General features: G+C 44.9%; 1 protein-coding gene across 1 annotated transcript; it reads right to left on the minus strand.

The window, feature by feature from the left end:
- Positions 1-21,770: 21,770 nt before the first annotated feature.
- Positions 21,771-157,457, minus strand: LOC311243437 (cullin-3-like; the record flags this gene model as incomplete). Its single annotated transcript, XM_084332667.1, has 20 exons — positions 21,771-21,902; positions 23,711-23,856; positions 24,403-24,589; positions 39,825-39,959; positions 40,318-40,414; positions 41,616-41,737; positions 42,720-42,827; positions 57,764-57,934; positions 58,653-58,829; positions 59,107-59,252; positions 74,016-74,244; positions 77,074-77,188; positions 85,149-85,297; positions 90,647-90,760; positions 92,060-92,257; positions 133,101-133,271; positions 134,161-134,337; positions 136,736-136,881; positions 141,384-141,465; positions 156,696-157,457. The coding sequence occupies 20 exons, from the start codon at positions 157,455-157,457 to the stop codon at positions 21,771-21,773; spliced, it is 3,564 nt and encodes a 1,187-aa protein (XP_084188793.1).
- Between the last annotated feature and the right edge of the window lie 130,901 nt (positions 157,458-288,358).

Consider the following 288,358-nt stretch of genomic DNA (forward strand, 5'->3'; position numbering starts at 1 on the left):
CGAAGGCGGTGTCCCACTCCAGGCACGGAGATCCTCTTCCTCCTCCTCGGGGGGGCCGGGCACGGAGACAGGGGCCCGACGGCGGAGGCCGGGCACGGAGACAGGGGCCCGACGGCGGAGGCTGGGGGGAAGAGACGCCATCCACCCGTGGAAATAGGGAGCGATGGCGCGCCGGCTTGACGTCTGGAGTGGGAACACTGGCAACCTCCCGTAGAGAATTAGAGAGCGAAGGCGGTGTCCCACTCCAGGCACGGAGATCCTCTTCCTCCTCCTCGGGGGGGCCGGGCACGGAGACAAGGGCCCGACGGCGGAGGCCGGGCACGGAGACAGGGGCCCGACGGCGGAGGCCGGGCACGGAGACAGGGACCCGACAGCGGAGGCCGGGGGGAAGAGACGCCATCCTCCCGTGGAAATAGGGAGCGATGGCGCGCCGGCTTGACGTCTGGAGTGGGAACACTGGCAACCTCCCGTAGAGAATTAGAGAGCGAAGGCGGTGTCCCACTCCAGGCACGGAGATCCTCTTCCTCCTCCTCGGATGCTGCAGACGGGCAGCGCAGAACACAGGGGCCCCAGGGGACCGGGGCGAAGAGACGCCATCCTCCTGTGGAAATAGGGAGCGATGGCGCGCCGGCTTGACGTCTGGAGTGGGAACACTGGAAAACCTCCCGTAGAGAATTAGAGAGCGAAGACGGTGTCCCACTCCAGGCAAACGGCGACAGGTGGTGATGGCTGGCACGTCGTCTCACGCCGGAGACGCGGCAGGTGATGGTAACGTACAGGATGGTAACGTACAGAACTCCATGAACACAGAGTGAACACAGATACAGAACGACCCGACCAGGACTGGAAGGGAGGTCCAGGTATATAAAGCCCTCAGGGGCGCTAATCACAAACTATGACAGCTGCGTGATGGTAATTGAACAAGAAAGTCCAAGGGTGGGGGCTGGTGAAGAGTAGAGGAGAGTAAATCATCGCAAGGGTGGGGGCTGGTGAAGGAGAGTAGACAGGGAAAAGTTCAGGGAACAGGCGAATCCTCACAGTACCTCCCCCTCCACGGGAGCCACCGGGCGACCGAAAAATCAGACAGCGGGGCAGGGGACAAGACAAAGCAAAAAATTTAAAAAAATGGGCCATGCAACACCTAAAGTGGGGCTAGCAGAGGGACAGGGTAGCTGCCAGAGCATTGCTAGCTACAGGGCCTATGCTAGCTGTACTGCTACATTAGCATAGAGGCTGCGCTAGCTGCCGGAGCTAGGCTAGCAGACAGGGCTGGACTAGCAAAGGAGAACAAGCTAGCTGAAAGGACAGTCCTAGCTGTGGGGAACAGGGTAGCTAACAGGGGAGCTAACGAGGCTAACAGGGGAGCTAATAGGGGAACTAAAAAGGGCTAACTCACATACACTGTCTGTGCTGGGCTGGGGTCGTCGACTGGTCGGGTCGTACTGTTATGGTTTGTAACCGACCCCAATCGCACAACACAAGACAGGTATGAGAGTAAGCCAAAACAGGGCAAATCTTTATTATAGAACAAAAGGCGGAACAGTCCCTTTATGGGAGAACACAAAAACACTAGAGTCAAGGAAAACTGGAAAATGCGGCACTGTGCCTTTAAGAGGCGAACAGGCTAAGGGACTATGGCTAAGGGACAGGGCCAGGGCTAAATGTCAAGGACCAGGACCAGGGGCACTGGAGAGGGGAACAGGGGAGAACACAAAAACGCTAGAGTCAAGGAAATAAGGAAAATGCGGCACTGTGCCTTTAAGAGGCGAACAGGCTAAGGGACTAGGGCTAAGGGATAGGGCCAGGGCTAAATGTCAAGGACCAGGACCAGGGGCACTGGAGAGGGGAACAGGGGAGAACACAAAAACACTAGAGTCAAGGAAAAATGGAAAAAGCGGCACTGTGCCTTTAAGAGGCGAACAGGCTAAGGGACAGGGCTAAGTGTCAGGGACAAAGGCTAAGGGCCAGGGCTACGGGCCAGGGCTAAATGTCAGGACCAGGACCAGGGGCACTGGAGATGGGGACAGGGACAGAGGCCCGGAGAGGCGGGCTGAGACAGGGACAGAGAACAGGGTTAAGGCCTTGGACAGGGCGAGGGCCAGAGCTGCTTACAGGGAATGAGGACAGGGTTCCGACGGCGGAGGCCTGGCAAGGGGACAGGGGCCCGACGGCGGAGGCCTGGCACAGGGACAGGGGCCCGACGGCGGAGGCCTGGTACGGGGACAGGGACCCGACGGCGGGGGCCGGGCACGGAGACAGGGGCCCGACGGCGGAGGCCTGGTACGGGGACAGGGACCCGACGGCGGGGGCCGGGCACGGAGACAGGGGCCCGACAGCGGAGGCCGGGCACGGAGACAGGGGCCCGACGGCGGAGGCCGGGCACGGAGACAGGGGCCCGACGGCGGAGGCCGGGCACGGAGACAGGGGCCCGACAGCGGAGGCCGGGGGGAAGAGACGCCATCCTCCCGTGGAAATAGGGAGCGATGGCGCGCCGGCTTGACGTCTGGAGTGGGAACACTGGCAACCTCCCGTAGAGAATTAGAGAGCGAAGGCGGTGTCCCACTCCAGGCACGGAGATCCTCTTCCTCCTCCTCGGGGGGGCCGGGCACAGAGACAGGGGCCCGACGGCGGAGGCCGGGCACCGAGACAGGGGCCCGACGGCGGAGGCCGGGCACGGAGACAGGGGCCCGACAGCGGAGGCTGGGGGGAAGAGACGCCATCCTCCCGTGGAAATAGGGAGCGATGGCGCGCCGGCTTGACGTCTGGAGTGGGAACACTGGCAACCTCCTGTAGAGAATTAGAGAGCGAAGGCGGTGTCCCACTCCAGGCACAGAGATCCTCTTCCTCCTCCTCGGGGGGGCCGGGCACGGAGACAGGGGCCCGACGGCGGAGGCCGGGCACGGAGACAGGGGCCCGACGGCGGAGGCCGGGCACGGAGACAGGGACCCGACAGCGGAGGCCGGGGGGAAGAGACGCCATCCTCCCGTGGAAATAGGGAGCGATGGCGCACCGGCTTGACGTCTGGAGTGGGAACACTGGCAACCTCCCGTAGAGAATTAGAGAGCGAAGGCGGTGTCCCACTCCAGGCACGGAGATCCTCTTCCTCCTCCTCGGATGCTGCAGACGGGCAGCGCAGAACACAGGGGTCCCAGGGGACCGGGGCGAAGAGACGCCATCCTCCCGTGGAAATAGGGAGCGATGGCGCGCCGGCTTGACATCTGGAGTGGGAACACTGGAAAACCTCCCGTAGAGAATTAGAGAGCGAAGACGGTGTCCCACTCCAGGCAAACGGCGACAGGTGGTGATGGCTGGCACGGCGTCTCACGCCGGAGACGCGGCAGGTGATGGTAACGTACAGGATGGTAACGTACAGAACTCCATGAACACAGAGTGAACACAGATACAGAACGACCCGACCAGGACTGGAAGGGAGGTCCAGGTATATAAAGCCCTCAGGGGCGCTAATCACAAACTATGACAGCTGCGTGATGGTAATTGAACAAGAAAGTCCAAGGGTGGGGGCTGGTGAAGAGTAGAGGAGAGTAAATCATCGCAAGGGTGGGGGCTGGTGAAGGAGAGTAGACAGGGAAAAGTTCAGGGAACAGGCGAATCCTCACAAAAGTTGATAACAATACCACAGAAAATGAGTGCTTTACACAACTTTTTATAATGGTATGTCTATGCGTTTCTCCAAAATGGCCACTTGGAGTCTCAAAATACAAGATACAAGATTAATTTATTGCCACACAACCAGGTTGGTGGTATTTGTGATTGGTACAGAGTGTTGAAGCTCTACAGTACATAAAACTGGAACATAGATACATTTACCCCCCCTCCTTCCCCCCTATCTCAAAACGCTATAACTCTTGAACGCTTCAACGTACAGTCAAAACCTCGGGCTCTAATGAAAGGTTACACATAGTTACACATTATTTATAATAAAAAAATATTATGAATTTAATGCGAGCACCTAATACCTTGAGTAGGGTATCAATCGAACGTTGAAATTACGCATAAAAAAAAATCCTAAATTAAATGGGGTCGTGGTATAAAAAAGTTTGAGAACCCCTGGTCTAGATGCTTTGTTCTTGTGAAACCATGGATATTGGAAGCCCTTAGCCCTCCATCAAGTGAACTAGCCTGAAAGGGGAATAGAAAAATCATTATTTTAAAGTGCACCATTCTGTCTGTGCGTGAGCACATTGTGAGCCTGTGTTTAGGGGCCACACACTTAAAAGGTTGAGAACTATTTATAATAAAACCACACACTTAAAAGGTTGAGAACTATTTATAATAAAACCACACACTTAAAAGGTTGAGAACCATTTATAATAAAACCACACACCCAGGGATGTGGTGTAAGAGAAACTCAGTACATCCATCTCCTCCACTGCCACTACACTACTGATGATGAGTAGGATCAGACAACTGTTGAATGAAAATATAGTATTTAAGGCGAGCACCCCCTAATAGGCAAAACAAATATTTGAATAGATATCACTATAAAACGTTCCCAGTTTGTTATGTACATATAAACTAAGAAAAAATATATTGCAAGTTTTATGTTTATATATGCAAATGAGGCACTTCCTCATTAAATATGCGCACATTTGCATATATGGCCAAGACACGAATCACCAACATGGATAATGCCAGATTAAAAAACTCCAGAAGGGATTGTGGCTATGTCCTCTTATCAGCCCATACATCAGGAAATACTGTCTAGTACTGTCATAAAAAAATAGATTTTCGCCTAGTTTTGGAATAAAATGTACTATAAACCGGCTATGAATGATATATCAACAAACCCTTCTGTAATTAGAAGCAAGATATGGATGGGAAGAAATGTGGAAAGTTTGGTGTGTGTATAGGTACTAGGGAAATGGAGTTCCAAGACTTTGTGTGTAAGTAAAATGCATAAAAACTTGTTTTTGAGAAAACGCCCTCAAAGTTCTGTATTGTAATTGTGATCTATGGACACAATCAGACAAAATTAAGTAAAATAAACAACTAAATGTGTGTTATTGACATTTTATTGTCACTAGTTTCATAGAAGACATGTTTAAGAAGCAAAATATAACAAAATCTCAATATCGTCGAGAAAAAAAAGCAAAAAGGCGATTTCGGGGGTACCTCTTAACATGCAAGGGCCGATTTGCCCACCGGCACTTTGGCGACCACTAGTGGCTCGGGTGTGCATATTTTGTAATACAATAATAGATCGAATTGAAGGCATATTTGTTGCCTGTCGATAGCCCTTTCAGGTGACAAAATCCGTTCAGCGGTTCTCGAGTTACATGCCGGTATTTGAGGCTTGTGCAAAGTACACGGTATTGCGCAAAATACCACTCCCGACTCATGGGGCTCTAGTTCCGTCAATCATTTGGCGATCTCGGAAATTATTGTGGAGGGTTGTAGCCAATGAGTGTAGCTTTCCAATGATACCCCAGCTGGAGATGTATGAATCATGGATCCAGGTGAAAAACTAACGAGCGAAAACGGGAAGAGAAAAACAGCCGAATTAATTGAAGTCTATGAGAAAACTGAGTTTTTCTTTTGTACATAGTTTACCAAAATCACTCCTAATCACTCATTTCTGAATGGATCTTTATGAAATTTGGACATGTACTACATACGGCTTCAGGCTATGGGTCCGTCTGGATTTGTAAGCCATACCACCTTCTGGGGAAATACTACTTCTGGAATACTAACTACTACAGAAAAACTTGAGTAACAAGTTTTTCTAAAACTCAAGTTCAGACCTATGTTACTTTATTTCATTAGCACTAAAAGTAAATTCTTTTTCTGGAATCAGAAACCTCAGAATGTCATCTTTGAAAAGAGACCCGGCTCATGCATGTCCTATAAGGATAAAGTATGTTGTTTTGGTTTGCAAAAAAAGTATGCAGTCCTCAAAAACGAAAATAAAATGGCCACTTTTTGGGGCGCAGGGTAAGAGGTTGGCCAAACAAAACAAATGATAGCTACTGTATTCTGACCATAGTTTCATTCAAGTCAAGTCAAGTCAAGAGTTTTATTTGTCACGGCATACAAGTATACAATGAAATGCGGGTGGTCTTGCCCGCAACGATGTGCAATACAGTGGTACAACATGTAATAGAATCCAATAAAAAACAACATTGTGCAATAAACAGGTAATGAGTGTGTGTCTGCTCATGTTAAAGTGTTAAAGTGGCTGCTGGTGTGTGAGCGTGCACAGCGTGCGTGTCATGTGTGTGCTCATGTGTGCTTGTGTGTGGATAGATCAGTGTTCTGTGGCACTCAGTGTTCATTGTTCAAGGCTCTGATGGCCTGGGGGAAGAAGCTGAGCCTAAGCCTCTCTGTCCTAGTAGCTGGGGTTCGCAGGCGTCTGCCTGACCTCATTGATTGATTGATTGAAAACTTTATTAACAGATTGCAGAATGGGTACAATACAGTACAGCTCAATACACACAATTGTTAAGGGGATGCAGACCAGAGAAAGACTTTCGTCTTGTTTACATCAGGGTCCCCCAACCTCCTGTAGAGAATTAGAGAGCGAAGGCGGTGTCCCACTCCAGGCACGGAGATCCTCTTCCTCCTCCTCGGATGCTGCAGACGGGCAGCGCAGAACACAGGGGCCCCAGGGGACCGGGGCGAAGAGACGCCATCCTCCTGTGGAAATAGGGAGCGATGGCGCGCCGGCTTGACGTCTGGAGTGGGAACACTGGAAAACCTCCCGTAGAGAATTAGAGAGCGAAGACGGTGTCCCACTCCAGGCAAACGGCGACAGGTGGTGATGGCTGGCACAAATGAGAAATGAGAAAACTGAGTTTTTCTTTTGTACATAGTTTACCAAAATCACTCCTAATCACTCATTTCTGAATGGATCTTTATGAAATTTGGACATGTACTACATACGGCTTCAGGCTATGGGTCCGTCTGGATTTGTAAGCCATACCACCTTCTGGGGAAATACTACTTCTGGAATACTAACTACTACAGAAAAACTTGAGTAACAAGTTTTTCTAAAACTCAAGTTCAGACCTATGTTACTTTATTTCATTAGCACTAAAAGTAAATTCTTTTTCTGGAATCAGAAACCTCAGAATGTCATCTTTGAAAAGAGACCCGGCTCATGCATGTCCTATAAGGATAAAGTATGTTGTTTTGGTTTGCAAAAAAAGTATGCAGTCCTCAAAAACGAAAATAAAATGGCCACTTTTTGGGGCGCAGGGTAAGAGGTTGGCCAAACAAAACAAATGATAGCTACTGTATTCTGACCATAGTTTCATTCAAGTCAAGTCAAGTCAAGAGTTTTATTTGTCACGGCATACAAGTATACAATGAAATGCGGGTGGTCTTGCCCGCAACGATGTGCAATACAGTGGTACAACATGTAATAGAATCCAATAAAAAACAACATTGTGCAATAAACAGGTAATGAGTGTGTGTCTGCTCATGTTAAAGTGTTAAAGTGGCTGCTGGTGTGTGAGCGTGCACAGCGTGCGTGTCATGTGTGTGCTCATGTGTGCTTGTGTGTGGATAGATCAGTGTTCTGTGGCACTCAGTGTTCATTGTTCAAGGCTCTGATGGCCTGGGGGAAGAAGCTGAGCCTAAGCCTCTCTGTCCTAGTAGCTGGGGTTCGCAGGCGTCTGCCTGACCTCATTGATTGATTGATTGAAAACTTTATTAACAGATTGCAGAATGGGTACAATACAGTACAGCTCAATACACACAATTGTTAAGGGGATGCAGACCAGAGAAAGACTTTCGTCTTGTTTACATCAGGGTCCCCCATTTTCAATTCATCAGGACATATATGACATACATGACATACAGATAGTCAGTACTGCTACATCTATACATTTATGACATACCAGATTTGCAAATACAGTACTGTTTGTGATACAGAAGGAGTCAAGAAAAGGGAGTATATACATTTGACGTAGAAACTGTACATTGGAGGAGGTTGGGTGGGGGGGGGTTGGGTACGTTGGGATATTGACAACTATACTGGGTAATTTACATTGGAGGTGGTTGGGGGGGGGGCACACTGTATAAACAAGCAAAACTGTACATTGAGGGGGGGGGGGGGAGACACTGTACAAACAAACAAAATTGTACATTAGACTATTGACAAAACCATACTAGGTAAATGACTGTACATTGGAGGGGGTTGGGTTAGGATATTTACAGGGGCCAGTGTTGAATTGCAGTCTCCCGTAGGTGTCCCTTGAGAGAGGTTTTGAAAGTGGGTAGTGATCCACATTCCTTTACAGCTTTGGGTAGGGCGTTCCACATTGATGTGGCATAATTGTGGCCTTCGACACAGTCAACCACCAGATCCTCCTCGCGGCCCTCGCAGGAATGGGAGTGGCTGGCTCTGCGCTGACATGGTTGTCATCATACCTCAATGACCGCTCCTACCAAGTGTCATGGAGAGGGACCCTGTCGGCCACCCGCCCCCTGCGGACGGGTGTCCCCCAGGGCTCTGTTTTAGGACCCCTTCTCTTTTCCCTCTACACTAAATCACTGGGTAACATTATCACGTCTCATGGCTTTTCCTACCACTGTTATGCCGACGATACTCAACTCTTCCTCTCCTTCCCTCCCTCAGATATCCACGTCTCTGAGCGGATCTCGGCCTGTCTGTCCGACATCTCCGCCTGGATGACGACCAACCACCTCAAACTGAACCTAAGCAAAACAGAATTGCTCCACCTGCCGGCCAAATCCTCCCCCCTGACCGACCTTTCCATCACAGTCGAGAATGCAGCTGTGACCGCGTCCCCGACCGCCAAGAACCTTGGTGTTGTCCTCGACGACCAGTTGAACTTCTCTGCTCACATCGCAGCGACAACCAGAACCTGCCGATTCCTCCTGAGCAACGTCAGAAGGATCCGCCCCTTCCTGACAAAAGAATCCAGCCAACTCCTCGTCCAATCAACAGTCATCTCCCGCCTCGACTACTGCAACGCACTGCTCGCTGGCCTCCCGGCCACTGCCACTAAGCCTCTTCAACTCATTCAGAACGCAGCGGCCCGCCTGATCTCAAACCTACCGAAGTCGGCCCATGTCACCCCACTTCTTAGGGACCTGCACTGGCTCCCCATTGCTGCACGAATCCACTTCAAGGCCCTCGACCTAGCATACCGTGCGGCAAAGGGAACTGCTCCCGCCTACCTCCGGTCAATGGTCTCTAACTACACACCCTCAAGACCCCTACGCTCTGCTTCTTCTGGCCGCCTCAGACCTACTCCTATCCAAGCTCCGGGAGGGTCATCAAAGAGAAGTCGCCTATTCTCAGTCCTTGCCCCACAATGGTGGAATGAACTACCCACCCCAGTTAGGACAGCCGAAACACGTCCAATCTTTCGCCGTCGACTAAAGACGCACTTCTTCAACCATTATCTGAATAAAAAAATAAAAATAAAAAAATTATCTAACCCTAACTAACCATACTGTCATGCACTTGTCCTAATAAACTAACCTACACTGTAGCACTCAACACTTTGACGAACATTGTTACTCAGCTGATAGAGTTGTGCCCTTCCTGATGGCTTGTCGTACAGAACTTGTAAGTCGCTTTGGATAAAAGCGTCAGCTAAATGACTAAATGTAAAATGTAAATGTAATTGCGAAACGTGTTTAGTCCCTTATTTGAGCCGAATCTGGGTTTAACATGATTTGTGGAGCTCCCTCTGGTGTTGTGATCGTGGTATTCACTGACCTTTGGGAAGTATTTTGACATGTACATGGGTACCTTGGTCGTGTAGTGTATCTTGTAGACCAGGCCCATTGCAAGTTGCTGTACTCTGTCGTCTACTCTAAGCCATCCTAGGTTGTCAAAGTGGGCAGGGGTGAGGTGGGTTCTAGGAGTAAGGTCAAGCAGTAGTCTGACCAGTTTGTTTTGAGATGTTTGTAATTTTGTTTTTAGCGCCTTTGAGGTGCTTTGGTACCATGAGTTGCAAGCATAGTCGTAGTACCCCTGAATGAGTGCTCCTGCCAGAGTCTTCAGGGTATTCTTGTTTACCAGAGAGGAGATCCGGTACAAGAATCGAGTTCGTTGGTTGACTTTTTTTATTACATTGGATGCCATTTTGTCACAGGAGAGATTAGCCTCTAGGATGGAACCCAGGTAGGTAATTTCATCTTTCCTTGTTACAATATTGTCACCCACTGTAACTGAGAAGCCGTCGGTCTTGCTGAGTTTGTTATTTGAACCGAAGAGAATGGACTCTGTTTTGCCCATGTGTAATGATAGTTTGTTATCAGCGAGCCATATGCAGATTCTGCCTAGTTCCGAGCTGAGGGTTTTTTCAACCTGTAACTTGTTCTTGTCAGAGACCAGCAGGGCTGAGTCGTCCGCAAACAGGAACAAGTTGCAGTCACAAGCTGACGACATGTCATTTGCATAAATTAGGAACAGTAGCGGTCCTAGTATGCTTCCTTGTGGAACACCACAGCTCACTGTGAGGGGGGGGGATAGGGTACCGTTTACCTCCACCATCTGTTCCCTCCCCTCAAGGTAGGATTGCATCCATCCTGATAGACTATCAAAACCAATTGCTTTTAGCTTGTCAATCAGAATGGAGTGATTGACCGTGTCAAAGGCCTTTTGTAGGTCCAGCATGACCATGCCGCAGTATTTGCCTGCGTCCACCTCTTGTTTGATGTGGTCATTCAAATAGAGAAGGCATGTGTCAGTGGAGTGGGATGTTCTGAAGCCAGATTGGAATTCGTAGATTAGATTTTTTTTCCGCTAGGTACTTTTTGATCTGTTCGTAGACTATTTTTTCCATGACTTTCGAGATGGAGGTGAGAATAGAAACAGGGCGGTAGTTGCCTGGGTCTAATTTGCTGCCCTTTTTGTGCAGAGGGGTCACCCTCGCAATTTTGAAGTCCTTGGGGACGTGTCCCTGTTTTATGGAGAGGTTTATTATGTGTGTGATGATTGGGGTGATGGCGGCTGCTGAGTCTCTGAGGAATTTGGAGGGGATGTTGTCATGGCCAGTGGCCTTGTTAGGTTGGAGGGCGCTCAGTTAGTTGAGTACCTCATCTGTTGTTACCATTTCCAGCTTGAAGTCGTCCTTGCTGGAACAGGCTGTTATTGGGGTGGTGGGGGGTCTTTCATTATTCTGCAGGCTCTGGATTTGCACCTCTTGTTGTATAGAACCTGCAGGGGAGGTAGTGCAATACCCGTGGTACGCTCGGCTGAGCGCACCACTCTCTGTAGGGCCTTCTTGTCCTGTGCCGTGCTGTTTCCATACCAGGCAGTGATGTTTCCAGTCAAGATGCTCTCTACAGCTCCGGAGTAGAAGGACTGGAGTATCTTCCCCGATACTCTGAACTTCCTTAACTGTCTCAGGTGGTAGAGGCACTGCTTCGCCTTTTTTACAACTGTGTCTATGTGTGTTGACCATGTCAGATCCTCTGAGATGTGGACCCCCAGGTACTTAAAGCTGCTCACCCTGTCCACGGTAGCCCCGTTTATCATCAGTGGTGTGTGTGTCTCCTGCTGTCCTCTCCTATAATCCACGATCAGCTCCTTGGTTTTACCAATGTTCAGGAGCAGGCTGTTGTCCTGGCACCAGCGTTCCAGTACCTCAACCTCCTCCCGGTAGGCCTTCTCGTCGTTGTCCGAGATCAGCCCCACCACCACTGTGTCATCTGCAAACTTCACTATGGAGTTGGAGCTGAACTTGGCCACACAATCGTGTGTGTAGAGTGAGTACAGCAGGGGGCTCAGAACACAGCCCTGGGGGGACCCGATGCTCAGGGTGATGGTGTTGGAGGTCTGACCCCCCACCCTGACCGCCTGGGGTCTTTCACTCAGAAAGTCCAGTACCCAGGCGCTCAGGGCGGAGCTCAGACCCAGCTCGATCAGCTTGTCCACCAGTCTGGTGGGGACTATGGTGTTGAACGCTGAGCTGTAGTCAATGAACAACAGTCTCACATAGCCCCCCTTCTGTCGGTCAAGGTGAGAGAGGGTGCTGTGCAGTACCTGGGAGACCGCGTCGTCAGTGGACCTGTTTGTCCTGTATGCAAATTGCATAGGGTCCATATCACTGGGGAGGGAGGCACAAATGTGGTCCTTGACCAGCCTCTCGAAACATTTCATGACCACAGAGGTGAGTGCCACCGGTCTGTAGTCATTGAGACATGTTGGGGAGGGTTTCTTCGGTACAGGGATGATGGTAGACATCTTGAAGCAGGCAGGGACCACTGACTCCGCCAGGGATTGATTAAATATGGCGGTGAACACCGGGGCTAGCTGGTTGGCACAGGACTTAAGTATACGTCCTGTTATACCATCTGGGCCTGCCGCTTTCCTGGTGTTCACCTGCATAAATGCTCTTCTCACACTGTGTTCCAACAACGAGAGAGCGTCCCCGCCCCCCTGCGGTTGCCCCCCCCCCTCCACAACAGCCGGCGCGCCAGTGACGTCACTAGCCGGAGAGCTAGCAGCGCCGCTGTCTACACCAAACCGAGCGTAGAAAGAGTTGAGTTTGTCCGCGAGAGAGGCGTCGTCGCTCCCCATTGAGGGGGCGCTGACTTTGTAGTCAGTTATTGTCTTCAGTCCCCACCATAAGCCTCTTGTGTCGTTTTGTGCCATTTGTGTCTCCAGTTTATCAGCATATGTCCTCTTAGCAAGTTTAACAGCCTTGCGCAGAGTATAGACTGAAGCCTTATACTCCTCCATGTTTCCTGACTCTCTGCCCAGGTTGTAAGCAGTGGTGCGAGAGTTCAGAGCTGCTCTAATAGTACTGTCCACCCACGGTTTTTGGTTTGGGAAAACCTGCACCTTTTTCGTGGGGACAATACTATCAGCTATTGTTGTAATGTAGCTCACCACGGTGTCTGCGAGCTCGCTGACGTCACTGGCGCTACCTTGGAACATATTCCAATCCGTGTCTGCGAGCACGTCCCGGAGCGTGGCCTCTGATTCGTCAGACCATTTTTTTGTCTCACGTGACACGACGCCGTCACGTGATCTTTGTTTGTAGGCAGGGAATAACAAGATGGAGTCGTGATCGCTCGAGCTTGTAGACCCTGTCAATGGTGGTGCCGCTACCGCCTTGTAGCCGGCTTTGAACGGGGTATAACAGTGGTCGAGTGTGTTCCTCCCTCTCGTGGAGCAGGCGATGTGCTGAAAAAAGAACGGCATCACTTTCTTCAGATTCGCCTGGTTGAAATCACCAGCCACGATCGTCGCCGCGTCTGGGTGTTTGATCTGGTGTTTATTGAGGTGATCATGTAGTTCCACCAGCGCTTTGCCAGTATTTGCCGGTGGGGGGATATATACGGCGGTCATGATGACCGCGGTAAACTCCCGGGGGAGGTGGAACGGGCGGCACAGGATTGAAAGATGTTCCATGTCCGGGGAGCATGAGCTCGAGAGAACATGTACTTCTTTGGGATTAACCCAGACATTGTTCGTAATGTTTCTGTGAGGATTGGTTCTTTCCCCACCACAGGCTTCTTAAAGTACTGTGATGATTGGTCCGTTCCCCGCCACACGCTCCGTTCCGTTAAGGTACTGTGAGGTACCTGCATATACCTGCTTTGCCCGTCGCTGTTCCTGTTCTTTTGCTCTCCAGGACTTTCGTGGAGAATCCCTGTGGAGAACCTGGTTTCCCGTTCTGAGCTGCGCCTCGTTATCTGCCCGCTTTACGCGTTGCGCTCTGGTGAGTTTTTGGAAACAGTTCTTTTGGATCATCAGTTTTTTGTGTGTTTGTGAAACACCGAAGAGATCCCGTTTTTGTTTGTACTGTTCCCACCTATTTTTGTGTTTGGATTTACACTTTGGATTACTGTATTGTTTTTTCTCTGGACTCTGCTAACTGTGTGTGGTACACCGAAGATCAAGTCACTTGGATATATACTGGATCAGTCACCTCTCTGTTTCTGTTGTGCGCTGGGCTAACTCAGATTTCTCTCTCTCTCCGTTTCCACCGGGAGTGAAAGCTGGGAGGATCTGCAGAGCCGCTTCAGACGTCACAAGCCAATTCCTCACCACCACCTACTGGGAGTATCTGCAGAGCCGCAACAATCTTCACATGCCAGATTCCCCGTTTGTTCGGTTGCTCAACTTCATTCCATCTTGTAACTCTGAAAATAAATACGCCCTTGCTTTGGCTAACTCTGAACAACTCTCTCTGTGCCGTTGCGTTTGAGGTCGGTTACAAACCCTAACAGTTTCATTGTTTGTGGTTGTGGCTGTGAGCCTATATGGTGATCACTGACCTGTTGATCGCTTCCACGTGGTGTTTTGATTGGCAGGTGGCACGGTGCACCTGGTGTGTAGGAACAAGGACAGCGCTGAAGTGGCCCACGCAGACATCATCAGGGAGTCTGGAAACACTGTGAGTCTATGGAAATGGCTGCATTCATGTTAGTGATAGAAGGGAACTCATTTTGTGCAAAAATGGAAAGCTTGCAGAATTGTTACAATAGCCGATAATACATTTTCCCTATAGCACTTTTATCCAAAGTGCTATTGGTTCCTCACATTTTACCCACTCGCTCACACATTCACACACAAGACGACAGAGGCGACCATGCAAGGTGCCGACCTGCTCATCGGGAGAAGTTAGGGGTTAAGTGTCTTGCTCAAGGACACATTGACACGCTGTGCGGGAGCGGGGAATCGAACCGGGAACCGATCCGGGATTACAGACGACTGCTCTACCTCCTGTGTGTGTGTCAGGGCGTAGCTGGGGGGGGGGGGGGTAGCTTAGGATGATTCCAAGGTGTATTATTGATGCTCTCATTGATACTGTGTGTGTGTGTGTGTGTGTGTGTGTGTGTGTGTGTGTGTGTGTGTGTGTGTGTGTGTGTGTGTGTGTGTGTGTGTGTGTGTGTGTGTGTGTGTGTGTGAGATATATAGAGAGAGGGGGGGGCTTTGGTAGACTATTGCATTGGTCCATTCATTGAAGATGAACGCAATGCGACATCCTTTACTAGGCTCACCCACCAACAGTGCAGGTGCTGAACTGCTGATCCGAATGTATAGGTAAAAACCATATTATGCGTTTTCATCAATAAAAAAATTGCCAAAAAAAAATCCGCTCGCGCGCTTACACAGACGTTCCATGTTCAGTACACTGTTTTGACAACTCATGAGCCTTAGATGGAGAGAGAGAGAGAGAGAGAGAGAGAGAGAGAGAGAGAGAGAGAGAGAGAGAGAGAGAGATGAGAGAGAGAGAGAGAGAGAGAGAGAAGAGTGGTGTGTTGAGAGATGTGCACTGCATCACTCTGTGACATCACATCCCTCCATTCATAAAAATAGCCCCCCCCCCCCCCCCCCCCCGAGGGACAGTCATCATTGAACCCAGAGGTCACACCAGGCAGCTCTTGTACTCCTCATTCAGACGTCATGTGACCCCCACTCGTTGGAAATTATTGTTTGATAAGGTACTGTGCCTCAAATAGATTCGCTATCAGCTCTATCTTTAATCTTTCAAATGTTCAGTTGCTATCGCTATCAGCTCTATCTTTAATTTTTCAAAATTGCATGCACTCATCTGTGTTTCACTACACACATGAGTGCATGCTTACCAACTGTTAGTCTGCATGCACTCATCTGTGTTTCACTACACACATGAGTGCATGCTTACCAACTGTTAGTCTGCAACACTACTATCACCGACATCTAAGAAGGGAGATCCTCCCTTGAACGGCCCTTCTAATGTTTTTCTCCTGGCTGTGGTGCATTTTTCCCTATTGTTAGGTTTTAGTGAGTTTTTCCTTACCTTCCCGACAGGGTTTTTCCTTACCTTCATGTCTGGGAGTGTTGCATTCATTTATTTGCACTTATTTAAAATTTGTTGGACCTTATGGTGTTCTTGTTTTGTTCTTGACTTATTGTTATGTTTCTTCTTGACTTGTTTAACACTTTAATCGCCGGGGTTAAATTCATAATTTACCATCCCTCGCCAGCCCTATTTAACATGGAGAAGTTCCCCTTCTTTGCAGGGCTATAACTTTTTAAATTCTATTGCTAAATTGCCATTATTATGGCCCATTCAATGTCCTATATGTATTGTTCAGGGTGTAGCAACGTTAAACTTTTTCATACTAAAATATGGTCTAAAGTATAAGTATGTTTTTATCGTTTTCTGCAGCTTTCTTCAGAACGTGATTTATAGCCCCAAATGCATTATATTGATGATCAAATAGTTTGGTAGGAATCTGTGCGAGATAAAAAATGTCAACTGCACGTACTTCTAGAAGTTTCTACGTATCATCTGATGATGACCGGATGGGCGGGGGATCGTTTATAATTCCGTGGGCAGCGTTAGATGATTCATCCAGAGTGGGTCATATGTTCATCATAGCAGTTTATATGGAACACGTTAGAATATAACGCTGCAACTCACCGTGGCTTCCTCGCGCCGCTGGCAGATGAGCGTGGAACAGAATTTTTTCTATTATGGGATGTAGAAATGCCCGATCCATTTCCAGGTTGTATAATAGTATATACGTCCAAATCATGTTGTTTTTTCGAGTTATTTGCACCGATCGATGTTCGCTGTATCAAGACGGAGTCTCTCTAACGATAGCGAGTGCCCGGACCACATATGGATGAGCACTACCGGTTCAAAGGTTAATTTCCGGTTGGCGATCTGCCGATCGGCCACCAGATGGCGCTCTTGAACCGCTAGAGAGTTCAGTGGAGCTTTGCAGTGTGTCTCAGGGCTCCGGAAAGGAAATATGATTTCGATGACAGATTTTTGAAATATTGACATCAAAGACGAGTTACGGCGTCTTCGGCAGAATGAGCATGGCTAGGAAAGACGAGTTCCGGCGTTTTCGGCAATTAAAGTGTTAAAGAAGACGTGTACGGCCCATGGGGACATTAACGTGTGTTGTCGGGCCTTACAAATAAATTTGATTTGATTTGATTTCAATGAGAGTCCGCGCTGGCAGGTGAAAAGAAGTGACTTCTATCCTCCCTACAACCGGCCAGTGGGGGGCACATGCGAGCAACGATCAGGACAGGGGAGGGAGCATTGGCACGAGAGGAAATTGGGATGGGAGCCGCCAATAAAAATAGAATATTTTTTTTATTTTTATTATTATTTTTTAAATAATATATTATATTATATTATACAGGGACAGAGTGGGTTGGAGAGTGATAGGCAACCTTCGGAACGAAGAAGCCACCTAATGATGATGATGATGATCCGCTCCTCTTGATACTAAAATGTAGCCATATGGTTTTAGAAATGCTTTTCAAATCACAGTCTTTGTGAGTGACCGACTCTGTCTTTGTGGAGTGGGCTATTAACTAGGGATGTTCGATGTTGGCTTTTTTACCGATGTCCGATATACCGATACCGATATATGTGGGGTTTCCCACCCCAAAAAAACTAAATAATTTCAGATAATTAACATTACATATCTATTGTCGTGGAATTAACACAACATTATGCATACTTTTGACAATAAATTAAATAAGAATTTGTTCATACTTGCTTGCTTGGGTAAATAAAGGTTAAATAAATGTAACATTTCCTTTTTTTTATATTTTTTTTTCTTTTTTGAAAACAGATACCGTTAATTTCCGATATTACATTTTAACATCGAGCGGGTGCACTTTGAACTTTGTGGGAGGACTAACTACTAACAGTCATCCCCCCCCCGCCCCCCCCCAGGAGTGTACGTCCTCACCCAGAGCCTCATACCACTTCTGCAGAGGAGCCGGGACCCGAGGGTGCTGGGAACACACAGGGACGTGCACAGGACTTTAGAGGGGCAGGTGCTCAAAGGCTGAAAAGGGCACTATACCTGTGTTTGTTCTAGGGCTCACCCCTATTAATCGATTAGTCGACTAATCGGTCGAAAGGAGCCATAGTCGACTGACTATGCTGACTATGCTTTTTGGGGGGTTTTGGTGATCAAATATTGAATATTGAACTATAATAATCAGTGCAGGAGCTCACTTCCTTGAAAGACACTTTTATCACTGACTTAAAAGGCCCATACATCTCCATAAAAGTTCAGGGGGGAGGGAATAAGTGCTTACCCTACAGACCCCAAGAAGTGCTGTATATTCTGTATTGTTTAATATAAATGCATTTTTTTATTCCAATCCCGATTTGTATTTGAGATTCCCAAATCCCATCGGACCTGGCTTCTTCGTGTCCCTCAGTGAGTGTAATACCAGCGTTGAACTGTATGCGCCACAGTAGTTTCTATGATCATCACGACCATTTATTAATCAGAACGATGCTGAGAAGCTAATTCATGCATTCATATCTAGCCGGTTAGACTACTGTAATGCACTTTTCACAGGTCTCTCTAAGAAAACAACAGAGGCTTCAGCTAATCCAAAACTCTGCAGCCCGACTGCTAACTAGAACCAAAAGGAGAGAGCACATTAGTCCAGTCTTAGCTGCTTTACACTGGCTTCCTGTAACATTTAGAATTTACTTTAAGGTCCTTCTCCTTACATACAAAGCTCTAAATTGACAGGGACCTAGCTACATCGCCAACACTCATAAATTACACACCAGCAAGAACACTGCGATCATCAGCTGCTGGACTACTAGAGGCTCCCAGAAGCAGTCAAAAGAGGATCGGTAATGCAGCCTTTATCAACTATGCCCCAAAACTATGGAACAAACTACCCCAAAACATCAGGGAAGCCAACTCGCTAGACATCTTTAAAAGACAGCTTAAAACCTATCTCTTTGCTCAGGCATTTCACTGATAGATATCTGCTACCACCTAGTGGCAAGAGGAAACATCAGGGATATCCTGACACAACTTGTATTTACCTGCACTATTCTTACCCTGCCTACTCTTATACACTGCCTATCAAATTCATGTGTCGGTTATTGAACTTTTTACTTCTTACTGATGACTATTTTTAAACTGAATCATTTTAAACAATTTTTATTATTTGCTAGATCCAAATGTGAAACACTGTGATTATTTGTATTACTGAATAGAGAGCCTATTAGGATGCTAGATCCTAATGTGAAACACTGTGATTTACCATACCTTGCTATGCCCGCTCATGCCTGTATTTTTTACGTCCGTTCTACTTTATAATTTTTAGACTATTTTTAAACTGAATCATTTTAAACTAATTTTATTATTTGTGTTACTGAAAACTGTAAGCGGAGAGTCTATTGGGATGCTAGATCCTAATGTGAAACACTGTGATTTGCCATACCTTGCTACCTGTCTATCTTTTTTATGCCCGCTTATGCCTGTATTCTTTACTGTTGTGAAGCACTTTGAACTGCAACCTCTGTATGAAAAGTGCTATACAAATAAAGTTATTATTATTATTATTATTATCACCACCCACACTATGCATAAAATATAGGTCCGCGGAGGCACGCTGAGGAGGCCGTGCAAACTGCAATGGAATATGGGGCATCTCTCTCTCTTTACCTAATATTTTGATTCTATCCTGACATTTTTCAGTTGGAAGGGCAGTCTATATGCGTAACGGTATGAGGCTCAAAAGGGCAGGTGCTCAAGCACCCCTTGGGCTCTATGTGTGCACGTGCCTGGGTACACGCACGCACGCGGGCGGGCGGGCGGGCGCGCACACACACACACACACACACACACACACACACACACACACACACACACACACACACACACACACACACACACACACACACACACACACACACACACACACACACACACACACACACACACACACACACACACACACACACACACACACACACACACACACATTTAAGGCTTTTTAATACTTCTTAATGCCACTCAAAATTAAATTTAATACCAATTTCACAATAACAAAATGGCAAAAATCACGCAACGACACCAATTGGTTTAAGTTTAGGGACACATTGGTCCAAAGATGTTTATTAAAACATAAAGGAGTAACTGGATTGGATGAAACAAAGGGGTGACAAACATAAATATCTCTCCGTCTCTCTCCCTCTCTCATGTCAGAAGTCACCTCGCTGGCAGACTGCCGTCCCTCTCTCTCTCTCTCATGTTCAGTTGTGTATGTTATAAATGTCACTATGAATTGAAAATGGGGGACCCTGATGTAAACAAAACAAAAGTCCTTCTCGTCTGCATCCCCTTAACACTTTGAGCGTCACGCCTGGTTTTCCGTTTTACCGGCTGAATGCCACCATCGGCGCCAATGTTAACGTTAATATCGCCTAATCTATGTTTTAAATTATGGCTATGTGTCTAATCTGCCCATCGCATTATCAAAGACTATTTTCCAGTCAGTGCTGTCAAGGCAGATTGTTTTTTTTATCGCGTCGTTTCCGTTTCAGAGCAGTTAGAAAAGCCCTCGTTTTGATATAAAAAACAGCTCATTATGGAGCATTCTATGAAAATCGTCTTTTAGTGGAATATTCCACAACGTTGATATTCGTCGGCCTTTTTATGAATCGTTTTCAAATAAACGCTAGATGATCAATATTATACGTGCACGCAAGCACATTATGGCCGCGCACGGATAATCGCTCCGTTGATTTCCTCACAGACTTTTACAGTGAAACCGAAAGAAGACATTTCACAAAACAGCTTATAACTTCATCAAACTTACTCTGATTATCCTACCACTGATAACATAGAGTCCTTACCTGACATCAGATGGTATCCAACTGGTATATTCCAATTCCTGATCACCATTCGAAAAAATCGATACGTGTATGGATCCAACGCGATACTGTAGATCTCCATGATCAGCGGGGATCTGAGGTTCCAGAATGAACTGTGGTAACCCCGGCTGGATCAGTGAACTGGAAAATGTGGAGTACCGGATTTTTTCCCCCATTCATTTTCATTGAGTCCATTCCAAAATCACTTATGTCATCTGGGAGACGACAGGGGGCGCTTTTTTCCACAGTGATCGCCGGCGCCGCTCGGCTATACTCGGGTAGGCTCGGGTGATGCAATAATTTTTCAGATCGCTAAAAAAATAAAATAAACGTGAGTGGCTAGCAACCACCTATAAAAAAAACCTGAGAAATCTCGTGAGTGGCACTCAAAGTGTTAACAATTGTGTATTGAGCCGTACTGTATTGTACCCATTCTGCAATCTGTTAATAAAGTTTTCATTCATTCAAGTCATACTAGCCAGCAGCGTAACTAAGAGTAAGTAAGTCTTACTTACTCTTAGTTACGCTGCTGGCTAGTACGACTTATTATTAACAGATTGCAGAATGGGTACAATAAAGTACAGCTCAATACACAATTGTTAAGGGGATGCAGACCAGAGAAAGACGTTTGTCTTGTTTACATCAGGGTCCCCCATTTTCAATTCATAGTGACATTTATGACATACACAACTACATGACATTTATGGCATAGGGACATAATATATACGATATGCAAATATACAGTACTGTTACCCATAGATCCTAACATATATATATATATACATATGATGGGAGGAGACTGTACATTAGGAGGGGGTGGGTCACTGGGTGGGAGGAAAAAATACATTAGTGGGTGAAGCTCTCATCGAACATAAACACAAACATGTCCTTGTTTACGTTAGCTAGACTCCGTTGCTGAAATAGTTCCCGGCCAACACAAGGACCTGTGTTGGTTCCGCCCCATTCCGGTCTGCGTTGATGCTACAACACGGTCAATAAAAAGTCCCGACTTTATCTCCCCCGTTTACCGTTTTTCCCCAGATTTCATAATAAATTAATAAAACATAAGATGACATGGCATTTTATCTTTTCTTTTCTATGGCATTTTTAAGACCTGAAAGATGGATTTAAGACATTTTAAGACAAACTAAGGCCTTAATTATTGCTCTATGCTACGTAGGTGTAGACTTTACGGTCCTCGGGCGTCCGCGCCAAGTATTCTCTCTCTATTAGTCCCTCTATACGCTTCTTGATGCCCATGGGGTTGGGGTTGAAGTGCGCCAGGAGCTGCTGGGTCACCTGAGAGAGTGAGAGAGAGAGAGAGAGAGAGAGAGAGAGAGAGAGAGAGAGAGAGAGAGAGAGAGAGAGAGAGAGAGAGAGAGAGAGAGAGAGAGAGAGAGAGAGAGAGACCATTAACAGAACTGTCGGGAAACAATCGTTTTTCAACTACACAATTTGCTAGGTCCAACCTTACAGCAGCCATTTTGAAAATGTATACGACGTAGTACTAGCAGGTACTACGACATGTTCAGAAAAAAAGAAGAACAAATTGCCTGCACTGTACTCCTGCCTGCAATGGAGAACGGAATGAAAGCTAAATTAAAACTTGAAATACAGATTTAAAATAGAGTACCATTTTCTGGAAGAGGAAACACTTCTACGCTAGGACAGTTTACACCGTTTAGTGTGTAAACAGTGTAACAGTTTGGGTCGTGTGGTTGAATTAGAGTAACTAGTGTGCAGTAAAACCAGCCGTGTGGCACTGACGCGCCAACTTCCCTTTGGTGGTAAACTACTAAAGTCACTAAATCAACGCACACTGGAAAACAAACAAACTCAGAAAAGTAAGACACACCTGCCCTACAGGTTATACGCTCTTCATCTTCCAGAAAATGGTGAAAACTTCACTGTAAACTAATTTCACGCTCCATTAGTTTCCTCATTGAGCTACCCAGTTACTTTTGATGACACTCTTCCCCAAGAGGGTTTAAAGAACGGTTCTCAATGAATGCATGGGCATGAGTACAATGTGGGCTTTTTTCCCTTCTAAAATTACCCCCTAAACAATATACATTTATTTATTATTTCCTCCAAAGAAAAGAAATCACATTTTGACCCATTTATTTTGCAGCACCTTTTTTTCTTTCCTTGAATTCAATGGCCCGTTACCAAATCTCTCTCATTCATTATTTGCTACTACCCCTGACTGGATTCACTCACTCCGAGTGCATAGTAGTATAGACATATTAGCATAGTAGGTAGTAGTATAGGCATAGCAGCATAGTGCATAGACATATTGATTGATGTAACCTAACCTGCAGTCAGCTCTGCTACCAGGATGTGATGTAACCTAACCTGCAGTCAGCTCTGCTACCAGGATGTGATGTAAGCTAACCTGCAGTCAGCTCTGCTACCAGGATGTGATGTGAGCTAACCTGCAGTCAGCTCTGCTACCAGGATGTGATGTAAGCTAACCTGCAGTCAGCTCTGCTACCAGGATGTGATGTAAGCTAACCTGCAGTCAGCTCTGCTACCAGGATGTGATGTAAGCTAACCTGCAGTCAGCTCTGCTACCAGGATGTGATGTAAGCTAACCTGCAGTCAGCTCTGCTACCAGGATGTGATGTAAGCTAACCTGCAGTCAGCTCTGCTACCAGGACGTAACCTAATATGCAGTCAACGTACCAACGTCAGGGCCCTCAGATCGGCTGACAAGGGTCTCCTAACTACCCGTAGGTCCAATTTCAAGTCTGTTGCAGCCCCTGACCTCTGGAACAGCATCCCCATGTCCATCAAATCGGCCCCCTCCATCGAGTCTTTCAAATCTAAACTCAAAACCCATCTCTACCGCCTGGCCTTCCCTGACTCACTCTGACTCTTTCCTTGCTTGTTGACGTGTTGTTGTTTCTTTGTCTGTCCGTTGGTTGTTTATATTTTCTGTTTATTCTATACTTTAGCACTTTTCTTTGTTTTTAGCTATGCAACTTACTGTGAAGCACTTTTGGTTGACAAGTGTCATGTCTAAATGTGTTATAAAAGTGAATTTGATTGATTGATTGATTGATTGATTGATTGATTGATTGATTGCAGTCAGCTCTGCTACCCACCTCTGCTACCAGGAGAATGTGCTGCATCTTCTTCCTGGACTTCATGATACGGACGATGGCCGCCTCGATCTCGTGTTGTCTGTCGTCTTCCACCTTCTGCCGCGTCACCTTCCTCTCGGGGTCCGACTCGGCCTTCTTGGCAGCAACTGGTGGGGAGAGAGACGGACGACATTATGTTCCGTGAGTTTCAAAAGAGAAATGGGTTATAATAATAATGATCATTGTATTTATAGAGAACACTTTAAAATACTATAGTCTCGGATCAATTAAAATAATAGGATGGCCAAGGAAAGCAAACCACCTCAGGACCCTAAGGAAAAGCACTGTGGTTGAGTTATGTCTTAAGTTGATTTAAAAACGGTAATGGATTCTCAGGCCGTGATCGTTTAAACATTTTAGGCAAGAAATTGTTTCTCCAGAAAATACTTCCTTGAAGAATATAAGAAATAATGACTTTGCCGAGAGGACGTAATGGGCATGGCCGAAGCATAGGTCTGTTTGTTTTGGTCTGAGATGCTGGTGCACTAGTGACATCTAGTGGCTGAATCTGCAACATAGCACCTTTAAACACACAGAGGCCAAAATTGGACATTGCATTGGATACAAAATTCCCTAGCCCCTACCTATAATTAAATACATACCTAACCCCCCCCCCCCCCCCCACACACACACACACACAATGCTACACCCACCCATAAGTATTTTGACTCTGTGCAGTTTGGAAGTAAACTGATCGTTGACTGTAAACACGTGGCCATTTTCGATCTCCTTGGACTTGGGCTCCTTGGTCAGGACCCTCTGCGTGGTCTTCCCACAGGCCAGGGACTGCAGCGCCCGAACCAGCTCCCTCTCTGGGATGTCCGTCTCCTGCTGGATCTCCTGTGGGGGTGGGTTTGTGGAGAGCAGTGGGTCACAAATCCTTTCCGTTTCAAGGACCCCCCCCCAAATATGTATACGTGTGCCTGCCTATACGGTGCTTATACATGTATGGGCTTTGATTTATCCCTGTACACCTTTTCAATAATTACAATAACAATTCAACAATAAACAAATAAGACACAAAAAATAGCGCGGGGACGCCTATTTGAGAAGATTTTGTTCCAGGGACCCCCATTTGAGAATACATTTCTTGTTAGAATTCTAATTATCTTTGCTGTGGGAGATAACAGAGGAGAGAGTGTGCAATCTAAGATCAGGTCATTGTCTTGTACACTGTAAACCCGCATGTTCAAAATAATCAATTAGTTTGAGTAGGGTATACTCAATATTCTATGAAAGTTCTACTAACTTGAATGTCTTGAGTTCGTGTGACGTGTTCTTATGTTTTGAGTAAATAAAACTCATAGTTTTTGATTGACTTGGAATTATTCACTTATTAAGTAAGTATAATGTAAAAGCATAACTTAAGTACAACTTAAGATAATTAAGTAGATACAGACTGTAAACCGCATTATGTTTTGAGTAAATAAAACTCATAGTTTTTGATTGACTTGGAACTATTCACTTATTAAGTAAGTATAATGTAAAAGCATAACTTAAGTACAACTTAAGATAATTAAGTAGATACAGACTGAAAACCGCATTATGTTTTGAGTAAATAAAACTCATCGTTTTTGATTGACTTGGAATTATTCACTTATTAAGTAAGTATAATGTAAAAGCATAACTTAAGTACAACTTAAGATAATTAAGTAGATAAAGACTGTAAACCGCATTATGTTTTGAGTAAATAAAACTCATAGTTTTTGATTGACTTGGAACTATTCACTTATTAAGTAAGTATAATGTAAAAGCATAACTTAAGTACAACTTAAGATAATTAAGTAGATACAGAGTGTAAACCGCATTATGTTTTGAGTAAATAAAACTCATCTTTATTGATTGACTTGGAACTATTCACTTATTAAGTAAGTATAATGTAAAAGCATAACTTAAGTACAACTTAAGATAATTAAGTAGATACAGACTGTAAACCGCATTATGTTTTGAGTAAATAAAACTCATAGTTTTTGATTGACTTGGAATTATTCACTTATTAAGTAAGTATAATGTAAAAGCATAACTTAAGTACAACTTAAGATAATTAAGTAGATACAGACTGTAAACCGCATTATGTTTTGAGTAAATAAAACTCATAGTTTTTGATTGACTTGGAACTATTCACTTATTAAGTAAGTATAATGTAAAAGCATAAATTAAGTACAACTTAAGATAATTAAGTAGATACAGACTGTAAACCGCATTATGTTTTGAGTAAATAAAACTCATCGTTTTTGATTGACTTGGAACTATTCACTTATTAAGTAAGTATAATGTAAAAGCATAACTTAAGTACAACTTAAGATAATTAAGTAGATACAGACTGTAAACCGCATTATGTTTTGAGTAAATAAAACTCATCGTTTTTGATTGACTTGGAACTATTCACTTATTAAGTAAGTATAATGTAAAAGCATAACTTAAGTACAACTTTATTAACAGATTGCAGAATGGGTATAGAGGTGTGATAGGTGTGATATGTGTGAGAGGTGTGATAGGTGGGATTGGTGTGAGAGGTGTGAGAGGTGTGAGAGGTGTGATAGGTGTGATAGGTGTGATAGGTGTGAGAGGTGTGAGAGGTGTGAGAGGTGTGATAGGTGGGATAGGTGTGATAGGTGTGAGAGGTGTGAGAGGTGTGATATGTGTGAGAGGTGTGATATGTGTGAGATGTGTGATAGGTGTGAGAGGTGTGATAGGTGTGATAGGTGTGAGAGGTGTGAGAGGTGTGATAGGTGTGATAGGTGTGAGAGGTGTGAGAGGTGTGATAGGTGTGATAGGTGTGAGAGGTGTGATAGGTGTGATATGTGTGAGAGGTGTGATAGGTGTGAGAGGTGTGAGAGGTGTGATAGGTGTGATAGGTGTGAGAGGTGTGAGAGATGTGATAGGTGTGAGAGGTGTGAGAGGTGTGATAGGTGTGAGAGGTGTGATAGGTGTGATAGGTGTGAGAGGTGTGAGAGGTGTGAGAGGTGTGATAGGTGTGAGAGGTGTGATAGGTGTGAGAGGTGTGATAGGTGGGATCGGTGTGAGAAGTGTGAGAGGTGTGATAGGTGTGAGAGGTGTGATAGGTGTGAGAGGTGTGATAGGTGTGATAGGTGTGAGGTGTGATAGGTGTGATAGGTGTGATAGGTGTGAGAGGTGTGATAGGTGTGAGAGGTGTGAGAGGTGTGATAGGTGTGATAGGTGTGATAGGTGTGATAGGTGTGAGAGGTGTGATAGGTGTGATAGGTGTGATAGGTGTGATAGGTGTGAGAGGTGTGATAGGTGTGAGAGGTGTGAGATGTGATAGGTGTGAGATGTGTGATAGGTGTGAGAGGTGTGATAGGTGTGAGAGGTGTGAGAGATGTGATAGGTGTGAGATGTGTGAGAGGTGTGATAGGTGTGAGAGGTGTGATAGGTGTGATAGGTGTGATAGGTGTGAGAGGTGTGATAGGTGTGAGAGGTGTGAGAGGTGTGATAGGTGTGAGAGGTGTGATAGGTGTGAGAGGTGTGATAGGTGTGATAGGTGTGAGAAGTGTGATAGGTGTGAGAGGTGTGAGAGGTGTGATAGGTGTGATAGGTGTGATAGGTGTGAGAGGTGTGATAGGTGGGATCGGTGTGAGAGGTGTGAGAGGTGTGAGAGGTGTGATAGGTGTGATAGGTGTGATAGGTGTGATATGTGTGATAGGTGGGATCGGTGTGAGAGGTGTGAGAGGTGGGATCGGTGTGAGAGGTGTGAGAGGTGTGATAGGTGTGAGAGGTGTGATAGGTGTGAGAGGTGTGATAGGTGTGATAGGTGTGAGAGGTGTGAGAGGTGTGATAGGTGTGAGAGGTGTGAGAGGTGTGATAGGTGTGAGAGGTGTGATAGGTGTGAGAGGTGTGATAGGTGTGAGAGGTGTGATAGGTGTGATATGTGTGATAGGTGGGATCGGTGTGAGAGGTGTGAGAGGTGGGATCGGTGTGAGAGGTGTGAGAGGTGTGATAGGTGTGAGAGGTGTGATAGGTGTGAGAGGTGTGATAGGTGTGAGAGGTGTGAGAGGTGTGATAGGTGTGATATGTGTGATAGGTGGGATCGGTGTGAGAGGTGTGATAGGTGTGAGAGGTGTGATAGGTGTGATAGGTGTGAGAGGTGTGATAGGTGTGATAGGTGTGAGAGGTGTGATAGGTGTGATAGGTGTGAGAGGTGTGATAGGTGTGAGAGGTGTGAGAGGTGTGATAGGTGTGATAGGTGTGATAGGTGTGAGAGGTGTGATAGGTGTGATAGGTGTGATAGGTGGGATCGGTGTGAGAGGTGTGATAGGTGTGATAGGTGTGAGAGGTGTGATAGGTGTGAGAGGTGTGATAGGTGTGAGAGATGTGATAGGTGTGATAGGTGTGAGAGGTGTGAGAGGTGTGATAGGTGTGAGAGGTGTGATTGGTGTGAGAGGTGTGATAGGTGTGAGAGGTGTCATAGGTGTGATAGGTGTGAGAGGTGTGATAGGTGTGATAGGTGTGATAGGTGTGATAGGTGGGATCGGTGTGAGAGGTGTGAGAGGTGTGAGAGGTGTGAGAGGTGTGATAGGTGTGATATGTGTGAGAGGTGTGATAGGTGTGAGGTGTGATAGGTGTAATATGTGTGAGAGGTGTGATAGGTGTGAGATGTGTGATATGTGTGAGAGGTGTGAGAGGTGTGAGAGGTGTGAGAGGTGTGATAGGTGTGATAGGTGGGATCGGTGTGAGAAGTGTGAGAGGTGTGATAGGTGGGATCGGTGTGATAGGTGTGATAGGTGTGAGAGGTGTGATAGGTGTGATAGGTGTGATAGGTGGGATCGGTGTGAGAGGTGTGTGAGGTGTGTGAGGTGTGAGAGGTGTGATAGGTGTGATAGGTGTGAGAGGTGTGAGAGGTGTGATAGGTGTGAGAGGTGTGATAGGTGTGAGAGGTGTGATAGGTGTGAGAGGTGTGATAGGTGTGAGAGGTGTGAGAGGTGTGATAGGTGTGATAGGTGTGAGAGGTGAGATAGGTGTGATAGGTGTGAGAGGTGTGAGAGGTGTGAGAGGTGTGATAGGTGTGATAGGTGTGATAGGTGTGAGAGGTGTGAGAGGTGTGATAGGTGTGAGAGGTGTGATAGGTGTGATATGTGTGATAGGTGGGATCGGTGTGAGAGGTGTGATAGGTGTGAGAGGTGTGATAGGTGTGATAGATGTGAGAGGTGTGATAGGTGTGAGAGGTGTGAGAGGTGTGATAGGTGTGAGAGGTGTGATATGTGTGAGAGGTGTGATAGGTGTGAGAGGTGTGATAGGTGTGAGAGGTGTGATATGTGTGATAGGTGGGATCGGTGTGAGAGGTGTGAGAGGTGTGATAGGTGTGAGAGGTGTGAGAGGTGTGATAGGTGTGAGAGGTGTGATAGGTGTGATAGGTGTGAGAGGTGTGATAGGTGTGAGAGGTGTGATAGGTGTGATAGGTGGGATCGGTGTGAGAGGTGTGATAGGTGTGAGAGGTGTGAGAGGTGTGATAGGTGTGAGAGGTGTGATAGGTGTGAGAGATGTGATAGGTGTGATAGGTGTGAGAGGTGTGAGAGGTGTGATAGGTGTGATAGGTGTGAGAGGTGTGATTGGTGTGAGAGGTGTGATAGGTGTGAGAGGTGTCATAGGTGTGATAGGTGTGAGAGGTGTGATAAGTGTGATAGGTGTGATAGGTGGGATCGGTGTGAGAGGTGTGATAGGTGTGAGAGGTGTGAGAGGTGTGAGAGGTGTGATAGGTGTGATAGGTGTGAGAGGTGTGAGAGGTGTGATATGTGTGATAGGTTGGTATCTATGACCTGTGCCTGTATGCTAGCATGACATGGTTGGTATCTATGACCTGTGCCTGTATAGCATGACACTGTTGGTATCTATGACCTGTGCCTGTATAGCATGACACTGTTGGTATCTATGACCTGTGCCTGTATAGCATGACACTGTTGGTATCTATGACCTGTGCCTGTATAGCATGACACTGTTGGTATCTATGACCTGTGCCTGTATAGCATGACACTGTTGGTATCTATGACCTGTGCCTGTATAGCATGACACTGTTGATATCTATGACCTGTGCCTGTATGCTAGCATGACACTGTTGGTATCTATGACCTGTGCCTGTATGCTAGCATGACACTATTGGTATCTATGACCTGTGCTTGTATGCTAGCATGACACTGTTGGTATCTATGACCTGTGCCTGTATGCTAGCATGCCAATGTTGGTATCTATGACCTGTGCCTGTATGCTAGCATGACACTGTTGGTATCTATGACCTGTGCCTGTATAGCATGACACTGTTGGTATCTATGACCTGTGCCTGTATGCTAGCATGACACTGTTGGTATCTATGACCTGTGCCTGTATGCTAGCATGACACTGTTGGTATCTATGACCTGTGCCTGTATGCTAGCATGACACTGTTGGTATCTATGACCTGTGCCTGTATGCTAGCATGACACTGTTGGTATCTATGACCTGTGCCTGTATAGCATGACACTGTTGGTATCTATGACCTGTGCCTGTATGCTAGCATGACACTGTTGGTATCTATGACCTGTGCCTGTATGCTAGCATGACACTGTTGGATCTATGACCTGTGCCTGTATGCTAGCATGACACTGTTGGTATCTATGACCTGTGCCTGTATACCATGACACTGTTGGTATCTATGACCTGTGCCTGTATGCTAGCATGACACTGTTGGTATCTATGACCTGTGCCTGTATGCTAGCATGACACTGTTGGTATCTATGACCTGTGCCTGTATGCTAGCATGACACTGTTGGTATCTATGACCTGTGCCTGTATGCTAACATGACACTGTTGGTATCTATGACCTGTGCCTGTATAGCATGACACTGTTGATCTATGACCTGTGCCTGTATAGCATGACACTGTTGGTATCTATGACCTGTGCCTGTATGCTAGCATGACACGGTTGACCAGTATCTATGACCTGTGCCTGTATGCTAGCATGACACGGTTGACCAGTATCTATGACCTGTGCCTGTATGCTAGCATGACACGGTTGACCAGTATCTATGACCTGTGCCTGTATGCTAGCATGACACAGAGAGAGAGAGAGAGAGAGAGAGAGAGAGAGAGAGAGAGAGAGAGAGAGAGAGAGAGAGAGAGAGAGAGAGAGAGAGAGAGAGACAGAGAGAGAGACAGAGACATAGACAGAGACAGAGAGAAAGTGAGAGAGATGTTAATAAAGTTTTCAATCAATCAATCAATCAATCAATCAATCCGAGCCTGTGACGTCACTGTACCCATTCTGCAATCTGTTAATAAAGTTTTCAATCAATCAATCAATCCGGGCCTGTCACGGTCACTGTACCCATGATTTCAATAAAGGAATATCTTATCTTATCTTATAAAAAATATATTTTCCACTAATTTCTATGTTTCAACATTACTGTCTGATGCAGTAACATTAGTGTGATGATGTCTGCATGAAAACATGCAACCTGCATGTTTCCCAGATAGCAAAAGACATTAATTAAATGTTGGATTTTGGTCAGATTGGTTATTTTTGGTTGAGGTTGAAAAAGCTATGTTGATTCAATATTTAATTACAGATACCATTTCAACATTTGAAAAACTGTTGTTGAATCAATTTAGTATAGATTCCCCCTCCCCTCCTCCCCTCCTCCCCCTCCCCTCCCCTTCGAGAGGGTAGTCCTAAGCAACTCGCGAGACCTAGAAGATCTCACAGGACTTGAGGTATTCAAACGTAACTTGCCGTTGGCGCGATGGTGTCTTCACTACTGGCTTGACAAATAGTCTGAGCCAAACTCCTTGGTAAGTCATTGACAATATAATGTATTATGCCATTCACATACCATAATCTTGCTGTCATCGTTTGACTACATGCTACTTTGTGAATTATTACCGTGGTGGCAACTAGTAGCCTACAGAACGAAGCTTGTTAGCATTATTAGCTAGCATGCTAGATAGTATACTAGTTAACTGGTAAGTGAGTTCTTATGGGAATAGTATGATCCCGTTCAGATACCATCACCGGGCTGTTATCGTTTGACTAAATGTTATCTCTGTGCCGTGGCAAATAGTTTGGAGCTTGTTTTAGCAAATAGTATTGCATATTATTACAGTAGCTAGCATGCTACTAACGTTAGCTAGCTAGCATGCTACTAGCGTTAGCTAGCTAGCATGCTAGCTAACGTTAGTCTGCCATTTTGTTTCGTGATTAAAATGTACGTTTTTAATAGTTACATAAGCATTGTTGTAACTAGTGACCTGTTCCACCCCAGGTGAAAATCTGCATAAAATGTATACCTAGGTAAATGGAATATTGCTCCACTTCTACAAGGGCTATTTGCATATTCTTGGTATCTAGGAACATCTATGGACCTCAATGAATGTATTCTCAGTGTCAGAAATATTGTGTCTATTACTAGGCTTGCTTAAATTGTGATGAAACAAAGGAAAATATGAATTATGATTTTTCTTTTCATCTTTGACAGTGAATAAAACCATGATAATAATGACCAAACTTAAAAACTTAAAAAACTGCCACTGAGCTCATTCAGTACCCTCTTGAGATCATGTGTACAAAATATCTAAGGAAATTGATAAAGGGAAGATGATCAAACTGAAGGTTCTGTATATACAGTACTGAATTCTCCCATCCGGACCAATGCAATTTGAAATATTATTATAGAATATAGAATATATGCTTATACATTACCTTATTATAGCCAATTAGCACATTTATATATACATATAGTATATTTCAAATGGCCGAGTTCAATTTGGATATAGTATCACCAGGCGTGCATAATAACAGATACTGATATTTACTGTAATCGACTGTAGTATTTTATTTCCCCCACAGTGTAACCATTTTGAAACTAATTTCAGATCTAATTCTTCCTACATGGTAACAATAGTGTGGAGAAACTGACTGCGTTTCAATATTTGTCAAAAACGTTACCTTTTGTAGCTTATTATCGCGAATCATAACAATTATTGATATGATTCATTCAGAACGCTGAACTTTGAACCACCATAGTATGTGACAGGAAGTGTAGATCGGAGAAATCTAGCGATCTCCTCTACAAAATGGCCACAAGTAAACTACAATTCCGATGGTTCAACATTTCCATTTCCGGTTCCGGGTCAGAATAGACGATCGCAAATAGAAAACTTAAAATGATATAAGTACACTTTTAACCTATTGCTAAACTATTGCCAACCTAACGTTTTACATTCTACATGTATTTGTGACATAGTAGTGATGTTTATACTTGAAAACGGTTGATTTTAAAATCACAAATTATTTTCATCTTCATCTTCATCTTCATCTTTATTTTCAAGAACCTGCCCCTCATTAGAAAGCTGATGCAGACCACATTTGCCCTGCGCCGACAGACCATAGTGAAGTCCAGCCCACCAGTGAAAGAGCTCATGGACCTCTGGCCTGCTCTCAAAATGGAGTCTGAGGTAATATAGATCAGCTCTCTTTCCTGTGTTAACATTTGGCACATTCTGTGTGTTTTAAAGTGAAACTTGTGATTCTTAAGCCTGGTTTATATACTCTAGCGGCGCATCTGCGTGTGTGTTCTGTGCGCCCCCGTGAGCTAGTCATCAGCGACCGATTCCGCAAAGCATGTAATGACATGGTTGACCAGAAATCCCGCCGTCATGCTCTGAAGCCCAAACCAAACAAAGTAAGAGATCCACCAAGTTGAAGTGACTAATTGATGTTGATATACTATATTGTCCTGCTGTTTTTAAATATAGGTGTATGCAGAGTTCCAGCTGATTGCCAACCAGAACCTGCCCAACACATTCTACGCTGAGCTTGACCGCCATCTTCCTCGACTGATGACGTTATTCAGACAGAAGGCGTCCAAAACTGGGAACACGGCGAGTGAAAATAATTTACAGTACAACTGTATATTAAGTGAACAGTTAATCAAAATGCTAAGTATCAGTCTTCCTTCCTTCCAGGTCTCCCTTGTGAAAGAGATATTTGATCTCGACGGGACTAACCTGGTTAAATAAAAATAACCTTCTCACCAAAAAAATAGTTCTAACTAAAATATAAACAACTTACAAACACAACTCCATATACTTAGCTTTGTGCTGCACTTTGTAGAAACCATGGATTTATTTGTGATTATTATGTCTCTTTCATTCCTTCAGGACACGCCTGATGAGCCAGAGCTTCAGGGTGTTGCAGTGGCCCTCCTTACTGTCATCAGTGACCATGACACAAGTCCAGTTCACTACCAGCCTGTGACAATCTCTGATTGGTGATTCCTTCCTGGTAATGTTTGGACTAATCTATGCACTACACCTCAGCTACCCCAAGGGACTTACCAACACTTTTGAATTCATTCAGAAGATTTTACTAGGTCTAGAAGCTGGTAAACTGTTGCCCAGGTTGCAGACTCTCAAGAATGACTTGATGATGCAATCATTTTTTTTTCTTCTGATTTTTCAATGGATTTTCTCCCTGTCCCAATTAGTCGTTGTGCCAATTCCCCCCCCCCCCCCCTACCTGGTGCTGTATGCATGTTCTCCTACGAGTCGGTATAAGGGCGTCCCGAGTCGATCGCACGCTTCCCCCAAGACGTGCGCCGACAGCCAGTGACGTCTTTTCACTTGGCAGCGAGGGCTCTCATTGGTGAAGTGTAACGCGTGGGAGGGCACGCTATCTCCACCAAGTCCTGCCCCGCTTAGCAAGCGCCGAGACCTGACCTGTAGGCGTCGCTGTCCACAACGCCAGATTCCCACCCGCCAGCTTCCCCACCCCCTAATACTGCCGAATTGTATTAGTGTGAACGGCCAGCCAAGCTGGTGACAACGCAGGGAGTTGGATTCGAACACGCGAATCCAGTGTCTCCAGCGTTGGTGACGAACGCAATCTCCGCTACGTCACCTGACCGCTCTTGCATTAAACTTTTGAAGGTATTATTTTGACATGACAAGGAAATTAATACCTCACCCCACATCCTTCTTTCAGATGAGTTTCTATTCCTTACTGTAATCAGTGATCATGACACAAGTCCAGTTCACTACCAGCCTGTGACAATCTCTATTGTCATTGAAAGTCATATCATGATCAGCTTCCCCAGATTTGGTGATTCCTTCCTGTAATGTTTGGACTAATCTATGCACTACCCCAAAGCACTTACCAACACCTCAAAAGTGTGTCTATAGAAACTCATCTGAAATGTCTTGTCATGTCAAAATAATACCTTCAAAAGTTGCTGTACTACTTTGCAGATGTTCAGCCAATAGGTCCAAACTACTCAATGTACCTTGTTCTTTATTTTTTATGTAATATGTTTACATTTGAGAGTTTTACAGTTCGAATTTTCTTAACCGTCTATAGCTGGCATTATTGTAATTTCATCCAAGTAAGTTTTAGAGTTGAAAGAGTTTATCAGAATCTCAAAGGCAACATCCAAGTCCCAAACGTTTGTTTCTCGAGGAACAATAGGAGGCAATGGGCATAAATGCCACTCTGCTCTGACTGCTTCCATTGCTTGTAGGCAGTGGTAGAGTTAGTGTTCTCAGTACAGAGTACAAGGCGATATACCAGGAGCCATAAACGCAACACAGAAGCGTTATTATTAACATATACAGAATATGAACTTATACAGAATATGAACTGGTCAATTACACAACTAGAGTGAATAAAGACACAATAATTGATTAATAAAATAACTATTCACCATTAGCTGGACTCAGTTCCGTTTCACTTGAATGAATCGCTTGGGAGTCAGCAGCAGCAGACCATCGATCTTGTATGCTGAGAGTGGGACTGTATCCTTGAGACCTTGTAGGCAGTAGTATACTGCCCTGTCAAGGGCTAACCGCAGTAACTTGAAAAAAGTAAAAATTTTGTTATGAGTGAAATTGACCTTGTCAATAAATGTTTTATCTTGTGACCAAGTTTCAGATGTTAATGTCGCTCAGTTTTGGAGATATGGGGTTTTAAAAACTGCAGTAACTACAAAATCACACTCAAAACCCAGGCAGACCGCAGTAACTTCCAAACAGTGAAAAATGGCTTTAAAGTGTTTTGACTTGCCATCCAAAATGTGTTATAGGTAAATAGATGATAGTACCCAGATTTAACATGTATTAATGAAGTAATCTTTAGGCATACAAAAATATGACATAATTATTTTAATTAACCCCAAAAAAGCAGATATTGCACTCTGCTGCACGATTTCCTTAAATAATTATACAGGTAATGTACAGGCAAAGTGCAGTAACTTCAAATACAATGTTGTTTCCCCTCCAGCTTTCATAACTTAACCTAGCCATTTTGAAAATGAAATTTAATACCTGAATATATTGGAATGATGATGATCCAAATAAAATGGCTAGGTGAAGTTTTTATTTTTTTATTTTTATTTTATTTTAATTTTAATTTTGAACCTTTATCTATTCGGTGAAGACGAGTTATTCTAATAAAGAAATTTACATTATCTATCTGTCCCACTTTGTCCCACCAAAATCTTACTGTTGTCCTGCTTTGATTCCTTGACTAGGAAAACCTAAAGGGCTCGATATTGCTACTGTTTTGTGTGTGCAGTGAAAACTGAAAGTGCTTTGCATCCTAGTCATTCATTTACATGGTAAAGTAACGTTAGCCGCTAGCTAGCTAAATAGCCATGCTCATTGCAGAGAGAGACAGAGAGAGAACACTGAGCTGGCCTTTATTTATACAGGTAGGTTATTGCTAACAAATTCTCTTTTGCAATAACGACCTATTGAATGCAACTATACAGTTCAATAGATTAAATTAGTTCTCAAATACATTATTTTATTTAAGTGTATAGTTAATAAATTTTTTACAGTTTTTGTATTTTTCTGACATGGGGGCTCAACAATAAATGATAAATGACAATCAGAAATGTCAAGTTGCATGTTGGTATTCTAACCAGCTTAGTTCTGTTGCATTTCCAATACATTTATTTAAAATATAAATGTATCAGGAATCGATAAGGGAGTCGATAAAGAATCGGATCGGTAAGCAGAATCGATAATGGAATCGTATCGATAAAATCTTATCAATTCCCATCCCTAGTAGAGAGACATATTACTAGCATGTAGGGCTGGGCGATATGGCCAAAAACGATAATTATCGATATTGTTATAAGTATACATTTTTTATAATTTTTTTTAGCAATTCTTTGTTGAAACTTTCTGAACTTTCAGAGCGATGCGCTGAGCTCATTTTCAGACAACCAATCACAGCCATTCATATCTACCACTCTGTTTGTAACCTGACACCGGAGCTGCCTGCCTGTCTTGGCTGTCTCCCACAAGAGACGGGCCATTGAGATTCGCGACAAAGCACAAATACACTAATAATAATAACTACACGAATACACTACAAAAAAGCGAATAAAAAGCAAAGGGCGAACTGTGGTGTCAGGCAATAACTATATATATAATTAATATACAATATAAAAAGCTAATAAAAAGCAAAGGGCGAACTGTGGTGTCTGGCAATAACTATATATATAATTAATATACAATAAAGTGTATTAAAATACGCAAAACCGCGGCAGGAAAAAACGATAATAAGATGGCTGTAGTCATCTACAAGATGCGCTTCATGCCAGCACTAGCGGCGCACTACCAGCGTTTTTGTGAGATAGGTGGACGCGGGCCCTTAGTGTTACAGCCCCTCACACACAGTTCTCAGGCTGCAGCTGGTTTGAAAGCGAAAGTAAACAGGCTTCTCTGCTGGCTGTGGCTCCAGGGGAGTTGAACTAGCTAGTTTCTTTTCTATCTTTTGGCACTTTTTTGTGCAAACCACCGCACATGTGCACCGTGACTCGCGACTGGAGACTAGCTCTGCTAGCACACATAGCCTACTGTGTACAGACGGTTTCAAACTGTATTTTAAATTAGAAAGCAAACTAAATAAATGGACAAGAGAAAAATATATCTCAATTTGGTCAGTATTGTCATTTGGACAAGCAAAGCCATTACTTTAAGTTGCAGGCAAGAAAAACAAGTCTGTCCACTGTCTCTGGGTTTAGCAAAACAAAATATATATCCCCCCCCCCCCCCCCCCCCCAATATAGATTATTAAAATATATTGCGATAATTATCGTTATCGTTATATCGCCCAGCCCTACTAGCATGTGTGTGGCCCTAGTGGGAATTGAACCCCAAACCCTGGGCGGCGTTAGTGCCACGCTCTACAGGACCAATTTAGAAGGATGCATTGTGGGTCTACCGCACCGCCAGGCCGCTTGTATTCTTAACCCAAACGGTGCATGCTTCCACGTTCCCGTATGGTATCCGTAATCGTACAGGCTAATACTCCATGCCAATATGTTACCAATTGGTCAGAACCGACCCTGAACAGAATTAGCTGTGAAAGCACTGAAGGACAAGTCAGTTTGTCTGCAAAAGCTAAAACAGATGGTTTTGTCAGATAGGTTAGTTATAAACCATAAAGAAACGCAACTGAACTCAGCTATGATGGAGGTCAGTAGATTACCTCCGAGGATAGGGCCTTAGGTTAAACGTTGCAACACACATAGCCAACAGTCAGACACGGAAGAGAAACAGGTATAACCTTGTGTTTATGGTATTAGAGCAGCTGAGACAATCATTGATCATGAGAAAAGGGCCTGTGAGAACAGATCTGGGTTCAGCGAGGACCAGGGAAGAACTGTTAGAATTGACTAAAACAGGGAAACTAATAATCCAAAGATAAAATACATATTAAATTGGTGATAATAATAGGTAAATAGGCAAATAAATTAAGTGTTATTTGAAAACTGGAACCTATGTAAAAATGCTGTTATAGTCCAACTGCTTATCTGATAGTCACATCTGATCAGGGATTTCACTACGAGGTCCAGTAGGACCAGACCAGGGATACAGGTATAATAAAAAATAACATGATTTAATGAAACAAATGTATTTTTAATCAAGCAAGGCATTATGTAACAAAACAGTCACTCTACCCTAGAGGGAGATTTTCTTCCTCTGGTACAAAGTCCAGAGAGGGCGTCAGAGTGCTGGATTGGCTGAGGTGTGTGTGTCCATCGTGATGACACGACAAGAGCGGGGGCAGGCCTGAAAGGTTTAAATGGCCGCGCCCAAGGAGATGGAGACATACACACAACAGACACAAGGCAGACGAGGCCAGATGGAGATGAAGATGATGATGAAGCGAATGATCAGTAACTGAATACAGGATGAAGGCCCTCCGCTCCACCATGCCAATGATGACTGCGACTATGCAAAATGCCAAACGAAGACCAAACCTGCTGAAATAATGATTTTGTAAACACTGGAAACCATCCAGAGAGAGTGTGTATTATGATATTTCAGAGAGCTTTAAGACTACCACCTTTAGGGAATCTTTTAAATAAAAGCTCTATAGAAGGGAGCTCCCGTAGCTCACCGCATATCTCGGCGCTATTTCTGCGTCGGGGAAAACCGTGCTCGTCACGGATCTGGGGGACACGAGTTCGATTCCCGGACCCGCCGTCATTTCTCAGAATGTCTTCCCCTGCTCTACATCCCATTTCAACCTGTTTCTGTCGGTCATGCTTGACCAGAAAAGCGATAAACGCTAAAAAAAAAAGTAAAAAAAAAAAAAAAGCTCTATAGAATACCACTCCAACTTGCTCGTGTGGACTCCGATTCTTCTGCACAAACACCTGCACCAGAGACCGGTGGTCGACCCAGACACGTAGCCACAGAAGAAGCAGAGTACTGACCCAAAATATACGACACCCGTATTGCGCTCTGATTGGCCACTGATGTTTCTGGTCGCACCAATCGTGTGACGGCAAGTTCTTTCCCCGGTTAAGCTTAGGCACTCTTTCAAAGTTGGTTAAGGTTAGGGTTTGTCTTAGAGCATGGCGATAGAACGGTTAGGGTTAGGGTTTGCTGCTGGTCAAGGCGGAAATGGGCGCGTCACGCGATTGGTCGCACATGTCACATGACCAGAAACATCAGTGGCCAATCAGATTCGCAAAACGCATGAACCGTTTGGGTTAAGAATAGACGCCGCCCGCCAGGCCGGCGCTAAGAAGAGTGTGATCACAACGTGCGAACCGTGTGTCGAGAAGTCTCTTACCTCGAAAGTGAACGTCTCTCTGTTGTTGAAGAGCATGAGAATAGTCATCTGGAAGGTAGAGACCTGCAGTATGTGCTTCCGGGTGTTGGAGCCCGTCACCTGGGCGCCCCCCACACCCACCTCCGAGCCGTACTCCTGAGGGCAGACAAGAGAGCGGGGCTGAGCGACCGAGCTTCGCGACCGCACAGTGGGAAAACAATGATATTATCCTACCCCCCCCCCCGTCTCCAAAAGAACCAAACCGTGTATTACGTATCCAAAAAACTTACCGGACTACGACGTAACGCTTAGACATTTTATTACATGCTCCACCAGTGCACAACAACACACCATACCAACTCACGTTACCACAACACTTGACGGTATTTCACAGCACTGTCGTAACACCACCGTGCCATTTTAAAGGCACAGTGAACACCGTTGTGAGATACACATACACAACACAATGCTTCCATCTTGGTCTTACTTGTAGCGATGTGATTTCTGCCTGTACCTTATTAATGGCCCCGTAGAAGGTTGCGTTAAGGTCTGCAGAGCCCATATGGTGCTGGAGTGTGAGCGTTCGGCCGTTGTGTTTGCCCAGGTAGAAGCTGGGGGGGTGACACACAGGGCCCGGCCCGTTTAGGAACTTACATGGATTGTCCAAGCGGCAGCAGACATAGAAGGATAACGTCTGAGTTTTTGGACCTCGGACCCCCGATTGGCGGTCCGTCTACCGTGTACTGGACGCAGAGACCATCCTTTCACTGAGCGGTCCGGTCTTCCATGACCGGGTCCAGGTTCAACTTAATGAGCTAAGCTACAATTTCCCTGCAAGCTCTCACTGGGTTACAATAGCAAGACGTAAATCGTAAAATCCTTGCAAAAACAAGGATAAATGTGCTTTTTTCGAGACGGGAAACTCTGGGTGTATTTCTTTTACCGGTCTCCTGTATGCTCTCCTGTGAAACGTATCGCAATCCTGAATGCTGAAACAACAGTTCCATTTGAAACTGAACTACTTCACCCGACTGTAGGGCTGACCTTCGATTTTTTTTTTGGAATTCGAAGCTTCGGGGCCGAGATTAGATTTTAAATCGAAGCTTCGAGATAAAAAATTAAATGTATAAATACATTTATTTTTTATGTTGTGGGACTTGTACAGCACTTTGTTCAACTTTGTCAGTGCTGTAAAGTTTAAACCTTTTTAAATCTTAGACAAACGAAACACTTTGCTTTCATGAAATATTGTAAGCCGTCATTTGAGGCTTTATAAAAGCAGCACAATGAACACAAATCTGTCAGTGCCGAGTCCGACCTCATCTTAAATAACAAACAGCATTGCTTGTTGTAGTTAACAAAGAGAGGCAGAGCTGATTGTGCTAAAAAAACTTTTACATTTAATTTTTTATTTAATTTTTTATATTCGAATTTTATTTTCATATTCGAATCCCATGCCCATCGAACGAAGCTTCGAAGTATTTAAGACAGCCCTACCCGACTGCACTACACACCGCAAACTACCGTACTCTAGCTAGTTGTAGAGAGAGAGAGGGGGGCTGGCCGTAAAACATGTTCCGATTGCGATTAATTTCACAGGAGAGGACACTTATTGTTTTTTGCAAAGGATTTACGATTGCCCATTGTCTACCATTGTAGCCCAGTGAGAGACTGCAGGGAAACTGTAGCTTTTGTGAATTTATGGTTTCTATTACGTCAGGTACATTACCGGACAGAATAGGGTCTAAGGTCCAAAATAGCGAAGTTATCCTTTAAAAAAACAAAGGTCGGGCAGTCCCGAAAGCCTCCTACCTTTTGAAGCCGTTGAAGGCGAATGTGGCAGAGTCAGGGATGGTGCATTTGGGAGTGGCCATTGTGGGCCAGTAGCCACTGGTGAGCACTCTTACTATGAGGTCAACACCGCCTAGAGACACCTGGAGACAGACAGACAGAACACCAATCAACTCACTCATTTCACATCCGTTACGTCTGCGGGCAAAATAATCGGGTCAGGTTTAGGGATGTACGATATTGGCTTTTTTACCGATATCCGATATACCGATATTGTCCAACTCTTAATTTTCCGATACCGATATATGCGGGGTTTCCCCCCCAAAAAACACAACATAATGCATACTTTTATATATATTTGAAAACCGATACAGATAATTTCCTATATTACATTTTAATGCCAATATCGGCCGATAATATCGGTAGGCCGATAATATCGGACATCCCTAGTCAGGTTTCTTTCTTTTCATGTAGCATTGCAGTTTGCATGACAACATAAACACTCTCCAGGTATAAAATGTTCTTATGTACCCTAGTTGCTATTGCATGTACTTATTTGTATTTCATTACACGTATATATGTGCATGCTTACCAACTGTTTCGCCTGTTTTATTGCAACACTACTATCACCGACATCTAAGAAGGGAGGTCCCCCCTTGAACGGCCCTTCTAAGGTTTCTCCCCTCCACATTGTCTGTGGTGCTTTTTTCCTATTGCTAGGTTTTAGTGAGTTTTTCTTAACTTCGCGTAGAGTATGTCTGGGAGTGTTGCATTCATTTATTTAAATTAGTTTGGTTTTTTGTTTTGTTCTTGATTTCTTGTGATGTTTCTTCTTGGTTTAAAGAATGCGTGTCCGTCCGGCCCATGGGGACATTAACATGTGTTGTCGGGCCTTACAGATACATTTGATTTGAGAACTCCCAGAGCGTTCCCCGTTAACGACTTCACTGCCACACGACAGAAGGTTAACCCTTTACTATCACACAACCGACGGCGATGCTAATGATGGAGCATCGCCGTCGGTTGTGTGACAGTAAAGGGCTAACCTTCTGTCGTGTGGCAGTGAAAGGGTTAAGACAAAGGTGTTTTGTGTAGGTAGGTGTGTGTGTGGGGCAGTCTTACAACCTTATTGGACTGTACGTGTTGCCTGAACTCATCCATGATGGTGTTGGAGACACTCATGTCTTTAAACATCTGCTCCAGTTTGGAAGTGAACTGACTGCCACACTCGGTCTGCGAGGAGAGAGCAGAAGACAAGGAGGAACAGTTACTCACGGTCGCACCCCAGAAAAATATCACCTATAGGGGTTTTTATTTTTACTTTTTACACATTTGCCATTCAAAGTCAGTGTGTGCGAAACAGGAGAAGAAAAGCACAAATTTTTATTTATTTACATCAGGGTGCAAGACCTTAATGGACACAACATTCATACGTAACAGCAGCACACTTGAGCGCTGACCCAGGAAATACGAGGGTCAACTGTCCATTTGAAACAGTTAACCCTGCAAAACAACCCTAATCAAGAGGGTATCAATTCCAGGTGTTTCGATGACTGTAAGAACCCTGTATCAGAAGCCTGAGCAGGTAAGAGAGCCTGTGCAAAGAGGAAGAATGCAGGAGTCGCTATACATTTATATCCAAGTTCCATTCTATTGTTTTCTGAGACTTTTTTTCCACTCACAATTTTACATCTTAACCCTTTCACTACCAAAGGGTTAACCCTTTCACATTCACACTACAGAAGGTTAACCCTTTCACTGCGACAATACAGAAGGTTAACCCTTTCACTAAAGACGGTATGTAGTGTGGTAGTGAAAGGGTTAACCATCTGTAGTGTGGTAGTGAAAGGTTAACCTTCTGTAATGTGGTAGTGAAAGGTTAACCTTATGTAGTGGGGTAGTGAAAGGTAAACCTTCTGTAGTGTGGTAGTGAAAGGTTAACCTTCTGTAGTGTGGTAGTGAAAGGTTAACCTTCTGTAGTGTGGTAGTGAAGGGTTAACCCCTTCTGTAGTGTGGTAGTGAAGGGTTAACCGTCTGTAGTGTGGTAGTGAAAGGTTAACCTTATGTAGTGTGGTAGTGAAAGGTTAACCTTCTGTAGTGTGGTAGTGAATGGTTAACCTTCTGTAGTGTGGTAGTGAAGGTGTGGTAAATATTGACGTTGAATTTCATAATTAATAGGTGTGAATAATTAGAGAGTCATAATGTAGGAGAGAGACATTCCACACCAACCCCCTCTCATAAGAAGACTGCTTACCCAAACGGTATGTAGGAGAACAGTGGCAGGTCATAAAAAGCCCCTCAAGCTAATGTAATCAGGGGACAACAAAGACTATGTAAATAAGTTGCACCCCACAGACGAAATGGTGACTCACTCTAAATCCTGGTATATTTATCACAGTTATATTATCTGGTAAATAAAGGTTGGTGTAGGTAACTTACAAAGAATACTACCATTTAGAATGTCACATGAAAGGAAGGGTGATTACACTCTTGTTATAGAATTCTGGTATAAGTCATCACAGCTACTCTGTCAACAAGCAGAGTGGGTTTTCAGTGCTAAATATGGATGGATACAGGGGTGACAGAGAGCCATTCTCCACCCCCACTCAAGCAATGACTAAATTAAAATTAGAGAACAAACGACACCTTCTCGAACTGACTGTATGTAAATGCTGATCAGAGACAGCTGGGTTGACCACAGGGCAGACCAGTTTAGACTTGTTGAAGAAATGATCAGTCATGGACACTAAGTCACAAACAGAGTTATCTATTAATCAACTGTTTAGTATCAAAAGAGTAAACCATAATATTAGAAATGGGTAAATTCATATATACGGGAGATACAGTTGGTAAAAGGTTTATTGGAACAGGCCTCTGTAATCAGTTGAGTTGAAAGACCACATCAAGGAAGGGGGGGGCCATAAAGACCCCCCCTTAGATCACTGAGACCACATCAAGGAAGGGGGGGCCATAAAGACCCCCCTTCTTATCACTGAGGGAAGATGACATCACACCTCCCCACCCAGAGACTACTGTGAGCTGATTGCATTTTACGTGAGTAAATCATGGGAAACACCAATGGTTGTTTATAGATTAGAGTAATGTACAGATCCCTGATCTGTAAACCAGATTTACTCATGTATAATGTGTACAGTAAATTCTCTATGTTCAAATTATGTTAACGAGTGACTGTTTTATGTACATATTGGGGTTTGAGATGCAAACCTTGTTGATTCCTGTACACAGCAGCCATGTTAATGTTGTCTGATAATCCTTTGTATGTGAAAGGCAACCTTTTATTCACTCTTGGCCCCGGCTCAAATAAATGTTGAGTTGAATTATAGTTCTGGTTTGTCTGGCGTACACGTTTATTCTTCATCTGCTTTAAGTCAGATGAGGAGACCAACAATTCTATCACGTATGATCCCTTTCTCCTCCTTCCAGATAAGCAATCCCATTGTACTGTACTACAATAACCTTAGATTATTGTAGGATTCTGTAGGAATATACTACAGAAATGGTGCCGTTCTTACCCACCCTCCCTGTTGTGCCCCCCCTGAAGATGTGCGGTGAGGTCTATGTGGCTGGCTGCTCAGTGCCAGGACCTTGCGTGTATGTTGGGGACGTGCAGGGAAAGAGCCGGGGGTTGTTGCGTTTGAATAAGGATAGTTGCAGGGCAGGGGTTTGTTGTCTGGATGGAGGACAGAAGGACAGGATGAAGGCTGGTTGTGTACGCCACTAGTTGGGACCCACAGTGAATATGGCCTTTTGCGTACAGGAATGGGGGAGCGGTGGTTAGGTTAGTTTAGGTTAGAATATCCAAAGGTATAGGGATCGCGCTTGTTGTGCAGTAAACATGCAAACATGGGCTTTTGATGTTTGGATGTTTATTCGGACACAGGAGGCCGTTCCCAGCCTATTCGTTTGAGGTTTATAATAGCTTAGGGGGATAGGTTAGGGATAGGTAATTTACTAGAAGGCAAAGGCGTGGAGCGGTAGAACGGAGGATAGTCACACATAGGCAGGAAGCGGGACTGTGAAGTGGTTATGTTACATTAATGGGTAATGCGGAGTAGTCAGGTCTTAAAGAAAAGATTATAGGGTGAGGTAAAGAGTTTAATGAGAGAACCGTGATTGTAGTACAGGATATCCTGGTTCCACGGTGAGAACAGAGTACAGAGAATATGAGATGAGAGAACCGTGATTGTAGTACAGGATGTTATGAGCCCTGGTTCCACGGTGAGAACAGAGTACAGGGAATATGGGCCCTGATACCAGAGTGATGAACATACCACAGAGTGATGATACCATAGAGAACAATGAGACAGAGTTACAGAGTATAGAGCAAAATGAGACAGAGTTACAGAGTAGACAGAGTTACAGAGTATAGAGTACAGAGAACAGAGAACAGAGAACAGAGTACAGAGGACAGAGTGCAGAGAACAGAGAACAGAGTACAGATAACATAGAAACAGAGAACAGAGTGATGATAAAATAATGATAGCGTTATTTTGCATTATGTAAAATGGTTGTGTTTGTATATTGTGCATTCTGTGGGTTGTAAACAATGTTCTGGGAGTGGTTTTGGTGCATGTAATCGATGTCTCGTACGGGGGGTCGGTGTGTTTGTATTTATGTTTTTATGTATTTATGTATTTGTGTAACCATGTAGGGTCATAGCAAACTCGGCCGGGTTGTTGTGTTTTTTAACGTGGATCAGGGCGGTATACGAGTCTGAAGCGAATCATATTGGATGTTGGGGCTAACTAGCTTAGCTCTGTGGAAGGGCCGCGGTGATCTAGGGACGTTAAGGCGGCGAGGTGAGAGGTTCGACAAAACACTGTGGAAGGAATTGTTGTTAAGAAGCGAATCGGGGCGTAGGTTGATGTGATTGTGGCCGTTTTAATGGTTAGATTTGATGCGGTAACAATTGTGTATGATAGTATGGTGGAGGAAAGAAGTCGCCGGTTGATGACGTCATAGTGTTGAGTGGAGTGTGTGAACGTCCTGGCTGTGTGTGGAGCCGGGCGAAGAAAGGGTAGGAGAATTGGTTTATGATTCGTGTTGGACTGGGTAAACGGCGTTGGTAAATAAGGATGTTTTAAATTCTTTTACGATAGTTTGTTCTTTTAAAATGGATTAGATTTAAGCATGTGTGAGTTGTTTAGAATTTGATTGGTGACGAGCGGACTGAATGGAATGTACGGATCTCGAACGGCATTGAACATCACATCAGGTTGGCTAGCTACTTAGCTGGTATGAGCGTTTGGGAGATAACGCCGTGGAAAGGGCTTGTGCAATATTATGGTTAGAAGCGGCGTAGTGGCTTGTTTGTGTATGGGGCGATTGTGTAATAGTAACGTTGATTGGGAGTTGTTTGCAAAAGTTGGTCGCTTCTGACGTCATGTTGTGGGACCTAGATAGGGGAGCATCAGGCTGGCTAGGTTGTTAGCTTGCGTGCGACTGTTTTGTGAGTTTGCGAGCGACATATGGTATGATTCGAGTTTTGAAAATGATGTTTAGGAAGGGTTAAAGGACGCGGTGGATGTCGTGGCAGTGTGTTGAGTTGAAACGGAGTGTTTTAGGATATTAGTTATGCTTTGTCGCGATACATCGTTCTGTGTGCGCCATTTGCGCTGCTGCGCATGCACGGTTTACGTGGAGCAATGCATTCATTCATATTAATTCGCTCAGGGAATGGATAACGGGTAAGGGAATATTTTGCATTATGTAAAATGGTTGTGTTTGTATATTGTGCATTCTCAAGATTCAAGATTCAAGATTCAAGAGTTTTAATTGTCACGGCATACAGGTATACAATGAAATGCGGCTGGTCTTGCCCGCGACGATGTGCAATACAGTGGTACAACATATAATAGAATCCAATAAAAATACAGTGGTACAACATATTAATAGAATCCAATAAAACAGTGCAATAAACAGGTACATGGTGTGCCATCTCGGTATCTGTACATTAGTATTTACAGAGCATATAGGACATGCTAGTTAGCTTTAGTAGTGCAATACACTGTTCCTGATGTTATACTACTTTAAGTGGCCTTTCCTCTGGCCATAAGTGTGCGTGTGTGCGGCATGAGTGTTAAAGTGGCTGCTAGTGTGTGAGCGTGCTCAGCGTGCGTGTCGTGTATGTACTTGTGTGTGGATAGTTCAGTTTCTGTGTCTCTCATGTTCATTGTTCAAGGCTCTGATGGCCTGGGGGAAGAAGCTTAGCCTAAGCCTCTCCGTCTTAGTCTCTAGAATTCGCAGGCGTCTGCCTGACCTCAGCAGCTGGAACAGGCTGTTATTGGGGTGGTGGGGGTCTTTCATTATCCTGCAGGCTCTGGATTTGCACCTCTTGTTGTATAGAGCCTGCAGGGGAGGTAGCGCAATACCCGTGGTACGCTCGGCTGAGCGCACCACTCTCTGTAGGGCCCTCTTGTCCTGTGCCGTGCTGTTCCCATACCAGGCAGTGATGTTTCCGGTCAAGATGCTCTCTACAGCTCCTGAGTAGAAGGACTGGAGTATCTTCCCCGATACTCTGAACTTCCTTAACTGTCTCAGGTGGTAGAGGCGCTGCTTCGCTTTCTTTACTACTGTGTTTATGTGTGTTGACCATGTCAGGTCCTCTGAGATGTGGACCCCCAGGTACTTGAAGCTGCTCACCCTGTCCACGGTAGCCCCGTTAATCCTCAGTGGTGTGTGTGTCTCCCGCTGTCCTCTCCTATAATCCACGATCAGCTCCTTGGTTTTACCAATGTTCAGGAGCAGGCTGTTGTCCTGGCACCAACGTTCCAGTACCTCAACCTCCTCCCGGTAGGCCTTCTCGTCGTTGTCCGAGATCAGCCCCACCACCACCGTGTCGTCGGCGAACTTCACAATGGAGTTGGAGCTGAACTTGGCCACACAGTCGTGTGTGTAGAGTGAGTACAGCAGGGGGCTTAGAACACAGCCCTGGGGGGACCCGATGCTCAGGGTGATGGTGTTGGAGGTCTGACCCCCCACCCTGACCGCCTGGGGTCTTTCACTCAGAAAGTCCAGTACCCAGGCGCTCAGGGCGGAGCTCAGGCCTAGCTTGATCAGCTTGTCCACCAGTCTGGTGGGGACTATGGTGTTGAACGCTGAGCTGTAGTCAATGAACAACAGTCTCACATAGCCCCCCTTCTGACGGTCAAGGTGGGAGAGAGTGCTGTGCAGTACCTGGGAGACCGTGTCATCAGTGGACCTGTTTGTCCTGTATGCAAATTGCATAGGGTCCATATCACTGGGGAGAGAGGCACAAATGTGGTCCTTGACCAGCCTCTCGAAACATTTCATGACCACAGAGGTGAGTGCCACCGGTCTGTAATCATTTGGACATGTTGGGGAGGGTTTCTTCGGTACAGGGATGATGGTAGACATCTTGAAGCAGGCAGGGACTACTGACTCCGCCAGGGATTGATTAAATATGGCGGTGAACACCGGGGCAAGCTGGTTTGCACAGGACTTAAGTATGCGTCCTGTTATACCATCTGGGCCTGCAGCCTTCCTGGTGTTCACCTGCATAAATGCTCTTCTCACACTGTGTTCCGACAACGAGAGAGCGCCCCCGCCCCCCCGCGGTTGCCCCCCCCCCTCCACAACAGCCGGTGCGCCAGTGACGTCACTAGCCAGAGGCCTAGCGGCGACACTGTCTACACCGAACCGAGCGTAGAAGGAGTTGAGTTTGTCCGCTAGAGAGGCGTCGTCGCTCCCCATTGAGGGGGCGCTGACTTTGTAGTCAGTTATTGTCTTCAGTCCCCTCCACAAGCCTCTTGTGTCGTTTTGTGCCATTTGTGTCTCCAGTTTCTCAGCATATGTCCTCTTAGCAAGTTTAACAGCCTTGCGCAGAGTGTAGACTGAAGCCTTGTATTCTTCCATATTTCCTGACTCTCTGCCCAGGTTATAAGCCGTGGTGCGTGAGTTTAGGGCTGTTCTTATAGTGCTGTCCACCCAAGGTTTCTGGTTTGGGAAAACCCGCGCCGTCTTTGTGAGGACAATGCCGTCTGCCACTGTAGTTATGTAGCTTACAACGGTATCAGCATACTCGCTGACGTCACTGGCGCTTCCTTCAAACATGTCCCAGTCTGTATCCTTGAACGCGTCACGGAGCTCGGCCTCTGATTCGTCAGACCACTTTTTTGTCTCACGTGACACGACGACTTCGCGTGATCTCTGTTTGTATGCTGGGATTAAAAAGATGGAGTCGTGATCGCTCGCGCTTACAGAGCCCATCAGTGGCGGAGCCGCTACAGCCTTGTAGGCAGCTCTGAACGGGGTGTAGCAGTGGTCGAGTGTGTTCCCCCCTCTTGTGGAGCAGGCGATGTGCTGAAAAAAGGTCGGCATCACTTTTTTCAGGTTTTCTGTGGGTTGTAACAATGTTCTGGGAGTGGTTTTGGTGGTGTTACTACAAATTATGGTAGCAAAATAGAGAGAGTAGGTGTATCATGTGATGATTAGACAGGGGATGATAGTCAAGGAGAGGTTTACGTGGACTGCAAACAATGCAGTGTGACTATCAAACAAGGAGTAGATGATTTAATATACATGCCCTTAACTACACTGGGATTCATAAACCAGATACACATTGTACTTGTAACAATGGGCAATAAATATGTTACACAAGGGGAGTCTTGACCAAGTGGGGTTTAAGGGCTGAGTTGGGGAAGCACTCTACACTGGAAAAGACATATCGCTTGCGTCATATTTGATTAATACATCTACATTATAATCACATGTCACCTATATACAGGGCTGGACGTTCCCAGAATATCCTGTTTACAGTTTTGAGACTTAGCATGAATGGAACTTAACTAATGATAATGTTTAATTTCTAATGAGTGGTGGTTGATAGAAATGCTTATGATAATGTTTAATTTCTAATGAGTGGTGGTTGATAGAAATGCTTATCTTTTTTGGGCATGGTTAGAGTTGTACAAATGTGATTTTAAGATCTGTATAGAAAAAGTCTTTATAGAATGGTAATTATTTTGAGATGCTTGTATGAGGTAAATCTTTAATAACACTGTTAATATGTTGACACAAGCCTCCGACTTGTAGGAGATTATAATTTATTGATAGAGGCTTGCTGTCTGTGTTAGAAAACAGTTTTATTAATGCAATGGCGATTTGGTGGTTATAATTGTGAGTTTTCTTTAATGCCATTGGTTTACGTAGGCTGATGTTTTATATTAAGATTGATTGCAAGTCCTGGGGTCACAATGGGATAATTTAGTGACGGGGGACTTGTTTGATGTAAGATTGTGTTTTTGCAGTTGTTATAGATGTTTTGTGTGCAATGATTAACCCTTTGTTGATTACAGGAGATGATAGGGCTTTGTATGCCTAAGGGCCGACAGGGCCTCAGGGGAGACTGTATTATAGGTCACAAGGGGGGATGGTAAACCTGTTGTTTATGGTCGCTGTTACACTTACAGGAGGGACCTAGTCTATCTTTGCAACAGGAGAGAGGTCAGAGGTGAAGATAGGCGAGAACAGTTGGAGAAGTGTGATAACAGATGACCGGCTATTTTTACAAGAGGACAGGAAGTGGTTGTAAGGGGCCGGGGGCCAGGAAGTGACAGAAAGGTGAGACAGTGGAAGGTTTGTCAGGGAACAGTTGGTGAGTGAGTGTGGGAAATCAAAGTAGGCATTCATTTGGGGTTATGACTTATGAATGTTAACTGTTTTGGTAAGGGAATATTTGGGTCTGTCTGTGCACTGGAAGGCATGGATAGGTCTGAATTAAAGATGGATTCCAGTCCGTCTTTGAAGTGAGGGAAGAGGAGCAGATGTGAGTATAGACTGTGGTAGCCTGATGAGAGAGCAGAAGAGGGAGGAACAAAACTAACATTGTTTGTTGGGAGAACAAAACTAACATTGTTTGTTGGGATGTGTGTTGGGAAAAGATGGTGGTTCAAATGATCAGTGTGAACTGTGGATGATTGTGTGCCAGGTGGTATGCATGTGTGGGGCTAGCGTGAATGGCTTTGTCTTTGAATGGGTACCTGATAATGTGAGGATGCTTGAATCTGTGAATGAATTGAGTGGCGTGTGAGTGCATGTCTGGATGTTTTGATTTCAGTGGATGCTTGAAACTGTGGTGTGAGCGAGTGATATATTTTTACACATAGGAGGACAGGTTAGAATTAAAGATACACATAGTCATTTGCAGAGCGATAAGAGTTAAAGTGATTTTATTCACCTAAGTTACCATGTCCAGAGATATTGGAGGGTAGGAGTTTTGTTTTATTACTTTCATTTGATATAGTTTCTTTTAGGATGGGTTTTCACTCAGTACATATGTCTATTTGAATTTTTGAGTGTGTGGCCTGAATGGGTGTGAATGGAGCCTGTAGAGGAGACGGTGTTAACAGAGACGTGTCAAGGCAGAGACGTGTTGGAATGGAACAGTTGTGTGAGGGGGGAGTGTTTGGTGTATTTTTGGTTTTTCTTTTCTTTCTGAATAACCGTTGAGGTGGTCTAAGTTTGGAGCTTGTTGATTTTATTGATTTACTGTTTTGGGTATGAATGGTGATTGATTTCACATGTAGATGGTGCGGAACAAGTAATTGAAAGATGTGGGGTCTATTGGGATATTTTTTAATTGTTTGCCGTTTGTTTCTTATTTCTCATCTATTTTTTATGGTCTGGGTGGAGGCTGAAGGAAGTGGCGTCAGGACGGAATGTCAACAAAAGCTAAGTGGCCCCGTCACATTTGCATATGATTAACATTTGGCTTCTCTTGAAAATATTTGACATGTTATGTAAAGAGGATTTGTTTTGTGTTTGTTCTCTCGCAGATTCAGTCGAGGGGGGGAGGCGGACCGTCATGTGTAGAGGAGTATGTATACATTTCATTAGATTACGACACAGTGGAGTGAACCTGTTCAGTTATTTCCTGTGGGAAATTGTTGGATTGTGGAAAGAGGTCGCTTGTGGACGCTAGCCCCTCCTTCATCATAGCCCCGAGAACAGAGGCCGAAACAGACACAGGTTTGGGAATCGTCCGGACTGAGAGAGCCGTCTGTAAATCCAAGGAAGAACGGTCATGGGTCAGAATGTGATGAGATCACAGGCCTACAAACAGTGGCTACAGCTGAGGCTGGCCAGCATGGGGTGAAGGGGGAGGCGAAAACGGTCGGAGACTGTGCAAGAAAGATGAGCGAGGGCCTCTGTGGAATGTGATGTTTGATTGGTATGATAAACGGGAGGTAACTGAACGGTAGCAACTGATATAGATTATGACACAACGCAGGGGTACTAGACGCATTCACATAGGTAGAATATTAGGCGTAGATTATGGCCAAAGTGAGGTGGTGAAACATTTTTTTTCTCCTTGAGTGATTCTCCGCCTTCCCTGCCCGACTGCTGTAACGACGAGGTGGTAAGATTTTATGACCATGGTATGGCCATAAAGGGGGGTGGATAGGTGAGAAGACCAACTGAAGGATTATGCAGATGTGATTGTGCTGTCTTAGAAAAGGAATTAACAGGAGAAAAAAGCAAATTAATGTAAAAATGAATACTAATGGTTGTGTCTCCCCCAGATCTTATAAAAGAATGTGGAACCAAAACGTTCTGTAACTTAAGAAAAATGGGTTGTTAAAAATTGTGTTTTATTTTAAGGTAAAATGTTTAGATTAAATTGTTTTATTGTTTTCAACAACCCAAAAGTTGTTGTTTAAAAGGTGGGCCTCTGGCTAATGAGCCACAAGAAGGAAAAAACTCATGGATGATATGTACCAAAGAATAATGGAAAAAGAAAAAATGGAGAAATTTGAAGAAATGATTGTTATTTTGAAAAAATGATTTTTATTATTATATTGTATGGTTAGTATGTATAGAAAATCAAGTCAATATACAGTATGTGACAATGAGAATTGTCAAAGTGGGGAAATGTGGTAAATATTGACGTTGAATTTCATAATTAATAGGTGTGAATAATTAGAGAGTCATAATGTAGGAGAGACAGACATTCCACACCAACCCCCTCTCATAAGAAGACTGCTTACCCAAACGGTATGTAGGAGAACAGTGGCAGGTCATAAAAAGCCCCTCAAGCTAATGTAATCAGGGGACAACAAAGACTATGTAAATAAGTTGCACCCCACAGACGAAATGGTGACTCACTCTAAATCCTGGTATATTTATCACAGTTATATTATCTGGTAAATAAAGGTTGGTGTAGGTAACTTACAAAGAATACTACCATTTAGAATGTCACATGAAAGGAAGGGTGATTACACTCTTGTTATAGAATTCTGGTATAAGTCATCACAGCTACTCTGTCAACAAGCAGAGTGGGTTTTCAGTGCTAAATATGGATGGATACAGGGGTGACAGAGAGCGATTCTCCACCCCCACTCAAGCAATGACTAAATTAGAGAACAAACGACACCTTCTCGAACTGACTGTATGTAAATGCTGATCAGAGACAGCTGGGTTGACCACAGGGCAGACCAGTTTAGACTTGTTGAAGAAATGATCAGTCATGGACACTAAGTCACAAACAGAGTTATCTATTAATCAACTGTTTAGTATCAAAAGAGTAAACCATAATATTAGAAATGGGTAAATTCATATATACGGGAGATACAGTTGGTAAAAGGTTTATTGGAACAGGCCTCTGTAATCAGTTGAGTTGAAAGACCACATCAAGGAAGGGGGGGCCATAAAGACCCCCCTTCTGATCATTGAGACCACATCAAGGAAGACCATGACGGGGGCCATCAAGACCCCCCTTCTGTTCACTGGAGGACGACAACGACGGGGGCCATAGGCAGGCCCCCCTCTCTGTCCAAACATGAGAAGCCATAGCCCAAAGGAGGGGGCTATTGACATCACACCACCCCACCCGGAGACAAGAACCAACCCCCCCCCACAAGAAGACGCCGGATTGGACCTACCATATTAGTAAAATGTGCTATTATTGGCTAGAAATTATAGGATATAAGGGCCAACATAGTGTTATTCAGGAGCCCAGACCACCCCCCCCAGGTCTGCGGCTCCAACCGCTCCCCACCCAGAGACTACTGTGAGCTGATTGCATTTTACGTGAGTAAATCATGGAAAACACCAATGCACGGTTGTTTAGATTAGAGTAACGTACAGATCCCTGATCTGTAAACCAGATTTACTCATGTATAATGTGTACAGTAAATTCTCTATGTTCAAATTATGTTAACGAGTGACTGTTTTATGTGCGTGTTGGGGTTTGAGATGCAAACCTTGTTGATTCCTGTACACAGCAGCCATGTTAATGTTGTCTGATAATCCTTGTATGTGAAAGGCAACCTTTTATTCACTCTTGGCCCCGGCTCAAATAAATGGTGAGTTGAACTATAGTTCTGGTTTGTCTGGCTACACGTTTATTCTTCATCTGCTTTAAGTCAGATGAGGAGACCAACAATTCTATCACATATGATCCCTTTCTCCTCCTTCCAGATAAGCAATCCCATTGTACTGTACTACAATAACCTTAGATTATTGTAGGATTCTGTAGGAATATACTACAAAGGGTTAACCTTCTGTAGTGTGGTAGTGAAATGTTAACCTTCTGTAGTGTGGTAGTGAAAGGTTAACCGTCTGTAGTGTGGTAGTAAAAGGTTAACCTTCTGTAGTGTGGTAGTGAAAGGTTAACCTTCTGTAGTGTGTAGGGGTGTAACGGTACGCCGATACGTACTGTACCGCCTCAATGTGGTCCTCCGGTACAGTACGCGCTGTGCACCGAGCGATTGCAACGGTATGGAACTTTTTTTTGCGGAACTTAAATCCCCCCGGCCCCACGTAACACTGCTGTGAGCATTATAACACAAACGTATGTTTAACCGACCGTGAATTAAAGTGTCAATGCTGTTTGTCATTTTAACAGCAGATACTTTCTTAAATGCCACATCGTCCCGACAGAGCGGTGTTGATGGGGAGCTCTGATGGGTTCGCTTGGTGGTGTTATTAGCATTGAACAGCTAACCGAAAGCTAGCGTTAACTAACGTTAAAGGTTTAGCCATAACGTTACCCTGGCTAAAGTTGGGGCTATTCATAATCCAGCAATAATAACCTGCAAGCAAAGTACAGCAAGTTGGCAAAGGAGTATTCCAACGTAAATCACATTTTCACCAGTAACATTAGTCTTTCCATCTCCCGGTAGCTCATGCTAGCTAACCTAGCTCACGTTAGCGTCGTCACTGAACCACCTTGCGTACACAATTAATGACATGTTGCGGACAGCCATATCGGTGACAATGTTTAGCTTTTAGTGCCAAATGATTAACCTTCTGTAGTGTGGTAGTGAAAGGTTAACCTTCTGTAGTGTGGTAGTGAAACGTTAACCTTCTGTAGTGTGGTAGTGAAAGGTTAACCTTCTGTAGTGTGGTAGTGAAAGGTTAACCTTCTGTAGTGTGGTAGTCAGGGGTGCAGTCGTAATATCAGAAGTGCCTGTACTAAGTTTAACACTTTGAATGCCCAAACCGAGAATATTCGGGTGTTGAATGCCCATAATGAGAATATTCGTTTTTTCTCGTTTTTTTTATATTAGCGATCTGAATTCATATTGCATCAAGCGGGTCTACCGTTGGTAAATCAGCCACCCCAGGCGCTCAGATGTGAAAAAAGCGCCCCCTATCGTCTCCCAGATGGTAATTCACCCTTTTGGATTGGACTCAATGAAAATGCATGGGGAAAAAAACCCCAGACTCCACATTTTACTTCTCACGCATGTAACCGGCGCCGATCAGCTTCATGCTGGATTCTCAGCACAGCGTGGTTACTGTGTTTTACTGTATACGCGTGGGATCAATAAAAGGATCGATTTTTGGAATGGCTATCAGGAATTGGAATAATCCATTTGGATACCATCTGATCTCAGGTAAGGAATCTATTTTGCCAGTCTTAGGATAATCAAACCCGTTTTCACGGAGATATAAGCGTTTCCCATATGTGTCCCCCAGGCTGTTTGACTGTGTGAGCGGTCAGGAACTAGGAGAATCGATTTTCAGCTCGCGGCACGAGCGTGCATGTGTACACATATACTATCGATAATCTAGCGTTTATTTGAAAACGATTCATAAATAGGCCGAAAAATGACAACGTTCTAGAATATTCCAGTAAAGGGCGATTATCATGGAATCTCTTATTTTTTTCGTGAAAACGAGTGCTTTTCAAAATGGTAGAAAACGGAAATGAACCGATAAAAAAACAATCCGCTTTGACAATGTTGACTGGAAAATGAGTCTTTGATAAGCGACGGGCAGATTAGACACATAGCCATCATTTAAAACATAGATTAGGCGATATTAACGTTAACATTGGAGTGGATGGTGGCATTCAAGCGGAAAATGAATTAGGGTTAACCTTCTGTAGTGTGGTAAGTGAAAGGGTTAAGCTTATAATATTTTACTACTAATTGGTGTAGTACAATTGCCACTCGGGGGCGAACAAGTTGCAGTACATTTCCACATTCTCTCTTAATTTTTTAAACAGACTTTTTAAGACCTGGACGCCTATAGCTTATTCCCAGCGGAAGAGTGCTGCCGAGTGCTTCCGCGTTTTCCTTGATTGGCTGCGACACGCCCCGCGGCAGATTATGTAGCCGTAATCCCAGATGTTTTTCATTCAACGCTTAGCTCAACTGGCAGCGCTGCTGTCCTACGGTCTGTTGGTGACAAGTTTGAATCCCATCAATTTCTTTTTTTTTCTTTTTTTTAACATGCATTCTTTCGCCGGTTAAGTTTAGGCATGTTAACTTAAGGTTAAGGTTAAGGTTAGGCATTGTTTCGGAGTTGGTTAAGGTTAGAAGGGTTAAGTTTAGGCGCTGTTAAGGAGCTGGTTAAGGTTAGAGTTTGTCTTAGAGAATGGCAATAGACAGCCTATTTCCGCGCTGCAGTGCGAGGCAATAGACAGCCTATTTCCGCGCTGCAGCTCTCTCGCGCTGCCGTGGTCACATGGGCGTCATGGCCAATCAGAGAAAACGCGGAAGCACACAACACACTCTTCCGCTGGACAGTAAATAGTCTAAAATCACTTTCCAGACTCCAGAGCTGCAGGGAACCCTGAGAGTAAAAGAGCAGCAATAAAAAGGACACACACGCACACACACACACACACACACACACACACACACACACACACACACACACACACACACACACCTCACCTTGAGCTTGGTGATCATGTTCTTCTCGGACTCGTCAGAGACACTCTGGTTGGTGAGCAGCCTGCGGGCCAGGTGCTGCTTGTAGTACCGCTCGAACACATCCTTCTCCTGCATGAGGCGGAACAGGTCCATGGGCTTGTCCAGGACCGACTCCACCTCCTGCTCCGTCAGCTGAGAGACACAAGGGGGGGGGGGGGGGGGGGGGGGGTGAGCCTTAACCGTTTCACTACCACACAAATGTGAATGGTACCCAACCCTAATACTAACCTTGTACCGTCTTTCACAAGTATGCTACTAAGGAATCTACCATGCCAATATTACTACCTTGACTATATTATTACCTACTATGCACTCAAGTTTGACACTATTTGACGAACAATGTTACTTACGCTTAGTTTAGTTTAAGTTTCTTTATTTTTTTTACCCAGGGACTGATTGATTGATTGAATTTATTGGATTTATAGTTTCCATCTGTAGTCCCTGCCTACCATGCATGTCTTTATGGTGTGGGAGGAAACCAGAGTACCCAGAGGAAACCCACGCGAACACAGGGAGAACATGCAAACTCCACACAGAAAGGCCCCCTGCTGGGGTTCGAACCCAGGACCTTCTTGCTGTGAGGTAGCAGAGCTAACCACTGGGCCACGGTGCTGCCAGAGTTGTACCCTTCCTGCTGACTTATTGTACAGAACTTGTCGCTTTGGATAAGTATCCGCTAAATGACTAAATGTAAAATGATATAGGCCAGAATTTCACAACTGTCTATAGGACGGAGATAACAATGGGGAGAATGAAACCCATGATCAGAAGAATAGTAATCGTCTACTTTCTCTAATTGGACTAATTGGAGTCGGGTGAAATAAACCAGTGATGTGATGGGGCTGCGTACCCCTTTCACCCCCTTCTTCAGCTTGTCGTCGATGAAGAGAGAGAGGTACTCTGGCCAGCGGGAGTTGAGGTTCAGGAAGTACTCAAAGTCCCCGTTGATGGTCTGCTTGACGAGCTTGTCGTCGTTGAAGGACTCCAGGAGGAAACGGTCGAAGTACGTCTTCAGGTCCAGCAGGCTCTCTGGGGGGGGAGGAGGAGGAGGAGGAGGAGTTGATGTCACTGTGTGCATTTTTTTTTATATACAACCATGACTCCACTTTCACCTTCAGTTCAGCTCTCTGGTCTGCAAGTGGTGTAACAGATTGATTGATTGAAAACGTTATTAATTGAGATTTCTCTGGGCGACAAAAATAAATAAATAAAAGAAACGTAATATTCAGAAGGACTTTTTCGCCCTATTTTGAGACATGAACCGGTCCGATTGAAGCTCCGAGCGTGCTCTCAGTACTCCGTACCTGGATGTAGTCGAAGGGGTTCTTGCCCTCGCCCTCCTCCAACACCAGGGCCTTGCCCTGCTCCCTCAGGTACAAGCTCATGCACTCACACATGGTCTTCAGGCCGTCCGGCACGCGGCTTAACAGCTTGTACATGCAGCCCATGTCTGGAGGAGGAGAGGAGAGGAGAGGAGAGGAGAGGAGAGGAGAGGAGAGGAGAGGAGAGGAGAGGAGAGGAGAGGAGAGGAAAGGAGAGAAGAGGAGAGGAGAGGAGAGGAGATGAGAGGGGAGGGGATAGGGTAGGAGAGGAGAGGAGAGGAGAGGAGAGGAGAGGAGAGGAGAGGGGAGGGGATAGGAGAGGAGAGGAGAGGAGAGGAGAGGAGAGGAGAGGAGAGGGGAGAGGAGAGGTGGTGAGAGGAGAGGGGTGGAGAGGAGAGGAGAGGGGAGAGGAGAGGAGAGGAGAGGAGAGGAGAGAGGAGAGAGGAGAGAGGAGAGGAAAGGGGGAGGAGAGGAGAGGAGAGGAGAGGAGAGAGGAGAGGAGAGAGAGTGAGAGGAGAGGAGAGGAGAGGAGAGGAGAGGAGAGGAGAGGAGAGGAGGAGCGAGAGAAGGAGGTTACACTCTACTGTGTCGTCATCACACGGTACAACGGAAAAGTGTGCAAATGTACCAGTAAAGTGCAATATTAATATACAATGTAGAGGTATAAATTAGTACTACTGAGCATAGTGCTAATAAGATGCATGTAGAGTTAGTCTAGTCAAGATGAGAAGCACGTTCAGTCACAGACTCATACACACACCCCCCCCCCCCCCCAATGGAAGCGGACATGACCGGGTAGCCTAGCCATTATCCAACTAACACCTCTCCCGAAGGCTACCCGGTCATGTCCGCTTCCATTCATTGTGCTAAGCTAGGCAAACGTGCAGCCAGATAGCTTTCTACTGAACGCACAGAGAGGAAACTGGTATCTATCTTCTTGTCTCTCTCTGGAGAAGACTGTAAGCTAATTTCCCCAAATGTTTCTATGGTATATTGACTTGAGAAAACTGTGCATTACATAGCCAAGGTGTCTGTATAAAGTAACCATAATGAAAAAACATAGTGTGAGCCCTTTTAGAGCAAAGTGGTTTGAACAGCTGAATAAAGAGCGTTTTGGGAGACAGTGGGTGATCATGCAACCCCCTCTATGCTAAACGGTATCTGTTGGGTAAACACAGGAAACCAACCCCCCACGAGCCAACTGTTAATCTATAATACTACACCACATTCAAGGGACGTGAGCGTTGAACCAAGGAGCAAGAGGCTAAATGGAACTAATATGCCTTTGTGGAATAGGACCAATGTGTAGAACTGTTTAAGTCCATACAATTACAGAATAGAGACAAGCAGACTGTTGGATCATCACTGAAACTGCAAATATCTGTTATAATGGTTAATACAAAATAATGCCACTTAGTATTGAACTGTAGCATTACATATAGGATACTTGAATGATTAGATCATTTCACGCTCAGTGTGGGAACCTCAGTTGACTGTATTCTCAGGATAACAAGACAATGAAGATGCTAATGTACTGAGCACCAGAACAAAGGGACTAAAATGTCACACCTCACTGTGACCAGGTTGTAGCAGAGACAGATGGTCTGACCGAAGACCCCTGACTTGCATCTATGCATATCTCAAGCTTCATGGAAATTGTCACAACTATATCACATTAATCTAACCGGTTAGATAAGAAAAGGATATTTGAATGTCATTGGAGTATCAACTGTCTGTGAATATAATAGAAAATGTTCAGCTAATTCTCTGTTGGAAAGTTTATATAGAATTAATGCAAATCTCTATATCATTAATTCAGTCTGGCAAATACAGGGTTTGTGTTGTTTCCTATGGAATATTTGGTATCAAACTAGAGGCAATAACTACACTGGGTTGATACTAGAGATCTATAGTTCATTAAACGAACCATGTACATTGGAAAATCAAATAATACACAAGAAAGGTCAAAATGTCTGATTCATCTACATGGGAGCCTCTCTGCCACAAACAGCAGGACGCCGGATGTGAAAACAACAGGACCCTATTTGGAAAGACCAACAGATGGAAGACACTGTTTTGAATGTAACTGTTGATTGGGCAGATAGACCCAAGAACAGAAAACCTCCTGTTTTTAGAATCAAGACACCTGATTGGAATAACTCCATATTTAGATGAAACTGACTGTGAGGTTTGCCTCTTCCCTGGACCTTTAATTCCTGTTCCCTGGACCTTTTTTTCCCTGTCTCCTCACCTCACCAGCCCCCACCCTCGCGTTGTCGTTGTTTATGTATTGCATTCCCTGCCTCGCTCCGTTCCTTTAGGGTACTGTGAGGTTCGCCTCTTCCCTGGACCTTTAATTCCTGTTCCCTGGACCTTTTATTCCCTGTCTCCTCACCTCACCAGCCCCCACCCTCGCGTTGTCATTGTTTATGTATTGCATTCCCTGCCTCGCTCCGTTCCTTTAAGGCACTGTGAGGATTCTGTGTTGATTGGTCCTTGCCGAACACACACTTCTAAGTCAAGTATCAATTACCATCTCGCACCTGATGTGTGTTCTAATTAGCGCCCCAGTGGGCTTTAAATACCTCGATCTCCCCCCCAGTCCTCGTCGGGTCGTTCTCTATCTGTAAGCTCCTACGGGAGATTCCCTATCTGTATCTGTTTCTGTATTCTGTATGCTGTTTCATCTCCGGCGTGAGACGAGGTGCAAGCCTTCGCCACCTGTCGCCGTTTGCCTGGAGTGGGACACAGCCTGCGCTCTCTAATTCTCTACGGGAGGTATTCCAGTGTTCCACTCCAGACCCGCGCCAGACGCGCTCCTACAGCAGACGCGCTCCACTCCAGACCCCGCGCAGACGCGTTCCTACAGCAGACGCGCTCCTACAGCAGATGCGTTCCTACAGCGGACGCGCTCCTACAGCAGACGCGCTCAACTCCAGACCCCGCGCAGACGCGCTCCTACAGCAGACGCGCTCCTACTGCGGACGCGCTCCTACAGCAGACGCGCTCCACTCCAGACCCTGCGCAGACGCACTCCTACAGCAGACGCGCTCCACTCCAGACGCGCATCGCTCTCTAATTCTCTACGGGAGGATGTGTCTCTCCGAGCCGGCGCGCTCTCCGAACCGGCGCGTTCTCCAAGCCGACGCGCACCACTTCAGACGTTTAGCCGGCGTGCTACTACTCCAGATGCGCATCGCTCTCTAATTCTCTACGGGAGGATGCGTCTCTCCGAGCCGGCGCGCTCTCCGAACCGGCGCGTTCTCCAAGCCGACGCGCACCACTTCAGACGTTTAGCCGGCGCGCTACTACTCCAGACGCGCATCGCTCTCCAATTCTCTACGGGAGGATGCGTCTCTCCGAGCCGGCGCGTTCTCCAAGCCGACGCGCACCACTCCAGACTTCTAGCCGGCGCGCTACTTCTCCAGACGCGCATCGCTCTCTAATTCTCTACGGGAGGATGCGTCTCTCCGAGCCGGCGCGCTCTTCAAGCCGACGCGCACCACTCCAGACGTCTAGCCTGTGCGCTCCTACTCCATCCCTGTAAGCAGCTCTGGCCCTCGCCCTGTCCAAGGCCTTAACCCTGTTCTCTCTGTCCCTGTCTCCAGCCCGCCTCCGTGGGCCTCTGTCCCTGTTCCCCTCTCCAGTGCCCCTGTCCCTCGCCCTGTCCAAGGCCTTAACCCTGTTTTCTCTGTCCCTGTCTCCAGCCCGCCTCCCCGGGCCTCTGTCCCTGTTCCCCTCTCCAGTGCCCCTGTCCCTCGCCCTGTCCAAGGCCTTAACCCTGTTTTCTCTGTCCCTGTCTCCAGCCTGCCTCCCCGGGCCTTTGTCCCTGTTTCCCCTCTCCAGTGCCCCTGTTCCTGCCCTGTCCTTTGCCCTGGCCCTGTCCTTTAGCCTTAGCCCCTTAGCCTGCTCGCCTCTTAAAGGCACAGTGCCAATTTTCCCTAATTCTTGTTTCCAGTATTTTGTGTTCTCCCTTAGCCTTCCCCTTAGCCTGCTCGCCTCTTAAAGGCACATTGCCCCTTTTCCTTGTTCCAGTATTTTTGTGTTCTCCCTTAGCCTTCCCCTTAGCCTGCTCGCCTCTTAAAGGCACATTGCCCTTTTTTCCTTGTTCCAGTATTTTTGTGTTCTCCCTTAAAGGGATAGTGCCGCTTTTCTGTTGTATTCAATAAATGCCCAGTTCTTGGCTTACTCTCATACCTGTCTTGTGTTGTGCGATTGGGGTCGGTTACAAACCATAACAGATTGGTTGAACCCAGTCTAAAAATGTGATTTCATATAGCCTATAAAGATCTGATCAGTAGGGTTAAATCATTAGGCCAGACACCCACCCCAGGTCTGGTCTCTACCGCTCCCACCAGAGAATGTACTTTGCCATTACATGAGTAAACCATGGTAACCACTGTTGTGTAGTGTAAATATAAAGGTAGTTAATCTTAGACCAGGTTTAACCATGTGATTGCATAGCATATTCTATTTCATTGAATAACCATGTGAATATGTGTGTACAGACTTGTTTGATGTGTAAGCATCAATGACCAATTGTGCATCATGTTTGATGTAATATGAAATAATCCCTGTATGTAATAACCTGCTTTTACACCTTTTGGGCCCCTCTGCAATAAATCATATGAGTTTGAATTAGAGCTCTGTTGTCTGACTGCACCGTTATTCCCTGCTGGCTATTGGAGTCAAAGGGGAACCATTCTTCCATTCTATCATTCCTCCATCCGGTTTAGCAAACCTGTGTATACTGTAATTACCCTAGATATGTACATAGAATATATGACATTTCCTTTAAGGTGAGAATCTACTCAACTGTAGAGCTGTGTGAGGGCTGTGGGTGTGTGTGGGTCATGAGCAGATAATAGGGATTCTTAAAGTTATACGTAAAACGGATAACCACTAACTGCTTATGCAGACGTTTTAGGAGAAGGGGAAAAATAAACAACACAAAACAACCTTTACAGGTGGAAGCCTCAAAGTGAGTATTCAAGAAAATAAGTAATGTCCAAAAAAACAGGACGACACTCATTAAAGAGGTATTGTAGAGAAAATAAATAAGCCACAAAGGCAACTCCTAAAAACAGAGTTTATATTGCAAACATAAAACAATAAACCTCCACCAAGGGAGTTTATGTGCAAAGGGCAGTTCCAAAAGAACAAAAGAAAACACTACCATAAAAGACTCAGCCTTTATAAAATAAAGTGTAAACTAAGCCAGTAGACGAAAACGAGTATAGCTACAAAAGAAGGCTAAATGCTGAATAGGGCAGCACTACACTTAAATATAAGAAGCCTGACCAAAAGTATAGCCAGCACAAGGAAAATGAAAAAGCAGTTGACACTGCAATCTCCAAACTTAAATAGACTCCACATGGCCATAGGCACAGCTGCACTGCATCAGGTGCAATCAAGCCCACACACCTGCTGACCCATGAGGTAATTAACCACAGTGAACAGGGATTGACAGCTATCCCTCACAGAGAGGTGAAATAAAGCAAAAATAGACAGCTGTCCCTCACAGAAAGGTGAAATAAGGCAAAAACCATGACAGGACCCCCCCTCTAGGGGACGGCTCCAGACGGACCCTCTGAGACACGTCTCCGAAACTCCCGAACAAGCTCAGGGTCCAAGATGTCCCTGGCCGGAACCCACGTGCGCTCCTCTGGCCCATAACCCTGCCAGTCCACCAGGTACTGTATACCCCTACCAACCCGCCTACTGGACAGGATATGCCGTACAGTATACACAGGTTGGCCATCAACGAATCGAGGGGGATGTGGAGGTCTCTCTGCAGGAACCAACCTGCTCCTCCGAACCGGCTTAAGGCGGGATACGTGAAATGTAGGGTGTACCCTCATCGACGAGAGTAACCGAAGACGCATCGTGACTGGGTTTATCTTGCGAACAATAGTGAAAGGGCCCACAAAACGGGGAGTGAGTTTGCGCGACTCCACCCGTAATGGAAGGTCGCGTGTGGAAAGCCACACCTGTTGGCCCACACGGTAGGAAGGCGCAGGGCAACAGTGTACATCCGCCGACCGCTTGTGCCGGGCCGCAGCACGCACAAGAGCCGAACGCACCCTCTTCCATGTCGCCCGAGACCGACGGATAAACACCTCGGCAGATGGCACCCCCACGTCCCTCTCCTGGGAAACAGTGGAGGCTGATACCCAAACTGAACCTCAAATGGGGAGAGACCAGTGGATGCATTGCACAACGAATTATGTGCATATTCTGCCCATGCCAGTTGGTGACTCCAAGTGGTCGGATTGGAGGAGGCCAAGCAGCGAAGCGTACTCTCCATAGACTGGTTGGTGCGCTCTGTTTGCCCATTGCTCTCCGGGTGGAACCCTGATGACAGGCTAACCGTAGCACCCAGTATAGCACAGAATGCCTTCCAAAACCGAGCAGTAAACTGGGGTCCACGGTCCGACACCACGTCCTGGCAGATGCCATGAATTCGGAAGACATGGTCAACCATCAGTTGAGCGGTCTCCTGAGCAGATGGCAGCTTGACCAGCGGAATGAAGTGAGCTGCTTTGGAGAAACTATCCACCACCACCATGATGACGCTGTGACCATCAGAAGGAGGCAGACCAGTCACGAAATCCATGGCGATGTGGCTCCATGGACGACTAGGAATGGGCAAAGGATGAAGCAGCCCTGGTGGTGACCGTTGAGAAACTTTGTTCTGTACACAAACGGGGCAGGCTGCCACAAATTCCAGAATGTCCTTCATCATACCAGGCCACCAGAACCTTCTGGCCAAGAAGTCACGAGTTCTGTGCTCTCCGGGATGTCAGTTGAGGAGTGGCCCCACTTTTTTTTTTTTTTTTTTTTTTTTTTTTTTATTATTGCAAAACAAAATTATTAAAAGTCAGTACTCAACACACAATGCATAATGAAACTAACAATTAAGATGGCTAAAATGACATGCAAGCACAGAAACAGAAAGCAAAAAAATATATATAATAATTAGGGATGTCCGATATTATCGGCCGACCGATATTATCGGCCGATATCGGCAGTAAAATGTGATATCGGAAAATATCGGTATCGGTTTAAAAAAAATAAAAACAATAACAATATTTGTTATATATATATTCAGTGAAATTATTAGTTACCTGAAATTATTCCGTTTTTTGGGGGGGGAAACCCTGCATATATCGGTATCGGTTGATATCGGTTGATATCGGTATCGGAAATTAAGAGTTGGACAATATCGGAATATCGGTATCGGTAAAAAAGCCAATATCGAGCATCCCTAATAATAATACTTTACAGTATACAGTGTATATCCAACGAAATTACCAATTATACCAATGTCTTATACAGGATATACCCCTAATACCTGTTGAGTGGCCCCACTTCAACACCCGAGAACAAATGCTGTTTGGTACAAATAACCGACCCGGGGGCACCCCACCCGGATCTGGTTCCAAACGTTGTGCCCTCCGCACAGCAGAGTCAATGCTCCATGTCACAGGAGCTAGGATCTGTCCTGCAGGAACAATGGGCTCAGGAGGACGGTCCTCCTCTGATCCATCATATAACTGGGAAAGAGCATCCAGCTTGATATTTTTAGACCAGGGACGGTACGTCAGGAGGAAATTAAACGAGAGAAAAACAGTGACCAGCGAGCCTGTCGCGAGTTTCTCCTCTGAGCACCCTGGATATATTCCAAATTTGTATGGTCTGTCCAGACTGTGAATGGGTGTTCAGCTCCCTCTAGCCAATGGCGCCACTCCTCCAATGCCAACTTGACCGCCAACAGCTCTCTGTCCCCAACATCATAGTTTCTTTCAGCCGGCGAAAGCCCACGTGAATAGTACGCACATGGGTGTACCTTACCGTCGGACGATGAGCGTTGAGACAGAATAGCTCCGACTCCAAGCTCAGAAGCATCCACCTCGACGATAAATGGCAAGGATGGGTTAGGAGTAATGAGGATAGGCTCAGAACTGAACCTTCTCCTAAGCTCAATGAACGCTGCCTCAGCCTTGGGAGTCCACTGGAAATGGGAAGGTGCTGTCTTCCTGGTGAGTGCAGTGATAGGTGCTACCACTGAACTGAAATTACAAATAAAACGACGGTAGAAGTTTGCAAATCCTAGGAATCGTTGCACCTGCTTGACCGAGACGGGTGTAGGCCAGTCTGTCACTGCTGACACCTTCTTGGGGTCCATTTGAATCCTCCCCTCAGATACAATGAATCCCAGAAAGGACAAAGAGCGTACATGGAAGGCACACTTCTCAGCCTTCACAAACAACCGTGCATCCAAAAGGCACCTCAAGACCTGCCTGACATGTTTGATATGGTCAGAAATGGACTTGGAGAATATCAGAATGTCATCTAAGTAGACGAAAACAAAATTTTCCAACATCTCCCTGAGCACGTCATTGATTAACGCCTGAAAAACTGAAGGGGCATTAGTAAGACCAAATGGCATCACCAGGTATTCGTAGTGACCATTATGAGTGTTGAACGCGGTCTTCCACTCATCCCCTTGGCGTATGCGCACCAGATTGTAGGCATTGCGGAGATCAAGTTTGGTAAAAATGGATGCCCCCTGGAGGCGTTCGAACGCCGAGTTCATCAGGGGAAGGGGATACCGGTTTTTTACTGTAATGCTGTTCAGACCTCTGTAGTCGATGCAGGGTCTCAGTCCTCCATCCTTTTTTTCCACAAAAAAGAATCCAGCACCCGCAGGTGAAGTGGAAGGTCTAATAAAACCGGTAGCCACAGCCTCCTTGATGTAGGTGTTCATAACTGCGCTTTCGGGGACCGACAACGAGTACAAGGAACCACGAGGGGGAATAGAGCCCGGCTGCAATTCGATGGCGCAATCATAAGGTCGTGCGGTGGCAGGATGGTGACCCTTTGTTTGCTAAACACCTCACTGAGGTCAGCATAGACAGTGGGAACTCCCTCTGGTAATGGGTGTGACTCCACGCTCATGATGTTGGTGCTCTCCATGAGGGGGTCAGCTGTACAAGTAAGCGAGGAGAAGTCCTCACACAGAGCCTCTAAACTGTCTAAACTGTCCTCCGCCAGAACCTCCTCACCGAGGGAGTCCCAATCAAACTGTGGATCCCATTCGAAACTCCCATCCTGATCGACAGATTGCTGGGAGTGCAATGGTTGAGAGAGTGGGCTCTGGAAACCAAGACCGCCCACTGCTTCAACACGATCACAACCGCTCTCACTAAACTGATCATAACTCATGGGTGACTGAGGAATTTGGAAACAATGGTGACGGCATTGGGAGCCCCACTGAATGACAGTGTCCCTCTCCTCACCCCAATTTATCTGTGGCTTGTGTTTACTAAGCCAAGAATGACCCAGCACAATGGGATACGTGGGGGAATCCACCAAAAATAATCGAATGCGCTCAGAATGGTTCCCATAAGCAACCCGCATAGATAAATAATTGGTTCTTTTGGTGACACTGCCTGTACCCAATGGCCGTCCATCAAGCCCTGTGACACTACATGGCTTATGGAGGGAATGTACAGGTATTTTAGAGTCCTCAGCCCATCTGGAATCGATGAAACTGTCCACTGCCCCTGAGTCTGAAAAGGCGTCAACCTTAACAGACTGCCTATTCCAGCCTAAAACCACAGGCAAAAAGGTTCGAAAGGGGGTGATGTGATGTCTCACTAGTGTCTCTCGGCCCACTAGCGAGACTGACCGTTTCCCTTCAGTTTCGGACACTCCACCCTCGTGTGACCTTTTCTCCTGCAGTACCGGCACCAGTCCACATGAGAACCAGTCTGCCTGGAGTCACGCACAGAAGTGCTGTCCACCTGCATAGGTTCAGACGAGCTGGCCACTGAAGGTTGTGGAGGAAAGGACGAAACCTCCTCCAGCAGGACACGAAAACGTTGGCCCCGCCTCTCACGCTCACGGTCTCTGATCCGGTTATCAACGCGTATGGCGGTAGTGACCAGTGTGTCAAAATTGTCTGGAGATCCCACAACCGCCAAAGCATCTTTAACCTGATTAGATAACGCGTTGGTGAACAAAGTGATGAGTGGTCCCTCAGGCCAGCCTGTAGCCCCAGCCAGTGTCCTGAAAGCGATAGAAAACTCAGCTACACTACTGGCGCCCTGGCGCATGCGCGTCAGCTTCATGGCGACCTCTTTATCGTAGAGTTCATGATCAAAAACGATCTCCATCTCATTCATGAGTCCCTGTGAGTCGTTTAAAACTGGAGCTTGAGCCTGTATGAGTGGAACAGCCCAATCGAGGGCAGGTCCCTCCAACAGGGATAGAATTAGGGCAACACGTGAATCCTCAGACTGAAAACGAGAAGGCTGGGCTCTGTACACTATTTGGCATTGTGCCAGAAAACCACGGCATTTATCTGACTCCCCGCTAAGGCGCGAGGGGAGCTGAACTTTAGCCTCACGAGGAAATGGCTGGGGTACTGTGTGTTGTGCTTGAGGGACGTTAGGAGATATTTGGGAAGTTACTTGTGCATTGGCTATGCTGTCAGCCAGATTACGCATGGAACCTTCCATCTTGCACAACCCTTCATACATCTCCCCACGCTGTATCACCATGACGGCTTGTTGCTCTTGTAATTGTTTGATAGCTTCCATATGTGAAAGTAATTCTTGATGCTGTGCAGCAAGTGCACGTTCGAGACCAGTATTATCCGCTGACCCATTCATGGCTTTTTCATTCTGTGAGGGCTGTGGGTGTGTGTGGGTCATGAGCAGATAATAGGGATTCTTAAAGTTATACATAAAATGGATAACCACTAACTGCTTACGCAGACGTTTTAGGAGAAGGGAACAAATAAACAACACAAAACAACCTTTACAGGTGGAAGCCTCAAAGTGAGTATTCAAGAAAATAAGTAATGTCCAAAAAAACAGGACGACACTCATTAAAGAGGTATTGTAGAGAAAATAAATAAGCCACAAAGGCAACTCCTAAAAACAGAGTTTATATTGCAAACATAAAACAATAAACCTCCACCAAGGGAGTTTATGTGCAAAGGGCAGTTCCAAAAGAACAAAAGAAAACACTACCATAAAGGACTCAGCCTTTATAAAATAGTGTAAACTAAGCCAGTAGACGAAAACGAGTATAGCTACAAAAGAAGGCTAAATGCTGAATAGGGCAGCACTACACTTAAATATAAGAAGCCTGACCAAAAGTATAGCCAGCACAAGGAAAATGAAAAAGCAGTTGACACTGCAATCTCCAAACTTAAATAGACTCCACATGGCCATAGGCACAGCTGCACTGCATCAGGTGCAATCAAGCCCACACACCTGCCGACCCATGAGGCAATTAACCACAGGGAACAGGGATTGACAGCTATCCCTCACAGAGAGGTGAAATAAAGCAAAAATAGACAGCTGTCCCTCACAGAAAGGTGAAATAAGACAAAAAACATGACAAGCTGGTTTATTTCCTTATAATAGCTGCACTATAATTTTTTTTTTTTGGTCCACTTTTTCTCCCATTTTTCTATATTTTTCTCCCATCCCAATTTCGTATCATCCAATTCAACCCTCCCCTGTCACGAACGCTGTTTCTTGCCTCCCACAAGCCGGCTGCAATGTGGACTAAGTCATACATAGCACAAGTCCCCTCCGGTACTTGAGGTAACAGCAGTCGCATCTTTTCACCTGCGCAGCTCGATCTCTCAGTGGCGAGGAGTAACGCGTGTGAGGCTCACGCTGCCCCCGACACTTCCTGATTCTACTGCGCAGGCGCACCAACCGACCTGTAGGAGTCGCTGTCCACAACGCCCGATCCCCACCCATCAGTTTCCCACCCCCTAATACGGCCAATGTGTATTAGTATGAACGACCAGCTAAACTGAAAGCAATGTGGAGCGCTGGGCTCGAACAGGCGAGCCCAGCGTCTCCGCATTCGTGGCGAGCGCCTTGCCCACTACGCCACATAGCCGCCCCAGCTGCACTATAATTTTGTCTTATAATAGTTGCACTGTGGTGTGGGTCGTTATCAGGGAATGTACAGCCATTTATATCTTTTCTATTATAGTCGGTTTCATTTACCCTCTTCCTTCAAATCGGTGAAGCATCTTGAATTACATAATTCATACAAAATGTGCTAAAGTTGACAAATTCATACTGAAAATATCATCAATGCTAGTGTTTAATTTCATTGAAATGTTAACAGATAAGTATTGACAAACGGATTGAACAGTGACGATGAATGAAACCGATCCCTGATTTAGCAGTACACCTCATCTGACCGGCTGGGTAGCTTACTAACAGTGATGCCAGTAACGCGTTACTAAGTAACGCGTTATTGTAATCTGATTACTTTTCCCCGAAAATAGTAATCTAACGCGTTAATCTTTAAAAGCCAGTAATCTGATTGCAGTTACTTGTCCAAGTGGCTGTGCATTACTATTTCGTTACTATCTCATCATAAATTCATAATGCAGGCGGAATGCAGTATTTTATTTCGTTTTCGACAGTCAAAAATACATTTTGAGCTGTTTTTCTTTTGGGAGTGACGTGGTGTGGCAGTGAAAGGGTTAAATACAAGAATGTGTCCCGCGGCGTGACTGGTCCCTCTGTCTGTGAGTGACTCTGCCTTGTTCCAATCACATTCCCCATCCACAGTCTGCGAATCAGAGGCAGAGTAGGGCGGGTCTTCACAGCACGTCATGTGACATATGCGCCAATCGTGTGACAGCAGGGCTCCGTCGTCGGAGAATTCCACCCCAAAACGCTTGGCAAAATTAAAAGTGAAACCGCAAGATGACTTTAGCGGTTTCTGTTCAGAATTCCACCCCAAAACGCTCGTCTAAAGCGTCTAAACGTAGCCTCAGTCACTACTTCACGGCGGAGGAAACAAAATACTGTCTACCGCTAAAAACAGCACATCCAATTGCATTGAAAGCATCTGGAATCACAACACTAGCCGACGCTTCGACTAGGTACAGGAGGGTTGATGGTGGCAGAGCAAAAGCTCTTATTTGCCTAATTTACAGTTAATTTACATGTTAAAGAGAGACTGATTGTATGTTTATAGAGAGACATTTATAAAAACAATTTAATAGTTACAGTTGATATAATTGAATAGTTCAGCCTGCATTTGTTAGATGTGATACACTGGTTTTGTAAAACCACTGGCTGGCTGCTCTAATGCTGTGAGCATCATAGACTGTTGCTTTACCATATTTGATGGTACAGAAGCTGAAGCACTAGTTTAACAATTTACGTTATGTGCAGAGAAACAAGTTAAAAACAATTTATGCACTTTCAATAAAGCGTTTAAAAAAAAACTGTTGGGGGAACGACGACGACTTCGTAACCTAGTTACTTTCAAAGTAACTAAGTTACTCTGATAATCAAGTAATCAGTAAAGTAACTTAGATTACTTTTTAAAGGAGTAATCAGTAATCAGTAATCAGATTACTTTTACAAGTAATCTGTGGCATCACTGCTTACTAACAAGTAGGGATGCACCGATCCGACTTTTTCAGTCCCGCTACCGATACCTGGGCTTTGGGTATCGGCCGATACCGAGTACCGATCCGATAACCATTAATAAACTGTATGCATCACTGTGTGGAAGAGACTGGGATCATCAGGCTCGACTTAAAACATTACTTTCCTAACTTAGTGAAACTAAATGTAACAAATTAACACATAGATATAAATGTACTGAATTGTTATTTATTATTCAAATAAAATAAAACAATTATTATTTAAAAAAATTAAGGGGTGGTCAGGTGGCGTAGCGGAGATTGTGCTCGTCACCAATGCAAGAGGCTGCGGTCTCGACTCCCGGAGAGTCAGCATTGCCTTGGCTCTGGCTGATCGCTATACTAACTCGTTTGGCTGAGTTAGGGGGAGGGGAGCCGTGGGTGGGTCCTGGGCATTGTGGACAGCGACCCCTACAGTTCGGTCGGGGCGTCTGCTCAGCGAGGGTAAGATCTGGAGAGAGGTAGTGCGACCTTCCACACGTTACACTCTCCCGGTGAGAATCTGCGCGGCCAGGCTGGCTGCACATGCGTCGGAGGAAAACATGTGACAGTCTCCGGCCTCCCGGACCAACAGTAGGGGGGGTGCGCAACAACCAGGAAGGGGGTTGGGAATTGGCATAACGACTAACAGTGGGATGGGAGAAAAATCGGAAAAAAGGAGGGGGAAAAAGATAAAAAAAATTAAATAAAAAAAATTAAATTAAGATTTTCTTTTTATATTCTCCGATACCCGATCTAGCTATTTTAGTCATATCAGGGCCGATATCCGATATCAATATTGGATCGGTGCATCCCTACTAACAAGACATGTTTGTCATCACATGCTACCTTTCCAGGTTATTATTTCAATGAAGGGGAAGGGATAACGGAGCCCTTATCCAATCACAACTGTTCAAGAAAAGGAGGGCAGCGATAGGTCCATTGAGGCATCGGCAGAGTCTCCTAGTAGTGGGCAGCTTGAATTGCCAGGTCCAAAAACCAACGCTTTAACCCATTTGAATCCGGGGAAACACATTTGTGTGTATATGCAGGCTATATAATGCATTATTAGCAGGCGTTTCAGGTCTAAATGGGTTAAGGAGATCTTTTATTTTTAGAGCATTAAATCTGCTGCATTTATAGTAGATTCACTTTTAAAAAGAAACTTAAATTGTATTTAACACTGTAAAGTATTTTGTTTTTTGTTTTCTGTTTCTTTGCTTGCATGTAATTTTAGCCATCTTAATTGTTAGTTTCATTATGCATTGTGTGTCGAGTACTGACTTTTAATAATTTTGTTTTACAATAATAATAGTTTTTGTATGTTTTTTTTTGTGTGGACCCCAGGAAGACTAGCTGGTTGCTATGGCACCAGCTAATGGGGCTCCGTAATAAACATTTAAAAAAAATCAAATCCTCCTCTCACCTTCGGTCTTTCCGTTTTTGAGCATGTAGACCAGACCGGAGTTCTCCATCTCCACGATGGTCTTCATGTGTTTGGAGATGAGCTCCCTCTCCACCACCTTCACGATGGGCTCCTCCGTGGACTTGTCCAGGCAGTGCATCACCCGCTCGATCTCCTCCTTGATCCGGGCCTCCACCTTCTTGATGTAGACGCTGGCGCTGTTCTCCGCCAGGAACGTTTGGCTCTCCATCTGGGTGGTGCAAAAGGGGGTGGATTTAAAGTTTTGTTTAAAGGGGCACTTCACCAGGAATTATTTATCCGATTTATCTCACGCATATCCCCAAGGCTCTAAGAAGCCCATTAATTGTCACTCGCCAAACGTAAAACCTGCCCTCCATTGGCGCTTGGCAGGTGCTTATGTTGTTACCAACAAATCATATTATACCAGGTAGCCAATTGACGGAAAAATCCGTCCCGACTCCGAATCAAATTGACAGAAATCCATCTCAAGACGGAGCGCTTTAATCCCTGCTATTTGCACACGTTCATTTATTTAAAAAATAAATAAATTAAGATTTCTTCTTTTGGCATTTTTACAGCGTTGTTATTTGTTTGGGATAGACCCGGCAGAGAGCAAAGTTGGGAGAAGATGTGGGGGAAGACGTGCATTATAGGTCTCTGGGCTGGAGTCGAACCCGGGACGGCTGCGTTACTGCGAGTGCAGTTACGTGGTGCGCCACCCTGGCACCCCATACGTTCATTAGTTAGACATTTATTGAGAGTTAATGAGTTTGAATATCTCCTCCTGTGATGTCATCAGAGGACACTGACTGCTTGTGTCGTGTTAATTACAGCTCAATGAAATGACGTAGATGTAAAATAACAAAAACAAAAAAATAAGGAACGCAATACGGATTGTTATTTTTGTACTGTAATTAACACGACACAAGGATTCAAGTGGCCCTTTAAGCACCATGTTTTGTTTTAAAGGGGACATGCGTTGCTATTCCTAGCACTATTTGGGCAACTTTACACAATTCCTGTGAGTCTATTGAAGACATCTGTAAAGTTTTTTTCAAAAAAATGCATTGTTTTATATTTCTAATCAAGTACTCAAAACCATCATTTTTCAGCCTCAGGATTTCAAGCTGTTATGGCCTGGCTCCGCCCATAAGCACTTTGAGTGACAGTCAGCCCACACAGTCTGCGACTGGTAGACAGAGAGAGAGAGAGAGAGAGAGAGAGAGAGAGAGAGAGAGAGAGAGACACATAATGATAGAGAAAGAGAGAGATAGAGAGAGAGAGAATGATAGAGAATGATAGAGATAGAGAGAGAGAGAGAGAGAGAGAGAGAGAGAGAGAGAGAGAGAGAGAGAGAGAGAGAGAGAGAGAGAGAGAGAGAGAAAAAAGACAGGCCGTTATTGATAAGGCCCCCTCTCTCCCTCCCTCCCTCCCTCCCTCTCTCCCTTTCTTCTTTTTTTCTTTCTTTCACCGCGCGGCAGCTTGTGCTCCCGAATGGGGGGGGGGGGGGGGGGACCTGCGCGCGGAGTGTTTGCAAGACAGGCCGTTATTGATAAGGCCCCCTCTCTCCCTCCCTCCCTCCCTCCCTCTCTCCCTTTCTTATTTTTTTCTTTCTTTCACCGTGCGGCAGCTTGTGCTCCCCGAATGGGGGGGGGGGGGGGGACCTGCGCATGTGTTTGCACAGTGGTCTCTCTCTCTCCCTCTCTCTCTCTGTCTCCCTCTCTATCTCTCTCTCTGTCTCTCCCTCTCTCTCTCCCTCTCTATCTCTCTCTCTCTCTCTCCCTCCAGAGTGTATGCAGAGGTGTCGGGTTTCACTCTATGTATGAGGAAGTGGTTTCCACTTGCTGTCTAGTCTAGGTAGATTGTGGGCGGGCATTAGCTACAACCACAGAGCCAATCACATCACTGTCCGCTACCCAGAGCCTGAGTAACGTCACTCAGGCCTTCAAATCAGGATGGCCTAATTTACTGGAGCAGGAAATGATCTGAGTGTAACAAGTGTCACATGAACATTGTTTATTATTTTATTAAGGATTGAAATGTCACCAAATCCTGTTTACAAATGTTTACAAATGGTTACAATTGTTTATTATTTCTTTATACCAAAGACACTTTTATTTGAACGTAACTTGAGAAAGTTCACGTTCGAGAGTTTTGCCTTCCGGGTCAATTATTAGCGCGATGTAGAAGCAACCTTTTCCGGGTTGGGGTTCAGTTTGCAACCAGCACCCAACGTGAACCAGGTACGTTGACTATTGTAGCGTGCAGAACTTTTATGTTTTACACTGTTGTATATATATTTTGTATAAGAATTGAATGTTAACAAATGATAATGACTCGATAGTGTTGTAATGAATGGTGTGGTTATGTTGTATGCACAATTGGAGGTTTTAGCCGGTGTATTTCACCGTGGTAATATAGTCAATTTATTGTTCTCTGTCAACAGACTTGACTGAGAGAGAGTATATTGTGACGCTGTTCTTTGTGGTATTTCGACCATCCATTCGATACAGGTATGTGTGCCTTAAGATGTCGATCTATTGTGTAATTTGTCATTCACGTTTCAAGCATTGCTAATAAGATTAGTATGTTAAATTACTATGTGAGATGTGGTTAAGCCATGCGGTACATGTAATGGTTTTGATACATAAGTTTGCAACCAGCACCCAACGTGAAAGACTTGACTGAGAGAGAGTATATTGTGACGCTGTTCTTTGTGGTATTTCGACCACCCATTTGATACAGGTCGGTGGCTCCATTGCAGACCATCGAATAAATGTGTGTCCATGTGTGCTGACTCGTCACTTCACATCACGCCCAGAACACAACGCAGGAGCCACGTGTGTTAGGCAGGCCTACACACAGAGAACATCCGTTACATGAGCTGAATCAGAGCAATCCGCCAATATGGTATTTAGACACAAAAACACATTGATACGAACTCCTATTACTATAATACAATGCTAGAGACTGAAAAATGACATTTATAATGCATGTCACCTTTAAGCACCAAGATTAAGTGAGATTCACCCAGAAAGATCATAGCCAGCAACCCCACCTGGTAGAATTCAGCCGACATCTCGAGGAAGGGGCCCTCGAAGTCCTCCTCGTAGACCTTCCTGCCCTCCAGGCCCAGGATCATGAGCATCGAGCAGGCGGTCTTCATCGCTCCCCTGGAGATATCAAGCATTTGGGATGAGAAAAAATAAAGTACATGAACAGTTCTTCACAAAGTGAGTGAAACAGTTCTTAACAGAACCACACCTAGTGAGTGAAACAAAGTGCTCACCTATCACCTAGTGAGTGAAACAAAGTGCTCACCTATCAGCTAGTGAGTGAAACAGTGCTCACCTATCAGCTAGAGGGAATATGCCAGGACTCGGCTCTCCCACAGAATGTACTAATTGCTTGAAGATGAGTATAAAGATTGTAGAGCTGGAGGCTCGGGTTTCTACCCTGTACCAAATACAGCAGACTGAACAATTCCTTGACTCTATGTTTGAAGCTACTACAAATATAGCCAACAATACCATGATTGAAACCTGGCCTATGCTAGTAGCTACAGAACAGCACCACCCAAAAGACGGTCCTTGGCACAACCAAGGAGCTAGACCAAAGCAGTGGATCACCGTCAAGGAAAAAAGGAGAAAAAAACGAACCAGGACCTCACCCCCGGTACCGCCAGGAAATAGTTTCAACCTACTCTCAGAAACATGCATATCAACACCCAAAGCAAAGAGACATAGAAGCGTGGCTAACAACGCTAACGAAGCAAACAGCGGGCGAAACGGAGCTCACGCTAACGACGCTAATAGCAAGAATACCGGAGCTCACGCTAACACTAGCGAAGCAAACAGCTGGCATGCCGGAGCTCACGCTAATGCTAGCGAAGCTAACAGCCGGCACATCAGAGCACACGCTAACGACGAGACGACGAGGAAAACAGAGCCACTAGCGACACGGCTAGCAAACACGACCCAGACCGAGCGAACGGCTAACAGCGAAGAGACTATCATGCGCCGAGAACGTCGCGGTAGCCAACGCCGAAGGTACGGGACCAGCGTTAACATGCCGGCTATTGAGAAGGCTAACAAGGCTTCACCAAGGCCACAGGACTGTGGAAAGAACCGGCAGACTAGGCCTAGCCCAAAAACAAACGGCCCCAAAACTGTTGGAAAGAAAAATGCTAACCTCACACAGAAAATAGACTGTATACTGATTGGAGATTCCACAACAAGGTATGTGGAGATGGCAAACACAGAAAATATCTGTCTAGACAATACATCTGTCAAAGAGCTGGCCGAAAAACTTCCAACACTAATCAGACCGGGAATAACAAAAATTGTCATTCACTCTGGATCGTTTGACATTCTGCGAAAGAAAACTGGCACAGAGACTTTGAAAGACGATTTCACACGTTTAATGAACACACTAGACAAACATCAGTCTGTGTCCATCAGTGGACCAATTGCATGCTTTCGCAGATGACAGGAAGCATTCAGTCGACTCCTAAATTTTTATTCATGGTTAGGGGCTGCATGTCTCGTACACGGCCTGAAATTCATTGACAACTTCAATGTTTTCTGGAATAACCCAGAACGTTTTCAAAGAAATGGCTTCTTCCCAAATTGCTTAGGTTCAAAGCTCCTATCAGCAAACATGCGTCATGCCTTGATGGCCTCCAAGAATATTAAGCTCATACCAGCACGAGAGATAGTCATGAAGGACACAATCTCACCACGGATTACAGCAGCACAAGACGTCCCGTCCCCGTCCCGTCCCCCCATATCACACAAGGCCATCTCGTCTGATCAAATGTCCCCGAAAGCACAGTACAGTCAGTACGGTGCAGAATAGCACAATTGCCATGCCATCTCTCAAAACATACAAGTAATCCTAACCAGCCAATGGCATGGTGAAAAATATACACCATCAATGCGTTTACCTGCTATTAACCTCAGGGCCATCACGGTCAAGCCAAAGCAGACCTCCTCTAAAGAAGTCCAACAAATAAAATTAGCTTTCCTAAATGTCAGATCACTGAATAATAAAACTTTCTTAGTAAATGATCTGATTAAAGAAAATAACTTAGATTGCATCTGCCTAGTAGAGACATGGCTAAATAATGACACAGCTACATCAATAATGATAGAAGCTTGTCCACCAGACTATAACTTTTTTCAAATACCCAGAAAAAATAAAAGGGGCGGAGGAGTTGCAGCAATCTTCTCCTCAAAACTCTTGTTTAGAATCACAGAACTAGGCGAGTTCATGTCAATGGAATATCTTGCCATTGAACTAAAAACAGAATCAACTATTATTGTCACAATATACCGCCCGCCTAGACACTCACCAGTATTTATACAGGAGCTCTCTGAACTGATCTCACTATGTGTTACCGGATATGATAAGGTGATCCTAAATGGAGACCTGAACATCCATTTTAATAAGAAAACAGACTCCAAAACTATGGAACTAAAAAATCTACTGGATAGCTTTGACCTAATACAGCATATAACAAATGCAACTCACCGGCTTGGGAATACACTAGACTTAGTTATAACAACAACCGGGCTAAGCATAACAAATATCTCAATAACTGAATTACCTCTCTCCGACCATCACTGTATATTTTTTGATACTCAAATAACCCTTACTAAAACAAAAAAATAAATCATAGTTAAAAAGAGGCTCCTAAACGACAAAGCTGAATCAAAGTTCATTGATCTTATCAGACTACATGAACCACACAATCATGACAGCTCTCTAAATGAAATGGTAGAAAATCTCAATGATGCAATGTCATCTATATTAAATTCTGTCGCCCCATTAAAAACGAAAAAGAAGAAAACTAGAGCCTCGCCCTGGTTAAACTATAATACGGTCAACGAAGAAAAAAGGAAATGTCGTGCAGCGGAGCGAAAATGGAGAAAAACAAAAACCACCATATGCTGTGATATATACAAAGATGCTTTAACTGCTTATAATAAAACCATCCGCTTAGCAAGGAAAGATTACTTCTCTAAAATCATTACAGAAAATGCTGGAAACTCCAGAATCCTTTTTTCCACTATTAATGTACTACTCAACACTGCCCCTACACCTCCTCAGTCATCAACGGTTAAGTGTGAAGAACTTGCACTATTCTTTAACAACAAAATAACCTTGATCAGGGCCAGCATTACTCATGATGGAAATAAAGTTGATTGCGGCAAACCGTGCAATGTAACCATGAGAAGTTTCACATGCATCACATTAGATGTACTCTGCAAAACTGTCTCAGAATGTAACTCCTCCACCTCAGACATTGACCCTATACCTACAGCTTTCTTCAAACGGGTATTTAATAGTGTTTCAAGCCCTGTGCTAGATATCATAAACACTTCCCTTAGGACTGGTATTTTCCCGGATGCCTTTAAAACAGCAGTTGTAAAGCCATTACTAAAAAAAACCTAACTTGGATAGTAATGAAATGGCAAATTATCGTCCAATATCCAACCTACCATTCATTAGTAAAGTACTTGAAAAGATAGTTTCAGTTCAAATAAATTCCTTTCTTGGATTAAACAACATCTTAGAAGAATTTCAGTCAGGATTCAGAAAATATCATAGCACTGAAACTGCCCTCACCAAAATAATCAGTGACCTCAGACTAAACTCTGACGAGAATAAGATCTCCATCCTTATCCTGTTAGATCTCAGTGCAGCATTTGATACAATCGATCACGATATTCTAATCGATCGTCTTGAAAACCATGTCGGTTTCTCAGACCATGTGCTAGGCTGGTTTAAAACATACATCAGAGGGAGGAAATTCTATGTTAAACTAGGAGATCACATGTCTGATATATACGACAACAACTATGGAGTTGCACAAGGGAGTTGCTTAGGTCCTTTACTCTTCTCCCTTTACATGTTACCGCTGGGTGATATCATCAGAGAACATAATGTAGATTTCCATAGCTATGCGGATGATACACAACTGTACATATCTGCTGAACCAAATGATACAGCGATTAGCTCCATTACAGACTGCTTACTGGCAATAAATAAATGGATGAGTAAGAACTTCCTGAAACTAAACGAGAACAAAACTGAAATTCTAATTATCGGCTCCAAAACTAAAAAAGAAACATTAATAAAGAACCTGGGGAGACTAACCCCTTGGATCAAATCTGAGGTCACTAGTCTTGGGGTTGTCATAGATTCAGAACTGAACTTCAATTCTCATATTAGCAAAGTGACGAAAACATCGTTCTTCCATCTCAGAAATATAGCAAAAGTACGACCATTTATTAATCAGAACGATGCTGAGAAGCTAATTCATGCATTCATATCTAGCCGGTTAGACTACTGTAATGCACTTTTCACAGGTCTCCCTAAGAAAACCACAGAGAGGCTTCAGCTAATCCAAAACTCTGCAGCCCGACTGCTAACTAGAACCAAAAGGAGAGAGCACATTAGTCCAGTCTTAGCCGCTTTACACTGGCTTCCTGTAACATTTAGAATTGAGTTTAAGGTCCTTCTCCTTACATACAAAGCTCTAAATGGACAGGGACCTAGCTACATCGCCAACACTCTAATAAATTACACACCAGCAAGAACACTGCGATCATCAGCTGCTGGACTACTAGAGGCTCCCAGAAGCAGTCAAAAGAGGATCGGTAATGCAGCCTTTATCAACTATGCCCCAAAACTATGGAACAAACTACCCCAAAACATCAGGGAAGCCAACTCGCTAGACATCTTTAAAAATCTTCTAAAATCTCTTTGCTCAGGCATTTCACTGATAGATATCTGCTACCACCTAGTGGCAAGAGGAAACATCAGGGATATCCTGACACAACTTGTATTTATTCTTACCCTGCCTACTCTTTTACACTGCCTATCAAATTCATTTGTCGGTTATTGCACTTTTTACCTCTTACTGATGACTATTTTTAAACTGAATCATTTTAAACTATTCTTATTATTTGCTATGCTCGCTCATGCCTGTATTTTTTATGTCCGTCGGTTATTGCACTTTTTAATTACTGAATAGAGAGCCTATTAGGATGCTAGATCCTAATGTGAAACACTATGCTTATGGCAGATCAATCAGCATGGATTGTCTGTAAACTTTAATACATGGCAGTTTGGTTTGTTAGAACAGACTGTAATCTTATGCTTATAGCAGATCAATCAGCATGGATTGTCTGTAAACTTTAATACATGGCAGTTTGGTTTGTTAGAACAGACTGTAATCTTCACTTGCTTATGGCAGATCAATCAGCATGGATTGTCTGTAAACTTTTCACTTGCTTATGGCAGATCAATCAGCATGGATTGTCTGTAAACTTTCACTTGCTTATGGCAGATCAATCAGAATGGATTGTCTGTAAACTGTATGCATTGTTGTCACTTGCCATATCTTGCTATGCTCGCTCATGCCTGTATTTTTTATGTCCGTTCTATTTTATAATTTTTATTTTATTTTATTTTATTTTTATTTTACTATTTTTAAACTGAATCATTTTAAACAATTTTTACTATTTGTGTTACTGAAAACTGTAAGCGGAGAGCCTATTGGGATGCTAGATCCTAATGTGAAACACTGTGATTCTACCTGTCTATCTTTTTATGCTCGCTTATGCCTGTATTTTTTACTGTTGTGAAGCACTTTGAACTGCAACCTCTGTATGAAAAGTGCTATACAAATAAAGTTATTATTATTATTATTATTAGAGAGTGAAACAGTGCTCACCTATCAGCTAGAGGCTGAAACAAAGTGCTCACCTATCAGCTAAAGACTGAAACAAAGTGCTCACTTATCAGCTAGACACCAAAACAAAGTGCTCACCTATCAGCTAGAGGCTGAAACAAAGTGCTCACCTATCAGCTAGAGGCTGAAACAAAGTGCTCACCTATCACCTAGAGACTGAAACAAAGTGCTCACCTATCAGCTAGAGGCTGAAACAAAGTGCTCACCTATCAGCTAGAGACTGAAACAAAGTGCTCACCTATCAGCTAGAGACTGAAACAAAGTGCTCACCTATCACATAGACACTGAAACAAAGTGCTCACCTATCAGCTAGAGACTGAAACAAAGTGCTCACCTATCAGCTAGAGACTGAAACAAAGTGCTCACCTATCAGCTAGAGGCTGAAACAAAGTGCTCACCTATCAGCTAGAGACTGAAACAAAGTGCTCACCTATCAGCTAGAGACTGAAACAAAGTGCTCAGCTATCAGCTAGAGACTGAAACAAAGTGCTCACCTATCAGCTAGAGACTGAAACAAAGTGCTCACCTATCAGCTAGAGACTGAAACAACGTGCTCACCTAGAGACTGAAACAAAGTCGTCACCTATCAGCTAGAGGCTGAAACAAAGTGCCCACCTATCACCTAGAGACTGAAACAAAGTGCTCACCTATCAGCTAGAGGCTGAAACAAAGTGCTCACCTATCAGCTAGAGACTGAAACAAAGTGCTCACCTATCAGCTAGAGACTGAAACAAAGTGCTCACCTATCACCTAGAGACTGAAACAAAGTGCTCACCTATCAGCTAGAGACTGAAACAAAGTGCTCACCTATCAGCTAGAGACTGAAACAAAGTGCTCACCTATCAGCTAGAGACTGAAACAAAGTGCTCACCTATCACATAGACACTGAAACAAAGTGCTCACCTATCAGCTAGAGACTGAAACAAAGTGCTCACCTATCAGCTAGAGACTGAAACAAAGTGCTCACCTATCAGCTAGAGACTGAAACAAAGTGCTCACCTATCAGCTAGAGACTGAAACAAAGTGCTCACCTATCAGCTAGAGACTGAAACAAAGTGCTCACCTATCAGCTAGAGACTGAAACAACGTGCTCACCTAGAGACTGAAACAAAGTCGTCACCTATCAGCTAGAGGCTGAAACAAAGTGCCCACCTATCACCTAGAGACTGAAACAAAGTGCTCACCTATCAGCTAGAGGCTGAAACAAAGTGCTCACCTATCAGCTAGAGACTGAAACAAAGTGCTCACCTATCAGCTAGAGACTGAAACAACGTGCTCACCTAGAGACTGAAACAAAGTCGTCACCTATCAGCTAGAGGCTGAAACAAAGTGCCCACCTATCACCTAGAGACTGAAACAAAGTGCTCACCTATCAGCTAGAGGCTGAAACAAAGTGCTCACCTATCAGCTAGAGACTGAAACAAAGTGCTCACCTATCAGCTAGAGACTGAAACAAAGTGCTCACCTATCACCTAGAGACTGAAACAAAGTGCTCACCTATCAGCTAGAGACTGAAACAAAGTGCTCACCTATCAGCTAGAGACTGAAACAAAGTGCTCACCTATCAGCTAGAGACTGAAACAAAGTGCTCACCTATCACATAGACACTGAAACAAAGTGCTCACCTATCAGCTAGAGACTGAAACAAAGTGCTCACCTATCAGCTAGAGACTGAAACAAAGTGCTCACCTATCAGCTAGAGACTGAAACAAAGTGCTCACCTATCAGCTAGAGACTGAAACAAAGTGCTCACCTATCAGCTAGAGACTGAAACAAAGTGCTCACCTATCAGCTAGAGACTGAAACAACGTGCTCACCTAGAGACTGAAACAAAGTCGTCACCTATCAGCTAGAGGCTGAAACAAAGTGCCCACCTATCACCTAGAGACTGAAACAAAGTGCTCACCTATCAGCTAGAGGCTGAAACAAAGTGCTCACCTATCAGCTAGAGACTGAAACAAAGTGCTCACCTATCAGCTAGAGACTGAAACAAAGTGCTCACCTATCACCTAGAGACTGAAACAAAGTGCTCACCTATCAGCTAGAGACTGAAACAAAGTGCTCACCTATCAGCTAGAGACTGAAACAAAGTGCTCACCTAGAGACTGAAACAAAGTCGTCACCTATCAGCTAGAGACTGAAACAAAGTGCTCACCTATCAGCTAGAGACTGAAACAAAGTGCTCACCTAGAGACTGAAACAAAGTCGTCACCTATCAGCTAGAGGCTGAAACAAAGTGCTCACCTATCAGCTAGAGACTGAAACAAAGTGCTCACCTATCAGCTAGAGAGTGAAACAAAGTGCTCACCTATCAGCTAGAGACTGAAACAAAGTGCTCACCTATCAGCTAGAGACTGAAACAAAGTGCTCACCTGTCCACCATCTCTCCCTTCCTCTCGTGGGCGATCATATCCAGCAGGTGGTCCCGGGTGGAGCTGGATTGCACCACCTGGTTCCGGAAGATTCTGAGGCCCAGGTTGTAGATGTTATCCACGTTGTTATTCTCCACATAGACCTGGTCCTGCAGGAGGAGAGGAGGAGGAGGGCAGAGAGGAGAAGGAGAGGAGGAGGGGAGGAGAGGAGGAGGGCAGGAGGGGGAGGAGAGGAGGAGGGGAGGAGAGGAAAGGAGGAGAGGGGGAGGAGGGGGAGGAGAGGGTCAGGGGGAGGAGAGGAGGAGGAGGAGGGTCAGGGGGAGGAGAGGAGGAGAGGGTCAGAGAAGCGTGGGGGGGAAAGGTACCCAAAACAAAAAGGCAGCGTTGTTTTCCAAAACACTGAGAGAACGCAGGTTTGGAGCTAGGGGGGATAATATCAACATTGCCGTTGCTATAGTGATTTGGGTCAGAGAAGACAGCGTGTCACATAGTAAGGAGACGAGGGGGCGGGTTAGCCGTTGCTAATGGTGCGTTCACGTCAGGTGGGAAGAAGCGGACGAACCAGATGACATCTCGTTGCTACAACTAGGAAGCATTCACGCGTTGAACTCGAGGAAACGCCCACATCCAAGATGGCGATCTTAGCCTACTGCTAACCTATTGCTACAAGTCGTTAACAAGTTACGTTAAAATCAACTGTAGACGAACAGCAGCAAGTATAGCTCGTTTTTCATATGAAGAGTACAGCAGTATGATTGTATTATTCTGATTATGTGATCAAAGTGATCATTTTGATTTGTATTTACCTTGTATTGCCGACATCGCCGTCAAGCTTGCTGCCATGATGGTTGATACTTCCGCATTTCGGGACGCGAAGTGGGAGATATCGGGGTATATAAAAAACTCCCATATGACCTAGTAGGAATTACCACTAGGAGGCTGACGTGAATGGCTTTTCCCAGTCGGAAGCTGGTTCTTCCGCTTCTTCCCACCTGACGTGAACGCACCATAAGGCCTATAGTTTATAGCTGTGAGTTTCTTGCAGTGTAGGTTAGATCTGACACGAAGCTGACGCGAGCAGACGTGGATCAGAGACTTTCATTCCTCCCCACCCTCGCTGGGTGGGGGAAGGGAATATGACACATCATCACTCAAGGTCTCTCTCTCTCTCTCTCTCTCTCTCTCTCTCTCTCTCTCTCTCTCTCTCTCTCTCTCTCTCTCTCTCTCTCTCTCTCTCTCTCATAAAGTCCTGCACATTAAAATTTGTAGATATGGTATACATAAAAACCTTGGAGATGATTTTTCGTGCTAAAAGTAAGAACCTACCAGCTTGTATCCAATGTCTCTTTCAACCAAGAGAAGGAAAGTATAATTTAAGAGGGTTGTGTATTCTTAAAACATATACAAAGGTAAGAACTAATGTAAAAGCTAGATGTGTTAAATTGTGGAATAGTCTTAGTGACGGGTTGAAGTTGTGTACCTCTCAGGTGAGATTTAAAAAGGCCATGCAGGATAAAATAATCCAGGAGTACAGTTTTGAGTAAAACATCAAACATTTATTTTCTCTTTTCTTTTTTCTCTTAAAGAAACATTTTTTTTTAATATCTTGCAGCATATTTAAAATGTTTCTTTCTTATATTAAAGTATATTTCGTTTTTAAGAATTGTAAAGGATAGGCAAAAATAAGCATGTGCTTCAGCCTATTCCTTTTTTTGGTCATTGAGTTTGGATTTTGTGTGTGAGCTTACTTTGAATATGTACATTTGTGATTTTTCCTTTTTTATCTTTTCCTTTTGAAAGTCCACACATGTGTGTTTTTGATTTATCTGTAAACAAAGACCGAAAATAAAACTATTCATCACATCTCTCCGCCTTGTTGCCTGCCACAGTAAATCAACCAGGCTTGCCAGTTGCCCAACAAAATGAATAAATAAAAGTAACAGAGGCTCTTTGTTGTGTCCCCACAACAACAAACAACGTCTTACAAAGTCAAAGTCCAGAGACTGGGACATACAGTAGCTATAGGTGAGGGGGGTCTAGAGCTGGTCATTCCTCCACAAGACTACAGTAGCTATAGGTGAGGGGGGTCTAGAGCTGGTCATTCCTCCACAAGACTACAGTAGCTATAGGTGAGGGGGTCTAGAGCTGGTCATTCCTCCACAAGACTACAGTAGCTATAGGTGAGGGGGGTCTAGAGCTGGTCATTCCTCCACAAGACTACAGTAGGCTATAGGTGAGGGGGGTCTAGAGCTGGTCATTCCTCCACAAGACTACAGTAGGCTATAGGTGAGGGGGGTCTAGAGCTGGTCATTCCTCCACAAGACTACAGTAGCTATAGGTGAGGGGGGTCTAGAGCTGGTCATTCCTCCACAAGACTACAGTAGCTATAGGTGAGGGGGGTCTAGAGCTGGTCATTCCTCCACAAGACTACAGTAGCTATAGGTGAGGGGGGTCTAGAGCTGGTCATTCCTCCACAAGACTACAGTAGCTATAGGTGAGGGGGTCTAGAGCTGGTCATTCCTCCACAAGACTACAGTAGGCTATAGGTGAGGGGGGTCTAGAGCTGGTCATTCCTCCACAAGACTACAGTAGCTATAGGTGAGGGGGTCTAGAGCTGGTCATTCCTCCACAAGACTACAGTAGGCTATAGGTGAGGGGGGTCTAGAGCTGGTCATTCCTCCACAAGACTACAGTAGGCTATAGGTGAGGGGGTCTAGAGCTGGTCATTCCTCCACAAGACTACAGTAGCTATAGGTGAGGGGGGTCTAGAGCTGGTCATTCCTCCACAAGACTACAGTAGGCTATAGGTGAGGGGGGTCTAGAGCTGGTCATTCCTCCACAGAAGACTACTCGTACCAGGGCATGAGGCCAAGAAATGCAGAGCATAAAGAAAGGCATGTAAATACTCCATATCCAACGGTCCAACGCTCCAAGTAAATAAGGTAATGCGAGCACAGCACTGCTCTCACCAGGCATCTGTTCGCATTAAATACTCATCCAGGTTCACCTTCCCTTGGGTGCTGCTGGTATTCTCTTGTGCTTCAACTAGTTCAGTGGTTCTTAAAGTGGGTTCCGGGACCCCCAGGGGTCCTTGAGGGAGATTTCCCAGGTGGTCCCCAGAAAAATTTGGAATACCGTAAATCCTCTAAATCCTATAAAGTCTTGTATTTACCTCAGCTGCAAAGAGCACCAGGCCTTTATTAGAGAGAGGCTTATATAAGAGGCAGGCCTTAATTTCACAAACTGGCCAATTGTAATTGTGATTGATTGATTTTATTTAGACATAAACATATACAGATCACATGAGTATTTGCTTTGTCAGGGTGAAACTGTGGTGGATTAACGTAATTCACACACTGAAGTTGGAACTGTCTATAGGTTGCAGGGTCCGGGGACGATTTAGCGTGTGGTACCTTCTCGATTCTACCTCAGTCGAATCGAGTTGATGATAACATGCAGTAGCTTTAGCTAACGCTATCATAGCCATCATGATCTGTAATGTCAACTGGACCAGCCCCGCCTGCCAACGCCATATAGATAGCGAACGTTAACCAACGTTTGCAAACGAAGCCAACGTCATCCAGCCGACACCACAGATCTAGCTACGCTAGCTAACGCGAGGGAAACGTTAATGTAGTCAGTGTAGAGAGGCAGCACTTAATTTGCATTGGCAAGAGTTTATCTCACTTTTTTTTTAATCAATTTTTTCTCCTTTTTTCTGTGATTTTTCTCCCCATCCCAATTTACCTCTCGTGCCAATTCTCCCTCCCCTGTCCTGATCGTTGCTCGCATATGCCCCCCACTGGCCGGTTGTAGGGAGGATAGAAGCCTTGCATCACATGTCCCCTCCGATACATGTGGAGGCAGCCTGTCACATCTTTTCACCTGCCAGCGCGGACTCTCATTTGGCGAAGAGTAACATGTAGGAGGCTCACACTGCCCCCGCCATTTTCCTGACTTTTCTGTGCAGGCGCCCCAACCGACCTGTAGGAGTCGCTGTTCACAACGACCAGACTACCACCCTTCGACTTCCCACCCGCTAACTCTGCCAATTGAGTTAGTATGACGGCCGGCCCAAGCCGGAGGCAACGCCGACAGCCGGATTCAAACCCGGTGTCTCTTGCGTTGGTGACGAGCGCAATGTCCGCTGCGCCACCCAGCCGCAAGTTCATCTCATTATATATCACGGCACGAATTTTTTTTATTTTTATTTTTTGCTACCTTGTATTGGAAGCCGGCCTGTATTTGTCTGCATGTATCAAACCCCCGGCCATTATAAGAGGCCCGTCCTCTATTTGAGTACCCTCCACTATTAGAGGATTTACGGTAGTTTAATTTCACCATTTAATTCAGCAGGTTAGAGAGAATGAGAGAATATATATTGTGCAGTATATATATATATATATATATATATATATATATATATATATATATATATATATATATATATATATATATATATATATATATATATATATATATATATATATAAAACTAAAAGTTGAATACCTTCAAAAGAAAGAAGTGACCGCACACTCCTCAGGACTGGTTTTTCCGCTTCTGATTCCTTAATTAATCCCACCGCCGGCAGTATCACTGCTAGCCTCTCTTACCATGTACATGAGGATATCTCTGATCATCACCATGTATCACTGTATCACTGCTAGCCTCTTACTATGTACATGAGGATATCCCTGATCATCACCATGTATCACTGTATCACAGTATCACTGCTAGCCTCTTACCATGTGCATGAGGATATCTCTGATCATCACCATGTATCACTGTATCACAGTATCACTGCTAGCCTCTTACCATGTACATGAGGATATCTCTGATCATCACCATGTATCACTGTATCACAGTATCACTGCTAGCATCTTACCATGTACATGAGGATATCTCTGATCATCACCATGTATCACAGTATCACTGCTAGCCTCTTACTATGTACATGAGGATATCCCTGATCATCACCATGTATCACTGTATCACAGTATCACTGCTAGCCTCTTACCATGTGCATGAGGATATATCTCTGATCATCACCATGTATCACTGTATCACAGTATCACTGCTAGCCTCTTACCATGTACATGAGGATATCTCTGATCATCACCATGTATCACTGTATCACTGCTAGCCTCTTACCATGTACATGAGGATATATCTGATCATCACCATGTATCACTGTATCACAGTATCACTGCTAGCCTCTTACCATGTGCATGAGGATATCTCTGATCATCACCATGTACTGTATCACTGTATCACTGTATCACAGTATCACTGCTAGCCTCTTACCATGTACATGAGGATATCTCTGATCATCACCAGGTATCACTGTATCACTGCTAGCCTCTTACCATGTACATGAGGATATCTCTGATCATCACCATGTATCACTGTATCACAGTATCACTGCTAGCCTCTTACCATGTACATGAGGATATCTCTGATCATCACCATGTATCACTGTATCACTGCTAGCCTCTTACCAAGTACGTGAGGATATCTCTGATCATCACCATGACATCCTGATGCTCGATCCAGGCTTGATTCAGTGTTTGGAGAAAGTTATTGCTTAGAGAGTTGAGGACATCTTCTCGTACCTGAAATGAGAAACGGGACAAGAAACAGCACCAGATACGGTCAAACTCAAGTTAAGAGACAGGATGAAGTCAGCCTGGGTAAAGACTCCACAATCAGGAGGATTAGCTAAGATAAGATGGCAGAAATAAGATGGGGGAGCTATGATCACTCGCTTCAAATCTGGTAGCCATATTGATGCAAGTTCTAAATGTAGGGCTGTACCGAATGTCATTTTTTAACATTCAAAGCTTCTATTGAAGTATTCGAACGAAGCTTCGAATGTCTGTAGTGATATTTTATGACGTAATCAACATTTTTTCTTCTATATCCTCAAACTAAATCCTCAATTTGAATAAAGTGATTAATCTGATTAAATTAGTATATTTTTTTATTAAATCAACTTTCTTTAATGAATATAAGTATAACTCGTCAGTTTCGTCAACATAAATAATGCAATAAGGGCACGGTTGGTACGAAAGTTATCGTGCCGTCTTGATGGAGCGCAGAGTGCCGAGCGGATGCAGATAAGCTACATCATTTATGATACATTTTTATGACTAGTCATATACTATAATAGTATAATATTAGTGTAGCCTAATCTTTATCTGCAACTGTGAAGAAAAACCCCCTTGGTTTAAACAGAATGAATAGGAAAAAAAAAAAAAAAATATATATATATATATATATATATATATATATATATATATATAAATAATATATATTTTTTTATTATAAAACATTTTGATTTAGAATTTGAATGTCAACATTATGATCGAAGCTTCGAAGCATTCGGTACAGCCCTATCTAAATGTATTATTCATATAACATTGATATAATTCATATAATATGCACGTTAGTGAGCAGTCATGCTTGGTTGAAACACTCAATGGGTGCATCTCAATTAGGCATGTTTTTCCATCCTCCGTGCAAATAGCAAGAGGCCAATCATCTTGATTAGGTACACAGAGTGGCAATGGACAGGAATCTGACACACAAGTCTACAAAATGTTCTCCCGTTTTGATTTAAGCGATGAAATGTGCGACGAGATGGCCTTTGCACCAAGTTGATCCGCCGCAGCAGAGGTGTAAGTCTTTTAGGCCCGTCCCGACTAAGGATTTGTATAGTCGACTTTGATTGGCCAAAACATTAGCATTAGCCACGCAGGCCTGTTTGCTTTTGGAAAGAATGATATTAATTTTTTTTTTTAAATTTGCATTCGACTAAGAGGTTGGTAGTCGACTACGGCTTCTTTCGATGGATTAGTCGACAATTCGACTAATCGGGGTCACAGCCCTAGGGGTCAGACAGGGGTCTTTACTTTGTTGCTGAGGTGCTCGGAGACCACCTCCCGCAGGCCCGTGTAGACCTTCTCGCCGTGCTTGTGGAGCACCATGGTGTAGGCGTTCCTGTACAGCTCCTCGTAGCTCAGCCCGCTTTTGTTCTTTCTCTGGATCTCCTGGATGCCATTCTTGATAATGTCCCAGCTGTTGTTGACATCCATCCCATCCACTGTCATCTGAGAGAGCGAGAGAGAGAGGGAAAATGCACTTGAGACAAAACACATTATATCCTATATAATTTTATATGAATTCCTCTTGTTTCTTTGAAGTACATTGTTTACAGCTTGTTATGTTTTATTTTGTAATTTTTTTGTGGCCATCTTGGGTCTATAATATACTTATTGTTAAGTATACTATATACTTATTGTTTATGTGTCTTGTAAGCCCATAAGGGCTGGGCATACATCTGTATGTAAGACATACAAATAAAAATCAATCAATCAATCAAAAGTTGCACTGGTGCCAAATGTAAATTTCTTTTTATATATATATATATATATATTTTTTTTTTTTTTTTTGTATCCTCAAACTAAATCCTCAATTTGAATGAAGTGATTAATCTGATTAAATTAGTATTTTTTCTTTTATTAAATCAACTTTCCAAACCTTGACCCAGCTCAGGGAGAAGCCCCAGCCCAACTAAATCAATTAAATCAACTTTCTAATGAATATAACTCATCAGTTTATGTTAATACTATATTGGTCTAGCCTAATCTTTATCTGCAACTGTGAAGGAAAACCCCATTGGTTTATACAGAATTCGAATGTTGCTTTTGAATTCGAATGCCAACGTAATGAACAAAGGTTCGAACATTCGGGCTCAGCCCTAGTGGACACTCACCTTTCCACGGATAAACGGTAGGCTAGGCATCTTGTTTGAGAAATGCAGGTTTCAATCTATGTTGTTTAACAGTTAATATCATCAGTCCTGTTTCAAAATGCGCAATACCTTCTGAGAGAATTGTTAAATAGATACACAAATGTTCTAGAATGTTTGATTATGACATCATACTGTGACATCACAAATGTTCTAGAATGTTCTATTATGACATCATACTGCGCCATCACAAATGTTCTAGAATGTTCTTCATTCCTTATGGAACAAAATGTCCCATTTAAAGTCGATTTGTAGCCAAACTGTGCGGTGAAACTTTCCAAAAAGTAATAGAAACTCGAGTTGGACCAGGCCGGTCGCTTTGATACCTTAGACGTGTATGTGGTGCAAAAGCTCTGGGAGGAGTTAGCAAGCAAAAATCGGCGGAATAATAAAGAATAAATAAATAAATAAATAGTATAGATTACAATAGTGTGGGAGAACCCACACTAATAATAAAATAATAACTTAGCTCACCTTTGCATGGCTAAACGATAGGCCAGGCATTTTTTCAATGTCTTTGTCTTTCAATGTCTTGTCTTTAGCCATTCTGTTAACAGTTGATGTATCCAGCTCTGTTCCAAAAACCAAATGCAACGAGTTCTGATGTGTTGTTTAGTCTATCTGTTCAGTACTGTCTCAAGATGCACAATGAGATCCGAGAATTGTTGAATATATATAGAACACAAATGTTCTAGAATGTTTGATTATGACATCATACTGTGACATCACAAATGTTCTAGAATGTTCTATTATGACCATACTGTGCCATCACAAATGTTCTAGAATGTTTGATTGTGACATCACAAATGTTCTAGAATGTTCTATTATGACATCTTACTGTGACATCACAACGGAACATGTTTGAGTCCATTTGAATAATATAAATAATATGTATGGTAAGTGTGCTGGAGCTTAAAGGACTGTATATAAATTTCACCTTAGGGGGTTGGTCGGATGCCTTAACTGCCAAACTAATTGATACCAAATTACACAACTGAGTCAACTAAATTAAATGGAGTCACCTAGACTAGAAAGAGCGAGGAAACTGTTGAATCATAATGCCATTTTATATCAACAAGGGGAAAAAACATACATACAAATATTCTTAGTACTTTATACGATTCCTAATTAAAATACTATAGCTAAATTTAGATGGGCGCCCAAATTGTTCTGGCCAACATTGCCGCGGTTACCGTTGCAGCAGAGGAACAATTCCCTCTGCCGGACAAGAGAGGTGGAGAGAGAGTTAGTAATCCTGGTGGTGAGAACCCAGAGGGGTTCTGTGGCGAGGAGTAGTCAACGGCTGTGTGGTGATGAAGGCGGGAAGACGCTGCCCGGTCCGATTGGCGCTACCAGTCTGCTCCTGCAGACCCGAGGCCCCGCTGTTGGGTATCCGAGTGTCTCCCTCCGCTCAGTAGTGAGCATGCAGCCAGCCAGACTGAAGGCACGCTGTCCGCCTCTGTACAACAGGCTAGTGCTAGCGGCTGCTGAGCTAGCAAATGACTGGTTGTGTGCCTTTGTACAGAGTCCCTTCGGCACAGACCCTAGCTAAATGTCCTCCGGTCTGTGCTATATCGTCCGATATGTCCAGTACAGAGCAGCTAGCAATGCATGTGCAACGGGCTACGTTAGATATTAGCTCCGAGCTAGCTAGCTTCTGCTAACTGCTAACGATAACTGGAAATACGATAGTTAGCTGTAGTCCGCTAATCACTGACGTTTACTAAACATCTAATTAGCTACTCAAACTCACGCTCTCTGGTGGAATAATGTCCGCGTGGTAAGCAACTTGACCTTCACGTTGGATGCATTTCTCTTTCTCTATACAAGTCTGGACAAGTTCAACGATACAGGAAGTGACGCACGATAACTAAACACTTCCACCTCGGCCCAGTAGATGGCAGCACTTTCACACAACATGAGATGCCAACAGTAGGCAGACGGTGTAATCAGTATGTGGAAAATAATAACTGAGCTCTAATGAACTTAGAGGGGGAAATCTTAGGCCTATTTCTACATAACTGCAGACCCTTCAGCACAGTGAGGCTGTCCCCGAAGCCTGTTTTTGGGATTCAAACTTTTTTTTAAAGGAATTTTTTTATATAATTACATTTTTTTTATATCCTCAAACTAAATCCTCAATTTGAATAAAGTGATTCAAACTTCATCATGGTTTTTCGAACGGATGTTCGAACCTTCGTTTTTAATAAAAAAAAATAATAAAAAAATAGACAATTAGACAAATAGACAAAAAATTGACAATTCCGCACAGGGAAATTGTGAAAGTGTGGGTGATGCCTGTGCACCGCCGGCCAACGGGAGAGGGTCTGTATTGTCTCTATGACAAACGGTTAAAAAAGATACAAAAAGGGGGCACGGCCTAAGGACGTGGTCAATATAGACCAATGAAAGAGGATATCCCTACTGAGTACAATGCCACAACCCGCAAGTCTTCTTCTTCTTCTGAATTTTATTGATGGTTGGCACTAACGTTTTGGTGCATTACCGCCACCTACTGAAATGGAGTGTGGATCTAGATGGATTATGCACATGATAATTACTATTGTCTACTCTATATCATACCACTCAAACCTGTACTATTTAGAAAATGTAAAATGGCCCTATACCCCACATTCCCTGAGCTCAGTCGCAACACTTCTCTCACCTCCAGCTTGATGTGGTCTCTCTCCAACCTTTCTTCAAGAGGATCTGTCTCTCTTGTTTGTATTTGCTACACTCCACTAACACATGCTCCACTGTTTCCTGCCTACTACAATACTCACACCTACCAGTCTCATGTTTGCCCATTATCCTAAGTGTACTATTTAGCCCAGTGTGTCCAAATCTCATTCTTGAAACAATAACTTCTTCCCTCATACCTCTGCCCACATGTCTCATGTTCCCTACTGCCCTCTGGACATTATAAAAATGCCTACCTTTATTTCCTCTATCCCACTCCTGCCACTTTTTCATTTCACATTTAATTATGCTCTTAACTTCTGCCTTGCTGTAACTCACATCCAGATTTATTTCTATTTTATTAGCTGCTTCCTTTGCGAACTTATCCGCCAGTTTGTTCCCCTCCACCCCTATATGTGTATACAGACAATTTATTACTCACCCTCTCCTTTACCATGATATTTATTTCTGGGCTTATAAATGCAACCCCCACCTTGTTACTGGTTGTCTTTGAGGCGTCTGTGTACACTTTAAGCTGCTCTCCATACTTCCTTTCTATATAACTATTGACTTCATATTTATCTAACACTTCCTCACCTCTCTCCCTCCTTCTTTCCAATAGATGTAAATCCACCTCCACCTCCTCAAACAACCATGGTGGAACAGCAGACAATGGTACCGTCGGGCTTATCACCATCTCCCCTATCCCTATCTCACTACTTGCATTCCCTATTGTCCACCCAAAACTCTTGAACTCTTTCTTTTCTTTTTCTTGACATGCTAGTAATACCTTTTGAGTGGGGTGATTCTCCTCATGGCCCTTTAAGTTTACCCAATATGTTAATGCTATTTGATTCCTTCTGAACTCCAAAGGTGCTTCATTTATTTCCACTTGCAATGCAGATACTGGGGTTGTTCTCTACGACAAACGGTTAAAAAGATACAAAAAGGGGTTGTGGCCTAAGGATCGGTCAACATAGACCAATGAAAGAGGATATCCCTACTGAGTACAATGGCACAACCCGCAAGTCTCTACGCCAAACGGTTCAAAAGATACAAAAAGGGGGCGTGGCATACAGGGTGTGTGGCCTAATGATCGGGGGAGTGGTCAACATAGACCAATGAAAGAGGATTCCCTGGACTCCTTCCCCTGCAGGAGAGAGAGAGAGAGAGAGAGAGAGAGAGAGAGAGAGAGAGAGAGAGAGAGAGAGAGAGAGAGAGAGAGAGAGAGAGAGAGAGAGAGAGAGAGAGAGAGAGAGAGAGAGAGAGATAGGCACTTCAATTTGCTCAACTTTGTCGGCTTGAATACAGATGTATTGCAGAAAGGGCAGTGGAAATGCTGGCAGCACGTGGTGCATCTATGCAGCTCCGGCAAAGATTTCCCATTTTGAATTGTGATATGCATCTAGAAAAATAAAGGGCCTAATTGGTCAAATTGAACGTTCTTATATGATTTCACAGACATAACTTTGACCACAAGACCACCTGACATACCCACATATGTAGTGTCGTATGTAGTCTTATGCATAATTGCACATAGTTCATGTATAATATTGTAAAATAGCTTAGACATAGCCTACTTGCATAGAATAGTCATTTATAATGATGTATAATATTGCTGGCTGTACAATACTGCTGTACAATACTGCTGTAGGCCTATAATACTGCTGTTCATATCCAGTATACACATATTTACATTAAACATAATATTCACCATTCCTTAATTACCATCATATACCCACATCACATAGACTGTAGTGTATAGCATATAGCAAAAGTATACCGTTACCTGGCCCATGGGGACATTAACGTGTGTTGTCGGGCCTTACAAATAAATTGGATTTTGATTTGATTGTCAATAAGGTAGGATATCTGGAACACACAAAAAAAATTTTTAAATCACATGCCATGAAACTAGAGGAGAGTCTAACTTCAAGAAACAGGCTGTTCATTCAACAATGTATGTATATTTCAGTTTGTGGAGTGAATATGAGTTGCATAAGATAATAGACTGTGAAGGGGGTAGGAATACATACGTTTACACTTTATCCTACTCCTGCTTGTTTGTTTTTTAATCTGTTTATTACTTGTTTTTTATTATTATTTATTTTCAATTTATATTCTAAATAAATAAACGCATTCATTCAAGATATTGTGTGAGCAAAAGTATAGTTAATTTACTCACAGTATGTACATCCTCTGGCCTTGCGCGGATCTCACAGCGCGGCCCGCACATAGGCCGTATGGTGAAGGCTGAGAAGTGGCTAGAAAACGATTCTCGTTCCCACCTCGGCGAATTACACAATTTTCACTCTGGGTGAAAGATATATTGGTGTAGATTTAGGAACAAAAAGTTCTCCATTGACAAAATAGCACATTTTGCGCAATCATAATTTTAAAGTCGGGACTAGATCTTTCCTCACGAACGGATATTTTGTCACCACAGAGTTTTATTTGACGCAATTGGTGTGAGTTCGGTCACGTATCTGGCGCTCGACCAATAGCAGCTCTCCTTGTTGCGAGGTCATCGCAACAACGAGAGCTGCTATTGGTTGATCCGGTGTCAACAAAGAAATTGCATCCACACTCTAACGTTACAGACTAAAATGGACAGAAAATACCTTCTAAAGTTCGCAAAAAGGTTTCTAAACAATGTTATATGCATCTCACGTCCGTTCAGAAAGAACGTGTACAAGATGTGACACAGACACGGTGGGATAGATATAGAAACTGTCGAACGGTGGCTTAACCCAGTGGTTCCCAAAGTCGGGGTCGCGACCCAAAGGTCACGGGTGGGCCGCGAGATGATTAAAAAAAAATATAATAATAAAAAATTGTCAGGCCACTGAACTTAGAAGCAGGCCAGGACAGTGTTTCTAGTTGTATTCTAAAATTCTATTCTATTGTATTCTAAAATGTGACTATATGGTTTTATATTAACTTAATAAATAAACAAAAACGAAAAATCTACTTATTTCAACGAACATTTCAAACTAAATAACATATTGTGCACATAAAACGCTGAAAACAACCGAAGCAACAATAGTATTTTAATGAGGCTATTATTATTATCATTATTATTTTGCAACAAGTTAGCCCTCTCATAAATAGCACATATAAATGAATAACTAACTTGAACTAACTTAATAGGATTGAAGTGATAAAAAAAAAAAAAAGCCTGACGATGTCCATTGGGCCGCGGCTCTCTGACGCCTTATTTTCTGGGCCCTGGCCTGAAAAGTTTGGGAACCCCTTAACCTACCAGGCCAGAATCATACCATTGTGGAGACATAAACATTGTTTAGAGATCGATTTGTGTCATAAATGTCATGATATCTGTATGTCGTGTATGTCATAAATGTCATGATGAATTGAAAATGGGGGACCCTGATGTTAACAAGACGAAAGTCTTTCTCTGGTCTGCATCCCCAAACCTGTTCCACCCCTCAGGGTCGGTACCGACCCCAAAATGACATTATGATCATAGATCCATATTTTTCAGAGTGATGCAAAAAATTTGCGATTTTAAAATTAAACGTTTTCAAGTATTAACATCACTAACATGTCACAAAAGCATGTAGAATGTATATTATCATCAATACGTTAGTTTAGCAATAGGTTTTAATTTTTTTGTTATTATCTTTTTCCCCCTCCTCTTTTTCCGATTTTTCTCCCATCCCACTGTTAGTCGTTATGCCAATGGACCTATCTCAAACCCTGCCCTCTTTTCTTGATCCTCCAATCACAGCTGTCGCTTACCTCGGACTTCCTCAGGTAAGCGACAGCTGTGATTGGAGGATCAAGAAAAGGGGCAGGGTTTGTTGCGCACCCCCCCTACTGTTGGTCCGAGAGGCTGGAGACTATCACATGCTATCCTCCGACACATGCGCAGCCAGCCTGGCAGCTCAGATTCTCACTGGGAGAGTGTAATGTGTGGAAGGTCACACTACCTCCCTCCAGATCCTTCCTTCGCTGAGCAGGCGCCCCGACCGAACTGGAGGAGTATTTAAGCATTACATCACGCGCAGGAGTGGTTTGTGAACAATAAACCATGCCTAAGGGTGGTCGTTAGACCCCCCTAGGCATGGTTTATTGTTCACAAATCATGACTGCAAGTGGTGTAATGCTTTTATACAACTGCCACATTCATCCAACCTTATTGCTATACAATAAACACACATTAATCGAAGATTTATTGAAAAAACCATCTGCCAGAAAAAGTAGTTCCCACAACAACAAAAAAGACAATTTGCCTCCATGTGGAAGCAGCTCGGAAGTGCATCCAACCAACTAACACATCCAACTGTGTGTTATTGGAATGATTGAGAGAAGTTGCCTCATGTGATAGCAGCTCGGAAGTGCATCCAACCAACTAACACATCCAACTGTGTGTTATTGGAATGATTGAGAGAAGTTGCCTCATGTGGAAGCAGCTCGGAAGTGCATCCAACGGATCCAACAAACTAACACATCCAACTGTGTGTTATTGGAATGATTGATTGAACATTTTATTACCAGATGCAGAATGGGTACAATACAGTACGGCTCAATACAGACAATTGTTAAGGGTATGCAGACCTACTTTCTATAGAACTTCATTCTTAGATGCTTCTATAGAAAGTAGGTAAAACAAATTAAAAAGTTTTCTTTGCCCTATAGGAAAAAAAAAGTTTTCTTTGCTCTATTTTTTTATTTATTTTTTTAAACCTACTTTAGAGGGCCTAAACTTAACCAGTTGGAAACCAGGCGTACAGTAATAAAATTAGCAATCAACCAATCAATCAATTCAATAGACCATGCTCACTTAAAACAGCGCAGCACTCAGCTGCTTCTCTCTCAGTCTGACTCTCCCCCGCCGTTGCAGACAGGAGTGTGTGTGTGTGTGTGTCAGTGTGTGTGTATGTGAATGTGTATGTGTGTGTGTGTGTGTGTGTGTGGGGGGGGTGGGTGGGTACGCCAGCGTCGGACAATGTGAGAGTGAGCACTGCAGTCAGGGGGAAGGAAGAAGAAATTTAAAATAAAATTGCAAATAATCAATCAATCAATCCGCAATTTTTCTTTTGTTCTACAATGACTCATGACCCATCAATTACATCATCCAACATTGTTTAAAGGACTAAGACATTCGCCGTGACAGAATCGCTTTATATTTAGTCGTTATATATACATATACATATCCATTTGTTAAAGATTATTGTCCGCCATCTTGTTTTTCCCGACGGAGTGATGTGATTCGGTTGTGGGCGGGTACTGGGACCAGGAGCGTGGATTGAGCCCTATACATACGTGTAAATGGACTGTTTCAGCCAATCAGAATCGAGAAATGTGCATGCCGTTTTATAATTTTCTGTTTACAACGCCCAGGACCCACCCATCAGCTTTCCCACCCTCTAATACTGCCAATTGTATTAGTACGGACGACCAGCCAAACTGAAAACAATGTGGAGAGCTGGATTCGAACACGCGAACCCAGCGTCTCCAGCATTGGTAGTGAGTGCCTTGCCCACTGCACCACCTAGCCGCCCGCAGTTTAGCAATAGGTTAAAAGTGTCATTATATCGGTTTAAGTTTTCGATTGGCTGAAGTCTATTCCAAGACGGCGACCATTTTGTGGCCATTTTGTCGAGGGGATGCATAGCTGTGGATCAGCGTTGGAATTTTGCCGAACTACACTTCCTGGCAGATACTATGGGGGTTCAAAGTTCAGCGTTCTGAATGAATAATATCAATAACTGTTATTATTCAGGATAATAAGCCACAAAAGGTAACGTGTTTGACAAATATTGAAACGCAGTTAGTTTCTCCTCCATATTGTTAGCATGTAGCAACAATTAGATCCGAAATTAGTTTCAAAATGGTTGCACTGTGGTGAAAATAAAAAGGTACAGTAAATTACAGTAGATATCATTATCTGTTCTTATGCACGCCTGGTGATACTAAATCCAAATTGAACTCGGGCATTTGAAAGATAATATATATATATATATATATATATATATATATATATATATATATATATATATATATATATATATATATAAATGTGCGAATTGGCTATAATAAGGTAATTTATAAGCATCTATTCTATATTCTATAATAATATTTCAAATTGCATTGGTCCGGATGGGAGAATTCAGTACTGTATCTACAGAACCTTCGGTTTTATCATCTTCCCTTTATTAATTTCCTTAGATTTTTTTGTACACATGATCTCAAGAGGGTACTGAACAACATCAGTGGCAGTTTTTTAAGTTTGGTCATTATTATCATGGTGTTATTCACTGTCAAAGATGCAAAGAAAAATCATAATTCATATTCTCCTTTGTTTCATCACAATTTAAGCAAGCCTAGTAATATACACAATATTTATGACACTGTGAATACATTCCCTGAGGTCCATAGATGTACCTAGATACCAAGAATATGCAAATAGCCCTTGTAGAAGTGGAGCAATATTCCATTTACCTAGGTATATATTTTATGCAGATTTTCACATCATGTGGAACAGGTTAACAATTGTGTGTATTGAGCTGTACTGTATTGTACCCATTCTGCAATCTGTTAATAAAGTTTTCAATCAATCAAGATAAGATATTCCTTTATTGATCCCTTTGGGGAAATTCAGGCATCATAGCAGCATGGGGGAGGGGGGGGTACAGGTAGTAAAAACAAGCAGTGTAAACAATATAACAAGTCAATATAATTAACTAACTAACTAACTGAAATATACAGTATTCACATAAGGTGCAGTATGCATAAGGTAGTGTTATTGTCCTTTTTAGGTTCCTAGTAGTTGTAGTTGGATGGCTGGCAGCAGTCCCTGCCCGCTGTTGTGGAGCCTGATGGCCACTGGTATGAAGGACTGACCGGATTCGTCACATACATACACAACTAACACAAGTTTAAAGTTTCAAGTTTGTTTATTATTTATCACAATAAAATACAGGTACTTTACGATGAAATGCTTGTTTCTGTATGAGCCCCTGAGAGTGTGCTTCATACAGTAAAAGAAAGTAAGTAAGTAAAGAGGAATATTCAATATACAATATACAATACAGAGTAAAATGAGTAAACAGTGAGGTGTGTGGAGAGATCAGTGTCAAACTGATCTCAACAAATACAAACAAATCACACTACTACTGTATAACCCTAATCCCCTCGCCCTATACATCCCAATCCAGTCCACACCCTTATCCACCACCACACTTCCCAGGCAAGACTGATGTTAATCACCCTCACTATCATCTGAGTCATCATCCCATGTAGCCCTATCTTCGGTTTCCTTAGAAACATTTGCACAGTTTTGGCATTGACAAAGATCTGTACATGGCAGTTTTGCAGACACACATGAACATCTTCCTGTCTCACATTGTCCTTGTTTGCAACCTTAGTGGACTACCTGCAACACACTATCAGGGGCCGGATTTGTAGTCATCCGTCATAGTCACTGTTAACTCCCCATCCTCGACATGCCACCCATTGCCAACAGGTAAAGGGGCACACATTATAGATTTCAATGAATGTCTCATTATAGCTGCTTGGTAATTTGCCCTTTTGCAGTGTTGGTACAATGCGTCACTTGTCGGGGGCATAGAGTTCTGGCAAAGCCGATGCCATGCAGAATGCTTTATATCTGGCATCATTCACATTCTTAGCTGATGGCCATACAGGTGGCATAAGCAAGGCTTCCATCAGTGACGAAAGGGGCTACCTTTCCCCCTCCTCCCACACTGTGCAACATCCTGATGTACAATATCCACAGTGCAATACCCACCCACTACAGTCTGACACTGTGATTGTTATTTGTGTATTGCTATTCTGTATATTGTTGTTATTTTGTATATTGTTCATGATGACTAACATTGTCTTATTGTATAGCATTTAATGTTTCTGTATAGGATTTTATGTTTCTCTTTTATTACTTGTGATTTTATTACTGCACCTTAGGTTTGAGTCCCAAATCTTGTTGTATGCAAATATAATGACAATAAAGTACAATCTAATCTAATCAGGGTCCCCCATTTTCAATTCATCATGACATTTATGACATAGACGACATACAGATATCATGACATTTATGACACAAATCGATCTCTAAACAATGTTTATGTCTCCACAATGGTATGATTTTGGCCTGGTAGGTTAAGCCACTGTTCGACGTGTCAAATCTTGTACATACACACAAACACACACACACACACATACACACACACACATGCATGCTCAAGCACACATACACACACACACACACACACACACACACACACACACACACACACACACACACACACACACACACACACACACACACACACACACACACACACACACACACACACACACACACACACACACACACACACACACACACACACACACACACACACACACACACACACACACACACACACACACGCACACACACACACACATATGAATGTGAATCACAATTTTTCTCTAAGAATTGAGATCACGATTCTCTCACGCGATTCTTATTTTTTCAATCAAATCATTTCTTGCACTCTTTCTTAAACAGACAACATAACATATATGAAAGTGCTTGACTTAAACTTAAACATAACATATATGAAAGTGCTTGAAAAAAAAATTAAATTAAAATTTAAGTAAAAGAAAATACAAAAAAATCGTCATAATTTAGAAATGAGATCGCATAGGTCTATGAATCGAGCTTTTTACGATTAATCGTACAGCCCTAACGCACACACAACCTAACATCCCTAGTAGGAGTCGCCCTCATTTATAATGAATGGATCAGTGATTGTGTTTTCCTTAATTTAATTTCTACTTTGAGTTGGCGATGTCTTTTTAGATTATATTTTTGGAGTGCATCGAAGTGTGAAAGAAAATAAAAATAAAAAGGCCCAGATACCTGAAAATGATTTGCTGATTTTGCTGAATGCATACTCTTCTCTTTTAACCCCTTATATGGAAAATCCATTTCATATTCCAGCTCAGATGTGACTTTAGTTTGAGCATCATGACTGAGTATGAATATAAACAAGAATACCCTGAAGACTCTGGCAGGAGCACTCATTCAAGGGTACTACGACTATGCTTGCACCTCATGGTACCAAAGCACCTTAAAGGCGCTAAAAACAAGATTAAAAACATCACAAAACAAACTGGTCAGACTTGACATTACTCCTAGAACCCACCTCACCCCTGCCCACTTTGATAACCTAGGATGGCTTAGAGTAGACGACAGAGTACAGCAACTTGCAATGGGCCTGGTCTACAAGATACACTATACGACTAAGGTACCCATGTACATGTCAAAATACTTCCCAAAGGTCAGTGAATACCACGACCACTACACCAGAGGAAGCTCAACAAATCATGTTAAACCCAGATTCGGCTCAAACAAGGGACTAAACACGTTTTGCAATTATGCCACATCAATGTGGAACGCCCTACCCAAAGCTGTAAAGGAATGTGAATCCTTACCCACATTCAAAACCGCTCTGAAAGAGCACCTACGGGAGGCTGCAATTAGAAACTGGCCACCGTAAATGGCCAAACCCCCCCACCCCCACCCCCTCCTAATAGACAGTCTTCTCCCCACCGTATGTATATATTCTCTCCCCACCGTATGTCTATTTCTCTCCCACCCACCCACCCCCTCCTAATGTACAGTCTCCTCCCCATCATATGTATTTACTCTCTGTCCTGTCAGGATCTATGGGTAACAGTACTGTATATTTGCATATCATATATGTCACAAATGTAACAGTACTATATACCTGTATGTCATGTATGTCCCTATGCCATAAATGTCATGATGTCATGTATGTTGTGTATGTCATAAATGTCAATATGAATTGAAAATGGGGGACCCTGATGTAAACAAGACAAACGTCTTTCTCTGGTCTGCATCTCCTTAACAATTGTGTGTATTGAGCCGTACTGTATTGTACCCATTCTGCAATCTGTTAAATAAAGTTTTCATTCATTCATTCATTCAGTGTTGAGTCCATTTAACAGGGGCGCTGCTTAGACCTGGGTGTGGCCTCTTCCTCAGAGCCAGTAGGCTTCTTTACCCGATCCATATTAGCTGGTGATCATCGGTCTGATGATAGATGGGTCTCCTTCACTGTCTCATGCCAGTGTCTCTGGTTTTATCTCTGTCTCTGTGTGTCTCCTTTCTTTCTTTCTTTCTTTCTTTCTTTCTTTCTTTCTTTCTTTCTTTCTTTCTTTCTTTCTTTCTTTCTTTCTTTCTTTCTTTCTTTCTTTCTTTCTTTCTTTCTTTCTTTCTTTCTTTCTTTCTTTCTTCGCCTCTCCCTCTCTCTCCCCCTGAAACTTGTCGTATAGGCTTAGGCTGTGTCTGGCTGCCACTTCCTGCTTTCCTCTAGGTGTGTGTACAGGTAGCTCTGTGCATGGTAGGGTGGTGTGTCATAGACTGGGGGTGTGTGTTTGTTTAACACTCATCTAGCAGTGTGTGTGTGTGTGTGTTTGTGTGTGTGTGTATGTGTGTGTGTTAACACTGATCTAGTAGTGCCACCTTGTGTGCGTGTGTGTGTAGTAGTGCCACCTTGTGTGCGTGTGTGTGTAGTAGTGCCACCTTGTGTGTGTGTGTGTGTTAACACTGATCTAGTAGTGCCACATTGTGTGTGTGTGTGTGTGTTAAGATAAAGCAGGGCTCGCAACTCAGTCGTAGTTCCAAGGTGTTTATTTGACAAAAAAAGGCAGATGCGACGTTTCGACCCTTCTGGTCTTCTTCAAGCTTGAAGAAGACCAGAAGGGTCGAAACGTCGCATCTGCCTTTTTTTGTCAAATAAACACCTTGGAACTACGACTGAGTTGCGAGCCCTGCTTTATCTTATGTATTACTGTTTTTACAGTTTGGCTCAGCACCAACAAACGGAGGATGTGCGTTATTTATTTTTTCTGAATGTGTGTGTGTGTTAACACTGATCTAGTAGTGCCACATTGTGTGTGTGTGTGTGTGTTAACACTGATCTAGTAGTGCCACCTTGTGTGTGTGTGTGTTAACACTGATCTAGTAGTGCCACCTTGTGTGTGTGTGTGTGTTAACACTGATCTAGCAGTGCCACCTTGTGTGTGTGTGTGTGTTAACACTGATCCAGCAGTGCCACCTTGTGTGTGTGTGTGTGTTAACACTGATCTAGTAGTGCCACCTTGTGTGTGTGTGTGTTAACACTGATCCAGCAGTGCCACCTTGTGTGTGTGTGTGTGTTAACACTGATCTAGCAGTGCCACCTTGTGTGTGTTAACACTGATCTAGCAGTGCCACCTTGTGTGTGTTAACACTGATCTAGCAGTGCCACCTTGTGTGCGTGTGCAGTATAGCGGCCTCCCATTGATTCTCCCTCATTATCGCTTCAGGGTGCCAACAGTGATTGGCATGAGGTGGAGCTCTTTGGATGACCGTGAATGGACAGAAAGGTTAGAGGCTCCGCTTGTTGTGTTACTGTAGCAACTAGTGGTGGGGGGAAATATCCATATGTAGTAGTATCGCGATACTTTGCGTGGCGATACTGTATCGATACAGGGACCCCAAGTATTGATATTTAATTATTTATTTATAAAAAATAAAAAATAAATATATATATATTTTCTTTTTGTATAAGGAAGTTGCATTGTTCATTTCAATACCTGTAATAATACAGTGGTCCACACACACGCACACGTGTGCATTCAGTTAAGTTGGAATATGACTGTAATACAAACAGTTCAGTTTGTCAGGTACATGCAACACACATTACTACTACAGTGGTGTAGTGGTTAACACTGTCGCCTCACAGCAAGAAGGTCCAGGGTTCGATTCCCGCTTGGGGACCAGGTTTCCATGATGCCAGGTACTCAGGTGGGGGAACTCCCAGGCCTTTCTGTGTGGAGTTTGCATGTTCTCCCCGTGCTCGCAAGGGTTCCCCCCCGATAAGATAAACCCAATGGAAAAACATGCACAACAGATCGCTAACGCTGTGGCGTCCTTGACGAAGACGGACAGGAGCACTTGGATTGGTCCCCTGGCGCGGCTCACGTTGACGCCCTATCTGCTCCCGGCTGCCCATGAGGGGAAGGACAACGGGATGGGAAAAGTGCAGAGAGACATTTCATCTGCGACTCAGTGTGTGTGTGTTCCTGTGGGTTGCCCATCTCGCGTGTGTGTGTTAAAAGTAAAACTGCATGACAAATAAAGACTTTTAGTCTAACAATTATTATATTACAGTGTTGACATCTGTCTGCTTGAGAAAATACCATGTTCTGCAATAAAAAGTATTGAAGTGAGATGAACAGACTGAACTTTTATTTTATTAGATAAAACATGTTGACAAAGTTTTACTTTGCAGTTGAAAAAAGGTAATGAATCGCAATATATTGCAATATTAATATCGCAATATATTTAGTATCGCAATACTATCGTATCGTGACTCAAGTATCGTGATAGTATCGTAGGCCAGATAGGCCTCTGGTGATTCCCACCCCTAGTAGCAACCGTGTGGTATAGTGTTCCCCTGCTTGTGTTACTGTAGCAACCGTGTGGTATAGTGTTCCCCTGCTTGTGTTACTGTAGCAACCGTGTGGCAGTGTTCCCCTGCTTGTGTTACTGTAGCAACCGTGTGGTATAGTGTTCCCCTGCTTGTGTTACTGTAGCAACCGTGTGGTATAGTGTTCCCCTGCTTGTGTTACTGTAGCAACCGTGTGGTATAGTGTTCCCCTGCTTGTGTTACTGTAGCAACCGTGTGGCAGTGTTCCCCTGCTTGTGTTACTGTAGCAACCGTGTGGTATAGTGTTCCCCTGCTTGTGTTACTGTAGCAACCGTGTGGTATAGTGTTCCCCTGCTTGTGTTACTGTAGCAACCGTGTGGTATAGTGTTCCCCTGCTTGTGTTACTGTAGCAACCGTGTGGTATAGTGTTCCCCTGCTTGTGTTACTGTAGCAACCGTGTGGTATAGTGTTCCCCTGCTTGTGTTACTGTAGCAACCGTGTGGTATAGTGTTCCCCTGCTTGTGTTACTGTAGCAACCGTGTGGTATAGTGTTCCCCTGCTTGTGTTACTGTAGCAACCGTGTGGCAGTGTTCCCCTGCTTGTGTTACTGTAGCAACCGTGTGGCAGTGTTCCCCGTTACTGTAGCAACCGTGTGGCAGTGTTCCCCTGCTTGTGTTACTATATTTTCATTCAACAGTGGTCTGATCCTACTCATCATCAGTAGTGTAGTGGCAGTGGAGGAGATGGATGTACTGAGTTTCTCTTACACCACATCCCTGGGTGTGTGGTTTTATTATAAATGGTTCTCAACCTTTTAAGTGTGTGGTTTTATTATAAATAGTTCTCAACCTTTTAAGTGTGTGGTTTTATTATAAATAGTTCTCAACCCTTTAAGTGTGTGGCTCCTAAACACAGGCTCACAATGTGCTCACGCACAGACAGAATGGTGCACTTTAAAATAACGATTTTTCTATTCCCCTTTCAGGCTAGTTCACTTGATGGAGGTCTAAGGGCTTCCAATATCCATGGTTTCACAAGAACAAAGCATCTAGACCAGGGGTTCTCAAACTTTTTTATACCACGACCCCATTTAATTTAGGATTTTTTTTTATGCGTAATTTCAACGTTCGATTGATACCCTACTCAAGGTATTAGGTGCTCGCATTAAATTCATAATATTTTTTTATTATAAATAATGTGTAACTATGTGTAACCTTTCATTAGAGCCCGAGATTTTGACTGTACGTTGAAGCGTTCAAGAGTTATAGCGTTTTGAGATAGGGTCTCCAAGTGGCAATTTTTTATTTGTATTGCTGGGAAGGAGGGGGGTAAATGTATCTATGTTCCAGTTTTATGTACTGTAGAGCTTCAATACACTCTGTACCAATCACAAATACCACCAACCTGGTTGTGTGGCAATATATTTATCTTGTATCTTGTATTTTGAGACTCCAAGTGGCCATTTTGGAGAAACGCATATACCATTATAAAAAGTTGTGTAAAGCACTCATTTTCTGTGGTATTGTTATCAACTTTGGTTTCCAGGTCATACCTATCAGCTGGAACCTGTAAGAGGCCTCTGTTTGCAAGATAATTCAAATGGAAGTAAAAAAGAAACGTATAAACTTAACTTAACTTCAAAATTTTAAAAGCACTCAGAGTGATTCTTCCTGTTGTGGATGAAAATTCTGAATGTTTCCTTTCAAAAGAGACCAGACTCATGCATGTGCTATAAGTATAAAGTATAATAAATTGCAGATTACTTTGGGTATGCAATTTTCGGGCGTTATCTGACAAATTTGCCCGTCAGTTAAGTAGTTAAGCCAGGGTTCCCAAACTTTTTCAGGTCGAGACCCAAAAGAGAAATTTGGTGTTTCCCCGGGACCCAAACTTACAAAAATACATCATGAATTGCCATAACATACATTTCTAAGGCGGCCTGGTAGTGCAGCGGACTAAGCGTCTGTCTACCACCACAGAGACAGTGGGATCGAATCCAGTTGTGGTGCCTCCGGCTTGGCCGACCGTCCATACTAACACAATTGGCAGTGTTAGCGGGTGGGAAACCCGGCGAGGGTGGGTCCTGGTCGTTGTAAACAGCGACTCCTACAGTTCGGTCGGGGCGCCTGCACAGCAAGGGAAGGATCTAGGAGAGGTAGTGTGACCTTCCACACGTTACACTCCCCCAGTGAGAGTCCGCGCTGCCAGATGAAAAGAAGCGGTGGGCTGGGTACACATGTGTCGGAGGAAGCATGTGATAGTCTCTGCCCTCCCGGACCGACGGTAGGGGGTAGAGTGTGCAACGACCAGGAAGGGGATTGGGAATTGGCATGACAACTAACATTGGGATGGGAGAAAAAACGGAAAAAGAAGGGGGGAAAAGATCATAAAATACATTTATAAAGTACTGATAAAGAACACAACAAACCATGAATTTCAAATGTATTTATTTAATTATAAAAGTACATCACAGCAATAATCAGAGTGTAATGTTAAGTTGCTCACCACCTCATAACATATTATGTACATACAATTTTGTAACACTTTTAAAAACAAACATGTTCTACTCCTTTCTATTTCTCACCCCTTTTTCAACTCTCCATTTTTTACCCCCTCCCACCGTCCCTCAATCGCAAACGTAGATAATTACAATCATACCATCTAGCAAGAATTAAACGTATTTACAAGTCGTATTACGTTTAGCAAATAAGGAGACGTATACATTACATGTCAAAGCACTAGAAATTGTCATTTTTAAATTTTTATCGATTTCTGAAAAGATGTACTTTTTGAGCATTTAGAAGCCATTCTAATTATTTTGTTCTCCGCCGACGGGTTCAAAAAGGAGAAGCTCTTCAGCTTAAACCCCAACATTGAGCAACATTCTGATTAATTTGTACTGACTTATTTAAAAATTCTACTGACCTGACATGCTACAAGGGGTATAATATTTCATCTATGGCACAATGAAATCTAATGAGAGGTATGTGGCTGGTGGAAGTTTTCAACCAGCAGATCTATTCTGGGCTTGGTTTTTGAAAGTGCTATTATGAGGTCATGCTCAGCATTTAGTCTGTTTCTGTATTTGTTTTTCAGGTATGCTAGAGTAGAAAACCCAGATTCACATAAGTATGTGGTGCCAAACTGAATCAACACATCTACAGTTTAAAAAGAAAAAAATAAAAAAAAATAAAAAATGTATTGACCCATTTTGGTTTGCGACCCAGAGTTTGGGAAACACAAGGAATATCAAAATAAAAGCACACGTTGTTGAACTTGATCATGCATATTTAGTAGAAAATTGAATTACAGCCCTATGGTATCAATACACATTTATAAAACGAGGCATATTTGCCAAAATATGTTGCCAGAACATAAAAAAGATTTTTTTTTTTTTTATTTATTTATTATAATTATTTTTCTTTTACTTGCCAATTTTTTTACTTGTCACCTACCCACGACCCCACTTTGGGTCGTGACCCGTAGTTCGAGAACCACTGAGGCACTACTTTGGTCTACCCAGATTAATAACATGGTTACCAGGATTAGTAGAAACATCTCCATAATAAGAATAAATGCTTACCTCCTAACGAATACAACAATTTAAATGGTAGTACAATCTTTAGTCTTGTCCCAGCAATTTGGTCTAGCGCGTTGTCATGGAATATATTATCATGTCCTTATAGATCTGTGTTGAAATATCATGTTATACAGCTTGACTTTCAGTGTGACCAGCTTGACTGGTTAATGTGTGTGTGTCTCTTTAAGAAGACTCCAATGTACTAACATCTCCCCAGTCATAACAAAGTTGTTGTTGCTTCCAGTGACTGAGAACCATTTTTGTTTACCTTCGTCATCATATCTGATATATTATGTTACGTCTGACAACTGTGTATTTAATTACGTCTGACTAGAGCTCTTGGTCAGTTTATGGCCAGACGCTACTGTGTTAACATGTTGTCTCTGACTGTAAACTGTCCTTTCATTGTGGCCACGGTGAAATAAACGTTCCTATTATTATTAATAATGACTCAGAATGATTTGTAAACGGCTCATCGTTTAGTCCTTTAATAACGGCACGTGGTGTAGTGGTTAACACTGTCGCCTCACAGCAAGAAGGTCCAGGGTTCGATTCCCGCTTGGGGACCAGGTTTCCATGATGCCAGGTACTCAGGTGGGGTATCTCCCAGGCCTTTCTCTGTAGAGTTTGCATGTTCTCCCCGTGCTCGCAAGGGTTTCCCCCCCCGATAAGATAGACCCAATGGAAAAACATGCACAACAACAGATCGCTAACGCTGTGGTGTCCTTGACGAAGACGGACAGGAGCACTTCGATTGGTCCCCGGGGCGCGGCTCACGTTGACGCCCTATCTGCTCCCGGCTGCCCATGGGGGGAAGGACGACGGGATGGGTCAAGCGCAGAGACTCAATCGCATCGGCGACTGAGGAAAGACAATGCATGTGTGTGTGTGTATCCCGGTGTGTGTGTGCCGCTCCAATTGCATGTCCAGTTTGTTGCATGCCGAATAAAGACCCCCCTAAAGAGGTCCTGCATTATAATTATTATTATTATTATATTTACCATTACAGCGTCAAAGCAAGAGCTTAGTAAACTCCAGCTCACTCAAAATAGAGCTGCCCGACTCACTCTTCACTGCTCTATAAGGAATAGTGTTGAGGGAATGCATGCTAGACTGTTGTGGATGAGGGTGGACGAGAGACTAGCATGCAGTTTGATTAGGTTTTTAAAGAACATTTGTACCTTAGGTAAACCCACTCAAATGTATGCTATGCTTTTATCCACCAATGATAGACATGACCATAATACCAGACATGCTTCAAGTAGTCGCTTTACCATACCTCTGCCTAGAACCAACGCTCTAAAGAAAACGGCAATGTATAGAGCCATAACATACCCGAATAGGATCTCATTACATATTATACGGACGGAAAACAAGGACAGTTTCAAAAAGAAACTTAAAGGAGCCATAATCCGGAATGAAATCAATATATGTCAGTGTAGCTGCAGCCATGTTATGCAAAACTTCTTCTGTTTACTTTGTGTTTTTTTTTCTTTTTTTCTTTTTAAAGGTATGGTGAAATGGATTCAAGGCTATTTTAGACCACATGGTTTTATATTTTACATTTACATTTGGTCATTGAGATGACGCTTGTATCCGGAGTGACTTGCAAGTTCTGTACGACAGGTCAGAGCGGTTCCGGGATGCTGTCGCCCTGTAGAGTACCGCCCTTTTCATAAAATTACCTCGACCTAAGTCTGGTTTTGTGGAGGGGCGGTGTTTTGTGGGGAGATGGTATCCTGGAACTGTGTTCCCAGCGATGTTTGAAACATCAAAGAAAAGGCTAGTTTTTAAATAAATCTCAAACACTATTTACACTCACACTCACCCACAATACAATCTAGTCTGATTGATTGATTGATTGATTGATTGATTGATTGAAAATGTCATTGGCGGATTGCAGAGTGGGTACAATACAGTGCAGCTCGGTGCGTGCGGTTGTTGGGGGGATGCGGACCGGAGGGGGACCTTCGTTTTGTCTGCATCGGGGTCCCCCATTTTCTATTCATGATACAGCACAGCTTGAATACATGCACACCATGATAAAATGTTTTTATTTGGTTCTAACTTGATTTTATGTCTTTGTTTTTTATCTCTTGTTCTTTATCTCTTGTTTATCATCTCCTGTTTTACATTTCTTTTTCGTCTATGATACATGTTTTTTCTCTATTCTATGATTAATTTTCTTTGTGATATATGCTTTCTTATGTTCTATAGGTGTATGTTATCTTGTGTGTGTATGTTGTTGGACCCCAGGAAGACTAGCTGCCGCTAAGGCGTCAGCTAATGGGGATCCGTTTAAATAAACAAATAAACTGATCTAGACCGAAGATGATACATTATCTTTTACATCTTGTGTAATTTTCAGATCTTTTTGCAATCTCCCCCAAATCATCTCCTGCTCTATAAGATAAAAAATAAAATAAAAAGAGGCTTAAACCCGCCGGGTCTGTATCATAATATCTTGTTTATATACCTTTCTCCGCTATGGCCATGGCCGTTGCTTTCCCAATGCCACTGTTAGCCCCTGTGACCATGAAGCATCTGCCCACCACAGACACGTCCAGATCCTGAGCCGCGAAGCCTCTAGATCAGGGGTCTCAAACTCGCGGCCCGCGGGCCATTTGCGGCCCGCGGGATGATATTTTGCGGCCTCCTACTTGATATCAAAGTTTAGTGTTAATGCGGCCCGCGCGCAACTGTTTGCCGAGTCGTTGCGCGAGAGTTGGACGATTATGGGGCTGCGGCACTGCAGATCCAATGATCCGCACGGACGTTAGACGGTGTTGCACTCGCTACCCAGTCTGTAAGCAGTCGCAGAGGCTCTGGCTAGTAGTAACGTTATCATGTTGTGATTTTCGATGCAAAATAAATATTCAACATTCTCTTTTGAGACTCCGCCTCAGACTCTTATCCTTTGGCACTTGGAACTTACTGTACTTTGCTTGCAGGTCTGCAGCCAGTATTGCTGGATTATGAATAGCACCAACTTTAGCCAAGGTACCGTTAGCAAGCTAAGCTAGCTGACCTAGCTCGTCTCTCCGCATTGCCATTTGATAACGTTAGTCAGCTAACGCTAGTAAGTAGCTACTTGACTTAAATATGATTCATCGTGGGTGCATTATTGTTGATAGACGGACAGTGTCAGGTCCTGGAGAAAGGACAGGCCATCATCTGATTTGATGTAACGTTAAAGCGGATGTTGTTCCAACTAGCTAGCTTTTCAGCTGTTAATGCTACAGTATAATAACACCAAGCAAAACACATCCCGTCCGAGCTCCCCGTCACACGCTCTGTCGGGGACAATGGAATTTAAGAAAGTGTATCTGCTGTTAAAATGACAAACAGCATCACACTTTAAAACACGTTCATTTTATAATCATCACTCTCCGCAGGAGATAAATGACGTCATGCGATCGGAGGCTAGAATTTCCGATACTGGTGAATGAATGAATGAAAACTTTATTTAACAGATTGCAGAATGGGTACAATACAGTACGGCTCAATACACACAATTGTTAAGGGGATGCAGACCAGAGAAAGACTTTCGTCTTGTTTACATCAGGGTCCCCCATTTTTTATTCATAGTGTGGTCTTCAATTCATATGCCTTTTCATAGATAGATAGATATATTTATAGACATTTTACAGCAGCAAGCATGCAAACTAAACGGATGTCATTATGAATTGAAAATGGGGGACCCTGATGTAAACAAGACGAAAGTACTTCTCTGGTCTGCATCCCCCCAACAATTGTGTGTATTGAGCCGCACTGCACTGGTATCGGAACAACTCTAATTTTAATGCAACCTTTCCTCAAAATTCAGTGCTAAGAACCACAAAAATAAATGGAATGAAATCATCATATCAAGCTGCAAGCAGAATTATTGTTAAATCTATGTCACAACGAGAAAAAGCAACCAAGTCCTCACTCAGTGGGAAGAAGCCATTCTCTCTCTCTGATGCATACATAATAAAATAATGTATGACTGAAGTGATGGAGACCATGTTTGAAGGCAAACCAGCCTCACCCAGACTCTACCTCCAGCGGCCCCCAGGTAAATTGAGTTTGAGACCCCTGCTCTAGATCCCTCCTCGTATCCAGCCCTGAGTGAGGAGAGGGTCGATAAGTCAATAGACACACAGATAAACCCACTTGATCCGTCTGTGGCTGGAGGCTTGAAGCATTACAATAATGGTATGATTGTGAAAACGTCATCACCAACTGGATGAGAGTTCCAAACTGACCCCCGTAAATGTCCGACCCCCCCCCCCCTCCTAATGTACAGTCTCCTCCCCCTCGTATGTATATATTTTCTGTTAGGATCTCTGTTTAACAGTACTGTATATTTGCATATCTTGTATGTCACAAATGTAACGGTACTGTATATCTGTATGTCATAAATGTCATGATTAGATTAGATTATTATATCTGTATGTTGTGTATGTCATAAATGTCATTATGAATTTAAAATGGGGGACCCTGATGTAAACAAGACGAAAGTCTTTCTCTGGTCTGCATCCCCTTAACAATTGTGTGTATTGAGCCGTACTGTATTGTACCCATTCTGCAATCTGTTCATAACGTTTTCAATCAATCAATCCACCATCTATAATGTTTGTCCATCTCCAGATCTGAGCTCTTATACAAATCAGTCAGCTGACCATGTGACTGCCCTCTGTTTATGTAAATAGAGCTATTGTGTTTCGAGAGAAATGACGTGTGTGTGTGTGTGTGTGCGTGCGTGCGTGTGCTGCTGTAAGTGCCATACAGTGATCAGATCTGGGATATTCCTTTCTCCAGTGTCCTAAACAATATAAATTAAGTCCCCTGAATAATTCTCATGTTATATTATTATTATTTAAATAGTTTTTATTGTTTTTTTTTAAGGTTTAACAACATTATATACATACATACAAACATACATACAATACATGACTACATATAACCACACAATACCTAAAATAAATGAAAAATAAAGTAGACAAAAAGAGAAAAAAGAAAATTATAATAAAAGAAAATTGCATCGTTCTTATACAGATTGTCACTTATCATACAGAAATTGCCTATCTAATAGATCACCGTCTTATGCCTAAGCATCCTCAGCCGGGAATTTTAGATTAAAATAGTCTAAAAATGGCTGCCAAACTTGGAAAAAGATAGATAAGATAAGGCGTCTAGCCAACAAAGAGAAGGCCACAGCATCTGATTGAGCGACAGATACCCTAATTTCGCCAGGGAGCACTGCAACCAAATCTCCCTGTCACAGATGAAGGAGAAGGTTTCAAAAACAGAAGGCCAGAATTCGGGATAGTGATGGGCATGACCAGAACATATTATGGCAGAGAGTGGCTGGAGCCTGATGGCACCTGGAGCAGGTCGGATCCACATCCAGGTAGATCTCAGCAAGTCTGCTCTTAGAGAGGTGTAGTCTATGGAATACCTTGTGTTCTGAAGGATCAGATTAAACCGAATATATATATTTATTTATATATATATATTGAATTGTATTTGTATATCCCCTGATATCCCTTGTATATTCCTTGTACAATATGCATTGAATATCCCTTCTAGTCTACTGAACATCCCATAATAGTCTCCATTCTACCATTGGACGAGACCTTGGTGCCAGGTCGCCATACCCCTCATACCAAGTTCAATCGTACCGCTCAGCATGTATGGACAAGTCCTAATTCCGCGTAGGAATATGTCTACCGCACCACTAATGGTACTATTTGTTCATAGTGCGTATATATACTGCGCTATTAAAGTAGAGCTTTCTTTTAGTCCAGTTCCTTACCCTCCAACAGAGTGACAGACGCAAAAGCCTCCCCGCGAACCACGTGTGGGCAGTAAGGCCAATTCGGCCCAGTATCGGCATTGAGACATCGTGTATATTAATATTTGAATAGTCATATTTGGCACTATATCGTCGAGTTGGACGTATTCTATAAGTCTATTCATATGTAGTGCCTCGTGCGGTAAGAGTTCTATAGTAATCAGCACCCCCATCGTTTTGGGCATCAGCTGGACGCTTATCCAGGGTGGTTGACCCCACGTGAAGCTGCACCCGAGGAGCTCCAGGCCAAAGAGCGAGTGGACCTGTATATTGGATTATTCTACCGACGACGGTTAGCCTTCCCCGGCTTGGATTATGCTTTGAGTACTTTGATTATTCTATGGATAAAGGCCAACACTGCGGTGTGTTGGAAATACCCCCCCCCGGAGAGGACGACAGGTGAGAAGACGCTCTACACGACGAGGTCGCCTCACGTCTCTCCATCGTGGACCAGAGGACGCCGGCCACAGAGAGTCCAACTGCTTTCATCTGTGGATCGAGGATCGCTGGGCACCGGGTCGCACGACTGTGGGCTCTCCCAGGATACCCTCGGCCAGACGGGATACAGCCAGACTCTACCCCCCCCCTCCAGCTGTCCTACAAGCAGTCGGAACCTTCCCCTAGTGTATCCAGCTATATAATCATTCAAGTATCATTGCTATTGTTCCCTAAATATTCCAGGTTGTATATTTGCTTCCTGCGCAATCAGAGATTGGACATTCGATATTGATCTACCTACGAATACTCATTTGCCATAAAAGTGCATACTATTTCAAATCATAAATGTAATTAAGTGATCGTTGTACATACCTTTTGCTATGTATTATTATTAAACGCAGACTTTCGACTTGGTACATTTGTGTTGGATCCGTTTCATCAGGTGGGAGTGTTTATCATAATTATTTATACCTAGTACTGGGTGGCCAGAGTCTAAAGTACAAGAGGTAGTGGTAGTAAGTATCATATCTAACCATACAGTCAGGGAATTGTACCCCTCAGTTACAATTGGTCCTTCGAGCCGGAGGGTAATCAGTGTAATATTAATATAGTGTTATTAATATTAAAATGGCCTATGATGAACACTCCACGAAACGATCCTCCTAACCAACAACGCCCGCGGCGCAAACGACAGCTCCCTCAGTACCTAGAGGCTTACGCTGTCAGTCAACAACCTAGTCTTCTACCAACAGTAAACGCGGTAAAACTAGAAAGTAAAATTATGTCTAACCCTAACAACCAGGCTACCCCGACCATAGAGGCCCCTATGGGTTCTAACGTAACTGACCCAGCTCACGGTGGGGACCAGGGGGAACCAGACATGACTTTACACCCCGCCAATACCGAAGAAGTAGTCCCCGACGAGTCCCGGGAGGAAGACAACACTACCGAGAGAGAACTCGGCACGGAAGAAGATGAGGAGAGCACCGTGGAGATAGAGCTCCAAGACTCCGCACGGAGTACCCCAAGGGACGGCCCCCCTATACAACCGTCTTCTCCCAGCGAGGCAGAGAGGACACTACAGCAGGCATTCCTCATCAGCCTGAAAGCCTCTACTGAACGCGATAGACTCCAGGGTGAACGCGATCGATTGCAGATACAGCAACGGAGCGAAGAAGAGCACATACGCCTGGAAATAAGACGCATTCAGATGGAAGAGAATATGGCAAGAGACCGGGCCGACGGCCAGCGCGCCGCCACCGGTGCCCAAAGAGAATCGGATCTCACCAAGCGCGAAGCCGAGCGCGACAGAGCACAAGCGCAACTAATAGAACAGCTGATCAGAAGGACAACACCCCCTCCCTCCACCAGAGGCTCCAGGAACTCGTCTAGACATCACTCCAGGGCGGCATCCCCTAGCCGAGTAAGCGACCCTGAACTTGACCAACAGACGAGGTTTATACCCCCCGCAGACCCCCTTCCCCAACCGGTCCAAGCGAGACCCAGCCACCGGGAAGGAGCAGCATACACTGCGGAGAGGCTAAATCAGAGACTACAAGCCCTGGATGACCTAACGGAAGACGAAGAGGAAGAGGAGGAGAACCACGCCCGACGACAGCACAGTACTCTACCGGACCAGGAGGTCCAGTACAGCCCAGGCTATACCCCCGCGGAGCTGCGCTACAGACCCCCGACGCTATTCACGGGTGAGCACGACGCACGACCCGCACCGAGGAACAGCACCTGGACCAGCGGGCCATGGTACACAGCCGGTACCAGCCCACGCCAAGGAGCAGGAGGAGACTCGCCTAGGAGGCCTCTCCCCCAACGCTCGCCGATGTATCAACAATCCGCGTCATACATTGGCACACCTATGGTACCAGACTTCACCCAGGAGAACCGGGCCCAGTACACGGAGCTCCGCATGTGTCTGGAGACAATGTTGGTGGATGTCATTGATGAACGCCATAAATACGCGATACTACTGAAGCATTTAAAGGTACCCCGCGCGCACAACATAGCGCTCGCCTACGCCACTTCCACGACCCCATACACCGCAGTGCTGGTAGCGTTGGACCAGAGATATGGACGTATATGGGATTACGTGATCCAGGAGATCAGGCACATCGACCGCCTACCCCCAGCCACAGACAATCGAGCACTGGACGACCTGTCCATCAGAGTGCAGTCCCTGGTAGGGATGCTGGGAGCGCAGAGGGAAAAGGGTAGGCATGAACTATACGCCAACTCAAATGTAGAGAGGATCTTGGAGAAGCTACCGCCCGCCCGACAGGAGCGCTTTAGGCGGCAGAGAGACCACCGAGACCCTAATGGCCCCGAACCGAACCTCCTCGATCTAGCCGACTTCCTGGCGAGAGAAGTCAGCAGCTTACGGCTAGATACATTCGGACGGAGCACCCCTGGCTCCAGAGAAGGAACCAGGAGACTAAATGATGGAAGAAGATCGGTGACTGTCATGCACCAATCGGAGTCAGTGCCAAGCAGTAGGAGCCACAGTACCCCCTCAAGAAAGGAGAAGTGGAAGATAGTGTGCCCCTACTGTGAGAAAGAACACTGGCTGTCACAATGTGACTCATTCCCCAAGATGAATGCGGAGGAAGCGAGTCAATGGATAAAGTCCAACAGACGCTGTTTTCGCTGTGCGCGATCACACATGGCAGCCGAATGCCGCTTAAAGAAAAAGTGCAGTCGGTGCGATGGAGCCCATCTGGACATACTCCACGACAGTAACAGACGGCGGCCTCCACCCGCACCATCAAGCAGCAAAGCAAGCGTCATGTACATCGACCCCGCCAGCAGCAGCGGAGCCAGAGTGCTCTTAAAGGTAGTCCGTGTGACATTGAGCTACCAGAATAAAGTCATGGACACTTACGCCGTCCTTGATGACGGGTCAGAGAAGACCCTTCTGCTCGCGTCCGCTGCGGCCCAGCTAGGGCTGCGGGGGAGCGAAAACCAAATGACAATTCGGACAATAAGAAGAGATTTGAAAACGATAAAGGGCGAGAATGTCTCATTCTCTATCGCAGCAAGCGGCCAGCCCGAGCGACGGTACAGGATTACAGACGCTTTCACCAGCCAAGAAATAGGACTCTCGCGGTACACATACCCCGTAGCCAAGCTGATGGAGAAATATGTACATCTACGCAAGCTACCGATCCCACTCATAGACGGTGCTACCCCGACACTGTTGATAGGCTCCGACCATGCAGACCTCATTGTCCCGATAGACCGGGTTCATACCGGACCCAGAGGCTGTCCTGCAGCAGTCGAGACCCGCCTAGGATGGACTCTCCAAGGCCCACTCGCCAAATCTCTCAACCGAACCACAGCCACTAGCTGTCTCCACTCCCGAGTCACAGAGGGAGACACCGCACTCCTGCAGCATGTAGAGAGGCTATGGACCTTAGAACAAATGCCCTTTAAGAACGAAAAGAAAGACATTCGCTCTAAAGACGACATCTACGCCATTAACCTCCTCGAGACGGGAACAAAGAGAGTCCCAGTCAGCGGCGTGTTGAGATACGCCACGCCACTCCTGCGGCGGGAAGGGATGCCTACCTTTCACGCAAAGAAAGACGCCACAGAGCGGTACCTACTAAACACAGAGCGGCGCTTAGCCAAGGACCCCGCCCAAGAAAGTGTATACCGCGCTGAGATTGAGAAGCTCATCACAGCGGGACACGTCACAAAGATTGACATTAAAGAGGCCGACCAGACGACTGAATCGTGGTACGTGCCCCACCACAAGGTTCATCACAACGGCAAAGACCGCATCGTGTTTAACTGCAGCTACCAGATCGGATCCCAAAATCTGAATAAAGAGCTATTGCCCGGTCCTACACTCGGCCCCTCCCTACTAGGCGTACTACTCCGCTTCCGCCAGGACAAGGTGGCTATCAGCGGGGATATCAAAGGGATGTTCCTGCAGGTGAGATTAGTAGAGGAGGACAAGCCCCTGTTGCGGTTCCTATGGAGAGAGAGGCCAGGAGATGAGCACCCAGCCATCTACCAATGGGAAGTCCTCCCTTTCGGAACTACATGCAGCCCATGCTGTGCTACATTTGCACTACAGAGACATGTCGCAGAGGACCCAGCAGCGGACGAAGAGGTCCGACACAGTGTGAAGAACAGCTTCTACGTAGATAACTGTCTACAAAGCGTTTCGACCCAGGAAGAAGCCGAGGCTCTCCTACATAAACTCCGCGCCTCTCTGATCAAAGGCGGCTTTGATCTCAGGCAGTGGGCCAGCAGCGATCCGCACGTACTGCGCAGCCTCTCCTCCGAGGACAAGGCAGCGAGCAGCGAGACCTGGATGGCCACAATCCCAGGAGAAGCCCAAGAGATGACACTAGGACTAGTGTGGCGCTTCAAAACAGATTCGCTCCACTATAGACACAAACCCCTGACCACGGAGCAGGGAAGGTCGACGGCAATACCGACCACCAGACGGAGTGTGTACAGAACACTCGCCCGACAATATGACCCGTTAGGATGTATACTACCATACACCACCAGGGCAAAGATGATTGTACGAGCATTGTGGGACAAGGACCAGGGCTGGGACGACCCCATTCCCGCACACCTTGCATCCACCTGGAGAGAGTGGGAGATGGAACTCCACTCACTCCCAGGCGTTAATATACGCCGAAGCTACTTCCCACCCACGGTGAGGCCAGAGACATGTAAAATGGATTTACACGTCTTCAGTGACGCCTCCGAGGTCGCCTACGGATCAGTAGCCTACTTGCGGGCCCAAGAAGAGGGGGGAGAGATCTACACAGCATTCATCCTCGCCCGCTCGAGAATAGCCCCACGCAAGCAACGGTCTATCCCACGTCTAGAGCTCTGCGCAGCCCTCGCAGGAGCGCATCTAGCCACGCTCATCCAACGTGAGCTCACCATTCCGGTGCATAGAACAATCCTGTGGTCAGATTCCACGACAGTACTCGCCTGGATCAAATCAAATTCATGCAAATACAAAGTCTTCGTGGGAGTCAGAGTCACTGAGATTCAAGAGTTAACCGGAGAGTTAACCGGAGAAGCAAACTGGCGCTATGTTGATACAAAACACAACCCAGCTGACGTCATCACCCGGGGAATGTCCCTAGATGACTTAACCCGTCATAACATCTACAGTGACGGACCAGCATTCCTCAAGCTCCCGGAAGGAGATTGGCCCACGCCCACCCCGAGGGAAGCAAGTGACGAGGAGGCTGAGAATAAGAAACCCATGTTCTGTGGATTGAGCACTGTTGTCTCCGCAGACCCCAACATAGACGATTGCATTACCATAGAGAGTGCGCAGCAACGGACATTCCTGCGGCACCACCCAGAGATTAAGTCCCCCGCTGATATGTCAGCAGCTGACTACGAGGAAGCAGAACTGCTTCTACTGCAACGAGCCCAGAGAGACTCGTTCCCCGATGAACTAGACTGTCTACAGGGAGGAAAGCCCGTCCCATCAGACAGCAGATTGATTCACCTGGCCCCCGAGAGTGACACACATACCCTCATCAGAGTGGGTGGTCGCCTGCGGAGAGCCCCCAATTTACCGGATGACATTAAGTACCCGATCGTATTGAACAGCCGACACAAGGTCACAGAGCTGATTATAAAGAAATACGACGAGGATGTACACCACGCAGGAGCAGAGAGAGTCTTCGCGGAAATCAGACGTCGTTACTGGATACTTCAAGGAAGAGAGGCGGTGCAACGCTTCCAGCGAACCTGTCTAGACTGCCGAAAGTGGCGCGCGCAGCCCAGCATACCACGGATGGCTGACCTACCTCCATGTCGCCTCCGACTCGGCGACAAGCCATTCCACTCAACAGGCATGGACTGTTTTGGCCCGCTGCACATAAAGAAAGGAAGAGGCACCGAGAAGCGGTGGGGTATTGTATTCAAATGCATGACCACCAGAGCGATACATATCGAGCTCCTTCCGACCATGAGCGCAGACTCATTCCTTATGGCCTTCCGAAGATTCACATCACGGAAAGGAAAACCGTCTACATTATTGTCCGATCACGGGACAAACTTCAAAGGCGGAGAAAGAGAGCTGAGGGAGAGCTTCCAAGCTATGGGCCCAGAACTTAAGACCCACCTCGCTCCAGCCCAGATTGACTTCCAATTCAACCCCCCAAACGCACCCCACTTCGGTGGAACTTGGGAACGAGAAGTACGTTCTATAAAGACAGCCCTGTACGCAGTACTTGGGGCCCAGACTGTGGCGGAAGAAGTCCTAATGACAGTCCTCACGGAGATTGAGGGAGTATTGAACTCAAAGCCCCTCGGTTACGTCTCCAGTGATGTAGCAGATGTCGACCCAGTCACCCCCAACACCCTCCTGATGGGGCGGCTAGATCCCGCGTTACCCCAGACAATGTACCGGCCTGAAGAAGCGAACGGCCGACGAATGTGGAGGTACAGCCAAGTATTAGCCGACAAGTTTTGGAGCAGTTTCCTACTGCACTACCTACCGTCTCTACAGACCCGCCAGAAGTGGGTAAAAGAGAGAGACAATTTGACGGAAGGAACAGTCGTCATGATTATTGACCAGTCACTACCCAGAGCTATGTGGCCGGCTGGCCGCGTAAGCAAAGTGATCACCGGTGCCGATGGCAAGGTCCGAGCAGCTGAAGTACTCGTCCAGGGGCGCATTTACACCCGTCCTGTGGCGAGGCTCATAGAACTGCCCCGACTCCCAGACACAATCGATGATGACCATGACCCTATGACTTTGTGAGTTGACTGACCCTTACAGCGAACCCTTGAGTGGTAGACAGTGCGGTTAATCTGTCTCTGCTTAACTAATTGGGTTGGGACCAATTAGGGGGCGGCTGTTCTGAAGGATCAGATTAAACCGAATATATATATTTATTTATATATATATATTTAATTGTATTTGTATATCCCCTGATATCCCTTGTATATTCCTTGTACAATATGCATTGAATATCCCTTCTAGTCTACTGAACATCCCATAATAGTCTCCATTCTACCATTAATTTTTAATTTAATTTAATTTAGGACCTGCTCCGAGGTCATCAATTAGCACACATGCGATGCATGCATGCAATTCGTATCTGCGATTAACCCATCCCGTCGCCCTTCCCCCCCAAGGGCAGCCGGGAGCAGACAGGCGTCAACGTGAGCCGCGCCAGGGGACCAATCCAAGTGCTCCTGTCCGTCTTCGTCAAGGACGCCACAGCGTTAGCGAGACCTTGGTGCCAGGTCGCCATACCCCTCAGACCAAGTTCAATCGTACCGCTCAACATGTATGGACAAGTCCTAGTTCCGCGTAGGAATATGTCTACCGCACCACTAATGGTACTATTTGTTCATAGTGCGTATATATACTGCGCTATTAAAGTAGAGCTTTCTTTTAGTCCAGTTCCTTACCCTCCAACAGAGTGACAGACGCAAAAGCCTCCCCGCGAACCACGTGTGGGCAGTAAGGCCAATTCGGCCCAGTATCGGCATTGAGACATCGTGTATATTAATATTTGAATAGTCATATTTGGCACTATATCGTCGAGTTGGACGTATTCTATTAAGCTAATAATAGTCTATTCATATGTAGTGCCTCGTGCGGTAAGAGTTCTATAGTAATCAGCACCCCCATCGTTTCGGGCATCAGCTGGACGCTTATCCAGGGTGGTTGACCCCACGTGAAGCTGCACCCGAGGAGCTCCAGGCCAAAGAGCGAGTGGACCTGTATATTGGATTATTCTACCGACGACGGTTAGCCTTCCCCGGCTTGGATTATGCTTTGAGTACTTTGATTATTCTATGGATAAAGGCCAACACTGCGGTGTGTTGGAAATACCCCCCCCGGAGAGGACGACAGGTGAGAAGACGCTCTACACGACGAGGTCGCCTCACGTCTCTCCATCGTGGACCGGAGGACGCCGGCCACAGAGAGTCCAACTGCTTTCATCTGTGGATCGAGGATCGCTGGGCACCGGGTCGCACGACTGTGGGCTCTCCCAGGATACCCTCGGCCAGACGGGATACAGCCAGACTCTACCCCCCCCCCTCCAGCTGTCCTACAAGCAGTCGGAACCTTCCCCTAGTGTATCCAGCTATATAATCATTCAAGTATCATTGCTATTGTTCCCTAAATATTCCAGGTTGTATATTTGCTTCCTGCGCAATCAGAGATTGGACATTCGATATTGATCTACCTACGAATACTCATTTGCCATAAAAGTGCATACTATTTCAAATCATAAATGTAATTAAGTGATCGTTGTACATACCTTTTGCTATGTATTATTATTAAACGCAGACTTTCGACTTGGTACATTTGTGTTGGATCCGTTTCATCAGGTGGGAGTGTTTATCATAATTATTTATACCTAGTACTGGGTGGCCAGAGTCTAAAGTACAAGAGGTAGTGGTAGTAAGTATCATATCTAACCATACAGTCAGGGAATTGTACCCCTCAGTTACACCTTGAATTGTACTAATCCATGTCTGATGCAGACAGATGATGAATGTATTCTTTTAATTGCCAATTGCCAAGAATCCTCAGGGATTTCAAGTCCCATATCCTTACCCCATGACTCCCTGATACGGTCCAGTGATGGGGATGCCATCTCTTGGATATCACTGTATAGTGAACTCACTATCCTCTTTTGTTTTGGGTCTCCCTCCAGCCACTTATCCAGCCACCTGTCTGGTTGAAGTACAGGAAAAGAAGCAAAATATTTCTTTACAAAACCCCGCACCTGTAAATATCTAAAAAAAATTGAGCGGGGAATGTCATACCCGTCTACCAACTGTTCAAAGGACATAAACAGCCCTTCTTTAAACAGGTCCTTCACCTTCTTTAGCCCCTTTCCAGCCCATGTTTTGAATGCTGCATCCATGAGTGGGGGCGTAAAAAGTGCATTAGATGCAATTGGGAGACAGGGGGAGGTTATTTATATTTGAAGTGAGTCCTAAACTGTGCCCATATACGGAGTGAGCCAATCACCATGGGGTTATTTGTGAGGCGCTTTTTACTGAGTGGCAGTGGAGCTCACACTAATGAGGATAGTGATACCGGGTGGGCGGAGTGTTGTTCCATGTCAACCCACACCATTCCGCCTCCCCCATGTGATGCAGCCATCCAATATGTCAGTTTATGGATGTTTGCTGCCCAATAGAATTGCAAAAGAGTGCTAATCCTCTATCCTCTTTCGGTCTTTCCAAGAATGCCCTTCTAATACGCAGGGTGGTCTTATTCCAGATAAAGGTTGAGATAAATTTGTCAAATTCTTTGAAAAAGGATTTGGGGATAAAAATGGGCACTGTTTGAAACAAAAATAGGAACCTGGGCATAATTGTCATCTTGATTGAGTTAATCCTGCCAGCTAGTGATAGGGGAAGTGTTGACCAGCGAGCAAGATCTTGTTTAGCCTTATCCAGGGCTGGTTTAAGGTTTAGCTTAAATAAGTCACTATACTTGCGTGTCACAGTCACTCCCAGGCAGTGTTGGGACTAACGCGTTACAAAGTAACGCGTTACAGAAACGAAGTTACTTTTTGCCGCAACTAGTACTCTAACGCATTACTTTTGAAATTCAGTAACGCTACTTACGTTACTGAATGGTTTGTTAGTTCGTTACTGCGTTCTTTTTATGTAGATTCATAGCGAGCGTCCTTATTTCGCCTGCGTTTGTTTTGTTTACTGTAGACTGAAAGGCGCTATATAAAACGAAGTATTATTATTATTATTATTTCTTTCCGTAGCCTCATTCTGGTTTTCGCACTTCTGATTGGCCACTGACGTTCTGAAAGAAATAGACGCTCTCTACAGTAAACAACAAGAGGACGCTCGCTATGAATCTACATAATAAGAACGCAGTAATAATAACGAACTAACAAACCATTTAGCAACTACTTGGAGAGATAATTGATATACAACATGGAAACGAGATAAAGAACATGTTTGAAGGGCTGCTGGAGTCAACTGGACTAACGTTACATCTCGACCACCGCAGACTGGTGACGGTGAGTGCAATGTGTTCACTGAAACTCAAGATCAACGGATTTTGACTGTACGAAATCTGCCAGGGAATCTCATAATACTAATCAAACAATATAAATATAGTCCTTTCATGCACAATTGATATCCTAACTATTCTAACGTTGCAATGCTTTGATTGATATCTTAAACAACGCTGCAAGATGGTTATGAATGAATTAATGAATGGATGAATGAATGAATGAATGAAAACTTTATTTAACAGATTGCAGAATGGGTACAATACAGTACGGCTCAATACATACAATTGTTAAGGGGATGCAGACCTGAGAAAGACGTTTGTCTTGTTTCCATCAGGGTCCCCCATTTTCAATTCATATAGACATTTATGACATACACAACATACATGACATTTATGGCATAGGGACATATAGGTATTTAGTACTGATACATTTGTGACATAAGCGGTATTCAAATATACAGTACTGTTACCCCTAGATCCTGACAGAGTATATACATATGATGGGGAGGGGACTGTACATTAGGAGGGGGTGGGTGGGTGGGAGAGAAATATACATACAGCGGGGAGGGAATATATAATGAAACGCTCTAGACCACATTGCTTAGCAGAGTTCGGTGATGTGAATGGAAACTGTCAAGTTGATCAACCGATTTTGAGTATATGGGGCATGGGACTTGAGCAATTTTTTTTTTTTTTTTTTTTTAAATAACTAAATAGTTACTTTTCACAGTAACTCATTACTTTTGGGTGTAAGTAACTAGTACAGTAACGAAGTTACTTTGAAATGAAGTAACTAGTAAAGTAACTGAGTTACTATTTTTCAGTAACTAGCACAACACTGCTCCCAGGTATGTGAGACTCAGAAATTATCTTCAGTGGGTACGCCCCGAACGACATCCTTCGAGCTAAATCGTTAACCAGAAACAACAAGCTCTTAGAGAGGTTAATTTTGTATCCTGAGAACTTGCCAAAATTTGAGATAATGTCCAGTGCCTTCGTGATGGAAACATGGGGATCTGACAGGTACAGGATCAGGTCATCTGCATAAAGTGATAGTGTATGTGTTTGGCCGCACCTATCAATACCTGCAAGGCCTGCATCGCTCCTCAAAGCGACCGCCAATAGTTCAATGGCGAGATCGAACAATAAGGGACTCAATCCGCAACCCTGTCTAGTGCCCCTCCCTATCTGAAAGTATTTGGAAATAGTCTTATTGGTTCGGACCGAGGCCTGTGGTGAAACATACAAGACCCTAATCCAAGCGCGGAAAGTGGGCCCGAACCCAAACCTCTCGAAAGCTGTGAAAAGATATTCATATTCGATGCGATCAAACGCTTTCTGAGCATCGAGAGATAACAGAACCTCTGCCGTGGGTGGGGCTTCAGGAGAATATATGATATTGAACAGCCTACGTATGTTGCCAAAAATATGACGCTCCAGAATAAAGCCTATTTTATCCGGGTGTACCACTGTATGAATAACTGACTCCAGTCTACTGGCTAAAACTTTGGTTAAAAATCGTATAATCGCAGCACAGCAAACTGATTGGCCGATACGATTCACACTTCAGAGGGTCTTTTCCTTTTTTAAGAAGGACTGAAATTGTGGCCTGAGTCATTGTGGGTGGGAGTGACTCCCGTTCCAATGCCCCTGCATATACATCTTTTAAAATAGGAATTTTAAGTTTGAGAGAGAATGTTTAAAAAAAACTCTATTGGGAAGCCGTCCGGCCCTGGGGCTTTGCCACCCTTCATCTTCCTGATAGCTCTATCAATTTCAGCCACAGAGATATTGCGGTCGAGATCAGACCTATCCTGGTCACTTAAGGTCTGCAAATCAAGATCATAGAGAAACTGCACCATCTGTATATCCTCCCTCTTCTCAGAGGTGTAAAGGTTCTCATAGAACTCCTTAAATTGGTTATTAATGATTTTTTGATCGGTAGCTATTCCATCTGAAGTGTCAATCTCTGCAATAAGTCCGGCCTCTGCAGACTGTCTTAGCTGGTGACATAGCAATTTTCTGGCTCGTTCCCCATGTTCATAAAACTCCTGGTGAGATTTAAGATGAAGCTCCTCCACTGCCAGTGGACAGGGTGTCAAATTCTGTCTGCAGAGTAATTCTCTCATTGTAGAGATCAGTGGATGGTGAGGCAGAGTGTTTATGGTCAATCTCTTTTAATATGGAAGTCAGTTCATTGAGGCATGTTGAGCGTCTCTTATTCAGACCAGCATTAAAAGCTATTATCTGGCCCCGCAAGTATGCTTTCATCGCTTCCCAGAAGTTACAGTGGCTTATGTCTGGATGTTTTGGAAGTTAATAAAATCAACAAACTTTTCATTCGACAATAAGCATGAGTTCAGCCGCCATATTCGTTGTGGGGGTTCATTATTTGGAAATCCCAGTGCCATTGTAACTGGGCCGTGATCTGAGATAACAATACTCTCACAATCGCTTGACTTAAGAAATGGGAGGAGCCTTTTGTCGAGTAGATTAGATAATCAATCCTGCTATAGGACTGATGTGCTGCTGAGAAGAAGCTATATTGTCTGGACCCTGGGTGTTTGTACCTCCATGCGTCAATCACTCCGTATGCCTGTAGAAAAGCATTAATAGTCTCTGCTGATTTACTCAATGTTCGAGGTGTTGTTCTGGATCTGTCCAGCAGGGGATATAGGACTGTATTTAGATCTCCTCCCAAAATCAAATGATGACTATTCAAGTTTGGAAGCAGAGAAAACAAATCACGAAAAGATTTAGCATTGTCCCAGTTGGGAGCGTAGACACATGCCAGTACCACCGGTATATTAAACAGGTGTCCCTGAACGAGAATATAGCGACCATCGCTGCCCGATATCACCTTTGATTGTGTAAACTGCACATCTCTATGAATAAGAATGGCTGTACCATGGAATTTGGCATCACATTTGGAATGAAAAATCTGCGAGATCAGCATATTATGATTCTTATTAAGCAAATGTGTTTCAGTTAAAAAGGCTACATCTGTTTGCAATTTTGATAAGTGTGCTAATATTTTGCTGCGTTTCACTGGGTGATTAATCCCTTTTGTGTTCCATGTTGTAAATTTTGTAGTTGCCCCCCGCAGTTTATTAGAATTAGGTACAGCCATACCGTGGTAATTACCTCCTGTTTACAGACAGCCCAGGCACAGAGCCCTTTAATTGACAGTAACCCTATATAAAAACAATGCATCATTAAAGACATGAACAAAAAACACAAAAGAAAACGAGGATACAAACACAAAACATCCGAAGACACCCCTGCCGGCCCCTCCCCAAATGAGACTGCAGAAACCTCTACCTGTCTTTCCTCCTCTAACAAAACCATAATTCAAAGCTTACACTGTGGGGCTGAGCCTTACCAGAACCGTGTAATACTAAAACTGAAATAATACTAACCAGTCTAACCACAATCAGTCTTTACCTTCTATAAGGGCAACCAAACAACAAAAAGATGCCAGTGAGGGAATATGGTACGAAGCTCTTTCCAACGCGTGGTGCTTGTTGATAGTAAATGAGGTCTTCTCTTTGAGTGCATTTAAAAGTTTTATTTTCGCTTGCAGAGTGGAAAAAGCAAAGCATAACATAAACTTGGTGTTTAAACTGTAACCCAAACAAATGACTAGTGTTGCAAAATAAACCTGAAAAATAACTCAAAACAAAACATGCACGGTTGAAAAACTGTGTGGCTTCCCTGTGACGGTTCCCCAATTCCCTCCCACTGCGCACCTGTGACACACATATAAATAGGCTGTGCCCGAGAACATCTGAGCCCCGCCTCCTATGCCCACTGCCCAGCTAATTAGTCAATAATCTCAAGACACCTTCACAATAACAGCACCTTCATACAATAAAGTAACCACGGAAAGATCATCAAATTGGCTACAACACACCGGCCCCTAATTGCTACTGTATAAGAACGTAACAATTAGGGATGTCCGATATTATCGGCCTACCGATATTATTGGCCGATATCGGCATTAAAATGTGATATCGGAAAATAACAGCTAATTTAATTAACAGAAAAGATGGGGAGCTGGGTGCTCCAGACTCCCAAAGCTCAGGACATGAATAAAGAAAAGCACATGGTCAAAAGTAGCAAAAATGGACAAACAGCAAAAAGGCCAAAATGGTGAAAAGGCAGTGTGAGCACAAAATTAGGTCTTCAGGTTAGGCTTCTGGAGAACCAGTGACGAGCGACAGCTGCAAGACAGAGAACGAACTGCTTCAGCCTCCACTCTGCTCTGCTCTTGTAGGGCGTGGTGCCTCATCATCACACCTGTGTTAATTAGAACAGCGGCCATTTTAGACACAAGCAAAAACAAAAGAAGAGTGTCAATCAAACCACCAATTAGTGACAGCACACTACAACCACAATGCGAATATGCACCACAGACAGTAAGTATCCCTCCACCATGTGAAAGTAATACGTAACACCCCCAACTATAGCCCAAAGAAATCATCACCAAGAGAACGAACATAAATAAATAAGGGGATACTTACCAACCTTACCTATAAAAAATGCAACCACACACACTAACATGTGCAGCGCCTGTACTGTGTTGAGTGTGAGCCTCGGTCAAGAGTCACACTCAACTGTACATCAAAAAAATCTCAGTCCTTGCCCCACAATGGTGGAATGAACTACCCACCCCAGTTAGGACAGCCGAAACACGTCCAATCTTTCGCAGTCGACTAAAGACGCACTTCTTCAACCATTATCTAAAAAAATAAATAAAAATCTAACCCTAACTAACCATACTGTCATGCACTTGTCCTAATAAACTAACCTACACTGTAGCACTCAACACTTTGATGAACATTGTTACTCAGCTGATAGAGTTGTGCCCTTCCTGATGGCTTGTTGTACAGAACTTGTAAGTCGCTTTGGATAAAAGCGTCAGCTAAATGACTAAATGTAAAAAATGTAGCTTCAATAGCCTCCCGTTCTACTGCTTTGATCTCACGGTCTGCCTTGGCAATAGCTGCAATCTCACACACACACATACACACACACACACACACACACACACACACACACACACACACACACACACACACACACACACACACACACACACACACACGGCACGGCTCTCACCTTGAGCTTGGAGATCATGTTCTTCTCGGAGTCGTCGAAGCCGCTCTGGTTGGTGAGCAGCCTGCGGGCCAGGTGCTGCTTGTAGTACCGCTCGAACACATCCTTCTCCTGCATGAAGCGGAACAGCACCATGGGCTTGTCCAGGACGGACTCCACCTCCTGCTCCGTCAGCTGCAACACACAAGGGGGGGTGAGCCTTAACCCTTAACCCTTTCACTACCACACAAATGTGAATGGTACCCAACCCTAATACTAACCTTGTACCGTCTTTCACAAGTATGCTACTAAGGAATCTACCATGCCAATATTACTACCTTGACTATATTATTACCTACTATGCACTCAAGTTCGACACTATTTGAAGAACAATGTTACTTACGCTTAGTTTAGTTTAAGTTTCTTTATTTTTTTACCCAGGGACTGATTGATTGATTGAATTTATTGGACAATCTAAAATCACATACAATACTGATACACAACATGTACAGCCATCACTTATAATTTAAAACCGTCGAGGATTGAAACACAATAAAACCTTACGGTTTATTTCCATTGTGGTCCTCAACAGTGCACATTGATCAACGTCTTCAGTTTCCACATCAATGTAAATGTGTCAGAATTAGCTAATGAGCTAGTTTCCATCTGTAGTCCCTGCCTACCATGCATGTCTTCATGGTGTGGGAGGAAACCAGAGTACCTGGAGGAAACTCACGTGAACACAGGGAGAACATGCAAACTCCACACAGAAAGGCCCCCTGCTGGGGTTCGAACCCAGGACCTTCTTGCTGTGAGGCAGCAGAGCTAACCACTGGGCCACGGTGCTGCCAGAGTTGTACCCTTCCTGCTGACTTATTGTACAGAACTTGTCGCTTTGGATAAGTATCCGCTAAATGACTAAATGTAAAATGATATAGGCCAGAATTTCACAACTGTCTATAGGACGGAGATAACAATGGGGAGAATGAAACCCATGATCAGAAGAATAGTAATCGTCTACTTTCTCTAATTGGACTAATTGGAGTCGGGTGAAATAAACCAGTGATGTGATGGGGCTGCATACCCCTTGCACCCCCTTCTTCAGCTTGTCGTCGATGAAGAGAGAGAGGTACTCTGGCGAGCGGGAGTTGAGGTTCAGGAAGTACTCAAAGTCCCCGGCGATGGTCTGCTTGAAGAGCCTGTCGTTGTTGAAGGACTCCAGGAGGAAACGGTCGAAGTACGTCTTCAGGTCCAGCAGGCCCTGGGGGGGGGGGGGGAGGAGGAGGAGGAGGAGGAGGAGGAGTTGATGTCACTGTGTGCATTTGTTTGATATACAACCATGACTCCACTTTCACCTTCAGTTCAGCTCTCTGGTCTGCAAGTGGTGTAACAGATTGATTGATTGAAAACTTTATTAACAGATTGTAGAATGGGTACAATACAGCAGTGGTTCCCAACCTTTTTCCCCCAGGGACCCCCAAACATCTCTGATGAAATTCGCGGACCCCCTCCTAATAAGATACCATAAAATACTTTTATTTTTTTCATTTTAATAACAAACTGCTTATACACAGGCATATGCATCACAATTAGACCCACTATGCTTCTTTGACTTGTGCCTTCAATCAACAAATCTCATCTTGCACCATATGCATTTCAAAATGTTTGGCCAATATTCAAATGCTGTATTCATCCTCTCAAATCAGGCCCTAATGGTGAACGGTTTGCATTTATGGAACAAATCAATGCAACAAATTAAACTAAATATGAGACAGGAAATTCCAATCAGTAGCAGAGAGAATCTGTCCTAGCTGGGTTTAATACCTTTTTTTTGTCATTTTAATAACAAACTGCTTATACACAGGCATATGCATCACAATTAGACCCACTATGCTTCTTTAACTTGTGCCTTCAATCAACAAATCTCATCTTGCACCATATGCATTTCAAAATGTTTGGCCAATATTCAAATCCTGTATTCATCCTCTCAAATCAGTCCCTAATGGTGAACGGTTTGCATTTATGGAACAAATCAATGCAACAAATTAAACTAAATATGAGACAGGAAATTCCAATCAGTAGCAGAGAGAATCTGTCCTAGCTGGGTTTAATACCTTTTTTTTGTCATTTTAATAACAAACTGCTTATACACAGGCATATGCATCATAATTAGACCCACTATGCTTCTTTGACTTGTGCCTTCAATCAACAAATCTAATCTTGCACCATATGTATTTCAAAATTTTGGCCAATATTCAAATCCTGTATTCATCCTCTCAAATCAGGCCCTAATGGTGAACGGTTTGCATTTATGTTGAATGAAGTAAGAATCCACTGCAGTAAAAATATCCTTATCCTTATCAAATAAGGTTGACTGACATGAGAATGTCCTGCTTCAGATCCTCATTTTCGATATACTGCACATAAACGATGAGCACAGCCTCGTCTGCGACAGTTGTAGTTTCATCAAGTTGTATGGCAAATGGACCCTTTCTAAGCTTTTCTGACAGCTGCTGCTCGCAATCACTTGACATCTTATCAATTCGGTCTTTCACTACATTGTTCGAGAGTGGTACTGATTTTAGTTTATCCGCCACCTGTGGGCCGCACAGTTTCTAAACCATTTTGATGCAGGCTGGTTTGATGAGCTGCTCGCCAATATTGTGCGGTTTCTTTGCTTTTGCAATTAAAAGCGAACACTCAAAGGAGGCTTCGGTAGCCTTCTGTAAATCACTGCCACCCCTGCTCCACGCTACTCTAACATCAACAGGCTTGTTCGCCTTGAGAGACTGTTCTTTCCTCCGAAAAAAGTCCGGATCCTTCCCAACGGTTTCTGGGTGCTTAGATGCCTGATGTCTCTTCAGCTTGCTGGGCTTCAGGCTCGAGTTTGCCAACTTTTCTCCACAAATCACACACTCAGGTCGTTTGTCTGGTCCCTCAGTGAAGCCCATGGTGATGTAATTTTCGCGATTGCTGTAGGTCCTAACTTTTTTTGCAGATGAGCTGCCGTCATCTCCTTTTCGTTTGTCACACATTTTCGCCTCTGGCAGCTGACTGCAGACGAGCCGAGAAAGTTAACTAGCGTGCTAGGCTAGCTACAGAAAGTGATAGTCAACTGATTCGCGTTTTAGCGGCTACCCGGTAGCCTACTGTTAACGTTCAAAAATCATGTCTAGATGTTTATTTATTTATCTTTATTTTTTATTGTAGTGGAGAGACTATTCATGCTTCTGATGATAAAAATATGCTAATTAAATATTTCTCTAAAAAAAAAAAAAAAAAAAAAAATACCTCAAATCATCTGTGGTCTGGCGGACCTCATGCGCCCCCTGGCGGACCCCCAGGGGGTCCGCGGACCCCAGGTTGGGAATCACTGCAATACAGTACGGCTCAATACACACAATTGTTAAGGGGATGCAGACCAGAGAAAGACTTTCGTCTTGTTTACATCAGGGTCCCCCATTTTCAATTCATAATGAGCTCTCTGATCTGCAAGTGGTGTAACAGCTCTCTCTGATCTGCAAGTGGTATTGAGATTTCTCTGGGCGACAAAAATAAATAAATAAAATAAACGTAATATTCAGAAGGACTTTTTCGCCCTATTTTGAGACATGAACCGGTCCGATGGAAGCTCAGAGCGTGCTCTCAGTACTCCGTACCTGGATGTAGTCGAAGGGGTTCTTGCCCTCGCCCTCCTCCGACACCAGGGCCTTGCCCTGCTCCCTCAGGTACAAGCTCATGCACTCACACATGGTCTTCAGGCCGTCCGGCACGCGGCTGAACAGCTTGTACATGCAGCCCATATCTGGAGGAGGAGAGGAGAGGAGAGGAGAGGAGAGGAGAGGAGAGGAGAGGAGAGGAGAGGAGAGGAGAGGAGAGGAGAGGAGAGGAGAGGTGGTGAGAGGAGAGGAGAGGGGAGGGGAGGGGAGAGGGTAGGAGAGGAGAGGAGAGGAGAGGGGAGAGGAGAGGAGAGGAGAGGAGAGGAGAGGAGAGGAGAGGAGAGGAGAGGAGAGGAGAGGAGAGGAGAGGAGAGGAGAGGAGAGGAGAGGAGAGGAGGAGAGGTGGTGAGAGGAGAGGAGAGGGGTGGAGAGGAGAGGGGAGAGGAGAGGAGAGGAGAGAGGAGAGGAGAGAGGAGAGGAGAGGAGGAGCGAGAGAGGAGGTTACACTCTACTGTGTCGTCATCACACTGTACAACGGAAAAGTGTGCAAATGTACCAGTAAAGTGCAATATTAATATACAATGTAGAGCAGGGGTGTCAAACTCATTTTCACAGAGGGCCACATCAGCATTATGGTTGCCCTCAAAGGGCCAAAGACCGTATAAATGTTAATGTAAAATAAATGTAGCTACACATTTACATATTGTTAAACATAGTGTTTCTGTATTTATTACTTATTCAAGTTATACATATTGCATATTCATTTGCATAAATGTAAAAATATATCTTAGCTTATGTTATTTTAACAAATAATTTTAGTTTATCAGAACCCCATATTACTCCACCAATCAATGATCAAACCATTCAAGTAAATAACAAAGAAGAATATCATCAAATACAAGCTATGACATTAAGTTTGTTCAAAACCTTTTTGTCACAGTCAAGAGGGGCAGAACTAACAACTGTGAGCTGCAAAGAACACGTGGGACAGATGTAGCAGATGTTACAAAAACAAATGGCTGCACACAACCTTGCAGAGGCCATACATCCAACTAATGGAAGATAGTTTAATTAACTTTAATTAACAGATTGCAGAATGGGTACAGTACAGCTCAATACACACAATTGTTAAGGGGATGCAGACCAGAGAAATACTTTCGACTTGTTTACATCAGGGTCCCCCATTTTCAATTCGTAATGAAATTGCTATTATGTGTCTGCATGAACACACAACTGTAACTGTACTCAAAAATAACAAAATAAGGGTTGTCTCAGTTCACAACTATATTGGTCAAGTTTTGGGTGGGACTTGTTTGCGTCCCTACAGCTTCTTATTCAATTGACCGAGATGCTCGGTTATGTCACACAGCCAGTTTGCATCTGACAGTTCAGACAATATTTCTTCAACCCTTTGTTACCTATTCCGCCTGGATCTTTTTTGTATTTTGGGCTGTAAAATTGTCAAAGAATGTCTGAGGAGTAAGTGCTTTTGGCTTTTTTCCTTTGTTACCTGAGATGTTCAACATACATGTATGTGTAAGAATGTGTAATAACTAAGGCTGTCAAAGTTAAAGCTTTATTAACGCATTAACCCACAATTATTTTAACACTGCTATTTTTTAACCCAATATTAATGTAATTTTTTTTTTTTTTTTTTTTTTTATACCCGAGCACTTGGGGGGCCACATCAAATGACGTGGCGGGCCGGATTTGGCCCGCGGGCCGTGAGTTTGACACCTATGATGTAGAGGTATAAATTAGTACTACTGAGCATAGTGCTAATAAGATGCATGTAGAGAGTTAGTCTAGTCAAGGTGAGAAGCACGTTCAGTCACAGACTCATACACCCCCCCCCCCCAATGGAAGCGGACATGACCGGGTAGCCTAGCCATTATCCAACTAACACCTCTCCCGAAGGCTACCCGGTCATGTCCGCTTCCATTCATTGTGCTAAGCTAGGCAAATGTGCAGCCAGATAGCTTTCTACTGAACGCACAGAGAGGAAACTGGTATCTATTTTCTTGTCTCTCTCTGGAGAAGACGGTAAGCTAATTTCCCCAAATGTTTCTATGGTATATTGACTTGAGAAAACTGTGCATTACATAGCCAAGGTGTCTGTATAAAGTAACTGATAAATGCCCATGCTAGTCTCCGGTCAGATTGATAACTCCATAACTCATTGGTCCGCTCATCTCGACATCAAGCAGCGTCCTGCAATGTCTTTGATATTCAGAATCCAATGCGTCTACAAAATGCTGTTATTACACCTGACCGACAGAGTTAGCATATGCACCGCTCCGACCCCCCCAGTCATCGACCATGGTCAAGTGATTGAAGTTGCGGAATCTATTATTTTATTTGATCACCGGGAAGGATTTATCTAACCAGTATGACACTGTCGTTAATCAGATGATATCCATTTCCCTAATCCGTCACACGGCAACTAGGAGAGAGTTACTCTAGTCACAATACAACGCTTATACAATAAGTCACAATACAACACTTATTATCCAGAGTCAAGATTCTATATGATTTTTAATAAGCCCATATTATCTACTTCTCTCTTTAGGTCTCTGTGTGGAGAAACTCATATGTGATCATTACCACTAGAGTTTTACATCATAAATCATAAACATCACGGGGCAGTGTTTCTGCCGACTCTCCTTCATCATGCAAAAAGTTACAAGTGCAACATATTTTAACGCTTACCAGGACTGTCAGAAGGATTCACACGAAGTAGGTTCCAAAAGGTTTTATTTTAAAAATACAAGATTACAAAAAAAATACAAATTCAGTTTTACAAGTATAAAAGGTTCCTCTTAAAAATGTCAGAATGCAGAATCCAAAAATCTCTCTTGAGATGGGGCGAGTTAGCCCTTATAAAGGAAAGAAGATCTTTTTGCCATTGGTTTAAATACTGTGATGTAATTTCATTAGCAAATCAACGTTTAAAATATCAGTACATATTATCCAATCATTGTACTGTACATATACAGTAAGTATCATCCCCTTTCCCCTACTTGCGTTACATGCAGTTACATAGTAATTCAAGTATGGAGAGTCCCTCCACACACTATTTAACAGGGCAAGGCTTGCAAGGGTTACTCTGTTAACCATGTGTCTGCCAGTGCCGCGAGGCCATCTGTGAAACCTCCCATCTCGAGTTGCTCTCAGCCATTGTGAACACAGAATTTACACAGTACATATTATTACAGTATAGTAATATATAGTATTACACACTTTCTTTTTAAGCATAGAATTATGAAACATATAATCAATTCAGCAGTATATGTATACACCTCTATACCAACATTTCTGACTGTAGCATAACATTAATATTTAACTATTATATAGTTTTAAGAGTGTATACGTTTATTACACAGGTGGCGCTCGTTGACTTGTGGCACACATAACGTGTGTCTTCTCAACTCCTTTAGTTATTTGTTTCGGTTATGTATCAGAACAGGGATTCACAAGTATACACAAAAGTACTTGGGCTGTCTTCTCTAGACTTTCACATTTCCGCCTTTATCTACCCCCGGCCTGGGGCCTCTCGCTTCTGCCACACTATCAGTAAAAAGCAGACGGATCAGTAAGGAACAGGTAGTAAAGAATGCAGGCAGGCTAGGCGAGGCCTTCTGTGGGTAAAATCCCTTTTCCATGGCAGAGGCCCCCCTGTCAAGGCCCCATCTTTCATAGTTACCTCCCTTCATACATGCTTGCACCTCTTATACAGACCAGGCAATTCATTCTTCTCTTAGCAGAAACTTATGATTTGCCTATGAAGCATATAATTACATGTGAAAAATAGGTTATACGGCTATATTGTTACATAAACAAAAGGTTAGAACAGAAATCACTGTTCACCCAACTATATACTCACTGTCCTCCAACTAGGTTTTTAGAGAACAGGGCTTTGCTTTTTGATTATATTTTTACCAACATTTCTTTTATTGATAAGGTTTGTTGGTTGTATACTTGGCTGTCTTTCTAGCCTTCTTTGGCCTCTCATACTCCGACCAGCCTCTGGTTGTGGGTGGTGAAGAACATGGGCCTCTCTCGTTCTGACAGTAAGAGGAGAAGACGAGGCAGGCTGCCGTAATATACAGTACATAGCCTAAGGTGTATAAAGAATATACAGCTTATATAAGATACAAGTGTATACAAGTTATACAAGTGTGCACCCGTCATAGAGAGCTGTCTCCTCTGCCACGGATCTTCACATATAGACACCTACAGTAACATATGCCTAGATCTAAAACAGATATATACCATAAACATATGCTTAAACCTTTTACATTCCATAATTGACAGAGAGAACAGGATGTCATTATTAACTAGTGTCACTAGTTGGCTGTGACTCTCCACACCCCCTCTGTCATCTCGGTACCTCGGTACCCTGGTAGCCGGCGGGAAGACTTGCATCTGTTGTTCCCTGGCTGGATGGCCCGACAGGATAGGGGTCACATTATTGCTTGGTATCCGGTGGGAAGACTTGCATCTGTTGTTCCCCTGGTCATCTTGGTCATCTTGGTCATCTTGGTCATCTTGGTCATCTTGGGGTCACCCCCTCTGACCTCTTGGATCTCTCCCATAGTTTGAGGTAGGTTGTAGGCGTTCCTGTACAGCTCCTCGAAGCTCAGCCCACTGTTGTTCTTCCCCTGGATCTCCTGGATGCCATTCTTGATAATGTCCCAGCTGTTGTTGACATCCATCTCATCCACTGTCATCTGAGAGAGCGAGAGAGAGAGGTAGAGGGGTTAGTTCCGTTTCACCCAGCATCAGTAGTCCTGGGTGGGATCACTAGTCCTGGGATCACTTTTAAATGCTGTTTTTTTAAGCATCTTCTTGGCCTGCTTGCCAGCTAGAGCATCACACGCCAAGAAGAAATGAGGAAAAGCAGTTGGAGCGAGCGAGACAGCGACTTGTCAGACTGTATTAAAACGGAACAAAAAAACGATTTCTTTATGCGAATGGTTGATTTGAATTTCAAGGACTTTTTAAGCACCTTGTTAAAAAATTAGCTGTTTAAGGAATTCCAGGCCTTGAATAAAAAAATTATAATAATAATCATCAAGCACTTTAAGCACTTCAAGGACCTTGTGCGAACCCTGTATTAAGTAAAGCTTTGATCTGTGTGATTAGATGTTGACAGTAATGAGGGCGTGTGTGTCACTGGGAGTGTAAGCCTATTGTGTGTACTTGAGCCACTGTTTAGACCAGGGGTCGGCAACCCTAGACCCGCGTGCCCGCATTGGCCTGCGGGAGCATTTTCATTGGCATGGGGGGCAGCATTCAAAAATAAAAATAAACAAAACAAAAAAAGCTTATTTTTTTTTACTTTGCTTTGAAATATTATAGTGAAATATTTTGCACTGTTGTCGCATTTATCTTGTTGAAATCCTCCCACAGGTTATTTTTTGTAAGTCGACTGTTTTGCACACCCCTATGACAGCTATACAGCTGTTCCCATGGTGCTCAGCTGTAGCTGTCAGCTGGCCTCCCGCGCCCGCACGCAGTTCCCAGGTAATCACACAGTGCTGCAGTTGCATTTTGTATGTCTTTCATGATGGCAACCCCCGCTAAGAAAGTTAAAGCAAAGGAAATTCGGGCATTCCAGCCCACGTGGACAGACGACTACGGGTTTGTGTGTCAGAAGGACCGTGCTGTGTGTACTTTATGTTTAGAAAATGTAGTTTGCCGAACGTCAGGTGTGAAACGCCATTTTGAGACCAAGCATCAAAAAAGTTTCAAAGATCAGGCGGATAAGGCAGAATCGATTTTGGAGAAAGCATGGCACTTATAATGGGAAAATGCACTTGAGACAAAACACATTATATCCTATATCATTTTATATGAATTCCTCTTGTTTCTTTGAAGTACATTGTTTACAGCTTGTTATGTTTTATTTTGTAATTTTTTTTGTGGCCATCTTGGGTCTATAATATACTTATTGTTAAGTATACTATATACTTATTGTTTATGTGTCTTGTAAGCCCATAAGGGCTGGGCATACATCTGTATGTAAGACATAAAAATAAAAATCAATCAACCAATCAAAAGTTGCACTGGTGCCAAATGTGAATTTCTTTTATATATATATATATATATATATTTTTTGTATCCTCAAACTAAATCCTCAATTTGAATGAAGTGATTAATCTGATTAAATTAGTATTTTTTCTTTTATTAAATCAACTTTCCAAACCTTGACCCAGCTCAGGGAGAAGCCCCAGCCCAACTAAATCAAATAAATCAACTTTCTAATGAATATAACTCATCAGTTTATGTTAATACTATATTGGTCTAGCCTAATCTTTATCTGCAACTGTGAAGGAAAACCCCATTGGTTTATACAGAATGAAGAAAATTTATGTTTTTTCTTTATACGAAATTCGAATGTTGCTTTTGAATTCGAATGCCAACGTAATGAACAAAGGTTCGAACATTCGGGCTCAGCCCTAGTGGACACTCACCTTTCCACGGATAAACGGTAGGCTAGGCATCTTGTTTGAGAAATGCAGGTTTCAATCTATGTTGTTTAACAGTTAATATCATCAGTCCTGTTATGTTTCAAAATGCGCAATACCTTCTGAGAGAATTGTTAAATAGATACACAAATGTTCTAGAATGTTTGATTATGACATCATACTGTGACATCACAACAGCCTGAGTCAGGATGGAGCAGGGACGCGGGAAGGGGGGGTGCGGGGGGTGCTGCAGCTATATAATATATACATATATTTTTTTTTTATTTTTTTTTTATGGCAGTATTTATATATTTGTATATACTGTAACTGTATAACTGTAACACTGTATATTATAAGTTTATCCTGCTCAAAGCACGTCACCATTTTAATAGTGTGTGTATTGAGCCGTACTGTATTGTAGCCATTCTCCAATCTGTTAAATAAAGTTTTCATTCATTCATTACACTACTGTATGTACAGAATCATACGTGTAAAACCGAGTAGATTTTCGAGTGATGACAGACTGTCACAGACTGATTGAATGACAGGTGAAACAACTAATTGTATTCACCTCCCGTCTCCCGCCCTTCCCACGTGCCACGAACCACTGAGCTACTGTGATACAGTGCTTGCGCAGTCAGTCGATTTTAGCTAGTAGTCAGACTTTGCTAGCACAGAATGTCTCACTTGCAGAAAAGAAAAATATCAGATTTATTTTCGAAACGTCCCGCCGGTCCCAGTGACAGTCCCACTAAATCTGATAAACGTCAGAGAGAGACAGAGACGACAGGTTCAGCCTCAGCATCAGGTATTGAAGAGTTAACTGAGTCTGTTCCCCTATACCCCCCCTCGGGCGCCAGGGGCTTCCACTGAGGGGTGATGCAAATAGGGATGGGGTGTTATGGCAGCTCATGATGGAAAGAGTGCGCACCGAGTCTGATCCCGAGTTGAAGAATTGGCTCCAAAAGAGAGACAACTGGATGTCCAACAACATCCAAAACGAAATCTTACAGCTGCTTGCCCATGATATTCAGCGACAAATTAGAGGCAAAGCATCCAAAAGCCCAATCTTTGGCTTGAGCGCTGACGGAACCACTGATGTCACTCACTGGAAAAGAACAATTCTCGTGTAATATACAGTTAGCCGATGACAACTTGGAAGCTCAGAACTTCTTTTGGGGTTTTTACAATGCCCGGCCCAGACACAACAGCCGAGACGCTGTTTTTGTGTATAAAATACTTTTACGCCTCGACCTGCCCATGGAGAGGCTGATAGGATACTGTTTTGACGGGGCCAGCAACATGTCTTGGGGGTACAGGCTAGACCAGGGGTTCCCAAATTTTTCAGGCCGCGACCCAAAAGAAAACGGTGTCAGAGAGCCGCGACCCCCACTATTATAGGAGGTAAAAAAAAAATATTTTAAATGGAAATGTATGGTTGAAACATGCAAACGTTCAAACGCACACACACTAATAAGCATTGGAGGCTTTTAACCAGGGCCGGACTGGGGAAATCATTCAGGCCAGGAAATATAGCCCCAGTCAGGCCACTTTTTAAGCAGGGGGTCCCCAACCAGGAATTTTTTTGTTACAAAGACTTAATTTCCTGCATTCTGGTGCAGATTTTTTTTTTTTTTGTACCCTTTAAATGCCAGTGTTTGTGATGGCATCACAACTTATTGTTAAAAAACAGGCTAGCATAGGTATGATTAGCAACAACACAGATTTGTATGGATTTTCAGTTTTTTGTAATTGATAAATACAATATTTTATTCAACTTCAGCCGTGATCATAACACCACATATTCATTTTATAATTCTAACCCTTTAAATGCCAGTGTGTGTGATGGCATATATTTGCAATATATCAAATGCAAAGTACATTTTTCTGGGGGGGATTATTACAGGCTAGCATGTGTCAATGATTAGCAGTTTTTCGTAAGGATCCCGCCTCCACCAATCACATGCGGCTCCCTTTGTGTGTGTGTGAGAGCGAGAGAGAGAGAGAGATAGTTCTCCAACTTGTGTGAGTTGCAGTGATCTCCTGGTTGTTCCCCACCTAGGTTATCTAACTATTGCGCTGGTGCAAATAGAAACACTGGCCTGGCCTCCTTCTAAGTTCAGTGGCCTGACCAAAAAAAAAAAAAAAAGAAAAAAAATGATTTTTTTTTATTTTTTATTTTTTTAATCTGGCGACCCCCCAGCACCCCCTGCCGTTTTATAGTTCCCGCGTGCCTGGGATGGAGGTGGCGTCTGTGTGTATACACTAAGGCTATGTGTCCACAGTGGACGTTTTATGAGTTGTCAGCTCCTTTCTGTCATTCATTTATATGCTGGAGAAGCGTCAGGCGAGCTCCTCTTCCCAGCACCTCGCCTCGGTTTTATGCACTCTCGGCGGCAGCGTTTTTGGCGGAGCGCTCCCAGCTCATAAAGTTGAAACTAGTTCAACTTTCGGAAAAGCAGCGCGCTCATCAATGTAACTCATGGAGGAAGGGGCGGAGCCGCGGCTGGCGCGAGCCTCAGTTGCATTCAGAAAAACGCTCAGAGCTTTTTTTCTTCTTTTTTCAAAGCGGTCCGCCTTCAAAAAAACTTCCGCAGTGGACACATAGCCTAATAATAAAATAATAACTTAGCTCACCTTTGCATGGCTAAACGATAGGCTAGGCATCTTGTTTGAAGAAATGGGGATAGCCATTCTGTTAACAGTTGATGTATCCAGCTCTGTTCCAAAAACCAAATGCAATGAGTTCTGTTGTGTTGTTTAGTCTATCTGTTCAGTACTGTTCAGTACTGTCTCGAGATGCACAATGAGATCTTCTTCTTCTTCTTCTTCTTATTTGAATTTCCGGCAGTGTAGACGCATCGTGGCGTATTACTGCCCTCCACAATTCTTTTTATGGGCTCTTCTTCTTCTCCTTCTTCTCCTTCTTCACCGTCTTTTTCTCCTTCTACTGGACCCCGTCATCAACTACATTGTCCATTGGAGTGCAGCTAATGCTGCTACTTCCTGTCTGAGCCCCCCTCCGCGGGACCCTCCTTGCCCCCTGCGATCTTATTCTGGGCTGCTTTGTCCCTCTCAGCCCCCTCAGCCAATTCGCTATACACCTCCTCCCAGCCCAGACCTTCCAATCCCAGATGTTGAACCGCTATCCTAACAATCATCTTCACCATCGCTGTTTTACCCTTAGCCTCTGCCATACCAGTAACTACCCCTGCCACGAAGGCCACAATACCTAATTTCTCCTCCCTTCCCCTCTCTCTTTCCACCTGCTCTACCCTCTCTGCCACATGCCCTCCTTCCACCCCCTGCACCCTTTCTTGGCTGCCCTGTCCTACCCTGCTAACCGCCTCAGCATACGACAACTTACCCTCCCTTCTCACTCTCCGAACCGCGACCTCCTTCTTCATCACCTCACACCCCCTAAACGCTACACTATGCTCCCCACCACAACTACAGCACTTCGGCTTCACTCCCTCTCCACACTTCCCATATTCATGTTCCCCGCCACACCTAGCGCACCTCAGCCCCTTCCTACACGTGGTAGCTATATGGCCAAACTCCTGGCACCTATAGCACCTAAGAGGATTCTGGACAAATGCCCTAACCCTATACATCCTACGCCCTACAAACACCTCCCTAGGAACAACCCCACCCTCAAACGTAATCACTACCGTCTCCGTCACTGCCCTCTCTGCTCCCCTCTTCATCCTTTCTGCACTCTTAACTATGCCATTACGCCCGTTCTCCTTTAGATTTTCCACCAGCTGCTCTACTGTAACCTCGACCGGTACCCCAGCTATCACCCCCTTACATCCCCCCTCCCCTACTCTCGCCACCCTACTTATACCCACCCCACCAATGCTCCCCATCTTCCTAGCCCTCTCCACCTGCCCCGCACTACCACACCCTACGGCCAGATTCCCATCCCACAAAACTCTCGCGTACTTTACCTCCCCTAATTGCTCGGCAATGAGTTTGGGCCACTCGAGCCTACCTACTTTCCCCTCTCCCCTCTCCCCCTCAAGCCTGACCACTATATGAATCACTTCCTCTTTTGCCACATCATTTCCAGCACCCTCGCCTCCCGGCCCACTTGAGCTATCGTCCCTCGCTTTCTTCCTCTTCCCCCCTTCTTCCCCACTCTCCTCCCCGCTACTCTCCACGGCACCACCCGTCCCCTTACCCTTGCCCTGGCTACTCTCACCCCCATCGCTGTCGTTCCTCTCCGTCTGTTTCTTCCTCTTCTTCCCCGCCGTTTCCCACACCTCCCTCTCAATCTCTTCTTTCTCACTCTCCCTCTCCTCCCCACTATACTCCATTCTGTCACCACCCGACTCTTTGCCCTGGCTATTCTCACCCCTATCGCTGTCGCTCCTTGCTTGCAGCTCCTTTTTAGCTCTCGACGACAGTCTCGCCAAGACCGAGTTATACTCGTCAAGGCTCAACCATTTCCACCACTCGTCGTCACGCCTCTCCAGCTCGTCAAGGCTCAACAATTCCCACCCCTTGTTGTCACTCCCCTTCATGTCACCATCGTTTCTTCCACTTGAGCTATCGTCCCGCACTTTCTTCCCTTCTCCCCCACTCGCCTCCCCCCTCCTCTCACATCACAAATGTTCTAGAATGTTCTATTATGACCATATACTGTGCCATCACAAATGTTCTAGAATGTTTGATTGTGACATCACAAATGTTCTAGAATGTTCTATTATAACATCATACTGTGACATCACAACGGAACATACTGTGCCATCACAAATGTTCTAGAATTTTCTATTATGACCATACTGTGCCATCACAAATGTTCTAGAATGTTTGATTAAGACATCATACTGTGACATCCCAAATGTTCTAGAATGTTTGATTAAGACATCATACTGTGACATCCAAATGTTCTAGAATGTTTGATTATGACATACTGTGCCATCACAAATGTTCTAGAATGTTCTATTATGACATCATACTGTGACATCACAAATGTTCTAGAATGTTCTTCATTCCTTATGGACCAACATGTCCCATTTAAAGTCGATTTGTAGCCAAACTGTGCGGTGAAACTTTCCAAAAAGTAATAGAAACTCGAGTTGGACCAGGCCGGTCGTTTTGATACCTTAGACGTGTATGTGGTGCGAAAGCTCTGGGAGGAGTTAGCAAGCAAAAATCGGCGGAATAATAAAGAATAAATAAATAGTATAGATTACAATAATGTGGGAGAACCCACACTAATAATAAAATAATAACTTAGCTCACCTTTGCATGGCTAAACGATAGGCCAGGCATTCTTTCAATCTTGTCTTTAGCCATTCTGTTAACAGTTGATGTATCCAGCTCTGTTCCAAAAACCAAATGCAACGAGTTCTGATGTGTTGTTTAGTCTATCTGTTCAGTACTGTCTCAAGATGCACAATGAGATCTTCTTCTTCTTCTTCTTCTTTTGAATTTCCGGCAGTGTAGACGCATCGTGGCGTATTACTGCCCTCCGCACTTCTTTTGATGATCTCTTCTTCTTCTTCTTCTTCTTCCTCTTTCTTGGCGTATTTCTTCCCTCCTCAGTTCTTATACTACACTAGTGGAGTGCCATCTTTAGGCCTCTTCAACTCACACTTTCTCCTTCTTCTCTGCTCCTCTTGCCTGTCCAATACTAATACATACACTAACGCTATATCCTCTGGTACAACTCTGAAGCATGCAGAAATGTCAGCACTGCCTCTGTGATCAGCTGGTGGTTCTCATTATCCATGCCAAAGAATGATTTAAGAGAGAAGGAAGAGACTCCCAGCTCTACCAGACTTTTATAAAAGATTTCCCTCTCTTTCCTATACCTTTCACATTTTAGGAAGACATGCCCGACAGTTTCAGTCTCTCCACATTCACACACCCCATCTGGATGTTTGCCCACAATGCACAAGCTACTGTTCAACCCACAGTGTCCCAGCCTCAGTCTACACATCTTCACCCTATCACTCCTTGACCCATGAGATCTTCTTCTTCTTCTTATTAAATTAAATTAAAACTCTTGAATCTTGAAATCTTGAATCTTATTTGAATTTCCGGCAGAGTAGACGCATCGTGGCGTATTACTGCCCTCCGCAATTCTTTTTATGGGCTCTTCTTCTTCTCCTTCTTCTCCTTCTTCACCTTCTTTTTCTTCTTCTACTGGACCCCGTCATCAACTACATTGTCCATTGGAGTGCAGCTACTGCTGCTACTTCCTGCCTGAGCCCCCCTCCGCGGGACCCTCCTTGCCCCCTGCTATCTTATCCTGGGCTGCTTTGTCCCTCGCAGCCTTGTCCCTCGCAGCCCCCTCAGCCAATTCACTATACACCTCCTTCCAGTCCAGACCTTCCAATCAGGGCCGCCTCAGGGGGTGTGCGAGCAGTGCGGTCGCACAGGGCCTCGCGGGAAGGGGGGCCTCACAAAAAAAAAATAAAAAATGTATTAATTTTTTTTATTATTTTTTTTTATTTTATTTTTATTTTTTTGCGAGGCCCCCCTTCCCGCGAGGCCCTTTTTCATCACAGACCTAAAATCTAGTTTTGCTTATATGCTTATATATTTCACATTAGACACGTTTGTAGAATGTGTCTGACTTGTTCCTGGGTCTGCAGTCCTGCAGACATACTCACTATTGGAGCTCAGCTTCTGGGGTTCTGCAGCAGCAGGCAGGTTTCAATGAAGGGAGTGGTTTTACTTACATCATGTGTAGTAGTACGCCGGCGCCGCGTGAGGCAGCTGCGTTTGACTATTTCGCGCGTGCAGCTTTTGACTATGCTTAGTTATGCCAGCCAAGACGAAGAAAGAGGTCGGTCATTATCATCATTATCAGTCGGTCGGTCACCAAGGAACGTTGACGAAAGGCCTCTCGCTAGCGGGACAAATGGCCGGAGCCTTGTCATGGTATAGCCGGCTAGTAGCATGATGTCGGCTAGTAGCTAGCTTAGCTAAAGGCTAACTAGTGTTAGCTAACCTATTCAGAGGAGCGAGGCGAGGCGAGTGGATGTCTTTTCAAAAGAAGGAGAAGAGAACTTGTGAGCAGATAAATCTGTTAGGCAGCAATACGCCGAAAGGTGTCCAGTCTGCCGGAAAGTACTCGAAGAAGAAGAAGAAGAAGAAGAAGAAATTACACCGTGGCGTGGGCCAAGAAAGTCTCCTTCCAACTTTACCATTGGCGCCGGCGTTGATACTGCGTTATGGTGAGTCAACCTATGATTATATACCCGCCGTGGACCTGTCTCTCTTTCTCTCTCTCTGGAGCCAAACTGGTCGACTAGCTAATACTACTAGTAGCTAACGGTGTGTGCCTGATTGAGCTAACTGTTAGCCAGTTAGCTGTTTAGCGTCAGCTGGGAACGTTCGTTTGATGCTATCAGTTAGCCTTGAGAATAGCAGGCCCTTTGACAGAAGATGTAGTCGGGCCTGCACCATGACAAGGCTCTGGCCATAGCTTCTTTTTGTCCCGCCAGCGAGAGGCCTTTCGTCAACGTGGAGACCTGTGTTGCGGCCTTTCGCCCTGCGTTCCTCGTGCAGGTAAGATGTCATGACATTACCCCACTCTTCCTTCCTTCCCCTCCCGAATGTTTTGTTAATAACGATGTTTTTTTCCAGGCAAAACATATGCTACTTCACAACATTTGGAGATACGACATGTGCTGTGTGTGAATGTCTTGGTCGTTTGTGTAGCTTGGGTAGCGTTGGGCCGTTGGCCAAAGCTGTGTGTGTCACAGTACCTGGCTAGCCTATTTAGCTGATGTCGGCCATTGGCTCCTTGCTGCTTTGGTTTCTCTATAGACCCTCTTCTCTTTGGATTTAAGTGTTGATCTTTGTCCTTTTTGATCTCTCATACATGCTCTCTCTCTAACACACACACATGCTCTTTCTCTCTCTCTCTATCTCTCTCTCCCTCTCTCTCATACATGCTCTCTCTCTAACACACATGCTCTCTCTCTCTCTCTTTCTAACACACACAGTCTGCCTATGGCGGCCTTTCTCGATGGCTAGGCTGTGCTCGCTGAGTCTGTATAGTCAAGGATCTTCAGTCACAGTGCTCAGGTATTCTGCCACTGTGTACTCTCTGTTTAGGGCCAAATAACATTTCAATTTCTTTCTAATGTGTCTCTCTCTCTCTCTCTCTCTGTACACTGTATATTGACTGTAGAACGGGAGCTCTCTCTCGCTCTCTCTTTTGCTATATGTTGACTGTATCATGCCCCGCCTCGGGCAGCGCTATTATTTAAGAATATGTTGACTGTATGAAAAAAAAAAAAATCTCGCACAGGGCCTCGCATTTCTCCCAGGCTGCCCTGCTTCCAATCCCAGATGTTGAACCGCTATCCTAACAATCATCTTCACCATCTCTGTTCTACCCTTAGCCTCTGCCATACCAGTAACTACCCCTGCCACGAAGGCCACAATACCTAATTTCTCCTCCCTTCCCCTCTCTCTTTCCACCTGCTCTACCCTCACTGCCAAATGCCCTCCTTCAACCCCCTGCACCCTTTCTTGGCTACCCTGTCCTGCCCTGCTAACCGCCCCAGCATACGTCAACTTACCCTCCCTTCTCTCTCTCCGATCCGCGACCACCTTCATCACCTCGCACCCCCTAAACGCTACACTATGCTCCCCACCACAACTACAGCACTTCGGCTTCACTCCCTCTCCACAATTCCCATATTCATGTTCCCCGCCACACCTAGCGCACCTCAGCCCCTTCCTACACGTGGTAGCTATATGGCCAAACTCCTGGCACCTATAGCACCTAAGAGGATTATGAACAAATTCCCTAACCCTATACATCCTACGCCCTACAAACACCTCCCTAGGAACAACCCCACCCTCGAACGTAATCACTACCGTCCCCGTCACTGCCCTCTCTGCTCCCCTCTTCATCCTTTCTGCACTCTTAACTATGCCATTACACCCGTTCTCCATTAGCTCTTCCACCAGCTGCTCTACTGTAACCTCGACCGGTACCCCAGCTATCACCCCCTTACATCCCCCCCCTCTTCTCCCCTACTCTCGCCACCTTACTTATACCCACCCCCCCAATGCTTCGCATCTTCCTAGCCACCTCCACCTGCCCCTCACTACCACACCCTACGGCCAGATTCCCATCCCACAAAACTCTCGCGTACTTTACCTCCCCTAATTGCTCAGCAATGAGTTTGGGCCACTCGAGCCTACCTACTTTCCTCTCACCCCTCTCCCCCTCAAGCCTGACCACTATATGGATCACTTCCGCTTTTGCCACATCTTTTCCAGCACCCTCGTCTCCCGGCCCACTTGAGCTATCGTCCCCCACTTTCTTCCTCTTCCCCCCTTCTCCCCCACTCTCCTCCCCCCTACTCTCACCCGACCCCTTACCCTTGCCCTGGCTATCCCCATCACTGTCGTCCCTCTCCGTCTGCTTCTTCCTCTTCTTCCCCACCGTTTCCCACACCTCCTTCTCCATCTCTTCTTTCTCCCTCTCCTCCCCACTGTACTCCATTCCGTCATCGCTATCTTCCTCGCCCTTCTCACACCATTTACTTCCATCACACCATTTACTTCCATCACCATCCTCCCAATACCCTGGACAGCCGCTCACAGGCCGGGGCCACCAATCGCGAGATCTTCCCTGTTCCCGATCCTCCATATCTACTCCGTTCGCCTCCCACCACCGACTACTACCCCTACACATGTCTTCGCTGCACAGTCCGGCGGACGCAGACGCCGCCACTCTGCGCAACTCTCAAAATCCATCTTTCCACAGCTTTTCACAATGAGATCTTCATCTTCTTTCCTTTCCACAGAGAGCATTGTTGAATATATATAGAACACAAATGTTCTAGAATGTTTGATTATGACATCATACTGTCACATCACAAATGTTCTAGAATGTTCTATTATGACCATACTGTGCCATCACAAATGTTCTAGAATGTTTGATTGTGACATCACAAATGTTCTAGAATGTTCTATTATGACATCATACTGTGACATCACAACGGAACATGTTTGAGTCCATTTGAATAATATAAATAATATGTATGGTAAGTGTGCTGGAGCTTAAAGGACTGTATATAAATGTCACCTTAGGGGGTTGGTCGGATGCCTTAACTGCCAAACTAATTGATACCAAATTACACAACTGAGTCAACTAAATTAAATGGAGTCACCTAGACTAGAAAGAGCGAGGAAACTGTTGAATCATAATGCCATTTTATATCAACAAGGGGAAAAAACATACATACAAATATTCGTAGTACTTTATACGATTCCTAATTAAAATACTATAGCTAAATTTAGATGGGCGCCCAAATTGTTCTGGCCAACATTGCCGCGGTTACCGTTGCAGCAGAGGAACAATTCCCTCTGCCAGACAAGAGAGGTGGAGAGAGAGTTAGTAATCCTGGTGGTGAGAACCCGGAGGGGTTCTGTGGCGAGGAGCAGGGCCGCCTGGGAGAAATGCGAGGCCCTGTGCGAGATTTAACGCGAGGCCCCCCCCCCCCCCCCCCAAAAGGTTTAAAAAAATAAAAATAAAAATTATATATATATATATATATATATATATATATTTTTTTTTTTTTTTTTTTTCATACAGTCAACATATTCTTAAATAATAGCGCTGCCCGAGGCGGGGCATGATACAGTCAACATATAGCAAAAGAGAGAGCGAGAGAGAGCTCCCGTTCTACAGTCAATATACAGTGTACAGAGAGAGAGAGAGAGAGAGAGAGAGAGAGAGAGACACATTAGAAAGAAATTGAAATGCTATTTGGCCCTAAACAGAGAGTACACAGTGGCAGAATACCTGAGCACTGTGACTGAAGATCCTTGACTATACAGACTCAGCGAGCACAGCCTAGCCATCGAGAAAGGCCGCCATAGGCAGACTGTGTGTGTTAGAAAGAGAGAGAGAGAGAGAGAGAGCATGTGTGTTAGAGAGAGAGCATGTATGAGAGAGAGAGAGAGAGAGAGAGAGAGAGAGAGAGAGAGAGAGAGAGAAAGAGCATGTGTGTGTGTTAGAGAGAGAGCATGTATGAGAGATCAAAAAGGACAAAGATCAACACTTAAATCCAAAGAGAAGAGGGTCTATAGAGAAACCAAAGCAGCAAGGAGCCAATGGCCGACATCAGCTAAATAGGCTAGCCAGGTACTGTGACACACACAGCTTTGGCCAACGGCCCAACGCTACCCAAGCTACACAAACGACCAAGACATTCACACACAGCACATGTCGTATCTCCAAATGTTGTGAAGTAGCATATGTTTTGCCTGGAAAAAAACATCGTTATTAACAAAACATTCGGGAGGGGAAGGAAGGAAGAGTGGGGTAATGTCATGACATCTTACCTGCACGAGGAACGCAGGGCGAAAGGCCGCAACACAGGTCTCCACGTTGACGAAAGGCCTCTCGCTGGCGGGACAAAAAGAAGCTATGGCCAGAGCCTTGTCATGGTGCAGGCCCGACTACATCTTCTGTCAAAGGGCCTGCTATTCTCAAGGCTAACTGATAGCATCAAACGAACGTTCCCAGCTGACGCTAAACAGCTAACTGGCTAACAGTTAGCTCAATCAGGCACACACCGTTAGCTACTAGTAGTATTAGCTAGTCGACCAGTTTGGCTCCAGAGAGAGAGAAAGAGAGACAGGTCCACGGCGGGTATATAATCATAGGTTGACTCACCATAACGCAGTATCAACGCCGGCGCCAATGGTAAAGTTGGAAGGAGACTTTCTTGGCCCACGCCACGTGTAATTTCTTCTTCTTCTTCTTCGAGTACTTTCCGGCAGACTGGACACCTTTCGGCGTATTGCTGCCTAACAGATTTATCTGCTCACAAGTTCTCTTCTCCTTCTTTTGAAAAGACATCCACTCGCCTCGCCTCGCTCCTCTGAATAGGTTAGCTAACGCTAGTTAGCCTTTAGCTAAGCTAGCTACTAGCCGACATCATGCTACTAGCCGGCTATACCATGACAAGGCTCCGGCCATTTGTCCCGCTAGCGAGAGGCCTTTCGTCAACGTTCCTTGGTGACCGACCGACTGATAATGATGATAATGACCGACCTCTTTCTTCGTCTTGGCTGGCATAACTAAGCATAGTCAAAAGCTGCACGCGCGAAATAGTCAAACGCAGCTGACTCACGCGGCGCCGGCGTACTACTACACATGATGTAAGTAAAACCACTCCCTTCGTTGAAACCTGCCTGCTGCTGCAGAACCCCAGAAGCTGAGCTCCAATAGTGAGTATGTCTGCAGGACTGCAGACCCAGGAACAAGTCAGACACATTCTACAAACGTGTCTAATGTGAAATATATAAGCATATAAGCAAAACTAGATTTTAGGTCTGTGATGAAAAAGGGCCTCGCGGGAAGGGGGGCCTCGCAAAAAAATAAAAAAATAATTAAAAAAAATAATAAAAAAAAATAATAAAAAAAAATTAATAATTTTTTTTTTTTTTTTTTTTTTTGCGAGGCCCCCCTTCCCGCGAGGCCCTGTGCGACCGCACTGCTCGCACACCCCCTGAGGCGGCCCTGGCGAGGAGTAGTCAACGGCTGTGTGGTGATGAAGGCGGGAAGACGCTGCCCGGTCCGATTGGCGCTACCAGTCTGCTCCTGCAGACCAGAGGCCCCGCTGTTGGGTATCCGAGTGTCTCCCTCCGCTCAGTAGTGAGCATGCAGCCAGCCAGACTGAAGGCACGCTGTCCGCCTCTGTACAACAGGCTAGTGCTAGCGGCTGCTGAGCTAGCAAATGACTGGTTGTGTGCCTCTGTACAGAGTCCCTTCGGCACAGACCCTAGCTAAATGTCCTCCGGTCTGTGCTATATCGTCCGATATGTCCAGTACAGAGCAGCTAGCAATGCATGTGCAACGGGCTACGTTAGATATTAGCTCCGAGCTAGCTAGCTTCTGCTAACTGCTAACGATAACTGGAAATACGATAGTTAGCTGTAGTCCGCTAATCACTGACGTTTACTAAACATCTAATTAGCTAACTACTCAAACTCACACTCTCTGGTGGAATAATGTCCGCGTGGTAAGCAACTTTACATCCCTGGTCAAAATGTCCGTGACCTTCACGTTGGATGCATTTCTCTTTCTATACAATTCTGGACAAGTTCAATGATACAGGAAATGACGCACGATAACTAAACACTTCCACCTCGGCCCAGTAGATGGCAGCACTTTCACACAACATGAGATGCCAACAGTAGGCAGACGGTGTAAACAGTATGTGGAAAATAATAACTGAGCTCCCACATATCAAACAGGTCTAATGAACTTAGAGGGGGAAATCTTAGGTCTATTTCTACATAACTGCAGACCCTTCAGCACAGCCGCCCCCTGATTTGCGGCGCTAATCAGTAACTGAGGTCTGCTGAATGTCTAGTAGTCACTCAGGCTGGTCAGAGTACGGGGGTAGTCGGATCAGTCGAGCCACTGGTCTGTGGTAAGTTCTTCCTCCGACATCCACGACAGTCGAGCGGACTCTTCCGCCTTGCCCTTTTACCACACTCTTCACCCCTCCGGTGAGCCAGCGGGCTCGGGGGAGCGCCTGATCCACGATCATGACTGGGGTTCCTGGTTCTAGGTTGCCTCTTTCAGTGATCCACTTGCGGCGGCCTTGCAGCGATGGGAGATACTCGGTGGTGAACCTCTTCCAGAATTGGTCGGCTAAAGCCTGACTATACCTCCATTGTCTTCTGCCGATGATCTCAGTGGAGGCGTAGACCGCAAAGGGAAGGGCCGCGTCTCGCCGCCCCATCAGAAGGCTGTTGGGTGTTATGGGGTCGAGATTGGCCGCGTCGCTACTGATGTACCCCAGTGGCTTGGAATTCAGAATGGCTTCAATCTCCACCAGCACGGTGTCGAATACCTCTGCCTTGGGAACCTGTCCCAAGGCAGCCTTTACCGACTTGACCTCTCTCTTCCACGTTCCACCAAAGTGGGGTACATTTGGAGGGTTGTAGGAGAAGGTGACCTGTTGGGAGGCCAGCTCGTCCCTCAACTCCTCACTCATCTGGTGGTAACTCTTGATGAGTTCAGCTTCTCCTCCCTTGAAGTTCGTCCTGTGATCAGACCAGAGGGTATGTGGTCGCCCTCTCCTTCCAGTAAATCGACGGAATGACTGGAGGAAGCTGTCTGGTGTCATTTCAGCCAGCACCTCGAGATGGACAGCTCTCGTGGTGAGGCACTTGAAGATGATTCCCCATCTCTTAGCAGTTGCTCTCCCGATCTCTGCCTTGATGGTGAAGGGCCCGAAGCAGTCCATGCCCGTGTTGTGGAAGGGTGCTTCTTGGAGACGGAGGCGGCAGGATGGGAGGTCAGCCATTCGTGGCATGATGGGTTGGGCTCTGAGCTTCTGGCAGGCCGTGAAGTATCCAGAACCTTCTCCTGAGCTCCCCGAAGAGCCGCTCCGCCCCAGGGTGATACAAGTTGGTGTCATAGTGACGAATCACCAAGTTAGTCACTGGATGCTTCAAGGGGAGTAGGATGGGGTGTTTGCTGTCCTCGGTGAGGCCCTGAGCCCGTCGTAGGCGGCCTCCGACGCGTATGAGGTCTTTCTCGTCCAGTTCGGGGGCCATTAGCCTCAGCTTGCTGTCTCTTGGTAGCTCCATCTTCCATCCCAAGCACGCCATCTCGATCTGGAAGACCTCCCGCTGCACCCTCTGCAGCAACATGATCTCAGCTGCGGCATAGTCGTCGGCGCTGAGGGGGGTCGGGTCTCCGGGACCGGGGTTCCGGTGGTGGAAGGTACGTACTTGGAGCTCTTCTAGGGTCTGGCAATCCTCAACCTTGGGACCGTCAGTGGTTGAAGGGTATTGGAGTCCGGTGAGGCCGCAGAAGATGGACTTCTTAAGTTCCACCTCCACCTCTGCATTCTCCAAGTTCGGAGGAGAAGGCCAGAGGTTGGGACGTGCCAATTCCTCGAGGGTCACACCTCTGGTGATCACGTCCGCCAGGTTGACATCTGTCGAAACATATCGCCAGCAGCTGGTCCCCACAAGCTCTTGGATCTCTGTCACCCTTGTTCCCACGAAGACTTTATATCTGCACGAAGTCGACTGGATCCACTGGATGACTGTTGTGGAGTCGGACCACATCGACACCGCATAAAGGGGCAGGCGCAGCTCTTCCTTCAGCATCTTTCCCAACTGGGCTCCACTTGGAGCCGCGCAGAGCTCCAGCCGTGGAATGGATTGCTGCTTCTAATAATAATAATAATAATAATAATTAATTTAATTTATATAGCGCTTCTGAATAACCCGAAGTCGCTGACAGTAGTCGGGAGCAGGAGTACAAACAAAGAAACGAAAGCGAAGAAACAAAAAACAAAAACAACAAAGAAACAAAAAACAAAAGGAACATGAGACCATTGGGGGAACAGGGGAGACAGCCTGATAGCACAAAAAAGACTGGAGACAGACATCAATCAGGTTGGAGGGGAGGGGGGGGTTTAAGGGTGGGGGGGGTTGAAGGCAAGGGAGAACAGGTGGGTTTTGAGGCGAGCTTTGAAGGTGGAGAGTGTAGGGGAGTCTCTGATGGACTGGGGGAGGGAGTTCCAGAGTCGGGGTGCAGTACGAGAGAAGGCCCGATCTCCGAAGTTTTTAAGCTTGGATGTCGGGACAGTGAGGGAGGCAGTGGAGGAGGACCGGAGGGAACGGGTGGGGCGGTAGGGAAGAAGGAGATCAGTCAGGTAGGGGGGGGCCAGGCTGTGGAGGGCTTTGAAGGTGAGGAGTAGTGTTTTAAAGTTAATGCGGTGTTTGATCGGGAGCCAGTGGAGGGAGTGGAGGACAGGAGTGATGTGTTCGCAGGACCGGGTGTTAGTGAGGAGGCGGGCGGCTGAATTTTGGACCATTTGCAGTTTATGGAGGGAGCGGGAGGTGATACCAGTGAGGAGGGAGTTGCAGTAGTCCAGGCGGGAGGAGATGAAGGCGTGAATGAGGGATTCAGCAGCCGGGGGGAGAGGCAGTGACGGATTTTTGCTATGTTGCGGAGGTGAAAGTAGTATATTTTTACGATGGAGCGGACGTGGGGGTCAAATGAGAGGGTGGGGTCAAGGAGGACACCAAGGTTGCGGACTAGGGGGGAGGGGGTGATGGTGGAGTCGTTGATGGTGAGTGTGATGGGTCCGGATCTGGTGAGGGTCGTTTTGGTGCCAATGATGAGAAGTTCAGTCTTGTCACTGTTCAGTTTGAGGAAGTTGTGAGTCATCCAAGTTTGGAGTTCGGTGATGCAGGATTCGATGTGACTGAGGGGTGGGCTGTGGGGGGATTGTGTACTGATGTAGATTTGGGTGTCGTCAGCGTAACAGTGGAAGTTGAGGTGGTATTTACGGATGATGTGACCAAGGGGGAGAATGTAGCAGATGAAGAGCAGGGGGCCAAGGACTGAGCCTTGGGGGACCCCCTGTGTGACTGGGGAGGGGGAGGAGGTGTGGCCGGAGAGGGAGATGAATTGGTGTCTGTCTGTGAGGTAGGAGGAGAACCAGTCAAGTGCTGTGCCCTCAACACCCAGTTGGTGCAGCCTTTGGAGGAGGATGGAGTGACACACTGTGTCAAAGGCTGCACTGAGATCGAGTAGGATCAGGATGTTGAGGGCACCGGAGTCAGCGGCGATGAGGAGGTCGTTGATGACCTTAACCAGTGCAGTTTTGGTGCTGTGAGCGGGACGGAAGCCAGACTGAAGGGGTTCATAGAGGGTGTTGGACTGGAGATGGGAGTGGAGTTGGGAGGCAGCAATACGTTCCAGTGTTTTAGAGAAAAAAGGAAGATTGGATATGGGGCGGTAGTTGGAGAGGCTGGATGGGTCAAGAGTGGGTTTTTTGAGGACAGGGGTGACAGCGGCGAGTTTATAGGGGGAGGGGACGTGGCCTAGGGATAGTGACTGGTTGAAAAGGGCGGTGAGGTGGGGGATGAGAGCAGGGAGGCAGGCTTTGGTGAGAGTAGTGGGTAGGGGGTCAAGGGAGCAGGTAGTGATCTTGGAGGTGGTCATGAGGTCCATGATGAAGGAGGAGTCAACTGGGGCGAAGGCAGTAAAAGGGGTGGGAGGGATGGAGTCAGGTGGGGGAAAAATGTTGGTGGGGGGGGCGAGGGTGGGGGAATTGGCGATGCGGGCAGTCAGTGAGCTGTTGATTAGAGATACTTTATTACTGAAGAAGAGGAGAAACGAGTTGCAGAGGTCAGGGGAGGAGAGTGAGTTATTGTCCGGGGGTTGTAGGAGTTTCTTGACAGTGGAGAAGAGGGTCCGGGGGTTGCGGTTGCTGCTGTTGATGATGGTGGAGTAGTGGGCAGATTTGGCAGCTTGGAGTGCATCACGGTAGGAGGAGACGTGCTGTTTGTGGAGGTCGGCGTGGATGGTGAGGTGGGTTTTTTTATAGAGGCGTTCTAATTGACGGCCGGTCTGCTTCATAGAGCGGAGTTCCGGAGTGTACCAGGGGGAGGAGGTGGTGAATGAGACAGTGATGGTTTTCAGGGGTGCCAGTGAGTCGAGGGAGTCAGAGAGAGTAGAGTTGAGGAGGAGGGCATAGTCGTCGGGGTTAGAGGGGGCGGAGTCAGGGGGAAAGGCAGAGGATATGGACTGAGACAGTGTGAGAGGGTCAATGGATTTTATGTTACGGAAAGAGATGGTGCGTTTGTTGGAGTGGTGGGGTGGGGGAAGGGGAGCAGCGAAAAGGATGCAGTAGTGGTCAGAGAGTGGGAATGGGATGGGGTGAGGATTGGATATGGGTAGGGAGGCAGAGCAAACAAGGTCAAGTGTGTGGCCTTTGTTGTGGGTGGGAAAGTTGATGTGCTGGGTGAGGCTAAAACAGTCAAGGAGGGAGAGGAAGTCAGGAGTGAGGTTTGAGTTTGGTTGGTCAACATGGATGTTGAGGTCAACGGTAAGTAGGAGGCGGGTGGAGAGAGTGGAGGCTATGGTCAGGAGATCAGAAAGTTCAGTTAGAAAAGAGGGATGAGGCTTTGGAGGGCGGTAGAGGAGTAGTGCAGTGATAGAGTTGGGGAGGGAGAGGGCAAGGTATTCAAAGGATAGCATGGGAGGGAGGTTTAGGTGCAGTTCAGTGATGGATAGGGAGAGTTTGTGGAAAACGGCAAGACCCCCCCCTCGGCCAGAGAGGCGGGGCTTGGCGATGAAGCTGTAATTTGGGGGGGTAGCTTGGTTGAGGGAGTAGAAGTCCGAGGGCTGTTGCCAGGTTTCAGTGAGGAGGAGTAGGTCAAGGTTGTTGTCCAGTAGTAGTTCATAAATCAGAGGTGATTTGTTAGAGAGAGAACGGGTGTTGAGGAGAGCAAGGGAGATGGATGGGGGAGCAGGGAGGAAGGAGCGAAGGTTATCGAGGTTAGCGGTGCGGCGGGTGGGGGTGGCAGGGGGGCGAGAGGTAGTCCAGGAAGAGGGGATGTATGAGCCATCAGGGAGATGGAGAGTCCGGTTTCGATTTAGGCGGGGGCCTCTGTGGATGTTGCGACGGCGACAGTGAATGCCAGCGTTTCTGGCAGCAGTGGCAGTGGCAGCAGGGAGGCGGTAGTTGTTGTTGAGCGAGTGAAGATCAGCAGGAGTATATGAGAGGCGGCAGGGGGGTGGGGGGGGGGCAGTGAAAAATGGGGGGAGGGGGGGAGTGAGAATCCAAGGGGAAAACGGTAGGTGAAGCAGGAGTCCGAGTTGGGTGTAGAATAGGAGCAGGAGTGGGTTAAAAGTTGGTAGTAGCTGGAGGGCGGAGAGTTGGAGTAGAATGTTGAGCGGATCACTCCGGGGCTGCAGCTGGACAATGGGAGCACTCCAGAGTTGCAGCTGGATACTGGGAGAGAGAGTGTTGTTGTTTTGGAGCAGCGTGTGGTAGCCGGCTCCAGACCAAGCCCGCGTAGCGGGCCGACCTGACCGCGCCATACTAACAGCCAAGACCGAGAGGAGAGTGAGGGCAGTAGTGGAGTATCGCCAACACTCACCCGAGGAGATGGGAACCCGCAAACCAGCGCGAGGGAGTGGTGTCGCCCTCGCGGGAAGGGAGTAGTAGGATAGCACGGCCAGGCTGGCAGTGCCAGCAGCGGGTGGCTGGTTTAGCCGACAGCAGACAGCCAGGAGCAGATGGAGGGACACACACAGGACCGGTCCGGAGGACAGGTAAGGTTTTGTCGGGGAGAAAAATGTGTAGATCCGGGAGTTTGTTTTCCAGTGGCGAGGTTTGTAGTCCAGTTTGAGATCCAGTGATGGTGGGAACGGTGGGAGTACAGTCGGCAGGTCCACAGAGCAGGGGGGAAAGTGAGGATGTGAAATGTTTGTAGAGAGTCAGGACGGGCGCAGGAGAGGACGGGGGAAACAAGCAGCGTCGACGGTAGAAAACAAAATAACAAATAAAGTACAAGGAATGGACGTGGGGGAAACGGGTAACAGGGCTGGGATACAGTTTAAACAGGTAAACAGAGATACGGACAGAAGCGGCAGTCACAGGTTGACGCCAGCAATGCTCTGGATCCGAGAAAAAACAAGAAAAACAGCTGAGTGACGCGGGTGCAACTCTTGAGCGTGCAAGAATGAAGGAAACGTGGACTGTGTCGTCGGGCTCTACCGCGCGCAGGTACGCTACTGCACTGTAACTGAGGGGTTACAAAACCCTGACTGTATTAAAGATTGTGATAGATTAAACCACTACTACATATTATTATTATTACTTGCCAGACAGTACAGTTATTATGGCAGACACTCAATAGACGGCACAGTGACAAAGAGATATCGTTTACAGCAGTGGTTCTCAAACTGTGGTACGCGTACCACTAGTGGTACTTGGTGGTACTGCTGGTGGTACTTGAAAACATTTCCAAAAAAGCTATTATTTTTTTTTTCTTTTTTTTTGCAGTCAGGCCACTGAACTTAGAAGCAGGCCAGGCCAGTGTTTCTGGTTGCGGCGGCGCGATAGTTAGATCATCTAAGTGGGGAACAACCAGGAGATCACTGTGACAGAGAGTAATGCAGTCTAAACAGTCATAAATCTTTAATTCAACTTCAGCCCTGATCATAACCATTTATTTTTAGATTTTTTTGTAATGTCAGATAAAAAATGAAATACTCCCACTTTTCTGAAAAGAGTTGGTGTTAAATCTGACATTACAAAAAAATCCATCAAAATATGTGTTGCTGCTAATCATTGACACATGCCTAGCCTGTAATAATCCCCCCCAGAAAAATGTACTTTGCATTTGATATATTGAAAATATTTTACTTTTTGTGTGTTTTTTTTAACAATAATTTGTGATGCCATCACACAAACTAGCATTTAAAGGGTAAACATTCAACAGTGTGTGCGTGTGCGTGTGCGTGTGTGTGTGAGTGTGAGAGAGAGAGAATGACGGACAATTGCTTGCTGTGTGAGAGAGCGAGAGAGAGAGAGAGAGAGAGAGAGAGAGAGAGAGATAGAGAGAGAATTAAGTACATTTGCTGAAATAGAGTTGTTCTTAATTTTCTCACTTGCTATGTGAGAACGTTAGTTATTATGTTCTCAATGCCCCTTGCATTGTATGAGTTGTGTGGAAGCGTTTGCTAGTTCTAGTGCTATCCCTTTGTACATTGTGGCTGTGTCTGACAAAAGTTAACAATAAATAATGGTATTAGAAATACATTTGCCTCCTGCGTGAACTGTGCATAGCTCAATAGACTGTATTTTAACGCCGGTCATATGGTGGTACTTGGAGAGCCAGCTACGTTCTCAGGTGGTACTTGGTGTAAAAAGTTTGAGAACCACTGGTTTACAGTATTTTATTATTAATAGCAGATATACAACTGGGAATTACTTGGTCGCTCTTTTATGGCGAATGATATTAGAAAGTCAGAGTATCAAAGTCAGTGGGAATAAATAATTCCTAGGCTAAGTATACTAGACCGGGGCGCTGCATGGCGTGGGATGGCAATATAGGGGGGCAAACGAGGGTATAGCTGGAGACTGGTGATTTCCTCCCACAGAGTTGTAAGCTCCAGAGGAATGAAGAATAGACGGATACCCAGGCTGGTCACTTGAAGAAAGGGGTTCTCATACGGATCCGGTCTTTATAATCCAAGTGCTCGATAGCAGGGTAATAGCTGTAATCCAATGCCCGATAGCAATGATGATAGCCAGCCAGCTTCGTCCTTGAAGCTAGCCCGACGTAGATCTCCAGGGTAGTTAAATCCAAACGACAATGGTATTAACGGTGCTCTTCTCCACGGTACTACGTTTCCACAAGTCACTATAATCCACCAATAATGGTTCTACAATATCAAGGTAGTATCTAAAGAGCTACTAGTTATCCGTAACGATACGCCGCTGTAGGTTCCAATCCTCACATGTCCAATAGTTCTGCTGCTAGGTTCACCTCGTGTTCTGCTACTAATTACGTTAAGTCCACACACACTTGCTAAGGTTCACACTAGTTACTAAACGAACGAACTGCTTGTTACTGCTGCACACCGAACGAACTGCGTTAGCGTTAGATTCACACTAAATAACGAACTCTTTACTTCACGTTAGGTTAGGTCGAACTTGACTCTGCTACTAGACGAACTGCACAATACGTTAGCTTCACACTACTTGACGAACTGCTGCTGTTTGCGCCTTCCACCATATATATACTTAGAGTGCTTTCTAGGGCGCAACCGAAGCTCTTGTTCGGAATCAATGCGCTGTTCAAGGGCATGTCTCAACTTGCCCAGACTCGTCTTTGAACTTGTCTGAGGGGCGTGACCGTTGGCGCTGTCAGTGTCAAGGGCGTTATCCAATGAGGAAAGCGAATAATGCTATGATTCAAACGGAGGTTTAAAGGGATATAGCTTATATATATAAATAATATACAAGTTATATAAAACAATAAAACGTAGATTCTCAGTGTTAATCTGGCCCTTCAGAACAGCCGCCTCCTAATTAGTCCGCACCTAATTAGTAAAGGGGGCACAGATTAATATTAGCGTCCAGTCAACTTCTCCATACTTTGTTATGAGGAGTTAGAACAATCTACAAAGTCAGTGGGTCATGGTCGTCATCAGGGGAGTCAGGGATCTCCGGCAGCTCTATCAACTTAGCCACAGGTCGGGTGTAAGTCCGCCCTTGGATTATGACTTCTGCCGCTCTGACCTTCCCATCGGCTCCAGTAATCACTCTGCTCACGCGGCCGGCCGGCCACGTAGCTCGGGGTAGTGACTGGTCTATTATCATGACGACTGTGTCCACCTTCAGGTTGTCTCTGTCCTTTACCCACTTCTGACGGGCTTGGAGGGATGGTAGATAATGGAGGAGAAAGCGGGTCCAAAACTGGTCGGCCAGTACTTGGCTGTGTCTCCACATTCTCGGCCATTCATCTCATCTTGTCTGTACACCGCCTGTGGAAGGGCAGGGTCCAGCCGCCCAATCAAGAGGTAGTTTGGGGTGACTGGGTCGACGTCTGCTACGTCACTTGAGACGTAACCGAGGGGCTTAGAGTTCAAGACGCCCTCGATCTCCGTGAGGACTGTCATCAGGACTTCATCAACCACGGTCTGGGCCCCAAGTACGGTGTACATAGCAGTCTTTATAGAACGGACTTCTCTCTCCCAGGTTCCCCCGAAATGAGGGGTGTTCGGGGGGTTGAACTGGAATGTGATCTGAGCGGGAGCGAGGCGGGTCTTGAGTTCTTCACCCATAGCCAGGAAGCTCTCTCTCAGTTCTGTGTCTCCTCCTCTGAAGTTTGTCCCTTGGTCGGACAACAACATGGATGGGGTTCCTCTCCGGGCTTGGAATCTCCGGAAGGACATGAGGAATGAGTCCGTACTCATGGTCTGGAGGATTTCAATATGAACAGCTCGGGTGGTCATACACTTGTACACAATACCCCACCTCTTCTCTGTCCCTCTTCCTTTCTTGATGTTGAATGGGCCGAAGCAGTCCACGCCCGTGGAGTGGAAGGCCCGCTCGCCGAGTCGGAGGCGGCAGGGAGGCAGGTCGGCCATCATCGGGATACTAGGCTGTGCTCTCCACTTGCGACAGGTTAGGCAAGTCCGTTGGAAGCGACGTACAGCTTCTCTCGCTTGGAGTATCCAGAAGCGTCGTCGGATCTCAGCGAAGACTCTCTCGGCCCCCGCGTGGTGCACCACCTCGTCGTACTTCTGTATGATCAGCTCGGTTATCTTGTGTCGGCTGTTGAGGACGATGGGATGCTTAGCATCGACAGTCACGTCCGGGGCCCGTCTCAATCGACCACCCACCCTGATGAGGTGCTGGGCGTCGAGCTCTGGGGCCAAGGTGAGAAGTTGGCTGTCTGAGGGGACTGGCTTTTCCCCTGTCAGGCAGTCTAGTTCTTCTGGGAATGAGTCTCTTTGGGCTCTCCTTAGCAGAAGAAGTTCGGCTTCTTTGTAGTTCGATGCGTCAAGGTCTGTGGTGGGGGGGATCTCAGGGTGGTGCCATAAGAATGTCCTTTTCTGAGCACTCTCAAGAGTTAAGCAGTCGTCTAGGTTCGGGTCTGTTGGAGCCGGGGCGTGCGTCAGCCCGCAGAACATAGATTTCTTGATCTCTGATTCATCTTGACTCGCCTCCCGTGGTGTGGGGGTAGGCCACCTCTCCTCCGGGAGCTTGAGGAACTCAGGACCGTCACTGTAAGGGTTAGGACGTGTGAGGTCGTCTAAGGACATCCCCCGTGTGATGACATCCGCTGGGTTCTGCTTGGTGTCAACGTATCTCCAACATGCTGCTCCTACCAGGTCTTGGATCTCGGTGACTCGGACTCCGACGAAAACCTTGTACCGACAGGAGTCGGACTGGATCCAGGTGAGCACAGTCATAGAGTCTGACCACAGGATTATCTCTCGCACCGTTATGGTGAGTTTACTTTGTATCATCGTGGCGAGTTGCGCGCCTACCAGAGCTGCGCAGATCTCTAGACGCGGGATCGACTGCTGCTTGCGGGGAGCTATCCTCGAGCGGGCCAGGACGAAGGCTACATGTACTTCTCCTCCCTCTTCTCGGGCTCTCAGGTAAGCCACCGATCCGTAAGCCACTTCAGAGGCGTCACTGAAGACGTGCAGGTCTATCTGACACGTCTCCAGCCGCACTGTAGGGGGGAAGTAGCTCCGTTGAATGGTCACATCTTGGAGTGAGTCGAGTTCCCCCTCCCATTCTCTCCAGGTGGAAGCCAGGTGCTCGGGTATGGGGTCGTCCCAGCCCTGCTCCTTGTCCCACAGTTCTCGCACCAGCATCTTCGCCCGAGTGGTGTAAGGTAGGATACACCCCATTGGGTCGTATTGGCTGGCGAGTGTTCTGTATACACTCCGCCGAGTGGTCGGTAGAGTGGTCGACCTTCCCTGATCCGTGGTCAAGGGTGTGTGCTTGTAATGGAGCGAGTCTGTTTTGAAACGCCAGACGAGGCCCAATGTCATTTCCTGTGCTTCACCTGGGGTGGTCGCCATCCAGGTCTCGCTGCTTGCTGCCTTTGTCTCTGGGGGGAGGGTGCGGAAGACTTGAGGGTCACTGCTGGCCCATTGCCTGAGGTCGAATCCACCTTTGACCAGGGAGGCTCGTAGCTTCAGTAAGATGCTCTCGGCTTCTTCTGGCGTAGATACGCTCTGTAGGCAGTTGTCCACGTAGAAACTCCTTTCCACGCTGTGTCTGACCTCCTCGTCGGCCCCAGGGTCTTCGGCCACGTGCTTCTGTAGCGCGAACGTGGCGCAGCACGGGCTGCAGGTGGTGCCGAATGGGAGGACCTCCCATTGGTAGATTGAGGGTTGTTCATCGTCGATCCTCTCTCTCCACAGGAACCTTCCTCCATCAGTCGCACTTGTAGGAACATTCCTTTGATGTCGCCGCTGATGGCCACTTTGTCCTGGCGGAAACATAGCAGTACGCCGAGAAGGGAGGGGCCGAGTGTCGGGCCGGGCAGGAGCAAGTTATTCAGGTTCTGTAGTCCAATCTGATAACTGCAGTTAAATACGATGCGGTTCTTGCCGTTGTGGTGGACCTTGTGATGGGGCACGTACCAGGACTCAGTCGTCTGGTCTGCCTCTTGATCGTTGATTTTCTTTATATGTCCAGCCGTGATCAGCTTGTCGATCTCGGCGCGATATATCGTTGCTTGAGGGGGGTCTTTGGCGAGACGCCGCTCGGTGTTCTGTAGATAGCGTTGTGTCACTTCCTTTGATGTGTGCATGGTGGGCATCCCCTCCCGCCTCAAGAGTGGAGTCGCGTATCTTAGCACTCCGTCGACCTCGACCCTCTTGGTCTTCTGCTCGAGAAGAGCTATGGCGTACTTGTCTTCCTTGGAGCGAACTAGTTTACGTTCGTTCTTGAATGGCAGCGAGTCTAATGTCCATAGTCTCTCGACGTGCTGCAAGAGGGTAGTGTCTTGGTCGCTCACCTTTGTGTAAAGGCAGCGTGTGGACGTTGGTCGGTTGGAAGGCCCGGAGAGAGGGCCTTGGAGCCTCCAGCCCAGTCGGGTCTTGACTGCGGCTGGGCAGCCTCTGGGTCCGATGTGGACCGCGTCCGTTGGGACGATGAGGTCTGCGTGGTCGGAGCCTATGAGCAGGGTCGGTGTGGCGCCATCGATGAACGGTATAGGCAGTCTGCGTAGGTGCGCGTACTTCTCCATCAGCTGTGGGATGGGGTAGTCATAGCGTGACAGACCTATGTCGTGGCTTGTGAACGCCTTGGTGATGCTGTACCGCTTCTCGGGCTGCTCGACCGCTGCTATGGTGAATGAGACGTTTTCACCCTTTATTGTTTTTAAGTCTCGACGAATGGTACGGATTGTCATTGTTTCCTCGGTACCCCGCAGGCCCAACTGGGTTGCGGCGGAAGCGAGGAGGAGAGTCTTTTCTGACCCGTCGTCGAGGACAGCGTAGGTGTCGAGTACCTTGTCCTCGTAGCTCAGGAGCACTCGGACCACCTTGAGGAGCACTCGGGAGCTCCCGCTCTTCGCAGGGTCTATGTATAGTACTTCTGCTCTCGAGCTGCTTTGTGGTGCGGGTCTCCGTTTGTTGCTCTCGTGTAGGACCTCCAGGTGGGCGCCGTCACACTTGCCGCACCTTTTCTTCAGGCGGCACTCAGCTGCCATGTGGCTGCGCGCGCAGCGGAAGCAGCGGCGGTTCGCTTTAATCCACTGACTCACTTCTTCGGCGGTCAATTTCTTAAATGCGTCGCATTGAGATAGCCAGTGTTCGTGGTCGCAATATTGGCATGCGATCTTCCATTTTCCCTTCGCGGGGGGGGTGTTATGGCTCTTTTGTCGCGGCACCGACTCGGCCTGGTGCATCACGGTGACGGGCCTGCTGTTGTCTTTAAACCTTCTCGGTCCATCTTTAGGGTTAGAGCCACCCCACGCAAAAGTGTCTATTCGTAGGCTGCTGACCTCTCTGGCTAAGAAGTCAGCAAGGTCTAGGAGGGATTGTTCTGGGCCGTGGGGGTCACGGTGGTCTCTTTGCCGCCGAAAACGTTCTTGGCGGGCTGGGGGGAGCTTCTCCAGTATCCGCTCCACGTTGGAGTTGGCGTATAGCTCGTACATCCCCTTCTCCTTTTGTGACCCGAGCATCCCTACCAGGGATTGTACCTTAATGGATAGGTCATCCAGGGCTCTATTGTCTTTAGCTGGGGGGAGGCGTTCAATCCCCCGTATCTCTTGAATTACATAGTCCCATGTACGTCCATAACGCGCGTCGAGGGCCACCAGGGCATCAGAGTAGGGGGTCCTTGAGTTAGAATATGCCAGCGCTATGTTGTGCGCTCTGGGTACTTTAAGGTGCTTGAGGAGGATGGCATATTTGTAGGACTCGTCTTGTACTCCGGACATAATGGTCTCTAAACACATGCGCAGTTCAGTATACTGCGCTCTGTCTTCACGCGTAAAGTCTGGGAATGTGGGTGTCCCAATGTAGGATGCCATGGATGGCTGTGACACTGATGCGCGTAGGGGGAGAGGCCTCCTTGGCGAGTCTCCCCATACGTGGGGTCGTGGGTTAGTGCTGGGTGGGAACCAGAGGCTGGGCCCCCAGGTACTGCTCCTCGGTGCTGACTGTTGATTAAACTCACCCCTGGGATGGGTTGGGGGTTCGTAACGCAGCGTCTCGGGGCTGAGGTCGGGGCTGTACTGTTCCTCTTGGTCCGAGCTGGGTTCGTGCGTGTGGGCTTGATGTCTTCCCTCGTCCTCCGCTAGGCCTTGAAGTTTCTTGGTTAGTTTCTCGGCGACGTAGGCAGGTTCTTCCCTTTGGCTGGGTCCCGTGTAGATTGGTCGGGGAGGGGAAGGTGCCCTCGACCCTTGTCGTGATGATCTCCGGGAGCTCCGGGTGGAGGAGTGGGGAGTCGCCCTCTGGAGCACTTGCTCCATTATCTGCGCCTGCAGACGGTCTCGTTCCGCCTCGCGCTGTGTATTGGCGCGGTCTCGTTCCGCCTCGCGCTGTGCATTGGCGGCATCGCGCTGTGCATTGGCGGCATCGCGCTGTGCATTGGCACGGTCTCGCTCCATGGTTTCTTCAGCCTGGAGGCGCCTCTCTTCCAGTCTGATATGTGCGCGCTCACTCTCTCGTTGCGCTTGGAGACATTTTCTTTCCATTGAAGAATGTTCGCGCTCACTCTGTTGTTGCGCTTGGAGACGGTCGCGCTCACCCTGGATGCGGTCTCTTTCGGTTGAAGCTGTCAGCGTGGCGATCAAGACTTGTGCTAGCCTCTGGTCGGTCTCGCTTGGGGATGACGCTGATGATGGTGATCTGGAGTTGACAGGGCTTGGCGTTGACCTGTTCTCTTTACGCGCTCCGAGGTCCATCTCGAGGGCGCTGTTTCTTATCTTCTCCCACGCTCCGAGGTCCATCTCGGAGACGCGGTACTCTTTTCTTTGGTACGCGCCGAGGTCCATCTCGGTTACGCGCTCTTTATCCTCTTGCGCTCCGAGGTCCATCTCGGGTGCGCGTTCTGTACCTTCTTGCGCTCCGAGGTCCATCTCGGATGCGCGGTCTGTATCTTCTGACGCTCCGAGGTCCATCTCGGTGGCGCTGTGGTCTTTGGGCATAGTCAAGTCATGTCCCGCTTGTCCCCCCCGTGAGCTAAGTCAGTTTCACTTAAACTAGCGTGGGTCTCTACCGGTGGGGTTGACAGATCGTTAAGGTTGGGCATACTTAAGCTATTAGTTTTATCCGTGCTTAACGTCTTTTTAGATAAGCTAGGAGGTAGAACGACAGCGTAGTCCTCCAAGTGAGCTGACGTTGGCGCTTAGGGCGCTCTAGTTTGGGAGAGCCGTTTGGAGAGTGTCCGCCGCTGGCCATATTACTATTAATATGATTTGTATTACTGATACCATCCGGCTCGAAGGACCAATTGTAACTGAGGGGTTACAAAACCCTGACTGTATTAAAGATTGTGATAGATTAAACCACTACTACATATTATTATTATTACTTGCCAGACAGTACAGTTATTATGGCAAACACTCAATAGACGGCACGGTGACAAAGAGATATCGTTTACAGTATTTTATTATTAATAGCAGATATACAACTGGGAATTACTTGGTCGCTCTTTTATGGCGAATGATATTAGAAAGTCAGAGTATCAAAGTCAGTGGGAATAAATAATTCCTAGGCTAAGTATACTAGACCGGGGCGCTGCATGGCGTGGGATGGCAATATAGGGGGGCAAACGAGGGTATAGCTGGAGACTGGTGATTTCCTCCCACAGAGTTGTAAGCTCCAGAGGAATGAAGAATAGACGGATACCCAGGCTGGTCACTTGAAGAAAGGGGTTCTCATACGGATCCGGTCTTTATAATCCAAGTGCTCGATAGCAGGGTAATAGCTGTAATCCAATGCCCGATAGCAATGATGATAGCCAGCCAGCTTCGTCCTTGAAGCTAGCCCGACGTAGATCTCCAGGGTAGTTAAATCCAAACGACAATGGTATTAACGGTGCTCTTCTCCACGGTACTACGTTTCCACAAGTCACTATAATCCACCAATAATGGTTCTACAATATCAAGGTAGTATCTAAAGAGCTACTAGTTATCCGTAACGATACGCCGCTGTAGGTTCCAATGCTCACATGTCCAATAGTTCTGCTGCTAGGTTCACCTCGTGTTCTGCTACTAATTACGTTAAGTCCACACACACTTGCTAAGGTTCACACTAGTTACTAAACGAACGAACTGCTTGTTACTGCTGCACACCGAACGAACTGCGTTAGCGTTAGATTCATACTAAATAACGAACTCTTTACTTCACATTAGGTTAGGTCGAACTTGACTCTGCTACTAGACGAACTGCACAATACGTTAGCTTCACACTACTTGACGAACTGCTGCTGTTTGCGCCTTCCACCATATATATACTTAGAGTGCTTTCTAGGGCGCAACCGAAGCTTGTTCGGAATCAATGCGCTGTTCAAGGGCATGTCTCAACTTGCCCAGACTCGTCTTTGAACTTGTCTGAGGGGCGCGACCGTTGGCGCTGTCAGTGTCAAGGGCGTTATCCAATGAGGAAAGCGAATAATGCTATGATTCAAACGGAGGTTTAAAGGGATATAGCTTATATATTTAAATAATATACAAGTTATATAAAACAATAAAACGTAGATTCTCAGTGTTAATCTGGCCCTTCAGAACAATATGCCTTCTCAGACGCGTCACAGAATACATGAAGGGAGAGCTGGCTGCCGGTCAGACTGATGCTCGAGGGAAAGTAGCTCCTGGGGAACTCGATCTGTTGGAGGGTGGGGAGCTCTTCTTCCCACTTCTTCCACTTCGCCCCGAGTGTCTCTGGTAGGGGGTCATCCCATCCCTTCGCCTCAGTCCACAGCTCGCTGACCAGAGCCTTGGCACGAGTCGCGTAGGGGTTGATGTAACCCAACGGGTCATATTGACTCGCCAGAGTACTGTAGATCGACCTCCTGGTTACGTAATGGCGAGTTTCGATCTTCTTTTGCCGGTAACACAGGGTGTCAGACTTAAAACGCCAGAGGAGACCCAGAGAGATTTCCTGGGCATCCTCACTTGACTGGGAGAGCCAGGTCTCGCTGCTGTCAGCCTTCACTTCGTCTGGGAGGTCTCGGATGACCTCAGGGTCGTTGGTGGTCCACTGGCGGACATCAAAGCCAGCGGTGGCCAGGAAGGTGCTTATATCATGCACCAGCTTGTAGGCCTCTTCCGCGGTCTCCACGCTGTGGAGGCAGTTGTCCACATAAAAACTGTTTTATGTCCACATAAAAACATCTGAGACTCCGGGGGGTGCGGCGCGGTCGTCGACATGACGCTGCAGGGCGTAGGTGGCGCAACACGGGCTGCAGGTTGTCCCGAAGGGCAGCACCTCCCACTGATAGATGGACGGTTCCGGGTCGTCTGGTTTTCTCTCCACAAGAACCTCAGAGATACTTGAAAGCTGCAATTAAACACCACTCTGTTCTTTCCGTTGTGCTTAACTTTATGGTGGGGAAGGTACCATGACTCGGTACTCCTTTCCGCCTCCTCAGGCTTCAGCCTCCTGACGAGTCCAGACTCTATGAGCTTGCTCATCTCTGTGGCGTAGGCGGCAGCCGTCTCGGGGTCTCTGCTGAGTCTTCTTTCAGTGCTAAGCAGACATGGCTTCGCTACTCCTGGGGGAACCTTGAAGGTCGGCATGGGCTCTCTTCTCAAGAGCGGTGTGGCGTATCTGAGGACACCGCGCACGCAGACACACTTGGTCTTGGCTTGGAGAAGATCCATCGCAGCCTTATCTTCCTTGGAGTGAGTGTGTATCTTCTCATTCTTGTATGGAGCAATGTCCAGCTGCCACAACCTCTGACCATTCAACAGCAGCGCCTCGTCTTCGTGCCCCGCTCCAATGAAGAGGCAGTGGGTCTGACGGCGTTCAGATTTCTCAGACTGATGGGGCCCTGCAGGGTCCAGCCCAGCGGAGTCTCCAGGGCGACGGGACATCCGGGTGGACCCTGGATGATGTGCTTGGGTAAAGTGAGGTTCACATTATCGGAGCCGAGCAGGAGGGTGGGCTTCACCTCTATTGCAGCGTTTATCCCCAGATTACAGAGATGTGGGTACCTCTTCATGAGGGACTCCATGGGGTAGCCGTAACTGGAGAGGCACAACCCGGCAGCGGTGAATACGCGGCTCACCTTGAAGACTTCCTTCGGCCGTCCGGCCGGTGTGAGGGTGAGAGCCACACTCTCCATGAATAGTGGTGCGCTCTGGTTGGATGGTGAGGAGATCCAGCTCCTCTGCATCGCCCCTGAGTCCAAGGGCGATGGCAGCCTCACGCATCAGCAGCGTGTGCTCCGAGCCATCGTCAATAACTGCGTAGGTCTCCAGAGTCTTGTTGCGGTTCCGCAGGACCACCGGCACAATCTTCAACAGCACGCGCGGAGTGCTGCCCCTCATGGGGCCCACGTAGTAGTTGCATATCTCTCTAGAGGGCTCATCACGGGCTTCCGCAACGTCAGGCTTAGCCTTGTCTTCTCTATTGTTGAGGTCGTCGAGGGCCGTGAGGTGGATCTTCCCGCACCCGCTCTGTCTGCAGGGTCCCTTGAGGGTGCAGTCCTTTGCTCTGTGCTCACGGGCGCACTTCCAGCACAGCTTATTCTCTATTATCCACTGTTTCTTTTCTTCTGTAGTCTTCTCCTTGAACACGGGACAGTTGTCTAGCCAGTGGACCTCGGTGCAGCACTAGCATGGCGGCAGAGTTTTCTTCTCTCCTTTCTTCTGGGAGGAGAAGCCTCGTTTGCCTTTCGGGGGCCCTTGTTGCTCCTTTGATGTGTTTTCATGTACGGTTGTCAGCACCCTAACGGGCCGCACCGTTCGGTCGGATTTGTCTCGTCCACTGCGTCCACTGCCTCTCGGCTCTTCCCGCTTGGGGAGGCGGATGTGCCTCATCTCCGACTTCAGGAAGTCTGAGAGCTCCATCAGGGTAGACAGTGGCTGTTTGGGGTGGAGACGCTCGTGTTCCTGTCAGAACCTCTCTTCCCTTTCCTTTGGAAGCTTCCTGACAAAGCGTTCTACGTTGGAGCCTGCATAGAGCTATGTGCGGCTGGCGGCTCCTTGAAACTTCAGCAGGCTCACCAGAGCCTGTACCTTCAAGGAGTATGCGTCCAGGGCCTGGTCGTCCTTTATGTCTGCCATTTCTCCCAGCTCGTGGATCTCATCCAATATGTGGTCCCACGGGCGTCCCCAGCGCTCGTCCAGGGCCTGGATAGACGAAGTATAGGGGGTGGGGGAGTATGCGGTGGCAGTGCATATGAGCTTGGCCGCAGGCAGCCTACAGTGCATAGACAGCTCGAGGAACTTCTGTTGCTCGGTGTGGTTGGCGGCACCCAGGAGGAACTCCAGACACATCCTCATGTCATGGTACTGGCTTCTAGAATCATCTTTGAAGAATGGGATGGCGCTCCCTGGTGGGCGCTGTGAGAGTGGGTCGTACATAGGGGCCGGTGTAGTTTCCGGCCAACGTTGATGGGATCTGGAGGTTGCTCTGGGTGTGGCGGGTAGCCGCTCACGTCGAGATGGGGGTGGCACCTCTCCTGGTGCCATATATTCCTTCTGCAGACGAGCCAGTCACCCTTCCAGGTCTTCGGAGTCGGCCTTGTCTCCTCTTCGGGGTCGGAGATACATAGCCGGGTGCTCCTCCCTTTCAGGCTGGCGGCCCTGGGGTGAGTTATTCCTAGTGGATGCTCTTGATATTTGCCTGGAGGCAGAGGCCGATTGCAGTTGGGCGGTAGCGAGCCGGGTGTACTCCAAGGCCTGGGCTGCCGCTCTATCGCGCTCCCGCTCCAGTGCTTCCGCGGCTCTTCTCTCTCTGTCGAGCGCATCTTGGTGGAGCCACTCCTCTCTTGCGAGTGCATCTTGGCGTTATTGCTCCTCTCTTGCGAGTGCATCTTCGCGTTGTTGTTGCATGCATTGGAACATGAGTTCTAAGCCTGTAATGCTCCCTCTGCTCCGTGATCTGCTGGGGGGCCTACCAGTTCTGTGAGTGTCTAGGAAGAACTCTCCCGGTTGGAAGTGATTGAAGTCCTGCCCGCCGCGTGGCTCCACTCATCTTGGTTGGCGGTATTCAGTGGCAGGAAAGTAGTTATGTCGTTGCTACACAGGACTGCCACCTCTTGTCTCTTCTTCTCTTCAGGCAGCTGGGGGGTGTCAGTTGGGTCTGACTCTGTTCTCATAGTCTGATCTAACTGCGGTGTGGCAGCAGCACCCTCTACTGGCTGGGGTGTGCCTGCCGTCTGGGTTGTAAGGTCCCCTACTGTCCGGTCAGCTGATGTGTTTAGCACATGCTGATTGCTCTCCGAACTAGGGCTACTGGGTGTACCCAAGACACAGTCATCTAGTCGGGAGGGTAATCTACGCTCTCTAGGAGCACGTGACTTCCCTTCAGGGAGGGGGGGGGGGGTTCTACCTATTGAACCTGCATCGCTCTTTCGGGACATCCTATCTGGTTAGATCCGGCTCGAAGGACCAAATTGTGCTGGAGCTTAAAGGACTGTATATAAATTTCACCTTAGGGGGTTGGTCGAATGCCTTAACTGCCAAACTAATTGATACCAAATTACACAACTTGAATCATAATGCCATTTTATATAAACAAGGGGAAAACACATACAAATATTCTTAGTACTTTATACAATTCCTAATTAAAATACTATAGCTAAATTTAGATGGGCGCCCAAATTGTTCTACTAAAGTGTTCTGGCCAACGTTGCCGTGGTTACCGTTGCAGCAGAGGAACAATTCCCTCTGCCGGACGAGAGAGGTGGCGAGAGAGTTAGTAATCCTGGTGGTGAGAACCCAGAGGGATTCTGTGGCGATGAAAAGTCGACCGCTGCATGGTGATGAAGGCGGGAAGGCGGTCCGATTGGCGCTACCAGTCTGCTCCTGCAGACCAGAGGCCCCCGCTGTTGGGTATCCGAGTGTCTCCCTCCGCTCAGTAGTGAGCACGCAGACAGCCAGACTGAAGACACGCTGTCCGCCTTCGGCACAAACCCTAGCTAAATGTCCTCCGGTCTGTGCTATATATCGTCCGATATGTCCAGTACAGAGCAGCTAGCAACGCATGTGCAACGGGCCAAGTTAGATATTAGCTCCGAGCTAGCTAGCTTCTGCTAACTGCTAACGATAACTGGAAATACGATAGTTAGCTGTAGTCCGCTAATCACTGACATTTACTAAACATCTAATTAGCTACTCAAACTCACGCTCTCTGGTGGAATAATGTCCGCGTGGTAAGCAACTTGACCTTCACGTTGGATGCATTTCTCTTTCTCTATACAAGTCTGGACAAGTTCAACGATACAGGAAGTGACGCACGATAACTAAACACTTCCACCTCGGCCCAGTAGATGGCAGCACTTTCACACAACATGAGATGCCAACAGTAGGCAGACGGTGTAAACAGTATGTGGAAAATAATAACTGAGCTCCCACATATCAAACAGGTCTAATGAACTTAGAGGGGGAAATCTTAGGCCTATTTCTACATAACTGCAGACCCTTCAGCACAGTGAGGCTGTCCCCGAAGCCTGTTTTTGGGATTCAAACTTCGTCAGGGTTCTTCGAACGGACATTCGAACCTTCGTTTTAAATTTTTTTTTAAGGTAATTTTTTTTATATAATTAAAAAAAAATTATATCCTCAAACTAAATCCTCAATTTGAATAAAGTGATTCAAACTTCGTCATGGTTTTTCGAACGGATGTTCGAACCTTCGTTTTTAATTTAAAAAAAATAATAAAAAAAATAGACAATTAGACAAATAGAAAAAAAATTGACAATTCCGCATAGGGAAATTGTGAAAGTGTGGGTGATGCCTGTGCACCGCCGGCCAACGGGAGAGGGTCTGTATTGTCTCTATGACAAACGGTTAAAAAAGATACAAAAAGGGGGCACGGCCTAAGGACGTGGTCAATATAGACCAATGAAAGAGGATATCCCTACTGAGTACAATGCCACAACCTGCAAGTCTTCTTCTTCTTCTGAATTTTATTGATGGTTGGCACTAACGTTTTGGTGCATTACCGCCACCTACTGAAATGGAGTGTGGATCTAGATGGATTATGCACATGATAATTACTATTGTCTACTCTATATCATACCACTCAAACCTGTACTATTTAGAAAATGTAAAATGGCTCTATACCCCACATTCCCTGAGCTCAGTCGCAACACTTCTCTCACCTCCAGCTTGATGTGGTCTCTCTCCAACCTTTCTTTGAGGATCTGTCTCTCTTGTTTGTATTTGCTACACTCCACTAACACATGCTCCACTGTTTCCTGCCTACTACAATACTCACACCTACCAGTCTCATGTTTGCCCATTATCCTAAGTGTACTATTTAGCCCAGTGTGTCCAAATCTTATTCTTGAAACAATAACTTCTTCCCTCATACCTCTGCCCACATGTCTCATGTTCCCTACTGCCCTCTGGACATTATAAAAATGCCTACCTTTATTTCCTCTATCCCACTCCTCCTGCCACTTTTTCATTTCACATTTAATTATGCTCTTAACTTCTGCCTTGCTGTAACTCACATCCAGATTTATTTCTATTTTATTAGCTGCTTCCTTTGCGAACTTATCCGCCAGTTTGTTCCCCTCCACCCCTATATGTGCTGGCACCCAAATTAATCTCACATCTGATCCTATTCTCCTCACCCTAAAAATCGGCTGTGCTATTTCCAAAATAATATCCTGTCTTGTTTCTGACTGTGTGTGCTTTATACTCATTAATGCACTACTTGAATCTGACGCTATTAACACCTTGTTTGGCTTGATTGTTTCCACCCAATTGATAGCTAACAAAATAGCCATCAACTCACCCGTGTATACAGACAATTTATTACTCACCCTCTCCTTTACCATGATATTTATTTCTGGGCTTATAAATGCAACCCCCACCTTGTTACTGGTTGTCTTTGAGGCGTCTGTGTACACTTTAAGCTGCTCTCCATACTTCCTTTCTATATAACTATTGACTTCATATTTATCTAACACTTCCTCACCTCTCTCCCTCCTTCTTTCCAATAGATGTAAATCCACCTCCACCTCCTCAAACAACCATGGTGGAACAGCAGACAATGGTACCGTCGGGCTTATCACCATCTCCCCTATCCCTATCTCACTACTTGCATTCCCTATTGTGAGGATTGGTTCATTCCCCGCCACACGCTCCGCTCATTTAAGGTACTGTGTTGATTGATGCATTCCCCGCCACATGCTCCGCTCCTTTAAGGTGTTGATTGGTGCATTCCCCGCCACACGCTTTTGGAGCAAGTATCAATTCCAGCGCACACCTGTCATAGTTTTCGATTAGCGCCCCAGAGGCTTTTTATACTGGGACTTCCCTTCAATCGATGTCGGGTCGTTTTGGAATACAACTGCTTTTGCCTGCTTTTTCCCCGTTGCTGTACCTCTTCTACTTTCCCTCCAGGACTTTCTGTGGAGATAAGCTGATGAGAACCTTGTTCCCCGTTTGGAGCTGCGCCTCGTTTACCCGCTTTACGCGTTTGCGCTTGGGTGAGTTGGAACCAAACCCCTCTGGATTATTCTGTCTGTGTGTGTGACGAACACCGAAGATTATAATTTTTGCTTGCACTGGACTCAGTTGAAGTGTGTGTTTAGAAGAGACACTGAAGATATCATTTCTGTTTGCACTAAACTCAGCTAACTTGTGTGTTGTGGAGAACACTGAAGATTGGCACTGTTCATTGGTTCTGGACACAGCTAAGGGAGGAGGGAACCACACTGCCTCTGTGTTTCGTTGGACTGTTATTGATATCTCTCTCTCTCCGTTTTCCACCTCGAGTTAAAGCTGGGAGTATCTGCAGAGCCGCTACAACGTCAAATACCGATTCCCCACCGCTATCACCAGGAGGATCTGCAGAGCCGCAGAGAACTCTGCCGATGGCAGTCTCCCTTGTTGTTTCATAATTGTTACTTTACCCCTTTTGTGACTCTGTAAATAAATACGCCCTAGTTTTTGGCTAACTCTGAACTTCCTGTCTGTGCCGTGCGTTTGAGGTCGGTTCAAACCCTAACATTACGACCGACCATGACGACCTCAGCCGACACAGACAGGGTCAGGGCAGCGTTGGCGGTCCAGATCGAGTTGGTCAACGACCACACCCAACAGTTGGGTGCGGCTGCGGCTGCTTTACAGGACCTCCGGGCCGAGGTCCAGCTTATTCTGGATGCCATTGACACTCTGGCCACCCAGCAGACTACCCAGGGGTATCAGCAGGCTGCTGTTCTGCACCAGCTATAGGCTCTCAGTACAGCATTAAACACTCTGCTTTTAACCCTACCTGTCCCAGGTGTCTCAGCCAGCTCACCACCCGTGGCAGACCTCGCACCTCGGGAGCCCCGTCTCTCCGAACCACGTCTGTTCGAGGGTAACTTCGAGGATTGTGCCACATTCATCATGCAGTGTGAGTTGGTCTTCCTTCATCAACCCAGCCGTTTTTCGTCAGAGGGAGCACGAGTAGCCTACATGACTAACCTGCTCACGGGCCGAGCACCACAGTGGGTCACTGCTTCCTGGGCTATGAGGGCCGATTTTTGTTTCTCCTACCCAGACTTCGTGGCAGAGCTCCGAAGGGTTTTCCACCACCCAGCTCGTGGCCAGGACCCGGGAGCTCGGTTGGGCACCTTCCGGCAGGACAGTGGAAGTGTCAGAGACTACGCACTGGAGTTCAGACTGGCCGCAACGGAGAGCGGTTGGAACGATCAAGCGCTTCGTCTCACCTTCCTGAGGGGGCTCAACGACGCAGTAAGGGACCCGATTCTCTCGAGGGCCTGATCAGCCTCGCTATCCGCATCGACGGACGCCTCCGGGAGAGAAGGCGTGAGCGAGCACGACTGGGACCCCCAGACGTACCCCCCAAGTACCACGACCTCGAGGAGGTTTTCAGTAAGTCCCGGGCTCAGGCCCTTCCGCCTCACCGGCCTTACGACTGTGCCATCGACCTCCGCTCAGGGGCTCCCCTTCCCGGCAGCCGCCTCTACAGTGCTGACCGTCCTGCCCCCTCCGTGACTGGTGGGTTTTTTCCCTCCCGGGCGGTGACCGAGGAGGAACCCATGCAGCTGGGACGCACCCGCCTTAGCCCGGCCGAACAGGAGTCCAGGCTCAGGTCCGGCCTTTGCCTCTACTGCGGCCGGGATGGACACCGTGTCTCCAATTGCCCTACCCGGCCAAGAAGACCAGGCTCGCCGGGACCCCGGGAGATCCTGGTGAGCCGTTTTTCCTGTTCCCCCACCCGTGCACCACCTAACCGTCTGACGAACGTCACCCTAGCCTGGGCGGACCAGCGGGCGACGGTGGGTGCACTCATTGACTCTGGTGCTGATGGGAGTTTCCTGGACGTTGAGTTTGCCACCCGGGCCAACATTCCACTTGAGGACCTCGAGAGGCCCTTGGAGGTCTTCGCGCTGGATCATCGCCGCCTGGCTGACATCACTCAACGCACCTGTCCTGTCTTCCTCACCGTGGCTCCAGTTTTTCATTACCAGATCCCCTCTTGTCCCGGTAGTCCTGGGTCGGCCCTGACTCGCGCTGCATGAGCCCCACATCGCCTGGTCCTCCGGCACCATCAGGGGGTGGAGCCCCTCCTGTCATGCCCAGTGTCTTCAGGCGGCGTTCAGTCCTTCGCCCCGGGGTTCCCCTTGTGTCCCTGTCTCTAGCCCCCTCTCCGGGCCTCTGTCTCCGTCTCCGGCCTCCCTCGCCTGCTCCCTGTCCCTTTCTCCAGCCCCCCTCACCGGGTCCCTGTCCCCGTCTCCAGCCTCCCTCACCGGTCCTCTGTCCCCGTCTCCGGTTCCCCTCTCCGGGCCTCTGTCTCTGTCCCCCTCTCCAGTGCCCCTGATCGCCGGCTTCCTTCGGTCCCATCCGGGCGGGCCGGGCCGAGTGGGTCGCCGGGTGGCTCCCGTGGAGGGGGGGGGTACTGTGAGGATTGGTTCATTCCCTGCCACACGCTCCGCTCCTTTAAGGTACTGTGTTGATTGATGCATTCCCCGCCACACGCTCCGCTCCTTTAAGGTGCTGTGTTGATTGGTGCATTCCCCGCCACACGCTTTTGGAGCAAGTATCAATTCCAGCGCGCACCTGTCATAGTTTTTGATTAGCGCCCCAGAGGCTTTTTATACTGGGACTTCCCTTCAATCGATGTCGGGTCATTTTGGAATACAACTGCTTTTGCCTGCTTTTTCCCCGTTGCTGTACCTCGTCTACTTTCCCTCCAGGACTTTCTGTGGAGATCCGCTGATGAGAACCTTGTTCCCCGTTTGGAGCTATGCCTCGTTTACCCGCTTTACGCGTTTGCGCTTGGGTGAGTTGGAACCAAACCCCTCTGGATTATTCTGTCTGTGTGTGTGACGAACACTGAAGATATCATTTCTGTTTGCACTAAACTCAGCTAACTTGTGTGTTGTGGAGAACACTGAAGATTGGCACTGTTCATTGGTTCTGGACACAGCTAAGGGAGGAGGGAACCACACTGCCTCTGTGTTTCGTTGGACTGTTATTGATATCTCTCTCTCTCCGTTTTCCACCTCGAGTTAAAGCTGGGAGTATCTGCAGAGCCGCTACAACGTCAAATACCGATTCCCCACCGCTATCACCAGGAGGATCTGCAGAGCCGCAGAGAACTCTGCCGATGGCAGTCTCCCTTGTTGTTTCATAATTGTTACTTTACCCCTTTCGTGACTCTGTAAATAAATACGCCCTAGTATTTGGCTAACTCTGAACTTCCTGTCTGTGCCGTGCGTTTGAGGTCGGTTCAAACCCTAACACCTATTGTCCACCCAAAACTCTTGAACTCTTTCTTTTCTTTTTCTTGACATGCTAGTAATAATAATAATAATAATAATAATAATAATAATAATAATAATAATAATAATAATAATAATAATAATAACTTTATTTGTATAGCACTTTTCATACAGAGGTTGCAGTTCAAAGTGCTTCACAACAGTAAAAAATACAGGCATAAGCGAGCATAAAAAGATAGACAGGTAGAATCACAGTGTTTCACATTAGGATCTAGCATCCCAATAGGCTCTCCGCTTACAGTTTTCAGTAACACAAATAGTAAAAATAGTTTAAAATGATTCAGTTTAAAAATAGTCAAAAAATTATAAAATAGAACGGACATAAAAAATACAGGCATGAGCGAGCATAGCAAGATATGGCAAATAATCACAGTGTTTCACATTTGGATCTAGCAAATAATAAAAATAGTTTAAAATAGGGATGCTCGATATTGGCTTTTTTACCGATACCGATATTCCGATATTGTCCAACTCTTAATTTCGATACCGATACCGATACCGATATCAACCGATACCGATATATGCAGGGTTTCCCCCCAAAAAAACTGAATAATTTCAGGTAATTAATAATTTCACTGGATGCATTCAAAAGGCTTTCTAAATGTAAGCATTATCTGTGCAAAATATGATAATTAAAAAAGTAAAAATTAACATTACATATCTCTTGTTGTTGAATTAAACCAACATGCATACTTTTGACAATAAATAAAATAAGAATTGGTTCTTACTTGCTTGCCTGGGTAAATAAAGGTTAAATAAATGTAAAAAAAAAAAAGAAAATTTTTTTTTTTTTTTTTTTTTTTTTACCGATACCGATATTTTCCGATATCACATTTTACTGCCGATATCGGCCGATAATATCGGTCGGCCGATAATATCGGACATCCCTAGTTTAAAATGATTCAGTTTAAAAATAGTCATCAGTAAGAAGTAAAAAGTGCAATAACATGAATTTGTTAGGCAGTGTATAAGAGTAGGCAGGGTAAGAATAGTGCAGGTAAATACAAGTTGTGTCAGGATATCCCTGATGTTTCCTCTTGCCACTAGGTGGTAGCAGATATCTATCAGTGAAATGCCTGAGCAAAGAGATAGGTTTTAAGCTGTCTTTTAAAGATGTCTAGCGAGTTGGCTTCCCTGATGTTTTGGGGTAGTTTGTTCCATAGTTTTGGGGCATAGTTGATAAAGGCTGCATTACCGATCCTCTTTTGACTGCTTCTGGGAGCCTCTAGTAGTCCAGCAGCTGATGATCGCAGTGTTCTTGCTGGTGTGTAATTTATTAGAGTGTTGGCGATGTAGCTAGGTCCCTGTCCATTTAGAGCTTTGTATGTAAGGAGAAGGACCTTAAAGTCAATTCTAAATGTTACAGGAAGCCAGTGTAAAGCAGCTAAGACTGGACTAATGTGCTCTCTCCTTTTGGTTCTAGTTAGCAGTCGGGCTGCAGAGTTTTGGATTAGCTGAAGCCTCTCTGTGGTTTTCTTAGGGAGACCTGTGAAAAGTGCATTACAGTAGTCTAACCGGCTAGATATGAATGCATGAATTAGCTTCTCAGCATCGTTCTGATTAATAAATGGTCGTACTTTTGCTATATTTCTGAGATGGAAGAACGATGTTTTCGTCACTTTGCTAATATGAGAATTGAAGTTCAGTTCTGAATCTATGATAACCCCAAGACTAGTGACCTCAGATTTGATCCAAGGGGTTAGTCCCCCCAGGTTCTTTATTAATGTTTCTTTTTTAGTTTTGGAGCCGATAATTAGAATTTCAGTTTTGCTCTCGTTTAGTTTCAGGAAGTTCTTACTCATCCATTTATTTATTGCCAGTAAGCAGTCTGTAATGGAGCTAATCGCTGTATCATTTGGTTCAGCAGATATGTACAGTTGTGTATCATCCGCATAGCTATGGAAATCTACATTATGTTCTCTGATGATATCACCCAGCGGTAACATGTAAAGGGAGAAGAGTAAAGGACCTAAGCAACTCCCTTGTGCAACTCCATAGTTGTTGTCGTATATATCAGACATGTGATCTCCTAGTTTAACATAGAATTTCCTCCCTCTGATGTATGTTTTAAACCAGCCCAGCACATGTTCTGAGAAACCGACATGGTTTTCAAGACGATCGATTAGAATATCGTGATCGATTGTATCAAATGCTGCACTGAGATCTAACAGGATAAGGATGGAGATCTTATTCTCGTCAGAGTTTAGTCTGAGGTCACTGATTATTTTGGTGAGGGCAGTTTCAGTGCTATGATATTTTCTGAATCCTGACTGAAATTCTTCTAAGATGTTGTTTTCTTCAAGAAAGGAATTTATTTGAACTGAAACTATCTTTTCAAGTACTTTACTAATGAATGGTAGGTTGGATATTGGACGATAATTTGCCATTTCATTACTATCCAAGTTAGGTTTTTTTAGTAATGGCTTTACAACTGCTGTTTTAAAGGCATCCGGGAAAATACCAGTCCTAAGGGAAGTGTTTATGATATGATGATGTTATGATATCTAGCACAGGGCTTGAAACACTATTAAATACCCGTTTGAAGAAAGCTGTAGGTATAGGGTCAATCTCTGAGGTGGAGGAGTTACATTCTGAGACAGTTTTGCAGAGTACATCTAATGTGATGCATGTGAAACTTCTCATGGTTACATTGCGCGGTTTGCCGCAATCAGCTTTATTTCCATCATGAGTAATGCTGGTCCTGATCAAGGTTATTTTGTTGTTAAAGAATAGTGCAAGTTCTTCACACTTAAACGTTGATGACTGAGGAGGTGTAGGGGCAGTGTTGAGTACTACATTAATAGTGGAAAAGAGGATTCTGGAGTTTCCAGCATTTTCTGTAATGATTTTAGAGAAGTAATCTTTCCTTGCTAAGCGGATGGTTTTTTATAAGCAGTTAAAGCATCTTTGTATATATCACAGCATATGGTGGTTTTTGTTTTTCTCCATTTTCGCTCCGCTGCACGACATTTCCTTTTTTCTTTGTTGACCATATTATAGTTTAACCAGGGCGAGGCTCTAGTTTTCTTCTTTTTCGTTTTTAATGGGGCGACAGAATTTAATATAGATGACATTGCATCATTGAGATTTTCTACCATTTCATTTAGAGAGCTGTCATGATTGTGTGGTTCATGTAGTCTGATAAGATCAATGAACTTTGATTCAGCTTTGTCGTTTAGGAGCCTCTTTTTAACTATGTTTTCTTTTTTTGTTTTAGTAAGGGTTATTTGAGTATAAAAAAATATACAGTGATGGTCGGAGAGAGGTAATTCAGTTATTGAGATATTTGTTATGCTTAGCCCAGTTGTTGTTATAACTAAGTCTAGTGTATTCCCAAGCCTGTGAGTTGCATTTGTTATATGCTGTATTAGGTCAAAGCTATCCAGTAGATTTTTTTGTTCTATAGTTTTGGAGTCTGTTTTCTTATTAAAATGGATGTTCAAGTCTCCATTTAGGATCACCTTATCATATCCGGTAACACATAGTGAGATCAATTCAGAGAGCTCCTGTATAAATATTGGTGAGTGTCTAGGCGGGCGGTATATTGTGACAATAATAGTTGATTCTGTTTTTAGTTCAATGGCAAGATATTCCATTGACATGAACTCGCCTAGTTCTGTGATTCTAAACAAGAGTTTTGAGGAGAAGATTGCTGCAACTCCTCCGCCCCTTTTATTTTTTCTGGGTATTTGAAAAAAGTTATAGTTTGGTGGACAAGCTTCTATCATTATTGATGTAGCTGTGTCATTATTTAGCCATGTCTCTACTAGGCAGATGCAATCTAAGTTATTTTCTTTAATCAGATCATTTACTAAGAATGTTTTATTATTCAGTGATCTGACATTTAGGAAAGCTAATTTTATTTGTTGGACTTCTTTAGAGGAGGTCTGCTTTGGCTTGACCGTGATGGCCCTGAGGTTAATAGCAGGTAAACGCATTGATGGCGTATATTTTTCACCATGCCATTGGCTGGTTATGATTACCGGTATGTTATGAGAGATGGCATGGCAATTGTGCTATACTGCACTGCACTGACTGTACTGTGCTTTCGGGGACATTTGATCAGACGAGATGACCTTGTGTGATATGGGGGGGGGGGACGCCTTGTGCTGCTGCAATTCGTGGTGAGATTGTGTCCTTCATGACTATCTCTCGTGCTGGTATGAGCTTAATATTCTTGGAGGCCATTAGGGCATGACGCATGTTTGCTGCTAGGAGCTTTGAACCTAAGCGATTTGGGAAAAAGCCATTTCTTTGAAAACGTTCTGGGTTATTCCAGAAAACATTGAAGTTGTCAATGAATTTCAGGCCGTGTACAAGACATGCAGCCCCTAACCATGAATTAAAATTTAGGAGTCGACTGAATGCTTCTTGTCCTCTGCGAAAGCATGCAATTGGTCCACTGATGGACACATCAGTGTCTATGTACACAGACTGATGTTTGTCTAGTGTGTTCATTAAACGTGTGAAATCGTCTTTCAAAGTCTCTGTGCCAGTCTTCTTTCGCAGGATGTCAAACGATCCAGAGTGAATGACAATTTTTGTTATTCCCGGTCTGATTAGTGTTGGAAGTATTTCGGCCAGCTCTTTCACAGATGTATTGTCTAGACAGATATTTTCTGTGTTTGCCATCTCCACATACCTTGTTGTGGAATCTCCAATCAGTATGCAGTCTATTTTCTGTGTGAGGTTAGCATTTTTCTTTCCAACAGTTTTGGGGCCGTTTGTTTTTGGGCTAGGCCTAGTCTGCCGGTTCTTTCCACAGTCCTGTGGCCTTGGTGAAGCCTCGTTAGCCTTCTCAATAGCCGGCATGTTAACGCTGGTCCCGTACCTTCGGCGTTGGCTACCGCAACGTTCTCCTCGGCGCATGATAGTCTCTTCGCTGTTAGCCGTTAGCCGTTAGCGTGTGCTCCGATGTGCCGGCTGTTAGCTTCGCTAGCATTAGCGTGAGCTCCGGCATGCAAACTGTTTGCTTCGCTAGTGTTAGCATGAGCTCCGCTATTCCTGCTATTAGCGTCGTTAGCGTGAGCTCCGTTCCGCTCGCTGTTTGCTTCGCTAGCGTCGTTAGCCACGCTTCTATGTCTCTTTGCTTTTGGTGTTGATATGCGTGTTTCCGAGAGTAGGTTGAAAATATTTCCTGCCGGTACCGGGGGCGAGGTAATAGTCGTGTTCCTGGTTCGTTTATTTCTCCTTTTATCCTTGACGGTGGTCTTTGGTCTAGCTCCTTGCTTGTGCCAAGGACCGTCTTTTGGGTGGTGCTGTACTGTAGCTACTAGCCCAGGCCAGGTCTCAACCATGGTATCGTTGGCTGTATTTGTAGTAGCTTCATAAATAGAGTCAATGAGTCGCTCATCATGTTGGATTTGGTGCAGTGTAGAAACCCGAGCCTCCAGCTCTACAATCATCATACTCATCTTCAAGCAGTTAGTACATTCCGTGGGAGAGCCGAGTCCCGGCATCTTCCCTTATTTACTGTCTTTTCAGGTTAGGCTAAACTGAAGCTAAGCTAGGTACTTAGCTGGTGGTGGTGGTGGTGATGATGATGGTGGTGGTGGTGGTGATGATGGTGATGGTGGTGATGATGGTGGTGGTGGTATCATATAACAGCTGTCCGTCGCTCTCTCCTAAACATTGCTCTGGAGCGGTCCGTTGCTCTATTACTCACACGACCAAACCACTGTCGTCTTCCGTCTCGTTAAAACTCAAAATAACAAGGAAACCTCTGTATTCCTCGTCTTTCATAAATATCCTCCTTCAGTGGCCGGCAAAGTCCTTTGTGTGTAGCTGATAAGACGGCTCGCTATTTCTCCCACGTACTCGTCCTTTCGATGGAGTACTGTTGTCATAAATCTAAATAGATAAGAAAATTCACAGTTCTGGAGAAGTACCATAGGAACTGGAAGTTAACGTACAGAGTAATTAAAGTTGAAAGGGCTGTAATAAATCATTATATTAGCGATAGGCAGAGAAAAAATGCGGAGCGACAGTGAAACGCAGCTTGCTTTGCGGAAGCAGGAAGTAGAGTAGTAATACCTTTTGAGTGGGGTGATTCTCCTTATGGCCCTTTAAGTTTACCCAATATGTTAATGCTATTTAATTCATTCTGAACTCCAAAGGTGCTTCATTTATTTCCACTTGCAATGCAGATACTGGGGTTGTTCTCTATGACAAATGGTTAAAAAGATACAAAAAGGGGTTGTGGCCTAAGGATCGGTCAACATAGACCAATGAAAGAGGATATCCCTACTGAGTACAATGGCACAACCCGCAAGTCTCTACGCCAAACGGTTCAAAAATACAAAAAGGGGGCGTGGCATACAGGGTGTGTGGCCTAATGATCGGGGGAGTGGTCAACATAGACCAATGAAAGAGGATATCCCTGGACTCCTTCCCTTGCAGGAGAGAGAGAGAGAGAGATAGGCACTTCAATTTGCTCAACTTTGTCGGCTTGAATACAGATGTATTGCAGAAAGGGCAGTGGAAATGCTGGCAGCACGTGGTGCATCTATGCAGCTCCGGCAAAGATTTCCCATTTAGAATTGTGATATGCATCTAGAAAAATAAAGGGCCTAATTGTTCAAATTGAACATTCTTATATGATTTCACAGACATAACTTTGACCACAAGACCACCTGACATACCCACATATGTAGTGTCTTATGTAGTCTTATGCATAATTGCACATAGTTCATGTATAATATTGTAAAATAGCTTAGACATAGCCTACTTGCATAGAATAGTCATTTATAATAATGTATAATATTGCTGGCTGTACAATACTGCGGTACAATACTGCTGTAGGCCTATAATACTGCTGTTCATATCCAGTATACACATATTTACATTAAACATAATATTCACCATTCCTTAATTACCATCATATACCCACATCACATAGACTGTAGTGTATAGCATATAGCAAAAGTATACCGTTACCTGGCCCATGGGGACATTAACGTGTGTTGTCGGGCCTTACAAATAAATTGGATTTTGATTTGATTATCAATAAGGTAGGATATCTGGAACACACAAACAAATTTTTTTAAATCACATGCCATGAAACTAGAGGAGAGTCTAACTTCAAGAAACAGGCTGTTCATTCAACAATGTATGTATATTTCAGTTTGTGGAGTGAATATGAGTTGCATAAGATAATAGACTGTGAAGGGGGTAGGAATACATACGTTTACACTTTATCCTACTCCTGCTTGTTTGTTTTTTAATCTGTTTATTACTTGTTTTTTATTATTATTTATTTTCAATTTATATTCGAAATAAATAAACGCATTCATTCAAGATATTGTGTGAGCAAAAGTATAGTTAATTTACTCACAGTATGTACATCCTCTGGCCTTGCGCGGATCTCACATCGCGGCCCGCACATAGGCCGTATGGTGAAGGCTGAGAAGTGGCTAGAAAACGATTCTCGTTCCCACCTCGGCGAATTACACAATTTTCACTCTGGTGAAAGATATATTGGTGTAGATTTAGGAACAAAAAGTTCTCCATTGACAAAATAGCACATTTTGCGCAATCATAATTTTAAAGTCGGGACTAGATCTTTCCTCGCGAACGGATATTTTGTCACCACAGAGTTTTATTTGACGCAATTGGTGTGAGTTCGGTCACGTATCTGGCGCTCGACCAATAGCAGCTCTCCTTGTTGCGAGGTCATCGCAACAACGAGAGCTGCTATTGGTTGATCCGGTGTCAACAAAGAAATTGCATCCACACTCTAACGTTACGGACTAAAATGGACAGAAAATACCTTTGTAATGGGAATTATTAAAGGACAAACGATGAGCCGTTTACATTAATCATTCTGAGTCATTATTCATAATAATAAAAAGGTTTATTCAATAAAGAAAGGTTATGACAGCGTGGCCACGCTGCCAGGCCAGTCACCCGCCAGAGACAGACATGTTAACCCACTAGCGTCTGACAGGGGACTGACCCAGAGGCTTGGTCAGACATACAATTGAATACATGAAATGACGTAGAAGAAAACAAAATGGCTGGTTAGAGAAATTAATAATACGACTATGTTATGGCTAAGCCTGGAAGGAAAACAGCTCCATCTTACAGTTCCCATAACCTTGGGTTATGGCTCTATGGCTGGGAGGAACAGCAACTTCGTTATGACTGAGAGAATGATAGAGTAATCTTAAAGAGACATACACACATTAACCAGTAAATCTGGTCGGACTGAAACTCAAGCTGTATGACATGATAAAATAACAAAGACTCATAATGACATGATAATATATTCCACGACAGTTCCCTCCTCTTGATAATTATTAATCACAATCATTATCATTTCATAAAGACAACAAAAAATATTATCATTCAAACACAGATTATAATAACCCAGCAAAAACTATTTTTATTATTACCCCTGTCTTGATGGTCGGGATTTCACAACACAGTGTCCCGGCTCTGGGCGCTCAAGGCCATACTTCACCCACCACCAAGCTGAAAAATTGAAATCACAAAAGAAAAAACAGGGCAGTACCTTGCAAGATAGACTGCGCTCACGAAATATAACACTGGGTGCATTACTAGAAGACAAAAAACATTCTCACAAAACTCATAGCGAAAACAGAATACACGTGACTGCATTCTCACAGAGGCCGGGAGATAGCCAAAACAAAACAAAACTACAATTTGCAAACAAACATCTCCATTCTTTAACAAAGTTCAGTACATCGTTACTTAATATTTCCGAGATAATGTAATGTGATGTGGGTCAGACTTGCCTCTTAATCAGTTGTTGAATCTCAGGCAGGTCCCCCCTCTCCTCGCACCAAACACCCCCGGGCCGATCCATTCTGATGGTTCCCTCGTCGTTGCAGATGGTCTCTCGCACTGCCCCTGGTTCGTTTTCACAACTGAAAACAGGCTAACTGTCTTGATGTAGAGGATAACATTTTGCTGCTTTGTCTGGACCCTGACCTCGATGCCCTTCCGTGTGTGAGGCCTCCCCTACGTCAACCACCTGGACTATAAAAGCCTGTTGATGAATCGCAGTTAGGATTGAACTGTCTCTTAGTTCTTTATCTTCGACCAATGATTCGGCCAGTGCTGGCCCAGCTGTGGTCAGCTGTTGGGCAGTGTCTGATGTAGCTCATAGCTGCGTCGTCGTGTCCAGCTGCAGGCCAGAGCAGGCTGAGGCTGGTAGGCATATGCTTCTCCGGGAACAGCTTCCTCTCACTGGGGCAGTGGTCAGTAGGGCCGGCGGGCATTGGTTTGGCACAGAGATGGAGGACCCCCCCCCGAGAAACTACAAAGGAGAGGGGTGTACGTGGGAGAGAAGAGACAAAAGAGAGACAAAAGAGAGCTATGAGTGGCTGGCTGTAATCTCCTTTTCTTCTTTTTTTATTTTTTATTTTTTCTCAGCCACGCTTAAAAAATATTTGCCCGTTACCACACATTATAGACAGTTACACACTAAAACGGTAGAAAGGGTCCACTCCAGGCTTGAAGTTAGGACATTCTATAGTACCTCGATCAGCTCCAACGATCAGGCAGATTCCCTAAGTCATGACAACAAAAACAACGTCTCTAAGAGTCTCGTCTGCAAACAGGCCATAATGATCTCTGCTGGTCAAATGAAATCAGATGATCGCCGTCGCTAGCAGCTACTAAACATGCAAGTACTGAACAGGTAAATTCTCCAAGATTAAAGAAAGAGAAAGAAAATTAAAATAAAAGAAAATAAAAACTGTATTCTGAAGCTAGACGAAGATCATTCAATCACACTGTAAGACTGAACTGAACTTAAAGAGGAGACACTGCAGGTGAATTAATATATATATATATATATATATCACAATGAAACTTCCCCAGTTGACTACTCACATTAAGACAATACCTTTTTTATCACAATTGTATGTTCAAATATACACATGAGGCCTAATTTACTTAAATATGCACTAATTTGCATATAATTCCAGGACAGAAATCTGAACCTTGGATAAAGCCCTTTTTCAAAATTATAGCTCCATTTTGCCCACATATTAGAGCCAAAGGCTATTACAGAGGGGATTTTGGATATCTCTTTTTACCACTCCATAAATACACCCCATTCAGTCATTGTTATGGCAAAATTCCATACTACGCTAAATCAGATATGAATAGAACTGGACAAACCAAACAAACAAAAAAATAAAAGACAAAAAATAAAAACCCACTCTTGCTGGCAGTGTGCTAAACATTCTGCCTCTGAACCACTCCTTCTATCGCCCTTTGCTAAGGCAAACACATTTCGATCACCGTGTGTATTGAGCCCTACTGTACTTGTACTGCATAATGACAATACATTATATTAGATATATATTGGTCATATCTGAGTCCTGGTTGAATAAATCTGATTCTGACTCCACAATAAATCTACATGATTTTAATATTGACAAAGAAGTCAGTGGTAAACCTCAGTCTTTCCCAGTTCATTACTGAGCCCACCAGACCAAACCTTAAAAATTACTCTAGGTCTACCCTTAGTGATTTGATTGTTTTTTCCCTTCTCAATAAATATGACAGGATCTCAGCTTGTGGGGTTTTCTACCTAGGCATAAGTGACCATTGCCCCACAGTTTTAAGGAGGAATTTTAAATCTTTTATTAACGAATCATTTTTTAGATGATCTTGCTCTTCCCGATACTTATTGTAACACTGAAATTGATGGTCAGTCCCCTGGACTCCTTTGTAAATACATTTAATTTACTAGTTGACAAACATACTCCTTCTAAAAAAAATCTGCATTAAAGATAGAGTAATACCCTGGTTTTAAATGGAGGGGCAAGACAGTTAATACACACATACGACGTGGAAGGAGCTGCAACAACATCACCCTGAGGATTGGCTGAAATCACTATTATGGCTGCCTTACAAGGAAAACAGAGCGGATAGCAAGGATCAACATAGTTCATAACCATATTGTTTTGACTGGCTAATGTGTGCTTCTCTTAAAGAGAGGCGCACACATTACGCTGCTATATGATGAAAACGCCCTCTCAATACAACCCCACAATGGTATGAAAATATATTTCCATGACCCTCCTCTGATAATAATACCAATAATTACCAGCCTCTGAAGATAACAAAAGAATATTTATCTGTATTTGATGCTTTTGCAATCAATTGATGCAAAGTGTTCTACAGGTGAGGATAACTTAGTCTTTTTATTAAGTTGGCTGCACCAGTTATCGCTGAACAGATTACTTATATTTTGAACCTCTCCATCTCATCAGGTAGATTTCCTCTAGTTTGGAAATCTGCACGGGTGATTCCTTTACATAAGGGAGGTGATAGGGATAACTTAGATAATTATCGTCCTATCCCCAGGCTACCTTGCTTAGCTGAAGTCCTGGAAACACTAGTAAGTAAACAACTCTCTAAAAAATCTGGTTTTAGAGCCAAACTTAGTACAACATCTGCCATCTATAGTTGACGCGTCTGTGGCCACTGTTGTATACCGTCTGGTGAAAGGAATGAATGTCCACAAGGTCCGTTCCACTAATACCCCAAATGGGTTTATTTACCACATAATTATGCACCAATTGCATGTGATACAAAGCAAATGCCAACGATACCTTCAAAAGAACAAACAAACACTATACTCTACAAACAAATTACAAATTACAAAAAGCACAATTACACAAAAATACAGAACAAAATCAAAGACGACCTGGACAGGTGGGCAAAACTTAAAAACTCAGTACAGGCAAGGGTATCAATAGTTAAGATGGATGTATTACCAAGAATCAATTTCTTCAGCTCAATGCTTCCGTTACCTCCTCCAGAGGGCTACTGGAAAAGATTACAAACCTCCACATACAAATTTATTTGGAATAACAAACCACCTCGCATAAAAAGATCCACCGCACAGAGAAATAAAGCAGACGGTGGCATGGCAGTCCCAGATTTTTTACAATATTTTAAGGCCTTCACATTAAGACCATTGAAGATATGGTTTGACCCCCAGGCTTTGGTATCTTGGAGAGAATTAGAAGAAAACATGGTAGCCCCACAGAGACTGAAAGACATAGCACACACTAAACTTTCAATCAAGCATTGTGAGCGAGAATTTGGCCCAATAATTACCCATGCAATCAGAACATGGCGGGAAACACAAAAGAAATATCCTAACCCTCAAGAATGGCATAATCACACTCCCATATTCAATAACAATGCACTCTTAATGGGAAAACGACCTATAAGATTCCCTATATGGGAAGAGAAAGGCATACACTCATTAGGGGATATTTTTAATAACAAGGGCCTCTGTAGTTATGTCGAAATATGCATAAAGTTTAACCTCACCGAGTCCACATGGCTTTTTTACATACAGTTACGACTTTGTATGAGATCTCACGGTGTTCCATTACTCATACCAATTGAACACCACAGATACCACAAATTTTTCTATGAAAGAGATACATTGGGAGGTTTTGTATCAGGTTTTTATTATCAATTACTAACGTCCTCGTATGAAACCCTTCAACTAGACACTGTCTGGAGGAGGGATATACCAGACCTGGAATATGACTTTGATTGGCAAGGAGCCTGGGCAAATGTCCGACTTACATCAAGGAACCCGGATCATCAACAAATCAATCTGAACTATATTCACAGGACATACTTGACTCCTATAAGGCTGTGCAAAATGGGGCTTATACAAGACTCCAAATGCTCCCAATGTACAAATGGGGACGAAGGAACATTTATGCACATGTATTGGGACTGCCCACCAGTTAAGGCATTCTGGAAAGATGTGTCCCAACAATTATCAATACTCGTATTTTGGAATATACCTGTACACCCCGCGGTATTACTATTGAATGATGTTTTTGAGTTTGCAGTGAATCCACAACTAAAAAGATTGGTTTTATCGGGTATCACAGTAGCTAAAAAACTGATCGCATCACGTTGGTTTCAACCGGAAAAAATGTGCCGAAAAGTGTGGTTTCTTACATATCTCGATGTGATATATCAAGAAATATCTACAGCAAGAATTCTGGGGCTCAATGAATCCAAAATGTCAATGTGGTTAGAAGTGGTGGAGAGAATAAAAGCTAGCTTATAATGGTAGTGTCTGGTTAGGAGTGAGGGATAATGGAGGTACTATCCAAGAGGGGGTCCGGGAGGGGGGGGGGTTTGAGCTGGAGCATATGTGTGTAGGGTTTTAGAAAATAGGTATTAGGGGTATATTATATACTAACATTTATATAATTGTAATTTCGCTGGATATACACTGTATACGGTTAAAATGTTATTATAGACTATTTTTGTTTTATCCTGTTTCTGTACTTGCATATATTTTAACCACCTTTACTGAAAGTTTCATTATGCATTGTGTGTTTAGTACTGACTTTTAATAATTTTTTGTTTTGCAATAATAAAAAAAATATAAAAAAAAAAAACACTACAAACAAAACGATAACCTGGTTGTATGTTGTCTGGGCGCACGTCCTCTGTGGGTGCACTGACAGTGTGCACCTCCTTTGTGTGCACATCCTCTGTGTGCCCTTCACCATGGCTAGTTTGGCTACTTGTAATTGCCATATTTTGTCTCGCTCATAATCCAATGGCTAAACAAAACAAAACAAAAAATAAATAAAACCCAGGAAAACAGAAACAACCAAAAAACTGTTTATTTCAGAGGACTCTTTATGTTTTTCATTTCTGTTGAGGGGACTTTATTTTAGGCAGCTGGCTGATGTCATAAATGACAGCAAAAAATATTGAAGGATTAAGACATCTAGCCTATACATGGATTAAAGAAGGCAGCGCCGTGTTCCTGTTTCAGAAGAAATGTGAGTAAAGAGAGCATGTCTTCACTATACAAAGAGAAAAGCATCACCGGTTGTTTTACCAGCTCGGTGCTGGCAACTTCTGGGAACTCTTGGCCTTAATGCAAACTAGCTCTCCATTGGTCTGACGTGTCTAGGGAATGCCATGCCAAAAACCTTTGACCTGTGTAAATGCAAAACACAGTATATATTATGTTAGGTAAGGGCTTTAAAAAGGACTCTCGTTTATCGTGCCATCAATCATTGGAATAACTGCCCACTGAACATAAGTAAATTGAATAGTAAAGTGTGTCTTTCAAATACCACCTGAGAATGCACTACTTAAATATGTGTGCACAATATTCTGATATTGATAATGATGTCTACAATGTTTACCGTTTTTAGATTATCGTTGTGATTGTCATAATCTCACATTATGTTTATAAACCAAATATACATCGAAATAAACTCTCTCCCCCCCCCCCCCCTATGATTCTAACAACCCCAGAATCATAAATCATATTTGGTTTCTTAATAGGCCCCCTCCTCTTGCTCCCATCAGCTGTCTCAATGACCACTGTATAGCAAACGGACCTTCTATCCATGATTGAATGAGTTTGAGCAAAATGAAACTGGACACATGCCCTCTGTCTGGCTCCTTGTCGTTCTCGAAGACACTATGACGTCACGAGACCGCCGCCATCTTGGTATTGGGGAAACAAAAACGGATTTCTACCACCAAATGTATGCGTCGAGCTCCGTCTTTATTACCTATTTTATCACATTCCTGTTAATTTCATAACCCTTTCATATAATTTGTTTTGAAAATATTGAGGCCAACATGGCATATCACTATTTCGAAAGCCCTTCTGGTGATTCTAAGTGCATGTCCCCCCCCCCCAAGCTGACAGAAAGTTAAAAAGACAGGAAGTTGACTTCGAGAATAACACAGCAGCTTATACCCTCACTTGGTCTGCTCCCCCCATGAACTTTCCATAACGTGTCTCGATAAATCCATTTGATTACATCCAGCACTGAATGCATTTAGTGATTATCACGACAGCCGCTTTGTATTTCCTTGATAACCATAACGGACCAGAGCCACAAGCCGGCTCTGTAACGGAGATAGTGTCACGTTTTAGACTCAAACGTGAAAGTTGTAAAAGATACTTAAAGACATAAGAGATGAAACACTTTTGAAGGTATTTATTATAAAAAGTTTAACAAGCAATGTAATATAAAAGTGAATAAGCAAAGTATTTATACAAGGTAAATATAGCAAGGTACAATTTGAAATCTAGATTGTTACAACCGGCCGGTTGAGTATATAAAAGGAAGGATAAAAGTCAAGTCATTGTGCGTCAGTCCAGCAGTCTCGTCCGTCCAGTCCAGTCAGTCCAAGCAGAAAAAGTTAAAGAAGTGAAGTCCAGTCTCTTCTCTGTCAGGGTGTTTTATTGGTCCCCCAATCGACCAGTGTGGTTGTGGTTTTCGTCCTGCGTGCACGTTGTGTGTCTGTGTGTATTGGTCAGCCAGTATGTCCGTCGTGCATGAGTGCATGGAACGCACATTTACGTGTAAGTTTGTGCGTGTGTATCTCTATGATAACGATCTGTGATTAATGGAGACTGGAATATGTGACCACTGGATGACCAGGTCGTATATTATTCGGCTTGTGGCATCTTGTTGAATTATGTGATCCGGCTTATCTGGTGAGTGCTGTGTGCGCAAGGGTGTGTGTGTGTGTGTGTGTGTGTGTGTAGGTTTGTGTGTGTGTGTTTTGAGGGTGTGGATGTGTGTGTGTGTGTATCTGGTATATGCTTGTGTGAGAGGGACGGAACCATGCACCAGGGGTCAGCTTGCAGGTCACTGATCTGTGAGTGCTCTAGCTGTGCTGGAGAGAGAGACTCCCAAGGGAACCAGGCCCTGCACAGTGAATGTCTTCTGTTATAAATCTACATATACATGTAGAATGTCTCTGCTATAAACTTACATGATACGTGTCATATTTCATCAGTCCCCCCTCCCTACCTACAGGTAGGGAAAAATGAAATAGAAGGGGGACCTTAAGCAAAAGGACCTTAAGCAAAATCATCAACAAACAACCACATAATAAAAAACACACCCAACCGGCCGACCCACAAGAGTCAATAGAGAAACGGCACAATCATCAACTTCTCCACTGGTCACATCAAACACTGCATGTGGCCAAAAAAACCTCCCGAGACAATCCACGGCCTAGAAAGTACGGCCATCAAAGAACACACTTGAACAATAACTTGCTTAAAACTATGATATAATTGGAGGATAAAAGGCTCACATCGTCCCATGTCCCGACATATGGTGACGGCCCTCGGCGCAGCTCACAGTATCATCAGACTCACTGTGAGTCGTTAAACAGAACATAACAGTGCACGACAAAAACAACCTAAATCAAACAACAGCAATCCGTGGCTCCGTATACCAGCCCGGACCACAATCCAGCGGAAGAGGAGAACCAGCCCCACACAGCCCGGCGGGGGGGTCGTGGCCACAACCACAACCCCCTCACCAGAGCAAATGTGAACTTGGTCCGCCCCTGTCAAAACAACTGCATGAAAACAAAATGACACGGCAAAACAGGAAACAAATGACCTACACAATATCTACTGCTAAAGGACACAGGAATGGGGACCACCCTAACGTTCCTACCAACACCTAGCAAGAACAAGGCTGCGGATGAATCATAAACACATACCACAGACCTCAACCTCACTAAGCATGAACCTGTTAAAAGGCCAAAAAATACCAAACACTGAAGCCCAGGAAAAAACGTCCTTGATCTCAGCACATCCCTGGACACATTCCTAATCACAATGTTCAACGTACGGGATGACCAACACTAATCTAGTTGGGCTTGTGGAGTGTGACCACATACATTTTGGGGCCCAGAGGAGAGAGAGAATTTGGTGCGGTAGAGAGGTATGAGAGAGACGAGAGAGTAGGAGACAGAGTCCTATAATATGAGGCTTCTTCTCCCGGTACAGGCACAGGAGAGTCCATGTCATCCGGTGAGGAGAGACTAGGCACAGCTTCCTCCCATCTGGATATCACGACCTGGTAAAACGTGGCAATGGACAGCTCCACTTCCTGCACAGTCAGTGGGGGATAAACGGGGGAGGAGGAGTAGAAGAAGGACGTCCTTCGAGACGACCGCCCCCCCGCCAGTAGAGTCTAGTGTCCTTAGACAGGAGGGATCGTAGGTGGGCAGATGACGGAACGGACCAGAGGGGAAGAGAGTGGAGCGAACCGTCTTCTTCTTCCCACTACAATCGTCCATCTTTTAATTCTTGTGTCCGCCACAATGCATTTACTGGGCTTTGCCCCTCCAGGCTAACACACCAAACTAAAACCCTGTAATACGCCAATAACAACTATACAACCCAAGCCAGGAAACATATTTGAGGGTACACTACCAATTTGAACAGTCATCAAAATTCATTACCGTAACTTTATAGAGGAATAAAACCAAAAAAATAACCTAACAATAAACTGACGTCGATTTAACATTAACCAGGATCTGAAAAATATGGAAACGATGCACGACACCCCCACACAATGTACACGTTTGAAACACTATTTAAGACAGCTCAGACAGTTCAGCCTTATTTTGCACAATATCAATCATATTCCAAGACAGTCCAGTTTTAGTTCAGTCACATTTTGCATAACTTCAATCAATTCATACTCCCTCATCTATTATTCCAATATTCTTATTTCAATTAATTATTTCAATTCAGTAATTTATTGAGTTGTTGAGTCCAATTCAGTTCAATTTATTCAGTTGTTGAGTCCACTATTCAGTTGCTGAATCCCACAGTCTCAACACCAATCTCCAGCAGTCACCCCGCAGGCCATCAGGCAGAGAGCGCCGAACGACACTCCATCCTCGTCAGTCAGCCATCACCCCCAGAGGACACTGCATCATACCGAATTCAGGCCGAAGTCCTGTTGCCGGCCCCTCCCCCTCAATTCGGCCCCAGCCCTACATTTTCAGGCGACCATCGAGCGACAGCTCGTGATATCGTCCGGGGTTTCCAGAACCCACCTTAAGGCAATTCCACCCCAAGATCAGTTCCGTCACCACCGGCAGAGGTATGGAGAGGAGAAGGGCCTCGGTACGGTTCTCAGCATGACCACAGTGTCCCCAAGGAAGCGGACGACAGCTGACCGTTCCCCTATCGCGTCCATGGTCGCTCAGCCACCCCCCAACCCGACAGCCTGCGGAAGAAACAAAGCACACAGAACACCACAGCTTACTCAACAACCACAAGCAGATTACAATCCATCTAGACACTTTCTATGAGAAAACCCATTGACTGAAACTCATACAAAATGCGTAAAGAACCACTCAACTTTCAGATTTCCAGTTCCGGCTCATCAGCGTCACCCTCCGTGCTCATCATCAGCGCCACAAATGAAAAATTAAAATAACAACAGGGGACAAAATTAGAACAAAACATATATAGTAAGTGAGCTCATTCCGTAAGGAAAACCCCAAACAAAACACATCCCTATATGCCGCACCATGCCGATCCAATCTATTGAGCACACAGTAGTCTACCGAGCATACAGTAGTCCAACGATTATACAGCAGTCCAATGAGTATACATCTAATGAGCATACAGTAGCCTAATAGTAGCCTAATAGTAGCCTAATGAGTATACAGTAGCATTCCAGCGTCCGACGGCCCCCAGAGGAGAGGAGAAAGAAAACCAAAAACAACAAAAAAACAACACCCTGTCCATAGAAACATGCAGTCGGGCCATCATCCAGTCGGTTCATCATCATCCTTGGATGGCTCCCTCATATCAGCAGAGTCCGGTGGCCCATGCAGACACAGGGGACCCCAGATGGACAGGAAAGAGACGGGCTCGAGGAGGAGAGCCGTCCGGCTTATCGGCATCACCCTCCTCATTATCAGCGTCAAAAAAAAAAAAAAAAAAAACAGGGGACAAAACTAAAAGACACAATTAAAAAGCCAAATTAAAAGACAAAACATGCTCAACACGCATCTACCAACAAAACTATGACAAACAACTATCACTCAACCATAACAAAACAAACAACAACAACTATCCCACACACATGCATTAGTTGCATCATAAACGCAGAACCATGCATCCATACAACAGACAGACATGCACTTAGTATCGTATTAGGCAATCAAACATATTAGTGGCTATTCTCCCTGTCTGCTATTACTCCCCCTTAGGCCTAGGAGAGAGAGAACACGAGAGAGATTAATGGGGATCGCCCCCCTTGTGCTGAGTCGTCATACCTCTCAGGTTACCTGGTGACCTGTGCCATCTCTTTCTGGGGCACCCAAGATACCAAGTACCAGGCCTAGAACACAAAAAACAGCCTCGTGACCCAGGTTCGGGGGGTGGGCAGGGACATTCCCTGAACCGATGACCAGGCATGCCACACGAGAAACAAGTTTCTGACCCTGGCACCAGGTCGTTCCGGAATGGGGGGTAACCCTGCGGTCCATTACCCCGCCTCTTCAGGGGCATCTGGACATCATTTAGCGTCACCTGAGTATCCGCATATAGTCGTGGCTGATTAGAAAATGGATTGGTTGTGCTAACCACAGGAGCCGATGGAGTGCATGGGGGAACCGCCTTTGTTCTCCCCTCGATTTCCATAGTCAGTCTAACCTCCCCCAGAAAACAGGAGCAGTCAGCCAGGAATGACTCGGCCTCCGCTAGTCCCTGTTTAGCTCTAGACTTAGCTTTGAACTCGAAGGATTTCGTCCCTCTCAAAACAGCGGCGGCCGTGGCTACTCTAGTGGCCGCCTGATTCGCGCACGCACTGAGTTCAACCTTCGCCGGTGCCGTTGCCGTCCAATGTCCCAAGACCCCTACCTTCTGCACCCTCCCAGCCCACTTTACAAATCTCGTACTGGCTTTGCATCTTCCTTCGTCAGCGACCTTACCCAGCCAACGTGAATGTGTGGCTCCCAATACCTGGCCTATGCTACCCGGTTCACACAACCTCCACTTTTGTATAATTTGTTCAGTAATTTTTCTTGAAGAGGGACGGGAGAGAAAAAAGAAAAGGAGAGAGAAAAGTAAGAGGGAGAGATAGATTGAGAGAGGCAGACAGATAGAGGGAGAAAAAGAGAGTCAGGGAAAGAGCGTGTGAGTTAGTCTTAGCTAGGGTGCGAGTTACCGTGTGAAAGAGAGGGAGAAGAGAGAGAGAGAGAGTGAGAGAGAGAGAGCAGGGGAGGGGGAGAGTGAGAGAGAGAAAAAGAATGAGAAAGAGAGAGAGAGAGAGCAGGGGAGGGGGAGAGTGAGAGAGAGAAAAAGAATGAGAAAGAGAGAGAGAGAGAGAGTGGAGAGAGTGAAGGAACGATAGAGAGAGAGTGAGAAAGAAAAAAGGGAGTGAGAGAGAGAGAGAGAGAGAGAGAGAGTGAGATTCACCCAGAATGTCACTCGAGTTCAGCACCACGACGGAGGGAACAGCTCCGGCTCCAGTGCATGTCTCCGTGTCCTGTCCTTCCCCCTCCAACCTCCAACCTCAGCTATCCCCCTTACTCCTAAGAGAGACAACGAGATTAATGGGGATTGGGGGGGAACTAACACTGGTTATCTTCCCATAACACTGCTTTGGCAACACCATCCGAATCGACTTGCAATTGAGAGAGAGAGAGTGTGAGAGAGAGAGAAGAATAGAACAGCGGCCCTCCCCGCCAACATTACCAATCAATCCAACACATTAAAATGACATCCAGACAGAGATTACAATAAAACGGCAAACTAAAAATGAACCAGACTCAAAACCCAAAAAGAGTAAAAAGAAAAAACACAAAATCAACACCCAAAAAATTAAAATAACGTAAAATAAGGAGCAAATAGGGAGAGAGAGCGAAGCGGAGTGTCGTGTGTGATGTGCGCGCAGTCAGCCCGTGTGCGTATCAGAGTCTGTGTGTTCATGTGTCAGTGTACGTGTACGTGTGTGCGTGTCAGAGTGTGTGTGTGTATGTGTGCCTGTGTTCGTAACAGGTTGTGTGTGTGTGCAGACAACGTGTGTGTGTGTGTGTGTGTGTATGTGTGTGTGTGTGTGTGTCGTGATCGTGCGCGCCAGTGTACGGGCGTGTGCTAGCGAGATCATCAGCGTGTGCGTCAGAGCTTGCAGATGCCCGTGTGTGTCGGGGCTGGACCCGCTGGTGATAACCTCGTTGTGAAAAGGGGCCAAACTCTAGACCTCCCTCGCGGGTCCCCCTGTCCCAACAGTTCCGAGCCCAATGGCCGGGCCTTCCGCAGGTAAAGCAGTACGTGAGGTTCCGCTGTTGCTCTGCGCCCCCTGTCCCTCGGCGTGCACGTCCAGCCATCTGTCAGTTTGATTACAAAACACAGACACATGACTCGTTGGACGCAAGAGAGAGAGAGAGGGGGACGCGTCCACTCTGTACCATCACACAATAATGCACACTGTAGCCGTGAGCGCAGCAGACCCGCCCTCAAAATCCCCAAAAAACCAAATGCACTGTGCAAGGCAGGTAATCTACAAATCCAAAGATTCATTTAAACTCGTGTAATTCGGCAGTTCAACAAGTCGAAAGTACTAATCTTCTTGGAGTGAAGCTGGACAGCACTCTGTCTTGATCTCAGCATATTAATTATATTGTTTTTAAAATGGGAAGAGCAATCGGCATTCCCAGGAGACGTACTCATGTCAGATAGTGCAACGTTTAATTACATGTCATCTCGTGGCGCCGCCAGCGGTGACCTCCGTAAGCTCCAGGTTGCCCAGGGCAGCACGGTTGGTACTATGGGCTGCTGACCAAGGTCTAATGTGAGCCGTATATGCATGCCCGCCTCTCTTGGCCTAACGTCGAAGATAGATTGTCTTGTAATACACTTGTGCTGTTTAAATTGGTCATGAGCAGTAAAACTCCTGTTCCCATACATGAACCGATTGTGTAATACTGTGCATGAGTATTACACTCGAGGTCCCAGTAGTGGGCAGCTCGAATTGCCAGGTCCTAAAACCAACGCTCTTAAGGAGATCTTTTAGTTTTAGAGCATTAACCCTTTGGAATAACCTGCCTCAAAACCTCCGCTGTATAGCAGATTCACTTTTTAAAAATACTCCCTAATCGTATATAATATGTATGGTTGTATAATGCATACAGGCCTAATATGTGTTTCCATTATCTTCTATGCTGTTTTTTAAAGTTGTTTGCAACTCTGTCCTGTGGTTTTTAAAAATGCTATAAATATATCCAGTCCTATATTATGGAGATCAAAACCGCTTTTAGAAGACAGACCTGCCTTCAGCATCAGAGACAGACTGAACATTTAATACATTCATTAATATAAATTAACTAATGAATAAGTAATAGACAAGGATTAATTCTCATTAGAATCATGCCTAATTATTCAAATGGTAAACACACACGCGCGCGCATATGACTATAGGACCTTTTACAGCTCGCCACAGTGACAGTAGTCAGACGAGCTTCACATCTGTCAACAAAGAAACCATACTGCTGTAATTACTCCCGTCTTCAGAAGACTTATGACTAAAATACAACTTTCATATACTCATCCTATACGGCAAACCCTTCCTGTCTTTCCACCTCACGAGGCATCATAAGGCAACAGTTGCATTTAGAATCCAGACATCCGACCGCATAGAGCCACTTAGAATACGTGCAAGTGGAACAAATATTAACATTCTTGAATCCCATAAACATGGTTGCGTCCTGTCGTGATGTCGTGATCAAACCGTTCCATCAGTGAATCAAAGTTTGCAAAGAAAATACATACTGAGACACTAAGAACCACTTAAAAACAAGTCCTACCAAAACAACAACGTTTGCTGGATGTTGACTAACAACCATTCGATTTTATACATGTTGAGTTCTCATCACAGGGATAATAGCCAAATCTAAATTACAATTTTCGTCAAGAATAATAACACCTGTACTGTTTCCGTGGGAAATATGGGTTCATTGCGTTAGATGTACTCCCAACAATAAAACGCGCTAACCAATCAATGTGACCGCAGAGGCTATATAGGCCTATATACTATGTCCATGATTATACTATGTCCATGATTTGGGAGCAATGTAAGGACGATATTCACTATGATTGTAAACATCCATATCAATCGCTCAGATATCCAGTCATGTCTTCTATTTACTTCTATAGGATGCAAACGTGGAACGTATTAGCGTTCTAGCCCAGACCCCGTCTTCTCACTTTTTAGAGACAGCCGGGTGATGACACAAAACAGATCTTATGGTTATGAAGTAAAACGAATATTACAGGCGCTGTTTGTTTTTTCGTCTGAGAAATTAGTTGGTCCTATTATAGCGAGCCTTGTAAAAACCGTTCTCAATTGCTGTTGTATTTACACACAAATACGCCTCTGATATTTCTCTCTCCATAAGTCTCTCTCTCCTTCTCTCTTCACGCACACACACTATGAGTTCATATTTAAGCTATAGTTCTGTTTGGAGGCTTAACATATATCCTCCCGAGCTATGGAATGATGACTCAGATAATCTGATCTCCTCTCCTCCACCCACAGCTCGGGCCTCTGGCCAGCTTCACCTTCAGTCAATACCAATAACACAAGCTGACATGACAGAATGAACTGATCATTCGGAGTCTATACTTCTCTTACAGTATCTCTAGGCGACTTCATAAAGATAACTTTACAGTACGCATCGTCGACGTTTACAAACCACAAGGTCGTGCCTCAATGCTGTCTTTTATAGGCCCGATGCACATCACTATATATGGTTACTTATGGACATATTTAAGTCCCTTATCAAATCGTATCGGTCTTCCGGGGGCTGCTTTATGGTTTCACTGTAAGTGAACAAAGAAAGGTTTACATTGTGTCTCCTTTAGCAGAACCACACAAAGAACACAGGCTATACTGTTATTAAAAAGCATACAAAATATGTGGGAGACCCTGATGGAAACAAGACCAACGCCTTTCTCAGGTCTGCATCCCCCCAACAATTGTATGTATTGAGCCGTACTGTATCGTACCCATTCTGCAATCCGTCAAACAAAGTTTTCATTCACTCATCCATTCACCTGTCCACTTTTGTTCTTCCGCCACTGTGCACGCACGTAATTTCATTCAACCTGTTATTACCATCATGCAATATGTGTCTGGTACTGTCTCTAAAAAACAAAGAATCGCAATAATAATTACTGTTCCTGGTGGACCCCAGGAAGACTAATAAAATCAAATAATGGGTCAAATTACTAAAATTATGATTCATGGTCGCTCACTAATTCGCCGTTATAGATAGCGAAATGCATGCTTGTCTCGCATCGGAGCGTGGCGGCGCTGCCTGCGCAAATAAAAACGTCTCCTATTTATCAAAAGAAAAAACAAAACACCTCCGCTTCTCCTATTCATAGTAATTGCAGCATCCTTATTCCAAACCATTAACATAACGTTCTATGATTAGTGCAGTGACCGCTTGTCATGGACGTCGGCTGAAACGAGCGCAAAAGAAAACAACGAATGAACAGCCCGCGGCGGCTCCCTGTTGCCCCCGGCGCCGGCAGGAACATGCCTGCTCTATATACCAATACGTGCGTCTCTTCATCAATGCAGTCCTGTGTGAATTATGTGCGTCTCCCGCAACGTTACAGTCCCCGCGCCTCGGACCAAAAAAATAATAACAACAACAACAACAACTGGTTGATTATGACGAATTGAAAACGGGGGACCCTGATGCAAACAAGACGAAAGTCCCTCTCCCCCCTTGGCTCTTTGTATGTCATGCAGTCCGCACACTGTGCGTGTAACTATAATTATGTAATAATATAACGCAGGACCTCTTTAGGGGGTCTTTAATCGGCATGCAACGAACTGGACCCTAAGTCCGGAATTAAAGCAATTCCTTTGGTATATTTCATTCCATGGAAGGTTATGTTTGTCAGATAAAGATTGTTGGTTTAACAGCATCTATAAGTGTGGTAAAAACGCAGATATTGAGTGCATAATATTTCTGTGAATATGCGCGTGGTACATGCCTCTGTATCCAACCAAAACGAAAACGATTGCTACTAGCCCACGAGTCACGCGTCCGCGGTGGCTGCGGTGTTCACATAAACTAACCACAACTGCCTTCATAGCATAATGTAATAATATAATACCCGCTCCCACAACTGCTTATATAGCATAATATAATAATATAATATAATACCCGCTCCTTCTCAGATTCGGAGTATATACCCGCCTATCTTTAATGATCCATCTAATCGTCAACGCATAGTGAAGGAACTGCAATGCCAAGAGGGTACAATAGATCCTGGATCCACAGACCTCCCCTCCCTCGTGCGGCCGCAACGAGGGATTCAAAAGTCCATGAAGCCAAGACCCCTCCAGAGCAGCACATATATGCTCTAACAACAATAGGTTGGCCCCCCTACTACCAGTATACTAATTTTAATATAACATACCATTCATTACTACAGCACTCTCCACCCACACCGTTCTCCGACGGTGAGGCCTGGAGCCTGGGAAACAGCTAACGACCTACGGATATAGCCCCTAAGACATAACAAATATTCCACACATCCGGACATATAACAACACTCAGAATTTAAGAAGCCTGTATAATACAATACTCAACACTAAAATACGGGAATAAAATATCGGTAAAACATAACTCATAACCTAACCACATCCAACATGGGTTCATCGTAACTCATAACCTTTTCAATCGACTAAGCTTATTTCGCAGACTAGGATTGCAGTAGGCTGACGCAATTAAGAGACTAAATCAGGACAAATTAAGGCTGATCAACCTTAACCGTAATCTGTTCGTAATTCCCACGCACTCCAGTCCTGCAATCCCAATGGTTGTCTGTATACTTTAAACTCTGGCTAGGGTCTAAGTCCCATGTACATTACAGCCAGGCCTCCCCGAGGTCTAGGGCTATACCCTATGATTTAAATAGTGGTATTTCTACCTGTGGCTCCAACTTAAACAAACAACCCCAACTCAAATAATGGGTCACTCTAACTCAGTGTAGCAAAAAGACAGAGAGAGAAAGAGAAAGGTGTGAGTGGGGGAAAAAAATGTAATAAAAAAGTTCTAGTATAAATTGCACCTTGCAAATATTCATTTCAGCAACACAATTCAATGGGTTTACTTATATTTTTAGCAACCTATTCACAAGACAATAATGAGAATGCATCCACTCATAACGGCTGTTTTAACTATGCAGATTTCGACTTAACGTAACAGGTTTTTCTGCTTACCTTTTTGAAAGTGGATCCTCTGAGAGTGGATGTTCAGTCAATATTGTCCGCAAACAGCTAGGTTGGTAAGTCTGAATGAATGCCCACCCAGGGAAAGCCAAATTGTCACGTTTTAGACTCAAACGTGAAAGTTGTAAAAGATACTTAAAGACATAAGAGATGAAACACTTTTGAAGGTATTTATTATAAAAAGTTTAACAAGCAATGTAATATAAAAGTGAATAAGCAAAGTATTTATACAAGGTAAATATAGCAAGGTACAATTTGAAATCTAGATTGTTACAACCGGCCGGTTGAGTATATAAAAGGAAGGATAAAAGTCAAGTCATTGTGCGTCAGTCCAGCAGTCTCGTCCGTCCAGTCCAGTCAGTCCAAGCAGAAAAAGTTAAAGAAGTGAAGTCCAGTCTCTTCTCTGTCAGGGTGTTTTATTGGTCCCCCAATCGACCAGTGTGGTTGTGGTTTTCGTCCTGCGTGCACGTTGTGTGTCTGTGTGTATTGGTCAGCCAGTATGTCCGTCGTGCATGAGTGCATGGAACACACATTTACGTGTACGTTTGTGCGTGTGTGTCTCTATGATAACGATCTGTGATTAATGGAGACTGGAATATGTGACCACTGGATGACCAGGTCGTATATTATTCGGCTTGTGGCATCTTGTTGAATTATGTGATCCGGCTTATCTGGTGGGTGCTGTGTGCGCAAGGGTGTGTGTGTGTGTGTGTGTGTGTAGGTTTGTGTGTGTGTGTTTTGAGGGTGTGGATGTGTGTGTGTGTATCTGGTATATGCTTGTGTGAGAGGGACGGAACCATGCACCAGGGGTCAGCTTGCAGGTCACTGATCTGTGAGTGCTCTAGCTGTGCTGGAGAGAGAGACTCCCAAGGGAACCAGGCCCTGCACAGTGAATGTCTTCTGTTATAAATCTACATATACATGTAGAATGTCTCTGCTATAAACTTACATGATACGTGTCATATTTCATCAATAGGACCCCGGAGTGGCGTCACACGAATGCGACTGCTCAGTGGAAATGCGTTGGAAAACCTGTTGGTAAAAGTAATGACGCCTGCCGCGGACGTTAAGTTGGTAAAGTTCCTATAATAACTTTACGAAACGTGTGAAGACATTTTGATCGTTTTCATTTTTAGTTCATGTTATTAGATTTAGGCAATTATTGTATACACATGAAGCACTAGACAGACTATTTGTTTAGTTAAATAGTTGTCATTCTATATTTTAAAGAAACATTCCCATCAGGCCTCTCGCGGAACCCCTGGCAGATCTCCGCTGTACTAGAGTACTCGTGGAGGACAACGCCGTGTTTTTAGACTTTTATTTTGCGCGAACCACTCGTCTCGTCCGGTTCTGTGTTTTTGAACCAATGATATGCTAATGACCACAAGGTGGCGCAACACAACGTAAGGAGGACAGTGTCAGAGGCCAAACGGCGCTACAGGGATAAAATTGAACTCCAGTTTGAACAAGCTGACTCTAGAGCTATGTGGCAGGGGCTCAAAACGATGACAGACTACAAAGGCGCCTCCCTCAAACTGAACAGTGACATCTCCTTAGCAAACGACCTCAATACCTTTTATGCGAGGTTTGATGCTGGTAATAACAACACCAGCTCACAAGCCTCGGCAATGGGGGGGGGGGGGTCGGCTGCTGATGGAGGCGCAGTGTTCAGGGTAACAGAGCATGAGGTGAGGCGGACCTTTAAAAAAGTGAATATCAGGAAGGCAGCAGGTCCGGACGGCATCCCCGGCCGCATCCTAAAAGTCTGTGCCGACCAACTGGCCCCAGTATTCACTGACATATTTAACCTGTCCTTAGAACAGGCTGTCATCCCCACCTGCCTGAAGAAGTCCACTATTATCCCTGTACCCAAAAAATCCAAGCCTGCTTGCCTCAACGACTACCGCCCTGTAGCTCTCACCTCCATAGCCATGAAGTGCTTTGAGAAGCTAGTAAAGGGCTACATCTGCTCCTCCCTCCCCATCAACATGGACCCCCTGCAATTTGCATACCGCCCCAACAGGTCCACGGAGGACGCCATATCCCATGTGCTGCACACAGCAGCATCACACCTGGACAAGAGGCAGGGGAACTATGTGAGAATGCTATTCATCGACTACAGCTCGGCATTCAATACCATAGTCCCCTCCATACTCATAGCCAAGCTCAGGGACCTGGGCTTGGGCTATGACCTCTGCCAGTGGGTCTTGGACTTCCTGACTGGCAGACCCCAGGTGGTGAGAGCAGGCAACTGCACCTCCTCATCCATCACCCTCAACATAGGGGCCCCCCAGGGCTGTGTTCTGAGTCCCCTCCTCTACTCCCTGTACACACACGACTGTGTGGCTCAGCGGAGTAGCAATACAATCGTCAAATTTGCTGACGACACAGTGGTGGTGGGCCTGATCTCTGCCAACGACGAGAGGGCCTACCTGGAAGAGGTCAAGGTCCTGGCGGGATGGTGCCAGGAAAACAGCCTCTCCCTGAACGTCAGCAAAACAAAGGAGATGATTGTGGACTTCAGGAGGTCGGGGGTCAAGGACTACAGCCCCCTCAGCATCGACGGGGCACCGGTTGAGAGAGTCAACAGCTTCAAGTACCTCGGAGCCCACATATCCGAGGACTTGACATGGACCATACACATTAACAGTGTGGTGAAGAAGGCACGACAACGCCTCTACTTCCTCAGGCGCCTAAGGAAGTTCCAAGTCAGCCAGAAGATCCTTAAGAACTTCTACTCATGTACAATAGAGAGCATCTTGACCGGCAACATCACCTCCTGGTTTGGGAATAGCACTGCAAAAGACCAAAGCAGACTACAAAGAGTGACACGTTCAGCCGAACGCACAATTGGAGGGGGGCTCCCCACCCTCCAGAACATTTACTACAAGCGTTGCAAGGGGAAGGCTAAGAGAATTATTAAGGACTCGAGCCACCCGAACAACTGCCTCTTTGAACTGCTGCCGTCAGGCAAGCGATACAGGAGTCTCAAGGCGAGCACAGAAAGACTCAGAAGTAGCTTCTATCCCCAGGCCATCAGGCTGCTAAACGAACAATGAATGAACACTACACAACAACAACCACCAAACACACATAGCACACACATCCACACGCACACACTCACTTTAAACAAACACACTGTAGCACCCACTACACACACTTTATAGCACACACCCACTTTAAACAAACACACTGTAGCACCCACTCCCCACACTTTATATTTATGGATGAAGGATTGCACTACAACTCGTACACCTTACTGTAAATTGTACCTAAAATTGTACCTCATCCCATTTCTGCTTTGCACTAGATAGTACTGTACATTAGTACACTGCATAGTATTGTGTATTGTATATTATATGGTAACTCAGAACATTGTACATATGTCTATACCGAACAACTGTGACCTCATTTTCTTCTTCTAAATTCATGCTATATTATGTTATTATGTTATTTGATACTATCTTGTCTAGCACAGTCTCTGGAGCGTAACAGTAAGAAGCATTTTGTATGAAAGTATTCTGTACTTCTGTATGACAACTATTAAAGAACTTGAACTTGAACTTGAACTAATGATAAAACAAATGTTGCCATTGTTGGTAAACAACTAACTTTAGGTTCGATTTAACGTTAGCTCCTAACGTTAGATGCAGCTACTACAGGCAATCAACAATGAAAACACCAAGGAAGCGGCAAATCCGCATATCCCAGAACAGTAGCCCTGTGGTGTGTACGCAATCTACTCGTTATAATAAATTGATTCGTGTTTAACTTGTCCCCGTGTCAGTCCTTTGATCAGTGCCCACCCGTTTATTGTAAACAATCATGCATGCAATTGTTTTAACGTTATTCTGTGTCGTTAGCCACACTATACGTTGTATTCATTTTGTTAGCTATTTAGCCAATGTTGTTATCACTGAACGAACACCACCAAACGTTACTGATCTCTAATCCTCATTTAGCAGCCCAATTTCTCCGGCAGTAGCAAGTAAAACAACACACGTTACACTACCCATAACGCTACTCGGTTAAAAGTAAACACCACTATTGAGAAATGTAGTTAAACTATACGTGGCTGGCGTTGCTTTAGGCAAGCTCAAAATCATTGTATTCATTTCAAACCTTGCGGCAATTAATCGATTTATTTATTGTATGATAGCGCACCTAAGTCCTTTTAGACCCAGTGTCATCTCTATAAACTCTCACTATAGACTCACTATGTTTGCCACATGTATTCCCACTGTACTGTATTTGTGCTGTATAACGACAACACATTCGACACTTAAGTATGGATAAGTTCTATGTATTGATCACAGACACAAGTGTCAATCTATGTAAATATTGATGAGTATTTTGGTGGCTGGTACAATGTGATGATGAGCAAAAAACAGTCCAGCTCTACTGTCAATAACAAGATACTAACTGACGTAAATTCACCCATGGCAATGTCAACACATACAAATGATGCAGATAAAATAGCGAATTGTTTATCCCCTATCACAGCGTGCATGCATGTAAACGTGTGTGTGTGTGTCTACACAGACAGAGGAAAAGATTTCTATAATAATGCATAATGCAGGACCTGTTGCAGAGGTCTTTATTCTATGTAATATAACAGTGCAGCGGTCAGCGTGCACCTGCCTGTGCTACAGTATGCACTTGTTTCCATTCTATGCTGCATTTAATAAAAAATAATTACTCATATTTGTGCCTTTATGGCTGCTCTTTTTATGTTGATTCAAAGCAGGGTATATATTGAAATGTATTTAAATCGCAGTCTCAAAGGTATACCTAACCCTTATATAAGAAAGGTTGAGATCCAAGGCAGCTCTACAGTTTTTTAAAAAGCCTTTAATAAGTGGCTTACATTATTTAGAAAAATCTTTTAAAAATCCAACATGTTTCGGCCTACATGGCCTTCTTCAGGGTTCACCTCACCCTATACACTTTATGATCACTTTGGAGCTACTAATACAAATTGGAGATGGTTATAGGACAGAGACTTGTATGGTTCCAATGAGCCAACCCTTTACATACCGTGCGTGCATGTGAGTGTGCGCTATACATTGCCTGCCATTATCCTGTCCCGAGCCTCAGGTCGATGTCTCCCCGCCGTGCGTCCAGTCAATGCGCTGAGGGCCCGTCCCGTCCTGCACCTCCGCACGCTCTTCAGCGTACACCCTCATCCAGCCTCATGTGTGGCCGCTGCGGCGGGTGGCTCTCCTCGCACCGGAGTTGATGGTCGCCGGCGAGACCAGCGGATAGGAGACGGGACGGCCGGTGACGCACACGGAAAAACACAGAGCCCAAAATCCCAATAGGAGAAGAGAAAAAACAAAAAGTGTTAGCATCCTCCCCATATCTAATCCTACAGACTGCTCCCTGCCTTTCAACTAAATTGTCCACATTCTCCATTTTCTAGGTAAACACAAAACAAACAAAAACAAATACAAAACTAAATTATGTGGCCCCCAAAAATTTGGTTCCTCCTGAGCACTCGGAGATAAAAAGCTCTGTGAAACAGCGTATTTCACGCACTATCCTGTTTCCTTTCAGAAAAACTGCAGTTTGACCAGATAGGTGATAGAAATTAATCACGCACAACCCAGCACCTGTTCCCTCTTGGTATCCTCACGCACGGACCCTCTTCCCGCCTCTTTGTGATAACCCAAAAACAGTGCTTAAAAGATAACCCACGCTAAATAGTGAACCATCGCATGAACTCCTGTAATTCCCATCATATTCCACAGTACACCTTACCCACGCCTGTTATTTCGGGTACAAATGTAATTCTCGCCTTTACTTTCGGAACGTACCTTTAAATCCCAGTACTCAAGGAAACACGGGGGGGTTACACACATTAACCTATATTCTAATGTTTAGACACCCACTTCCCAGAACCTCAAAAATTAATTCAATACCCCACTCGCATAATTACTTTATAGATAAAAACAAAAACCGCTTTTAAACAGAATGGCTACTTTATAGATAACCGCTTTTAAACAGAATGGCTACTTTATAGATAACCGCTTATAAACAGAATGCCCAGCTCACCGAATATCTCCCCCACACGTTCCCATGGATCCTAGCCGTAGTTGGCAGCCAAACGGACGCCAGCAGGTGGTTTCTCACTCCATTCCCATGTGCGGAGGAGTATTGAGATGAGAAAGTGCTTTCCCCGAAAACCAAGATTTCAACCTGCCCGCATAGCGCCTCGGCTCGCGGCCAACTCGACCCCCATCGCTCTAAAATATATATTAACCTAATTAAAAAAAATATATCCCATAATTCTTCTCGTCGCCAACTGTAATGGGAATTATTAAAGGACAAACGATGAGCCGTTTACATTAATCATTCTGAGTCATTATAAAAAGGTTTATTCAATAAAGAAAGGTTATGACAGCGTGGCCACGCTGCCAGGCCAGTCACCCGCCAGAGACAGACATGTTAACCCACTAGCGTCTGACAGGGGACTGACCCAGAGGCTTGGTCAGACATACAATTGAATACATGAAATGACGTAGAAGAAAACAAAATGGCTGGTTAGAGAAATTAATAATACGACTATGTTATGGCTAAGCCTGGAAGGAAAACAGCTCCATCTTACAGTTCCCATAACCTTGGGTTATGGCTCTATGGCTGGGAGGAACAGCAACTTCGTTATGACTGAGAGAATGATAGAGTAATCTTAAAGAGACATACACACATTAACCAGTAAATCTGGTCGGACTGAAACTCAAGCTGTATGACATGATAAAATAACAAAGACTCATAATGACATGATAATATATTCCACGACACCTTCTAAAGTTCGCAAAAAGGTTTCTAAACAATGTTATATGCATCTCACGTCCGTTCAGAAAGAACGTGTACAAGATGTGACACAGACACGGTGGGATAGATATAGAAACTGTCGAACGGTGGCTTAACCTACCAGGCCAGAATCATACCATTGTGGAGACATAAACATTGTTTAGAGATCGATTTGTGTCATAAATGTCATGATATCTGTATGTCGTGTATGTCATAAATGTCATGATGAATTGAAAATGGGGGACCCTGATGTAAACAAGACAAAAGTCTTTCTCTGGTCTGCATCCCCAAACCTGTTCCACCCCTCAGGGTCGGTACCGACCCCAAAATGACATTATGATCATAGATCCATATTTTTCAGAGTGATGCAAAAAATGTGCGATTTTAAAATCAAACGTTTTCAAGTATTAACATCACTAACATGTCACAAAAGCATGTAGAATGTATATTATCATCAATACGTTAGTTTAGCAATAGGTTTTTTTTTTGTTATTATCTTTTCCCCCCTCCTCTTTTTCCGATTTTTCTCCCATCCCACTGTTAGTCGTTATGCCAATGGACCTATCTCAAACCCTGCCCTCTTTTCTTAATCCTCCAATCACAGCTGTCGCTTACCTCAGACTTCCTCAGGTAAGCGACAGCTGTGATTGGAGGATCAAGAAAACGGGCAGGGTTTGTTGCGCACCCCCCCTACTGTTGGTCCGAGAGGCTGGAGACTATCACATGCTATCCTCCGACACATGCGCAGCCAGCCTGGCAGCTCAGATTCTCACTGGGAGAGTGTAATGTGTGGAAGGTCACACTACCTCCCTCCAGATCCTTCCTTCGCTGAGCAGGCGCCTTGACCAAACTGGAGGAGTATTTAAGCATTACATCACGCGCAGGAGTGGTTTGTGAACAATAAACCATGCCTAGGGGTGGTCGTTAGACCCCCCTAGGCATGGTTTATTGTTCACAAATCACGACTGCAAGTGGTGTAATGCTTTTATACAACTGCCACATTCATCCAACCTTATTGCTATACAATAAACACACATTAATCGAAGATTTATTGAAAAAACCATCCGCCAGAAAAAGTAGTTCCCACAACAACAAAAAAGACAATTTGCCTCCATGTGGAAGCAGCTCGGAAGTGCATCCAACCAACTAACACATCCAACTGTGTGTCATTGGAATGATTGAGAGAAGTTGCCTCATGTGGAAGCAGCTCGGAAGTGCATCCAACCAACTAACACATCCAACTGTGTGTTATTGGAATGATTGAGAGAAGTTGCCTCATGTGGAAGCAGCTCGGAAGTGCATCCAACGGATCCAACAAACTAACACATCCAACTGTGTGTTATTGGAATGATTGATTGAACATTTTATTACCAGATGCAGAATGGGTACAATACAGTACGGCTCAATACACACAATTGTTAAGGGTATGCAGACCTACTTTCTATAGAACTTCATTCTTAGATGCTTCTATAGAAAGTAGGTAAAACAAATTAAAAAGTTTTCTTTGCCCTATAGGAAAAAAAAAGTTTTCTTTGCTCTATTTTTTTATAAAAAATTTTAAACCTACTTTAGAGGGCCTAAACTTAACCAGTTGGAAACCAGGCGTACAGTAATAAAATTAGCAATCAACCAATCAATCAATTCAATAGACCATGCTCACTTATAACAGCGCAGCACTCAGCTGCTTCTCTCTCAGTCTGACTCTCCCCCGCCGTTGCAGACAGGAGTGTGTGTGTGTGTGTGTCAGTGTGTGTGTATGTGAATGTGTATGTGTGTGTGTGTGTGTGTGTGTGTGTGTGTGTGTGTGGGGGTGGGTGGGTACGCCAGCGTCGGACAGTGTGAGAGTGAGCGCTGCAGTCAGGGGGAAGGAAGAAGAAATTTAAAATAAAATTGCAAATAATCAATCAATCAATCCGTGATTTTTCTTTTGTTCTACAATGACTCATGACCCATCAATTACATCATCCAACATTGTTTAAAGGACTAAGACATTCGGCGTGACAGAATCGCTTTATATTTAGTCGTGATGACGCTATCAACATATCCATTTGTTAAAGATTATTGTCCGCCATCTTGTTTTTCCCGACGGAGTGATCCGGCGGAGTGATGTGATTCGGTTGTGGGCGGGTCCTGGGACCAGGAGCGTGGATTGAGCCCTATACATACGTGTAAATGGACTGTTTCAGCCAATCAGAATCGAGAAATTTGCATACCGTTTTATAATTTTCTGTTTACAACGCCCAGGACCCACCCATCAGCTTTCCCACCCTCTAATACTGCCAATTGTATTAGTACGGACGACCAGCCAAACTGAAAACAATGTGGAGAGCTGGATTCGAACACGCGAACCCAGCGTCTCCAGCATTGGTGGTGAGTGCCTTGCCCACTGCACCACCTAGCCGCCCGCAGTTTAGCAATAGGTTAAAAGTGTCATTATATCGTTTTAAGTTTTCGATTGGCTGAAGTCTATTCCAAGATGGCGACCATTTTGTGGCCATTTTGTCCTGTGAATCAGCGTTGGAATTTTGCCCAACTACACTTCCTGGCAGATACTAACTGTTATTATTCGGGATAATAAGCCACAAAAGGTAACGTTTTTGACAAATATTGAAACGCAGTTAGTTTCTCCTCCATATTGTTAGCATGTAGCAACAATTAGATCCGAAATTAGTTTCAAAATGGTTGCACTGTGGTGAAAATAAAAAGGTACAGTAAATTACAGTAGATATCATTATCTGTATATATATAAATGTGCGAATTGGCTATAATAAGGTAATTTATAAGCATCTATTCTATATTCTATAATAATATTTCAAATTGCATTGGTCCGGATGGGAGAATTCAGTACTGTATCTACAGAACCTTCGGTTTTATCATCTTCCCTTTATTAATTTCCTTAGATTTTCTTTACACATGATCTCAAGAGGGTACTGAACAACAGTTTTTTAAGTTTGGTCATTATTATCATGGTGTTATTCACTGTCAAAGATGCAAAGAAAAATCATAATTCATATTCTCCTTTGTTTCATCACAATTTAAGCAAGCCTAGTAATAGACACAATATTTCTGACACTGTGAATACATTCCCTGAGGTCCATAGATGTGCCTAGATACCAAGAATATGCAAATATCCCTTGTAGAAGTGGAGCAATATTCCATTTACCTAGGTATATATTTTATGCGGATTTTCACATCATGTGGAACAGGTTAACAATTGTGTGTATTGAGCTGTACTGTATTGTACCCATTCTGCAATCTGTTAATAAAGTTTTCAATCAATCAAGATAAGATATTTATATATTTATATTTATTGATCCCTTTGGGGAAATTCAGGCATCATAGCAGCATGGGGAGGGGGGGTACAGGTAGTAAAAACAAGCAGTGTAAACAATATAACAAGTCAATATAATTAACTAACTAACTAACTGAAATATACAGTATTCACATAAGGTGCAGTATGCATAAGGTAGTGTTATTGTCCTTTTTAGGTTCCTAGTAGTTGTAGTTGGATGGCTGGCAGCAGTCCCTACCCGCTGTTGTGGAGCCTGATGGCCGCTGGTATGAAGGACTGACCGGATTCGTCACATACATACGCAACTAACACAAGTTTCAAGTTTGTTTATTATTTATCACAATAAAATACAGGTTGTAACTGAGGGGTTAAAAAACCCTGACTGTATTAAAGATTGTGATAGATTAAACCACTGCTAATTATTATTATTATTACTTGCCAGACAGTACAGTTATTATATGGCAGACACTCAGAATAGACGGCACGGTGACAAGGAAATATCATTTATAGTATTTATTATTATGCAGCAATGTACAAAATGGGAATTACGTAGTCGCGCTTTTATGGCGAAGAATATGATAAAGTCAGTGAGTAGCAAAGTCAGTTGGAATGAATAATTCCTAAGCTGGGTATACTAGACCAAACGCCGCCTGGCGTGGGATGGCACTATAGGGGGGCAAACGATGGTACCGCTGGAGACAGGGGATATCCTCCCAGAGTTGTAAGCTCTGGAGGAAGGAAGAAGGTTCGGATACTCAGTCTGTTCACTTGAAGAAAAGGGGTTCTCATACGGATCCGGTCCTTATAATCCAAGTGCTCAGTAGCAAGGTAATAGCTGTAATCCAATGCTCGATAGCAATGATGATAGCCAGCCAGCTTCGGTCCTCGAAGCTAGCCCGAGGTAAGATCTTCAAGGTAGTTAAATCCAAACGACAGTGGATATTAACGATGCTCTTCTCCACGGTAGTACGTTCCACAATCACTATAATCCAACCAATACTGGTTCTACAATATCGCCGCGGTAGGTTCCAATATGCACATGTCCAGTAGTTCTGCGACTAGGCCCTCCTCGTGTGCTGGCACTAATTACTAAGTCCACACACACTTGCTAAGGTTTTACACTAGCTACCAAACGAACGAACTGCTTGTTAATGCTGCACACCGAACAAACTGCTGTAATACGATTCACACTAAATGACGACTCTTTACTTCACATTAAGCTAGGTCGAACTTGACGTTACTGCATTAGATCTGACACTTTCACTTGTTCACTTCGCACGTTAGATTCACACTACGGCTGCTGCGCCTTCCACGATATATATACTTAAGGGGCTTTCTAGTGCCAAGCCTCAGCTCTCGTCTGGAATCAATGCGCCGGCACCAGGCATGTCCCAACATGTCCAGACTCGCCTTTGAACCTGACTCAGGGGCGCGGTACTTGGCGCCGCGAACGTCAAGGGCATTATCCAATGAGGAAAGCGAATATTACTATGATTCAAACGGAGGCTTAACCTGTTCCACCCCAGGTGAAATCTGCATAAATGGAATATTGCTCCACTTCTACAAGGGCTATTTGCATATTCTTGGTATCTAGGAACATCTATGGACCTCAATGAATGTATTCTCAGTGTCAGAAATATTGTGTCTATTACTAGGCTTGCTTAAATTCTGATGAAACAAAGGAAAATATGAATTCTGATTTTTCTTTTCATCTTTGACAGTGAATAACACCATGATAATAATGACCAAACTTAAAAAACTGCCACTGAGCTCATTCAGTACCATCTTGAGATCATGTGTACAAAAGATCTAAGGAAATTAATAAAGGGAAGATGATAAAATTGAAGGTTTTGTATATACAGTACTGAATTCTCCCATCCAATGCAATTTGAAATATTATTATAGAATATAGAATATATGCTTATACATTACCTTATTATAGCCAATTCGCACATTTATATATATATATACATATAGTATCTTTCAAATGGCCGAGTTCAATTTGGATATAGTATCACCAGGCATGCATAATAACATATACAGATATTTAATGTAATCGACTGTACTTTTTTATTTCTCCCACAGTGTAACCATTTTGTAACTAATTTCAGATCTAATTATTCCTACATGATTACAATAGTGTGGAGAAACTGACTGCGTTTCAATATTTGTCAAAAATGTTACCTTTTGTAGCTTATTATCGCGAATCATAACAATTATTGATATGATTCATTCAGAACGCTGAACTTTGAAACGCCATAGCGGACCACAGGAAGTGTAGATTGGAGAAATTCCGACGCTGGCAGATAGCTGGCGAGGCGCTCTTCAAAATGGCCGCAAAAAAACTACAATTCCCATGGTTCAACATTTCCATTTCCGCTTCCGGGTCAAAAACGCGAGTGAAAAATAAAAACTTAAAATGATATAAACTCACTTTTAACCTATTGCTAAACTATTGCCAACCTAACGTTTTACATTCTACATGTATTTGTGACATAGTAGTGATAATAATACTTGAAAACGTTTGATTTTAAAAACGTTAATTTATTGCATCACTCATAAAAATATTAATATATGATAATAATGTCAAAAAGGGGTCGGTACCGTCCCCGTGGGGTGGAACAGGTTAAAGGGATATAGCTTATATATATAAATAATATACAAGTTATATAAAACAATAAAACGTAGATTCTCAGTGTTAATCTGGCCCTTCACAACACAGGTACTTTACGATGAAATGCTTGTTTCTGTATGAGCCCCTGAGAGTGTGCTTCATACAGTAAAAGAAAGTAAGTAAGTAAAGAGGAATATTCAATATACAATATACAATACAGAGTAAAATGAGTAAACAGTGAGGTGTGTGGAGAGATCAGTGTCAAACTGATCTCAACAAATACAAACAAATCGCACTACTACTGTATAACCCTAATCCCCTTGCCCTATACATCCCAATCCAGTCCACACCCTCATCCACCACCACACTTCCCAGGCAAGACTGATGTTAATCACCCTCACTATCATCTGAGTCATCATCCCATGTAGCCCTATCTTCGGTTTCCTTAGAAACATTTGCACAGTTTTGGCATTGACAAAGATCTGTACATGGCAGTTTTGCAGACACACATGAACATCTTCCTGTCTCACATTGTCCTTGTTTGCAACCTTAGTGGACTACCTGCAACACACTATCAGGGGCCGGATTTGTAGTCATCCGTCATAGTCACTGTTAACTCCCCATCCTCGACATGCCACCCATTGCCAACAGGTAAAGGGGCACACATTATAGATTTCAATGAATGTCTCATTATAGCTGCTTGGTAATTTGCCCTTTTGCAGTGTTGGTACAATGCGTCACTTGTCGGGGGCATAGAGTTCTGGCAAAGCCGATGCCATGCAGAATGCTTTATATCTGGCATCATTCACATTCTTAGCTGATGGCCATACAGGTGGCATAAGCAAGGCTTGCATCAGTGACGAAAGGGGCTACCTTTCCCCCTCCTCCCACACTGTGCAACATCCTGATGTACAATATCCACAGTGCAATACCCACCCACTACAGTCTGACACTGTGATTGTTATTTGTGTATTGCTATTCTGTATATTGTTGTTATTTTGTATATTGTACATGACTAACATTGTCTTAGATAGATATGGAAGATATGGGCAAGATATGGACCCTATGCAATTTGCATACAGGACAAACAGGTCCACTGATGACGCGGTCTCCCAGGTACTGCACAGCACTCTCTCCCACCTTGACCGTCAGAAGGGGGGCTATGTGAGACTGTTGTTCATTGACTACAGCTCAGCGTTCAACACCATAGTCCCCACCAGACTAGTGGACAAGCTGATCGAGCTAGGCCTGAGCTCCGCCCTGAGCGCCTGGGTACTGGACTTTCTGAGTGAAAGACCCCAGGCGGTCAGGGTGGGGGGTCAGACCTCCAACACCATCACCCTGAGCATCGGGTCCCCCCAGGGCTGTGTTCTAAGCCCCCTGCTGTACTCACTCTACACACACGACTGTGTGGCCAAGTTCAGCTCCAACTCCATTGTGAAGTTCGCCGACGACACGGTGGTGGTGGGGCTGATCTCGGACAACGACGAGAAGGCCTACCGGGAGGAGGTTGAGGTACTGGAACGTTGGTGCCAGGACAACAGCCTGCTCCTGAACATTGGTAAAACCAAGGAGCTGATCGTGGATTATAGGAGAGGACAGCGGGAGACACACACACCACTGAGGATTAACGGGGCTACCGTGGACAGGGTGTGCAGCTTCAAGTACCTGGGGGTCCACATCTCAGAGGACCTGACATGGTCAACACACATAGGCACAGTAGTAAAGAAAGCGAAGCAGCGCCTCTACCACCTGAGACAGTTAAGGAAGTTCAGAGTATCGGGGAAGATACTCCAGTCCTTCTACTCAGGAGCTGTAGAGAGCATCTTGACCGGAAACATCACTGCCTGGTATGGGAACAGCACGGCACAGGACAAGAAGGCCCTACAGAGTGTGGTGCGCTCAGCCGAGCGTACCACGGGTATTGCGCTACCTCCCCTGCAGGCTCTATACAACAAGAGGTGCAAATCCAGAGCCTGCAGGATAATGAAAGACCCCCACCACCCCAATAACAGCCTGTTCCAGCTGCTGAGGTCAGGCAGACGCCTGCGAATTCTAGAGACTAAGACGGAGAGGCTTAGGCTAAGCTTCTTCCCCCAGGCCATCAGAGCCTTGAACAATGAACATTGAGAGACACAGAAACTGAACTATCCACACACAAGTACATACACGACACGCACGCTGAGCACGCTCACACACTAGCAGCCACTTTAACACTCATGCCGCACACACGCACACTTATGGCCAGAGGAAAGGCCACTTAAAGTAGTATAACTTCAGGAACAGTGTATTGCACTACTAAAGCTAACTAGCATGTCCTATATGCTCTGTAAATACTAATGTACAGATACCGAGATGGCACACCATGTACCTGTTTATTGCACTGTTTTATTGGATTCTATTAATATGTTGTACCACTGTATTTTTATTGGATTCTATTATATGTTGTACCACTGTATTGCACATCGTCGCGGGCAAGACCAGCCGCATTTCATTGTATACCTGTATGCCGTGACAATTAAAACTCTTGAATCTTGAATCTTGAATCTTGAATCTGTATAGCATTTAATGTTTCTGTATAGGATTTTATGTTTCTCTTTTATTACTTGTGATTTTATTACTGCACCTTAGGTTTGAGTCCCAAATCTTGTTGTATGCAAATATAATGACAATAAAGTACAATCTAATCTAATCAGGGTCCCCCATTTTCAATTCATCATGACATTTATGACATAGACGACATACAGATATCATGACATTTATGACACAAATCGATCTCTAAACAATGTTTATGTCTCCACAATGGTATGATTTTGGCCTGGTAGGTTAAGCCACCGTTCGACGTGTCAAATCTTGTACATACACACACACACACACACACACACACACACACACACACACACACACACACACACACACACACACACACACACACACACACACACACACACACACACACATACACACACACACATGCACGCTCAAGCGCACACACACACACACACACACACACACACACACACACATACACACACACACACACATGCACGCTCAAGCACACATACACACACACACACACACACACGCACACACACACACACACACACACACACACACATATGAATGTGAATCACAATTTTTCTCTAAGAATTGAGATCACGATTCTCTCACGCGATTCTTATTTTTTCAATCAAATCATTTCTTGCACTCTTTCTTAAACAGACAACATAACATATATGAAAGTGCTTGACTTAAACTTAAACATAACATATATGAAAGTGCTTGAAAAAAAAATAAAAAATTAAAATTTAAGTAAAAGAAAATACAAAAAAATCGTCATAATTTAGAAATGAGATCGCATAGGTCTATGAATCGAGATTTGTATGATTAATCGTACAGCCCTAACGCACACACAACCTAACATCCCTAGTAGGAGTCGCCCTCATTTATAATGAATGGATCAGTGATTGTGTTTTCCTTCATTTAATTTCTACTTTGAGTTGGCGATGTCTTTTTAGATTATATTTTTGGAGTGCATCGAAGTGTGAAAGAAAATAAAAATAAAAAGGCCCAGATACCTGAAAATGATTTGCTGATTTTGCTGAATGCATACTCTTCTCTTTTAACCCCTTATACGGAAAATCCATTTAATATTCCAGCTCAGATGTGACTTTAGTTTGAGCATCATGACTGAGTATGAATATAAACAAGAATACCCTGAAGACTCTGGCAGGAGCACTCATTCAAGGGTACTACGACTATGCTTGCACCTGATGGTACCAAAGCACCTCAAAGGCGCTAAAAACAAGATTACAAACATCACAAAACAAACTGGTCAGACTACTACTTGACCTTACTCCTAGAACCCACCTCACCCCTGCCCACTTTGACAACCTAGGATGGCTTAGAGTAGATTAGTGGAAAAAATAGTCTACGAACAGGTCGAAAAGTACCTAGCGGAAAAAAATCTAATCTACGAATTCCAATCTGGCTTCAGAACATCCCACTCCACTGACACATGCCTTCTCTATTTGAATGACCACATCAAACAAGAGGTGGACGCAGGCAAATACTGCGGCATGGTCATGCTGGACCTACAAAAGGCCTTTGACACGGTCAATCACTCCATTCTGATTGACAAGCTAAAAGCAATTGGTTTTGATAGTCTATCAGTGAGCTGGATGCAATCCTACCTTGAGGGGAGGGAACAGATGGTGGAGGTAAACGGTACCCTATCCCCCCCCCTCACAGTGAGCTGTGGTGTTCCACAAGGAAGCATACTAGGACCGCTACTGTTCCTAATTTATGCAAATGACATGTCGTCAGCTTGTGACTGCAACTTGTTCCTGTTTGCGGACGACTCAGCCCTGCTGGTCTCTGACAAGAACAAGTTACAGGTTGAAAAAACCCTCAGCTCGGAACTAGGCAGAATCTGCATATGGCTCGCTGATAACAAACTATCATTACACATGGGCAAAACAGAGTCCATTCTCTTCGGTTCAAATAACAAACTCAGCAAGACCGACGGCTTCTCAGTTACAGTGGGTGACAATATTGTCACAAGGAAAGATGAAATTACCTACCTGGGTTCCATCCTAGAGGCTAATCTCTCCTGTGACAAAATGGCATCCAATGTAATAAAAAAAGTCAACCAACGAACTCGATTCTTGTACCGGATCTCCTCTCTGGTAAACAAGAATACCCTGAAGACTCTGGCAGGAGCACTCATTCAGGGGTACTACGACTATGCTTGCACCTCATGGTACCAAAGCACCTCAAAGGCGCTAAAAACAAAATTACAAACATCTCAAAACAAACTGGTCAGACTACTGCTTGACCTTACTCCTAGAACCCACCTCACCCCTGCCCACTTTGACAACCTAGGATGGCTTAGAGTAGACGACAGAGTACAGCAACTTGCAATGGGCCTGGTCTACAAGATACACTACACGACCAAGGTACCCATGTACATGTCAAAATACTTCCCAAAGGTCAGTGAATACCACGATCACAACACCAGAGGGAGCTCCACAAATCATGTTAAACCCAGATTCGGCTCAAATAAGGGACTAAACACGTTTAGCAATTATGCCACATCAATGTGGAACGCCCTACCCAAAGCTGTAAAGGAATGTGGATCACTACCCACTTTCAAAACCTCTCTCAAGGGACACCTACGGGAGACTGCAATTCAACACTGGCCCCTGTAAATATCCTAACCCAACCCCCTCCAATGTACAGTCATTTACCTAGTATGGTTTTGTCAATAGTCCAATGTACAATTTTGTTTGTTTGTACAGTGTCTCCCCCCCCCCCTCAATGTACAGTTTTGCTTGTATATACAGTGTGCCCCCCCCCCCCCCAACCACCTCCAATGTAGATTACCCAGTATGGTTGTCAATATCCCAGTGTACCCAACCCCCCCCCACCCAACCTCCTCCAATGTACAGTTTCTACGTCAAATGTATATACTCCCTTTTCCTGACTCCTTCTGTATCACAAACAGTACTGTATTTGCAAATCTGGTATGTCATAAATGTATAGATGTAGCAGTACTGACTATCTGTATGTCATGTATGTCATATATGTCCTGATGAATTGAAAATGGGGGACCCTGATGTAAACAAGACGAAAGTCTTTCTCTGGTCTGCATCCCCTTAACAATTGTGTGTATTGAGCTGTACTGTATTGTACCCATTCTGCAATCTGTTAATAAAGTTTTCAATCAATCAATCAAAAAGACGACAGAGTACAGCAACGGGCCTGGTCTACAAGATACACTATACGACTAAGGTACCCATGTACATGTCAAAATACTTCCCAAAGGTCAGTGAATACCACGACCACTACACCAGAGGAAGCTCAACAAATCATGTTAAACCCAGATTCGGCTCAAACAAGGGACTAAACACGTTTTGCAATTATGCCACATCAATGTGGAACGCCCTACCCAAAGCTGTAAAGGAATGTGAATCCTTACCCACATTCAAGACCGCTCTGAAAGAGCACCTACGGGAGGCTGCAATTAGAAATTGGCCACCGTAAATGGCCAAACCCCCCCACCCCCTCCTAATAGACAGTCTTCTCCCCACCGTATGTATATATTCTCTCCCCACGTATGTCTATTTCTCTCCCACCAACCCACCCCCTCCAAATGTACAGTCTCCTCCCCATCATATGTATATACTCTCTGTCCTGTCAGGATCTATGGGTAACAGTACTGTATATTTGCACATCATATATGTCACAAATGTAACAGTACTATATAGGCTACCTGTATGTCATGTATGTCCCTATGCCATAAATGTCATGATGTCATGTATGTTGTGTATGTCATAAATGTCAATATGAATTGAAAATGGGGGACCCTGATGTAAACAAGACAAACGTCTTTCTCTGGTCTGCATCTCCTTAACAATTGTGTGTATTGAGCCGTACTGTATTGTACCCATTCTGCAATCTGTTAAATAAAGTTGTCATTCATTCATTCATTCATTCAGTGTTGAGTCCATTTAACAGGGGCGCTGCTTAGACCTGGGTGTGGCCTCTTTCTCAGAGCCAGTAGGCTTCTTTACCCGATCCATATTAGCTGGTGATCATCGGTCTGATGATAGATGGGTCTCCTTCACTGTCTCATGCCAGTGTCTCTGGTTTTATCTCTGTCTCTGTGTGTCTCCTTTCTTTCTTTCTTTCTTTCTTTCTTTCTTTCTTTCTTTCTTTCTTTCTTTCTTTCTTTCTTTCTTTCTTCGCCTCTCCCTCTCTCTCCCCCTGAAACTTGTCGTATAGGCTTAGGCTGTGTCTGGCTGCCACTTCCTGCTTTCCTCTAGGTGTGTGTACAGGTAGCTCTGTGCATGGTAGGGTGGTGTGTCATAGACTGGGGGTGTGTGTTTGTGTGTGTGTGTGTGTGTGTGTGTGTGTGTGTTAACACTGATCTAGTAGTGCCACCTTGTGTGTGTGTGTGTGTGTGTGTGTGTGTGTGTTAACACTGATCTAGTAGTGCCACCTTGTGTGTGTGTGTGTGTGTGTGTTAACACTGATCTAGTAGTGCCACCTTGTGTGTGTGTGTGTGTTAACCAGTGTTGGGACTAACGCGTTACAAAGTAACGCGTTACAGAAACGAAGTTACTTTTTGCCGCAACTAGTACTCTAACGCATTACTTTTGAAATTCAGTAACGCTACTTACGTTACTGAATGGTTTGTTAGTTCGTTACTGCGTTCTTTTTATGTAGATTCATAGCGAGCGTCCTTATTTCGCCTGCGTTTGTTTTGTTTACTGTAGACTGAAAGGCGCTATATAAAACGAAGTATTATTATTATTATTATTTCTTTCCGTAGCCTCATTCTGGTTTCGCACTTCTGATTGGCCACTGACGTTCTGAAAGAAATAGGCGCTCTCTACAGTAAACAACAAGAGGACGCTCGCTATGAATCTACATAATAAGAACGCAGTAATAATAACGAACTAACAAACCATTTAGCAACTACTTGGAGAGATAATTAATATACAACATGGAAACGAGATAAAGAACATGTTTGAAGGGCTGCTGGAGTCAACTGGACTAACGTTACATCTCGACCACCGCAGACTGGTGACGGTGAGTGCAATGTGTTCACTGAAACTCAAGATCAACGGATTTTGACTGTACGAAATCTGCCAGGGAATCTCATAATACTAATCAAACAATATAAATATAGTCCTTTCATGCACAATTGATATCCTAACTATTCTAACGTTGCAATGCTTTGATAACAACGCTGCAAGATGGTTATGAATGAATTAATGAATGGATGAATGAATGAATGAATGAATGAAAACTTTATTTAACAGATTGCAGAATGGGTACAATACAGTACGGCTCAATACATACAATTGTTAAGGGGATGCAGACCTGAGAAAGACGTTTGTCTTGTTTCCATCAGGGTCCCCCATTTTCAATTCATATAGACATTTATGACATACACAACATACATGACATTTATGGCATAGGGACATATAGGTATTTAGTACTGATACATTTGTGACATAAGCGGTATTCAAATATACAGTACTGTTACCCCTAGATCCTGACAGAGTATATACATATGATGGGGAGGGGACTGTACATTAGGAGGGGGTGGGTGGGTGGGAGAGAAATATACATACAGCGGGGAGGGAATATATAATGAAACGCTCTAGACCACATTGCTTAGCAGAGTTCGGTGATGTGAATGGAAACTGTCAAGTTGATCAACCGATTTTGAGTATATGGGGCATGGGACTTGAGCAATTTTTTTTTTTTATTTTTTTTTTAAATAACTAAATAGTTACTTTTCACAGTAACTCATTACTTTTGGGTGTAAGTAACTAGTACAGTAACGAAGTTACTTTGAAATGAAGTAACTAGTAAAGTAACTGAGTTACTATTTTTCAGTAACTAGCACAACACTGGTGTTAACACTGATCTAGTAGTGCCACCTTGTGTGCATGTGTGTGTTAACACTGATCCAGCAGTGCCACCTTGTGTGCATGTGTGTGTTAACACTAATCCAGCAGTGCCACCTTGTGTGCGCGTGTGTGTTAACACTGATCTAGCAGTGCCACCTTGTGTGTGTGTTAACACTGATCTAGCAGTGCCACCTTGTGTGTGTTAACACTGATCTAGCAGTGCCACCTTGTGTGCGTGTGCAGTATAGCGGCCTCCCATTGATTCTCCCTCATTATCGCTTTTGTGTTACTGTAGCAACTAGTGGTGGGGGGAAATATCCATATGTAGTAGTATCTCGATACTTTGCGTGGTGATACTGTATCGATACAGGGACGCCAAGTATCGATATTTAATTATTTATTTATAAAAAATAAAAAATAAATATATGTATATATTTTTTTGTATAAGGAAGTTGCATTGTTCATTTCAATACCTGTAATAATACAGTAGTCCACACACACGCACACGTGTGCATTCAGTTAAGTTGGTATATGACTGTAATACAAACAGTTCAGTTTGTCAGGTACATGCAACACACATTACTACTACAGTGGTGTAGTGGTTAACACTGTCGCCTCACAGCAAGAAGGTCCAGGGTTTGATTCCCGCTTGGGGACCAGGTTTCCATGATGCCAGGTACTCAGGTGAGGGATCTCCCAGGCCGTTCTGTGTGGAGTTTGCATGTTCTCCCTGTGCTCGCAAGGGTCCCCCCCCCCCCCGATAAGATAAACCCAATGGAAAAACATGCACAACAGATCGCTAACGCTGTGGCGTCCTTGACGAAGACGGACAGGAGCACTTGGATTGGTCCCCGGGGCACGGCTCACGTTGACGCCCTATCTGCTCCCGGCTGCCCATGAGGGGAAGGACAATGGGATGGGAAAAGTGCAGAGAGACATTTCATCTGAGACTCAGTGCATGTGTGTGTGTGTTCCTGTGGGTCGCCCATCTCGCGCGTGTGTGTTAAAACCAGGGGTGTAAAGTACTTGAGTAATTGTACTTCGTTACAATACTTAAGTACTGTTTTGGGGGATTTGTACTTTACTCGAGTATTATTAGGTTTGTATACTTTGTACTTTTACTCCATTACATTTCAGAGAAAAAAAACATACTTTTTACTCCTTACATTTAAAATGCAGACCTACAAAGTTGTGAAGTGCCACAGAACAACAAGTGACACTTTTGGAAATTGACATCCTGATTCGTTCCTATATGACCAGTATATTCTTTTATAGACTTTAAAAACTGAACTCTAGAGGATAGTGAAATGATGGTTCTACTTATAAAAATGAAACTGAGCCTTTAATGTCTGCATAGAAGGTGTCTGTTGTCTGTGAGAGCAAGCCCCCGATGGGGAGTTAACCTGGGGAATGTGGCCCTGAGCAGAGGAGAGAAAGCTGTAATGTTAACCCTTACAGAAGGGAAGGGAATTAAAGGTTGAGGTTGTGAAGTTTTAGATAAACAGGGAGTCCTGAAACGATAGAGAGAATCTTAAAAACTATATAACAATTAAATGTTTAATGTGTACAGTAAAAGTTTTCATAATGGCATGCTTATAATTAACTGTCAGTAGAGAATAATACTAAAATGATGTGTAAAACTGTTTTCTGGAGGGCATCTCTAAGGAGTCTTGATAAGAAATCTTATGGATGGCCTCGCTCGGTACTGCCTGGTACCATACCACGTGGTTACCACAGACAAAGCAGTTGTTTGTTCTGAAGAAATAAGGGACTTTCTCTTACTTAAAAAAAAAACACTAGGTAACTAAAAGTAACGCTAGTAAAAAGGAGGAGGAGTCCATACGGATTATGTATTGTATTTTGGTTTGCTAAACGAAAATGACATCCCTGTGACATCACTGTGTTTAGACCAATCGGAAATATGATACAATATCAATATAAAAAGGACTGTTGCCCATTCAAGGAACACACTTTTTATGAGAGATTTGAAGAGGTTGCTTGCAGACACCAGGCACAAGCCGTGCCAGATGAGATGTTTTTGTTTTATACTTCTTTTAAACTGTAATGGATATTTCCGCTCAAGTCTTTTTCTGTAACTTCATTGAAATAAAAATGACTTTTTATAATCCATTGAGTTCTTGGACTGATTCCTGCCAGCAATGCCAGCAAATACCAGCCGCGCCCTGATTTCCTCTGAAGGTGACTATTTGTACTGGCAACATGTACTACAGATTGAATCAATTGACTGGTTAATGCTTTTCAGCTAAAAGATATATATATATATATATATATATATATATATATATATATATATATATATATATATAACTAAAAGGAGAAAAACCTTCAAAGGAAAGAAGGGACCGCACACTCCCTAAAAGTCACCCTACCACCGAGGGGCGGTAATATAGTAAAGCTTCTCTTACAAAGGGAAGCGTACTGGATTTTTACTTTGAATTCTGTGGAACCCCATGGTCTAAATGAATCCCTCGAGCTGAATCCATTTTTGTAACCACTATCCGTTCTGTGTAACCTATATGGGTGTGGTTTTAAGTCTGTTTTAAACTATTTATCAGGTCTAATGACCTAGGTATTTGTCACTTCTCTCATATTGCTTTATTATATATAATTTTCAAAAATGAGTCTGTGTATGTATGTGGTATCTAGGCATTTCTATACATAAAAGTGATATGTATCCTACAAAATGATAAAATTTAATGTGATAATTGAGTAGCCAATGGGCTTGATATGTTAAGATTTGTCACTTCTCTCATTTTGTATTATATAATTTTCAAAAATGAGTATGTATATATGTGGTCTCTATGCATCATTTTTATACTAAGAGTTGTATGCATTACATCCTGCAAAATCATCAAATTAAATGTGATAATTGAGTAGCCAATGGGCTTGATGTATTACGATGTGGGGTGGAGCATGCTATACATAATGATGATCATTGATGACACCTGCTGCATAGCACCTGAGGAAGCGACAGCGAAACGCGTTGTGCAAACAATAAATAAGCAAAAACGAGTCCTGTGGAGTGTGCGGTCCCTTCTTTCCTTTGAAGGTTTTTCTCCTTTTAGTTTATTTATCTCTCTTGCGCTGACCTGCACCTCCAGTCGGGGTCCAACCAGATGTGCACGAGTCCTATCTAGTTTAATTGTTCGCGTGGATCCCCAGCAAGATACCACATCGTCTCGTCGCACTCTAAAGGGTCCATGATGTTTGACGGAGAACTATCTCAGGCTCAATGCCTGTCGATTAGTGACACAGAGGCTCAAAAGATCTTGTCACAGCAGTCTCTATTTGATGGTGAAGACAGACACATGGACTACTCGGCCGTAAGTGAGTTAAAGACTGCTTTAGAGGACTCATACATTAAAGAGTGTCGATCAAAGTGGCATTCGATTGCACTCTCTGAATATTGGAAAGCCAAGCAGATTCCACGCGGCCTGAGAATCCACAAGCAACCTGCTTTTGGAAGAGAGGACCCCGACTTTATAAAAAAATGGGAGCAAGTACTGAATAAATGCTCCATGGACTTGATATTGCTTACTATTGAACAAACCGCAAATGAAGCTGACAAAGCCAAACGAGAGGCTCAACGTATTAAAGACGAGCTGGTTGTGAAACTGAGCTCTGATGAATTCACAAACCTGGAACGCAAGATGAAAGATGACCTCCAGAAGTTTGAGAGTGAACTTAAAACTCTTAAAAGGAACAAATTCGAACGACATGCTGAGGACTTCAAGAGAGGGACCGTCTACAAGTGGCAACAACCGGCGTGGAAAGAACGACGTCCAGCGGCCTCACGCCAGAGGGAGCGATTCCAACGCAACGACGAGAACCGAGGAAACTACACAACCGAGGAGTCAGATCCTGCCCTGACAAGTGACTCGGCGTGGAAAGAACGACGTCCAGCAGCCTCACGCCAGAGGGAGCGATTCCAACGCAACGACGGGAACCGAGGAAACTACACAACCGAGGAGTCTGATCCTGCCCTGTCAAGTGACTCGACCCATTCCCAGGATGCGCGTTTTTTAGACGCACGTCCACGGTACGACTCACGACACAACAACCAACGAAGAGGGACCAGGGGAAGAGGACGAGGCGGGGGAAGAAAAGACATCAACCCGCCATCTGTCGTCACCAGGAGCAGGAGCAACAGGCCGTGATCAACATCTCGGACTGTCCCCTCACACCAGCCCAACAATCGGTATTAGGTAAAGGTCTATCATTTGTTCCAACAAATAAGGTGAATGTCTTTCAATTAAAAGTGGACTGCTACAAATTTTTCAGACTGTTACACCTTAAACACCTTTTTAGAAATACTGATCAGACTATATCTACTAATCCTATGAATAAATTGAAGAAAACATCAACTTATTGTCCCACTAGTACTCTGAATCCTACCTTGGTCACTTTCAGTAAACTAGTTGAGCGAGACATCCAGACATTTGTGAAATCATCAGACAAGACAATCAAGCATCAAAATATAACTGAGGTTGAAAGAAGAGCTCTAAACGAATTGAGAAAAAATGACAAAATTATTATCAAGCCGGCAGATAAGGGTGGCTCTATTGTAATACAAAATGTCAATGATTACATGTATGAAGCCACACGGCAACTTAGCAATACTGCATTTTATAAGTCTCTTCTTCACAACCCTGTTGAACAGTTAATGACAGACAGAGATAAAATACTAGATGATGCACTTAAAAGTAAGAACATCACAAAAAAACAATACGAGTTCCTAAAAGTTGAATTCCCTGTCACACCTGTTTTTTATCTATTACCTAAAATTCATAAAAAACTGACAAACCCGCCAGGACGCCCCATAGTCTCAGGAAACAATTCTTTATCAGAACCTCTAAGTCAATTTGTAGACTATTTTATCAAAGATATTGTAAAGACATTACCTTCATACCTTGCAGATACTAGGGATGTGTTGAAGTCGTTAAAGACTTCCATCCCACAGAATGCATATCTAGTATCCTTTGATGTAGAAAGTCTTTATACTAATATTCCACATGAGGACGGCCTGGCGGCTATGTCATTTTTTCTGGGTACAAATGATGAAGTCTCCTCTGATTTTTTACTCAGCTTGACGAATTTTATTTTGAAATCTAATTACTTCATGCTTGATGATAAATGGTACATTCAAATCCAGGGTACTGCCATGGGTTCTGCATTTGCACCTAATTACGCCAACCTATTTATGGGCCACTGGGAATCCCAGTTTATCCACAACCAAGATGCCTCGCCCCTCTTGAAAAATGTAATTTTTTGGAAAAGGTACATAGATGACATTCTCATGGTGTTTGTTGGCTCGGAAGATGAGTTATTCCAGTTCAGGGAGTATATCAATGGTACACATCACACTTTAAAATTCACGATGGTACACAGCAGAGAACATATTGATTTCCTAGACTTACGGATATCAGCTGACAATGAGGGAAACCTGAACACTACTATCTTCCGTAAACCAACAGACCGTAATACTATTTTACATGCACAGAGTCATCACCCGAGACGTATGGTAGAGAATATCCCATACGGACAATTCCTGCGCCTTAAACGTATCTGTAGTGATCCCACAGACCTAGAAAGGAAGGCAGATGAAATGAGTAACAGATTTGAAGAGAGGGGATACAAGGCATCAGTGGTGCACACAGCCAGAAATAAGACAAAACATGTACAGAGGGAAACTATTTTGGAATCTGACAAAAGCGACACCCCTGGTAACAGAGTCACATTCGTTTCAGAATATAGTACTTCATCTCAAGTTGTTAAAAACATTATTGACAAACACTGGAACATACTCAAATGTGACCCTCTTTTAAAAAACATTTCTTCATTACCACCAAGATTTTGTTTTAAAAGGGGAAAAAACATAAGGGACGCTGTAGTCAATTCTATGTATAAATCCCCTGTAGTAAGTCACTCTAACTGGCTAACAGAGCTGTGTGGTAACCATCCATGTGGTCGATGTACCCATTGTTCAAACACTATGAAAACAAAAGTTTTCTACCACCCACAGTCTGGGCAGGAATATAAAATAAGGGACCTTATTAATTGCAACACCACTCATGTGATATACATGCTGAAATGCCCTTGTGGTAAGGTCTATGTTGGACAAACAAAACGAAATTTGAAGGTGCGAATAGCAGAACACAAGGCAGCCATTAGGAACAACAATATGGATTATGCCATTGCGAGACACTATAAGGAGAGAGATCATGGTTCCACAGCCTCTCTAAGGTTCATTGGAATCGAAAAAGTCACCCTACCACCGAGGGGCGGTAATATAGTAAAGCTTCTCTTACAAAGGGAAGCGTACTGGATTTTTACTTTGAATTCTGTGGAACCCCATGGTCTAAATGAATCCCTCGAGCTGAATCCATTTTTGTAACCACTATCCGTTCTGTGTAACCTATATGGGTGTGGTTTTAAGTCTGTTTTAAACTATTTATCAGGTCTAATGACCTAGGTATTTGTCACTTCTCTCATATTGCTTTATTATATATAATTTTCAAAAATGAGTCTGTGTATGTATGTGGTATCTAGGCATTTCTATACATAAAAGTGATATGTATCCTACAAAATGATAAAATTTAATGTGATAATTGAGTAGCCAATGGGCTTGATATGTTAAGATTTGTCACTTCTCTCATTTTGTATTATATAATTTTCAAAAATGAGTATGTATATATGTGGTCTCTATGCATCATTTTTATACTAAGAGTTGTATGCATTACATCCTGCAAAATCATCAAATTAAATGTGATAATTGAGTAGCCAATGGGCTTGATGTATTACGATGTGGGGTGGAGCATGCTATACATAATGATGATCATTGATGACACCTGCTGCATAGCACCTGAGGAAGCGACAGCGAAACGCGTTGTGCAAACAATAAATAAGCAAAAACGAGTCCTGTGGAGTGTGCGGTCCCTTCTTTCCTTTGAAGGTTTTTCTCCTTTTAGTTTATTTATCTCTCTTGCGCTGACCTGCACCTCCAGTCGGGGTCCAACCAGATGTGCACGAGTCCTATCTAGTTAATATATATATATATATATATATATATATATATATATATATATATATATATATATATATATATATATATATATATATATATATATATATATATATATATATGCTATGTACTGATAAGAAACACTATGCATGGAGATGGGTGTTGTTTGCGGGTTCCGGTGTCTCTGTGTCCAGACTGACTCTGTCTTATGTGGGACCTCGACCGTCTGAATCACTGCAGGGCTAGACGGTCAGTTCCGCTGACGGAGGAGGAGGAGGAGGACAGGAGGGGCCGGGAAGTGCAAACAATGATTACGTGTTAGCACAGTGGTAATACTTATTAAACGATGAAGTAATATCATCAAGCTTTCAAATGAGCAGCATTACAGACCATTCCTCACAAATGAGGACGGTGATGGTGGTGACGGTGACGTAAGATCATCAAGCTTTCAAATGAGCAGTATTACAGACCATTCCTCACAAATGAGGACGGTGATGGTGGATGATATAAGAGTTCTCCTAGACAATACATTCGGTTTATTTCAAACAAGAAGAGATTAACAACTCTTCATGATTACATTTCATATCAACTGGATATAACTAGACCAGTGACTTGAAGTAATCTAGACAGAAATAGTAAATTGACTCGAGAACTTGGCGAGTTTAGCACCTCGCCGGGGGATATCGAGCGGCCGCGGGTTTATATCTCGAGTAGGTGATTGAGATATATAGAGGCGACCTGTAGCTTTTCATGGCGTCCCTTGGGTTAGGGCTGAGATCGGTAAGATAACAGCCAAAATAAAAGAAACTAGAAATATTGAAAAAAAAAAAAACTGAGAACCGAGCTTTATAATACACCAGTCAAAGGATATTGATCTGTATGGCCCTCGATGGAGAGCAGTGGCAAATTAAAGGCATCTGCATAGTGGGGGCATTGCTGGTGGAGCGGTTGAGCCCGCAAAATTGGATTAAAGAAAAAAAAAAAAAGTAAAGAAAACCCTCTCTCTAAAATGTCTGGCAGTTTAGAGAGACATCAGCGCAGCCAAAACGGCCGTTCACAGAAAGGCGAGCTGGATGGCTACCTAGCCCAAAGATACTGTATGTGAGGATGGGATACTGTATGTGAAGCGCAGCCAAAACGGCCGTTCACAGAAAGGCGAGCTGGATGGCTACCTAGCCCAGAGATACTGTATGTGAGGATGGGATACTGTATGTGAAGCGCAGCCAAAACGGCCGTTCACAGAAAGGCGAGCTGGATGGCTACCTAGCCCAAAGATACTGTATGTGAGGATGGGATACTGTATGTGAAGCGCAGCCAAAACGGCCGTTCACAGAAAGGCGAGCTGGATGGCTACCTAGCCCAAAGATACTGTATGTGAGGATGGGATACTGTATGTGAAGCGCAGCCAAAACGGCCGTTCACAGAAAGGCGAGCTGGATGGCTACCTAGCCCAAAGATACTGTATGTGAGGATGGGATACTGTATGTGAAGCGCAGCCAAAACGGCCGTTCACAGAAAGGCGAGCTGGATGGCTACCTAGCCCAAAGATACTGTATGTGAGGATGGGATACTGTATGTGAAGCGCAGCCAAAACGGCCGTTCACAGAAAGGCGAGCTGGATGGCTACCTAGCCCAAAGATACTGTATGTGAGGATGGGATACTGTATGTGAAGCGCAGCCAAAACGGCCGTTCACAGAAAGGCGAGCTGGATGGCTACCTAGCCCAAAGATACTGTATGTGAGGATGGGATACTGTATGTGAAGCGCAGCCAAAACGGCCGTTCACAGAAAGGCGAGCTGGATGGCTACCTAGCCCAAAGATACTGTATGTGAGGATGGGATACTGTATGTGAAGCGCAGCCAAAACGGCCGTTCACAGAAAGGCGAGCTGGATGGCTACCTAGCCCAAAGATACTGTATGTGAGGATGGGATACTGTATGTGAAGCGCAGCCAAAACGGCCGTTCACAGAAAGGCGAGCTGGATGGCTACCTAGCCCAAAGATACTGTATGTGAGGATGGGATACTGTATGTGAAGCGCAGCCAAAACGGCCATTCACAGAAAGGCGAGCTGGATGGCTACCTAGCCCAAAGATACTGTATGTGAGGATGGGATACTGTATGTGAAGCGCAGCCAAAACGGCCGTTCACAGAAAGGCGAGCTGGATGGCTACCTAGCCCAAAGATACTGTATGTGAGGATGGGATACTGTATGTGAAGCGCAGCCAAAACGGCCATTCACAGAAAGGCAAGCTGGATGGCTACCTAGCCCAAATATACTGTATGTGAGGATGGGATACTGTATGTGAAGCACAGCCAAAACGGCTGTTCACAGAAAGGCGAACTGGATGGCTACCTAGCCCAAAGCTACGTGACACGAAGCCAAAACGGCCGTTCACAGGACTGCAAGCTAACTAGCTCGCCATCGGCTAACAAGCCAGTGCAAACACCCATGAGCTGGCCCTAGCCAGACGGAAGCTAACTAGCTCGCCATCGGCTAACAAGCCAGTGCTAACACCCATGAGCTGGCCCTAGCCAGACGGAAGCTAACTAGCTTGCCATCGGCTAACAAGCCAGTGCTAACACCCATGAGCTGGCCCTAGCCAGACGGAAGCTAACTAGCTCGCCATCAGCTAACAAGCCAGTGCTAACACCCATGAGCTGGCCCTAGCCAGACGAGAGCCAACTAGCTCACCACAGGCTAACAAAGCCAGGAGCTAACAGCAGGCGAAGTAGCCGGAGCTAGCGACCAATGCTAGCTCAGGAGGAGCTGGCACAACCAAAGCTAGCACAAGAGAAGCTAGCTCGCATGTTGAGACATCTCAAAAGACTGGAGATCCCCGAAAGGGCCTCAATGGCGCAACGGATGGAAAGAGGAGTAAGGACCCCCGGTCAAGATCCAGGGGATAACATGGTGGAGAGACTGATCCCACAGGTGCGAGACGGGAGCATGTCTCTCAGTGTTGCAGCCGAATCAGTCATGAATGGAACACCCATGCAGGGATCATGCTTACTGCTTGAAAAGCTATTCGGAGGAGTCCCAGGGGGTAACCTACTGGCAGCCCGATGCGCAGCATGGTCACAAGACCAGTTACGTATCGAGTGTAGGCTGTATGACCAAGTCATAATGCTATCTGACAAAAGGGGGGCCTCCCAGGAGCTTCCCCCGAAAACAACCAAGGAGAGAACAAGGAAAAAGGATCCTTCCGGCATCGAATACCTCTCTGCAGACGACTGGGGGGCATTAACCCCAGAACAGCAAGCAGAGACGAGGGCAAGAAGGGAGGAATCCAAATCCCGGAAGAAGAATTACCTACCTCCAGACGAGTGGGCCGCATTAACCCCAGAACAGCAAGCAGAAAGGAAGGCAACAAGGGAGGAATTCAAATCCCGGAAGCAGAGATAAGGGCAACAAAGGGAGAAATTACCTTCTGGGGCCCTGACACATGACACTCAAGCAAGTGCAACCTGCACTTGACGGGAAAAACATGGGGGAGAAACTAACCCCAGAGCAGCAAGCAGAGATAAGGGCAACAAAGGGAGAAATTACCTTCTGGGGCCCTGACACATGACACTCAAGCAAGTGCAACCTGCACTTGACGGGAAAAACATGGGGGAGAAACTAACCCCAGAGCAGCAAGCAGAAATGAGGGCAACAAAGGGAGAAATTACCTTCTGGGGCCCTGACACATGACACTCAAGCAAGTGCAAACTGCACTTGACATACCGCTCATCTGTCAAGAGGAATAATATATAGTGTTATTGTCATTTAGGAAGAAACATGACATAGAATACTACATGCATTTTGTATATATTTTAAGTATAATATGTAAAGATGTCCGTCCTTGCTCTAAACCCAGAGTAAAGTAAAGTGAATTTGTAATCTATTTCATTCAGAAGGGATTTCCTGACAGCAACCATTTGGTAGGTTAGCACCCTACCAACCATATCAGCTGCATGAGATGTACACTCACCAGCGCCTATGGGTAACAAATTGAGACTCTGCAAACTCTCATCAAGCTTAGCACCTTGACGCGGGGGGACAGAGCGAGCATCAGGGTCTCTGTATCCGACGGGCCTATCAGATTTGTGGAGACTTGGAAGCCTCAGCATACAGGACGCTGTGGTGCTTAGGCGGCCAAGTCACTGGTTTATAGGTCTGTCAAAACGGATTGGAGGTTCCGGGGCTTAGAACATGAGTTCAAGTGAGTTGGGCTGTATACTAATTAAATAGGTATCAACAGCCGAAAGAATATTAACTGAAATAACTGCTGTCAGGCGCCTCTGGAGTAGAATTAGTTACAGATTTGAGTCAACCTTACTCAAGATTGATCTTATCGGCAGAACCTCTCCAACCAAGACTCTTCCTAATGTTCGAGATCTGGAACGATGGTGACGTAGATGGTCTGCAGAGCGCAGCAGACAGCCAAAAGTAAATTGGTAAAAAAATCTATCAGGAACAAGAGAGGGTTGATAAGTAACAGCTTGAAGTAGCGTTTACTCACGACTAAAGGGTAACGTAATGTTTACTTACAGTCGAAAACGTAGAAGGTTCTACTCAAAGAAAGAATCACACTTAAAGTATATTTTTGTGATTGCAGTGAAAGTTCACTCACGACTAAAAAGTTACGTAATGTTTACTTACAGTCAGAATAAGTCCTGCATAAGTCCTGCTACTATGACGGAAGTGGAACCAGCGTAATAATACAGGCTGGTGTTATCAGCAGGAGCTGAGTCTATAAGAGGCTACATAGCCTGAATCTACAAGCTGGCTAACTAGCCAGAGCTAACACCAGACATAACAGTAACTAACTACCCAGTCTGGACAGAGACAAGCACAACACAGGGTCGACCCCCTGTGCAAGAAGGAAGTGGACGGAAACAACAGTCCGAAAGGCCTGTGAACAATGTGCGCTGGTAAGGGGGACAAAACCTGAACCAGTGCCATCGAGACGAATAGCAGTATCTGAGAGCAGGACTGAAACTACTGGAGGAAGCGGGTGTAATGGCCCAATACTCTGTACCCTACCAGCCCAATACGAACGGGGTGGCAGAGAGAGCTGTACGCTATATGAAGGATCAGATGATCAAAGTGGATATGTTGCGATCCTGGAATGAACCGACCTCCCTCCTTAGGATACACCAAGGAGACCGACAGTACAGTTCGGACCGGAAGGATCAGAACCTGCCCTATTTCGGGCCAGGAGCATTCTTAGACGGGGGGGGGGGTCCCCCGGAGTCAGCGGACGACGCAGCGAATGGCAAGAAGGAATATACTGACTCAGGTCAGAACTCGGAAATGGAGGAAGACCGGGATAGGTCAAGCTCCAGAGCATCCTCAAGGTCCTCATCTAGACCTCCCAGACCTCCCAGACCTCCCAGACCTCCCAGACCTCCCAGACCTCCTAGACCTCCTAGACCGGACAGAGAGACATCGGCCTGGACCCAGGTTACAGGGCGACGAGAGCCCTGAATGGACCTGAAAGAGAGAAAAGAAATGAGTCCTCTGTGGACTGTATCTGTGATGTCCTGCGAGGCCTACGGACAGGGTCACACGACCAGGCCAACCACACTTCAATAGAGGACTGCTGCTACAATTCTCGGGGACCCGTGGGGTCGCCCGAGAAGTGACAATTCAACCTACCTCAAACTATGGGAGAGATCCAAGAGGTCAGAGGGGGCGACCCCAAGATGACCAAGACGACCAAGATGACCAAGATGACCAAGACGACAACAACCTGGGTGCATCGGCCGGGAACAACAGATGCAAGTCTTCCCGCCGGATACCAAGCAACAACGTGACCCCTATCCTGTCGAGCCGTCCAGCCAGGGAACAACAGATGCAAGTCTTCCCGCCGGCTACCAGGGTAACAAGGTACCAAGATGGCAGAGGGGGTGTGGAGAGTCACAGCCACGTGACCCCACAATCGCCATCTCGTCCCCCAGTACAGACGCTATTAAGACAATGGAAAATGACCGACCAGGATGACAGAGAGGGTGTGAAGTGCCACAGAACAACAAGTGACACTTTTGGAAATTGACATCCTGATTCGTTCCTATATAGCCATATATACCTATTTTTCACATGTAATTATATGCTTCATTATTCAATTATTCAATTGACGATGGACAATGACCTCCCAGGATGACAGAGAGGGTGTGAAGTGCCACAGAACAACAAGTGACACTTTTGGAAATTGACATCCTGATTCGTTCCTATATGACCAGTATATTCTTTTATAGACTTTAAAAACTGAACTCTAGAGGATAGTGAAATGATGGTTCTACTTATAAAAATGAAACTGAGCCTTTAATGTCTGCATAGAAGGTGTCTGTTGTCTGTGAGAGCAGGCCCCCGATGGGGAGTTAACCTGGGGAATGTGGCCCTGAGCAGAGGAGAGAAAGCTGTAATGTTAACCCTTACAGAAGGGAAGGGAATTAAAGGTTGAGGTTGTGAAGTTTTAGAGAAACAGGGAGTCCTGAAACGATAGAGAGAATCTTAAAAACTATATAACAATTAAATGTTTAATGTGTACAGTAAAAGTTTTCATAATGGCATGCTTATAATTAACTGTCAGTAGAGAATAATACTAAAATGATGTGTAAAACTGTTTTCTGGAGGGCATCTCTAAGGAGTCTTGATAAGAAATCTTATGGATGGCCTCGCTCTGTACTGCCTGGTACCATACCACGTGGTTACCACAGACAAAGCAGTTGTTTGTTCTGAAGAAATAAGGGACTTTCTCTTACTTAAAAAAAAACACTAGGTAACTAAAAGTAACGCTAGTAAAAAGGAGGAGGAGTCCATACGGATTATGTATTGTATTTTGGTTTGCTAAACGAAAATGACATCCCTGTGACATCACTGTGTTTAGACCAATCGGAAATATGATACAATATCAATATAAAAAGGACTGTTGCCCATTCAAGGAACACACTTTTTATGAGAGATTTGAAGAGGTTGCTTGCAGACACCAGGCACAAGCCGTGCCAGATGAGATGTTTTTGTTTTATACTTCTTTTAAACTGTAATGGATATTTCCGCTCAAGTCTTTTTCTGTAACTTCATTGAAATAAAAATGACTTTTTATAATCCATTGAGTTCTTGGACTGATTCCTGCCAGCAATGCCAGCAAATACCAGCCGCACCCTGATTTCCTCTGAAGGTGACTATTTGTACTGGCAACATGTACTACAGATTGAATCAATTGACTGGTTAATGCTTTTCAGCTAAAAGATATATATATATATATATATATATATATATATATATATATATATATATATATATATATATATATGTATATGTATATGCTATGTACTGATAAGAAACACTATGCATGGAGATGGGTGTTGTTTGCGGGTTCCGGTGTCTCTGTGTCCAGACTGACTCTGTCTTATGTGGGACCTCGACCGTCTGAATCACTGCAGGGTTAGACGGTCGGTTCCGCTGATGGAGGAGGAGAAGGAGGACAGGAGGGGCCGGGAAGTGCAAACAATGATTATGTGTTAGCACAGTGGTAATACTTATTAAACGATGAAGTAATATCATCAAGCTTTCAAATGAGCAGCATTACAGACCATTCCTCACAAATGAGGACGGTGATGGTGGTGACGGTGACGTAAGATCATCAAGCTTTCAAATGAGCAGTATTACAGACCATTCCTCACAAATGAGGACGGTGATGGTGGATGATATAAGAGTTCTCCTAGACAATACATTCGGTTTATTTCAAACAAGAAGAGATTAACAACTCTTCATGATTACATTTCATATCAACTGGATATAACTAGACCAGTGACTTGAAGTAATCTAGACAGAAATAGTAAATTGACTCGAGAACTTGGCGAGTTTAGCACCTCGCCGGGGGATATCGAGCGGCCGCAGGTTTATATCTCGAGTAGGTGATTGAGATATATAGAGGCGACCTGTAGCTTTTCAAAAGTACAAAGTACAAATCTCACAGGTCCAACCATTTTAATTAGTATATTTTAATTGTTTATCTGGCCGAACTAACATTAACGTTATTAATCCTGCGACTGCAGATAAACAGCCAATCAAATCCCCATCAATGGAATAGACAGTCAGATCTGCATTATGCTGTGGTTAATATTGTGATATTATTCAGGGTACTCCAGTATTCTGTCTTTAATATTGTGATATTATTCAGGGTACTCCAGTATTCTGTCTTTAATATTGTCATATTATTCAGGGTACTCCAGTATTCTGCCTTTAATATTGTGATATTATTCGGGATAATCCAGTATGCTGTGGTTAATATTGTGATATTATTCATGCTGTGAATGCTGTCCATGTTAGTTTACCTTCAATGGAGAAGCGCATTAAATAATTTTAATGCAAAAAAAGTGTCCTCTGTTCTTTCATTTCAGCATTGTCTATCACAGAACACATTCCATTGTGGGCAGAGTGTATGCTTGGTTTCATTCCAGCCTTGCCTAAACACCAGCTGATGATTTCACTAATTGGCTCACCTCTTCAACTAACTCACCTGGTGCAATGTATATTTAAAATGAAAACTTGGCCCACGATGGAATGAGTTTGAGACCCCTGGTCTATCCCTTTAAAAAAAATTACTTTAACTTTTTAGTACTTAAAGCCCAACTTTCAGGTTAAACCCTACTGATCAATTATGGGTAGTTTACATCATTGGTATATCATTTCATTATAATTTTTTTTCCATTTGACGCCGGAAATGCCACTCAGAAATGGTTAAAAAGGTCCATGCACGAATAACATGCACAAGCAAATTAAAAAGCATATCAGAGCTATCAGGGCCATGACGTCACGTGGGGTATCTTTCCCCTACTTCTGATCCACTACAAGGAGTTTTGACGAGTGCAGAAAGTTATTTCCTTGATCCAAATGGACGCCTTACAAGACGCAAATGGGTTTAATCGTCGGAGACTTTGATGGACCAGCTACAACTGGTTGAAACAAGGTAGTTATAATGTTTTTAATGTCGTAAAAAAAGAACTACATTTACCACTAGGCAGCCTGTTGTTCAGTACAGCAGCGCTACTGGTCTGTGGGCTGTCGCCTTATCCCCGGGTCATAGTGTCAAGCTGGCTATATGGCTCTGGCTAACGTTACCCTGCTAACGTTAGCATTGTCTACTGTCATGCATGTAAAAGAGTTTTGGGAACAAGTCAAATGTGTAGGTCCTCTTCTCAGACCTGTGGGGCAAAGCACTGCTGCACACACCATTTTAAATCGGGTGATGTTAGGAGTTTCGAGAATGCTGGCTAGCAAGCTATGCGCCCCGGCATGTTGATACGATAGTAGCCCCTTTAGCTCCACTCAGTGCATCAGTGACGATAGCTATGAGCTAACTAACGCTACAAGCTCAAACACCTTATAACTACTACTATTGTCGTGTCCATAAGTTCCCTGGCATAATACTTGTGAGGACAAAGGTATACAAAGAGGAGAGAACCATTTTAAATCGGGTGATGTTAGGAGTTTCGAGAATGCTGGCTGCTAAGCTAAGCTACGTTAGCTAACTTAGCTAGCTTCTAACGGTGTATACACTATGTACAACGACACAATGATTTTCATTATTACAAATATGGTAACGTGGTTGTGGCTTTTACAAATAGTGGTTAGCTTTAGAGATGGATGCTATGATCACGGAGCAATAGTGTTGTTAGGTGACCGTGAAACAGATACATTTTCATTCATTACTCCTCGGCTAGTAGTAGCAAGGCTCTCTGCCTGCCACTAGCTGTGTGTGACTCTCAGAGCCCCCTGGTGCCCTGCACCTCACGTGACGTCAGCATTTCGATTACACGCGCACGTTATGAACCATTGATTAAAATATCCACGTGCGTGGTGATTGTGTTGGGATCATCCCTATGTTCCCCGGGTCCTATGTTCCCTGGGTTCTATGTTCCCCGCTTTGATTGATTAATAGATTGAACATTTTATTAATTTTTATTATTTTATTAATTATTAATGTCCGCCTTGTTTCGAACGGTTAAGCTTAGGCCCTCTTTCGAACTGGTTAAGGTTAGAGTTTGGAATCAGGGCTGGTGGTCTAAAATTTCAATCAATCAATCAATCAAAGCGGGGAACATAGAACCCGGGGAACATAGGACCCGGGGAACATAGACATGCTCCCATTGTGTTGGGCAGACAAAATGTTTGATAAAAACACTAAAACTGGGTCAATTTCAATACTTTTTTTTCCTTCTTCATGAAAGTCACCGTTGGCCTAGTCCACATTGTTTATTGAACAAAAATACAACCTGCAAGTTGGCCTTTAAGTACATTTAAAAGTAGGACTTTTTTACTTTTACTTGAGTCAGATTTTGAGACGGTACCCATACTTTCACTTAAGTATAATTTCTGGGTACTTTTTACACCCCTGGTTAAAACTGCATGACAAATAAAGACTTCTAGTCTAACAATTATTATATTACAGTGTTGACATCTGTCTGCTTGAGAAAATACCATGTTCTGCAATAAAAATGATTGAAGTGAGATGAACAGACTGAACTTTTATTTTATTAGATAAAACATGTTGACAAAGTTTTACTTTGCAGTTGAAAAAAGGTAATAAATCGCAATATATCGCAATATTAATATCGCAATATATTTAGTATCGCAATACTATCATATCGTGACTCAAGTATCGTGATAGTATCGTAGGCCAGATAGGCCTCTGGTGATTCCCACCCCTAGTAGCAACCGTGTGGTATAGTGTTCCCCTGCTTGTGTTACTGTAGCAACCGTGTGGTATAGTGTTCCCCTGCTTGTGTTACTGTAGCAACCGTGTGGTATAGTGTTCCCCTGCTTGTGTTACTGTAGCAACCGTGTGGTATAGTGTTCCCCTGCTTGTGTTACTGTAGCAACCGTGTGGTATAGTGTTCCCCTGCTTGTGTTACTGTAGCAACCGTGTGGTATAGTGTTCCCCTGCTTGTGTTACTGTAGCAACCGTGTGGCAGTGTTCCCTGCACGCCTGTACTCAGGTCTGTGTGTACAAAACATTAGGAACACGCTCCCTGGTGTTATATATCAGGGATGTCCCATCTTAGTCCATTCATCGGTTGTTGGGTCGATCTTAGTCGATCAAGATGTTGTTAGTCGATTGTACCCCCATTCTGAATGAGTTATTTCCTTAAGATGATCAGATCTCAGGGGGCGGCTGGGTGGCGCAGCGGACTAAGCGCTCGTCACCAACGCGAGAGACACTGGTATCGAATCCGTCTGTCGGCGTTGCCTCCGGCTTGAGCCGGCCGTCATACTAACTCAATTGGCAGAGTTAGCGGGTGGAAGTCGATGGGTGGTAATCTGGACGTTGTAAACAGCGACTCCTACAGGTCGGTTGGGGTGCCTGCACAGCAGAGACAGGAAAATGGCGGGGGCAGTGTGAGCCTCCCACATGTTACTCCTCGCCAAATGAGAGTCCGCGCTGGCAGGTGAAAAGATGTGACAGGCTGCCTCCACATGTATCGGAGGGGACACGCGATGGGCCTCTATCCTCCCTACAACCGGCCAGTGGGGGGCACATGCAAGCAACGTTCAAGACAGGGGAGGGGAGAATTGGCACGGCTAAATTGGGATGGGAGAAAAATGGAAAAAGGGGAGAAAAAGTGGATAAAAAAAGAAAAACCTTGCTAATGTTTTGTATACTCTGGGGTACATGTGTGTGTGTGACTGTTGTCGTATAGTTCAAAACAAATATTTTTCACACGGAAAAAATCATGTAGTTCATTCTTGTTCTGTGTGGTTTTTTCTTTTTAATTCCTATAGACCATGGAAGAGTACAGCGTTTTAACACCGGAATAGTGAAGGATGGAACGACATGGGGACGAAGACGAAGACGCAGAAGAAGAAGACTACTAGTGTGCCGGGCGCGTGAATGCCACCTACAACAGAACTGCATTTCCGCGTTGCTCTGATTGGCCACTGACCCCACGTGACCCTACCCTATTACACGCCCCCTTATCGACGCAAGTTATGCAACGCTCTACAGCTCTGCCGCTGACTTCTTCGCAGAACAGCTGTTTCCGTATTTATAATATTGGAAACGAGCGCTGTGAAGCACCTCTGTATTAAATGCCAACATCACCTCTGTGTTAAATGCAGACTCATCAATCAATCAATAACAACATATCTGCTAACATTAGCATTAGCTAATAACCGGTTTAAAATGGATGGTGATTACCTCTAATGTTACCAGTCTCGCGTCTATCTGCTAACGTTAGCATTAGGTAATAACCGGTTTAAAATGGATGGTGATTACCTCACGTTGTGTCTATTCTACTAATGTCTAACTATGAATGAACACAACACTCTAACTTAACATCTTTAGATAATAAAGTACTCAACCTCTACTGTCTTTAACTATGAACAAACACAACACTCTAACTTACCATCTTTAGATAATAAAGTACTCAACCTCTACTGTCTAAAAATTGTAAAGTCAATTAACGACTGATGGCTGTTTGTTGTAGAGGGCGCGGTGGCAGACTTTGTCTGATACAGAATGCAGGAAATTAAGTCTATGTAACAAAAGAAATCCTGATTATACGTGCCCCATGTAAAATATTTAAACAAGTTACTCAGGAAGTATAGGAGTATTTTGTTTTTAGCGCCTTGGTGCTTTGGTACCATGAGGTGCAAGCATAGTCGTAGTACCCTTGAATGAGTGCTCCTGTTAGAGTCTTCAGGGTATTCTTGTTTACCAGAGAGGAGATCCGGTACAAGAATCATGTCAGTCTGATAAAAAATCTGTAATACCCAAACACTTCTCAGCTGCCTTAACACTTTCAGCGCCACGCCTGGTTTTCCGTTTTACCGCTTGAATGCCACCATCGGCGCCAATGTTAACGTTAATATCGCCTAATCTATGTTTTAAATTATGGCTATGTGTCTAATCTGCCCATCGCATTATCAAAGACTATTTTCCAGTCAGTGCTGTGCAGACAGATTGTTTTTTTATCGCGTCGTTGCCGTTTCAGAGCAGTTAGAAAAGCCCCCGTTTTGATATAAAAAACAGCTCATTCTGGAGCATTCTATGAAAATCGTCTTTTAGTGGAATATTCCACAACGTTGATATTCGTCGGCCTTTTTATGAATCGTTTTCAAATAAACGCTAGATGATCAATATTATACGTGCACGCACGCACATTACGGCCGCGCACTGATAATCGCCTCGTTGATTTCCTCTCGGACTTTTACAGTGAAACCGAAAGAAGACATTTCACAAAACAGCTTATAACTTCATCAAACTTACTCTGATTATCCTACCACTGATAACATAGAGTCCTTACCTGACATCAGATGGTATCCAACTGGTATATTCCAATTCCTGATCACCATTCGAAAAAATCGATACGTGTATGGATCCAACGCGATACAGTAGAACTCCATGATCCGCGGGGATCTGAGGCTCCAGAATGAACTCTAGTAACCCCGGCTGGATCAGTGAACTGGAAAATGTGGAGTACCGGATTTTTTTCCCCATTCATTTTCATTGAGTCCATTCCAAAATCACTTATGTCATCTGGGAGACGACAGGGGGCGCTTTTTTCCACAGTGATCGTCGGCGCCCCTCGACTATACTCGGGTAGGCTCGGGTGATGCAATAATTTTTCAGATCGCAAAAAAAAATACAAAATCCGAGAAATCTCGTGAGTGGCTAGCAACCACCTATAAAAAACACGAGAAATCTCGTGAGTGGCACTGAAAGAGTTAACAACTGCTCTAATCCTACCTGATGTATAGTCTTGTGCTTTGCCACACCATTTAGAAAAGTGCAGAATAAAAGTATTGCTTTCGCCCAAAAATATACAACCCATTAATATATTGATGAATGAATGTATCATTTAAAAATCATTCCGGATCCTAAATGAATGTTGTTGTTTACATGTTGTGTGCATGTATCCCTTCCCTACTTCCCATTTCCCCATGTGGAACACACCTAATAGGATAAATGACATGCTGGTGCTCTAGTGCAACATTGAGTGGCTGAATGTTATCTATAGCACATTTAAGTCCAAACCTAAAAAAAACTCTCCCTTTCAGTGTCTCTTTTGACTCGATTCTTGTACCGGATCTCCTCTCTGGTAAACAAGAATACCCTGAAGACTCTGGCAGGAGCACTCATTCAAGGGTACTACGACTATGCTTGCACCTCATGGTACCAAAGCACCTCAAAGGCGCTAAAAACAAAATACTCCTATACTTCCTGAGTAACTTGCCCAACACTGCTTGTAACTGCCCCCCGGCATGGTGATGAAATAAAGATGAGGTTATGTTTCGTACAGGTGCTTTTATTCATTTTCTCTTTTCTTTTGCATTTTAGCATAGCAGCACTGTAGCTTTTCTTTTGCAGTCGTCGTTGCACCGTGGTTGTACAGGTTGTGACGGTTGCACCGTTTGCCCCGTTTGCACCGTGAAAACTATGACAGTCAAAACACAAACATACACAATTAGTTATATTGTTCACAGAACCACAACAAAGCACATAATGCGTTCAAACAAACATTTGAATTTAATGATATCAAGGGTGAACTCGTCTTCTATAATAAAAGGGCATTTAGGGAAACTAATAATAATAATTAACGTTACTTGTTCGGCAGCAGGTGCTCTTGATTAGAACCGAATCAGTCAGTGCACCACTTTACATGTCTACAACACGCAAAATATAAACATCTTCAATAATAATAATTAGTGCTGTCAAACGATTAAAATATTTAACTCGATTAATCGCATGATTGTCCATAGTTAACTCGCAAATTAATCGATTTTTTTTTTTTTTTTTTTTTTTTACCTTAAACAGATCTTTTTCAAGTTCCAAGTTTTAATACTCTTATCAACATGCGAGTCAACAAATGCTTGCTTTATGCAGCCATTTAACACAAAAGGATGACCCTCATGCATTGCAAATTTGCATCAAATTCAAAACAGAGTGATGCACAAAATAACTTAAAAGAAAATAATAATTTAAAACAATGCATAGGGGAAAGAAAACGTTAGGAACTTGTTACATTCACACACACAAGGGCTGATTAATCACACACCCCCCTCTTTCCCTCATACACACACTCTCCCAGCTCTCTTTCTCTCTTGCCCCTTCCTCATCTCTCTCACCCACCTCTCTCTCTATATCTCTCACACACACACACACACACACACACACACACACACACACACACACACACACACACACACACACACACACACACACACACACACACACACTTCAGAAACAAACATAGTATCAATGAGAGCATCAATAATACACCTGAGTGAAGTCTAGTAAAACATTTTTTTTTTTTTTTTTTTTTTTTAGTTAATCTTGAGTTAAAAGAATTAGTGGCATTAATAGAATCGGGAGTTAACGCGTTAATATTGCGTTAACTTTGACAGCCTTAATAATAATACATTTTAGTGTTCAACGTACCTTATTCCGCTTTACCAAGGGGTGTTAATTACTGAAGTAAGGTCCTTGTACTCTATATAGTTCGCTGTCTGCTCCGACGTTGTCTCTGGGTTACTTCCTGTATTAGTTACAGGTCTCTTTTAGAACAAACAGGATGCTGTGACCTTTATACTATAGACAAGACGAGCTCTGCCCCCATGTCGACACGAAAGGAAAATGCACAAGCGGCAACTGAAATATTAAACCAGGGTTTCTTAACCCCCTGAGGTCTAGAGTTTCTAGCTCCACCTTCTCAGAATATTCTCTTTTTTTTTTGTTACATAATGTAAAATTACAGATTCATACCTTCAAAATAAGCCATCAATTGTCAAATTTGAGATGATAGTTTTCAATCAATGTCCTATCAAACATTCTGGTACAGTCATTACCAATTTGCAGCAGGAGCCTCTGAAGAGAATTCAGTGAATTCAGCTAATGATAAGGGAACTACACTCCTTCCCAGAATGCAATGTGATGTCAATGTCAATGTCAATGACTAATTCACACCATGAAACAAAGGCCCAGCAGGGAACAATTACGGCTGAATGGGGGTATAGTGTGACTGATCAATACAGGCAGGCCTACAGCAACACACACTTTGATTTGATGCCATGCATACACACACTAGATAGACAGAGGTTTATATATTTAGATAGATATATAATAGTAATATAATAGAAAGAGAGAGAAAGAAAGAAAGAAAGAAAGAAAGAAAGAAAGAAAGAAAGAAAGAAAGAAAGAAAGAAAGAAAGAAAGAAAGAAAGAAAGAAAGAAAGATTTAGATATATATATATAGATATATAATAGTATAGTAATAGATAGAGAGAGAGAGAGAGAGAGAGAGAGAGAGAGAGAGAGAGAGAGAGAGAGAGAGAGAGAGAGTGTGTGTGTCTTGCTCTCTCTCCCTCTCCCTATATCTCTCTCTGAATATGCACTATTGTATCAGTACCACATGGATGGATTCAGAGAAATATCACATCGTGTGCCGCCATAAGCCTTCGAGGGCTTCTGCATCATCATGCAAAACTGACACACAAGCTAGATAGCATATTATATGACCATGCCTAAAACCTATAGGTACATTTAACTTTAAAATGTACCAAACAAAAGTTATGGGGGGGGGGGGGCATAATTATGATATAAGAGCAACTTTGGTGGACCATGTCATCAACCATGGCCTGACTATGAGGGATGCTGGGCAGAGAGTCTAATCTAAGCTGCTTCACAGTGGCATCATAATAAGAACATTCCAACTGGAAAACAGGTATGTATTCACCTCTCTACTTTTTTTATTACATTGGATTCCATTTTGTCACAGGAAAGATTTGCCTCTAGGATGAAACCTAGGTACGAACAATTCCTGGGTTAATCCCGAAGGGGTGCATGTTCTTTCGAACTCGTGTTCCCCGGACATGGAACATCTTTCTATCCTGTGTCGTCCGTTTCACCTCCCGAGGGAGTTCACCCCGGTCATCATGACCGCCGTATATATTCCCCCACACGCGAATACGGGCAAAGCGCTGGGAGAACTACACGATTACCTCAACAGACACCAGATCAAACATCCAGACGCAGCGATGGTAGTGGCCGGCGATTTCAACCAGGCAAACCTGAAGAAAGTGATGCCGTCCTTTTTCCAGCACATCGCTTGCTCCACCAGAGGGAAGAACACACTCGACCACTGTTATTCCCCGTTCAGAGCCGGCTACAAGGCAGTAGCCGCTCCGCCATTAACGGGGTCCACAAGCTCGAGCGACCACGACTCCATCTTGCTATTTCCGGCATATCAACAGAGATCACGTGACGCCGTCGTGTCACGTGAGACAAAGAAGTGGACCGACGAATCAGAGGCCACGCTCCAGGACGTGTTTACAGATACGGATTGGGATATGTTCAAAGGAAGCGCCAGTGACGTCAGCGAGCTCGCAGACACAGTGGTGAGCTACATTACAACAATAGCCGATGGTATTGTCGCCAGAAAAACGGTGCGGGTTTTCCCAAACCAGAAACCGCGGGTGGACAGCACTATTAGAGCAGCTCTGAACTCTCGCACCACCGCCTACAACCTGGGTAGAGAGTCAGGAAACATGGAGGAGTATAAGGCTTCAGTCTATACTCTACGCAAGGCTGTTAAACTTGCTAAGAGGACATATGCTGACAAACTGGAGACACAAATGGCACAAAACGACACAAGAGTATTATGGCAGGGACTGAAGACAATAACTGACTATAAAGTCAGCGCCCCCTCAATGGGGAGCGACGACGCCTCCCTCGCGGACAAGCTCAACATCTTCTACGCTCGGTTTGGTGTAGACAGTGGCGCTGCTGGCTCTCCGGCTAGTGACGTCACTGGCGCGCCGGCTGTTGTGGAGGGGGGGGGGGGCAACCGCGGGGGGCGGGGACGCTCTCTCGTTGTCGGAACACAGTGTGAGAAGAGCATTTATGCAGGTGAACACCAGGAAGGCTGCTGGCCCAGATGGCATAACAGGACGCATACTCAAGTCCTGTGCCAACCAGCTGGCCCCAGTGTTCACCGCCATATTTAATCAATCCCTGGCAGAGTCAGTGGTCCCTGCCTGCTTCGAGATGTCTACCATCATCCCTGTACTGAAGAAACCCTCCCCAACATGTCCAAATGACTACAGACCGGTGGCACTCACCTCTGTGGTCATGAAATGTTTCGAGAGGCTGGTCAAGGACCACATTTGTGCCTCCCTCCCCAGTGATATGGACCCTATGCAATTTGCATACAGGACAAACATGTCCACCGACGACGCGGTCTCCCAGGTACTGCACAGCACCCTCTCGCACCTTGACCGTCAGAAGGGGGGCTATGTGAGACTGTTGTTCATTGACTACAGCTCAGCGTTCAACACCATAGTCCCCACCAGACTGGTGGACAAGCTGATCGAGCTAGGTCTGAGCTCCGCCCTGAGCGCCTGGGTACTGGACTTTCTGAGCGAAAGACCCCAGGCGGTCAGGGTGGGGGGTCAGACCTCCAACACCATCACCCTGAGCATCGGGTCCCCCCAGGGCTGTGTTCTGAGCCCCCTGCTGTACTCACTCTACACACACGATTGTGTGGCCAAGTTCAGCTCCAACTCCATAGTGAAGTTCGCAGACGACACGATGGTGGTGGGGCTGATCTCGGACAACGACGAGAAGGCCTACCGGGAGGAGGTTGAGGTACTGGAACGCTGGTGCCAGGACAACAGCCTGCTCCTGAACATTGGTAAAACCAAGGAGCTGATCGTGGATTATAGGAGAGGACAGCAGGAGACGCACACACCACTGATGATTAACGGGGCTACCGTGGACAGGGTGAGCAGCTTTAAGTACCTGGGGGTCCACATCTCAGAGGACCTGACATGGTCAACACACATAGACACAGTAGTAAAGAAGGCGAAACAGCGCCTCTACCACCTGAGACAGTTAAGGAAGTTCAGAGTATCGGGGAAGATACTCGAGTCCTTCTACTCAGGAGCTGTAGAGAGCATCCTGACCGGAAACATCACTGCCTGGTATGGAAACAGCACGGCACAGGACAAGAAGGCCCTACAGAGAGTGGTGCGCTCAGCCGAGCGTACCACGGGTATTGCACTACCCCCCCTGCAGGTTCTATACAACAAGAGGTGCAAATCCAGAGCCTGCAGGATAATAAAAGACCCTCACCACCCCAATAACAGCCTGTTTCAGCTGCTGAGGTCAGGCAGACGCCTGCGAACCCCAGCTACTAGGACAGAGCGGCTTAGGCTCAGCTTCTTCCCCCAGGCCATCAGAGCCATGAACAATGAACATTGAGTGCTCAGAACATTGAACTATCCACACACAAGCACACATGAACACATACACGACACGCACGCTGTACACGCTCACACACGAGCAGCCACTTAACACTTTAACATGAGCGGGCACACACTCATGTCGCACACACGCACACTTATGGCCAAAGGAAAGGACACTTTAAATTAGAATAACAGGAACAGTGTATTGCACTACCAAAGCTAACTAGCATGTCCCATATGCTCTGTAAATAACTATGCACAGATACCGAGATGTCACTCCATGTTACCTGTTACCTGTTTACTGCACAATGTTGTTTTTCATTTTTTGATTATATTATATGTTGTACCACTGAATATTGCACATCGTTGCGGGCAAGACCACCCGCATTTCATTGTATACCTGTATGCCGTGACAATTAAAACTCTTGACTTGACTTGACTTGACTAGGTATGTAATTTCATCTTTCCTTGTGACAATATTGTCACCCACTGTACAAGAAGACTGTACAAGAAATTCCTTCTGTAATGTACTGATTTTCTTTCTTGTGTACTCTGCCATACAGTAGTTAATGTTAAATAAAGCCCATTTGAATTGAGAGAGAGAGCGAGAGTGTGTGTGTGTGTATGTAAGCTTTTTGTGTGTGTGTGTGTGTGTGTGTGTGTGTGTGTGTGTGTGTGTGTGTGTGTGTGTGTGTGTGTGTGTGCACTGTAAGAAAAAAATCGGTAAAAAAACGGTAGAAGTCCGGCAGCTTGGCGCCAGAGATTTTCTGTAGAATTTACATTGAAATACCCTAATTAAAATAAAGTGGAAAAGCAATACATTTACAGATAATTCTGTTTATTATTTGAGAACCAGAGAACAGAGAACCACTGTTAATTGACAGGTTAGGTTCAGCAGTGAAACACTGTTATTTTACAGGTTTTTTCCTACATTATTATGATCAAACACCTTCAATAAAGTGACAGAACTTAAAGTTCAGCAGTGAAACACTGTTATTTCACAGGTTTTCCCTACATTTACGATGAAACTCCTTCAATTAAGTAAGTTCAGCAGTGAAACACTGTTATTTCACAGGTCTTTCCTAAATTATTACGATCAAACTCCTTCAATAAAGTGACAGAACTTAAAGTTAAGCAGTGAAACACTGTTATTTCACAGGTTTTTCCTAAATTATTATGATCAAACTCCTTCAATAAAGTGACAGAACTTAAAGTTCAGCAGTGAAACACTGTTATTTTACATGTTTTCCCAGAATTAATACAATCAAACTCCTTCAATTAAGTGACAGCACTCAAAGTTCAGCAGTGAAACACTGTTATTTCACAGGTTTTTCCTAAATGATTACGATCAAACTCCTTCAATAAAGTGACAGAACTTAAAGTTCAGCAGTGAAACACTGTTATTTTACATGTTTTCCCATAATTATTACAATCAAACTCCTTCAATTAAGTGACAGAACTCAAAGTTCAGCAGTGAAACACTGTTATTTCACAGGTTTTTCCTAAATGATTACGATCAAACTCCTTCAATAAAGTGACAGAACTTAAAGTTCAGCAGTGAAACACTGTTATTTTACATGTTTTCCCATAATTATTACAATCAAACTCCTTCAATTAAGTGACAGAACTCAAAGTTCAGCAGTGAAACACTGTTATTTCACAGGTTTTTCCTAAATTATTATGATCAAACTCCTTCAATAAAGTGACAGAACTTAAAGTTCAGCAGTGAAACACTGTTATTTTACATGTTTTCCCATAATTATTACAATCAAACTCCTTCAATTAAGTGACAGAACTCAAAGTTCAGCAGTGAAACACTGTTATTTCACAGGTTTTTCCATAATTATTACAATCAAACTCCTTCAATTAAGTGACAGAACTTAAAGTTCAGCAGTGAAACACTGTTATTTCACAGGTGTTTCCTCAATTATTACGATCAAACTCCTTCAATAAAGTGACAGAACTTAAAGTTCAGCAGTGAAACACTGTTATTTTACAGGTTTTCCCATAATTATTACTATCAAACTCCTTCAATTAAGTGACAGAACTCAAAGTTCAGCAGTGAAACACTGTTATTTCACAGGTTTTTCCTCAATTATTACGATCAAACTCCTTCAATAAAGTGACAGAACTTAAAGTTCAGCAGTGAAACACTGTTATTTTACAGGTTTTCCCATAATTATTACAATCAAACTCCTTCAATTAAGTGACATAACCTCAAAGTTCAGCAGTGAAACACTGTTATTTCACAAGTTTTTCCAAAATGATTACGATGAAACACCTTCAATTAAGTGACATAACAGTGAAACACTGTTATTTGGCAGGTTTTTCCAAAATTATTACAATCAAACTCCTTCAATAAAGTGAGAGAACTTAGTTCAGCAGTGAAACACTGTTATTTTACAGGTTTTTCCAAAATTGTTACAATCAAACTCCTTCAATAAAGTGACAGAACTTAAAGTTCAGCAGTGAAACACTGTTATTCCACAAGTTTTTCCAAAATTATTACGATGAAACACAGTGAAACACTGTTATTTGGCCGGTTTTTCCTAACTTATTACAATCAAACCCCTTCAATAAAGTTATGCCACTAAAAACTCAGCAGAGAAACACTGTTATTTTACAGATCTTTCCTAAATTGTTACAATCAAACTCCTTCAATAAATTGGCACCACTAAAAGTTATTCAGACAGACACTTTTATTGTACAGATTGTTAGAAACAAAAAGCTTCAAGTGTTAACAAATGCTCAGGATTGTAAAACTGCTTTATTTTGGAAGCAAGTGTACTGTATAAAACAGATTCAAATGATTTAAAACTTTAGCTTGCAGTGTTTGTTCAAATGTAATGTTTAAATACAGTATGTAAAGTTAAAAACCTATAGAAGTACAATCTAAACACTATTTATGGATCAATATGCATGGCAGCTGCCACCATTGGTGTGTGAATGTGTGTGAATAGGTGAATGAGAGGCCATACGCGCTTTGGATAAAAGCGTTATTGCTATATAAGTGCAGTCCATTGAACATAACATAATGGCCAAGTAGTAAATTAAACTTTATGTCCACAATTCTGAACTATCCCTTCAATGTCATCAGATGATTTCAACTTTTAAAAGCGGAGAAAGCAACATATTGTGCTGTTGAACCGAGGGGGTTGTGGTCAGGTCTACAGTTTTTTAGCTTTACCATTTCAGTTTTATATTGTTTTCCACAATATTCTCCCGACCCCTGGGGGCTCCATAATATATGTGAACATTATACTGTTTAATTCAGAATCCCAACTATACAGTGTATTACTAAGTAAAAATCAAAACATACCACACCACAAAAGGTCAATGAATCAGTGGCACAAGTGAAGAGCAGATAAGGAACAATCCTCCAGATTGGCAGTAATCAGCTGGATCCTTGGTGCATGGTGCATCTGGGAAAATGAAAAAAAAGGACACTATGATTCACTGGAAAGTCCGGGACTGTACATTAGGAGGGGGTGGGTCAGGGTTCGAAATTAACAGGGGCTTGGGGCATAATGCTCTTGAAAATGGACAAAATGCCCTCGAAAATCAGTTAAGGGGGGCACTTAATGCCCCCGACAGTTTACTAATTATATATATTTATCCGGTAATGGAGCGTCTGTGTATCGTACGGTTCAGATGACGCGCAAATAAAAAAATTAATTTGGCGGAGCCGGTGTTCTGCACTGGCTGCAGGCAGCAGCAGCACTGCAGCCCAATAGGGTCCAGCTGCAGCCAGGTGCTAGTCAGTTTGTGTAAAAATGGCACGCACAATATAAATCAATCTTCATTACGACTTTAAAAACATAGCCATTAACATTACATAGGCATACACACATCTTGCCATAGCGTTAGCAGTTTGTACAAAACAACGCACGTTTTAACTATGGTAGCCCGACGCAGCCCGCAAGCTAATACTGTACAGTCAATGAAATGTCACCGTAGCTACTACTAGCTACTGTAGCAGAGGAGGAAATGGGAGTCTGAGAGGCGGGGTGTTTAAAGACAATGATAGGCGTTTATTCAACATCCAAGAAGGCTAACATACAACTGTGTTTTACTAACTCCAACCGGGACTATTACCGCTGTCCCACTGCATGTTGATGTTATGAACTCCTCCTAACGTTACCGGAGCTGAAGGTGCCACACGCTAAAATGTCCGTGGGGACCCGCGCCAACCCATAGATAGTTCCAACTCACCGAATAACGTAATCCACCACAGTTGCACTCAATATTTAAATAATGTTAGTCTAAATAAATGTAGACAGAAACATAATAATTTCAAGCAGAAAACGAATCTTTCCATTAAGAACTGACAATCAGGGAATTTAAACATGGTTGACATTGGTTTTGTGTGTTTATATTAAAGAAAGGAAAGTCTAGTGCTGGCTGAGCATATTGTTTGTTTGCACTAAGTTAATACTTTGACAAATGTAGCCTATATTTTTCAGTCAGTTCGGTCTTTGTGTGCCAAACATTATTTAAGGCTGTAAACACTGTAAACCTTTTATTTTATTTTTAATAAATGAGAAGCATGTTTAGATTTGAGTGTTACATTTTTTTTTAATAAAGATTTACGTATATCGAACTGAAAACCGTGACCCCAAAATCGTGATACGAACCAAACCGTCCATTTTGTGAACCGTCCCACCCCTACCGTTTATCATAAAAATTCAGTGCCCCCGAAATACAAAAAAAAAGCCCCCGAAAATCAATTAAGGGGGGCAAAAAAAGCCCTTGAAAAAAAAAGTTAATTTCTAACCCTGGGGTGGGTGGTAGGAAAAAAGATACATACAGTGGGGAGGAGACTGTCTACAGATACACCTGTGTGATGTTGCTACGGAGTTAAGCTAATAAACGTATACTATACTCACAACCACAGCAGGGGACACAACTATTTTGTTACCCTGCCATGTGGCGGACAGACCTCGCAGCTTCTGGCCACCTCCCGCAGTGCGCGCATACACACATACTGTCTGTAGCCTATACAGTACGTGCAAAATTAGTTGTCAAGAGCCAATCGCACAGGTTGCCTCATCTCATCTGGCTCTGCAAATAGATCTAGAGTCTGAATATCATATATAGCCTGCTGATGATCTCTCTCAAATCCATTCTGAGAACGGAATGCAGTGCCTGCGACGCGGGTCTTGATTGATTGATTGAAAATTGTATTAACAGATCATGCTGGACCTACAAAAGGCCTTTGACACTGTCAATCACTCCATTCTTGATTGAACATTTTATTAACAGATTGCAGAATGGGTACAGTACAGTACAGCTCAATACACACAATTGTTAAGGGGATGCAGACCAGAGAAAGACTTTCGCCTTGGGGGGGGTCGGGTAGGAGGGGTGGGTGGGTGGGGGACACTGTACAACTGTACAAGCAAAACTGTACATTGGAATATTGACAAAACCATACTTGGTAATTTACTGTACATTGGAGGGGGTTGGGTTACAACACAGGAGCAGAGTATAAACAACAGTACAGGAATGAGAAACAGTACTGTACTGTTGTTTATACTCTGCTCCTGTGTTGTAACCCAACCCCCTCCAATGTACAGTAAATGACCAAGTATGGTTGTCAATATTCCAATGTACAGTTTTGCTTGTACAGTTGTACAGTGTCCCCCACCCACCCACCCCTCCTACCCGACCCCCCCCCCCCCCCCCCAACCACCTCCAATGTACAGCCCCCCCCCCCACCTACCCAACCTCCTCCAATGTACAGTTTCTACGTCAAATGTATATACTCTCTTTTCTGGACTCTTTTTGTATCACAAACAATACTGTATTTGCAAATCTGGTATGTCATAAATGTATAGATGTAGCAGCACTGTCTATCTGTATGTCGTGTATGTCATATGTTATGATGAATTGAAAATGGGGGACCCTGATGTAAACAAGACAAAAGTCTTTCTCTGGTCTGCATCCCCTTAACAATTGTGTGTATTGAGCTGTACTGTACTGTACCCATTCTGCAATCTGTTAATAAAATGTTCAATCAAGAATGGAGTGATTGACAGTGTCAAAGGCCTTTTGTAGGTCCAGCATGATCTGTTAATACAATTTTCAATCAATCAATCAATCAATCAATCAATCAATCAAGACCCTCGTCGCGGGCACTGCATTCCGTTCTCAGAGAGAGAGAGAGAGATCATCAGCAGGCTATATATGATATTCAGACTCTAGATCTATTTGCAGAGCCAGATGAGATGAGGCAACCTGTGCGATTGGCTCTTGACAACTAATTTTGCACATACTGTATAGGCTACAGACAGTATGTGTGTATGCGCGCACTGCGGGAGGTGGCCAGAAGCGCGCAACTAGCCAACTACTATTATTACTACTATATTAATACAGTTTGATCCATCGCAAAGCGCTCCAGCGCTTGAATACGGCCGGGGGATCCGCTCTATACAATGCAGACCCACGGCTCTCGTATTATAATGAGCCCGCGAGGCGTGTTATTATTAGAGTTAATAATATTGTATATTGTTTCCACTGCCTTTTTATTCTATTTTTACTTCTCCACTGTACTATAATTATGTGACCTGTACCTCTATGTCTTCTACTACCTGTACCTCCCCTCCCCCCGGCCCTCCCCATGCTGCTGAATTTATATTATTTTATGAATACAACGTTTAATGTTCGCTAACGTAGAGAAACGTCAGACGTAATTCGAGATACGTCAGACGTACTTCGAGATACTTCCGTACTTTCCGCCAATCAGCGCATTGCCCTGTCACAGGAGTAATAGTCCTGTGGCAGGGCGGAAGTTCCAATCTGGACCGAGGCTCCGAGTCTGCAGCTCGACCCTACTCGCGAGATCTGGCGGTCAAAGCATGGCGGGCAATAACCCTTTACAGCGTGGATGTGTTAATAATGATTTGAAGATGTTTACACTTTTTTTTACAACCCTACTGTTCTCCCAAGAATTAAATAAAGGTTTGATGATGATGACATGTCCTAGAAGAGAGATATAGATAGAGTGGGTGTGTTTGTGTTTGTACATGGAAGTTATACTCACATCAGCTTAAGGGAGATACCATCCATGTCAATTCAGCATAGGATGATTCAGATGGCCTTGTGGTCAGCAGGGTCCCCCTCTGGCTGCTGGCCTCTGGTAGAGGTGTAGATCACCAGTGTCATCCCTCTGAGAACACAATTAGACTTTAGACAGTGGCTTGCAAGCACGATGAGCCTCATTTCTTTATTTTGTGATTGCTCTATCTATCTTGCCTCCTAGATCACTAAATGCGGGGCTCCTATCCTATTGAACATATTTTACTTTGTGTGTTTATTTTAACAATAATTTGTGATGCCATCACACAAACTGGCATTTAAAGGGTAAAATTTCAAAAAGTCCTGCACCAGAATGCAGGAAATTAAGTTTTTGTAACAAAATAATTGTGTGTGTGTGTGTGTGTGTGTGTGTGTGTGTGTGTGTGTGTGTGCGTGTGCGTGTGTGTGTGTGAGAGAGAGAGAGAGAATGATGGACAATTGCTTGCTGTGTGAGAGAGAGAGAGAGAGAGATAGAGATTAAGTACATTTGCTGAAATACAGTTGTTCTTAATTTTCTCACTTGCTATGTGAGAATGTTAGTTATTATGTTCTCAATTCCCCTTGCATTGTATGAGTTGTGTGGAAGCGTTTGCTAGTTCTAGTGCTATCCCTTTGTACATTGTGGCTGTGTCTGACAAAAGTTAACAATAAATAATGGTATTAGGAATACATTTGCCTCCTGCGTGAACTGTGCATAGCTAAATAGACTGTATTTTAACACCGGTCATATGGTGGTACTTGGAGAGCCAGCTACATTCTCAGGTGGTACTTGGTGTAAAAAGTTTGAGAACCACTGATCTATCATGTATAAAATTCAACTCACAATTCTACATGGGCTTCAGGTGGTGGTCTGCGTCTTCAGGTGGTGACATACTTCCCGCAACTGGCGAAGAATCTCTGAAATATTGGATTGTTTGACAGTGACACACAACAGAATATTATTTTATGCCTGAATTTCCCCAAAATGGCTAATTGGACAGCACTTCTCCACCATCAGTGGCTATACGTGTCAGATAGGTGCAGATAGGAGAATCTGTCTGAATGACAAAGAAATCGCTTAACTCTCCCTCCCTCGGCCGCTATTGGCGCGACCGTGTAGCGGTCATTCCTATATGGCTATGACTATGAGCCCAGATGCAACGAGTAATTGTCTACTCAAAATCAACTAAGTGTCATGATTACGTCATTACAACCTGGGACTTGGATGGGAGAGCAAGAAAGATCCAATGTCTTCAGTCAAAAATCCGCCAATCAATGCAAAGGTAAACATACGTCTTTAGAGACGTTTTATATAAGAATAAACACCAGTGAACTTGTGTATAAAATTCAACTCACGCTACAGGCAGTCTCTGCCTGCGTGCAACTGCTGGTCTCTGGTGGTAATTCAGGAATGGCTTCAAGTTCCTCTGGCGAAGAATCTCTGAAATATTGAATACGACAATAAAAATGTTATGCCAGTGAGAGAGGGAGACGGAGATAGAGGGAGAGACAGACATAGCACTGCTGTGTCATCAAATGACAAAGGCTTTGGCAATGCAGGTGTTGTGTGAAGTGGAGGGGGTCGAGGTGAGAGAGACAGAAAGACAGAGATGAAAACACAGATAAAGGTGTGAAGTTTGAAGTGGGGTGAGAGAGACAGACAATATTGAATTGAAAGATAATACTTACTGAGCTGAATCAATGGCAGTGTGGTAATAGGGGCTGGAGTTATACATTGGCATTCCTAGAGAAAGAGCAACATAATTAACAAAATAAGGAAAAAATAAGCACCATCAAAGTAGTTATCAATGAGCACCATATAACCTACAGTAGCAAGTGTACCTAGCTCCATATACCTAGCGCATGTCTGGTGGTAAAAACAAAACATGATTTGAGAATGTGTTAGTTAACTCACCTTGATAGCGGCGATGATTGCCAGCGAATTCTAAAAAGAAGACGATCAAAATATTCAAAAAACCTTGTATGTAATTTATCAAGACTGTGTATATTATATATATATATATATATATATATATATATATATATATATATATATATATATATATATATATATATATATATATATATATATATATATATATATGTTTAGAGTAGCAGGAGCTAGAAGTTCAAATATGTCAGTCTTTCAAAGCCCCATTTTTTATATATAACAAAAGGCAGAATGAACATCACTGCCGCCCTGCTGGATTAAATTCTGAATTGCAGGTAGGCCTGAATAAGTATTTACCGTGCAAAATAACCAAAACCAGATAAATAATATCTGTTTTTTTATGAAGCACAGATCATGTTAATTAAGTATTCTGAGTCTGAGCAGACAGAAAACCATCTTACCCTCAGCAAGGGATTACTTTGTGCTGAAGACCCACAATGCAACACAACAACTGCAAGCTAAAATACCTCACATACAAAACGAAATAAAATATAGAGCCATGGCTGTGTCCCAAGTTTAACACAATTGAACTATAATAAAGTATTTGTTAACACTAGTTACAACAATGCTTATGTAACTATTGGGAGGGGGTGGGAGAGAATATATACATATACGGTGGGGAGAAGACTGTACATTGATTAATGTATACTCAGTAGATAGTAAATTATTATAACACTACCTCTTGCATACTGCACCTCATGTGACACTGTGAATAATGTGAATATTCCTCAGCTAGTCAGATAGTAAATTATATTGACCATATTGATCAAATTGTTTACACTGCCTGTGTTGTCTTTTACTACCTGTATACTGTGTTGTTTTACTACCTGTACCCCTCCCCCCCCCCCCCCCCCCATGCTGCTATGATGCCTGAATTTCCCCAAGGGGATCAATAAAGGAATATCTTATCTTATCTTATCTTATCTTATTAGGAGGGGGTGGGAGAGAAATATACATATGGTGGGGAGAGAATATATACATATGGTGGGGAGGAGACTGTCTATTATATGTATATTTCTCTCCCACCCACCCCCTCCTAATGTACAGTCTCCTCCCCACCGTATGTATATATTCTCTCCCCATCATATTTATATATTCTCTCCCCACCGTATGTATATTTCTCTCCCACCCACCCCCTCCTAATGTACAGTCTCCTCCCCACCGTATGTATATATTCTCTCCCCATCATATGTATATATTCTCTCCCCACCGTATGTATATTTCTCTCCCACCCACCCCCTCCTAATGTACAGTCTCCTCCCCACCGTATGTATATATTCTCTCCCCAGTCCCCACCATATGTATATTTCTCTCCCACCCACCCCCTCCTAATGTAGTCTCCTCCCCACCGTATGTATATATTCTCTCCCCACCGTATGTATATTTCTCTCCCACCCCCTCCTAATGTACAGTCTCCTCCCCACCGTATGTATATATTCTCTCCCCACCGTATGTATATTTCTCTCCCCACCGTATGTATATACCGCCATCTTTCTCCCGGGTTGGTGTGATCACATGACTGACAAAGCCGTGCAGTGATAGGCCAGAAGTCAGTTCGATTGCATCCAGGCTCGATTGCTTATCCTGTCTGGGTAGCCCGGATGTGTGAATACCAAACCAAGCCGCATTTCTCTGAGACGCTCTCTGATTGGCCGACGCCTGTTTTTACACTGGTTAAGCTTAGGCACTCTTCGAAGTTGGTTAAGGTTCGAGTTTGTCTTAGTGCGTGACGGCAAGTTCTTTCGACGGTTAAGCTTAGGCACTCTTTCGAAGTTGATTAAGGTTAGAGTTTGTCTTAGAGCATGGCGATAGAATGCCAGGTAGTTTGCAGGCTGTTTGACGTGGAAATGGGCAAAGACACAGCTCGTCACGGATTGGGCAAACGCGTCAGTGGCCAATCAGAGAGTGTGGGACGGCAAAAACTTGCCGTCCCACGATTGGCGCTCATGTCACATGACCTGGCCAATCAGAGCGCCAAACGGGAACGCGGAAGGACAAGCCAGTTGCTGAAAGGATTCACGCAGCCCGGATGATGGTTTTTTACATCGAATTTTATACACCGCAATTATGCATCGAATTTTTTATATAGAATTTTATACACCGCAATTATGCATCGAATTTTTTACATTGAATTTTATACACCGCAATTATGCATCGAATTTTTTTACATTGAATTTTATTATGCATTCGAATTTTTTACATTGAATTTTAAACACTGAATTTTTTTTTCACATAAGGTAAATTTGGAGCAAAAAAATTCAGATACATGATTTTCAAAGTAATTATTTTCAATGCTATAAATTCGGTGTCTGAAAAAAAAAACAGATACATGTTTTCAAAGTAATTATTTTCAATGCTATAAATTCGGTGTCTGAAAAAATTCAGATACATGTTTTCAAAGTAATTATTTTCAATGCTATAAATTCAATTCAGATACGCGTTTTCAAAGTAATTATTTTCAATGCTATAAATTCGGTCTGATAAAATTCAAATACTTCTGTCACTCATTTGCTTCCATACCACAACAACAATAATAATAATTTTTAACAATAATTTGTGATGCCATCACACAAACTGGCATTTAAAGGGTTACAATTCAAAATGTATTGAATATGTTTTTTTTTTTTTTTTATATACAATACTTTGTGATGCCCATCACAAACACAGGCATTTAAATGGTAAAAATTCAAACATTCCTGCACAAGAATGCAGGAAATTAAGTCTTTGTAACAAAATAATGGTATTAGGAATACATTTGCCTCCTGCGTGAACTGTGCATAGCTGAATACTGTATTTTAACGTCGGTCATATGGTGGTACTTGGAGAGCCAGCTACGTTCTCAGGTGGTACTTGGTGTAAAAAGTTTGAGACCAGGGTGAGGCCAGGCTATGGAGGGCTTTGAAGGTGAGGAGTAGTGTTTTGAAGTTAATGCGTTCCTTGATCGGGAGCCAGTGGAGGGAGTGGAGGACAGGAGTGATGTGTTTGCGGGACCGGGTGTTAGTGAGGAGGCGGGCGGCTGAGTTTTGGACCATCTGCAGTTTATGGAGGGAGCGGGAGGTGATGCCAGTGAGGAGGGAGTTACAGTAGTCCAGGAGGGATGAGATGAAGGCGTGTATGAGGGATTCAGCAGCAGGGGGTAGAGGCAGTGACGGATTTTGGCAATGTTGCGGAGGTAAAAATATGAAGTTTTGACAATGGAGCGGACATGGGGGTCAAATGAGAGGGTGGGGTCGAGGATGACACAGAGGTTGCGGACTAGGGGGGAGGGGGTGATGGTGGAGTCATTGATGGTGAGTGTGATGGGTAATACAATAATTTATACTGTAGCATTACAAACCATTTGACAGCCAGGTCCTGCACCTCCGTTCTTGTCCTCTAGGAGCCATCGCAGCATGGCCAAGACCTTCCTCATCCAGCATATTGTCCTTCTGAAGCTCTGAAGTCATTAGTGGTCATGAACCTAGAGAGAGAGCGAGAATACGTTAGTAGATAGTCTAAGGCCAGTGATTCTCAATATTATTTAGCATATCTAGGACCTCTAATTTAGTCCATGTCATGCACATCTACATACAATATACTGTAGCATTACAAACCATTTGACAGCCAGGTCCTGCACCTCCGTTCTTGTCCTCTAGGAGTCATCACAGCATGGCCAAGACCTTCCTCATCCAGCATACTGTCCTTCTGAAGCCATTAGTGGCCATGAACCTAGAGAGAGAGATAGAGAATACGTTAGTAGATAGTCTAAGGCCAGTGATTCCAGGGATTAAAGCAAAAGAAATTCTCCTTTTAAGTACAGTCCTAACATAGTCTCCTAATGTACAGTCGCCTCCTCATCATATGTATATATTTACTGTTAGGATCTCTGGGTAACAGTACTGTATATTTGCATATCGTATATGTGACAAATGTAACAGTACTATAATATAGTACTGTTACATTTGTCACATATACGATATGTAAATATACAGTACTGTTACCCAGAGATCCTAACAGTAAATATATACATATGATGACATTTATGACATAGGGACATACATGATACCTGTAAGTCATGTATGTCCCTATGTCATAAATGTCATGATGTCATGTATGTTGTGTATGTCATAAATGTAACTATGAATTGAAAATGGGGGACGCTGATGATGTAAACAAGACACACATCTTTCTCTGGTCTGTATCCCCTTAACAATTGTGTGTATTGCTACTGGATTTACCAGATCCAGAGTGAATGAATGAATAAAAACTTTATTTAATACACAAGACCCTCTTCTTGGGACCAAGTAAGGTTTCGTCGATAATCCAATGTACAGTCCCCCCCCCCACCCCTCCTACCCAACCACCTCCAATGTACAGTCCCCCCACCCCACCTCCTCCAATGTACAGTTTCTTCGTCAAATGTATATATACTCTCTTTTTTAGACTATTTTTGTATCACAAACAATACTGTATTTGTAAATCTGGTATGTCATAAATGTATAGATGTAGCAGACAGTACTGTCTATCTGTATGTCGTGTATGTTATGATGAATTGAAAATGGGGGACCCTGATGTAAACAAGATGAAAGTATTTCTCTGGTCTGCATCCCCTTAACAAGTGTGTATTGAGCTGTACTGTATTGTACCCATTCTGCAATCTGTTAATAAAATGTTCAATCAATCAATATTTAACAGATTGCAGAATGGGTACAATACAGTACGGCTCAATACACACAATTGTTAAGGGGATGCAGAGCAGAGAAAGACTTTCGTCTTGTTTACATCATCAGGGTCCCCCATTTTCAATTCATAGTGACATTTATGACATTACACAACATTGACATCATGACATTTATGGCATAGTAGGGACATACTACAGGTATATAGTAATGTTACATTTGTGACATATATGATATGCAAATATACAGTAATCAATGTTACCCATAGATCCTAACAGAGAATATATACATTATGATGGGGAGGAGACTGTACATTAGGAGCGGGTGGTAGAAAAAAAGATACATACGGTGGGGAGAGAATATACGGTGCTAATAAAGGTGACTCACAACCACAACAGGGGACTCACGTATTTGTACTGTGAAGTAACTGTTAACATGACAATGACAAACGTGGTTTCTGTTTTTCTTTTTGACATACTTGCGGCACATGGAACAAGTTAACTCACCACTCTACAGCATGCAGTAGCCTAGCCAGTCTCTTGAAACACCGCCATCTTCAAACTTCCATATCTAGGACCTCTAATTTAGTCCACGTCATGCACATCTACATAAAATATACTGTAGCATCCATCAACACTTCTTGATTTGTAAGAATTCCTTGCAGAATAGCTAAAAGTAAGGACATTCAACAGTCAGTATAGGCATTTACAGGATGACTCTTTCCAGCTGTTGAAATGAAAGTCCCAGATTGAAAAGTATATATATACACAGTCACACACAATAAAACATTTTATACATCACTTACAAGCATGACCACTTGAAGATCTTGAAGACTTGGTAGATCTTGACCGTCTTGGGAGAGAGAGAGAGAGAAGGCATTACAGGATGACTCTTTGAAAATGTCCCAGATTAAAAAGTATATATTATATATACAGTCACACACACAATAAAAAAAAATTATACATCACTTACGACCACTTGAAGTATACCGGTAGTTGTTATTGAGCTGTCTTCTGCTTTCATGTCATTGTTGAGATCCAGCACTGTAACAGTATTTGCTGTGAAATTATATATTTTACAATTAAATTAAACCATGAAAGATCTGCGTGATATGCATTGGTTAGCTAACGTCAGTATTCTGCAGTCTAGGCCTGCTAGCAGTAGTGCTACTGTAGTTTACAGATCCCACCAGTTTCATAATATCGAGCAAATAACATTACAGTAGACTAGTCACTGAAACACAGACTAAACAGCATTTATATCAGCAGCATGCATTACTTATAAATAATAAAATATATGTGTTGCACAATTACCTGAGATGAGAACAGTTGGTGACGATGTGAGGCTCTGCCTGTAGCAGTGTATGTAGCCTAGTAGCACGTGAGCTCGCGCTACAGTGTATGTAGCCTAGTAGCACTTGAGCTCGCGCTACAGTGTATGTAGCCTAGTAGTAACGTGAGCTCGCGCTAGTGTATGTAGCCTAGTAGTAACGTGAGCTCGCGCTACAGTGTATGTAGCCCAGTAGTAACGTGAGCTCGCGCTACAGTGTATGTAGCCTAGTAGTAACGTGAGCTCGCGCGCAGTGTATGTAGCCTAGTAGTAACGTGAGCTCGAGCGCAGTGTATGTAGCCTAGTAGTAACGTGAGCTCGCGCTACAGTGTATGTAGCCTAGTAGTAACGTGAGCTCGCGCTACAGTGTATGTAGCCTAGTAGCTAACGTGAGCTCGCACGCAGTGTATGTAGCCTAGTAGTAACGTGAGCTCGCGCTACAGTGTATGTAGCCTAGTAGCTAACGTGAGCTTGCGCTACACTCACTGAAACACAGACTAAACAGCACTCATTTATATCAGCGGCACGCATTACTTATAAATAATAAAATATATGTGTTGCACAATTACCCAATAGTATGATCTCCAATAAATTACCTGAGGAGAAGATGCAACAGTTGCTCACGGCGTGGTGCAGGCTCTGTCTGTAACGTGCTTCAATTCAAATTTCAAACCGGGATCCCCCACAATGCAACGCATCAGTGTTGCCAGATTGATTGATTGAAAACTTTGTTAACAGATTGCAGAATGGGTACAATACAGTACAGCTCAATACATACAATTGTTAAGGGCATGCAGACCAGAGAAATACTTTCATCTTGTTTACATCAGGGTCCCCCATTTTCAATTCATCATAACATGACATGTGACATACAGATAGACACTTCTATACATTTATGACATACCAGATTTGCAAATACAGTAGGGCCTACTGTTTGTGATACAAAAAGAGTCTAGAAAAGAGAGTATATATTTGACGTAGAACCGTACATTATAGGTGGGGGGGGGGGGGACACTGTACAACTGCACAAGCACAACTGTACATTGGAATATTGACAAAACCATGTTTGATACTTTACTGTACATTGGAGGGGGTTGGGTTAGGACATTTACAGGGGCCAGTTTCGAATTGCAGTCTCCCGTAGGTGTTCTTTGAGAGTGGTTTTGAAAGTGGGTAGTGATTCACATTCCTTTACATCTTTGGGTAGAGTGTTCCACATTGATGTGGCATAATTGCGAAACGTGTTTAGTCCCTGTTTGAGCCGAATCTGGGTTTAACATGATTTGTGGAGCTCCCATGGTGTTGTGGTCGTGGTATTCACTGACCTTTGGGAAGTATTTTGACATGTACACATACCTTGGTCGTGTATGTATCTTGTAGACAGGCCCATTGCAAGTTGCTGTACTCTGTCGTCTACTCTAAGCCATCCTAGGTTGTCACGTGGGCAGGGGCGAGGTGGGTTCTAGGAGTAAGGTCAAGCAGTAGTCTGACCAGTGTGTTTTGTTATGTTTGTGTAGCAGGGTGGATTCCCTACTTTATGAGAGTAGATCGATGTACACACTGTCACCAGCGGTAGGTGGGAACGCAGCAGATCTGAGTCCAACTGAATCCCCGACTTTAGTGCAGGAGTGGAGCTTTAGCAGAGGGTCACAGCCTCTTCACCCTGCTCCCCTCTGGGAGAAGGCTGAGGATCCCAAAGGCTGTGAAAGCTCGACACAGACTGAGCTTCTTCCCCTCAGCCGCCAGGCTGATCAATGCCTCAGGCCCCCCCCCCCCTCCCCCCCCTCTGCCCCCAAGTGACACTGGCACAATGACACTGACTGCACTGCACTAGTCCGTACTGGATCCCTGCACTCTTCACTTTATATACAGTATATATATGTATTTATTGATTGATCCCCCACTGCACTGTTTCGTTTCTTGTCTGTGTTGGTGTTGTTTTCTGTGAAAAAAGAAAGGAAATGCATTCACTGTATTGCTGCAACAATTACCAATGTGTTTTACACAAATGGCTAAATAAAGGAATCTGAATCTGAATCTGAATCTGGGGCCTAGAGGGGCCTGAATCTGAGGCTGAATAGTGTTGAAGGCACTAGAAAAGTCAAAGAATGTTACCCTCACTGAGCTGCCCGGCTTCTCCAGATGTAGATAGGCCTTGTGGACCATGTAGATTATGGCATCCTCCACACCGATGTTCTGCTGATATGCAAACTGCAGCTTGTGCTAAGCTATAGGCTAGCTGGTATGCAAACTGCAGCTTGTGCTAAGCTAGGCTAGCTGGTCCCTACTGCTTCCAGTCCTTGTGCTAAGCTAGGTAGGCTAGCTGGTCCCTACTGCTTCCAGCCCTTGTGCTAAGCTAGGCTAGCTGCTCCCTACTGCTTCCAGCCCTTGTGCTAAGCTAGGCTAGCTGCTCCCTACTGCTTCCAGCCCTTGTGCTAAGCTAGGCTAGCTGCTCCCTACTGCTTCCAGTCCTTGTGCTAAGCTAGGATAGCTGGTCCCTACTGCTTCCAGCCCTTGTGCTAAGCTAGGCTAGCTGCTCCCTACTGCTTCCAGCCCTTGTGCTAAGCTAGGCTAGCTGCTCCCTACTGCTTCCAGTCCTTGTGCTAAGCTAGGTAGGCTAGCTGGTCCCTACTGCTTCCAGCCCTTGTGCTAAGCTAGGTAGGCTAGCTGGTCCCTACTGAATTGAATTGAAAACCTTTATTTATCCCAGAGGGGAGATTAAGATGTAATTTACAGCATAAGCAGCGTAACAGCAATTTAAAAACAGAAATTAAAAAACAGTTTATACATAACATACATGTGTTAAAAACAAGACGGACAAGTACACAGGGATAGAAATAGCTAAAATAGGACTAAAAAGAGCTAAAAAGTGGTAAAAAAGAAACAAGTCCAATCATGAATGTGTTGTTAAATAATTAAATTCATTTGTTACAGTCCACAACCCAGCTCGTCCAGTTCACAGCAGTTGGCCCATCCTGGCCCTGCTTGGTTGTGGAGCCTGATTGCCACCGGCACAAAGGACTGCCCAAATCGCTTTGTGGTATGTCGGGGGGGGGTGAGTCTGTGGCTAAACGTGGACCGCATTGCGGTCAGCTCATCATAGAGGGGGTGGCAGGGGTTCTCAAGGATAGCATGCAGCTTCCTCCTCGTCCTCCCCTCTGCCACCACCTGCAGACGGTCCAGGTCCGCTCCCACCACAGAGCTTGCTTTTTTTTTATCAGTTTGTTTATTTTGTCTGTGTTGGTGTTGCCCCCCCAGCATACCACAGCGAAAAAGAGGGCACCCGCCACCACAGACTGGTAGAACATCTGCAGCAGTTTGCTGCAGACATTAAAAGACCTGAGCCCTCTCAGGAAGAACAGTCTGCTCTGTCCCTTCCTGTAGAGGGCCTTTGTGTTGTCCGTCCAGTCCAGTTTGTTGTTCATGAGAACACCCAGGAATTTGTAATTCGCCACCCTTTCCACCTCCTCCCCCTGGATGATGATGGGAGTTGAGGGCTTCCTCTTGCTCCGCCGATGGTCCACCACCATCTCATTCGTCTTGCTGATGTTGAGCTGTAGGTGGTTTTCCTTGCTCCACTCTGTGAATCTCTCCACCACAGCTCTGTACTCCTCCTCGTTGTCGTTGGTGATGTATCCAACGATGGAGGAGTCATCAGAAAACTTTTGGAGATGGCAGTTCCCGGAGCTGAAGCGGAAGTCTGAGGTGTACAGGGTGAATAAAAAGGGTGCCAATATAGTTCCCTGGGGGGCTCCAGTGTTGCAGATCAGCACGTCGGAGTGGCACCCCTGCAGTTTGACAGACTGTGGTCTGCCAGTGAGGTAGTTGAAGATCCAGGCCGCTTATAGCTTATCCGCAACAGTAAGTTACTTCCGGGGTAGGCCTGATTGGCCCCGACAGGCACGTGACGCGCAACTTTCTCTGCCGCGTGGCACGCTCCGCGGAGCCGAGCGGCAGAGCTTGCGGAATTACGTAACCGTCCAAATACGCCATGACTTTCATTCTGCGCTATAGCTCACCTGGCAGAGCAGCGGTCCTGCGATCCTGCGGTCCGTTGTTGGTGAGTTCGAATCCCATCAAATCTTTTTTTTTTAACATGATTTTTTTTTAACGTGTATTCTTTCGCCGGTTAAGGTTAGGCATGGTTAAGGTTAAGGTTAAGGTTAGGCATTGTTTCGGAGTTGGTTAAGGTTAGAACGGTTAAGTTTAGGCGCTGTTAAGGAGCTGGTTAAGGTTAGAGTTTGTCTTAGAGAATGGCAATATTCTTTCTATGGTTAAGGTTAGGCATGGTTAAGGTTAAGGTTAAGGTTAGGCATTGTTTCGGAGTTGGTTAAGGTTAGAACGGTTAAGTTTAGGCGCTGTTAAGGAGCTGGTTAAGGTTAGAGTTTGTGTTAGAGAATGGCAATAGACAGCCTATTTCCGCGCGACAGCTCTCAGCAGCCTCGTTGCGCGTCCTGAGTTTGCCGCGTCACGTGCCTGTCGGGGCCAATCAGGCCTACCCCGGAAGTCACTTACTGTTGCGGAACAGTTACACGCATCCAGGCCACCAAGTCGTCCTCCACCCCCATCACTGACAGCTTCTCAGTCAGTAGTGGAGGCTGAATAGTGTTGAAGGCACTAGAAAAGTCAAAGAATGTTACCCTCACTGACCTGCCCGGCTTCTCCAGATGTAGATAGGCCTTGTGGACCATGTAGATTATGGCATCCTCCACACCGATGTTCTGCTGATATGCAAACTGCAGCTTGTGCTAAGCTAGGCTAGCTGGTATGCAAACTGCAACTTGTGCTAAGCTAGGCTAGCTGGTCCATACTGCTTCCAGCCCTTGTGCTAAGCTATAGGCTAGCTGGTCCCTACTGCTTCCAGCCCTTGTGCTAAGCTAGGCTAGCTGCTCCCTACTGCTTCCATTCCTTGTGCTAAGCTAGGCTAGCTGCTCCCTACTGCTTCCAGTCCTTGTGCTAAGCTAGGCTAGTTGCTCCCTACTGCTTCCAGTCCTTGTGCTAAGCTAGGCTAGCTGGTCCCTACTGCTTCCAGCCCTTGTGCTAAGCTAGGCTAGCTGCTCCCTACTGCTTCCAGTCCTTGTGCTAAGCTAGGTAGGCTAGCTGGTCCCTACTGCTTCCAGCCCTTGTGCTAAGCTAGGCTAGCTGCTCCCTACTGCTTCCATTCCTTGTGCTAAGCTAGGCTAGTTGCTCCCTACTGCTTCCAGTCCTTGTGCTAAGCTAGGCTAGCTGGTCCCTACTGCTTCCAGCCCTTGTGCTAAGCTAGGCTAGCTGCTCCCTACTGCTTCCAGTCCTTGTGCTAAGCTAGGCTAGTTGCTCCCTACTGCTTCCAGTCCTTGTGCTAAGCTAGGCTAGCTGGTCCCTACTGCTTCCAGCACTTATGCTAAGCTAGGCTAGCTGCTTCCTACTGCTTCCAGTCCTTGTGCTAAGCTAGGCTAGCTGGTCCCTACTGCTTCCAGCCCTTGTGCTAAGCTAGGCTAGCTGCTCCTTACTGCTTCCAGTCCTTGTGCTAAGCTAGGCTAGTTGCTCCCTACTGCTTCCAGTCCTTGTGCTAAGCTAGGCTAGCTGGTCCCTACTGCATCCAGCTCTTGTGCTAAGCTAGGCTAGCTGCTTCCTACTGCTTACAGTCCTTGTGCTAAGCTAGGCTAGTTGCTCCCTACTGCTTCCAGTCCTTGTGCTAAGCTAGGTAGGCTAGCTGCTCCCTACTGCTTCCAGTCCTTGTGCTAAGCTAGGCTAGTTGCTCCCTACTGCTTCCAGTCCTTCTGCTAAGCTAGGCTAGCTGGTCCCTACTGCTTCCAGCCCTTGTGCTAAGCTAGGCTAGCTGCTCCCTACTGCTTCCAGTCCTTGTGCTAAGCTAGGCTAGTTGCTCCCTACTGCTTCCAGTCCTTGTGCTAAGCTAGGCTAGCTGGTCCCTACTGCTTCCAGCCCTTATGCTAAGCTAGGCTAGCTGCTCCCTACTGCTTCCAGTCCTTGTGCTAAGCTAGGCTAGCTGCTCCCTACTGCTTCCAGTCCTTGTGCTAAGCTAGGCTGGCTAGCTGTTCCCTGCTGCTTCCAGTCATTGTGCTAAGCTAGGCTAGCTGCTCCCTACTGCTTCCAATCCTTGTGCTAAGCTAGGCTAGCTGCTCCCTACTGCTTCCATTCCTTGTGCTAAGCTAGGCTAGTTGCTCCCTACTGCTTCCAGTCCTTGTGCTAAGCTAGGCTAGCTGGTCCCTACTGCTTCCAGCCCTTGTGCTAAGCTAGGCTAGCTGCTCCCTACTGCTTCCAGTCCTTGTGCTAAGCTAGGCTAGTTGCTCCATACTGCTTCCAGTCCTTGTGCTAAGCTAGGCTAGCTGGTCCCTACTGCATCCAGCTCTTGTGCTAAGCTAGGCTAGCTGCTTCCTACTGCTTCCAGTCCTTGTGCTAAGCTAGGCTAGTTGCTCCCTACTGCTTCCAGTCCTTGTGCTAAGCTAGGTAGGCTAGCTGGTCCCTACTGTTTCCAGCCCTTGTGCTAAGCTATAGGCTAGCTGCTCCTTACTGCTTCCAGCCCTTATGCTAAGCTAGGCTAGCTGCTCCCTACTGCTTCCAGCCCTTGTGCTAAGCTAGGCTAGCTGCTCCCTACTGCTTCCAGTCCTTGTGCTAAGCTAGGCTGGCTAGCTGGTCCCTGCTGCTTCCAGTCATTGTGCTAAGCTAGGCTAGCTGCTCCCTACTGCTTCCAGCCCTTGTGCTAAGCTAGGCTAGCTGCTCCCTACTGCTTCCATTCCTTGTGCTAAGCTAGGCTAGTTGCTCCCTACTGCTTCCAGTCCTTGTGCTAAGCTAGGCTAGTTGCTCCCTACTGCTTCCAGTCCTTGTGCTAAGCTAGGCTAGCTGGTCCCTACTGCATCCAGCTCTTGTGCTAAGCTAGGCTAGCTGCTTCCTACTGCTTCCAGTCCTTGTGCTAAGCTAGGCTAGCTGCTCCCTACTGCTTCCAGTCCTTGTGCTAAGCTAGGCTAGCTGCTTCCTACTGCTTCCAGTCCTTGTGCTAAGCTAGGCTAGCTGGTCCCTACTGCTTCCAGCCCTTGTGCTAAGCTAGGCTAGCTGCTCCCTACTGCTTCCAGTCCTTGTGCTAAGCTAGGCTAGTTGCTCCCTACTGCTTCCAGTCCTTGTGCTAAGCTAGGCTAGCTGGTCCCTACTGCATCCAGCTCTTGTGCTAAGCTAGGCTAGCTGCTTCCTACTGCTTCCAGTCCTTGTGCTAAGCTAGGCTAGTTGCTCCCTACTGCTTCCAGTCCTTGTGCTAAGCTAGGTAGGCTAGCTGGTCCCTACTGTTTCCAGCCTGTGTGCTAAGCTATAGGCTAGCTGCTCCTTACTGCTTCCAGTCCTTGTGCTAAGCTAGGTAGGCTAGCTGGTCCCTACTGTTTCCAGCCCTTGTGCTAAGCTATAGGCTAGCTGCTCCTTACTGCTTCCAGCCCTTATGCTAAGCTAGGCTAGCTGCTCCCTACTGCTTCCAGCCCTTGTGCTAAGCTAGGCTAGCTGCTCCCTACTGCTTCCAGTCCTTGTGCTAAGCTAGGCTGGCTAGCTGGTCCCTGCTGCTTCCAGTCATTGTGCTAAGCTAGGCTAGCTGCTCCCTACTGCTTCCAATCCTTGTGCTAAGCTAGGCTAGCTGCTCCCTACTGCTTCCATTCCTTGTGCTAAGCTAGGCTAGTTGCTCCCTACTGCTTCCAGTCCTTGTGCTAAGCTAGGCTAGTTGCTCCCTACTGCTTCCAGTCCTTGTGCTAAGCTAGGCTAGCTGGTCCCTACTGCATCCAGCTCTTGTGCTAAGCTAGGCTAGCTGCTTCCTACTGCTTCCAGTCCTTGTGCTAAGCTAGGCTAGCTGGTCCCTACTGCTTCCAGCCCTTGTGCAAAACTAGGCTAGCTGCTCCCTACTGCTTCCAGTCCTTGTGCTAAGCTAGGCTAGTTGCTCCCTACTGCTTCCAGTCCTTGTGCTAAGCTAGGCTAGCTGGTCCCTACTGCATCCAGATCTTGTGCTAAGCTAGGCTAGCTGCTTCCTACTGCTTCCAGTCCTTGTGCTAAGCTAGGCTAGTTGCTCCCTACTGCTTCCAGTCCTTGTGCTAAGCTAGGTATGCTAGCTGGTCCCTACTGTTTCCAGCCCTTGTGCTAAGCTATAGGCTAGCTGCTCCTTACTGCTTCCAGTCCTTGTGCTAAGCTAGGTAGGCTAGCTGGTCCCTACTGTTTCCAGCCCTTGTGCTAAGCTAGGCTAGTTGCTCCCTACTGCTTCCAGTCCTTGTGCTAAGCTAGGCTAGCTGGTCCCTACTGCTTCCAGCACTTGTGCTAAGCTAGGCTAGCTGCTCCCTACTGCTTCCAGCCCTTGTGCTAAGCTAGGCTAGTTGCTCCCTACTGCTTCCAGTCCTTGTGCTAAGCTAGGCTAGCTGGTCCCTACTGCATCCAGCTCTTGTGCTAAGCTAGGCTAGCTGCTTCCTACTGCTTCCAGTCCTTGTGCTAAGCTAGGCTAGCTGGTCCCTACTGCTTCCAGCCCTTGTGCTAAGCTAGGCTAGCTGCTCCCTACTGCTTCCAGTCCTTGTGCTAAGCTAGGCTAGTTGCTCCCTACTGCTTCCAGTCCTTGTGCTAAGCTAGGCTAGCTGGTCCCTACTGCATCCAGCTCTTGTGCTAAGCTAGGCTAGCTGCTTCCTACTGCTTACAGTCCTTGTGCTAAGCTAGGCTAGTTGCTCCCTACTGCTTCCAGTCCTTGTGCTAAGCTAGGTAGGCTAGCTGCTCCCTACTGCTTCCAGTCCTTGTGCTAAGCTAGGCTAGTTGCTCCCTACTGCTTCCAGTCCTTCTGCTAAGCTAGGCTAGCTGGTCCCTACTGCTTCCAGCCCTTGTGCTAAGCTAGGCTAGCTGCTCCCTACTGCTTCCAGTCCTTGTGCTAAGCTAGGCTAGTTGCTCCCTACTGCTTCCAGTCCTTGTGCTAAGCTAGGCTAGCTGGTCCCTACTGCTTCCAGCCCTTATGCTAAGCTAGGCTAGCTGCTCCCTACTGCTTCCAGTCCTTGTGCTAAGCTAGGCTAGCTGCTCCCTACTGCTTCCAGTCCTTGTGCTAAGCTAGGCTGGCTAGCTGTTCCCTGCTGCTTCCAGTCATTGTGCTAAGCTAGGCTAGCTGCTCCCTACTGCTTCCAATCCTTGTGCTAAGCTAGGCTAGCTGCTCCCTACTGCTTCCATTCCTTGTGCTAAGCTAGGCTAGTTGCTCCCTACTGCTTCCAGTCCTTGTGCTAAGCTAGGCTAGCTGGTCCCTACTGCTTCCAGCCCTTGTGCTAAGCTAGGCTAGCTGCTCCCTACTGCTTCCAGTCCTTGTGCTAAGCTAGGCTAGTTGCTCCCTACTGCTTCCAGTCCTTGTGCTAAGCTAGGCTAGCTGGTCCCTACTGCATCCAGCTCTTGTGCTAAGCTAGGCTAGCTGCTTCCTACTGCTTCCAGTCCTTGTGCTAAGCTAGGCTAGTTGCTCCCTACTGCTTCCAGTCCTTGTGCTAAGCTAGGTAGGCTAGCTGGTCCCTACTGTTTCCAGCCCTTGTGCTAAGCTATAGGCTAGCTGCTCCTTACTGCTTCCAGCCCTTATGCTAAGCTAGGCTAGCTGCTCCCTACTGCTTCCAGCCCTTGTGCTAAGCTAGGCTAGCTGCTCCCTACTGCTTCCAGTCCTTGTGCTAAGCTAGGCTGGCTAGCTGGTCCCTGCTGCTTCCAGTCATTGTGCTAAGCTAGGCTAGCTGCTCCCTACTGCTTCCAGCCCTTGTGCTAAGCTAGGCTAGCTGCTCCCTACTGCTTCCATTCCTTGTGCTAAGCTAGGCTAGTTGCTCCCTACTGCTTCCAGTCCTTGTGCTAAGCTAGGCTAGTTGCTCCCTACTGCTTCCAGTCCTTGTGCTAAGCTAGGCTAGCTGGTCCCTACTGCATCCAGCTCTTGTGCTAAGCTAGGCTAGCTGCTTCCTACTGCTTCCAGTCCTTGTGCTAAGCTAGGCTAGCTGGTCCCTACTGCTTCCAGCCCTTGTGCTAAGCTAGGCTAGCTGCTCCCTACTGCTTCCAGTCCTTGTGCTAAGCTAGGCTAGTTGCTCCCTACTGCTTCCAGTCCTTGTGCTAAGCTAGGCTAGCTGGTCCCTACTGCATCCAGCTCTTGTGCTAAGCTAGGCTAGCTGCTTCCTACTGCTTCCAGTCCTTGTGCTAAGCTAGGCTAGTTGCTCCCTACTGCTTCCAGTCCTTGTGCTAAGCTAGGTAGGCTAGCTGGTCCCTACTGTTTCCAGCCTGTGTGCTAAGCTATAGGCTAGCTGCTCCTTACTGCTTCCAGTCCTTGTGCTAAGCTAGGTAGGCTAGCTGGTCCCTACTGTTTCCAGCCCTTGTGCTAAGCTATAGGCTAGCTGCTCCTTACTGCTTCCAGCCCTTATGCTAAGCTAGGCTAGCTGCTCCCTACTGCTTCCAGCCCTTGTGCTAAGCTAGGCTAGCTGCTCCCTACTGCTTCCAGTCCTTGTGCTAAGCTAGGCTGGCTAGCTGGTCCCTGCTGCTTCCAGTCATTGTGCTAAGCTAGGCTAGCTGCTCCCTACTGCTTCCAATCCTTGTGCTAAGCTAGGCTAGCTGCTCCCTACTGCTTCCATTCCTTGTGCTAAGCTAGGCTAGTTGCTCCCTACTGCTTCCAGTCCTTGTGCTAAGCTAGGCTAGCTGGTCCCTACTGCTTCCAGCCCTTGTGCTAAGCTAGGCTAGCTGCTCCCTACTGCTTCCAGTCCTTGTGCTAAGCTAGGCTAGTTGCTCCCTACTGCTTCCAGTCCTTGTGCTAAGCTAGGCTAGCTGGTCCCTACTGCATCCAGCTCTTGTGCTAAGCTAGGCTAGCTGCTTCCTACTGCTTACAGTCCTTGTGCTAAGCTAGGCTAGTTGCTCCCTACTGCTTCCAGTCCTTGTGCTAAGCTAGGTAGGCTAGCTGCTCCCTACTGCTTCCAGTCCTTGTGCTAAGCTAGGCTAGTTGCTCCCTACTGCTTCCAGTCCTTCTGCTAAGCTAGGCTAGCTGGTCCCTACTGCTTCCAGCCCTTGTGCTAAGCTAGGCTAGCTGCTCCCTACTGCTTCCAGTCCTTGTGCTAAGCTAGGCTAGTTGCTCCCTACTGCTTCCAGTCCTTGTGCTAAGCTAGGCTAGCTGGTCCCTACTGCTTCCAGCCCTTATGCTAAGCTAGGCTAGCTGCTCCCTACTGCTTCCAGTCCTTGTGCTAAGCTAGGCTAGCTGCTCCCTACTGCTTCCAGTCCTTGTGCTAAGCTAGGCTGGCTAGCTGTTCCCTGCTGCTTCCAGTCATTGTGCTAAGCTAGGCTAGCTGCTCCCTACTGCTTCCAATCCTTGTGCTAAGCTAGGCTAGCTGCTCCCTACTGCTTCCATTCCTTGTGCTAAGCTAGGCTAGTTGCTCCCTACTGCTTCCAGTCCTTGTGCTAAGCTAGGCTAGCTGGTCCCTACTGCTTCCAGCCCTTGTGCTAAGCTAGGCTAGCTGCTCCCTACTGCTTCCAGTCCTTGTGCTAAGCTAGGCTAGTTGCTCCATACTGCTTCCAGTCCTTGTGCTAAGCTAGGCTAGCTGGTCCCTACTGCATCCAGCTCTTGTGCTAAGCTAGGCTAGCTGCTTCCTACTGCTTCCAGTCCTTGTGCTAAGCTAGGCTAGTTGCTCCCTACTGCTTCCAGTCCTTGTGCTAAGCTAGGTAGGCTAGCTGGTCCCTACTGTTTCCAGCCCTTGTGCTAAGCTATAGGCTAGCTGCTCCTTACTGCTTCCAGCCCTTATGCTAAGCTAGGCTAGCTGCTCCCTACTGCTTCCAGCCCTTGTGCTAAGCTAGGCTAGCTGCTCCCTACTGCTTCCAGTCCTTGTGCTAAGCTAGGCTGGCTAGCTGGTCCCTGCTGCTTCCAGTCATTGTGCTAAGCTAGGCTAGCTGCTCCCTACTGCTTCCAGCCCTTGTGCTAAGCTAGGCTAGCTGCTCCCTACTGCTTCCATTCCTTGTGCTAAGCTAGGCTAGTTGCTCCCTACTGCTTCCAGTCCTTGTGCTAAGCTAGGCTAGTTGCTCCCTACTGCTTCCAGTCCTTGTGCTAAGCTAGGCTAGCTGGTCCCTACTGCATCCAGCTCTTGTGCTAAGCTAGGCTAGCTGCTTCCTACTGCTTCCAGTCCTTGTGCTAAGCTAGGCTAGCTGCTCCCTACTGCTTCCAGTCCTTGTGCTAAGCTAGGCTAGCTGCTTCCTACTGCTTCCAGTCCTTGTGCTAAGCTAGGCTAGCTGGTCCCTACTGCTTCCAGCCCTTGTGCTAAGCTAGGCTAGCTGCTCCCTACTGCTTCCAGTCCTTGTGCTAAGCTAGGCTAGTTGCTCCCTACTGCTTCCAGTCCTTGTGCTAAGCTAGGCTAGCTGGTCCCTACTGCATCCAGCTCTTGTGCTAAGCTAGGCTAGCTGCTTCCTACTGCTTCCAGTCCTTGTGCTAAGCTAGGCTAGTTGCTCCCTACTGCTTCCAGTCCTTGTGCTAAGCTAGGTAGGCTAGCTGGTCCCTACTGTTTCCAGCCTGTGTGCTAAGCTATAGGCTAGCTGCTCCTTACTGCTTCCAGTCCTTGTGCTAAGCTAGGTAGGCTAGCTGGTCCCTACTGTTTCCAGCCCTTGTGCTAAGCTATAGGCTAGCTGCTCCTTACTGCTTCCAGCCCTTATGCTAAGCTAGGCTAGCTGCTCCCTACTGCTTCCAGCCCTTGTGCTAAGCTAGGCTAGCTGCTCCCTACTGCTTCCAGTCCTTGTGCTAAGCTAGGCTGGCTAGCTGGTCCCTGCTGCTTCCAGTCATTGTGCTAAGCTAGGCTAGCTGCTCCCTACTGCTTCCAATCCTTGTGCTAAGCTAGGCTAGCTGCTCCCTACTGCTTCCATTCCTTGTGCTAAGCTAGGCTAGTTGCTCCCTACTGCTTCCAGTCCTTGTGCTAAGCTAGGCTAGTTGCTCCCTACTGCTTCCAGTCCTTGTGCTAAGCTAGGCTAGCTGGTCCCTACTGCATCCAGCTCTTGTGCTAAGCTAGGCTAGCTGCTTCCTACTGCTTCCAGTCCTTGTGCTAAGCTAGGCTAGCTGGTCCCTACTGCTTCCAGCCCTTGTGCAAAACTAGGCTAGCTGCTCCCTACTGCTTCCAGTCCTTGTGCTAAGCTAGGCTAGTTGCTCCCTACTGCTTCCAGTCCTTGTGCTAAGCTAGGCTAGCTGGTCCCTACTGCATCCAGATCTTGTGCTAAGCTAGGCTAGCTGCTTCCTACTGCTTCCAGTCCTTGTGCTAAGCTAGGCTAGTTGCTCCCTACTGCTTCCAGTCCTTGTGCTAAGCTAGGTATGCTAGCTGGTCCCTACTGTTTCCAGCCCTTGTGCTAAGCTATAGGCTAGCTGCTCCTTACTGCTTCCAGTCCTTGTGCTAAGCTAGGTAGGCTAGCTGGTCCCTACTGTTTCCAGCCCTTGTGCTAAGCTAGGCTAGTTGCTCCCTACTGCTTCCAGTCCTTGTGCTAAGCTAGGCTAGCTGGTCCCTACTGCTTCCAGCACTTGTGCTAAGCTAGGCTAGCTGCTCCCTACTGCTTCCAGCCCTTGTGCTAAGCTAGGCTAGTTGCTCCCTACTGCTTCCAGTCCTTGTGCTAAGCTAGGCTAGCTGGTCCCTACTGCATCCAGCTCTTGTGCTAAGCTAGGCTAGCTGCTTCCTACTGCTTCCAGTCCTTGTGCTAAGCTAGGCTAGCTGGTCCCTACTGCTTCCAGCCCTTGTGCTAAGCTAGGCTAGCTGCTCCCTACTGCTTCCAGTCCTTGTGCTAAGCTAGGCTAGTTGCTCCCTACTGCTTCCAGTCCTTGTGCTAAGCTAGGCTAGCTGGTCCCTACTGCATCCAGCTCTTGTGCTAAGCTAGGCTAGCTGCTTCCTACTGCTTACAGTCCTTGTGCTAAGCTAGGCTAGTTGCTCCCTACTGCTTCCAGTCCTTGTGCTAAGCTAGGTAGGCTAGCTGCTCCCTACTGCTTCCAGTCCTTGTGCTAAGCTAGGCTAGTTGCTCCCTACTGCTTCCAGTCCTTCTGCTAAGCTAGGCTAGCTGGTCCCTACTGCTTCCAGCCCTTGTGCTAAGCTAGGCTAGCTGCTCCCTACTGCTTCCAGTCCTTGTGCTAAGCTAGGCTAGTTGCTCCCTACTGCTTCCAGTCCTTGTGCTAAGCTAGGCTAGCTGGTCCCTACTGCTTCCAGCCCTTATGCTAAGCTAGGCTAGCTGCTCCCTACTGCTTCCAGTCCTTGTGCTAAGCTAGGCTAGCTGCTCCCTACTGCTTCCAGTCCTTGTGCTAAGCTAGGCTGGCTAGCTGTTCCCTGCTGCTTCCAGTCATTGTGCTAAGCTAGGCTAGCTGCTCCCTACTGCTTCCAATCCTTGTGCTAAGCTAGGCTAGCTGCTCCCTACTGCTTCCATTCCTTGTGCTAAGCTAGGCTAGTTGCTCCCTACTGCTTCCAGTCCTTGTGCTAAGCTAGGCTAGCTGGTCCCTACTGCTTCCAGCCCTTGTGCTAAGCTAGGCTAGCTGCTCCCTACTGCTTCCAGTCCTTGTGCTAAGCTAGGCTAGTTGCTCCCTACTGCTTCCAGTCCTTGTGCTAAGCTAGGCTAGCTGGTCCCTACTGCATCCAGCTCTTGTGCTAAGCTAGGCTAGCTGCTTCCTACTGCTTCCAGTCCTTGTGCTAAGCTAGGCTAGTTGCTCCCTACTGCTTCCAGTCCTTGTGCTAAGCTAGGTAGGCTAGCTGGTCCCTACTGTTTCCAGCCCTTGTGCTAAGCTATAGGCTAGCTGCTCCTTACTGCTTCCAGCCCTTATGCTAAGCTAGGCTAGCTGCTCCCTACTGCTTCCAGCCCTTGTGCTAAGCTAGGCTAGCTGCTCCCTACTGCTTCCAGTCCTTGTGCTAAGCTAGGCTGGCTAGCTGGTCCCTGCTGCTTCCAGTCATTGTGCTAAGCTAGGCTAGCTGCTCCCTACTGCTTCCAGCCCTTGTGCTAAGCTAGGCTAGCTGCTCCCTACTGCTTCCATTCCTTGTGCTAAGCTAGGCTAGTTGCTCCCTACTGCTTCCAGTCCTTGTGCTAAGCTAGGCTAGTTGCTCCCTACTGCTTCCAGTCCTTGTGCTAAGCTAGGCTAGCTGGTCCCTACTGCATCCAGCTCTTGTGCTAAGCTAGGCTAGCTGCTTCCTACTGCTTCCAGTCCTTGTGCTAAGCTAGGCTAGCTGGTCCCTACTGCTTCCAGCCCTTGTGCTAAGCTAGGCTAGCTGCTCCCTACTGCTTCCAGTCCTTGTGCTAAGCTAGGCTAGTTGCTCCCTACTGCTTCCAGTCCTTGTGCTAAGCTAGGCTAGCTGGTCCCTACTGCATCCAGCTCTTGTGCTAAGCTAGGCTAGCTGCTTCCTACTGCTTCCAGTCCTTGTGCTAAGCTAGGCTAGTTGCTCCCTACTGCTTCCAGTCCTTGTGCTAAGCTAGGTAGGCTAGCTGGTCCCTACTGTTTCCAGCCTGTGTGCTAAGCTATAGGCTAGCTGCTCCTTACTGCTTCCAGTCCTTGTGCTAAGCTAGGTAGGCTAGCTGGTCCCTACTGTTTCCAGCCCTTGTGCTAAGCTATAGGCTAGCTGCTCCTTACTGCTTCCAGCCCTTATGCTAAGCTAGGCTAGCTGCTCCCTACTGCTTCCAGCCCTTGTGCTAAGCTAGGCTAGCTGCTCCCTACTGCTTCCAGTCCTTGTGCTAAGCTAGGCTGGCTAGCTGGTCCCTGCTGCTTCCAGTCATTGTGCTAAGCTAGGCTAGCTGCTCCCTACTGCTTCCAATCCTTGTGCTAAGCTAGGCTAGCTGCTCCCTACTGCTTCCATTCCTTGTGCTAAGCTAGGCTAGTTGCTCCCTACTGCTTCCAGTCCTTGTGCTAAGCTAGGCTAGTTGCTCCCTACTGCTTCCAGTCCTTGTGCTAAGCTAGGCTAGCTGGTCCCTACTGCATCCAGCTCTTGTGCTAAGCTAGGCTAGCTGCTTCCTACTGCTTCCAGTCCTTGTGCTAAGCTAGGCTAGCTGGTCCCTACTGCTTCCAGCCCTTGTGCAAAACTAGGCTAGCTGCTCCCTACTGCTTCCAGTCCTTGTGCTAAGCTAGGCTAGTTGCTCCCTACTGCTTCCAGTCCTTGTGCTAAGCTAGGCTAGCTGGTCCCTACTGCATCCAGATCTTGTGCTAAGCTAGGCTAGCTGCTTCCTACTGCTTCCAGTCCTTGTGCTAAGCTAGGCTAGTTGCTCCCTACTGCTTCCAGTCCTTGTGCTAAGCTAGGTATGCTAGCTGGTCCCTACTGTTTCCAGCCCTTGTGCTAAGCTATAGGCTAGCTGCTCCTTACTGCTTCCAGTCCTTGTGCTAAGCTAGGTAGGCTAGCTGGTCCCTACTGTTTCCAGCCCTTGTGCTAAGCTAGGCTAGTTGCTCCCTACTGCTTCCAGTCCTTGTGCTAAGCTAGGCTAGCTGGTCCCTACTGCTTCCAGCACTTGTGCTAAGCTAGGCTAGCTGCTCCCTACTGCTTCCAGTCCTTGTGCTAAGCTAGTGAAGTATCTCTCTGTTCTTCATTTATCCCTATATCTAAGTTCAATGATCGTATAGTTTTCTATATCACCCTTCTCCTGCATTGGTTAGGTAGTTCTCAGATGTTCGGTTCAAGTAAAGAGAGGAGCTGACAACGTGGTCAAAAACAACTGCGGTGTTTATTAATACCACAGCTTAGGAATTAAAACAAGTACATCGTCTCTTTGGTTCAATCTAATCGTCTCTTGGGTTCAATCTAATCGTCTCTTTCATGTGGCTTGTTGGGTCCATGCTCGGATCAGCTAGGGTGATCAGAGTTTTCTTCTCGGTGCTGTTCGCTGTCTCAGGTTGTCCATGGCAACAACGAGTCCTCTCTTAGTGGTTTGCTGGTCGTCTCCTCGCCGATCAGGCAGGGAGCGCTTGCTTTCGTATCGGCGGAGTCTGCTATGAGCCTCGATCTCTGTCATC

Source organism: Notolepis coatsorum, assembly GCF_963971535.1.
Source record: "Notolepis coatsorum genome assembly, chromosome: 17".
Lineage (NCBI taxonomy): Eukaryota > Metazoa > Chordata > Actinopteri > Aulopiformes > Paralepididae > Notolepis > Notolepis coatsorum.